Source organism: Hyperolius riggenbachi, chromosome 6, assembly GCF_040937935.1.
Source record: "Hyperolius riggenbachi isolate aHypRig1 chromosome 6, aHypRig1.pri, whole genome shotgun sequence".
Classification (NCBI taxonomy): domain Eukaryota; kingdom Metazoa; phylum Chordata; class Amphibia; order Anura; family Hyperoliidae; genus Hyperolius; species Hyperolius riggenbachi.
In genome coordinates, this window is record NC_090651.1 from 383,371,745 (window position 1) to 383,660,102 (window position 288,358).

General features: G+C 47.1%; 3 protein-coding genes across 4 annotated transcripts; 1 reads left to right on the forward strand and 2 right to left on the reverse strand.

Moving 5' to 3' along the window:
• Nucleotides 1-16,930: 16,930 nt before the first annotated feature.
• PHLDB3 (pleckstrin homology like domain family B member 3) lies at nt 16,931-184,453 on the reverse strand. Of its 2 annotated transcripts, none has more exons than XM_068241968.1 (15): nt 184,244-184,453; nt 121,998-122,245; nt 101,326-101,457; nt 82,253-82,390; nt 80,346-80,474; nt 77,156-77,311; nt 73,735-73,845; nt 55,639-55,722; nt 53,585-53,669; nt 46,948-47,134; nt 45,568-45,646; nt 31,580-31,711; nt 29,748-29,931; nt 27,492-27,577; nt 16,931-25,990 (listed from the first exon to the last, which is right to left on the reverse strand). In XM_068241968.1, the coding sequence occupies exons 2-15, from the start codon at nt 122,223-122,225 to the stop codon at nt 25,856-25,858; spliced, it is 1,866 nt and encodes a 621-aa protein (XP_068098069.1). In that variant the 5' UTR covers nt 122,226-122,245; nt 184,244-184,453; the 3' UTR covers nt 16,931-25,855. The 2 variants fall into 2 exon arrangements, with proteins under 2 accessions (XP_068098069.1, XP_068098068.1); XM_068241967.1 differs by having other exon boundaries at nt 31,550-31,711.
• On the forward strand, nt 167,321-168,901 carry LOC137522306 (E3 ubiquitin/ISG15 ligase TRIM25-like). The gene has a single exon (XM_068242338.1). The coding sequence runs from the start codon at nt 167,321-167,323 to the stop codon at nt 168,899-168,901; it is 1,581 nt and encodes a 526-aa protein (XP_068098439.1).
• Nucleotides 184,454-235,746: 51,293 nt separating the features above from the next.
• Nucleotides 235,747-265,008, reverse strand: ETHE1 (ETHE1 persulfide dioxygenase). The gene is made up of 7 exons (XM_068243330.1): nt 264,839-265,008; nt 252,702-252,846; nt 247,069-247,217; nt 245,738-245,867; nt 244,035-244,124; nt 240,705-240,821; nt 235,747-236,057 (listed from the first exon to the last, which is right to left on the reverse strand). Exons 1-7 carry the CDS (start codon nt 264,932-264,934, stop codon nt 236,014-236,016), a joined length of 771 nt encoding a protein of 256 aa, XP_068099431.1. The 5' UTR covers nt 264,935-265,008; the 3' UTR covers nt 235,747-236,013.
• Between the last annotated feature and the right edge of the window lie 23,350 nt (nt 265,009-288,358).

Genomic DNA, 288,358 nt, shown 5'->3' on the forward strand with positions numbered 1-288,358 from the left:
GGAGGAAGCCCCAGGTAAGTGGAAATTGATTTTTATTTTTTAGGCACCCTCCCTGAACCTTCCCTTTAAGCGGGTCAAATTTTGGGGTCGACTTATACACAAGGTCGACTTGTATCAGAGTATATACGGTACACACATTACACAGTATTGTAAGACAGGAGCTGGATATACTGCAAAGTAGAGCGATCTGGCTGTAAGAGGGTTTGGGCTGCTCTGGATCCACTAAAATGAAGAAAAAAAAAAAAGAAAAAAAAAAGACATTTTTCCCAATTCCCGGCGCTTGGGTGGGCGATTCATTTTTGTGGTTAGTTTGACACATTTTTCCAGAGCATTTTGGTAATTCACTCCCTGACGCAAGTCAGGAAGTGAACTCTTTGATCCGGAGAATAATACATACAATGTATTTATTCTAAAAAGTGTGAACGCAATCGCTGCACAAAGCGGTTTTGTGAGCGTTTTTTCGATACCTTCCATTGAGGTGAAATCGCCTCAAAAATGGCTCAAGCACCACTTTACAAAACGTAACGCAAACGATCCGCTCATATGTGAACTCTCTCATACAGAATCATTGTGTCAGCACTTTCAGGGTGATTTTGAAAAATCGCCCGCGCTTAAAAAAATAACAAACGCCTGCAGTGTGAACAAGGCCTGAGGGTATGTAAAATGAGAGAAAAGTGTCCCTATCCAGGACAGATGTCACCTCATGTAGTGTGGCTGTGCTTAGAGACGATTTTCTCTACTTTTTACATACCGAGAACGCTTGTTTTGTTTTGTATTTTTCATAGCGGGCAGCTTATCGGGCGCATAATTGATCCACTCTTAACTATATTTGATATGGGCGCTTATGGGACGCCAAAATCTTTGTCGCTATGCAGCACTTAAAGAGAGTCTGAAGCGAGAATAAATCTCGCTTCAGACCTCATAGATAGCAGGGGCATGTGTGCTAAAACGCCGCTATCCCGCGGCTTAACGGGGGTCCCTGATCCCACAAATCCCCTCCGTACAGCCGGGGAGCGCTTCCTGGTTGGGGCAGGGCTAACCGCCGCAGCCCTGCCCCACGCGCGTCTGTCAGCGCGTATCTCCGCCTCTCCCCTGCCCCTCTGTCTTCCTTCACTGAGAGGGGCGGGGGAGAGGCGGCGATGCGCTGCTGACAGACGCGACTGGAGGCAGGGCTGCGGCGGTTAGCCCTGCCTCCAGGAGCGACCAAATGTACGACCAAGTCGTGCGGGGGTGGGTTTGGGGGTGAAGGGACTCCCGTTTAGCGGCGGTTTAGCAGGTGCACACATGCCCCTGCTAACTTTGAGCTCTGAAGCGAGATTTATTCACACTTCAGAGTCTCTTTAACTGCACCCAAATTTACTGCTTTCATGTGGAATACTAATCTCAGTGAAGCATCACATGGGTGATAGACAAGGTCTGTCATACCAACAATATGTATTTGTGGTATCACAATCTCCAATGAAATAAATAGTTTTTTGTTTTTGCACGGTTTGGCTAAAAAAAAAGTCTTTAAGCCAAACTGTAAAATTACTTAAAAAAAATGGAATCTGGAGAAGGTGACTTAGACTTGTCCATATTCTTGCTGAGTTTCTAGTGTCCTTCCCGGTTTCTTCTTTCACCTAAAAGGAGAGAAAATGTTACTTTACAGCACTGCCTAGGATTACTTATTGTATTTATAAAGCAGCAACATATTACGCAGCGCTGGCCAATATATCAGCCATTAACCACTCTACCCCTCAGGCCATGTTATCCTTACCACCTAGAGCCATTTTCAGTCAGCACTCCCATTCATTTCACCATAACCAGGGATACGTTTTCAAGTAGCGTACTACTCGAATTCGGAATTCAAATGAAGTCTAATGACCCAGAAGTCTTCGGAAAAAGAAGAACCGATAGCCCAATATGGTGTAGTATGTTAAAGAGACACTGAAGCGGAAAAAAACCTATGATATTATGATTTGTATGTGTAGTACAGCTAAGAAATAAAACATTAATGCCGGGAATACACGATGCGTTTTTGCGTTCGTTTTTGCCGTCGTTTTTGCCTTCGATAGATTCTACTCTCGATTCACTGCTCGATTCCCCTCTCGATTCCTTATCTTTTCTTATCAATTACATTCACTTGAATGAGGAGAATCGAAACGAAAGTAGAATCGACCAGATCCGACAGGTTGGAATTTATCTATCGAACCCATCTATCTAAAGTAAAAAAACTTAACGTGTATTCCCAGAATAAGACCAGATACATCAGTCTAATTGTTTCCAGTACAGGAAGAGTTAAGAAACTCCAGTTATCTCTATGCAAAAAAGCCACTATCTCTACGACTTTCAAAGTCGTGGAGAGGGCTGTTTTCTGACTTTTATTATCTCAACTGTTCCTGAACTATTTACTTTTCCTCTGCCAGAGGAGAGGTCATTAGTTCAGACTGCTCTGAAAGAATCATTTTGAATGCTGAGTGTTGTGTAATCTGCACATATTATAGAATGGTGCAATGTTAGAAAAAACACTATATACCTGAAAATAGAAATGAGAATATTTTCTTTGCTGCTAATCTTCTAGTAATTATTCATAGTACACAACCAATTCATTATATCATTTTTTTTTTCGCTTCAGTGTCTCTTTAAAGAGTTAAGCAGGCCATACACTGGCTCGATTCGCGGACGTTTCGACAGCAGATTCGATCCTGGGATTGAATCTGCTGCCAATCGTTCGCGGTAAACGCAGCCGCCGATCCGATTTCCTCCCGAAATCGGATCGGTCCGTCGATCGCGCCGTGCGGGAAATTACCCTCGATCGCCCGCGGGTAAAGTGCGCGTCGCTAGCAGCGGCCGATCCGATCAAGTATACATTACCTGAGGCTGGCTCCCGGGCGTCTTCTCCGCGCTGCACGGCTCTGTTCCGGCTCCATCCATCCCGGCGCTTCCTGTCACTGCAGTGACCAGGAAGTTCTAATAGAGGGCGTTCTATTTGAACTTCCTGGTCACGGAGTAACACAGGAAGCGCCGGGATGGAGCCGGAACAGAGCCGTGCAATGCGGAGAAGATGCCCGGGAGCCAGCCGCAGGTAATGTATACGGGGGGGGGGGGGGGGGGGACAGGCGGCAGGAGCAGCTCAGCAGATGGTGAATCGGTTTCAGGCTGAAATCGATTCACAATCTGTTTGCAGTAAAGGCAGCCATACGATCCCTCTCTCATCAGATTCGATCAGATAGGGATCTGTCAGCTGGTCGATCTAATGGCACATCGACCAGTGTATGGCCACCTTAACTGTCAGGCTGCAAAAGCTAATTTAAACCTCTATTCTCCTGTGTTAAACAGTTTAGAAGGAAGCCAAAAAGGCAACACTGAAGATAAAAATCTCTCTTTCATTTGATGTGTGCTTATCAGCAAAGCTGTTAGACCCAAGCTCTTAAAGGATACCACAACTGAAATGTGACATAATGAGATAGATATGTGTATGTACAGTGCCTAGCACACAGATAACTATGCTGTGTTCCTTTTTTTCCTTTCTCTGCCTGAAATAGTTAAATATCAGGTATGTAAGTGGCTGACTCAGTCCTGACTCAGACAGGAAGTGACTACAGTGTGACCCTCACTGATAAGAAATTCCAACTATAAAACACTTTCCTAGCAGAAAATGGCTTCTGAGAGCAAGAAAGAGGTAAAAAAGGGGAATTTCTTATCAGTGAGGGTCACGCTGTAGTCACTTCCTGTCTGAGTCAGGACTGAGTCAGCCACTTACATACCTGATATTAAACTCTTTCAGGCAGAAAAAGAAAAAAAGGAACACAGCATAGTTATCTGTGTGCTAGGCACTGTACATACACATGTCTATCTCATTATGTCACATTTCAGTTGTGGTATCCTTTAAGAAGCCGCAAGCCGCATACCATACTGCAAAGCATTCTGGGGCCCTCCCCTCGGCTGCTATTGATAAGTTACAGGGCTCATGTTACAAAAGCAGCAGCTCACAACATTGAAAAAACTCCTGGCAGAGTACACTGCAGGAGTCCGCTATTGTTCCTAGCCACATGGCTAATTAATATTCACTGCACAGTAGTGTTATTCAGTATGAGCTTTTCTGTGAGTGGAATCATCAGGAAGCAGGGAGGACATGACGACACATTTGGCTTCATAGGAGACAGACAAACATGGAACCTGCCATGAGCTGTCAGGAGCATCATTCTCTGCAAATACTATATAAAGATTCTGTGAAATCCAAACGTGGACAGTGAAATGCATATGTAATGTAAGTACAGCCAATCTTTAGCTACATATGTGTTTATTTTCTCTGAGACCTTATACCTAACAGCTCCTCTTCAAGGCAATTGGATAATGGAACGAGTATAAATTAGATACTCACCAACCAGGGTTACCTCCAGGCAACCACTGTATAAGCAGGTGAGGAGATTAGCCTGTCCTCACTCAGGATTAAGAAGTCGCTCTCTGTAGACTGGAAAACAAGAAGGGGTATCCCCCTCCACCAAGGGTGGATATAAGACGTGTTTATATTTGAGAACAGAGGCACCAAAAGAATAAACAGTATTTAAAAGTTTTAAAAAAATTGCGTGGGAGGCAGTGGTGGACTTACCTCCCGCAAGCAGACACAACAACTGTGTATTCAAACAAAGGGAATATTTATTGGTATACTCCAAAGGTAGTCTACCAATAAATATTCCCTTTGTTTGAATACACAGTTGTTGTGTCTGCTTGCGGGAGGTAAGTCCACCACTGCCTCCCACGCAATTTTTTTAAAACTTTTAAATACTGTTTATTCTTTTGGTGCCTCTGTTCTCAAATATAAACACAGAAGTCTTCTGGGACGTCTGTGTTCCATTATGCCTTATAGGCGCAATGAAAGCCGCGTTCCACCACCCACTTCTGCGCTTCCTCCTTCCGGCTAGAAAGAGGAAGCGCCCGAAGACTTCTGGGTAAGTTAACCCCCTAATCACGTGGTCACACATGAACTCAGACTTCATTTGAATTCCAAATTTGAGCAGTACGCTACTCGAAATCCCATGCCTGGCCAAAACTTTATCACTGCTTATCACACCAAAATGTTTTTTTGTTCATCACAAATTTAAGCTTTTTGTGGGAGATACTTGTTTTCAGAAATGGCTTTATTTGCTATACATTGTATAGGAGGAAAAAATACACTTTAGCCCCTATAATTAGAAAAAAACCTTCTATAATAAAAACCTATACATTTTATTACCCATTTGTCTTTGACTATCAACATTTAAATGATGTTCCTAGCTTGTTTCCCTGAATATAATACGATTCACAAAGGTTTTGTTTTTTTTTTTTGGGGGGGGGGGGGGCGGGAGGGGAAGGGGCTGTGTCCCCCACCATTCCCTGTAACTGCTCCGGCCCTTTGACCCTCACACTGTCCTTTGCGCAGTCACAGAGCCCATACAGCATGAGGGTCAAGGGGCACCGACCATCTTGAATAGTATGCTGGAGCTGTTATAGGCAAATGGAGGGGGATGCAGCCACAGGGGAAGTGCAGTATGGCCTTATTCACATTATAAATCGCAAGCGCTGAGCGATTAGGTTAGTGATTTTAAAAGCTCTTTTCCCTACGCTATGGTGCCAAAAGTGAATTTTCCCATTTTGAAGCATCTCTGACTTTTCTGACCACCTGTCATGTTTCATGAGGGGCTAGAATTCCAGGATACTATAAATACCCCCCAAATGACCCCATTTTGGAAAGAAGACATCCCAAAGTATTCACTGAGAGGCATGGTGAGTTCATAGAAGATTTTATTTTATTTTTGTCACAAGTTAGCAGAAAATGACACTTTGTGACAAAAAAAAAAAAGTGTCCATTTGTTCTAACTTGCGACCAAAAAAAAAAAAAAAAAAAAAAAAAAAATGAAATCTGCCACGGACTCACCATGCCCCTCTCTGAATACCTTGAAGTGTCTACTTTCCAAAATGGGGTCATTTGTGGGGTGTATTTACTGTCCTGGCATTTTGGGGGGTGCCTAATTTTAAGCACCCCTGTAAAGCCTAAAGGTGCTCATTGGACTTCGAGCCCCTTAGCGCAGTTAGGCTGCAAAAAAGTGCCACACATGTGGAACTGCCGTGCTCAGAAGAAGTAGTATAATGTGTTTTTGGGGTGTATTTTTACATATACCCATGCTGGGTGGGAGAAATATCTCTGTAAATGGACAATTGTGTGTTAAAAAAAAACCAAAAAACATTGTCACACACAATTACCCATGCTGAGTGCGAGAAATATCTCTGTAAATGAACATGTGTAAAAATACACCCCAAAACACATTATACTACTTCTCCTGAGTACGGCGATACCAGTACCACGTGTGACACTTTTTTGCAGCCTAGGTGCGCTAAGGGGCCCAACGTCCTATTCACAGGTCATTTTGAGACATTTGTTTTCTAGACTACTCCTCACGGTTTAGGGCCCCTAAAATGCCAGGGCAGTATAGGAACCCCACAAGTTACCCCATTTTAGAAAGAAGACACCCCAAGGTATTCCGTTAGGTGTATGACGAGTTCATAGAAGATTTTATTTTTTGTCACAAGTTAGCGGAAAATGACACTTTGTGAAAAAACAATAAAAATCAATTTCCGCTAACTTTTGACAAAAAATAAATTCTATGAACTTGTCATACACCTAACAGGATACCTTGGTGTGTCTTTTCTAAAAAAGGGGTCACTTGTGGGGTTCCTATACTGCCCTGGCATTTTACAGGCCCAAAACCGTGAGTAGTCTGGAAACCAAATGTCTCAAAATGACTGTTCAGGGGTATAAGCAGCTGCAAATTTTGATGGCAGGTGGTCTATGAGGGGGCGAATTTTGTGGAACCAGTCATAAGCAGGGTGGACTTTTAGATGACAGGTTGTATTGGGCCTGATCTGATGGATAGGAGTGCTAGGGGGGGGGGGGGTGACAGGAGGTGATTGATGGGTGTCTCGGGGGTGGTTAGAGGGAAAAATAGATGCAATCAATGCACTGGGGAGGTGATCGGAAGGGGGTCTGAGGGGGATCTGAGGGTTTGGCCCAGTGATCAGGGGCCCACACGGGGCAAATTAGGGCCTGATCTGATTGGAAGGTGTGCTAGGGGGTGACAGGTGGTGACAGGAGGTGATTAATGGGTGTCTCAAGGTGTGATTAGTGGAGGGGAATAGATGCAAGCAATGCACTGGCGAGGTGATCAGGGCTGGGGTCTGAGGGCGTTCTGAGGGTGTGGGCGGGTGATTGGGTGCCCTTGGGGCAGATAGGGGTCTAATCTGATGGGTAACAGTGACAGGTGGTGATTGATGGGTAATTAGTGGATGTTTAGAGGAGAGAACAGATGTAAACAATGCACTTGGGAGGTGACCTGACGGCGGGTCTGCAGGCAATCTGATGGTGTGGGTGGGTGATCAGATTACCTGCAAGGGGCAGGTTAGGGGCTGATTGATGGGTGGCAGTGACAGGTGATCAGTGGGTTATTACAGGGAAGAACAGATGTAAATAATGAACTGGCGAATTGATAAGGGGGGGGGGGGTCTGAGGGCAATCTGAGCGTGTGGGCGGGTGATTGGGAGCCAGCAAGGAACAGATTAGGGTCCAATCTGATGGATAGCAGTGACAGGTGGAGATAGGGGGTGATTGATGGGTAATTAGTGGGTGTTTAGAGGAGAGAACAGATGTAAACACTGCACTTGGGAGGTGACCTGACGGTGGGTCTGCAGGCAATCTGATGGTGTGGGTGGGTGATCAGATTGCCCGCAAGGGGCAGGTTAGGGGCTGATTGATGGGTGGCAGTGACGGGGTGATTGACAGGTGATCAGGGGGGATAGATGCATACAGTACACGGGGGGGGGGGGGGGTGATCAGGAGTCCCCAGGGGGCAGTTTAGGGAATAAAAAAAATAAAAAAATAGCGCTGGCAGATAGTGACAGGGAGTGATTGATGGGTGATTGGGTGCAAACAGTGGTCTGGGGGGTGGGCGATCAGGGGGCAGATCAGTGTGTTTGGGTGCAGACTAGGGTGGCTGCAGCCTGCCCTGGTGGTCCCTCGGACACTGGGACCACCAGGGCAGGAGGCAGCCTGTATAATACACTTTGTATACATTACAAAGCCTATTATACGCTTCCTATGCGGCGATCGTCTGGTTAACAACCCGCTGGCGCTTCCGATTGGCCGGCGGGTTGACGTGGGTGGAGCCTATTGCTGGAGGATGCGCGCGCATAACAACGCGCCATCCCCGGCCAGCAGCCACTTGAGGACTCGCCGCCGATGGGCGTATTGCGGTCGTTAAGGCCCAGCCTTTGCCGCCGCCCATCTGCTGTAGGCGGTCCTCAAGTGGTTAAAAATAAAAAATAAACGCTCGTAGTGTGGCCAAGTCCTAGACTACACCTCCGCATCCCATTTAGCTAGAGCTTATTTTCGGGTTGCTTCTATTTTAGGGGGAGGTCATTTTAGGCAATATAATTCATGATGTAACTACCAGTAAATGGGGTGCATAGACCGGCATGCACAAGCACACAATTAAGGCAGCCATACACTGGTCGATGTGCCATCAGATCGACCAGCTGACAGATCCCTATCTGATCGAATCTGATCAGAGAGGGATCGTATGGCTGCCTTTCCTGCAAACAGATTGTGAATCGATTTCAGCCTGAAACCGATCACAATCTGTTGTGGTGGTGCTGCCGCCGCTCCCCCCGCCGGTATACATTACCTGAGGCTGGCTCCCGGGCGTGATGTCCCCGTCATGTGGCACCTCCGGCTCCGGCATCCGCATAGAACTTACGCTATCACACCAGTGACAGCGGAAGTTCAAATAGAGCGCCCTCTAGTTGTACTTCCGCTGTCACTGGCATGACAGCGGAAGTTATACGAGGATGCCGGAGGCGCCATGACGGGAGCAGTGACGGACGGGATGCCCGGGAGCCAGCCTCAGGTAATGTATACCTGATCGGATCGGCCGCCGCTAGCGACGCGCTCCCTACCCGCGGGCGATCGAGGGTAATTTCCCGCACGGCGCGATCGACGGACCGATCCGATTTCGGGAGGAAATCGGATCGGCGGGTGCGTGTTGCGCGAACGATTGGCAGCAGATTCGATCCCAGTGATCGAATCTGCTGTCGAAACTGCCGCAAATCGGGCCAGTGTATGGCCACCTTTAAGAACCTAAAAGTACCCAGACAGGCTGGGATTCAGCCATCTGCTGATCGAAGGCTTGTAGTTCTTGTATTTCATTTGGTGAACAGCTGAAAGACAAGCTGCCAGATCTCAGGAGACGCCTGTACAAGCTTATCAGCTGAAGTCATTGTTATCAAGGATTTGTAGGCAGCTTTTCTCAGCAGATAGTCACTCAGCTAAAGCCAATTCTCAGCTTGCCATCTGCAAGTTTCGGGCTACCTCGGAAATGTTTGCTTAACGACCGCATCACGCCGATGGGCGTGAACGCGGCTGCAGCCCCAGGACCGCCTAACGCCAATTGGCGTCAAGTCCTGGGGCGGGAAATTTGCAGGAGATCTCAGCTTGAATGAAGGCGCTCCGCTCAGTCTCTCAGTGGCGATTGACGCTAGCAGACTGTAAACTGCCGTCTACACTGTACAGCACTGAGAACTACGGCAGCGATGTACTGGGGACAGCCGTGTGACACAGCTGTCCCCTCCAGAGGCTCAGGGGTGATCGGCTGTCATAGGCTGATGTCTATGACCGCCGACTGCTGTGATTGGAGAGGGAGGGAGGGGTTGGAAAAAAAAAATAGGCATATTTAATAAGAAAAAAAAAATAAAAACCCACACCAGCCATCCTGGGAGCGATCCCAGCCCACCAACAGAAAACTCTGTTGGCGAGCAGAAAAGGGGGAGGGGGGGGAGGGGGGAGAGAAAATCACTTGTGTGCTGAGTTGTACGGCCCTGCAGCAAGGCCTTAATTTTTAAAAATAGCCTGGTCACTAGAGGGTGAAAGCCTACGGTCCTCAAGTGGATCAATAGTTTTGACTTTTTTTTACTTCGTTTTGCATGTGGTACAATACACAGCTGATCAATTTTGGATAGCAATTTCCCCTCTATATATGATCACGTGCCCCTAAGGGCGCGTTTCCACTTGAGCGGAAACCGCCTCGAATCCGCAGAGTTTCCCCGCGGGCGAATAGTGCAGGGAAATTCTGCCATAGGGTGCAATGGTAACGCCAGCCGAATCGCTGCCGCTAGCAATTCGGCCGGCTTTTCCATCCGAATCGGCGCGGGAGGCTGCGGATCCCATAGCCGTGCATGGCACGGCTGATGGGATTCGACTGCTTTCCCCGCAGACCCAGAAGAGCCGGCTCGCGTCTCACAGAGACTCAGCCCCTTGTTTCCCTGCAGGCAGAGGCTTCGTAAGTCTTCGGGGAGCCCTGTACTGCGCACACACACACACACACACACACGAGGGCACGTGTGCATTATGGAGCGGCCCATCTTCAGGGAGCCCTGTACTGCGCACACACGAGGGCACGTGTGCAGCATGGAGCGGCCTATCTTCGGGAGCCCTGTACTGCGCACACGCAAGGGCACGTGTGCAGCATGGAGCGGCCCATCTTCGGGGAGCCCTGTACTGCGCACACGCGAAGGCACGTGTGCAGTATGGAGCGGCCCATCTTCGGGGAGCCCTGTACTGCGCACACGCGAAGGCACGTGTGCAGTATGGAGCGGCCCATCTTCGGGAGCCAGAGTGTTCCTGAAGTCTTCCAACGCTTCCCTACAGCAGAAGACAGCAGGCAACAGATGGCTAACAGGGGAGCCAAGGGCCCATTTACACTTATTCACTCGGTGTGCGTTAGTACGCGTTTTTCCTTAGCAGTGCATTGTGAAAAGTTTTCAGTTAAAATGCGTTAAGTGTGAAAGGTGCCATAAGAAAACATGGGACTTACTTTGAAAATCAGTTTTCTTTCAGTTATAACTGAGAGCAACTGATTAAGTGTAAACGGGGTCTAGATGCAAGGTTCACAAAAGCTGCATGCGCACCATGATTTAGTCAAAGCAGTTCATTTCCGCATGTGGCTCTGAGCTCCGAAACTGAGCACGTCATAGCAGCGATGTTATGCTTCGCGGGTCGCGTAGCGGTAATTCGGGGCTCCGTCGGTTACCAGGACCCCACATTACACCTCCCTCTGAGTTGCGAAAACTCAAAGGGGGAATAATATTTAATCTTGCCACAGAGTTTAGCCGCAGCAGGGAAAGCCGTCATTTGGCTCACCCTGCGCCTAACTGCCCTGCATTCCGATTTAGACGCATTGGGCTCTATTTTCAATCACACATGCAATAATTTTCTTCTTTTACCGCAAAATTACTGTCAGCGGGTAGATAATTTTTATACATTCACTAAAAAATTTTCACATGCAGGTATATGGTGGAAGAAAAAAAGTGTGGTGAACATGCAGAAACCGTGTAAAATGGTCGTTAAAGGTGCGGAAAAAAATAGTCAAAATAAAGGTTTTAAATTCCAGCAAGCACAGCGCTAAAGGCTGTAGACTATTAAAATTAGTGAGAAGTGAAAAATATCACCATCACAATCAATTATCTCCCAATTCTGCATCTCCCATGTAGTATGAGAGATTACCTACTCAACTTACTCAGGCCTGGAACCCACTAAAAACAGCTATTGCTAATCGCAATCGCTAGCATTTTGTATGAGTTGTTTGCAAGCGATTTCATGAGCATTTTCGGTAGCGATTTTAAAAGTGTATTAACCTCCCCAGCGTTCTTGACGAGCAGTGCTCATCCAGAGACGCTAGAGGGCACCGCTCAGGCCCCGCTGGGCCGATTTTGATAATTTTTATTTTCAAACACGCAGCTCGCACTTTGCGAGCTGCGTGCTTGCCCCGATCGCCGCCGCTACCCGACGTGAAAGAGGCCCCCCCCCCCCCCCCGCAGACCCCGTGCATAGCCTAGCCAATCGCCGCCAGGCTGCGCTTTGGGGTGGATCGGGAGTCCCAGTGACGTCGATGACGTCACTCTGGTCGTCGCAATGGCGACGGGGTAAGCCCTAAAGGAAATTCCGCTCAGAACGGGATTTCCTTATGGGCGAGATCGCCGGCGGCGATCAGAAGGGTGGGAGGGAGAGAGGAGGAAGGGGAGAATCATGTAGCTAGCGCTAGGCTAGCTACATGGAAAAAGAAAAAACGGGCGAAAAAAACCCTCCCGGGGCCACGGGAATTGAAACGCCCAGCAGGTTAAATTTGCCAGCAGTTCTGTAGCGATTAGAGTTTTTAATTCTGATTGGTCCTTTCAATTAATTTTGTTACAGTGTGTAGTAACTTGAAAAAACGCTAGCAAAATCGCTCTGTGCACATTTTGATGAGAGATTATGCCAGCGTTTATATACTTAACAATGCAGAAACGCTATCGCTAAATGCGAAAAATGCTGCATGTCCTGCGTTTTTGTAATCGCAGTCACTGCAGTGGAATTTAGCTCATCCATTATCAGCTGAGCGTTTAGGGAAATCGCTAGTGGTTTTTTTTTTTTTTTACAGCTAAATTACCAGCAGTGGTAACTTCTGCAATTTTCCAAATTTTTTCTGCATGCAGGTATATTGCGGAAAAAAAGTGCAAAAACATGCATTTAAAAAAAAAAAAAAAATTGCAATTAAATTCCCCCCCAAAAAAGTTTTAAAGTCCAGCAAACAGCGCTCAAGGTTCCCTCCAGGACGTACACACCCTAAGCAGCTAAGCGAGCCTTCCTTTATTACAGCAGCTCAGCAGCAAAATAACCAATGTAATTCGATAAAGCCAGGATCGCATAAGAGTACAACAAACCTTTTAAAGGAACCATCAGGCAATGTAAAATAAATCAGATCTACTTACCTGGGGTTTCCCCCAGCACCTATGTGTCCCGCACCGCAGCTCCGCTCCAGACCGGTCTACTGGGTCCAATGCTCAAGTGAACAGCGTGGCCGTGAGCTTTGCACACAGGCGCAGTACTTCTGCTGGGTCAGCAGCTGCTACACAGGGGACCCCCGGAGTCCGGCCTGGAGCAGGTAAGTCTCTAGAGGAAGCCTCAGGTAAGTAAATCTCATTTTTGCTACATTTCCTGAGGTTTCCATTAAGCAGGGGGGACAACCTTACTGTATCTGCACACCTACTCAGGACTAACCAATCTGAAGCAAAGCTAATTGGAGCAGATTTATCCCAACTAAAAGAAAAAGAGCAGTAAGAAAAAAAAGAACAGAACCATCAATTGTTTCACTTTTGCAACAGTTTCCCTCCATTCTGCATTCACTTGTGTTGATAAATCTGCCACATCGTCTTGTACCTGTCTAATAAAAGCCTGTCTGTCATATAGGCAGCAAACACATACCTGTGTGCTAGATGGCTGTGGATGCAGCTTCTGTCAGCAGATCTTGCAGCATGTGCTGCTCTGCCTCCATGCCTGTGTATGCTAGATGGCTGTGCATGCAGCTACACTGTCTGCCAGCATGTGCTTCTCTGACTCCTCCCTCCAGCTTTAGAGAACATGCCAGAACATTCTCTAGCTCTTGTCCAATCACATTTCCCCAGTCACTAACAGACAGAGCTTTGTTCCCACCCCTTCTATTACAACAGAGCATACTCCAGTGATTTCTGGCCATCTCTTAGGGCCCGTTTCCACTAGTGCGGTGTGAATCGCTGGGATTCCACCGCTGACAAAATCGCATGCGGATGCGATTCCGCATGCGATTTTTGCCGCGATTTCGCATAGGCAGGCTATCAGCGATTTTAACCATGTCACTGCCTGGCTCAATGTACATTAGTTTTAGTGCGAATTCGCAACGCGAAATCGCGGCAAAAAACGCATGTGCAATTTCCCCTATTAAATACATTGCCTGCAAATCGCCTGCATTCCACACGCAGGCGAAATCTGCAGGCCCTACCGTGCAGAAAAATCCTGCACAGAAAAACGCACCAAAAAACTGACAAGTGGAAACAGTCTCATCCACTTGTATTGGTTATGCGAATCCGCATGCAGACAACGCATGCGGATTCGCTCTAGTGGAAACGGGCCCTTAGTGATGCGAAGTCCGGCTCTTTTCAATGAATCGATTCATTTGATTCAACTCATTAAAAAGAACCTTTGATTCATTTCACTGGGGAGGGTGTGGCTAGCAGTAACTAGTTGCTAGTCACTCCCCTCCCCTTCTAATTGGCCCAGACATCTATTATTCCTCCTCCTGGCTCCTCCTTCAGCTGTGTGTGTCAGGGCTCTTTTCCACTAGAGCTGCGTTTTTGCCCAAAAAAATGCAAAACGCGTGCATATGCTGATTCTTAAAGGGAACCAGAGAGGAATGCTTTGGGAAAATAGAAAAAAGATTTTATACATACCTGGGGCTTCTTCCAGCCCCATAAGCCTGGATCGCTCCCACGCCACCATCCTCCGCTTCCTGGATCCGCCGGTACCGGGTCCCGTCACTTCCGGCGGACGCGGCCAATTGTCCGCATCACAGGGGCTCCCTCCATACCCGTACGCATGTGGCTGCGCAGTAGGCAGCCACACGCGTACCTGTATGGAGGGAGCCCCCTGTGATGCTGAGAATTGGCCGCGTCCGCTGGAAGTGACGGGCCCGGTACCGGCGGATCGAGGCAGCGGAGGACGGCAGCGTGGGAGCGATCCAGGCGTATGGGGCTGGAGGAAGCCCCAGGTATGTATAAAAGCTTTTCTTCATCCTCTCTGGTTCCCTTTAAGTGCAGCCTGTTAAAAATAATCCTGGGTGGCCTTTTGCACTTCTGCGTTCCGATTTCTAAAAACACAAACGCATGTCTGCGCGATTATGATGTGTTTTAATGTAAAGTATAGGAACGCATAAAAAGCTTTGCGTGTTGTATTGATTTAGCCACTAGTATCTATTTTCAAAAATCAAGACAACACTTGCCAATCAGAAAAACGCCAACGCATAAAAAAACGCACATCAAAATTGATCAAGTTTTGCAGTGGAAAAGGACCCTGTGCAGCTGCATGTATTTGCGTCACTGATAGGCCAGGCTGCGCAAGGGGTCTGGGGAAGGGGGGGGGGGGGTGCGGCGGGCGATCAGTGAGTTCACGCAGCTAGCAAAGTGCTAGCTGCATGTACCAAAAAAAAAATTATGCAAATCAGCCCAGCAGGGCCTGAGAAATCCTCCTGCGCAGCATAGCCCGACCCGAGGTCGGGCTTACCGCCAGGGAGGTTAAAGAGTAAAGATCTCTGAGGGCCAGTTCACCCACCATCGCATTTGGCTCGCAATTTCAACTTAAATGTCGGGATTCTTGCGTGCTTTGCGCTTGTGATTGATCGAAATCGCAACCGCTGCGGTGTGAGTGTATCCATAGGGATACATTGTAGCAGCGCTTTGCTGATCGCCGGCCATCAGCAAAGTGCTCAAGAATCGCCCCAGTGTGAACCAACCCTGATGTGTTTCCACTTCCTGTTGTCTTCCTAGTGATTTGCATACATTTTTTTAAAAAGTATAAAAACACATATGCGGTTTCCATTAGCAAACCGCAAACGGATGCAAAACACATGAAAAACGCATCTGCGTAAAAAAAAAGCGCAAACGCACCAAAAACGCAGTAAAACTAGCCTCAGGATGGCACTGTGCACAGAGCTTGGTTGGTTAAATGCGCATGTATCATTTGCATGTACCTGACGCTGCAATTGTAATGAAGGAGGCGGAGATAGCCGCAACTGACGTCTAACAGAGAACAGCTCCGCCTCTTCCTGTTATCAGATTCTCTGACTGGTTCGGAGAGGGAAGAGGAGGAACCAGGAGTCAGGGGGACCTCGGACAGCCGCGAAAATAGTTTAAGTTGTGAGTAACATTATTACTGATAAAAATACCAGGTTTGCTTTACAACAAACAAGTAAAGATGCCCATTAACAGTACAATTTTTTTTTTCACCAAATGCGATCTTTCGCATTTAACATACACTGTGCCATATCATCGTCCTTTTTCCATTGCAATGTGATCTTATCTTTATTTTTCATGTGATTTTACATTTTTCGTGCGTTGTTTTTTTTTTGTAATTGCGGCAAAATACAATAGAATTAGCAAAGTATGCAGTGGGCGGAAACCAGTAGAATGTTGTCCAATTTCTCTAACCAAAAATTCCTGAATTGCAAGAGGCCCATTGACTTTCATTCAAATTAAATGTCACTATACAGGTAGTCCCTGACTTACGAACGCCGACTTATGAACGACCGGCCAATATAAACGGCATGAGTTCTGAGTTTCCATGGGAACAAGTCAAAAAAGAATTTTTCAAATTGGACTTGTCGTTTTTTGAGAAAATAAATTAACAAATTCAAAGAAAAAATGGCTTTTAAACTTGTACAAGCAAGTACAGAGGGCAGAGGTGACACACAGGGGGACACTGGAGGCACAGAGGGGCACACAGGAGGTACCGGGGACAGAGATGGCACAGTGTTCCGACTTAAAGGGACACAAGTCAAACAAAAAAAATGAGTTTTACTCACCTGGGGCTCCCAATAGCCCGCTGCAGCTGTCCGGTGCCCTTGCTGTCTCCCTCCGATCCTCCTGGCCCCGCCGGCAGCCACTTCCTGTTTCGGTGACAGGAGCTGACAGGCTGTGGACGCGAGTGATTCTTTGCGTTCCTGGCCACAATAGTGCCATCTATGCTGCTATAGCATATATCATATGCCATATAGCAGCATAGAGGGTGCTAATGTGTCTGGGAACGCGAATAATCACTCGCGTCCCCAGCCTGTCAGCTCCTGTCACCGAAACAGGAAGTGGCTGCCAGCGGGGCCAGGAGGATCGGAGGGAGATGGCGAGGGCACCGGACAGCTGCAGGGGGCTATTGGAAGCCCTAGGTGAGTAAAACTCATTTTTTTTTGTTTGACTTAAGTGTCCATTTAAGAACAGATTCAGGTTAAGAACGAACCTACAGTCCCTATCTCCTTCGTTAACCTGGGACTACCTGTACATTATATTTCTGAGAAAGGAGACAAGATTTAAAGGGACAAGGCGTACAATGAAGATTTATTTATGTATAATAAATAACATACAAGAAAAATATATATATATAAGTGGCATTTCGTACAAACATCGATAGTTCCCCAACCCTTTCACCAGACACAAATCTTGCTAAATATACACAATCGGCGCTATGTGAGACGCATGGCGAAGGAAGGGTCACACGTACAACTTTTCACGCAATCACAGAAATATCTACAAGCTGGACATTCCCGGCTAAGGATGGTCAATGATGCAAATAATTGTGAGTTGGTGCAGGATTATGCAAATGCTGTATGCACATTTAGGCCTCCTTTCCACGAAACGTTGAGCTGTGTGCTCAGCAAGCAGTTACCAGGCAGCAGCAAGCAGTTACCAGGCAGCAGTGAGCAGTTACCAGGCAGAAGTGAGCAGTTGAGAGAGTTTGAGAGGCATTTCACTGCTTAACAGTTCGTGGAAAGGAGGCCTTATGGAGCTTGAAAATGGACCAATTGAATTTTACCTTAGCAGGATTTGATTGGTCCATTTTAAGCTGCATATACTTGCATACAAAATTTTGCACAATGCTGCATCAACTCAAAATTATTTGCATCTCAAATGACCATCCCTATTCTTGGCTACATTGTGGACATTCTTGGCAACATGAATTTTGGCTCAAACACTGATGTTTTAAGGTGGCCACACACGATACAATAAAATGATCCGATTTTACAGCAATTCGATAAAAACAATCGTATCTCCTGAAAAAATTGAAAGCTTTTTTTTTTTTTCATTCGACCGAAAAAAAACAGGAAATATGATCGGATTTTTCAATTTATATCGATCCAGAATGCCAGATATTTCTCTTCAATTTTTTTTTAAAGATTGTATGGTGTGTGTTACATTGTCAAATTATTAATATACACACCCTAGCAATTTTCTCAGAGTTTCCAATCAGTTTTATCATAATTGGGGAAAAATTGAACATAGGTTTGTGGTACATTGGTCAGATTTTTGAAATGTTACAATCAATTAAAAAAAAATGGTACTTATCCGTTAGCCGGGCGCATCCGGCAGGTGGCGCTAATTACTATTCCCCCTTCAGGCCGACATGGATAGTAGGGAAAGATGTAACTCTGGTGGAGTTTTGTCGCCACCTAGAGGATGCGCCCGGCTAACGGATAAGTACCAAAAAAATTATTGCAATTCTTGAATTGAACAGATAATTACAAAATTGTATGGTGTGTGGCCACCTTAAAGCAGACATGAATTTTGTATGTTGTGGCAAGTACAAGAAGGCGGATTAGGAAAATGGGAGATGCTGCCTACGGCAAACAAACTCCAGGTTTTACTTTTTCTTTGAGGGTAGGAACAAACTAGACAAACGCCAGCGTTGCAGAAAACGCACGTAATGCAAGTCAATTGGCCGCATGGAAAACCGCATAGGTTTGCGTTCTGCAATGTGCGTTTCTTAAAACGCAGGACTTGCTGCATATTTTTTTCAAAACGGATCTAAAACACACACAATGAATGTCAATGGTGACGCAGAGGTATTGCGTTTTAAGTGCGTTTTTTTTTTCTTTAAACAAGTTAGATTATGTATTTCTGCTTACTGTTGACTTCCTAGTGAGTAGCATAAAATGCATATCAAAAACGCAAATAAAACATACACTATATGCGAACTGCAAAAGCATTAAAATGCAGGCAAAATGCAAGGAAAATGCACGCGCGGAACAAAACCGCATTGAAAACACACAAACCCATATGCAGCAAAACGCTCACTTTCACACACTGCCTTGTGTTTTCCTACCCTGAGAGTTTAGCCTGGTACACACATTCAATTATGATTGGCCAATCACTAACCAATTTTACCACCACCATTTAGTATGAGGGTCAACAGACCTTGAAAACTATGATCAGATTGTGTAGATCAACCCTCGTACTACATGGAGGTGGTCAATGATTGGCCAATTATAATTGAAAGTGTGTACCAGGCTTTAGAGAATGGAAGAGGAGCTCTGATTGGTCAGTAAGAAAAGTTCTGCTTCATTTCCCTAAAGTTCAGCCTCTTAGGCCTGGTACACACATCACATTTTGATCGCCCAATGTTACCACTTCCACGTAGTATTAGAGCTTGCCTGCACCATCTGTCCACAGTATTCAAGGTCTATTGACCACCATACTACGTGGCATTGTAAAATGATTGGCCAATCAAAATTGGATGTGTGTGTGCCTTTAGGGTTTGTGAAATAGCTGTGCTGTTTACCACAAGGTGTCTGCAAATACCTCTAACCTATACACTAAATACTTGGCTGTACAGAGGGCGTCCGTCCCAGCTCTGGTGAGGACGGAACCGATTCGTGGAGATATTTCGGTCCGTACTAATTGGCCTTCAGACAGTTTGGCAATGTTATCCTTTTTTCAATCTGATGACGGACTATAGGGGGCGCTGTTGCTGGATAAAATTTGGCACAGCGTCAGCCCCACTTACATCAAAGTGTTGCACTAAGGCCTCCTTTCCACGAACTGTTGAGTTGTGAGCTCAGCAAGCAGTTACCAGGCAGAAGTGAGCAGTTGAGAGAGTTTGAGAGGCATTTCACTGCCTATTGAGAGTTCGTGGAAAGGAGGCCTAAGTCTGACACTTTGATCCCGGACGACCCCCGCCGATATGCCATGTAGTTTGAATATTAGGTGGGCACATTTGGGCCCAGCAGTAGGGGCCTCTTGGCTGGATCTAGTCCGGAAGGGCATCACCTTATTTGGATTAGAACCTCTGGCTCCACGATGTTCTGTGTAATTACACTGGTGTGCATACAATGGGGCGGAGCTACAGCAAGCGAACTGATGCAGGCTCCTCCCACTGACGCCAGGTCTGTACGAGGAGGGAGAGACCCTTCGGATCCCCACCATTGCAACACTCCCTGCATCAAAAAATTGGATTGGAAAAGGTTAAAGGGGCAGTACAGCCAAAAAACTAAACAATAGAAAAACCATACGTAAACATACAAATAGCTGGCCCAGAGTAAATGCAACATCATTCTTATTAATCCCACATAACTCTTACTTACAGGAGGTAAAAAATCTGATGGCTGTAAACCTCTTACAAACAGGTTTTTGAACTAGTCCATCATCCCATGTAGGGTTCTGTTTTGTTTTTCCCCAATGGTACCATTTATTTGGCAATGGTACAGTCCAGCGTCCAGAAGTGTGGCACTCAAGTAGACAGGCAAGCCACTAAGCCAGAATCTTTGCTGAAGTCTTTAGGTTTGAAAAGCATAAATTACAGCTTTACACCGACTATGTAAAGCTGCATACACACACGAGATAAAAGTATTTGGAAAACAAATGATCAATCTGCTGATCATCGTTATAAAAAGTTTGCAAGAGACCTCCAAAGAGAGTGACCCGATATTTCTCGGTCTTTCAAATCCATCCCGGCAGATCTGTTCTGTAGACAGAACGTTCAACAAAGTGTGTATGAGATTTTGGATTTGAGATCTGCAGATATTTGTGTATTTTTGTTGTGTGTACAGCGCAGGCATGAAGAAGAAATAAGATTACAAAGGCATTTCTCTGGTGTTTTGCATGAACTGATTGTTTGCCTGTGTACAGCATGGATGGAATATTCCATCATTCAAATCTTCCTGCAGCTGATTGGTTTTTGTTTTGTTTTCCAAAGCTTTATATCTGACGTGAGTACCCATCTTAAAGGAAACCAGAGACGAAAAAAAAGTATTCTTACATACCTGGGAGGTCGGTGAGGTGGGTGAGGTGGCCAATGGCCCCAAGGGGGCTGAGGGAAGTTCAAGGTATGTAGGAATACTCCCCCCCCCCACCCACCTTGAGTACACTTTAAAGTGACCTGAACTCTTGCACAGGACAGAAGGAAAACAGAGGAATGCACCCTGTATGTATTAAGAGAGTTTAGCCTGATTCTCCCTCATCTGTGACTAATCACAAGTTGTAATTTGATCAGTCAGCTGACTGCCCCAGCAGATAACACCTTGTGCTTTTAAATGAGCTTAATATGTCTGCTTCCATGAAAGCAGGAAGTAGACACCAGCAGATAAGCTCATTTGAAAGCACAAGGTGTTAATATGTCTGCTTCCATGAAAGCAGGAAGTAAACAAACTGTAGATTTATTGCAGAATTTGTATCAGTTGTAAAAAAGAAAATGTTTTTCTTTAAGGCTTATTATGCTGTTGCTTATCTTTTAGAACAGAGAGGAAGTTCTGAGTTTAGGTCTGTTTTATGCATGTTACGCATGTGGCATAATGAATGTGAAGCACACAAACGAATATGTTGTATAAAATGTATTACTGGCTGACTTGATCTGCTTTACACTGACCGTGTCAGTCCGTAATACACGTTGTACAAGCAGTGTGTGTGTGTGTGTTTATATGACAAGTTAGCTACCACAAACCCTACTTGTGTAACACATGCAGCACTTAGTTTGAGCAATTTGCATCATGTAATTGGCTGATATTACATAGCTGCACTGTAATCTCAGCACTACAATTGGTAGATGAGCATGCAGGAAAGAGCCCTGAAACAGTCTGATTGAGCAGCAAGCGGTTTCAGTGTCTTGCTGTGGGGACTGTCCATCTGAGGGAGCCACTGAACCCAGCCACCTGCATCGCTGAGGGAGAGGACATGCAGCTATGTAATATAAGCCTACTACGTGCTGCAAATTGCCCAGACTATGTGCTGCACGAGACGAGCGCAGCTTGTGTTATATATACACACACAATGCTTGTACAACATGCATTACTGACTGACACAGTCAGTGTAATGCGGATCAAGTCATCCAGTAATACAGATTATACAACAAACATATCCGCTATCATCCAATTTCCTTAAAGTATACCCGAGATGGTGAAATAAAAAGATTTTATACTCACCCGGGGCTTCCTCCAACCCCACGAGCACTGATGCGTCCCTTGCCATCCTCCTTAGTGCCTTCATTTGGCCGTAATCTGGCTCAGGCGTCTCAGGGACAGAATGGTGCAGAGATATCAGCAGAAGCTTGTCCTTCCATGCAAATCTCCACTGACTATGGAAGGGGAAACTAGCAAATGAAAGACACTAGTTGCGATGGTGTTTGACAGGCTGTCAGTTGCTAGTGTCTTTTATTTGCATACCTGGATTTTTCTACCATGGTGAGTGGAGATTTGTCTTCCCGTCCCTCATTGTGAGAGTAATGGGATCACTTTCAGTCTCCATACATGAACAATTTCCAACTCCTACACGGGTGGACAGATCCATTTTGCCAAAGCACTCTACACACGCTACATAAGAGCCATTTATGATATGAGCATATGATATGACAGAAGCCTCCTCGTAAGAACATTCTCCTGCTTCAGCAGTGCTACAGGAGGGGAACTGAAGTAAGAGGTATACAGAGGCTGCCATATTAATTTCCTTTTAATCAATACCAGTTGCCTGGCAGCCCTGCTGGTCTAGTTCTCTGCAGTAGTATCTGAATAACACCAGAAACAAGCATGCAGCTAGTCTTGTCAGATCTGACTTTAAAGTCTGAAACACCTGATCTGCTGCATGCTTGTTCAGGGGCTATGGCTAATAGTATTAGAGGCAGAGGATCAGCAGGGCTGCCAGGCAACTGGTATTGCTTAAAAGGAAATAAACATGGCAGCCTCCGTATACCTCTCACTTCAGTTCCCCTTTAAAGGGAACCAGAGGTGAGAGGTATAGTGTATGGAGGCTGCCATATTTATTTCCTTGTAACATCATCAATTTCCTCGCAACCCTGTTGATCTTCTGGCATAGGTAGTGTCTGCATCAGAACCCAGGAACAAGCATATGGCTAATCCAGTAAAACCTGATCTGCTGCATGCTTGTTCAGGGTCTATGGCGAAAAGTATTAGCCATGATCGGGACTGCCAGGCAACTGGCATTGTTTAAAAGGAAATAAATACAGCAGCCTCCATATCATTGGGTTCCCTTTAAAGGTGAACTGAATGAGAGTAAAATGGAGGCTGCAATATTTATCTACTTTTAAACAATACCAGTTGCCTGGCAGCCCTGCCGATCTATTTGGCTGCAGTAGCGTCTGAATCACACCAGAAACAAGCATGCAGCTAATCTTGTCAGATCTGACAATGTCAGAAACACCGGATCTGCTGCATGCTTGTTCAGGGGCTATGGTCAAAAGTATTAGAGGTAGAGGATCAGCAGGATAGCCAGGCAACTGGTATTACTTAAAAGTAAATAAATATGGCAGCCTCCACCTCTCTATCACTTCAGTTGCCCTTTAAGGCACTTTCACTGAATCGCAAGTTTATCTACATTGCATTTCTGGTGCTTATATGGCCACGGATTGGCAAAGAATTTGCCAGCGGTTTGTGACGGGCTTGTATTAGCTGTAGGTTCCCGACAATATGCTAAGTGCTTGTGCCACAAGTTCAGCCAAGATCAGAAAAGAAGTCATACAAGGCAACACTTATTTCTGCACAACTCCTTCCAGATGACAAATAGAACCCACATTCCGTCAGTTTTCCATTACACTATATGCATTTAAAGAGGCCCTGTAGTGACATAGCAGAAAGCAGTCAATTCAGGACACTTTTAGGGCTCAGACACACTATAAAAGTAAAAATCGCCATCATTGCATACGTGATCACACGATTTTTACCACGATTTTAATGCAAGTGAATGGGAATGATTTTTAAAAAGCTCTCAGACATCGCTAATCAATCGCAAACGCTCAGAAAAGTGCTTATAGTGTGGCTGAGCCCTACAGTAATTACCCTGGTTTCATCGTAAAGGTCAACTGTGGGGAGGCTGCCATGTTTTTTTTTTTTGTTTTTTTTTTGCAATACCAGTTGCCTGGCTATCCTGCTGATCCTCTGCCTCTTATACTTTTAGCCATAGCCCCTGAACAAGCATGCAGCAGATCAGGTGTTTCCGACATTAATGTTGGAACTGACAAGATTAGCTGCATGCTTGTTTCTGGTGTTATTCAGACACTACCGCAGCCAAATAGACCAGCAGGGCTGCCAGGCAACTGGTATTGCACAAAAGGAAAAAAAACATGGCAGCCTCCCTACACAGTTGTCCTTTAACTTCCTACATCTACATATTGCTCTTTAATAGAATACAATTTAACGGATTTGGGCACAAATGTTTGGTTAAAAAAAAGTTTTTTTGTACAAAAAAATCAGCATAATTGTTATATATTCCCATCTCCTCCTCCTTGACCTACAGCTGCCTGCTCATTCTCATAAAGTCGGAAGACCTCCCCCATAATCCCACAGGCATGTGGAGGCAAAGGAAGATAAAGCAGTAATCCCTTCTTTTTGAAAGACTGTCATTGGTTGTCAGTGTCAGGTCGCATTCACAGTGGGACTTGCGGAGCTGCGTTAAAGTCTTATAACGCAGTTTACTGCACTGATAACCCAATGGGTCGTTCACAGGGCGACATTATCATTGCATTAAAAACGTTGCAATGTGGTAACTCACTATTTACAGTGCGTTACCACTAGACGCAGACACGTTGCGACATTAACGTCGCATTAAACCGCAACGTCCCACTGTGAATATGCCCTTAGCAATGGCTAATAAGATGCAAATAATTCTGAGTTCATACAGGATTATACAAATTCATGCAGCCTAAGGCCTCTTTTCCACGAACCGCTGATAGGCAGTGAAATGCCTCTCAAACGCGCTCAACTGCTCACTGCTGCCTGGTAACTGCTCGCTGCTGCCTGGTAACTGCTCGCTGCTGCCTGGTAACGTCTTACTGCTGCCTGGTAACGTCTTACTGCTGCCTGGTAACTGCTTGCTGAGCACACAGTTCAACTGCCCGTGGAAAAGAGGCCTAAATTGAGTATAATAATGCCACTTTACCACTTCCACATTAGTGTTCCAGCTATGCTGCCACGCCCCTCTGATATAATCCAACGAGAGAGGGCGAGGCAAGGAATGGATTGTTTTATGGTAATCTACTGTAATCGGTAATCCACCCATATATGAGGCACTGCATGGCTGACATCAGCTCCGATACACAAACCCTATAAGCATTGGGCATCTCCTGTAACTTAAACCCAAAATATCGTATATTTTTCATTTCAGTATTATTTACATTAATAACCAAGTTCAAAAAGTGACTAATTTACATCAATATTAGAGTATATTCACTAGCACATCATTGCTGCTGTTCTTGCGTTCTATGGTTATTTGTCCCCTGGGTCATGAAAACCATATGCTGGATATTGCCTGGACTAATTTACGTAATTGTTATAAAAAAAGGGCACCTTTGTAATTCCATTGTAGTTAAAAATCCTTGTTGCAGAGGCAAAAACAGGCGTAAATCACTTTTTTTTTACACTGCCGTCCATTCAGCCATTACAGTCCATTGCAAAGGCAGCCATTTTGTGCCACGATGATACCACAGTTTCCCAGGCAACCCCTCATCCTCGTTTCTAAAATGGCCGCTTTAAGAGCAGAAACATGGCCAATCCGCTCTGACGTCTCACAAGGCTTTCCTGGAAACCATATTTACATTAACATAATAATATCACAGAGATTAGCATAATATATCGCTCCCCGTAGCAGTGGTATCTCACAAAGTTCGTCAACGTCCATTGTCTGTTATTAGAGACGGCTGCGCTACAAAGCTCTTTGGTATATTCACATACTGTATATTCCTGAGGAAAATTATATATTGCAATAAATGAATCCGCTTCTTGGAAGCATGGAGTTAATGGTTTGGTTTTTTTTGTTCACGAGGGAATTTCACATATTTTCTGTCATGTGTTTAGATGAGATGCTCTTTCTTCATGTTCTTCCCTTTTGTCAGGCACGTTTCTCCCACAAGTTCCTCCTTTCACAAGCCAGTCTGTGTTTCAAGCTTCTGTCTTCCTCTATTTCCTTCCCAGACTCCTTTGCAGCACTCCGAGCTTCTTGGCAGCGATGACAAAAGGCCTCAGTAGCGCTGGTTCTCTTCAGCGGCGGTCACCATGACGTCCATCCAGATCCTCATGGCCTCCGGGGTTGGGGCGACCATGCAGAAGAGGCGCTCAAAGGTCTTCAGACAGAATGTCAGCTTGGGGTGCGGACTCTGAGGGAGAAGACAAAAAACAATAACCTCACTTCACATAAGAGATGCGAAATGTCAAATTCCTGCATGCCAATATACATATATTACAGGGATTCTGGGTAAAAGACCGATTCCAGACACACTGCTAGATAACTGCCTCATGCCAATATACATATATTACAGGGATTCTGGGTAAAAGACCGATTCCAGACACACTACTAGATAACTGCCTCAGACAGGCCACATAAGGCACAATACAATTAGCTGACTGCTATTGTGAAAAACCCTTACCAGCAGGAATGAGCAGTATGTGTTAATAGGTCTTCTAAAGGTGGACATTAATACAATTTCGCATCCAATGCATAATTTCCGATCAACGTGGAAATCAATTGGAAACGATTGATTGTGCCCAATAACGGAAAAATTCATGCTAACCAGTCTGCTCAGATCAATGGGATAGATACGAAAAACATATAGATTCCTTAATCTGCTCGAATTGGTTAGCAGGAATTCAGTAATTAATGGGATATGACCAATCGTTTCCAATTGGAAAAGATCAATTGGCCACGGGATTGTTTTGTTAATGGCCACCTTAAGGGTGCCCATACATTACTTAATTTTGTTTGCCAATCAACCATTGTATCAGAGGAAAATACGTGGTGCAACATGGCTGCCCGGTCGATCTTTTGCCAAAACCAGTTGAGAAGATCTTTCAGGCATAGTGTCTCATCCCGGCCAGTCCCCTCCCCCAGCAAAGTATAAAGTGTCCCTCCGTGCCTGTGCGCCGTGTTGAAAGCTCACCTGTCATACCTCTGCAAATCCTGGTCTCCTCCAGTGTCTAGCGTGACAACGAGCGCCTGTAACATGTGAGAGCAGAGCATGGAGCGATGTCCCTACAAGCACCAGTGTCACGTGGTACAGACGCTCGTGGTGGAGAAGGCTAGGATTTGCAACGGCAGACAGGTGAGCCTTTCAGCAGTAGTGGAATGCAGAGTCCTTTCTAGCATGACTTCTCCGGACACTGCACGGAACATGGACATGTCTGCTATGGTCTCCCTTACTGTTTGTGTGATGGACACAACGGATCTACATCAAATACGTGGTGATTTTCCCCATGACCTAAAGCAGTTCAGTTAAAACAAGTTCTGTGTCTGGGACCTGTGCTTCCCCTGACATCAGGGGGCGCTCATGAGTCCCCAAAGAGCCCGGGAGAACATGTGTGGTTGGAGTTCGGCTTTAAACCCAAATTCTTGACATATAACAAAACTCAAGTTAGCACATTAAAGCAAGTATGTCAAACCGGGCCTATGAGGGCCGAGGTCCTCACACATTTTTGATACAGCTCAAATGAATTGATAGGTCTTAATGAGGAAAGGTGTAGTCCATCAGGTAGAACAGATTCCTCTCTTTCTCAGTCCATTCTAAATACTGGCATGGATCTGGCCCTCCAGGCCTGGAGTTCCACACGTGCATTAAACTAACAGTAATTAAACTACTATTCTTCTAGTCGTCAGTTACTCACCTTGAACGCACTCCTCAGATGGTCGTAGTAAACTTCCTCTATGGCCTGGAAGTAGATGACTCCCTTCAGCTTCTGCTCCTCCTTATCTGCAGAGAGCAACACAGAAACAGGTTATTTATAATACAGCATAGAACAGTTCATTCACCTGTGGAATTTCAACACGTTCAGTCCACGATTCATAAAGTCAGAAGGACTTGCTACACATAACCTGCTCGTGGGGGAAGGGGGTTAAGGGGGTCACATGACTCCATGAGCACAGGTTCTTCTAAAGCCAGCACTGAATGGAGCAACCGATAGTAGGAAGACTCCCTTCACTGCTGTATATCAGGAGGATACAGAGTCCATAAGATGACCAGCACAACGTTTCAGAACTCCTGTCCTGAGGTGAGAGGAACGTGGAGGCTGAATAATCTCCCGCCTGGTGGTGCCTTCATTAATCAGGCCCAAAGAGAATAAAGGTACCGACAGACTTCATTTGGCTGAAACAAGCAATATTGCTGGTCTCTGCTGACCACCTAATGGATGAACAATTGTCCTCACTGCTTGATGACCATTCTTGGGTGGATATTTCCTGTCCTGGAATCAGGAAGTTTTGCATTACCGTGGTGACCCAATGACTGAACAGAGATAAGCAATCCACCACTGTGGTAGGTTGTAGACTGACACCGTCTATGGGCTTGTCTGCATTAGGGTAAGTTAAATGGACTATAGGGGTCCCAAGCACACCTTCTGCTGATTTGAGGTAGCCATACAATTTATTTTCCTTTTTTTTTTAGATTTCATAATAAATAAATGCTATTTATTTAATGTATTGTTTGAAAAATCAGACCAACAGGACATACACTATTCTTTTTTTTCCTAAAAATTGTAGCAGAATTTTCCACCATGGCCAATAGTTCAAAAGACTGAAAATTCAGGAAATTTGATTTCCTGAAGATGTATGGCTATGGGGAGAGAGGAGCAGGAAGAGGAAGTATGAGGGGTTGCAGAGGGAGCAGTACCTGCATAGTAGGCAATGTATGGCTATGGGGAGAAAGATGAGCAGGAAGAGGAAGTATGAGGAGATGCAGAGAGAGCAGTACCTGCATAATAGGCCATGTATGGCTATGGCAATAGAGATGAACAGGAAGAGGAAGTATGAGAAGATGCAGAGACAGCAGTACCTGCATAATAATCTATGTATAATGTATGGCTATGAGGAGAGAGATGAGCAGGAAGAGGAGGTATGAGGAGATGCAGAGAGAGCAGTACCTGCATAATAGGCCATGTATGGCTATGGCAATAGAGATGAACAGGAAGAGGAAGTATGAGAAGATGCAGAGACAGCAGTACCTGCATAATAATCTATGTATAATGTATGGCTATGAGGAGAGAGATGAGCAGGAAGAGGAGGTATGAGGAGATGCAGAGAGAGCAGTACCTGCATAATAGGCCATGTATGGCTATGGCAATAGAGATGAGCAGGAAGAGGAAGTATGAGAAGATGCAGAGACAGCAGTACCTGCATAATAATCTATGTATGGCTATGAGGAGAGAGATGAGCAGGAAGAGGAGGTATGAGGAGATGCAGGGAGAGCAGTACCTGCATAATAGGCCATGTATGGCTATGGCAATAGAGATGAGCAGGAAGAGGAAGTATGAGAAGATGCAGAGACAGCAGTACCTGCATAATAATCTATGTATGGCTATGGGGAGAGAGAGGAGCAGGAAGAGGAAGTATGAGGAGAGAGCAGTACCTGCATAATAGGTAGTGTATGGCTATAGTGGGAGAGAGGAGCAGGAAGAGGAAGTATGAGGAGATGTAGAGAGGGCAGTACCTGCATAATAGGCTATGTATGGCTATGAGGGGAGCGATGAGCAGGAAGAGGAAGTATGAGAAGTAAAGATGCAGGAAGAGGAAGTATGAGGAGATGAAGAGACAGCAGCAGTACCTGCATAATAGGCTATGTATGGCTATGGCGAGAGAGAGAGGAGCAGGAAGAGGAAGTATGAGGAGATGTAGAGAGGGCAGTACCTGCATAATAGGCTATGTATGGCTATGACGGGAGCGATGAGCAGGAAGAGGAAGTATGAGAAGTAAAGATGCAGGAAGAGGAAGTATGAGGAGATGGACAGCAGCAGTACCTGCATAATAGGCTATGTATGGCTATGGCGAGAGAGAGAGGAGCAGGAAGAGGAAGTATAAGGAGATGTAGAGAGGGCAGGGGAGAGATGAGCAGGAAGAGGAAGTATGAGGAGATGCAGAGGGAGCAGTACCTGCATAATAGGCCAGCCTCCTCTTCTGTCGATCAAACACAAACCAGCGCTTCTTCCACGTCTTTATCCGGCCGCCCATCTTCACCAGGTACCCCTTGCAGCACACGGCGTTGACCCTCACATGAGGACACGTCTCCACGCTGTGCCCCGACCCTTCCAGGTATGAACGCAAATCAAACGGCGGCTGCGGAGAGACACAGACAGCAACATTATCACAAACATAGTCATGACCTACATCCAGACACCTAACCCTGCATTAGAAATAACTCAACAACCTGATTAAACATTAAACATCTAAAACTGATTTCTAAAATACTGTCCTTAAAGTGGGAGCAAACTCCATATTAACTGAAAAATCTCATAAAAGATTATCCAATGAGAAATTATTTTTTAGCTTGCCAATCCTGTTTTTAGGATTCACTGTCAGATTTAGGAGAAATGTAATATGAAAAAAAGAAAATATTTTTATTCTGGTTTCCATCTTTAGTATTGTTCTGTGATGCCACATGTGACATCACTTCTGCCCTTTTTTCTTCTTCAATCCAGCTCAGTGTTAATTTTCCCTTGCTACTGTCATAGCTTACGCTCCCTCCCACAGCACATTTCACCTAGACCAGGGCTTTTCAACCCTGTCCTCAAGTACCACCAACAGTGCATGTTTTGTGGAAATCCACAGAGGTAGTTAAAGAGACTCTGAAGTAAGAATAAATCTCGCTTCAGAGCTCATACTTAGCAGGGGCATGTGTGCCCCTGCTAAACAGGGGTCCCTTCACCCCCAAACCCACCCCTCCAAGACTTGGTCGTAGTCTTGGTCGTAAATCTTCCCTTCCTGGAGGCAGGGCTAACGGCTGCAGCCCTGCCTCCAGTCGCATCTATCAGACGCGCATCGCCGCCTCTCCCCCGCCCCTCTCAGTGAAGGAAGACTGAGAGGGGCGGGGGAGAGGCGGAGATACGCGGCTGACAGACGCGCGTGGGGCAGGGCTGCAGCCGTTAGCCCTGCCCCAACCAGAAAGAGGGGATGCACTGCACGGAGGGGGATTTGGGGGTGAAGGGACCCCCGTTAAGCTGCGGGATAGCGGCGGTTTAGCAGGGGCACACATGCCCCTGCTATCTATGAGCTCTGAAGCGAGATTTATTCTCGCTTCAGACTCTCTTTAATCAGCTCTGCTGAGACACTAATTACCTCACCTGTGCATGTTTGTGGTTTCCTGCAAAACATGTACTGTTGGTGGTACTTGAGGACAGGGTTGAAAACCCCTGACCTAGACAACAGGCATTCATCACTATGTGAAGAACACAACATTCCTGCATGCCATCCATCAAACAAAAATCAATCAAGCTCCGGTCTCCTCTGGGGTCCCGCTGGATTGCCGACCCCCAATGGGTCAGTGTCTTCTGTGCATGAATGGGCGAGCACATGTGTGTGTATGCGCTCATGTCATCAGGAGTGGACGCACAGCTGCGTATGCGCAGAAGACTCCGAGCCATCGGGGGTCGGCAATCCGAAGAGGCTGCCAGCCGGAGCCCGGAGAGGACTGGAGCTGTGGCGAGGGACACAAATGACTACCAGAGGCTGGAAGAAGCCCCGGGTAATAAATCTAGATGGATGTAATTGCTCACCTCAGATGTCCTTTAAGGCAGGTTAATTCTATACAATTACTACTTGAGAAACTACAAGCAGCGCCTGAACCAGAGAATGGACCCCCCAAGCCTGGCATGCACTTGCTTGCACTGCATCTAAATAAGGTAGGATTTACATATAACACTTCCTAAAACAAATGGTAATACTTGGTCTACTTTACCACTGAGAGTTGCGTTGGCGTTGAACTCACAGGCTCGGCAGCCACAGGCTCCGGCACGACTGGCGGCACCATGGGTGGGGCAGGTGGAGAAGCTTCTTCCTTACCACGGCTTTGCTCGATCTCCAGACGTTTGGTCATGTCTTTAACTGCCCTCTTCTCCTCCTGCACATAAAAGCATGAGAAACAATGACGTGTGAGGAGCAGACAGGACTCCGGTATGAGGGGGTCTATAGCATACTCTGGAAACAGAGCGGATATATGAGAAGTAATGACGTGTGAGGAGCAGACAGGACTCCGGTATGAGATGAGGAGCAGACAGGACTCCGGTATGAGGAGGTCTATAGCATTCTCAGGAAACAGAGCGACTATATGAGGAGTAATGAAGTATGAGGAGCAGACAGGACTCCACTATGAGGGGGTCTATAGCATTCTCAGGAAACAGAGCAGATATATGAGAAGTAATGACGTGTGAGGAGCAGACAGGACTCCAGTATGAGGAGGTCTATAGCATTCTCAGGAAACAGAGCGACTATATAAGAAGTAATGAAGTATGAGGAGCAGACAGGACTCCAGTATGAGGAGGTCTATAGCATTCTCAGGAAACAGAGCGGATATATGAGAAGTAATGACGTGTGAGGAGCAGACAGGACTCTAGTATGAGGAGGTCTATAGCATTCTCAGGAAACAGAGCGGATATATGAGAAGTAATGAAGTATGAGGAGCAGACAGGACTCCGGTATGAGGAGGTCTATAGCATTCTCAGGAAACAGAGCGGATATATGAGAAGTAATGACGTGTGAGGAGCAGACAGGACTCCAGTATGAGGAGGTCTATAGCATTCTCAGGAAACAGAGCGGATATATGAGAAGTAATGACGTGTGAGGAGCAGACAGGACTCCAGTATGAGGAGGTCTATAGCATTCTCAGGAAACAGAGCGACTATATAAGAAGTAATGAAGTATGAGGAGCAGACAGGACTCTAGTATGAGGAGGTCTATAGCATTCTCAGGAAACAGAGCGGATATATGAGAAGTAATGACGTGTGAGGAGCAGACAGGACTCCAGTATGAGGAGGTCTATAGCATTCTCAGGAAACAGAGCGGATATATGAGAAGTAATGAAGTATGAGGAGCAGACAGGACTCCGGTATGAGGAGGTCTATAGCATTCTCAGGAAACAGAGCGGACATATGAGAAGTAATGACGTGTGAGGAGCAGACAGGACTCCGGTATGAGGAGGTCCATAGCATTCTCAGCAAACAGAGCGGATATATGGGAAGTAATGACGTGTGAGGAGCAGACAGGACTCCAGTATGAGGAGGTCTATAGCATTCTCAGGAAACAGAGCGGATATATGAGAAGTAATGACGTGTGAGGAGCAAACAGGACTCCAGTATGAGGAGGTCTATAGCATTCTCAGGAAACAGAGCGGATATATGAGAAGTAATGACGTGTGAGGAGCAGACAGGACTCCAGTATGAGGAGGTCTATAGCATTCTCAGCAAACAGAGCGGATATATGGGAAGTAATGACGTGTGAGGAGCAGACAGGACTCCAGTATGAGGAGGTCTATAGCATTCTCAGGAAACAGGGCGGATATATGAGGGGTAATGACGTGTGAGGAGCAGACAGGACTCCAGTATGAGGAGGTCTATAGTATTCTCAGGAAACAGAGCGGATATATGAGGGGTAATGAAGTGTGAGGAGCAGACAGGACTCCAGTATGAGGAGGTGTATAGCATTCTCAGGAAACAGAGCGGATATATGAGGGGTAATGAAGTGTGAGGAGCAGACAGGACTCCAGTATGAGGAGGTCTATAGCATTCTCAGGAAACAGAGCGGATATATGAGAAGTAATGAAGTGTGAGGAGCAGACAGGACTCCAGTATGAGGAGGTCTATAGCATTCCCAGGAAACAGAGCGGATATATGAGGGGTAATGAAGTGTGAGGAGCAGACAGGACTCCAGTATGAGGAGGTCTATAGCATTCTCAGGAAACAGAGCAGATATATGAGAAGTAATGACGTGTGAGGAGCAGACAGGACTCCAGTATGAGGAGGTCTATAGCATTCTCAGGAAACAGAGCGGAGATATGAGCAGTAATGAAGTATAAGGAGCAGACAGGACTCCGGTATGATTCTATAGCATTCTCAGGAAACAGAGCGGATATATGAGAAGTAATGAAGTATGAGGAGCAGACAGGACTCCAGTATGAGGAGGTCTATAGCATTCTCAGGAAACAGGGCGGATATATGAGAAGTAATGACGTGTGAGGAGCAGACAGGACTCCAGTATGAGGAGGTCTATAGCATTCTCAGGAAACAGAGCGGATATATGAGAAGTAATGACGTGTGAGGAGCAGACAGGACTCCAGTATGAGGAGGTCTATAGCATTCTCAGGAAACAGAGCGGATATATGAGAAGTAATGACGTGTGAGGAGCAGACAGGACTCCAGTATGAGGAGGTCTATAGCATTCTCAGGAAACAGGGCGGATATATGAGAAGTAATGACGTGTGAGGAGCAGACAGGACTCCAGTATGAGGAGGTCTATAGCATTCTCAGGAAACAGAGCGGATATATGAGAAGTAATGACGTGTGAGGAGCAGACAGGACTCCAGTATGAGGAAGTCTATAGCATTCCCAGGAAACAGAGCGGATATATGAGAAGTAATGAAGTATGAGGAGCAGACAGGACTCCAGTATGAGGAGGTCTATAGCATTCTCAGGAAACAGAGCAGATATATGAGAAGTGATGAAGTATGAGGAGCAGACAGGACTCCAGTAGGAGGAGGTCTATAGCATTCTCAGGAAACAGGGAGGATATATGAGAAGTAATGACATGTGAGGAGCAGACAGGACTCCAGTATGAGGAGGTGTATAGCATTCTCAGGCAACAGAGCGAATATATGAGAAGTAATGAAGTATGAGGAGCAGACAGGACCCCAGTATGAGGAGGTCTATAGCATTCTCAGGAAACAGAGCAGATATTAGAAGTAATGAAGTGTGAGGAGCAGACAGGACTCCAGTATGAGGAGGTCTATAGCATTCTCAGGAAACAGAGCGGATATATGAGAAGTAATGAAGTATAAGGAGCAGACAGGACTCCGGTATGAGGAGGTCTATAGCATTCCCAGGAAACAGGGAGGATATATGAGAAGTAATGACGTGTGAGGAGCAGATAGGACTCCAGTATGAGGAGGTCTATAGCATTCTCAGGAAACAGAGTGGATATATGAGAAGTAATGAAGTATAAGGAGCAGACAGGACTCCGGTATGAGGAGGTCTATAGCATTCCCAGGAAACAGAGCGGATATATGAGAAGTAATGAAGTATGAGGAGCAGACAGGACTCCAGTATGAGGAGGTCTATAGCATTCCCAGGAAACAGAGCGGATATATGAGAAGTAATGAAGTATGAGGAGCAGACAGGACTCCAGTATGAGGAGGTCTATAGCATTCTCAGGAAACAGAGTGGATATATGAGAAGTAATGAAGTATAAGGAGCAGACAGGACTCCGGTATGAGGAGGTCTATAGCATTCCCAGGAAACAGGGAGGATATATGAGAAGTAATGACGTGTGAGGAGCAGACAGGACTCCAGTATGAGGAGGTCTATAGCATTCTCAGGAAACAGAGTGGATATATGAGAAGTAATGAAGTGTGAGGAGCAGACAGGACTCCAGTATGAGGAGGTCTATAGCATTCTCAGGAAACAGGGCGGATATATGAGAAGTAATGACGTGTGAGGAGCAGACAGGACTCCAGTATGAGGAGGTCTATAGCATTCTCAGGAAACAGAGCGACTATATAAGAAGTAATGAAGTATGAGGAGCAGACAGGACTCCAGTATGAGGAGGTCTATAGCATTCTCAGGAAACAGAGTGGATATATGAGAAGTAATGAAGTGTGAGGAGCAGACAGGACTCCAGTATGAGGAGGTCTATAGCATTCTCAGGAAACAGAGCGGATATATGAGAAGTAATGAAGTATGAGGAGCAGACAGGACCCCAGTATGAGGAGGTCTATAGCATTCTCAGGAAACAGAGCAGATATATGAGAAGTAATGAAGTGTGAGGAGCAGACAGGACTCCAGTATGAGGAGGTCTATAGCATTCTCAGGAAACAGAGCAGATATTAGAAGTAATGAAGTGTGAGGAGCAGACAGGACTCCGGTATGAGGAGGTCTATAGCATTCTCAGGAAACAGAGCAGATATATGAGAAGTAATGAAGTGTGAGGAGCAGACAGGACTCCAGTATGAGGAGGTCTATAGCATTCCCAGGAAACAGAGAGGATATATGAGAAGTAATGAAGTGTGAGGAGCAGACAGGACTCCGGTATGAGGAGGTCTATAGCATTCTCACGAAACAGGGCGGATATATGAGAAGTAATGAAGTATGAGGAGCAGACAGGACTCCGGTATGAGGAGGTCTATAGCATTCTCAGGAAACAGAGTGGATATATGAGAAGTAATGAAGTGTGAGGAGCAGACAGGACTCCAGTATGAGGAGGTCTATAGCATTCTCAGGAAACAGAGCGGATATATGAGAAGTAATGAAGTATGAGGAGCAGACAGGACCCCAGTATGAGGAGGTCTATAGCATTCTCAAGAAAACAGAGCAGATATTAGAAGTAATGAAGTGTGAGGAGCAGACAGGACTCCGGTATGAGGAGGTCTATAGCATTCTCAGGAAACAGAGTGGATATATGAGAAGTAATGAAGTGTGAGGAGCAGACAGGACTCCAGTATGAGGAGGTCTATAGCATTCTCAGGAAACAGAGCGGATATATGAGAAGTAATGAAGTGTGAGGAGCAGACAGGACCCCAGTATGAGGAGGTCTATAGCATTCTCAGGAAACAGAGCAGATATATGAGAAGTAATGAAGTGTGAGGAGCAGACAGGACTCCAGTATGAGGAGGTCTATAGCATTCTCAGGAAACAGAGCAGATATTAGAAGTAATGAAGTGTGAGGAGCAGACAGGACTCCGGTATGAGGAGGTCTATAGCATTCTCAGGAAACAGAGCAGATATATGAGAAGTAATGAAGTGTGAGGAGCAGACAGGACTCCAGTATGAGGAGGTCTATAGCATTCTCAGGAAACAGAGCGGATATATGAGAGGTAATGAAGTATGAGGAGCAGACAGGACTCCAGTATGGGGAGGTCTATAGCATTCCCAGGAAACAGAGCGGATATATGAGAAGTAATGAAGTATGAGGAGCAGACAGGACTCCAGTATGAGGAGGTCTATTGCATTCCCAGGAAACAGAGCGGATATATGAGAAGTAATGAAGTATGAGGAGCAGACAGGACTCCAGTATGAGGAGGTCTATAGCATTCTCAGGAAACAGAGCGGATCTATGAGAAGTAATGAGGTGTGAGGAGCAGACAGGACTCCAGTATGAGGAGGTCTATAGCATTCTCAGGAAACAGAGTGGATATATGAGAAGTAATGAAGTATAAGGAGCAGACAGGACTCCGGTATGAGGAGGTCTATAGCATTCTCAGGAAACAGAGTGGATATATGAGAAGTAATGAAGTGTGAGGAGCAGACAGGACTCCGGTATGAGGAGGTCTATAGCATTCTCACGAAACAGGGCGGATATATGAGAAGTAATGAAGTATGAGGAGCAGACAGGACTCCAGTATGAGGAGGTCTATAGCATTCTCAGGAAACAGGGAGGATATATGAGAAGTAATGAAGTATGAGGAGCAGACAGGACTCCAGTATGAGGGGGTCTATAGCATTCTCAGGAAACAGAGTGGATATATGAGAAGTAATGACGTGTGAGGAGCAGACAGGACTCCAGTATGAGGAGGTCTATAGCATTCTCAGGAAACAGAGCGGATGTATGAGAAGTAATGAAATGTGAGGAGCAGACAGGACTCCAGTATGAGGAGGTCTATAGCATTCTCAGAAAACAGGGCGGATATATGAGAAGTAATGACGTGTGAGGAGCAGACAGGACTCCAGTATGAGGAGGTCTATAGCATTCACAGGAAACAGAGCGGATGTATGAGAAGTAATGACGTGTGAGGAGCAGACAGGACTCCAGTATGAGGAGGTCTATTGCATTCTCAGGAAACAGAGCGGATATATGAGAAGTAATGAAGTATGAGGAGCAGACAGGACTCCAGTATGAGGAAGTCTATAGCATTCTCAGGAAACAGAGCGGATATATGAGAAGTAATGAAGTATGAGGAGCAGACAGGACTCCAGTATGAGGAGGTCTATAGCATTCCCAGGAAACAGGGAGGATATATGAGAAGTAATGAAGTATGAGGAGCAGACAGGACTCCGGTATGATTCTATAGCATTCTCAGGAAACAGAGCAGATATATGAGAAGTAATGAAGTATGAGGAGCAGACAGGACTCCAGTATGATTCTATAGCATTCTCAGGAAACAGGGCGGATATATGAGAAGTAATGACGTGTGAGGAGCAGACAGGACTCCAGTATGAGGAGGTCTATAGCATTCTCAGGAAACAGAGCGGATATATGAGAAGTAATGACGTGTGAGGAGCAGACAGGACTCCAGTATGAGGAGGTCCATAGCATTCTCAGGAAACAGGGAGGATATATGAGAAGTAATGAAGTATGAGGAGCAGACAGGACTCCAGTATGAGGAGGTCTATAGCATTCTCAGGAAACAGGGAGGATATATGAGAAGTAATGACGTGTGAGGAGCAGACAGGACTCCAGTATGAGGAGGTCTATAGCATTCTCAGGAAACAGAGCGGATATATGAGAAGTAATGAAGTATGAGGAGCAGACAGGACTCCAGTATGAGGAGGTCTATAGCATTCTCAGGAAACAGAGCAGATATATGAAAAGTAATGAAGTATGAGGAGCAGACAGGACTCCGGTATGAGGAAGTCTATAGCATTCTCAGGAAACAGGGAGGATATATGAGAAGTAATGAAGTATGAGGAGCAGACAGGACTCCAGTATGAGGAGGTCTATAGCATTCTCAGGAAACAGAGCGGATATATGAGAAGTAATGACGTGTGAGGAGCAGACAGGACTCCAGTATGAGGAGGTCTATAGCATTCTCAGGAAACAGGGCGGATATATGAGAAGTAATGACGTGTGAGGAGCAGACAGGACTCCAGTATGAGGAGGTCTATAGCATTCTCAGGAAACAGGGCGGATATATGAGAAGTAATGACGTGTTAGGAGCAGACAGGACTCCAGTATGAGGAGGTCTATAGCATTCACAGGAAACAGAGCAGATATATGAGAAGTAATGAAGTGTGAGGAGCAGACAGGACTCCAGTATGAGGAGGTCTATAGCATTCTCAGGAAACAGGGAGGATATATGAGAAGTAATGAAGTATGAGGAGCAGACAGGACTCCAGTATGAGGAGGTCTATAGCATTCTCAGGAAACAGAGCAGATATATGAGAAGTAATGAAGTATGAGGAGCAGACAGGACTCCAGTATGAGGAGGTCTATAGCATTCTCAGGAAACAGGGCGGATATATGAGAAGTAATGAGGTGTGAGGAGCAGACAGGACTCCAGTATGAGGAGGTCTATAGCATTCTCAGGAAACAGGGCGGATATATGAGAAGTAATGACGTGTGAGGAGCAGACAGGACTCCAGTATGAGGAGGGGTCTATAGCATTCTCAGGAAACAGAGCGGATATATGAGAAGTAATGAAGTATGAGGAGCAGACAGGACTCCAGTATGAGGGGGTCTATAGCATTCTCAGGAAACAGAGCGGATATATGAGAAGTAATGAAGTATGAGGAGCAGACAGGACTCCAGTATGAGGGGGTCTATAGCATTCTCAGGAAACAGAGCGGATATATGGGAAGTAATGACGTGTGAGGAGCAGACAGGACTCCAGTATGAGGAGGTCTATAGCATTCCCAGGAAACAGAGCGGATATATGAGAAGTGATGAAGTGTGAGGAGCAGACAGGACTCCAGTATGAGGAGGTCTATAGCATTCTCAGGAAACAGGGCGGATATATGAGAAGTAATGACGTGTGAGGAGCAGACAGGACTCCAGTATGAGGAGGTCTATAGCATTCTCAGGAAACAGAGCGGATATATGAGAAGTAATGAAGTATGAGGAGCAGACAGGACTCCAGTATGAGGGGGTCTATAGCATTCTCAGGAAACAGAGCGGATATATGAGAAGTAATGAAGTATGAGGAGCAGACAGGACTCCAGTATGAGGGGGTCTATAGCATTCTCAGGAAACAGAGCGGATATATGGGAAGTAATGACGTGTGAGGAGCAGACAGGACTCCAGTATGAGGAGGTCTATAGCATTCCCAGGAAACAGAGCGGATATATGAGAAGTGATGAAGTGTGAGGAGCAGACAGGACTCCAGTATGAGGAGGTCTATAGCATTCTCAGGAAACAGGGCGGATATATGAGAAGTAATGACGTGTGAGGAGCAGACAGGACTCCAGTATGAGGAGGTCTATAGCATTCTCAGGAAACAGAGCGGATATATGAGAAGTGATGAAGTGTGAGGAGCAGACAGGACTCCAGTATGAGGAGGTCTATAGCATTCTCAGGAAACAGGGAGGATATATGAGAAGTAATGACGTGTGAGGAGCAGACAGGACTCCAGTATGAGGAGGTCTATAGCATTCTCAGGAAACAGAGCGGATATATGAGAAGTAATGAAGTATGAGGAGCAGACAGGACTCCAGTATGAGGGGGTCTATAGCATTCCCAGGAAACAGGGAGGATATATGAGAAGTAATGACGTGTGAGGAGCAGACAGGACTCCAGTATGAGGAGGTCTATAGCATTCTCAGGAAACAGAGCGGATATATGGGAAGTAATGACGTGTGAGGAGCAGACAGGACTCCAGTATGAGGAGGTCTATAGCATTCTCAGGAAACAGAGCGGATATATGAGAAGTAATGAAGTGTGAGGAGCAGACAGGACTCCAGTATGAGGAGGTCTATAGCATTCTCAGGAAACAGGGCGGATATATGAGAAGTAATGAAGTATGAGGAGCAGACAGGACTCCGGTATGAGGAGGTCTATAGCATTCACAGGAAACAGAGCGGATATATGAGAAGTAATGAAGTATGAGGAGCAGACAGGACTCCAGTATGAGGGGGTCTATAGCATTCTCAGGAAACAGAGCGGATATATGAGAAGTAATGACGTGTGAGGAGCAGACAGGACTCCAGTATGAGGAGGTCTATAGCATTCTCAGGAAACAGAGCGGATATATGAGAAGTAATGACGTGTGAGGAGCAGACAGGACTCCAGTATGAGGAGGTCTATAGCATTCTCAGGAAACAGAGCGGATATATGAGAAGTAATGACGTGTGAGGAGCAGACAGGACTCCAGTATGAGGAGGTCTATAGCATTCTCAGGAAACAGAGCGGATATATGAGAAGTAATGACGTGTGAGGAGCAGACAGGACTCCAGTATGAGGAGGTCTATAGCATTCTCAGGAAACAGAGCGGATATATGAGAAGTAATGAAGTATGAGGAGCAGACAGGACTCCAGTATGAGGAGGTCTATAGCATTCTCAGGAAACAAAGCGGATATATGAGAAGTAATGACGTGTGAGGAGCAGACAGGACTCCAGTATGAGGAGGTCTATAGCATTCTCAGGAAACAGAGCAGATATATGAGAAGTAATGACGTGTGAGGAGCAGACAGGACTCCAGTATGAGGAGGTCTATAGCATTCACAGGAAACAGAGCGGATATATGGGAAGTAATGACGTGTGAGGAGCAGACAGGACTCCAGTATGAGGAGGTCTATAGCATTCTCAGGAAACAGAGTGGATATATGAGAAGTAATGACGTGTGAGGAGCAGACAGGACTCCAGTATGAGGGGGTCTATAGCATTCTCAGGAAACAGAACAGATATGAGAAGTAATGAAGTGTGAGGAGCAGACAGGACTCCAGTATGAGGGGGTCTATAGCATTCTCAGGAAACAGAGCGGATATATGAGAAGTAATGACGTGTGAGGAGCAGACAGGACTCCAGTATGAGGAGGTCTATAGCATTCTCAGGAAACAGGGCGGATATATGAGAAGTAATGACGTGTGAGGAGCAGACAGGACTCCGGTATGATTCTATAGCATTCCCAGGAAACAGAGCGGATATATGAGAAGTAATGACGTGTGAGGAGCAGACAGGACTCCAGTATGAGGAGGTCTATAGCATTCTCAGGAAACAGAGCGGATATATGGGAAGTAATGACGTGTGAGGAGCAGACAGGACTCCGGTATGATTCTATAGCATTCCCAGGAAACAGAGCTGTAAACAGATATATACGAATCATAGACAACTGTGCCAGGAGATAAATATTAAGCACTGAGGTATACTGAGGTAGGCGTTACACACAGTGTATAGTTAGTTACTTGGGATACCTCCTCATATGCCTATCAGTAATACATGAAGTATAATTAGGTAAGTGGTACAGACAGAACATAAATATAGTTCACAAAACACAGAGAACTGAGGTATACTGAGATAAATGGTGCAGAGAGTAAAATAGAAGATACATAGGCATGCTGAACAGAGAGGGATGAGGCATAATGAAGATGAAGGTACAGAGAGGGATGAGGTAGGAGGTACAGAGAGGGATGGAGTATAATGAGGAAGGAGGTACAGAGCGGGGTGAGGTGTGATGAGGAAGGAGACACAGAGAGAAATGAGGTACACTGAGGAAGGGGGTACATAGGGGGATGAGGTACAGGGAGGGATGGTGTATAATGAATAATGAGGTACAGAGGGGGATGAAGTATGAGGATGCAGGTGTGAGAGAGGGATGACGTGTAATGAGGGTGGGGGTACAGAGATGGGTGAGGTATAATGTAAGGGGTACAGAGAGGGATGAGTTGTAATGTAAGGGGTACAGGAGAAGGGCTATGAGATGCACGCTGGTATGAGTGCTGACAAAGGCAAGGTTTTCCTCAGTGCTGAGAGCCACTGTCTAACTCCTGGTTGCAGAGCAAACATGTCTGTACACATCCTGCAGACACTGTATACTCTATATCTATACAGACGCTGCAGATATACGTCACATGTCTGCCTCCGCACCGCACCTCGGAGTACAGCCATGACACAGCACTGTACTGTAACCCCCCTCCCCCCAACCCCAAAAAAAGAGTTTAACTTACCTGGGGCTTCTACCACCTCCCTCCCCCCGCGCAAACGCCCTGTGCCCACGCCGGTACAAAACAGTGCTTTGGCTGTGGATGCACATGGCCAGGGCTAAGCAGCCGCAGTGCCTTGCGACATTTAAGTCGCAAATACCGAAATTGAGCCGCAGCGGAAGACCGAAGCATTGCTTTGTACCGGACGTCTGCGGGGGGCCGGTAGAAGCCCTAGGTAAGTTAAACCTCTCTTTTGGGGAGGGGGGGTTTACAGCAATCCTTTAACAACTTTCCCAACAGGTTCTCTTTATGTCATCCTAATCCCCAGAAGCTGCCTGCTGGAGGACTGCCGTCACCTCCGAAAGAACCGGCGCTATGAAGATGTAGTTAAACCGTAAAAAGTGCCATAAACTCTATGATGGCAGCTTATGAATGATAGACTGGTGTTAGTAGCTCGCCTGCTGCGGCTGAGCTCTGAAAAAACACGAAAAACCCGTCTGTCTGCTTCTGTGAGGCAAACTCAGCAAACAGAGACTCCCAGCAGTAAGGCTGAAAAGTTATAAATCTTCTGCAATGACTTTCCTGTAACATGCAGGTGTATATCCATACAGTACATACACAGGCATGGGGAAGGGGCGTCTGTCAGAGCTCCCTCTCTCACCACACACACACATGCACACGCACACACACGCACACACATGCACGCCTCATACCTGCTCTGCACAGCCGGGCGCCCGAGTGTCACTGCGCGCAGCACTGCCTGCCAGAAAGCAGAAGCATCCACAGTCATGTGACAGGCTGCACTCAGGGCAAGCCAATGCACACACTGCACTTAAAGGGAACCTGCCATTAATTATATGAGAAGTGTGTGCCATTATTACACAGTGCTGCTAAAGCACACCTTCTGGGACCTTACTGAAAGCTGAGACGTGACTTGAATTTAAAGAGGACCTGCAGTTAAAATAACGAAATTAATAAAATTGCTTATTTTGTTTATTTTATTTTTACAACATTCATATATAGATCATTTGGTCAATGTTTCCCCATTGTAAAATATTTACTCTACCCAATTTACTTTCTGAAATGTATCCATAGCTCCCAACTGTCCCTCTTTGGGAGTCCCGTCCCTCTTTTCTCCTCATGTGTCCCTCTTTCAGGACTTTGTCCCTCTTTCTATGTAAATATATATATTTCTCTACTACAAAATGTGTTTGACTCTAAACTTTATTCCCATCCTTTAAATTGATATATTTCTAATTTTAAAATGTTAATATGAAGGGAAATGAATCATGACGGAAAGGACCAGCGTGGTTTGAATTATTTCATAAGAAAAATGTTGTTTTATGTTTATGGTATGCGTGATCAGGGGTGTGACGGGGGCGTGATCAGGGGTGTGGCAGGGGCGTGGCTCAAGTCTCCCTCTTTTTCATCTCAAAAAGTTGGAAGGTATGTATATCACAGATGGTGACATCTTTAGTACTGGCAAGGGATCTCTGCAGAATGTTTGCTTACTGAGAGTTCTAAAGACAGTACAAAATATAGTCGGTCTCACAGAGTACTGGGGGGGATTCCACATAATAAACAGCCTAGGCTGTGACATCACTGGGTAGGCGGGGATAAATACCAATATACGGCAATCTATAGCTATAGGAAGTGCGCAGACCTTACTTGCACATGCCCAGTCCAGGTGGGCTGGCCTACATGACTGGTGAACGCTGTATAGGTATAGAGGGTCCCAGCGATGGATGGATGGGCTGGAGAAGGGTCTGGGAAGTTCTTGGACCATCCAGAACCCATCGTACTACTGAGGTAAGATTATCATTTTTATTCAATTCACTTCAGGTACCAATTATTGCATCAATCAGAACATCATCTATATATGAATACCCCTAAAAATGTTTTGGCAAATTAGAAAAGGAGAGGGCCTGCGGGAGAGGAAAATACGTTCATTTCGCCTCGCGAGTCCTGTAAGGAAGGACTAGTTCCAGGCACAATGGACAAAGGTTTTCACTACAGATCCTCTAAAAGCGGACCTGAACTCAGAACTTCCTCTCTGCTCTGAAAAATACGCAACAGCATAATAACCTTTAAAGAAATTTTTTTTGTTACAGCCGATACAAATCCTGCAATAAATCTGCAGTGTGTCTACTTCCTGCTTTCATAGAAGCAGGCATATTGTTAACATCCTGTGCTTTCAAATGAGCTGCTCTGCCATGACGGTCAGCTGACGCAGGGGAGAGATCAAATTACAACTTGTAATTAGTCACAGATGAGGGGGAATTAGACAGGCTAAACTCTCTAAATACATACGGGGTGCATTCCTCTATGTTTTCCTTCTGTCCTGTGCAAGAGTTCAGGTCCACTTTAATAAATGTTAAAGAGAACCAGTAACAAAAAAATTTCCCCTGGGGGGTACTCACCTCGGGAAGGGGAATCCTCAGGGTCTCAATGAGGCTTCCCCCACCCCTGTAGCTGCAGGCAGTCCAGCGCTGGCTCCCCCGAAGCATCCCGCAATCTATGCTCGACAAGCGATGATTTATTTACCTTCCCGACTCCAGCTGGTGGCGCTGTTGCGGCTCTCAGCATGGAGATAGGCAGAAATAGCTGATCTCTGTCGGGTCCGCTCTACTGCGCAGGTGCATAAGACTTGCACCTGCGCAGTAGAGCGGCCTGACAGCGATCGGCTATTTCCGCCTATCTGAGCTGATACTGCGCCTGCGCTGGAGCCGGGAAGGTAAATATTTACATCCCCGCTGTTCGGGGAGCTTTATCGCCTCCGCCGTGGGACACAGGAGGACGGGGAAAGCCTCAATAGGACCTGGAGGCTTCCTCCACCCGAGGCGAGGACCCCCCAGGGGAGGTTTTCTTTAAGCAAAAAGGGTAAGACCTCACAGAGGATGGATACAGAATTATACTTACTCTGGCCTTCAGGAGGCGCTCTTTCTCTGCCATGGCTTCCCGTAGCTGACGTTCCATCTCTGCCAGTTTGGGGATTGGTCTGTAGAGCAAGAAAACAAGAGAAAACTTAAACTCTTATTTGGGTCGGAAGCAACATTTGTAATTTACACAACACAACATCGCACAAAACACAATCTGATCATCCAGATCCAATTATGTCAGATCGGACAAGACTAGCTGCATGCTTGTTTTCTGGTGTTATTCAGATGCTACTGCAGCCAAATAGACCAGCAGGGCTGCCAGGCAACTGGTGTTGTTTAAAAGGAAATAAGTATGGTAGCTGCAATATCCCTCTTATTTCAGTTGTCCTTTAAAGCCTTGCACACACTAGGTTAAAGAGGAACTCCAGTGAATATATTGTCATAAAAAAGTACTTCATTTTTACAATAATTATGCATAAATGATTTAGTCAGTGTTTGCCCATTGTAAAATCTTTTAAATCCCTGATTTACATTCTGATATTTATGACATGGTGACATTTTTACTGCTGGAAGGTGATGTAGCTGCTGCGTGCTTTTTTGGCAGTTGGAAACAGCTGTAAACAGCTATTTCCCACAATGCAACAAGGTTCACAGACAGGAAACTACCAGGAGCACCATGGTCCTCAGAGTTTCTTGTGGGAGGGGTTTCACCACAATATCAGTCATACAGCGCCCCCTGATGGTCTGTTTGTGAAAAGGAATAGATTTCTCATGTAAAAGGGGGTATCAGCTACTGATTGGGATTAAGTTCAATTCTTGGTCGGAGTTTCTCTTTAAAGAGGAACTTCAGCCTAAACAAACATGCTTATTAAGTTACATTAGTTATGTTATTTAAAATATATAGGAAATAAAATCTCTTACCCACCCTGTTTTAAAAGTACATGCACATGTTTGTGATTTCATGGGGCAGCCATCTTTTTCATGGGGGCAGCCATCTTTTTGGTTCAAAGGATGTGATAGGGAGTATGAGATATTCAATTCTTGGTCAGAGTTTCTCTTTAAACTCTACCAAACTGCCTTTATCAGTTGCCTCGGCCAGGAATTTACAGTGAGCACAGCAGCTCACAACCTCCGCCGCCCCCCCCCCCCCCCCCCGTGCCTCAGTGAGCGATCCACCTGGCAGGCCACCTCCGCTATAGTGCATTGTTCCCCTCATTCACCCTGTGACGCTCCTCGTGTGCTGCTGTGTCAGGCCTCCTCCTCTCTCCATAGCAACAGAAGGCGTGGCTAGCCTCTGTCTGCACAGCCTTGGCTGCACTCTGTTGCCTGGGAGATGGAGTCCCAGGATTTGTATATAAGTAGTACAGGGCTCTACTAGCGAGCAGGATACTGTGTGTAGCTGGAATGTGATAGGCATTACCCGTATGTCAGAGGAAGTCTGGGGTGTCCATTCTGAAGTCTTCCCCCGCAGGATCTCCTGTCACCTCCTTGCAGGTTCCGGCTCCGTGCTACCTGCAGATTGGGGCTGATGGCCAGGGCGATCTTACCGCCGGAGCTGCTGGAGGAAACGGCAAGATGCAGAGCCAGGCCGGCGCCTTCCAGACACGCTGCAACGACAGAGCGATTACTGAGCTGCGTCAAAGTACACCTCCCCCTCTGAGTGCTCCTTCCCCCGAATGCACCTGTCCCCGCCCCTCCCACCCCACCCGAGTGCACCTCCCCCTTTACAGCGCTATGCTTATAAGCAGTTTATCAAAATACATTCAGCTTTTTAGCAGAGATGACTGACGAGGAAAAAGAATTAGGACTTGCATGAAAATCTAATGTATATTGTACACAGTGGTTCAATGAAAGCTGACAGATCTGACATGTTTTGGACTAGTCCATCTCCTCATGGGGATTCCCCAGATGATCCTTTATTTACCAGAGCAGTCTCTGAACAAAAGTGGCGCAGTCCACCTGTCAAAATAGTGTTCAAATAAGTAAGGAAGCTGGTTGGCATCTTTGTTTAGATCCTTTCCAAAGAAAATTAAGAAAGTCCTCAGGATCCCCCTTGAGGAGATGGACTAGTCCAAATACTGACAGATCTGTCAGATTTTTACTGCGTACTGTAAGGGACAGCAACAAAAGGATGAAAGTAATTTGTAGCGCATCGTACTTTGGGATAAATGTACATTTTATAGGTATGCATTTTAAATGTTAGATTTGTTTTCATAAGAGTGGTCCTTTAAGCACTTTAGCCACCACTACAGTATATCTATGTCCTCTGTGACTTCATCTGAGCCAGGAGGGCGTAGATATACGTCTTGTAGCTGAAGCAGTGTTGTGCAGGATTGGGCTTGCTCCTGTGCACACTTCTGACTATCTGCTGCAGCACTAATTGGTGAATGGGAATATATGTTCCCTGACCCAATAAGATTGTTTTTTTTTCCCCATTAAAATGCTTTTTATTACTCAGTTCATAGTGAAAAATACACGCTGTACCATTATTTCAGAACCAACACAATCTAAGTTTTGTGATAAACAGTAGAAATAGCCAAACATATTTTGTGTTTTTTATGTACACTTTTTATTTTTAAACTGGAATTGGTAAAACTGAGAAAGTTTTTTTTCTGTTTTTTCCCCCTGTTTTTCCCATTAAAATGCATAGAAAACAAAGCCGTTCAAGGGAAGAAATGGCATACAATGAAAGCCTAGTTTGTCTTGAAAAAAACAATATATACTTCATGTAGGTGCCATAAGTAGGGATAAAGTTATTACTGATTGAGGCTACTTTCCCACCAAGACGTTGCGTTTTAGGGGATGTTATGGTCGCATAACGTGCTCCTAACGCAACGCATGGTGGTGTTGAAGTTGGACGTCAGATTGAGCAGCGTTATGCAGCTCTCAAAGCAGCCGCTCCAGGATAGTGATAGGAAGTCCGGATCTTTTTAAGGATTCGGATCATTTGAATCAGATCATTAAAAAGATCCGGATCTTTGAACCGAATCATTTGAATCATTTTACTAGGGAAGCAGACTGGGGGTGAAATGACTAGCAGGACAGGACTTTCCCTGCACTGTACATTCTGTATGTTCCGGTTTCTTCCAGACAGACATCCCCTGTGAACCGAATCTTTTATTGTGATGATCCGGATGATTCGACTCACAAAAAAGATCCGGATCAAATGAACGATTCGTTCATGATCCGGACAACACTACAGTCCCACCACAAGTCACCACAGTGCAGTGAATATTAATTAGCCATGTGGCTGGCCGCAGAGGAGGAGGGGAGACCTCCTCCTCCAACATTACTGAGCATGTGCAAGCAGTCTAACGTGGCTTAGCCAGTATTACGTACAGCATGCAGCACTTTGTTTAAACGTGCTGCGTTACTATGTAATGCGACTGTGTACTGTGAACAGCACATTGATTTTACAGTGCTGTTAGTTAGGCTGCGTTACTGGCTGCTGTAACCTGGGACTTTAACATCCCACTGTGAAACCAGCCAAAAAAGGGACATAGCTGAAATGTCAAATCTGCTCTGATCCATAAGGGGGAAACAAGGTCTGGATGTGAAGTGGTTAATTTCTATCTGTGACAAGGTCTCCCCCAGCCACATATACTGACATAACTAGCTGTCCCTTCAGTATAGTGCCAGCAGGAATAATATTCTGCTCAAAGGTTTGTCATTTGGACCCCTAACCAGTGTTCATATACTGTACATGCCCTGCTGCTCTGCTGTGTGAATTGGCAAGTGGACCAAAAACACCCCCCTAACCAGTAACATGTGTAAAGCGGACCTAAAGTGAGAGGCATATGGAAGCGGACATATTTATTTCCTATTAAATAATGCAAATTGCCTGCCTGTCTGCTGCCTCTAATACTTTCAGCCACAGCCCCTGAACAAGCATGCAGGTCAGGTGCTCTGACTGAAGTGTTACTGGATAAGCCACATGCAGGTTTCTGGTGTGATTCAGACACTACTGCAGCCAAATAGACCAGCAGGGCTGCCAGACAACTGCTATTGTTTAACAGGAAATAAATATGGTGCCCTCCATATACCTCTCACTTCAGCTGTCTTATCTTATAACCAACCCTTAACTTATAACTAATGCTGGTTGCCGCAGTCACAGCATCTAACTTGCATGCTCATTCTGGGGCGGTAACTTATAGTATTAGAGGCGGAGCATCAGCTCAGAAGCCAGGCAACTGGCATAGTATATAAGGGAATGAAGATGCCAGCCTCGGTATTGCTCTCCCTGCAGGCGCCCTTTACAAGGTAGCCATGCCAGTAGCACTTTTAGTAAATGTAAACCGAAAAAAATACTTAAAGAGGAACTCCAGTTAAAATAATGTAATTAAAAAAGTGCTTCATTTTTACAATAATTATGTATAAATTATTTAGTCAGTGTTTGCCCATTGTAAAATCTTTCCTCTCCCTGATTTACATTCTGACAGTTATCACATGGTGACATTTTTACTGCTGGCAGGTGATGTCACTGGAAGGACATTACAGCGCTGCGTAATATGTTGGCGCTTTATAAATACAATAAATAAATAAATAAATAATAAGGAGATGCTGCTTGCTTTTTTGGCAGTTGGAAACAGCTGTTATTTCCCACAATGCAACAAGGCTCCCACAGTGTGATGTCAGCACCATGGTGGGAGGCGTTTCACCACAATATCAGCCATACAGCGCCCCCTGATGATCCGTTTGTGAAAAGGAATAGATTTCTCATGGGAAAGGGGGTATCAGCTACCGATTGGGATGACGTTCAATTCTTGGTCACGGTTTCTCTTTAAAGCGGAATATAACCCTGCATTTCAACTTTGCTCTAAAACATTATTTACAGTATATTATATGCAACCAGCATTTTTTTTTTACTAGACCAGCATTGGAAGGGTTACACAGAGCTTTAAAGTTCCTGGAGATTTCTGCAGACGCATCCGAAGCTGACATAGATACATTTTGTTTACAGAAATGTATCTAAGTGTTGAATGTGACTCATCTCTCTGACTGAGAAGGAGCTTGGAGGACAGCCAAAGTGTGTAACATTTCTCAATAGATACATATAGCTAAATAGAATGTAACAATCTGAACTCCTGCATATCTCTCCACGGAACTTTAAACCTCTGTGTTTAACCCTTCCAATGCTGGTCTAGTAAAAAAAAAAATGCTTTTTGCATATAATATGCTGTAAATAATATTCTAGAGCAAAGTTGAAATGCAGGGTTATATTCCGCTTTAAGAAGAGGGAGGGCTCTGGGTCCTTTCACAGTCCCCTGGTTCCAGCGCTGGCTCCCCCGGTAGCAGTATCTTATTAATCGGTCAAATACTGCTCTGTGCTGCTGCTGGAGGCTCAAGTACTCCCAAAGATGGGAAGCTCCATACTGCGCCAGCGCAAGCGCTCTCCCGCACATGTGCAGTACAGAGCCGCCAGTCTTTGGGAGCACTTGGCCTCCTGGAGGCTTCCAAAGTCTCCTTCGGTGGTGGATTCCAATATTGGTGCCTGCGTGGGAATGAGGAGACCAGCAGGAGAATGGGGAGGCACTGTTCCCAAACCCTGTGCTCAAGGCCCACCAACGGTGCATGTTTTGTGGAAATCCACAGGGGTGGTTAATCTGCTCTGCTAAAGCACTAATGACCTCACCTGTGCATGTTTGTGGTTTCCTGCAAAACATGTACTGTTGGTGGCACAGGAGGACAGCGTTGGGGAACTCTGCTCTATAGGACCCAGAGCCTTCCCTCTCCTTAGGCGAGTATCTGCTTGGGTTTTTTTTTTTCAATTTACATTTACTTTAAAGAGGAACTCCAGTGAAAATAATGCAATAAAAAAAGTGCTTCATTTTTACAATAATTATGTATAAATGATTGTCAGTGTTTGCTCATTGTAAAATCTTTCCTCTCCCCGATTTACATTCTGACATTTATTACATGGTGACATTGTTACTGTGGGCAGGTTATGTAGCTGCTCCTAGCTGTTCTGGCTGTTAGAGACAGCTGTAAAGAGCTATTTCCTGTCTGTGAACCTTGTTACATTGTAACAAACTGTCAAAAGTACCGCGGTCCCAGGGCTTCTTGTGGGAAGGGTTTCAGCACAATATCAGTCATACAGTGCCCCCTGATGGTCTGTTTGTGAAAATCAATATATTTCTCATGTAAAAGGGGGTATCAGCTACTGATTGGGATAAAGTTCAATTCTTGGTTGGAGTTTCTCTTTAAGTATTATGTGGCAGAGTGAGTTATTTATGATGCAGAACATACAAACGCTGGCATTTATTATCCCGTGCTGGGTCTCTGAGCAGATGTGTGACCTCTGTACAGCATTCATACAAAGATCACTTATTTCCAAGGCTAAAACAACCGAGAGATGTGACCAAACCACAAGTTCCTGGAACTCATAACCCTGAACGCTGTATGCGGGATAAATATAGAAACGGTCATATCTTGCGGCAGAAGCTAGATTACACATATGGGCTTACTGCCTCTTGCGTCTGTCCATTAGCTGGCTTGTGGTATTGTATGTGGATTGCTGAGAGGTTATACACATGCCTAGGCAAGATTTGCATATATTGTGCCATGTGTCTTTGTTAATTGCCTATCCCTATTTATGCCGGGTACACACCGAATTAGTTATTTCCGACAGGACAGATCTGATTTCCAATGTTTCTGATCGATTTTCCAAACACTCAGTGGGGTAGCAATAGGGGGTGCAGAGGTAGCCACCGCATCGGGGCCCTTGGTCTAGAGGGGCCCCGGAGGGCCCACCTCTCAAACACAGTATTAGCTCTTTATTTGTCCAGTGCTGATAATATTCACTTCTATAGTTGATTGGAATAGTAGTGATCAGTAACACACAGTATCCCATCCCTTCTTGCACCTCTGACACTGTGGTTGTCCTTGATTGGTTTTGGTGCACCGTATCAATCAATTGTCATCTATAGCATGCTTGAGGGGGCCCAATGCTAAACTTGCACAGGGGCCCACAGCTTCTTAGCTACACCACTGCAAAAAATCAATCAGGAAAACGATCGCAAATCAGATGGGACCTGGCCAAAATAATCGATTTGACTCGTCTATCTGATGGGAAATTGCGAGGTCTGTAGTAGGCATTAGGTATAAAATGTTGTTCTATAGTAGGGATGCACAAAAGGTGCCCATACATCTAGCGACAAATCGCTCTCTGATCGAATCTGATCAGTGAGAGGTCTGTCAGCTGCCCAGACACCGCAGGCCGATTCCCGATTGATTCCAACATGAAATCTCTCTGGAATCGTCCGAGTCCGCCGACTCACCGCTGCCCCTCAGTGTATAAATGTGCCCCCCATGTGTGTATGTATACATTGCCTGTCCTATGTTGCTCACTGCGCGGTGCCCATCAGTCTTCGGATTCCGAAACAGTGCCAGGGGTTTCATTACTCTCCCCATTACCGCTCACCGTTACCGCCATGCACCTGATCAACCGCGAGGGTCCGACATCTCGCAGCTTGTCTTATCAATACATGCCACCAATTTTGGCCCACTCTTTGCTGAACCGATTTTCATCCAATTCGATAGTAATTATGGAAATCAGATGGTCGATCGGCCTCCAATTTGAGAGATGAATGGCCACTAATGTATGCCAATAATTCCGAATGGATGAACGCTTTCTGTTAATTTTATGCAAAATGTATGCAGCTCGAAAATGAACCAAGCAAATGCAAGAACAGAGAAACGAGTAGCTTGATTGACAGATCCAAACACGATAGTGTCACCTTGAGGAACAACAGACTCTGCCTGGGAGAACTGGCGGATCCGCCTGGCGGATCGTTCAGTAACAGCCTGATCAGTCCGCCGACAGACTGTACACACGCCGGACTGTCTGCTGAAAACCCGCCCAGCGGGAGGTGGCCCGACGGACCCGTCGTTGGCTTCAGTCAGACTTGTGTACGAGCCTTAACCCTTAACAATCCTTTTCCCCGATCAACCAATTGCAATCGCATAACAGCAGTCCCAAATATTTCGTTTTATTCAATTGCTTCAGTGAATTGAATAAGGGACTTGTTGTCCTGAATGCGTAGTGATGTGTTACTTACTATTTCCATGCAGCGACACCGGCCGGTCAGACTGACGCGCAAAGTTTCCTCTTCTCCTCGGCAGGCTGGAGGTTCTCTGGAGCCCCTAGTGGAAATTTATGAGCACAACATGATAAGAATAAGAAAATTCCTCCTCAAAAGGATATTAGAGGTTTGCACGAAAAATAATTAAAATGAACATGAGGAGAGCGACATATGGTGGCTTTTAAACAATGCACATTGCCCGTCTGTCCTGCTAAACCTCGGCCTCTAATATTTTTAGCCACAGCCCAGAACAAGCATGCAGATCAGATGTTTCTGACAAAATCAGTAGTGTGTAATTCAGACACTACTGAAGGCAGAAAGATTGTTAGGGCTGCCAGGCAACTAGTATAGTTTAACAGGAAATAAATATGGCAGCCTCCATACCCTTCACTTCAGGTGAGCTTTTAAAGCGGGATTGTCACCATAAAAATCAAATTTCAACAGCAACTGGTCTGAGTGTATTAAGTGATAAAGATGCTAATCCTGCATTCAAAACTTTTTCTGCTGTTATGGTTTGGAGTCATCACATACTTTAGGAGCACTGGCCCTTTAGTAGTCAGTGCAAAACAGTTGCATGCTGGGGGTTCTTTTTATCTATAATATATTCCTCCTTCCCTTTAATTCCCTGCCTACCTGCCTATCTGAAACATGATCCTCTGCTCCCTTGTGTTTGCAAGCAAGGCTGAGGTGACTCAGCAATTGGAGGAGAAAAGAAAAAAAAATGAAGGGAAGAATGACATCACGAGTTAACCTAAACTGTGGGCAAAAGACATGGCCCCCACCAGGAACAGAATTCCCTTCCTTTATCAAAATGTGGACAGTACAATACATGTGTTATGTAATTAGATCAGGTATCTATCTACTTATGTGTTTTTCCCCTGGCATAGTATGGCTGATCCTCCTGCTTTAAGATTAAGGTTTTACTGGACACATTTTTCTGTTCTAGTGGACATTCCAACACAATAACTGAGAAGCTTCTGCAGTTCCAGCATGGTGATATTTCTATATGTAAATCATTTAGGCTAGGTCCACACTAGACACAGTTGCAGGACGGACACTGCAGTCCGGATCAGGGGAAGTACCCACCGTACTGCAAACTGATGAAAGTGCATCAGTTTTGCATCAGTTTCCGTTCAGGTTTTTCCCTGACAGAAAACGTCTCCATCATTAGGAAGGAGTGGGAGGATTTTTTTGGGCCAATCATAAAGCTCAGGCTATTTGTTTTCACATCCGTTTTTTGCCTGTGGAGCTGGAGATGCGTTTTCTCATTACTTTCACTACCCCTGCGTGTATCCGTGGTCCTGATCCGTTGCGTGAAAATGCAGCAGGTCCGGACCTTCCGTTCAGGTTTTGAAAACGGATCCCCGCAAACGCAGACGGATCCGTTTTTTACTTGGGTGAGGCTGGCTGCTATTTTCAACATTAGTATCCGGGACTCCGTTTTTCATCAGGTTTGAAAAACGCAGCCACGGATACGTTTCCGGACCTAGTGTGGACGCAGCCTTTTACTCCAGTAACAGACATCTAGCTACTGTAACTGACTCATTTTGCCTGAAGAGCTATACGGCCTTTAAAATGTCTAGGGAAGAATGATACATGGTGTTGAAGGCCCTCTCCCTGTTTTGGGTCAATCGTTCCCGTCTGCTGTAGAATGTGGAGGATTTTTGTTACATTCGGCATACGAATTTGGGTATTCATGTGTATAATAGCCATAAGGTATTATTGTATTAAAAAGTCTGAAACTGAAAAGTGAATCACTTGGAATAACACATTATTGCATAGCTGAATGACAGAAATAAGCCACAGACATTTCTATGTGCAGCCTTACTTTATGAAACTGATGTAGATATAGTTGTTACGCATAAAACCACCAGCAGGGGGCAGCAGATCTCCTTGCAATGACATTGTGCAGTCCAGCATGCAGCACAAGTGAGTTCAGCTGCAGGCAGAGATCTGCAGAGTGTATCCTGTCCACAAACCTGTCCGCCAGGCAGCAGGCAGCAGATTGGCCACTTGTGAATTGCTCCTACCTTCCTGGGGGGGCTCCCCTTGTCTTCCTGCTTGTCTGACTCCTTCCCACACAAGGCACTGAGCGCCAGCAGACGGTCCTTCTCCTACAAACACAAGCAACTCATTAGGTTTCTATATATTTATTATTTATTTGTTTATTGTATTTATAAAGCGCCAACATATTACGCATCGCTGGACATTAGTTAAAAGGTAGCCATACACTGGTCGATTTGCCATCAGATTGACCAACAGATAGATCTCTCTCTGATCGAATCTGATCAGAGAGGGATTGTATGGCTGCTTGTACTGCAAACAGATTGTGAATCGATTTCAGCATGAAATTGATTCACCATCTGTGGAGTTGCCGCTGACCCCCCCCCCCCCCCCCCCCCCAGGGCTACAGCTTCACTTCACGTCCAGGGAACTTTAAACAGTAGAGGGCGCTCTACTGTTTAAACTTCCCGTTGGGACAGGAAAAAGTGAAGCCAGCCGGAACCCAGCGGAGTAGGAACAGCGGTGACAGCGAGGATACGTGTCAGCGGAGAAGGTAATGTATTGCCGCTAGCGTCAGTCGTCGGACATTGGAACGCCGCTATCGACGCACTCCCGACCCGCCAGCGATCGAGCGATATCTTCTGCACGGACTGGTCGATGGGAACGATCGTTTTCGGATGGAAATCGATCATTCTGTCAGCGTTTGCGCAACGATTTCACAGCAGATTCGATCACAGTGATCGAATCTGCTGTATACCGACGGGAAAATGTATGGGCCCCTTAAGTTACAGACAATATTTAGGGGTGACATACGCGGGGGGCGGTCACTGAACTAGATGGGAAGGGAACAGCAGCAGAGCAATAAAGGTGTCTGTAGCAATCTACCGCATGCACCATTTTTTTGGGGGGGGGTTAATCTTTTTTTTTTTTTTTTTTTTTTTTTTTTAATGGGAACTTTTGTGCACATTTTGGTGGGTTTTTGTATGCGTGCATATGCAAATATTACTTTTGCGAGTTTTCTGTGAATACCATTGACGTTAATTTTCTGCAATGCCATTGACTTGCCTTGAAACATAAATCGCACACCACATGTAATAACAAAAGGAAAAAAAAAAGCAGACTTGCCTCACGAATTTAAAAGACAACTGAAGTGAGAGGTATATGGCGGCTGCCATATTTATTTCCTTTTAAAGGGAACCAGAGAGGGATGCATTTTTAAAATAGAAAAGATTTTATACATATCTGGGGCTTCTTCCAGCCCCATAAGCCTGGATCGCTCCCACGCCGCCATCCTCTGCTGCCTGTATCCGCCGATACCAGGTCCCGTCACTTCCGGCGGACGCGGCCAATTCTCTGCATCACAGGGGGTTCCCTCCATACCCTTATGCTTGCGGCTGCGCAGTAGGCTGCCACACACGTAACTGTATGGAGGGAACCCCTGTGATGCGGAGAATTGGCCGCGTCAGCCGGAAGTGACGGGACCCGGTATCGGCGGATACAGGCAGCGGAGGACAGCGGCGTGGGAGCGATCCGTGCGTATGGGGCTGGAGGAAGCCCCAGGTATGTATACTTGATCCTCTCTGGTTCCCTTTAAGCAATACCAGTTGCCTGGCTGTCCTGCTGATCCTCTTCATCTAATACTTTTAGCCACAGCCCCTGAACAAGCATGCAGCATATCAGGTGTTTCTGACAAAATAAGCTGCATGCCTGTTTCTGGTGTAGTTCAGCCACTACTACAGCCAAATAGATCAGCAGGAATGCCAGGAAACTGGTATTGTTTAACAGGAAATAAATATGGCAGCCTCCATATCCCTCTCGCTTCAGTTCACTCGCATTTTCTATTATGGTGACCCTGTCCTCATTTTTAAGTGTTTCAACAGCAAGGACAGAAAAACAGACAGAAAATTTGATAAACCGATGTAGACGATGACATGGACATATTAAAATGTTTTTTTTTAAAACCAGGTGTGTATGAATACAACAGGCAATTAATTGCTTCCTCCATGTGGTCCCCCACATGCATACATGAAATAAAGGCACCTGGAAAAAAGGGCGCAGCAATTGCCGTTAGTAAAATATTGCTAAGGTTAGCGATATTGTACTAGTGAATTAAGATAGTAAAATCAGTAATATTTACTGATATTTTACTCTGGCTAAACCTAACCCTACTCTCCCACAGAACCCTCCCTTGGTGGTGCCTAACCCTAAGACCCCCCCTTATGGTGCCTAAGATGAAGCCCCCTCCCCTGTGGTGCCTAAGACCCCCCTGGTGGTGCCTAACCCTAAGACCCCCCCCTGGTGGTGCCTAACCCTAAGACAAAGCCCCCTTCCCCTATGGTACCTAACCCTTAGATCCTCCTCCCCCCCCCCCCCCCGGTGCTGCCTAACCCTTAGGACCTCCCCTGGTGGTGCCTAACCTTAATCCTCCCCCCCTGTTGGCACCTAACACTAAATCCCCCACCTGAAGCTACCTGCTCCACGCTCGCTGTGCAATGCTGCAATATAGTTCTCCGCAAGTCATTCTATTTCCGGCAAAGTCTCTCCGCAACAAATGGCCCCTCTTGCCATTAACTGGGTCCCTCCGGGCACCCAATTTTACCTTCATAGCCGCATATTGTGGCTTTGCGGATCCTGTGTTTTACAGTAAAAAAAAAAAAAAGGTCAATTTTCCATTCAATGCTGCTAAAAGCAGCTTTTATCATCGACGCCTATGGCGGCACCATTTTTTTCTGTAAGAGCTCCTGCCTCCTTTTTTCCTGCTCCGCCCCCGCATACTGTCTTTATAATTCCATGTGCAGCCTGCTGCTATCCTCCTTATTACACTACAGCCTCCGTGGTCTCGCTGCTGTCCTCCTTATTACACTACAGCCTCCGTGGTCTCGCTGCTGTCCTCCTTATTACACTACAGCCTCCGTGGTCTCGCTGCTGTCCTCCTTATTACACTACAGCCTCCGTGGCCTCGCTGCTGTCCTCCTTATTACACTACAGCCTCCGTGTTCTCGCTGCTATCCTCCTTATTACACTACAGCCTCTGTGGCCTCGCTGCTATCCTCCTTATTACACTACAGCCTCCGTGGCCTCGCTGCTATCCTCCTTATTACACTACAGCCTCCATGGCCTCGCTGCTATCCCCCTTATTACACTACAGCCTCCGTGGCCTCGTTGCTGTCCTTATTACACTACAGCCTCCATGGCCTCGCTGCTGTCCTCCTTATTACACTACAGCCTCCGTGGTCTCGCTGCTGTCCTCCTTATTGCACTACAGCCTCCGTGGCCTCGCTGCTATCCTCCTTATTACACTACAGCCTCCGTGGCCTCGCTGCTATCCTCCTTATTGCACTACAGCCTCCGTGGCCTCGCTGCTATCCTCCTTATTACACTACAGCCTCCGTGGCCTCGCTGCTGTCCTCCTTATTACACTACAGCCTCCGTGGCCTCGCTGCTGTCCTCCTTATTACACTACAGCCCACGTGGCCTCACTGCTGTCCTCCTTATTACACTACAGCCTCCGTGGCCTCACTGCTGTCCTCCTTATTACACTACAGCCTCCGTGGTCTCGCTGCTGTCCTCCTTATTACACTACAGCCTCTGTGGCCTCGCTGCTATCCTCCTTATTACACTACAGCCTCCGTGGCCTCGCTGCTGTCCTCCTTATTACACTACAGCCTCTGTGGCCTCGCTGCTATCCTCCTTATTACACTACAGCCTCCGTGGCCTCGCTGCTATCCTCCTTATTACACTACAGCCTCCGTGGCCTCACTGCTGTCCTCCTTATTACACTACAGCCTCCGTGGCCTCGCTGCTATCCTCCTTATTACACTACAGCCTCCGTGGTCTCGCTGCTATCCTCCTTATTACACTACAGCCTCCGTGGCCTCGCTGCTGTCCTCCTTATTACACTACAGCCTCCGTGGCCTCGCTGCTATCCTCCTTATTACACTACAGCCTCCGTGGTCTCGCTGCTGTCCTCCTTATTACACTACAGCCTCAGTGGCCTCGCTGCTATCCTCCTTATTACACTACAGCCTCCGTGGTCTCGCTGCTATCCTCCTTATTACACTACAGCCTCCGTGGCCTCGCTGCTATCCTCCTTATTACACTACAGCCTCCGTGGCCTCGTTGCTGTCCTCCTTATTACACTACAGCCTCCATGGCCTCGCTGCTATCCCCCTTATTACACTACAGCCTCCGTGGCCTCGTTGCTGTCCTTATTACACTACAGCCTCCGTGGCCTCGCTGCTATCCTCCTTATTACACTACAGCCTCTGTGGCCTCGCTGCTATCCTCCTTATTACACTACAGCCTCTGTGGCCTCACTGCTATCCTCCTTATTACACTACAGCCTCTGTGGCCTCGCTGCTATCCTCCTTATTACACTACAGCCTCCGTGGCCTCGCTACTATCCTCCTTATTACACTACAGCCTCCGTGGTCTCGCTGCTATCCTCCTTATTACACTACAGCCTCCGTGGCCTCGCTGCTGTCCTTATTACACTACAGCCTCCGTGGTCTCGCTGCTGTCCTCCTTATTACACTACAGCCTCCGTGGCCTCGCTGCTGTCCTCCTTATTACACTACAGCCTCCGTGGCCTCGCTGCTATCCTCCTTATTACACTACAGCCTCCGTGGTCTCGCTGCTATCCTCCTTATTACACTACAGCCTCCGTGGCCTCGCTGCTGTCCTCCTTATTACACTACAGCCCACGTGGCCTCACTGCTGTCCTCCTTATTACACTACAGCCTCCGTGGCCTCACTGCTGTCCTCCTTATTACACTACAGCCTCCGTGGTCTCGCTGCTATCCTCCTTATTACACTCCAGCCTCCGTGGCCTCGCTGCTATCCTCCTTATTACACTACAGCCTCTGTGGCCTCGCTGCTATCCTCCTTATTACACTACAGCCTCCGTGGCCTCGCTGCTGTCCTCCTTATTACACTACAGCCTCTGTGGCCTCACTACTGTCCTCCTTATTACACTACAGCCTCCGTGGCCTCGCTGCTATCCTCCTTATTACACTACAGCCTCTGTGGCCTCGCTGCTATCCTCCTTATTACACTACAGCCTCCGTGGCCTCGCTGCTATCCTCCTTATTACACTACAGCCTCCGTGGCCTCGCTGCTGTCCTCCTTATTACACTACAGCCTCCGTGGCCTCGCTGCTGTCCTCCTTATTACACTACAGCCCACGTGGCCTCGCTACTATCCTCCTTATTACACTACAGCCCACGTGGCCTCACTGCTGTCCTCCTTATTACACTACAGCCTCCGTGGCCTCACTGCTATCCTCCTTATTACACTCCAGCCTCCGTGGCCTCGCTGCTGTCCTCCTTATTACACTACAGCCTCCGTGGCCTCGCTGCTGTCCTCCTTATTACACTACAGCCTCCGTGGCCTCGCTGCTGTCCTCCTTATTACACTACAGCCTCCGTGGTCTCGCTGCTGTCCTCCTTATTACACTACAGCCTCCGTGGCATCGCTGCTATCCTCCTTATTACACTACAGCCTCCGTGGCCTCGCTGCTATCCTCCTTATTACACTACAGCCTCCGTGGCCTCGCTGCTATCCTCCTTACACTACAGCCTCCGTGGCCTCGCTGCTGTCCTCCTTACACTACAGCCTCCGTGGCCTCGCTGCTGTCCTCCTTACACTACAGCCTCCGTGGCCTCGCTGCTATCCTCCTTATTACACTACAGCCTCCGTGGCCTCGCTACTGTCCTCCTTACACTACAGCCTCCGTGGCCTCGCTGCTATCCTCGTTATTACACTACAGCCTCCGTGGTCTCGCTACTGTCCTTATTACACTACAGCCTCCGTGGCCTCGCTGCTGTCCTCCTTATTACACTACAGCCCACGTGGCCTCGCTACTGTCCTCCTTATTACACTACAACCTCCGTGGTCTCGCTACTGTCCTCCTTATTACACTACAGCCTCTGTGGCCTCACTACTGTCCTCCTTATTACACTACAGCCTCCGTGTTCTTGCTGCTGTCCTCCTTATTACACTACAGCCTCCGTGGCCTCGTTGCTATCCTCCTTATTACACTACAGCCTCCGTGGCCTCGCTACTGTCCTCCTTATTACACTACAGCCTCCGTGTTCTCGCTGCTATCCTCCTTATTACACTACAGCCTACGTGGCCTCGCTGCTATCCTCCTTATTACACTACAGCCTCCGTGGCCTCACTGCTGTCCTCCTTATTACACTACAGCCTCCGTGGTCTCGCTGCTGTCCTCCTTATTACACTACAGCCTCCGTGGTCTCGCTGCTGTCCTCCTTATTACACTACAGCCTCCGTGGTCTCGCTACTGTCCTCCTTATTACACTACAGCCTCCGTGGCCTCGTTGCTATCCTCCTTATTACACTACAGCCTCCGTGGCCTCGCTACTGTCCTCCTTATTACACTACAGCCTTCGTGGCCTCGTTGCTATCCTCCTTATTACACTACAGCCTCTGTGGCCTCGCTACTATCCTCCTTATTACACTACAGCCTCTGTGGCCTCGCTGCTATCCTCCTTATTACACTACAGCCTCTGTGGCCTCGCTGCTATCCTCCTTATTACACTACAGCCTCTGTGGCCTCGCTGCTATCCTCCTTATTACACTACAGCCTCCGTGGCCTCGCTGCTATCCTCCTTATTACACTACAGCCTCCGTGGCCTCGCTGCTATCCTCCTTATTACACTACAGCCTCCGTGGCCTCGCTGCTATCCTCCTTATTACACTACAGCCTCCGTGGCCTCGCTACTATCCTCCTTATTACACTACAGCCTCCGTGTTCTCGCTGCTATCCTCCTTATTGCACTACAGCCTCCGTGGTCTCGCTGCTGTCCTCCTTATTACACTACAGCCTCCGTGGTCTCGCTGCTATCCTCCTTATTACACTACAGCCTCCGTGGCCTCGCTGCTATCCTCCTTATTACACTACAGCCTCCGTGGCCTCGCTGCTATCCTCCTTATTACACTACAGCCTCTGTGGCCTCGCTACTGTCCTCCTTATTACACTACAGCCTCCATGGCCTCGCTGCTGTCCTCCTTATTACACTACAGCCTCCGTGGCCTCGCTGCTATCCTCCTTATTACACTACAGCCTCCGTGGCCTCGCTGCTATCCTCCTTATTACACTACAGCCTCTGTGGCCTCGCTGCTATCCTCCTTATTACACTACAGCCTCCGTGGCCTCGCTATTGTCCTCCTTATTACACTACAGCCTCCGTGGTCTCGCTGCTGTCCTCCTTATTACACTACAGCCTCCGTGGTCTCGCTGCTGTCCTCCTTATTACACTACAGCCTCTGTGGCCTCGCTGCTATCCTCCTTATTACACTACAGCCTCCGTGACCTCACTGCTATCCTCCTTATTACACTACAGCCTCCGTGGCCTCGTAGCTATCCTCCTTATTACACTACAGCCTCTGTGGCCTCACTACTGTCCTCCTTATTACACTACAGCCTCCGTGGTCTCGCTGCTGTCCTCCTTATTACACTACAGCCTCCGTGGTCTCGCTGCTGTCCTCCTTATTACACTACAGCCTCCGTGGTCTCTCCAAAAGCCTGACTTTCCATTGTACACTAATTTAACAAACATTGGATTCTTGAAGTTACCGCAGCCTGGGGGATAGTTATTGGTGACACTACACTGATCCCCTGTCTGCAGAACCCATAGTGCACCATGGCGATACAGTCAGTGTGTTTCAGTTGGCTGCATTAGATGGGTAAGCAGACAATAAACCTCTTAATGTTTATAGATGTTGAGAAGTGAAAGGTCAGGCTGTATATAGAGCTATGTACGTCGTAAAACCAGAAACATTCCAGGCCTCAACAGAACCGCATTGTCCTCTCTGGCAATCAACACTCATTTCCATATTTTATCACCATACCAGCAGTTCCATATGTATGTCCAGCTGTCAATCACTGAAACATTTCTACCGTATCTGTCTACATACTAGATTATTCTCTGATTCTGCACATTGCAGACCTTCTTTAGAGAATGTCAAATAAATAAGGTCACTGTCTCTTAACCACTTGCTGTCCCTATGACGTAAAAATAAGTCTCTGCACTCTCCATCCCACAAAATCTTAAGCCCAATCTGCACGATACGATTCTTTGTGCGATTCGATTATGATTCTATTTACGATCCGATTAAATCCGACATGTCCGATCGGGTTTCGATTAGATTCAATTCGATTTGCCATTGTTTTGCAATGGCAAATCGAATTGAATCGAATCGAATCCCGATCGGACATGTCGGATTTAATCGGATCGTAAATAGAATCGTAATCAAATCGCACAAATAATCGTATCGTGGAGATGGGGCTTTAGATAACACGGTTTATCTCTGACCTGATAACATCATTCACTACAGAGTTGTAAAATAATGACAGCAAATCCCACTCCTCCTCCCTGGGAATTCAATGGCAGACTTAATTAGTAAACAAGTGTAAAATACACATTCCAGGAGCAGACAGTAGCAGTACACATTACTTAATTGTTACATCGAATACATTATCAAAACAAATGAACTGTTTAAATAAACAGGAGGGATGGACAAATAAAATGTGTGGATTTAATGTACAATAAAATTGTTTACATTAAAGCTAAAATGTATGAAAGTGGATAAATTGTGTATTTTTTCACTTTTTTCCTTATTTTCCTTTTAAAATGCATAGAAAATAAGATAATTACTAATAACAAAATATCAGCCACAAAAAGCCGTATTTGTCCTGAAAAAAAAAAAAAAAAACAATCTATAGATCATTTAGTTGTGATAATTATTGATAAAGTTATTTCCAAAGTAATCACAGCCGAGCTGAACCGTGAAAATTACCAGGGTAGGGAAGTGATTAAAGTGGGGATAAACTCCATACTCACTGAACAACAAAAATCATCCAGTAAGAAATTGTATTTTTTTTCCCCTTATCTATCCTGTTTTTAGTGTTTACTGTGAGAAATAGAAATGCAATATACTATATATACTATATATATATATATATATATATATATATATATATATATATATATATATATATATATATATATATATATATATATTATTTATTTTTTTTGCTGGTTTCCATCTTTCAAAAGTGACATAACTTCTGCCCTTTTCATCTAGAAAAAAAAAATCACTACAAAAAAGTCTGAAATTCGCTGTACAAAAACGCTACCAAAAACTTGCAATTAGCGATCTGTAGTGAGCCCCGGGCCTCAATGCCTAATTCATTTTTGTGAGATACTGTAGTTTAGTAATTTGATTGTACTAACACTTATAAGGTGGACAACATGCAGTCAGAGTAGGAGGGGAAGCGAGAGGAGGGAGAGGTCATCATTGGGGGAAGGCAGCTTGTTGTGCTGTGTGAGGAGTTGACAGTGAGTAAGGAGGTGGAGGCAGGAGAGCATCATTGGGGAAAAGCAGCTTGTTGTGCTGTGAGGAGTCTGACAGTGAGTGAGGAGGGGGAGGCAGGAGAGCATCATTGGGGAAAAGCAGCTTGTTGTGCTGTGTGAGGAGTCTGACAATGAGTGAGGAGGTGGAGGCAGGAGAGCATCATTGGGGAAAAGCAGCTTGTTGTGCTGTGTGAGGAGGCTGACAGTGAGTGAGGAGGGGGGAGGCAGGAGAGCATCATTGGGGAAAAGCAGCTTGTTGTGCTGTGTGAGGGGTCTGGCAGTGAGTGAGGAGGGGAGGGGGGTGCAGGAGAGCATCATTGGGGAAAAGCAGCTTGTTGTGCTGTGTGAGGGGTCTGGCAGTGAGTGAGGAGGGGCGAGGCAGGAGAGCATCATTGGGGGAAAAGCAGCATGTTGTGCTGTGTGAGGGCTCTGGCAGTGAGTGAGGAGGGGGAAGACAGGAGAGCATAATTGGGGAGAAGCAGCTTGTTGTGCTGTGTGAGGGGTCTGGCAGTGAGTGGGGAGGGGGGAGACAGGAGAGCATAATTGGGGAAAAGCAGCTTGTTGTGCTGTGTGAGGGCTCTGGCAGTGAGTGAGGAGGGGGGAGACAGGAGAGCATAATTGGGGAAAAGCAGCTTGTTGTGCTGTGTGAGGGGTCTGGCAGTAAGTGAGGAGGCAGGAGAGCATCATTGGGAAAAAGCAGCTTGTTGTGCTGTGTGAGGGGTCTGGCATTGAGTGAGGAGGGGGGAGGCAGGAGAGCATCATTAGAGAAAAGCAGATTGTTGTGCTATGTGAGGAGTCTGACGGTGAGTGAGGAGGGGCGAGGCAGGAGAGCATCATTGGGGAAAAAGCAGCTTGTTGTGCTGTGTAAGGAGTCTGACGGTGAGTGAGGGGGGAGGCAGGAGGTCATCATTGGGGAAAAGCAGCTTGTTGTGCTGTGTGAGGAGTCTGACAGTGAGTGAGGAGGGGGAGGCAGGAGAGCATCATTGGGGAAAAGCAGCTTGTTGTGCTGTGTGAGGAGTGACAGTGAGTGAGGAGGGGGAGGCAGGAGAGCAGCATTGGGGAAAAGCACCTTGTTGTGCCGTGTGAGGAGTCTGACAGTGAGTGAGGAGGGGGGAGGCAGGAGAGCATCATTGGGGAAAAGCAGCTTGTTGTGCTGTGTGAGGAGTCTGACAGTGAGTGGGGAGGGAGCAGGCAGGAGAGCATCATTGGGGAAAAGCAGCTTGTTTTGCTGTGTGAGGAGTCTGACAGTGAGTGAGGAGGGGGAGGCAGGAGAGCATCATTGGGGAAAAGCAGCTTGTTGTGCTGTGTGAGGAGTGACAGTGAGTGAGGAGGGAGGAGGCAGGAGAGCATCATTGGGGAAAAGCAGCTTGTTGTGCTGTGTGAGGAGTCTGACAGTGAGTGAGGAGGGGGAGGCAGGAGAGCATCATTGGGGAAAAGCAGCTTGTTGTGGTGTGTAAGGAGTCTGACAGTGAGTGAGGAGGGGGGAGGCAGGAGAGCAGCACTGGGGAAAAGCAGCTTGTTGTGGTGTGTGAGGAGTGACAGAGAGTGAGGAGGGGGGAGGCAGGAGAGCATCATTGGGGAAAAGCAGCTTGTTGTGGTGTGTGAGGAGTGACAGAGAGTGAGGAGGCAGGAGAGCATCATTGGGGAAAAGCAGCTTGTTGTGCTGTGTGAGGAGTGACAGAGAGTGAGGAGGCAGGAGAGCATCATTGGGGAAAAGCAGCTTGTTGTGCTGTGTGAGGAGTCTGACAGTGAGTGAGAAGGGGGGGGGGGGGGGGGCAGGAGAGCAGCAGTGTTTCATGTGACTTGCACAGCAGAAGGGAGGAGGTGGCACTGCTGTCCTGGGGGCGGCATCCTCACAAGTTTGCCTCAGGCAGCAAAAAGTCTAGAACCGGCCCCAGCTATAGGTTGTAGTTTGGGCGCTGGCAAAAGACAAGAGCTCAAGTTATGAAAAAAGCAGCGTAGCTAAGCCGCCAGCAGTAGCTACTAGCTGGCAGCCGAATTGCATTTTCCCCTGAGCTCACAGCTGCAAGGAGGGGGAATAGTATGCATCACCGCTGGGACTTGTGCAGGAGCAGGGGAGCCATTTTTCAGCTTCACCCTGTGCCCAAATTTCCCGATGCCTTAATTACATGTATGTAAAAAATCCTATGAAGTTTAAAAAAATTAATGATATATCTTTGTAGTAACTTCAAAAAATAAAGGGCAAATGAAAGTTTTGAGCGTTTCGTCCCTTTCAAGCCCTCCTGGCAATCATTGTCTGCAGCCCTCGTGTGCCTGTCTCTGTGCGGAGCTGTGTTGCCTGCCTGTGTCTGTGCGGAGCTGTGTTGCCTGCCTGTGTCTGTGCGGAGCTGTGTTGTCTGCCTGTGTCTGTGCGGAGCTGTGTTGTCTGCCTTTGTCTGTGTGGAGCTGTGTTGTCTGCCTGTGTCTGTGCGGAGCTGTGTTGTCTGCCTGTGTCTGTGCGGAGCTGTGTTGTCTGCCTGTGTCTGCGTGGAGCTGTGTTGTCTGCCTGTGTCTGTGTTGTCTGCCTGTGTCTGTGTGGAGCGGTGTTGTGTGTCTGTGTGGAGCTGTGTTGTCTGCCTGTGTCTGTGCGGAGCTGTGTTGTGTGTCTGTGTGGAGGTGTGTTGTGTGTCTGTGTGGAGCTGTGTTGTCTGCCTGTGTCTGTGTGGAGCTGTGTTGTCTGCCTGTGTCTGTGCGGAGCTGTGTTGTCTGCCTGTGTCTGTGCGGAGCTGTGTTGTCTGCCTGTGTCTGTGCGGAGCTGTGTTGTCTGCCTGTGTCTGTGCGGAGCTGTGTTGTCTGCCTGTGTCTGTGTGGAGCTGTGTTGTCTGCCTGTGTCTGTGTGGAGCTGTGTTGTCTGCCTGTGTCTGTGTGGAGCTGTGTTGTGTGTCTGTGTGGAGCTCTGTGTTGTCTGCCTGTGTCTGTGCAGAGCTGTGTTGTGTGTCTGTGTGGAGGTGTGTTGTGTGTCTGTGTGGAGCTGTGTTGTCTGCCTGTGTCTGTGTGGAGCTGTGTTGTCTGCCTGTGTCTGTGTGGAGCTGTGTTGTGTGTATGTGTGGAGCTGTGTTGTCTGCCTGTGTCTGTGCGGAGCTGTGTTGTGTGTCTGTGTGGAGGTGTGTTGTGTGTCTGTGTGGAGCTGTGTTGTCTGCCTGTGTCTGTGTGGAGCTGTGTTGTCTGCCTGTGTCTGTGCGGAGCTGTGTTGTGTGTCTGTGTGGAGCTGTGTTGAGTGTCTGTGTGGAGGTGTGTTGTGTGTCTGTGTGGAGCTGTGTTGTCTGCCTGTGTCTGTGTGGAGCTGTGTTGTGTGTCTGTCTGTGTGGAGCTGTGTTGTGTGTCTATGTGGAGCTGTGTTGTCTGCCTGTGTCTGTGTGGAGCGGTGTTGTGTGTCTGTGTCTGTGTGGAGCTGTGTTGTGTGTCTATGTGGAGCTGTGTTGTGTGTCTGTGTGGAGCTGTGTTGTGTGTCTGTGCGGAGCTGTGTTGTATGTCTGTGCGGAGCTGTGTTGTCTGCCTGTGTCTGTGCGGAGCTGTGTTGTGTGTCTGTGTGGAGCTGTGTTGTCTGCCTGTGTCTGTGTGCGGAGCTGTGTTGTCTGCCTGTGTATGTGTGGAGCTCTGTGTTGTCTGCCTGTGTCTGTGCGGAGCGGTGTTGTCTGCCTGTGTCTGTGTGGAGCTGTGTTGTCTGCCTGTGTCTGTGCGGAGCTGTGTTGTCTGCCTGTGTCTGTGCGGAGCTGTGTTGTCTGCCTGTGTCTGTGCGGAGCTCTGTGTTGCCTGCCTGTGTCTGTGCGGAGCTCTGTGTTGCCTGCCTGTGTCTGTGCGGAGCTGTGTTGCGTGTCTGTGTGGAGCTGTGTTGTCTGCCTGTGTCTGTGCGGAGCTGTGTTGTGTGTCTGTGTGGAGCTGTGTTGCCTGCCTGTGTCTGTGTGGAGCTGTGTTGTGTGTCTGTGCAAAGCTGTGTTGTCTGCCTGTGTCTGTGTGGAGCTGTGTTGTCTGCCTGTGTCTGTGTGGAGCTCTGTGTTGTCTGCCTGTGTCTGTGTGGAGCTCTGTGTTGTCTGCCTGTGTCTGTGCGGAGCTGTGTTGTCTGCCTGTGTCTGTGCGGAGCTGTGTTGTCTGCCTGTGTCTGTGCGGAGCTGTGTTGTCTGCCTGTGTCTGTGCGGAGCTGTGTTGTCTGCCTGTGTCTGTGCGGAGCTCTGTGTTGTCTGCCTGTGTCTGTGTGGAGCTGTGTTGTCTGCCTGTGTCTGTGCGGAGCTCTGTGTTGTCTGCCTGTGTCTGTGCGGAGCTCTGTGTTGTCTGCCTGTGTCTGTGCGGAGCTCTGTGTTGTCTGCCTGTGTCTGTGCGGAGCTCTGTGTTGTCTGCCTGTGTCTGTGCGGAGCTGTGTTGCCTGCCTGTGTCTGTGCGGAGCTGTGTTGCCTGCCTGTGTCTGTGCGGAGCTGTGTTGCCTGCCTGTGTCTGTGCGGAGCTGTGTTGCCTGCCTGTGTCTGTGCGGAGCTGTGTTGCCTGCCTGTGTCTGTGCGGAGCTGTGTTGCCTGCCTGTGTCTGTGCGGAGCTGTGTTGTCTGCCTGTGTCTGTGCGGAGCTGTGTTGCCTGCCTGTGTCTGTGCGGAGCTGTGTTGCCTGCCTGTGTCTGTGCGGAGCTGTGTTGCCTGCCTGTGTCTGTGCGGAGCTGTGTTGCCTGCCTGTGTCTGTGCGGAGCTGTGTTGTCTGCCTGTGTCTGTGCGGAGCTCTGTGTTGCCTGCCTGTGTCTGTGCGGAGCTGTGTTGCCTGCCTGTGTCTGTGCGGAGCTGTGTTGCCTGCCTGTGTCTGTGCGGAGCTGTGTTGCCTGCCTGTGTCTGTGCGGAGCTGTGTTGTCTGCCTGTGTATGTGTGGAGCTCTGTGTTGTCTGCCTGTGTCTGTGCGGAGCTGTGTTGTCTGCCTGTGTCTGTGCGGAGCTGTGTTGTCTGCCTGTGTCTGTGCGGAGCTGTGTTGTCTGCCTGTGTCTGTGCGGAGCTCTGTGTTGCCTGCCTGTGTCTGTGCGGAGCTGTGTTGTGTGTCTGTGCGGAGCTGTGTTGTCTGCCTGTGTCTGTGTGGAGCTGTGTTGTCTGCCTGTGTCTGTGTGGAGCTCTGTGTTGTCTGCCTGTGTCTGTGTGGAGCTCTGTGTTGTCTGCCTGTGTCTGTGTGGAGCTCTGTGTTGTCTGTCTGTGTCTGTGCGGAGCTGTGTTGTCTGCCTGTGTCTGTGCGGAGCTGTGTTGTCTGCCTGTGTCTGTGCGGAGCTCTGTGTTGTCTGCCTGTGTCTGTGTGGAGCTGTGTTGTCTGCCTGTGTCTGTGCGGAGCTCTGTGTTGTCTGCCTGTGTCTGTGTGGAGCTGTGTTGTCTGCCTGTGTCTGTGTGGAGCTGTGTTGTCTGCCTGTGTCTGTGTGGAGCTGTGTTGTCTGCCTGTGTCTGTGTGAAGCTGTGTTGTCTGCCTGTGTCTGTGCAGAGCTCTGTGTTGTCTGCCTGTGTCTGTGCGGAGCTCTGTGTTGTCTGCCTGTGTCTGTGCGGAGCTCTGTGTTGCCTGCCTGTGTCTGTGCGGAGCTCTATGTTGCCTGCCTGTGTCTGTGCGGAGCTGTGTTGCCTGCCTGTGTCTGTGCGGAGCTGTGTTGTCTGCCTGTGTCTGTGCGGAGCTGTGTTGTCTGCCTGTGTCTGTGCGGAGCTGTGTTGTCTGCCTGTGTCTGTGCGGAGCTGTGTTGCCTGCCTGTGTCTGTGCGGAGCCGTGTTGCCTGCCTGTGTCTGTGCGGAGCTGTGTTGCCTGCCTGTGTCTGTGCGGAGCTGTGTTGTCTGCCTGTGTCTGTGCGGAGCTGTGTTGTTTGTCTGTGTGGAGCTGTGTTGTCAGCCTGTGTCTGTGTGGAGCAGTGTTGTCAGCCTGTGTCTGTGTGGAGCTGTGTTGTCTGCCTGTGTCTGTGTGGAGCTCTGTGTTGTCTGCCTGTGTCTGTGTGGAGCTGTGTTGTCAGCCTGTGTCTGTGTGGAGCTGTGTTGTCTGCCTGTGTCTGTGCGGAGCTGTATTGTCTGCCTGTGTCTGTGTGGAGCTGTGTTGCCTGCCTGTGTCTGTGTGGAGCTGTGTTGTCTGCCTGTGTCTGTGTGGAGCGGTGTTGTCAGCCTGTGTCTGTGCGGAGCTGTGTTGTCAGCCTGTGTCTGTGCGGAGCTGTGTTGTCTGCCTGTGTCTGTGTTGTCTGCCTGTGTCTGTGCGGAGCTCTGTGTTGCCTGCCTGTGTCTGTGTGGAGCTGTGTTGCCTGCCTGTGTCTGTGTGGAGCTGTGTTGTCTGCCTGTGTCTGTGTGGAGCTCTGTGTTGCCTCAGTGTGACAGTCCTGGATGAGATGTCTCAGGGAGTGACACTTCCCAGCACCGTGTATCCCGGGTGTGACGCACTCGCTGGGGCAATCTGGCTCTCGGACAGAACCCCATTCAGTCTTTTGTTTGTCAGATTAAAGCGAAAGTCCATCCCTGAATACTGTAAAATGTAATGCTGCATTTAATGCTGGGAATACACGGCTCGATTGTGAGCCATTTAGATCGAAAATCGAGCTGTGTATGCCCAGCATAAGACCCTTTTATGCCTCGCTTTCTGTGACGAGAAGATCGCAGCCCACCTACCACGGAGGTCCCAGAAGAGGGGGAGGCAAGACGTCTGATTTGTAGAGATGGATACACCCCTAAACAATATTGCATTTTTAATGCACTATTAAGTTTTTCCCACTGAAGTTAAAGTGGAGCTAAACTCTTGCACAGGACAGAAGGGAAACACAGAGAAATGCACCCTGTGAGAGTTTAGCCTGTCTTATTCCCCCTCATTTGTGACTAATCACAAGTGTAATTTGATCCCTCAACTGTGTCAGCTGACTGCCATGGCAGAGCAGCTAATTTGTAAGCATACTATGTGAACCCCTTGCGTGCTTCTATGAAAGCAGGAAGTAGACACACCACAGATTTATTGCAGGATTTGTATCAGCTGTAACAAATAAATGTTTTTCTTTAAAGATTATTGTGCTGTTGCTGATCTTTTAGAGCAGAGAGGAAGTTCTGGGTTCAGGTCCGGTTTAACCATAATCACCTTGGTTGCCTATTGATTACATGTTTTTCCCATTTGTCAATAAGGACTGCTCTGATACTGCCTGCTGAGCTGTCAGCCTCCTCATGTTATGTTTCCTCTAATCCATACAATGCCAAACTCTGGCCCAACTTATATTTGGCCCGCGAGCACCTGAATGCCTATCCTATATGGCTAAGCCCTGAAACTATGATGCCCCACGGTGAAGGGAGAGAGGACACTAGACACCAGGGAACTGTATATGGGGGGAGGCACTAGACACAAGGGAACTATATAAAGGAGGGAGGGGGCCACTTGACACCAGGGAACTATAAGGCAGGGAGAGGGGCCACTAGACACCAGGGAACTCTATATGGGGGGGGGGGCACTAGACACCAGGGAACTGTTTAAGGGAGGGAGGGGGCCACTAGACACCTGGGAACTGTGTAAAAGAGGGAGGGGGCCTCTAGACACCAGGGAACTGTAAAAGGGGGGCACTAGACACCAGGGAACTGTATAAGGGGGGCACTGGACATCATAGAACTGTATAGGGAGGGAGGCGTGCTATTAGACAACGGGGTCTGTATAGGGGAAGGAGGACGGTCATTAGACACCAGGAAAATGTATAGGGGAGGGAGTGGGGCCACTAGACACCAAGAGAACCATATAAGGGAGGGAGGGGCACTCCAGACACCAGGGAACTGTATGGGGGCGGGAGAGAGCCAGTAGACATCGGAGATCTATATAGGAGAGGGAGGAGGACCACTAGCCACCAGGAAAATCTATTAACCCTTCGCACTCTTGCATGAAAATGTTCAAACAAATGCATTCACAGATTCACTCATACATTACGTTAGCTCCCTTGTGCGATTGGTACGATGCACTATCTGTCCCAGGAGAGGAAGTCAGGATGTGTGCTCCTAATCCCTAGATAGGTTTGATGCAATGAATGTGTTTGCATGTCTGCACTATGCATGTTACAGGGCTAGAGTTAGGACACCTACGTTTACCTGGGTACTTCTGCGCAGTATAGGTGACTAAGCATAAGAATGCATTCTTCTGTGAACTAAAACCCCGGCTTGTAACTTAGCTGTAGGGATAACAGCGGTGCCTGGATGAGTGAATCTGTGAATGTGCATCTGTGCATTTGTTTGAACATTTGCATGCAAGTGTGCGAAGGGTTAAAAGATTTTTGCTGTTTTCTGGCCACACCCCCTTCAGCACCTCCCCTTTCCTTGATAACTTATTTAATGTCCTAACTAGAGGCGATGTGCCTGGATATATGTGTTTTGTTGTGTTTTTTTAAATGTTTTTTTCACTAGCCACCAGGGTCTGTATAGGGGACGGAGGGGGGCACTCAATACCAGGGTCTGTATAGGAGAGGGCCATTAGACACCAGGGAACTGTATAATGGAGGAAAGGGGGGTACCTAATGACCGGCAATGGCCTTGTAGAAAAGGGTTGTATTTTACTGTATGTGAGCCATTGTAAACTGCAGCAATGCGGGGTGCGGTATAAAGGTGTGATCTTGTGCGGCTTTTAAACACAATCTCTTAGTCATGTAATCGGTTTATTGGCCTTTAAATGGTGCTGCACAAAACGTGACAGGGCTGTATAAAGAGCAATAGTCCTATATAGGTGTGACTGTGTGCTGAGTGCACTTATTGGTTACACTATTAGCGAGGTCAGCCCCGGGCTATCGCCTGTGTGTGCGACTCAGAAATCTCACCTTATTGAGGGACTGGAAGACCCGGGTATTCTCCTCGCTGATCCTCAGCCGCTCCGCCTGCGCCTGCTCCTCCGCTCCTCGGATCTGCTCCTCCAGACGCAGAATCTTATCCTGGGGAACAATCGTTTATACTGCTTAGAATTCTTTCTCCTTCTGCATTGTTTAATAACAGTATAAACACAAGAGAGCCAAAAGCAGCTACAAGGAGGTGTAAAAGCAGCCAAATCATCCAAACAATAACTGCGCAACAATCTGCTCCATCCGCAGAGAGCCTTAATTACTTTCAAGAGGCCCTGTCACGGGTCCAAGTACAAGAATCCATTTCTGTATCCCAGAAAAGAAGTGCTAATAATAGTTCTGCTGCTTTTTCTTACACTGTAAAAGTTTTCCCTCTTACTTTTACAGCTAGTGAATCATATTTGTCAAACACAAAGCCCCTCCTTGCCATTGTATGTGGCCCCTGAGCAGGGGCGTATGTGGGTCATATAGAGCCCATGGCAAACACAGAAATTGCGCCCCCCCCCCCTTCGCCGGTCAGAGCTGGGGGAAATTGTGCCCCCCCCCCCCGCCGGTCAGAACCCCCTTCCCCTAAAAACAACATCCTTTCTTGTGTACATGTGTTGTGGTTGCTTGTGTTTTTTGGCTCGGGATATTGCTTAAGTTACTTTACTGTAAATATCTCTTCTTATTCCCGCTTTGTCCTCTTTTTTTAAGAATAAGCCAAGTGTGCCTTACATACATAAGTAGCCATGTTCCTAATCTGATCTGAGGTCTGAGTGACGGGAAGGCATGGGGCAGACGAGGAGGCGCAGCACAGGGGCAGGCATGGGGACACAGCATGGGGGCAGGGAAGGGAGTGCAGCACTGGGGTAAGTATGGCAGCACAGCATAGGAGCAGTCATGGCGCCCTTGGTGCTTTGGCGCCCATGGCACAAGCCATAACTGCACCCCTCCAGATACGCCTCTGCCCCTGAGAGCTTCCAATGTCTATCGCTGTAAGGAAGGACAGCCCACTGCCTTCTCCTCCGGGGTTCAACAGCAAACCACAGCACCCCCCCCCCCCCAACCAAATTAGCATCATAGGGTCCCCTCAGTGGCAAAGCAATAGGGAGTGCAGAGGTAGCGACCACACCAGGGCTCCTGCACCAAAGGGGCCCAGTAGGGGCCCTCCATCCATCCGATTAGCTTTTGATTGGTGCTGTGCTGGTAATGAACACCTATGTATGCATTGCACAATGGTAAGTTTAACACACGGTTTCTTACCCTAAATACACCTCTCTGACACTATAGCTGTCCTTGGTAGGTTTTGGGACTTCATATCAATAGTGTGCATGGGGCCCTATGTAAAACTCACACCGTGGCCCCAAGCTCCTTACTTACGCCACTGGTCCCCCTACTAAGATCCAAACCGTCCAGCCCCTCCCCCAGGGGGCGGGGCTGGTAACACAATTTTTGCTGCGTGGCGTGCTTCTGCATATATGCTGCAGTTAGCCCTTGCCCCGCCTTGAATCCTCCAGTATCCCGCGCAGCTCCAGGATCACTGTCGTGTGAACGCAGTAAGGCCCGGTTCACACCGGCACGGATGGAAAACTGACCTGTGTAAAAACGTATCTGTGGAACGGATCCGTTTTAAAGGGATCGGTTTTCCATCCGTGACTGTCTGCTCCGTTAGCGAGCGGTCAATGCGTCGCATCCGTCCATCCAGAAAAAAAAACACTGCAAACCCATACAGAGTAACTCTTTGCAGGTCCCGCCTCTGCATGTCATGTGACGCGTATCAGGGAGCAGCAAGGAGTTACATTGTACAGTGTGGCTGAAGAGAGTAGGGAAGAGGACACGCCCCTAGTTCCGCTGACCAGTAATGTATGCTGCTGCTGCCATGCTCTGCTCACTCAGGGGAAGGGGGGTGGGGCTAGCCTGATTTCCATTATTGAGCTGTCAGGCTTAAGCTGGCCACTAACGGTCCAATTTCTAGCAAAAAATCGTTCACTACACCATCAACTAACCAATCATTGCTTCCCATCTATCTCTACCAACAAGAAAATCCAAATTTTCGTTCGACCAACAAGAAAATCCAAATTTTCGTTCGACGAAAATTCATTTGGGCGACATTTTTTTCACTCATTCATAATCGATTGTGTCCACCAATGGAGATTATTCACAACCAATCCGATCAGAATTTCTGATCGCTCGAACGATTTTTCTCTAGAAATTGGACCGTTAGTGGCCAGCTTTAGAGTTGCATTCACAACCAGCAGCACTTGGTTGTCTGCACACATCCAATTTTGATTGACCGATGATTGCCCAATTTTACCACCTTTATGTAGTATGAAGGCCAACAGATTTTGATTGCTATGAACAGCTTGTGTAGGTACGCTCTCGTATGGAGGTGGTAAATTGGATGTGTGTACGCCCTCTTCAGTACTGCACTAAAGTGGGTGGAGAATTCCTGGGATTCCCTCCTTGCATCATTGGTTGCTCTAAACCATGTGACACACAAAATGTACCCGGAGGGGAGGAGCGTAATCTTTGGTCTTTTTGGAATGCACTGGAGATTGCCTGAACTGAAAGACAGAAGCAAAGAGAAAAAGCAGCGAATACTGAATATGCTGCCCTTTATGGTTTCAGATGATCTCCAGCTCTAGACAACCTAAGGCCTCTTTTCTGTGAGCAGCTGAAGGTGATGAATTCATCGCCCATCAGGTGCACCTGTCCACTGGCCTGGTGCGTGCTATCACTCGGCTCAGGCTGTGGAAGGAAGCCCCCCACGTAGTCGCATCTGAATTTGGGTGGTTGCCATGCTCAGATGCGACTTTAAACAGCTTGTCGGGCAGTTCAGTTGTCCGTGGAAAAGAGTCCTAAAGCTCCATACACACTACAGATAAAACGCTGGATTCTTGGCAGAGGCAGTCATTATCAGCCACCTCATCTGAAAACCCAGGGTGAGTATGGCAGCCCCCAAACCCTCTCTGCCAGCGGTCCGTCCCACCGGATCACTTCAGCCAAGCGATGACCCGAGAACATTGTTCTCCTCACATAACCGGCTCTCACTGACCATCTCTATTCCTGGTAGTATCAAGCAGGAGCCAGTAACTGTTGGCGTTCTTCAGATGACACCCTCGTTTGACCAGTCAGAAGCACCGGTGACCTCAGTCAGAAGCGCCGGTGGCCTCAGTCAGAAGCGCCGGTGGCCTCAGTCAGAAGCGCCGGTGGCCTCAGTCAGAAGCGCCGGTGACCTCAGTCAGAAGCGCCGGTGGCCTCAGTCAGAAGCGCCGGTGGCCTCAGTCAGAAGCGCCGGTGGCCTCAGTCAGAAGCGCCGGTGACCTAACTCAGAAGCACTGGTGGCCTCAGTCAGGACTCAGAAGCCCTGGTGGCCTCGTCTTCTCTACAGACGAGGGAGTTTCAGCCCTCCTGGTCTCACCTTCCTCTTGTTGAGCTCGTTCTGCTGTTTGGATATGTTCTGGGAGATGTATCTGTAGGACGATTCCCTTTCCTCCTCTCGGCTGCTCTCTTTCTCCAGCTGCTGGAACTCCAGATCTTCAAAGGACTTCACAGCGCTTTCCATCATCTCACTCATCTGGAGGAACAAAAGTATGTTAATGAGTTCCTTCCACTCTGAACTTTCATTGCGGGAAAGGATTATTCTGCATTAAGCCCTCCCACTCACAGCTAAATGAGAAACATATACTGTGATATGTCCTGCCCAGTCACAGCCTTCATCTAGAGACCATGATCCAGAAACCACAGTCCACAGACCCATTCAGATCCTTCAGGCCCACCTGTCTTCATAGAAGTTGGGAAGGTCTCATTGTTGACCTCTAGCTAGGAATTATTATATTATGGTCCTTTCTTTACCTAATGCTTTCTGATTTAGGACCTGCATCCATGATATCTGTTGCCAGAATGCTTCCCAGAGCCGGTGTTCCAACAAACTAGGATGTATCATCAAAGTACCATACATGCTATTGCAGTGGTGGACTTACCTGCCCGAAGCAGACATGAAACTGTCAGTTTTCAAAAAAAACATAGCTTTATTAACATACTCCAAAACAGTGTTGCAACGCGTTTCACAGGTATAGTCCCGCCTCATCAGGCAATAAACAAAGGAGTATTTTACAGTCATATGTCATAATAACGCCAAGCGCTAACCTGCCACTCCCCTCACACAGAACCCTCCTCTTACAGGCAACTAATAAACCCCCCCACCCCCCAGGAGGGCAACTAATACCCACCCACTCCGTGGTGGGCAAACAATAGCGGTCCTCCTAGGGGTTATTAGTTGCCCGCAAGAGGGGGGCTCTTGCGGGCAACTAATAACCCCCAGGAGGACCGCTAACCCCCCTCCCCCCGAGGGAACTAATAACCCTCACCCCATGGTGGGTAAATAATAACCCCCCTCTTGCAGGCAACCAATACCCACCAAGGAGGGAAACTAATGACCCCCCTCGGAGGGAACTAATGATCCCCCCCCAACTAATAATCCTGTATGATGAGCTGGCGGGAGGCAGTACTGCACATGCGCTATACAGTCAACTGAGGAGGTTGCGCAAGCGCAGAAGAAAATGTATGCTGCTTTGATAAGTATGCTAGGAATTCTGAACACCGGCGTCAGTGGACCCACCGACACCCTGAACAGAACCTAAGGTTTCCTATGAGAAAGCATGAACCTAGTCACACATGTCTGTCTCCACCGTGTCCAAGCTTGTCTGTTGCATTTCTGCGAGATGCAAAACCAATTTTGGTTGCCTCTGATAAGTCGTAGTTTTAGACAAAACCCCACTTGACAAAAGACAATCATCTGGCCAAAACGGCCACAGTTCATTGTGCAAAAACCATCTGCGATGTGACACTGCTTGGTATGTCTGGCAGCTTATCAATCAATTTCAGTCTAAGCTATTAATTATATGCGCTATAAATACATTTCATGGATGTGACGGGTGTTATTCACTAAGTGCATGTGACTTAAAGAAGAATTGAAACGTTCCGGTGCTCGTTGTCATACGATTCTTGAAGCTACGTGATCTGTTTGTCAGAAGGAATGAATGCTACGATGTGTGCCTTCCACTACTGCATAAACATAGCACAAAACACACAGCAGGATCATCCACCAGGCAACCTAGGCAGGTGCTCGGGGCCTAGTGGGTGTCAAGGGGCCTACCCGCCAACTTCTTTGACCTCGCTCCACTTTGACTTACCTAAAAGACCACAAGAGGGCCTCAAATATAATACCTTGCCCAGAGCCCCTTTACATCTTAATCCATCTCTGACGAAACATGATGGGAGGAGCTTAAGTGCAACAAGGACTCGTCACGAATGCACGGGGGAGGGAAAGAGACAGACAAGACCCCTTATGTGCAAGAGAAAGACAATGAGGTGGTAAGTGGCCCGGGGAACCATTGTAGTAGTGTGGAGCTACTCTGGTGACACACTGCCATGGGCCTAATGGCACCGTCTGCCACTCATTGGTCCAGATCCCCCATTGGATCCACAGCCTCTCTGCTGCCACGCCCTCTGCCTCCTGTGAGAAGCATCTTCTTATATAACTCCTCCAGATGAGATGATTACACCTCCTGCTCTAGGCCTGGCTGTGAAGGAATGGAGTGGGGAGGCCACCCTGCTCCCTATACACACCAATAGGGATGGCGATGCCTAGGAGAACTCACAGAGAAGCATGTGATCAGTTTGATCAGCTGATAGATATGTAAGGTTCTGATTTGCTGTGATGACTTCCTGGTTTAGCACATGATCATGACCAGCAAATCAGAACCTTAAGGTTCATACAAACGTCCAACTTAATGCACAACCAACTGCACAACATGACCGACCACACAACAAGTTGTTTACCTGACAAGTACGTATACACACACCAACCAACTAAACAACCAACTCCACATGCAAGCTAAATGACAAACGGTACAACATGTCCACAAACAACAAAGTTGTTCAAAAGACTTGTACACACGTTCCAACCTGCATGGTAGTTGTACAGGTTGATCCTCCGGTTGGAGCCGCCAGACAACCTGTTATTAGTTAGTCATCTGGCTGTTTGCCAGCCGTAGACACGCCAAACTTATCTTCCAACAGACAAGTTTGGAAGATAGTTGGACAGATTGTTGGTAGGTGTGTATGAGCCTTTACAAATCTATCAGCTGATCAAATTGATTACATGATTCTCCATGAGTTCTCACTAAGCATTGCCACCCCTACATGCCAATCCAGGATCCCAAACAAATCTATGCAACTGTCATTCCACTACCGCCATCATCTGGGACCAGCGGTGTAACCAGGACCCATTCTGAAAAAACCTGCTTGCACCCCACTTCCCAAGTGTGACCAGCCTGTGACCCCCTTACTCTGCCAAACAGCAGCACAGTAGCATGAACCAGCACTCCGCCATATGGCCCCAGTGTCCCATGAGACGCATCGGGACCTTAAAGAGAAATGCCGGCGCATACTGCCGCGGTGACGCAAGTATGTGCACGCTGCATACTGACAGGCCCCTTTAGCCTCTGCCCCCCACTGAAAACCAGCGCAATTTACTTGAACGCCTCACTATATAACTGAACAGGAAGAATAGACAGGCAACAAGACATGTTAGCATCCTCACTCACCTCTTGGATCTGCTTCCTGAGTTGTTCCCTCAGACTCTCTGGCTGCTTCTCCAGCTGTGCCCGGCACTCGGCTATCTTCTGTTCCAGTTCCTTCACCTTCTGCTTCTCCTTCTGCAGCTGGAGTTTACCCTGCAGGAACAGAGGAGGGTTGGCAATGAGCGGAGGGGACAGAGTCATGACAAGCGGATGGACATTCGGGCAGAGCGGTGTGCTTGGAGTGTAGGAGAGGACAGAGTCATGACTCATGACAAGCGGATGGACATTCGGGCAGAGCTGTGTGCTTGGAGTTTAGGAGAGGACAGAGTCATGACAAGCGGATGGACATTCGGGCAGAGCTGTGCGCTTGGAGTGCAGAACATCGGTTGAGGCTCGGAAGTTACTGCACGGTGGTGAAACTCATGGCTCTAATGCAAACTGCAGGCTGCTCCTTCCCATCACTTCTCAAAAACAGGGGAAATGATTAAACATCTGGACAGTGATTTATACAAAACCAAAATGTATCCACATCTAGCTTACAACAACTAAAGGAACACTGCTACGGAAGCGGGAAATTTTGGGCTAATAGACTATTTGGGCACCCCATAGGCATATGCAAAATATCTCGTATTGAGAATTATGGTTTTGAAATTTGTTTTGAGAATTATCATTGTATAAATAATCATTTTGATATTTATTGTCTTAGAAATGTATATTTTTTTTACGTTATTTGCAGCAGAGGGGGGAGGTTTTAACGTTAGGAGTCAGGAAGGGGGCGGGTTTAGGGTTAGGAGCCAGGAAGGGGGGTTTAGGGTTAGGCATCAGGAAGAGGGGTCTTCAGGTTAGGCATCAGGAAGAGGGGTTTTAGGGTTAGATGTGAGGAAGGGTTTTAGGCATCAGGAAGGGGAGTTTTAGGGTTAGGAACCAGGAAGGGTGGTTTTAGGGTTAGGCGTCAGGAAGGGGGGTTTAGGGTTAGGCGTCAGGAAGGGGGGTTAGGGTTAGGAGTCAGGAAGGGGGTTTTAGAGTTAGGCATCAGGAAGGTGGGTTTTAGGGTTAGGAGTCAGGAAGGGGGGTTTAGGGTTAGGAGTCAGGAAGGGGGGTTTAGGGTTAGGCATCAGGAAGGGGGGTTTAGGGTTAGGCGTCAGGAAGGGGGGTTTAGGGTTAGGCGTCAGGAAGGAGAGTTTTAGGGTTAGGAGTCAGGAAGGTGGTTTTAGGGTTAGGAGTCAGGAAGGGGGGTTTAGGGTTAGGCATCAGGAAGGGGGGTTTAGGGTTAGGCGTCAGGAAGGGGGGTTTAGGGTTAGGAGTCAGGAAGGAGAGTTTTAGGGTTAGGAGTCAGGAAGGGGGGTTTAGGGTTAGGCATCAGGAAGGGGGGTTTAGGGTTAGGCATCAGGAAGGTGGGTTTTAGGGTTAGGAGTCAGGAAGGGGGGTTTAGGGTTAGGCATCAGGAAGGGGGGTTTAGGGTTAGGCTCCAGGAAGGGGGGTTTAAGGGTTAGGCATCAGGAAGGGGGGGTTAGGGTTAGGCTCCAGGAAGGGGGGTAAGGGTTAGGCATCAGAAAGGGGGGGTTAGGGTTAGGCGTCAGGAAGGGGGGTTTAGGGTTAGGCGTCAGGAAGGGGTGTTTTAAGGTAATGCAACAGGAAGAGGGGTCCTTAGGGTTAGGCACCACCATGAGAGGCCTTAGAGTTAGGTACCACTAAATTTAATATTTTTCCCACTTTTTTTCTACCATTGCAAGTTGCTATATTTGCCAAACAACCCGTCAGATCGCACAAAAATACCGGCTACTGTAGTTACAACTGTAGCAGATCATCTGCCTCCCACAGCTTGATGAGCCTCAGGATTATTCTGATTGGATGCTAATGCTATGTACTGACTAGAGAAGAAATCAGTGTTCAGCAATCAGTCACTGAGAAAAAAAGTGCATTTTTCTCACCTTCTCTTTCTCCTCCTGCCATTTCCTTTCTGTCTCTCTGAGCTGTTCATGCAAAAGCTGGATTTTGGCTTCTTCCTTCTCCACCTCCTTCTTCTCCGTCCTCAGCTCCCCTTCCAGTAGAGCCTGCTCCATTTCCACCTGAAACCCAATCATAAACAATCTTACAAATAAGCTCCACCCCCCGAGGAGCCCCAGGATAATTTCATTTAAATAGGCACCACCCCCAAGGAACCCCAGGATAGTCTAATTTTCACTCAGTGCTCAGACCCTTCACCAAAATGCAATGTCACCAAATGTTATGCTCCAAATTGTAGGACTGCATTGTGAGCCCCTCTGAGGACAGCCATTGATATGACTATGAACAGTGTAAAGCCCTGCAGGAGATGTCTGTACTATATAAATACATAATAATAATAATATAGTATCAGTGCTATATAAGTACATAATAATAATGATAATAATAATAATAATAATAATAATAATATGGTAGGGCATCAGACTATGACTATGGTAGGATTAGAGTGTGAGCTCCTCTGAGGACAGTCAGTGCCATGACTATGTACTCTGTAATGTGCTGCAGAAGATGTCAGTGCTATATAAATACATAATAATATTAATATAGTATCAGTGCTATATAAATACATAATATTAATAATAATAATATGGTAGTACATTAGACTATGACTATGGTAGGGTTAGAGTGTAAGCTCCTCGGAGGACAGTCAGTGACATGACTATATACTCTGCAATGTGCTGCAAAAGATGTCAGTGCTATATAAATACATAATAATAATAATATGGTAGGACATTAGACTATGACTATGGCAGGATTAGATTGTGAGCTCCTCTGAGGACAGTCAGTGACATGACTATGTACTCTGTAATGTGCTGCAGGAGATGTCAGTGCTATATAAATACATAATAATAATATGGTAGGACATTAGACTGGCTATGGTAGGATTAGATCGTGAGCTCCTCTGAGGACAGTCAGTGACATGACTATGTACTCTGTGAAGCACTGTGGAAGATGTCTATATAAATACTAAAAGAGTAATAATAAAGATTGCACATTTCATATACCTAACTCTGCAAAGCAAATAACAATAGAAGTCAACTAAAATTTAAAAAGGAGTTTATAAGGTTTTTATTTCTGTCTGTGACTCCAGAGACTTGACAGGAAGTTAAACTTTTCCTGAACAGAGTGGAAACCCTCCATGCACAGTTGCCATCCAAAACTGGCACCTGTATTAGGGAGTCTTAACACCAATTCCTTTACCGATACCAGTAGTCGGGGACACAGGAAGAAAAGTCAAATCCTTCCAAAAGGTGACACAGACAGCGATAGCAACACAAGGGATGTCCTAATCCTTTTCTTCTTTATCCAAATAAAAATAAGTTGTCTTATATTTTACAAAGTTTGCAAACATTCTTATAACTGCTTCTTTTCTAAAATTAATCTTAAATCAGCAGTTGGCACCCAGAATTCACTGTTCTCAAAACCACACTAGTCTGTCCAATTACCATTTCCTTTTCCTGTCTAAAGGCCCATACACATGCTGGATTATCCTATTAGCAGCTTCAGTAGAGTTATCTCATTTGAGATAAGTGTGCTGCTTATGACCTCAGTCAGCAGAACTCGTTGTGCTGTAAGTTCTTGGAATGCTTTAATCTCTCTCTATCAGCAGAAAATATAGAAACTGAAAGCAGGAGTCCTCTGTTATTGTCTCACACTGCCCTCTAGTGGCAAGTGGCCATAAATACACATTACAGCAGTACTAATTAGAAACTAACTATAAAAAAAAAAATTCTGATACCAACGCTCAAGAAGTACTTAAAGGACACCTGAAGTGGGTGGGATAGGGAGGCTGACATATTTATTTCCATTTAAACAATGCAGATTGCCTGGCTGTCCTACTGATCCTCTGCCTCTAATACTTTTAGCCACAGCCCCTGAACAAGCATGCAGCAGATGAGATGCTCTGACTGAGGTGTGACTGGAATAGCTGCATGCTTGTTTCAGGTGTGTGATTCAGACACTACAGCAGCCAAAGAGATCAGCAGGGCAGCCAGGCAACCTGTATTGTTTAACAGGAAATAAATATGGCAGGCTCCATATCCCTCTCACTTCAAGGTTCCTTTAAATGTCACGCACCCTGTAAATCAGACAGCGGCACTAATGTTAATGACAGGTTAGCATAAATAGGAGTATTGTATTAACAACATCTGGAATAGCCCCAATGTGTAATCCTCCCCTAAGCCCCAGTAGTGACGTCAGCCTGTAAACATAAGCAGTGCTATTGATGGAAGTCATGAATCCCTGGACAGACCTGTGGCAGTGGGATCCGTTGAGCGGCGGTGCTGGCTGCGCTGCCTTCATGGAGGAATCTCGGAGGATCAGGAAGTTGGGCTGCTGCTGTTGACACTGAGCCTCTGAAGTAGGCATGACACAAAGGAGCCACTATAGAGATGCGCTAGAGCTGCCCTATTGTCTGCCTGACATGTGACACCCACACATTGGCGTGCACCTGTACAGACACACAGGATAAACATCCAGCCGCTGTATGCCTATGAGGGAGGAGCCAGACAGGGGGCATGTAAACATCAGACAGGGAGCTGGGAACCGAGCGCATCCGCTGAGCCGGTGCGCTAATCCCGGAGTACATAACCCATTCAGCAAACATGCACTCAGTTCTTAAAGTGGATCTGAGATGAAAAACTAACTATAACAAGTAACTTGTCTATATATCTTATCTAAAGTTTGGATAGTTTACACAGCAAATATAGCTGCAAACAGCTTCAACAGTTTATGGTTATTTATTCCTGTGATACAATGACAGCAGCCATGTTCTGTTTGTCACATTGTCACAGGCTGAGGGCTGGAGATGCTATCAGCTTGCCTGTGTGTAAATTCAGTCCCCTCTCCTCCTCCCTCCTCCCCTCTGCCTCTGAAATAAATGGCTGGTAACCTCCTCCTGCCCAGACTGAGCTCCCATAAGCCCTTGCTACAGTGCCAAGGCACAAAAGGAGCTGTGGGCGAGGCTTGTTTAGTTTATAGAGAATTCGTGTATTAAAACAAAACAAAAAAGGATTTAGCTTGAGGAATGCCCTATAAACAATATGAAAGGAACACAATTATGCAATGAGTAAAAGTTTATCTCGGATCCACTTTAAAGGGCAACTCCAGTGAAAAAAAAAGGAAAGCAGTTAAAATCTGACAGAACCGACAGCTTTTGGACTAGTCCATCTCCTCATGGGGGATCCTCTGGGTTTTCTTTGCCTTTAACGTGGACCTGAACTCTTGCACAGGACAAAAGGCAAACATAGAGAAATGCATCCTGTATGTATTTAGAGAGTTTAGCCCGTCTAATTCCCCCCTCATCTGTGACTAATCACAAGTTGTAATTTTATCTCTCAGCGGTGTCAGCTCAGGGAGCTTGGCAGAGCAGCTAATTTGTAAAAACAGGATGTTGACAATATGTCTGCTTCCATGAAAGCAGGAAGTAGACACACTGCAGGTTTATTGCAGGAATTGTATCAGCTGTCACAAATAAATATTTTTCTTTGAGGGCCCTTTCAGACTGGCGCGGTGAGGTGCAGTTCGGCATTTTGCGGCAGCATAACACTATGGCAATTAAAGTCTACTGGGGTAGTTGACATGGCGTGCGGTGCAGTGCTCTGTTAGTACCCCATCTAAAGCGAGCGCATACCTATGTAATCGTGAGGCTCCTGCGGCGACCAGCGTCAAAAGGCGGCGGGACGGAAGTTAAGTCTAGGGCGACGTGTGTTTTTTAAAATAACCGCTGTAAGTTTTGTGTGTTGTGCACGCGTGGAAGCGTATTTTAGCAATACCCTTCCGCGCACGTCATCGCTTCGGCCACAGGAAGTGAACATTACTTCCTGTCTGGCCGGCTGTCAGACGGGGATTACTGCATACTAATGCGGTAATCCCGAAGGCCTGGTTTTGGTGATGTGGCCCCCGTGACATTCTCCCCATAGTGTGACCGCACCCTCAGAAGACCGAGGTGCATCCAGAAAAAGGTTAAGATAAAATGGGCTTTAAGCAAGATAGCAGTTTTTCGCCCACTTGATGGGCATCTGGCTTTTTTTTTAATACGATTTGGTGAGGGCTAGTATCCACCTGGCCCCTATGCTCTCTCCAGGCCCTAGGTAACTGCCTAGAATTGCCTTGTGGATGGGCCAGCTCTGGGTGCCTCCTCTGTAGAAACAAATCTAAATGTGACTAGATATATGGAAAATGTCCGCATGGGGAGACAATCACACATTAAAGGGAACCTAAACTGAGAAGGATATGGATTTTCCCTTTTAAAATAATACCAGTTGCCTGACTCTCCTGCTGATCCTGTGTCTCTAATACTTTTAGCCACAGCCCCTGAACAAGCATGCATATCAGGTGCTCTGACTGAAGTCAGACTGGATTAGCTGCATGCTGGTTTCAGGTGTGTGATTCAGCCACTACTGCAGCCAAAGAGATCAGCAGGACCTCCAGGCAACTGGCATTGTTTAACAGGAAACATCCATATCCCTCCCAGTTAAGAGATAAACTTTTACTCATTGCATAATTGTGTTCCTTTCCTATTGTTTATAGGGCATTCCTCAAGCCAAATACTTATTTGTTTTAATACTCTAATTCCCTATAGACTAAACAAGCCTTGCTCACAGCTTCCCCAGAGAGCCATGGCACTGTAGTAAGGGCTTATGGGAGCTCAGTGTGCGCAGGAGGAGGAGGAGGTTACTAGCCATTGATTTCAGAGGCAGAGGGAGGAGGAGAGGCGAGTGAATTTACACACAGGCAAGCTGATAGCATCTCCAGCCCTCAGCCTGTGACAATGTGACAAACAGAACATGGCTGCCCTCATTGTATCACAGGAATAAATAATCATAAACTACTGAAGCTGTTTGCAGCTAGATTTGCTGTGTAAACTATCTAAACTTTAGATAAAATATATAGACAAGTTACTTGCAAAGCCCAATCTACACCACACAATTTTTTGTGCGATTCGATTCGACATGTCCGATCGGGATCCCGATTGGACATGTCAGATTGAATCGAATCGCACAAAAAATTGTATGGTGTAGATGGGGCTTTATAGTTCGTTTTTCATCTCGGATCTGCTTTAAGGTTCCCTTTCAGTGCAGATTTCTATGCCTAGGAGGTCGGCAGCGTACAATAGTTAGTTTACATTTGCACTTGGTCTGCATGCTGTGTATGAGGCGATACACAAAGGCCTGCTATTTGTATAAGCAGCGCGCAGGGAGGAGGCGAGGGGGGCGGGGCACAGGAGGACCGCATACAAGAAAAATATACACATATCAGATGGAGAGAGGTGACAGCCTGAGGCCAAGTGACAGAAATAGAGGAAGAGGACCCCCCGCCCCACAGCCGCCACCATGTCACCATTCTGAACCTTCGTGTTATCTTTCACAGGGCTACAGCATACGTATCCTCAGCATCTCTGAAGATTATATATATATATATAACTACAATATGTACATAACACAGACCAGCACACTACATGAAGATCAGAATATTACCCTGAGAGGAAAAGCTGCTGAGATGACTGCAGAATCGGTTACCTCTCTTCATTCTTCCCAAGAATAACGCTGTATCTACATTCTCACTATGCGCCTGTTCACACCTCCGCTACAGAAATGCCAGAGATAGATTTCACTGTCACCACTAGGTGGGGCTGTCATCAGGCGGTACGGGTAGTATTCCAGCTGGCCTTGCAGCGCTGGGTCCCCGGTTCAAATCCCAACCAGGGCACTATCTGCACAGAGTTCGTATGTTCTCCCCGAGTCCGCATGGGTTTCCTCTGGGCGCTCTGGTTTCCTCCCACATCCCAAAATCATACAGAAATGTTAATTGGCTTCCCCCTAAATTGTCCCTAGACTATGATACATACACTACATGATACATAGGATTATAGTAGGATTCGATTGTGAGCTCCTCTGAGGACAGTCAGTGACATGACTATGTACTCTGTAAAGTGCTGCAGAAGAGGTCAGTACTATATAAATACATAATAATAATAATATGGTAGGACATTAGACTATGACTATGGTAGGATTAGAGTGTGAGCTCCTCTGAGGACAGCCAGTGACATGACTATGTACTCTGTAATGTGCTGCAGAAGATGTCAGTACTATATAAACACATAATAATAATATGGTAGGACATTAGACTATGACTATGGCAGGGATTAGAGTGTGAGCTCCTCTGAGGACAGTCAGTGACATGACTATGTACTCTGTACAGTGCTGCAGAAGATGTCAGTGCTATATAAATACATACTAATAATATGGTAGGACATTAGGCTAGGACTATGGTAGGATCAGATTGTGAGCTCCTCTGAGGACAGTCAGTGACATAACTATGTATTCTGTAATGTGCTGCAGAAGATGTCAGTGCTATATAAATACATAATAATAATATGGTAGGACATTAGACTATGACTATGGTAGGATTAGAGTGTGAGCTCCTCTGAGGACAGTCAGTGACATGACTGTTTACTCTGTAAAGTGCTGCAGGAGATGTCAGTGCTATATAAATATATAATAATAATAATATGGTAGGACATTACACTAAGATTATGGTAGGATTAGATTGTGACTTCCTCTGAGGACAGTCAGTGACATGACTATGTACTCTAAAGTGCTGCAGAAGATGTCAGTGCTATATAAATACATAAAAATAATATGGTAGGACATTCGACTTTGGTAGGATTAGAGTGTGAGCTCTTCTGAGGACAGTCAGTGACATGACTATGTACTCTGTACAGTGCTGCAGAAGATGTCAGTGCTATATAAATACTTAGTAATAATAGGCACAGATATTTTACCAAATCTGTGCATATACTTGCTTGCAGAGGTTGTTATATCTGTGTGCAAGCTCCATGACTAGCTGATGCCAAATAAATAGGCTTCAAACCTCCTGCTGAAGTGTTGAATAGACTTCCAGAGCTTCAGGCTGCAATTGTCACAGAAAGCTTTGGTTTCTCCTGAACCCCCTCCCCAAGTTGTAGGTAAAATATGACCCTGGAGAAAAATGAAAATGTAGCCTATTACACTTTATGGCTGTACGGACCTTAAAGGGCAACCGAGGTGACATTATGAGATAGACATGGGTATGTACAGTGCCTAGCACACAAATAACTAGGCTGTGCTCCTTTTTTTCTCTGCCTGAAAGAGTTAAACATCAGGTATGCAAGTGACAGTTTCTGTCCGGGTCAGGACTGGGTCAGACTATAGCATAACCCTCACTGATAAGCAATTACAGCCATTAAACACTTTCCTGTCAGTAAAGGTCTTCTGAGAGCATAAAAGGGGTCAATAATTCATAGATTTGAGCTCTGGCATACTGCAATGAAGGTGTCATTGAGCAGAGACAATGAAACAGTAAAAGCTAGATTTAAATATAAAATACAACTGTGGGATATCTAAAAAAAAGTCATTTTTAGGAGAAGGAGGATAGATACAATTGTTTTTCTCATCAGTTTATTTTCACCGTCCTCAGATGTCCTTTAATTGTTCTGACCTTCGCTATCCCTGACCTGGAGGGCACCTCAGGAACCCTAGGCAATTGCCTAGCTTACCCCTGTGGAAGCACTGGCCCTTTCTCCCTATTGCAGTTTCAATAGCATAACCATGTCCAACTTAGTATCAGCGCTGCACACAGGGCCTGCTGTTAGCTCCTGCAGCATCAAAACCCGATGAGAGCCGTTCCATTAGCAGCGTGCAGCATATCTGGAGCGATTCCGGCGTGATCACAATCCATGGCTGCAGGACTGCCAGGTAACTGGTATAAGTAAATAAAATATGGCAGTCTCCATATCCCTCTCACTTCAGTTGCCCTTTAAATTTGTGTTTGGAGTTGCATTTCGAATTGCCAACTTAAGTAAGTAAAACAACTTTATCAAAGTAACAGAAGTTCCTCTTTCTGATGTTTTGTTCCTCTTTTTTACTTCCCAGCTGCCTCTCCGTCAGATCAGATAGATAGACTAAAAATATACACCATTTAAAGTGGAGCTGAACTCTTGCACAGGAGAGGAGGAAGACAGAGAGAAATGCCCCCCTGTGTGTATATAGAGAGTTTAGCCTGTCTAATTACCCCTCATCTGTGACTAATCACAAGTTGTAATTTAAACTCTCAGATGTGTCAGCTGGTGGCAGAGCAGCTAATTTGTAAATGCAGGATGTTAACCCTATGTCTGCTTTCATAAAAGCAGGAAGTAGCTAAGCTGCAGATTTGTATCAGCTGTAACAAGGAAAGTTTTTCTGTAAAGGTTATTATACTGTTGTTTATCTTTTAGAGCAGAGAGGAAGTTCTGAGTTCAGGTCCTCTTTAACCACTTAACCTCCAAGGGTTTTTCCCCTTAAAAAACATTTTTTACATTACAGCGCTGCGTCCATTCATCTGCCAATAACGTTATCACTACTTATTGCACTGAAGTGGTCTATATCTTGTTTTTTTTCGCCATCAATTAGGCTTTCTTTGGGCGGTACTTTTTGCTAAGAATTATTTTAGTCTAACTCCCATTTTAATGGGAATAATTAGAAAAAAATGGAAAAATTCATTATTTCTCGGTTTTCAGCCATTAGAGTTTAAAAATAAAACATTCTACTGTGGACATATGTCCCGGTTATTACAACGTTTAAAGTATTTCCCTAGTACAATGTATGGCGCCAATATTTTATTTGGAAATAAAGGTGCATTTTTTTTCACTTTTGCGTCCATCACTAATTACAAGACCATAATTTTAAAAAATAACAGTAACATACCCTCTTGACAAACATATTAAAAAAAAGTTCAGTCCCTAAGGCAGGGGTCTCAAACTCGCGGCCCGCGGGCCATTTGCGGCCCGCGATACAATATTTTGTGGCCCCAGGGCCCCAGAGCTTGTAGGGGCCCCCAGTGGCTACAAGAGGAAAAAAAAATTTTCAAATCGGCCTTATAGTTTTTGAGAAAATCGATTTTAAAGTTGCAAAGGAAAAAAATACACATTTAAAAACCCGCCGACTTTAATGGTTAATAGCAAATCCACCTTAAATGCTAGAAACCCTAAATTTGCAGGATATGTTAAGGAGATCATTAGGAATAAGAGGAAAAAACAATTTTTCAAAAAGACCTTATAGTTCTTGAGAAAATCGATTTTAAAGTTTCGAAGGAAAATAGTATACTTTTAAATGCGGTAAATGTCACTTTTATTAGCAAGCCTAACGGTAGTGTAATTTTACATGTATCAAAAGAAAGAGCAATACATTTCCTGACAGAGTTTCCAGGGGGTCCATACGCAGCCGCAGCGCTTTGGCCAGGGATCGCTATACAGCCGTAATATGGCTGTATGAAGATTCCGGGCATTTTTTCCTATTTTCCCAATTTTTTTTTTTATGTTTAGAGTGGGCGGGCAGAGGCGGCGATCCGCCGCGATTGACGTCAGGAGGGGCAGAGCTGAAGCTGAAAGCTCTGCCCCTTCCAGGAAATGCCGGCGGATTGCCCCCGGGGCGATTTGGGGGCTCTGCAGCCCTCGTTTTGCGGCGGGGACACGTGAACTCCCTTATGCGGCCCAGCCTCATCCTGACTTTGCCTCCTGCGGCCCCCGGGTAAATTGAGTTTGAGACCCCTGCCCTAAGGTAACTATTTATGTATTTTTTTAATTGTATTTTTTTATACAAAACTTTTATTTGGGTAACTATGGGAGAGTGCGGGAGGTAAGGTGTAGGTGTAATTTTACTATTTGGCCACAAGATGTACGCTAACAGGAAGTAACGCGTGGATGTGTTACTTTGACAGCGGCATCTCATTGATGGCGGCGATCAATGACACGGGGACTTTGATCAAGGAATGGGAACTGCATTCTCATTCATTCTTCTCCCTTCTAACGATCGGCGGCGGGAACGCGCGCGGGAGCGTGCAGCGGCAACAGACAAGTATCTCTGTCCCTGAGAGCTGCAGAGATATTTTGCAGGGACGTAGATACTCATCCTGGGGAGGGGAAATGGATAAAGGGAACTTGCTTTACTGCGAGAAAAAAATCTCACAGCTTTTCTATACTGGAAGGACTGGTGACAAATATATCTGCTGGATGACTTTGTTTTTAGTACTCCAGTCAGAATAGACCGAATACAGCTGCTAAAGTCACAAACTAGAGCAGAAACGGCTTCCTATCAGTGCTGGAAACTCCTCGCCCGCTGCAGGCTGCGATGGGAAGATCATTTTTAATAACGTTAAATTGCAGCACGATTTCTGCCACACCCAACTTTATTTATGGCGGTTTTATGAAACTGGAGTTTCCATCGAACGGGCCAAATGTACGTATTGCTGTTATTTCTGTGTTTAAAGATTGGTGAGGGACAAAAAGTTATCTTAAAATATAATTTTACACCGACCTAGTAAGATAAACAAAATGCGCCAATAAAGCACTCAAGCTGCCAATCAGTTACGGTAATTAACCTGGACAATTTTAATCATGTGATTAATTAACAGCTAAAGGCTTTGATAGACTCCAGGAGGAAAACCAGAGATGAAGCACCCTCTTGTATTTTACCTTATAAATCAGTGGGAACATGACAGTAAACACCTAATCTGCTCTTTGTTTCATTGTTCTCTGTTTAATTTGCCTGTTATCACCTCTGATAAGAATCCCCGACTGAGCACTCAGTCTAGCTTTGCTACGGAAAGATTATAGCTGAGTCTGTCTTCTCTGGTGCCTTTTCAAGCACAAGCCTGCCCCCTTGTGGCTCTGCTATAATGACTCAGCAATAATCATTCCCAGCAAAGCCAGACTGAATGCTCAGTCCGGGATTCTTATCACAGCTGATAACAGACACTTTTAGCAGTGAGGATGAAACAGAGAGCAGGGTAGGTGTTTTCTCTAATGTTGTTACTGATATATATGGTAAAATACACAAGGGTGCTTCCTCTCTGGTTCCCTTTAAGGCCTCCTTTCCATGGACTGTTGAGCTGTGTGTTCCGCAATCAGTTACCAGGCAGCAGTGAGCAGTTACCAGGCAGCAGCAAGCAGTTACCAGGCAGCAGTGAGCAGTTACCAGGCAGCAACAAGCAGTTGCCAGGCAGTAGTGAGCAGTTACCAGGCAGCAGCAAGCAGTTACCAGGCAGTAGTGAGCAGTTACCAGGCAGCAACAAGCAGTTGCCAGGCAGTAGTGAGCAGTTACCAGGCAGCAGCAAGCAGTTGCCAGGCAGTAGTGAGCAGTTACCAGGCAGCAGCAAGCAGTTACAAGGCAGCAGTGAGCAGTTGAGAGAGTTTGAGAGGCTTTTCACTGCCTATCAACAGTTCTTGGAAAGGAGGCCTACTCAGGGTTGAACTTCATCCCAATCAGTAGCTTTCCCAGGAGAAATATTTATCCTTTCTCAAATAGATCATCAGGTGGGTCTGTATGGCTTATAGAGCGGTGAAGCCAGTGATGTCATGACCACGGTCATGCGGGTTTCCTGGCTGTGAACCTTGTTGCATTGTGGGAATTAACGACCTCTGTGCAGAGAACTCTCACAGAGATCCCCTTGCCCATATTAGGAAAACTTTTGGGTGATCTCTGCCAACCATTCATTGGCAGTAGGGAAGGTATTCATGGCAGCATGTTCAGTGACGAACGTCCATTCCCAACCCCCCACCCATAGAGTCACATCTGAGTGCAGCCTTTCACAAGAACAAGGATTCTGATTGGTTTCACCACTCTTTATTAGTGCAACAGGTTGGCTGCATGGTGTAATGGTTAAAGAGAACTGTAGTGAGAGTTATATGGAGGCCGCCATATTTATTTCCTTTTAAGCAATATCAGTTGCCTGGCTGCCGTGCTGATCCTCTGCCTCTAATACTTTTAGCCATAGCCCCTGAACAAGCATGCAGCAGATCAGGTGTTTGACATTTTTGTCAGATCTGACAAGTTTAGCTGCATGCTTGTTTCCGGTGTGATTCAGACACTACTGCAGGCAAATAGCTCAGCAGGGCTGCCAGGCAACTGGTATTGCTTAAAAGGAAATCAATATACCTCTCACTACAGTTTTCCTTTAAGGGCTCTGCCTCTGACACTGGCGACCTGAGTTCAAATCTCAGCTCTTCCTATTTCAGTAATCCTGAACCTATTCAGTAAGGAGTTCTAGGGCAAGGCTCCCTAACACTGCTACTGCCTGCTGAGTGCGCTCTAGTGGCTGCCTTGGAAACGCTTTGAGTCTGACAGAAGAAAAGCACTATACAAATACTGGAATTATCATCAAGACTGGTGCAAAAGAGCCTACAGCAAAAGTGAAGCATTTACCCGGAGCAGCCAATCAGGCGTCAGCTGTTACACAGAAACAAGGATTCTGATTGGCTGTGCTGCACACGGTTCCTCCAGTGAACCCATCAGGAGAAATGAGCGGTAGTAACAGGAAGGGGAACATCAGGTTTACCGTCAGGATAAATACGCTTATAAGATGTTCATTAGTTTGCTCTATTATATTGAGGGCTTGTCCAAGTGGACCTGCCTAATGACAATAATAATTTGCCCCTGGGAACAATGTGAGCAGAGGGAGGAGGGGGCAGGTCTGATAGAACACACAATCCTCCTGTTTATCAGTATCACAGCTGATATTCCCAGACGCTTTGCCATCCCTTCCCTCTTGTAGTTTCGGTTCCTCCCCTCGGGGCGACAGCGCTGGAAAAGCTGGTTAGTCAGGCTGCGGAGGTGCGACGCAGGGCGGCTGGCATGGGCAGGAACTGCGACATGTGAGGGATGGATCCGGAATGTTCAGACAGCTTCATGGGGCAGAGGCTTACAAAGAAGGGCTCAATTCCACAGGCAGTTCAACTGTGAGATCAGAAAGCAGTTATCAGGCAGCAGTGAGCAGTTACCAGGCATCAGCGAGCAGTTGTCAGACAGCAGTGAGCAGTTACCAGGCATCAGCCAGCAGTTACCAGGCAGCAGCTAGCAGTTACCAGGCAGCAGCGAGCAGTTATCAGGCAGCAGTGAGCCGTTACCAGGCAGCAGTGAGAGTTAGGCCTCTTTTCCATGGACTGCTGAGCTGTGTGCTCAGCGAGCAGTTACCAGGCAGCAGCAAGCAGTTACCAGGCAGCAGTGAGCAGTTACCAGGCAGCAGTGTGAGTTGGGCCTCTCTTCCATGGACTGCTGAGCTGTGGGCAGAGAATTAGCAGGAGAGCTGCTTTTTATGTTTTCTCATGATTACAGTAGCTTTGCTTAGAGTAATGTACACCTTAAAGAGAACCTAAAGTGAGAAGACTATGGCGGCTGCCATATGTATTTCCTTTTAAACAATACCAGTTGCCTGACAGCCCTGCTGGTCTGTTTGGCTGCAGTAGTGTCTGAATCACACCAGAAACACGCATGCAGCTAAGCGTGTTAGATCCGACGAGGGACGGACCGAAGAAGACGTCAGACAGGTAAGATTGACCCCCCCGCCCAGTTTTACTGGGAGATATCCGGATAGCAGATATCCGGGTATCTCCCGGATCCGGATTTGAGCAGTCCTAGTGGCTGACACCAGAAACAAGGATGCAGCTAATCTTGTCAGATCTGACAATGTCACACACCTGATCTGCTGCATGCTTGTTCAGGGGCTATGGCTAATAGTACTAGAGGCAGGGGGTCATCAAGACAGCCAGGCAATCTGCATTGTTTAAAAGGAAATAAATATGGCAGCCTCCATATTCCTCTCACTTTAGGTGTCCTTTAACTCTATAGACTTAAAGTGTAACCGTCGGGCATAAAATCAAAAATCAATTCTGTATTTTTATCTGGTAAACAAGTAATAAGGAAGCTAACCAGGCAATCCAAAAGTTAAAATCTCTACTACTTTTCTTGTTTATAAATGATCATTCCCCAGTTTCCCTGACTCTTATTTGGTACACACAAAGGAAGTTGCAGGGCATGCTGGGTTGTCTTTTTTTGCTTCTCTACTTCCCCTCAGACCTAACTAATGCAGCCTGATTGGCTGAAGCCTCTTTCCCTCCTGTTTTCCCCTCCCACACCTCTGTTCCTCTCTGATTGGCCAATATTTCTCATGCAGAGACAATGCACTTACTATAGTGAGGGGTGGGCAATGCATACACAATCAGCAGGAGAGTAAGGGAGGAAATTACATCAGGATTGGCTTCAAAATAGCCACAGTAAATATGGAAACTGTCTAGAATAGGATTCTCTACTTTTCCTTTATAAAATTCACAGGAATCATAACGTGGACAGTGCAATACATAGGTTATGTAAGTAGAGCAAGTATTTATATATTTTTTTTTTTCCTGAGATAGTATGGCTGACAGCTCCTCTTTAAAGTGTACAAGAGGCGGGGACTCCCCAATAACATATACATGCCTGGAGCTTCCTCCAGCTTCCTCCGTCCTGATTGCTCCCACGGCGTCCTCTTCTGACTGCCTGTTCCTCCGGTACTGGCCCCGGAAAATCCTCTAGTTGGGGCCAGTCAGCGTACGCTCTCCTGTCTCGCTCCTGTGGCCTGGAGGGTTCTGCACCTGCGCAGTACTTCTGAACACGGCGGGAGCGCGCAGCCAGGCAGTGTATGCGCAGCTGGCACCCGGACAGGAGGACTTTCTGGGGTCAGTACCGGGCGAACAGAGAGGCAGCAGAGGACGGCGTGGGAGCGATCAGGCTGGAGGAAGCCCCAGGCATGTATATTATATTGGGGGGTCCCTATAAAATCTATTGGAAACAGGATACAGTTACAGAAGAACTACGATCCATATGTGCTGCTACACTATTGTTCTTTCTTACCCTTAAAATGTGGCCAGAGGTTTGTTGGATTTGTGACAATTGTTAGTTATATTTCATACTTGCCACAATAAAAAGATTTAAAACAAACAAGATCCCACATCTGTTTCCACCACAAGACTACCGGTATACTTACAGCTCTGATTACCCAGCTCACTCTTCTGATTAAAAGACATAATAAAGAAATACAATTCAGACTTACCCACTGTTTGCAGCGGAGGGAATGAGACTACAGGCGTATCTGTGCAGGTTGTTTTGAAGGTTTTTGCTTGATGATTATTTCATTTGTGTTTATCTGCTGTCATTGGCTTGTCTTGTGATGATGTTACATGCAGCCCAGAGCTTTTCAGTGTAATTACAGTCTGGTATAATATATATCATTCTCTACTGCCTGTATAGTTATACTGCCTGATCTGTCCAATAATAATCTCGCCTGTGTATCACAATCCACACTTACAGCATTGAAAACAGCCATTTTGCTTGGTTAGGTTATAACCAGTTCAGCCAGAGGGCTGTCCAGCAAGAAAAAAAGCAGCCAAACAGCCGGGCCTGTGCAGGGAGCACACATGCCAATATCTGCTTGTCCAATTTTCTACTAAATCAGCAAAGGATGCTTTTAAACCCCAACTTCAGACAAAGATGTAAAAATACAATCTAATAGTTTTGTAATTAATGTAAAAAAAGGCTACTATTTTGATGTGAAACTAAGTTATTGCAACTAAAAATCTAGCTCAGTTTCTTCAAATGTGCAGAAGCAGCTGAGTTGAGGGAGTTCGTGGAAGCCTCTGTGGGTGGGGCTGCTGCTGCCTGGATTGCATTATCAGCACCAAAATCCTCTACAACAAGCTGATACAACTTAATGTGCACCTCCTTACAAGGACTTCCTTACTAACAGGACCCAAGTGGTGAAGCTCGACACCTTCACTTCGGGAGTGCCAACCACCAACACAGGCGCTCCCCAGGGGTTTGTCCTGTTGCCTGTCTTATTCTTCCTTTATACAGACTCCTGCACCACTAAGTACAACTCTGTAATGGTGATGGAGTTTGCTGATGGCACTACCATCATAGGCCTGGTGGACAAGAGCGGAGAACAAGCCTACTGCCAGGAGATTGAGAGGATCTGCTGGTGTAAGGTCAACAAGCTTGTCCTCAACTCAGCAAAAACTGTGTAACTGACCTTCGACATCAGGGACCCCCATATCCCGCCCACCCCCTCCCCCTGAACTTTGTTCTCAATGAGTCCACAGTGCTTACCTCCTGTGCACCACTATCACCAGTGATCTAAGGTGGGAAGAGAAGGCCTCCAGAATACAGAAAAAGGCTAAACAATGGCTGTTCTTCCTGCGCCAGTAGAAAAAGTTTGGAACGTCTCGCTCCCTTCTGACCTGCTTCTACTCCGCCACCATTGAGCTGATCCTATGCTCCTCTATCATCGTATAGTAAGCGGGCGACTGCATGAGTGACAACCACAAGCTTCAGAGAGTTACCACCAAGGCCACAGAGAAAATTATTGAGACCTCCCTCCCATATCTTGACCTTTTCTCCAGGCACAGGAACTCTTTCTTCCCCCAAGCTAGCCTGGCCCTCAACTCGGACCCCCCCACACCCCCTCCAACCTTAGCAACCCCCGATGTAAAATGTGTTCCCTTCAATGTGTAGTGTCCCCCCAACAATATGTAATGTGTATTATGCCTCCCAACTTTTTGAGATGAGAAAGAGGGGCACTTAAGCCACGCCCCTGCCACACCCCTGGCCACGCCCCCGTCACACCCCTAGTCAGGCATACCATAAAGATTTCATAAGAAAAATACATTGTTTTATAATTCAAACCAGACTGGTCCTTTCTATCCTGGTTCATTTTCCTTCATAGTAACATTTTAAAATGAGTAATATATCAATTTAAAGGGACTCCGAGCTCTGAAAAAAAAGGAAAGTTGTACTCACCAGGGGCTTTTTCCAGCCCAGTGCTGGTCGGGAGGTCCCACGCCGGCGTCCTGGCTCCTCTCCTTCTCCCCGCTCCGGAATGGCTGGCAGGCCGCAGCCCGGGCGACACTCTCCCGAGTGTCGGGCTGCTTCTTCCGCATATGACGCGGATTACGTCACACGCCGGCCGCCTCGCGTCATCACGGCGGCCGGCGTGAAAGTACTGCGCATGCGCGCTTTGTTCGCGCATGCGCAGTACTTTCACGCCGGCCGCCGTGATGACGCGAGGCGGCCGGCGTGTGACGTAATCCGCGTCATATGCGGAAGAAGCAGCCCGACACTCTACCGAGTGTCGCCCGGGCTGCGGCCTGGCAGCCATTCCGGAGCGGGGAGAAGGAGAGGAGCCAGGATGCCGGCGTGGGACCTCCCGACCAGCACTGGGCTGGAAAAAGCCCCTGGTGAGTACAACTTTCCTTTTTTTTCAGAGCTCGGAGTCCCTTTAAAGGGAAGGTCCAAGCAAAAAAAAAAAAAATGAGTTTCACTTACCTGGGGCTTCTACCAGCCCCATGTAGCCATCCTGTGCCCTCATAGTCACTCACTGCTGCTCCAGTCCCCCGCTGGCAGCTTTCTGACCTCGGAGGTCAGGGCCGCATTGCGTACATTTTTACGCATTCCCGCTAGTGCAGGAACATTAACATATACATTTTTACGCGTTAGTGGTGCAACGCGTACATTTTTGTTCCTGCACTAGCTGGAATGCGTAAAAATGTATGCAATGCGGCCCTGACCTCCGAGGTCAGAAAGCTGCCAGCGGGGGACTGGAGCAGCAGTGAGTGACTACGAGGGCACAGGATGGCTGCATGGGGCTGGTAGAAGCCCCAGGTAAGTGAAACTCATTTTTTTTTTTTTGCTTGGACCTTCCCTTTAAAGGATGGGAATAAAGTTTAGAGTCAAACACATTTTTTTAATAGAGAAATATATATATTTACATAGAAAGAGGGACAAAGTCCTGAAAGAGGGACAGTTGGAAGGTATGGTGTGCTGACCCTGAGCTGAGCCAAAAACACTTCCTGGTACGTTACCTGAACTTGGCAAATAAATATGATTTATCGGATTCTGCATCATATTATCTGATTCTGCATCGTCCTGCTGTTCATACTGCAAGGAACCGGCACAGACTGAAGTCTCTGCAGAGATCGCAGCCTCTGGTAATGATCGCCTGTGGAGCAGGAAGCAGGGTTTGACCTCCTAACCAGGTACTTTAAAAGGGATTTATCTGACTTTGTTTATCCAATATTTTCTACACTGATAAAATCCATCTCTGCCGCTGAGTGCCTCCAGGGGACCAGGAGAACATACGTTCCTATACTGGGGCTGAATAATTCGCTTTCTGAATTTGCACTTCACACCTCTTCTTCAGACATGTTCAGCGGGGTAAAAGAGGCACAAAGGTTTGGATAAAACGGAGTTAAAATAGGAGAGGTGGCTTCCTGCAATAACCACAGTCTGAAGACAGTTTATCTAGCACAGGCAACACGTTTCGTTTGTCTGACCCCTCTTCCTCGGGTCAATTACAGTGCCAAAGGATTAGCAAGTCCAAAGCATTGAGCTCCTCAAAGGAACTGGGCTCAATCCCAGGAAAAAGGCTAAATGGTCCTGGTGTGCACAGCAGCTGGCAGTGGAGCTTCCTATTGTACCTCATTCCTGAGGCGGACAGGTCCTCTTCACTTCCTCTTCAGTGTAGCCGCCTTGCAGCCAATCACCTACCAGCCCCCGATGCCTGACGTGCAGTGTTGGGTGCCACTAAACTAACGGCTGCTTGGTAGCTACACTGAAGAGGAAGCCAGCGGAAGAGAAGAGGACCTGTCTGCGCCTGACCCGAGCTACAGTAGGAAGCTTTGCTGCCCCACTACCCCGTGGGGAAGGGGGCGGTGCGGGAGGTAGATAGCTGCACACACGCTGGTGGGGCGGCCTGACAATGTTTACAGGTGTTAAAGCACACTTGAAGTGAAAGGGGTATGGAGGCTGTCATATTTATTAAACAATGCACATTGCCTGGCTGTCCTGCTGATCCTCTGCCTGTGTAATACTTTTAGCCATAGACCCTGAACAAGCATGCAGCAGATCAGATGTTTCTGACTGAAGTGTATCTGGATTAGCTGCATGCATGTTTCAGGTGAGTGATTCAGACACTACTGATGCCAGAAAGATCAGCAGGACAGCCAGGCAACTGGTATTGTTTAACAGGAAATAAATATGGCAGCCTCCATATGACTCTTACCTCGGGTTCACTTTAAAGAGTCTGATCACAAACTTGTATTTTGTTTCTCTCTTTCAGGCCAGCAGGAGGGAGACATTTATATTGAGGAGCACAAAGAGCCCATTATTGGGGTTACCTCGATTTTCAGCTCCTGTCTCTGCAGCTGCAGCTCGCGGATCTCCTGTTCCAGCTGGGAGATTCGGCTCATTACTTTCATCTGCTCGACCTCCAACCGCCGCTGGATCTGGCTGCCGGCCGCCTCCGCATGCTGAGGGGGGGACAAAGAACAGCGTAGGTACAAAGCTCTGCTTCCACAATAACCATTACTAATATCTGCCGCTATCCATAGCTTCCTACTGATCCCACCGACTTCCTGTACAATCGCCTGGTGTCCTCCTGCACAATAACCCATTACTAATATCTGCTACTGGCACTATCCATAGCTTCCTACTGATCCCACCGACTTCCTGTACAATCGCCTGGTGTCCTCCTGCACAATAACCCATTACTAATATCTGCTACTGGCACTATCCATAGCTTCCTACTGATCCCACCGACTTCCTGTACGATCGCCTGGTGTCCTCTTGCACAATAACCCATTACTAATATCTGCCGCTATCCATAGCTTCCTACTGTTCCCACCGACTTCCTGTACAATCGCCTGGTGTCCTCCTGCACAATAACCATTACTAATATCTGCCGCTATCTATAGCTTCCTACTGATCCCACCGACTTCCTGTACAATCGCCTGGTGTCCTCCTGCACAATAACCCATTACTAATATCTGCTTCTGGTGCTATCCATAGCTTCCTACTGATCCCACCGACTTCCTGTACAATCGCCTGGTGTCCTCCTGCACAATAACCCATTACTAATATCTGCTACTGGCACTATCCATAGCTTCCTACTGATCCCACCGACTTCCTGTACAATCGCCTGGTGTCCTCCTGCACAATAACCCATTACTAATATCTGCTTCTGGCGCTATCCATAGCTTCCTACTGATCCCACCGACTTCCTGTACAATCGCCTGGTGTCCTCCTGCACAATAACCCATTACTAATATCTGCTACTGGCGCTATCCATAGCTTCCTACTGATCCCACCGACTTCCTGTACAATCGCCTGGTGTCCTCCTGCACAATAACCCATTACTAATATCTGCTACTGGCGCTATCCATAGCTTCCTACTGATCCCACCGACTTCCTGTACAATCGCCCGGTGTCCTCCTGCACAATAACCCATTACTAATATCTGCTACTGGCACTATCCATAGCTTCCTACTGATCCCACCGACTTCCTGTACAATCGCCTGGTGTCCTCCGGCACAATAACCCATTACTAATATCTGCTACTGGCGCTATCCATAGCTTCCTACTGATCCCACCGACTTCCTGTACAATCGCCTGGTGTCCTCCTGCACAATAACCCATTACTAATATCTGCTACTGGCGCTATCCATAGCTTCCTACTGATCCCACCGACTTCCTGTACAATCGCCTGGTGTCCTCCTGCACAATAACCCATTACTAATATCTGCTACTGGCGCTATCCATAGCTTCCTACTGATCCCACCGACTTCCTGTACAATCGCCTGGTGTCCTCCTGCACAATAACCCATTACTAATATCTGCTACTGGCGCTATCCATAGCTTCCTACTGATCCCACCGACTTCCTGTACAATCGCCTGGTGTCCTCCTGCACAATAACCCATTTCTAATATCTGCTACTGGCGCTATCCATAGCTTCCTACTGATCCCACAGACTTCCTGTACAATCGCCTGGTGTCCTCCTGCACAATAACCATTACTAATATCTGCTACTGGCGCTATCTATAGCTTCCTACTGATCCCACCGACTTCCTGTACAATCGCCTGGTGTCGTCCTGCACAATAACCCATTACTAATATCTGCTACTGGCGCTATCCATAGCTTCCTACTGATCCTACCGACTTCCTGTACGATCGCCTGGTGTCCTCCTGCACAATAACCATTACTAATATCTGCTACTGGCACTATCCATAGCTTCCTACTGATCGCACAGACTTCCTGTACAATCGCCTGGTGTCCTCCTGCACAATAACCCATTACTAATATCTGCTACTGGCGCTATCCATAGCTTCCTACTGATCCCACCGACTTCCTGTACAATCGCCTGGTGTCCTCCTGCACAATAACCATTACTAATATCTGCTACTGGTACTATCCATAGCTTCCTACTGATCCCACAGACTTCCTGTACAATCGCCTGGTGTCCTCCTGCACAATAACCATTACTAATATCTGCTACTGGCGCTATCTATAGCTTCCTACTGATCCCACCGACTTCCTGTACAATCGCCTGGTGTCCTCCTGCACAATAACCCATTACTAATATCTGCTACTGGCGCTATCCATAGCTTCCTACTGATCCTACCGACTTCCTGTACGATCGCCTGGTGTCCTCCTGCACAATAACCCATTACTAATATCTGCTACTGGCACTATCCATAGCTTCCTACTGATCCCACCGACTTCCTGTACAATCGCCTGGTGTCCTCCTGCACAATAACCATTACGAATATCTGCTACTGGTACTATCCATAGCTTCCTACTGATCCCACAGACTTCCTGTACAATCGCCTGGTGTCCTCCTGCACAATAACCATTACTAATATCTGCTACTGGCGCTATCTATAGCTTCCTACTGATCCCACCGACTTCCTGTACAATAGCCTGGTGTCCTCCTGCACAATAACCCATTACTAATATCTGCTACTGGCGCTATCCATAGCTTCCTACTGATCCTACCGACTTCCTGTACGATCGCCTGGTGTCCTCCTGCACAATAACCCATTACTAATATCTGCTACTGGCACTATCCATAGCTTCCTACTGATCCCACCGACTTCCTGTACAATCGCCTGGTGTCCTCCTGCACAATAACCCATTACTAATAGCTGCTACTGGCACTATCCATAGCTTCCTACTGATCCCACCGACTTCCTGTACAATCGTCTGGTGTCCTCCTGCACAATAACCATTACGAATATCTGCTACTGGCGCTATCCATAGCTTCCTACTGATCGCACTGACTTCCTGTACAATCGCCTGGTGTCCTCCTGCACAATAACCCATTACTAATATCTGCTACTGGCGCCATCCATAGCTTCCTACTGATCTCACCGACTTCCTGTACAATCGCCTGGTGTCCTCCTGCACATCCAGGTGTGGCCAGGAACCAGAATCCTGCATTAAAGAGTACCTGCCTCGTGTGCACCTGCACAACCAGATGTGGCCAGGAACCAGGATCCTGCATGGCTTGCATTGCAGTGTACCCGAGGTGAAAATAAACAAATTAGATATAAACAATTATACTGCATCTATCCTCCTACTACTAAAAATGACTTTTGTAAGTATCCCAGGGTTTTCATTATATTTAAATATTTACAAAGTAGGTTGAATGTTTTACTGTCTCTAATCAGTGGCAGCCTATTAAGTGTCCCAGAGTTAGAAAAAGGTCAATAGTTCATGTGTTTCATCTCCCCCTGCCCTCAAAAGTTGTATTCTGCCAGGAAAACTTTTATGGCTATAATTTGGTTATCAGTGAGGCTTACTATATTCCCGACAAGGTACCAACAAGACAGAAGCTGTCACTTCCATGCCTCTTTTAGGCAGCGCAATAAAACAAGTAAAACAGCCTGGTTGTTAGTATGTTTTGCACTGTACATACACATGTTATCTCATCATGTTGCAGATCGCCTCAGGTACACTTTAACCACTTTATCAACCACTACAGTATATCTACGTCCTCTGTGACTTCATCTAAGCTACGAGGAGGTAGATATATGTCTTGTAGCAGAAGCAGTGCTGTGCAGGATTGGGCTTCTATCTATTTGCTGCAGCACTAATTGGTGAATGGGAATATATGTTCCCTGACCCAATAAGATTGATTTTGACCATTAAAAAATACAACTATTTTCTCACTTTCTATTAAAAAATTCACACAGACACAGTAGAATTATTTCAGAAGCACATGACTTCACCATAAATTGTGACAGCAGCATAATTTAAGTTTTGTAATAAACAGTAGAAACGAAATCTGTGTTTTTTTATATCTACAATAGTGCTTTTTATTTTTAAACTGGGAATTGGTAAAACTGAGAAATAATGTTTTTTCTATTTTTTCCCTCTTTTTCCTATTAAAAATGCATAGAAAAAAAATGCCATACAATGAAAGCCTAGGTAGTCTTGAAAAAAAAAACGATAAATATTTCATTTAGGTGCCATAAGTATGGATAAGTTATTGCTGATTAAAGCGGATCCGAGATGAAAAACTAACTATAACAAGTAACTTGTCTATATATCATCTTATCAAAAGTTTAGATAGTTTACACAGCAAATCTAGCTGCAAACAGCTTTAATAGAATATGATTATTTCAATCAATTATTGATTATTTCAATACAATGACAGCGGCCATGTTGTTTGTAAACATTACACAGAGGCAGGCTTATCTGTATCTTGAGCAAAAAAACCTAATCCCCCCCCCCCCCTCCTCCCCTCTGCCTCTGCAATCTCTGGCTAGTAATACCTCCCCCCTCCTCCTGCCCAGACTGAGCTCCCATGAGCCCTTGCTACTGTCTGAAAGTGCCTTGGCTCTCTGAAAACCTGTGGGCGTGGCTTGTTTAGTTTATAGAGAATTAAGACTATTAAAACAAAAAATTATTTGGCTTGAGGAATGCCCTCTAAACAATAGGAAAGGAACACAATTATGCCATGAGGAAAAGTTCATCTCGGATCCACTTTAAATAGGGACATGGCTAAAATGTCAAAACTGCTCTGGTTTATAAGAGGGAAACAAGGTCTGGATGCGATGCAGTTAAAATGTACCCGAGGCAAACAGATTTTTTGCTAAGAAGAAGGAAGCCTCATGTTGGATTCCACGATCATATATGATAAGAAAAAATGCCCTAATTTACCCTTATTGATTGGATGTGCAACAGGTCTGATCTGTTTTCTGATTGTTTTTCTGATCGATTTTCCAATCACTCCTGCACAAAATCGATCAGAAAAAAAATCGGAAATCAGATAGGACCTGTCAGAAATAATTGATTCAACACATCTATCTGGCGGTAAATTGCATGGTGTGTACCTGGCATTAGTTATACTGTAAAAATAATGTGTAAGATAACAGCTGGCGCCTTATGATCACCTGCGCAGCCAGGTTACATGCATATCAGGCGTGTCATCCCAGGTGTGATCACCGACCTGTTAATAGCCGCTTGTTTATTAAAGTCATTTTTTTTAACAGGTCCTCTAAGTTCCTTTTCTTTGTCACTGACAAATGATTCTATTAATCATATATCATAAATCTGTCAGGGTGACAATAAGGCGCTGTAAAGAAAGGAGACTCTTCCTGACCTGGCTACGCCCATCAGTGTAGTCACCGGCAGGTCACATGATGCAACGACATGACAAATCACTCAGCCAGAGGAGTACGGCAATACGGTCACTCCTGTTTACTGACTAATGTCCCCATCAGCCCTCTATAAACAGCGTCGCCGGCAGCAAACTGCTAATGACGCAATCAGCCTCAAAAGGGACATGTAATGACTTTATATTTACAGGAAATATTAAGCAGCTGATGAGCGCTGCAACAAGCAAATATAACTAGAGATACGTAATGGGTGTGCACTGGTTTCCAATGGTTTAGTCCAAAGCAGTTCTTTTTAAAGTGAACCTGTAACTTGTAAAACGAAAAAGTTTAGATATTTACGGTACCTCAGTAGGGCGGAGCCTTTGTATGACCCAGATGCTTCCCTGATCCTCCTGCAGCCCCTCCCCTGCCTGCTGAGACCCTCCTTATCTTTGCGGTCAGGTGCCAGTATTTTTGCACCTGTGCAGTATCAAGGAGCTGCTCTTGCGCAGAGAAGAGAGCTGTGCATGAGTGGCTTAATTTCTTTTATTCACCTATTTCATTGTGCTTTGTCGCGGGCTGATACTTATTTGGAGGGGGGCGAGTGGAGGGGGGAGGGGTTAAGGTCCCACGCTAAAGTGGGAGTGTTTAATGCCTCCCACTGAAGGGTAAGAATTACGATGGTGAATTTTTAAGTGGTGACCTAAGGAAGGGAAATTTGGGTGCAATTTGAACTCCAGCTATAGCAGCGCTCAGACTAGTGATGATCAACAAATTACGATTTTGCTAAATTTCACATAAATTTTTGCAATTACGCTTATACGCAATTACAATTAGCTAATTCAATTGATAGTCATTCGTAATTTTGCGTAATTTCTTTGCCGACTTTAGCAGGGAATAGCAAAGCCCCATACATGCTATTGATACCAAAATTGCTACACATGTTAAGGAGAATCGTGGGTATAAGTTTAAAAAATAATTTTGCAAAAAGACCTTGTAGTTTTTGAGAAACAGGATTTTAAAGATGCAAAAAAATGCAAATGCAAAAAACTATTTTTCTTTGCATATTTAAAATCGAGTTTCTCAAAAACTACAAGGTCTTTTTGAAAAATTCTTTTTGTGACTTTTACCCGCTATTCTGCTTAGCACATGTAGAAATTTTGGTAGCAATAGCATGTATAGGGGCTTTGCTGTTGACCTCTAAAGTCGAAACAAAATTATGCAAAATTTTGCGAAAATTATGCAAACTTTTTAAATACTACTATTACATACGAAATTAATAACGATTTTGTCTAATATTTCGCATTACAACTACGATGCGTAATTGCGACTGTAGTGGAAACAGGCGCTAAACAGCCACACCCAGAAATCTGGACGCAGAAAAACTGATGCATCAGTGTTTCTGCATCCAGCATTCTGGGTGTGGCTGTTTAGCGCCTGTTTCTACTACATGCGAATTCTGGATGCAGAAAAAACTGATTCCAATTAAAGCCTATGGGGCTGTTTCCGCTAAACCCGATTTGCAGATCTCTGCATCGTACATCTGTTTTCCCATACAATCCCATACAATGAACCAACATTTTTCTGCATCAGAAAAATTGCGTTTAGTGGAAACAGGCCCTTACCCCATCCATGGTGGCCTGGGGGGGGGGGGGGAATAGTAACGAACGCCGCCGGGACTTTTGCAGGAGCAAGGGGAGCCGTATATCGGCTTTAGCCTGCACCCAAATCTCCCGGCGGCTTAATTATAGACACACGCTGGAGTCATGTGACCAAATACTTGGTGTGAGGTTTATAATTGGTTAATATTGATTTATTATATATTGGTTCATGTTCTGTACACCCCCAATAAAGAAAGGGCTGCAGCCTATAAAGGGCAGATAAGCGCGTGGGTTTCTGTAATGATGGTAGAAGTTAGGTGCAGTTATTTGCATTATGAAGTGTACACATGCATTCCCGTGATTAGTAACAACTCTGAATGATCATTGTAGAGCTCCTCTGTGTATCTATAGCTCACTGGCTGCATCTGACTGGCTCTACTACATGCCCCAGAGCTGCCCATCAGTTACTGGCCTCCCTATTGCCACCAATCAGTGTCCGATGTGCCCATCTGTACAGCACAATACCAGAGCAGAGGCGTAGTTATGGGGGGGGCAAGGGGGAACACATGAACCAGGCGCTGCTCTGTAAGGGCACTCAGCACGCCCGCTGCACCCACATGTGTGTGAGAGGTGGCTCGCTGGCTGCCCGAGGTGCCCCTGCTTCTCCCCCTCCCTCTGCAGAGGAGCGCAGAAATATTACAGCAGCACAAAAAGCAGGCACATCTGTCTATATAAATAGGAGAAGGGGGCACATTTGTCCATCTGTCTCCACCCAGGATCACGCCCACATTCTGATGCGTGGCCACACCCATTTTGTCTGGGTGTGGCGCAAAAATTGTATTTGCCCCGGGCGCTGAAAACCCTAGCTACGCCTCTGTACCAGAGCTGCCAGTCTGCTGGACACGTCTCTGGCACAGTATCCTGGTGATCTCAGCACCGGCTGCGGCAAATTAATTACATTTGTTCCCAGCAGTCGCTGTCAGTTGCTAATGTGGACCTGAACCCTTGCACAGGACAGAAGGAAAACAGAGAAACGCACCCTGTATGTATTTATAAAGTTTAGCCTGTCTAATTCCCCTTCATCTGTGTCTAATCAAAAGTTGTAATTTGATCTCTCAGCTGTGTCAGCTGACTGCCTCGGCAGAGCAGCTAATTTGTAAACACAGGATGTTAACCCCATTGTCTGCTTCCATGAAAGCAGGAAGTAGACACACTGCACATTTATTGCAGGATTTGTATCAAGCTTATCTCTTTGGCCCGGTGCACACCAAAACCCGCTAGCAGATCCGCAAAATGCTAGCAGATTTTGAAACGCTTTTTCTTCTTTTTCTGTAGCGTTTCAGCTATCGTTTTGCGGTTTTGTTAAGCGTTTTTGGTGTAGTAGATTTCAGATATTGTTACAGTAAAGCTGTTACTGAACAGCTTCTGTAACAAAACCGCCTGGCAAAACCGCTCTGAACTGGCGTTTTTCAGAGCGGTTTGCGGTTTTCCTATTCTTAACATTGAGGCAGAAACGCCTCCGCAATCCAAAAAATGCCTCACCTCGGGAGTATGCGTTTCTGCAAAACGCCTCCCGCTCTGGTGTGCACCAGCCCATTGAAATACATTACCCAAGCGTATCCGCAGCCGCAAGTGGATCGCAAAACGCAGCCGAACCGCTCTGGTGTGCACTAGGCCTTAGAGCAGAGAGGACGTTCTGCGTTCAGATCCGCTGTAAATTCTGCCAGTCACTAACGGGTCAATCCACCCAGGAGTGTGCAGCGCGCTGATACAGCCCCCAGTGCAATGTCGTGATATCACCCAGGCTAATAAAAGCCAGCACATGATTTACGTCATTGTTCCTCCAGCATGTAAGTGATGGTGACAAGCTGAAGGGTGCTAATGACAAACACCAGGCAGATCGCCCGCGCAGCCACCATCACTGGGCGATGCTGATATGGTGCTGTGACATTGTGACTCAGAGGGACGTCAGTGGGGTCTGATGGGAAGTGAGGGGGGGGGGGAGGGGCCCATTGCGGAGGGATGAGGACACCGGCAGGCAGAGGCCCAGCAGGCAATATACTACCCTCCTCATTACAGGAGAACTCCGATCTGCCTTCTGGAGAAAACAAACAACACAGATGTTATCAATGGCTTGCAGAACTACAACTCCAAGCATGCTTACACTTCCTGGCCATTTCAGCCAAAGCCTGGCAGCAGCCAATGGCAGTTTTGATTTGCAAGTTTTGCATTAAGGAGGGAGGGGGACAGAGATCAGCTTTAATTAATTCCATTTTATCACTTTTCCTTTAGGGCCATTCACACTAGAGCGTTTTGCCGCGATTTCGGCAAAACGCTCAAACGCTAGCGCTTTTTAAAAGTGCTAGTGTAATAAAACCCTATGGGCCCGTTCTTACTTGGGTGATTTGCGCTAATCGCCGCAAATCGACCAAAAATGCGAAACGCAAACGTGTCGCCTGCACCATTATCAGGCGATTTCCCGTTGATGGCGTTTCAGTGCTATAGAAGCGCTAAACGCGATCGCGGCAAAATGGCCGCACTGTTTAGTGATTTTTCCGCGTGAAATCGTGGAAAAATCACTCCTGCAAAACGCCGGAAGAAATCTCCGGCGTTTTGCCTTTCTAAGTGTCAATGGGGCTTAAAAGTGGACCTGAACTCTTGCACAGGACAGAAGGAAACCATAGAGAAATAGACCCTGTATGTGTTTAGAGAGTTTAGCCTGTCTAATTCCCCCTCATCTGTGACTAATCACAAGTTGTAATTTGATCTCTCAGCTGTGTCAGCTCAGGTATCCCCTCTGCCACTGCAGAGCAGCTCATTTGTAAACACAGGATGTTAACAATATGTCTGCTTCCATGAAAGCAGGAAGTAGACACACTGCAGATTTATTGCAGGATTTGTATCAGCTGTAACAAAGAAACGTTTTTATTTAAAGGTTATGTTGTTGCGTATCTTTTAGAGCAGAGAGGAAGTCCTGAGTTCAGGTCCACTTAAAAAAAACAAAAAAAAAAAACAGATGAGGATGTTGCTGCAACCATCAGACTGGCTGCCAAATCCATCACAGTCATTTTGTGCATTAACGGTTTATAGTCTGTGGACCTCTGAGATGAATCGTTGAAGCGTTAAAAAAAAACAAAAACGACATTCTTCCAAAGTTATCTGCTAAGTTTTATATTTCTCCAAATCTCTCTTCGGCCAGCTGTGTAACTCGGATGCTGTATGAAGGATAACCGGGGAAACCAATTCTTCGATTAAAAGCCGGCCTGAACTCAGACTTCCTCTCTGATCTAAAAGATAAGCAGCAGCATAATAACGTTCAAAGAAAAAACCCCATAGACTTTCATTGCCATAAGCCGCATCTACACGATACGATTCTTTGTGCGATTCGATTACAATTCTATTTACGATCAGATTAAATCCAACATGTCTTTTGGCTTTCGATTCGATTCGATTCAATTCGATTTGCTATTGCAAAAGTATGGCAAATTGAATTGAATCGAATCCCGGACATGTCGGATTTAATCGGATCGCAAATAGAATCGTACCGTGTAGATTGGGCCATAGTGTTAGGCTGCTGCAAAATGCTGAACTGCACCTCACTGCACCCCCAAAGAAAAACATTTCTTTGTTACAGCTGATAGAAATCCTGCAATAAATCTGCAGAGTGTCTACTTCCTGCTTTCATGGAAGCAGACATAGGGTTAACGTCCTGTGTTTACAGGAGATTCCTGGCAGAGGAGATTCCGGAGCTGATACAGCTGAGAGATCAAATTACAACTTGTGCTTAGTCACAGATGAGGGGGAAATAGACAGGCTAAACTCTCTAAATACATACAGGGTGCATTCCTCGATGTTTCCCTTCTGTCCTGTGCAAGAGTTCAGCTCCACTTTAAGAATCTTCTGATTAGTCATGTTCCTCAAACTCGGTTTCTATCTCCGGAGTTTGTTTTTCGGAGATTATTTAGAGCCCCTCTAAGTGGTGAGCGCAATCTGCAGACGTTTGTGACGTGTATGAAGCAATAGGAAGCTCGCTATGTCAATATTTATAACCACAGCCGGGGGGCGATGTGCTCCCTCCCTGTCTAACCACCTTCATCCCACTCACAGGGTCATTTCCAGACTGACGCGTCACACGTGTATAGGTCCAGCCGTGTGACTTCAGTCTGTGCTGCTCAGTCCTCCTTATAGGGGGCATCCGGGGAAATCCTACAAGTCAACGGCCTGCACTGCGCAGAAGTTCTCTAACGTGACGCAACTTCTGCGGCAACCGGAGGCGATCGGAATTCATGTAAGTTGATGGTAACGCGTATTTTAAAATAACCATTGCAAGTTTTACGCGTTGCGCATGAGCAGAAGCATATTTTAGCAATATGCTTCCGAGCATGTCATCGCTTCGCCAACAGGAAGTGAGCACTACTTCCTGCTTGGCCAGATGCCAGGCGGGGATTACCGCCTACTAACACGGTAATCCCTTAAAGCCAGTTTTTGGCGATGCGGTGCAGTGCGGCCCCCGCTAACTCCAATCTGTAGTGTGAAACCAGCCTGAGACAAGGGTCACACTTGAGCAACTCCGCAGTGTATTGCTGCATGCAAAAAACGCACACGGAATCGCCTATAACGATAGTCGACGGCGCCTGTGCGTTTTCCGGAGGCATATGCGATTCTGCATTGCGTTGAAAAAAAATGCAACCTGCACTACTTTCACCGCACAACGCATGCGGTTTTACTTTGAAATCAATGGATACTAAGATAAAAAAACCTCTCAAGTTAAAACGATTTGCAAAACGCACAATTGTGCAGCAAAACGTTTGCGCGGCATTGTCTGCGATGGTCTGCGAGTGTAATCCCTCTCTTATTTAGACGTGTAAAGCTGGCCATACATCTACAGATCTTGCGGCCCGATCGACCATTCTATTTGATAAAATTATGAGATCGGACTGCCCAATCAATGTCCGCCTGATCGATGTTTTGATCCGAAATCAGTTAATAAGCATCGATCGGACATGCTGGAAAATCTTGGTCGCAGGTGGTCGATCGGGTGCACTACAGTAATATCGTGATCACCAGCGTACGTGACAGTTCCCCGCTCGCTGTCCCCCCAAATGTAAGAAGTCTAGTCTACGTTCACAGCGTTGTGTGGCGGTGCAGCACAACGGCTGCTTTGTAACGCGACTTGCCGCACTGCGATGCACCACCTGTGCAGTGGGTGTGTTGCAGTATAACTGCGAGCAGTATGGGTAACAGTGACAGTGAAGCATGCTTTTCATTGACTGTATGCTTCACTATATGCAACGCAACACGCAGATAACATTCAGCACACTTTCCTGGTCCATTGCTGCCGCAGGGAATGCAGTACAATGACCACTGTGAGCCTAGCCTTAGTGGTAGGCAGTTATGGGGTTAACCAGTTTGACATTTTTATTGACACCACTGCCTACGTGCCAAATAATATGTCACAATGTCAATACTGATGTCAGCATACCAGAGCACACGACCTTTTGTAAGAACGCAGCACCTGGCCTTTCTTCCAAGTCCAGCAATGTGGCGTGTCTGCGAACCAGGAAATTTGTGATGGTAAATGTTACAGAAAAGATGCAATCGCCATATTAACTACTTGCCGACCGCTCCATGCCAGTTGGCGTGACCAGCGCTGCACCCACAGGACCCACTCCACGCCGATTGGCGTGAATGACTAGGATTGATTTCGCCGCTCGGAGACTATTAGACGGCAAAAACATTGTACAGCGTTACAATCTACAGCAGCACTGTACTGGGGACAGCCGTGTGACTTGCTGATTGGCTGGCGGGGGGAGGGTGGGATATAAAATAAATATAAAAAAGGTAAAATTTATTCAAAAATTAATAAAAATAAAAAAAACAAAAAAAAAATACAAAATTAAAAACAAACCAGCAACTGGGGAGCGAGAGCTTTGTTGGTGGGGACAAAAAGGAGGGGGGGGGGGGGGGGGGGGGGAAATCACTTGTGTGCTGTGCAGTGCGGCCCTGCAGCTTGGCCTTAAAGCTGCAGTGGCCCAATTAGTAAAAAAGGGCCTGGTCACTAGGAGGGTTTAACACTGCGGTCCTCTAGTGGTTAAAGAGGAACTGTAGAGAAAATAACATCATGAATAAAATACCTTATTTTTTACAATATTCATTTATAGATTATTTAGTCAGTGTTTGTCCATTGTAAAATCTTTCCTCTCCCTGATTTACATTCTGACATTTATCACATGGTGACATTTTTAGTCCTGCCAGGTAATCTGTACGGAATGTTAGTTTACTGAGAGAGAGTTTTATGCACAAAGGGAGATATTGCTTTCTTGGCAGTTGGAAAAAGCCATTATTTCCCACAATGCAACGAGGTTCACAGACAGGAAACTGACAGGACCATGGCCATGACATCACACTGTGGGAGGGGTTTCAACACAATATCAGCCTCACAGACCCCCTTGCAGATCTATTTGAGAAAAGGGAAACATTTGTCGTGTAAAAGGGGGTATCAGCTACTGGTTAGAGTTCCTCCTTAAACTCCGGGCACACCCCTTATTACTTTATTAGGAGCTATATTTGGAGTGGTGAGGTTAGTGTGAGCAGCCAGAGGTGTGAAGGGAGGGTCAGGGACCTGCCTCATGCCTCCTCTGTGCACAGATCTCACACCTCTCCTTAGGATTACAGCCTGGGTCTCAGCATGCGGAGCTGGGATTGGGAGGGGTCTTATAGGTGTGAAGGGAGGGTCAGGGACCTGCCTCATGCCTCCTCTGTGCACAGATCTCACACCTCAGGATTACAGCCTGGGTCTCAGCATGCAGAGCTGGGATTGGGAGGGGTCTTAGAGGTGTGAAGTCACATGTACAGTGATCTAGCAGGCAATAATGTGTGTAGACACCTGACACTGCTGCGTTATACTGAGGAGTCATCGCCTGCCAGATAGCAATCAGCTGCACAAGATCGCAGATTACTGGAAGCATAACAAAAAAACGTTTCCTGGAATTATAGCTAAAAAACAAACAGGCCTGTGTAGGCACAACTAGCAAGGCCCATGCACTCTACAGTTCTGATTTAAAGAGAACCTGCACTGAAAATAAAAAGTCAACATAATACACAGGTCATACTTACCTACCGTGTAGTCTACTCCTCAATCTCTTTCTCCTCTCCTGCATCTTGTTTGCCCACTGTGATCAATGGAATTCTCCATCCTCCATTTAAAAAATGGACGTTACCCCATAACAGCTTCCTGGTCAGCACACTGTTAAACTGTAATATCGGCCGCATAGGGAAACATGGACATTACCTTGCACATCAGTTGTCCTTTCAGTTATAAAGCCCTATTTACACTATACAATTTTTTTGTCCGATTCGATTCAATTTGAATCAATTCATTGATTCGATTCAATCTGACATGTCCGATCGGGATTCGATTTGATTCAATTTGCCATTGTTTTGCAATAGCAAATTGAATCGAATCTTGATTGGACATGTCAGATTGAATCGAATCGGACAAAAAATTGCATGGTTTAGATGGGGCTTAAAGGATACCTGAAGTGACATGTGACATAATGAGATAGACATGTGTATGTACAGTGCCCAGCACACACATAACTAGGATGTGTTCCTTTTTTTCCTTTCTCTATCTGGAAGAGTTAAACATCAGGTATGTAAGTGGCTGACTCAGTCCTGACTCAGACAGGAAGTGACTACAGTGTGACCCTCACTGATAAGAAATTCCAACTCTAAACCACTTTCCTAGCAGAAAATGGCTTCTGAGAGCAAGAAAGAGGTAAAAAATGGTCAATAGTTCATAGATTTTAGCTCTGGCATACTTCAATGAATGTATCATTGAGCAAAAACAATAAAACAGTTAAACCTTAAAAAGTAGATTTAAACATGATATAAAACTGTGGAAGATCTTAAAAAGTCATTTTTAGGAGAAGGAAGATGGATGCAATTGTTTATTTTATTTATTTTCACCTTGGGTGTCCTTTAACTGAGAGCAACCGATATATTTCAGATCTGACAAATGGTGAGCTTCTGAGAGGAATTGATGGTGAGGCAAGTATGTAGTATTTAATTGCAGGTACATCATGTGTTTATTTTAAATAATTTTACTCAGTTCAGGTTCCCTTTAAATGAGGCAGAGGATCAGCAGGACTGCCAGGTAACTGGTATTGCTTAAAAGGATCTAAATATGGCAGCCTCCATACCCCCTCTCCCTTCAGGTTCCCTTAAACCTTGTAAAACAAGTAATGTCGGTTATTGGTGTCAGACCAGAGGAGAGAGGATCAGCAATCTGCGCATGATAATTTCTCGCCATCATGAGAACAGTGTATGATAATAACAGGCTACAAGGTAAGCAGTACTGTCCTAGTTCCCAGAAACACAGAAAGGAATCCGTCACACTGGGAATAGCAAATCGCGATTGTGATCACGTTTGCATTGTGGTGTTTGGCAAATTATCGCTGGGAAAATGCTCCATGTAGCAGGTTGCGATCGTCAGAAATTGCAAGCATGCCACAGTCACTGCAGTGAGAGTAATGCCATAGGATTACTTGCGCAGCAGCGCTTTGCTGAACGCTGGCGATTTTGCAGCATTGGGTGGAAATCTGTGTGTGTGTGACCAGCTTTAGAATAGGATTATGCCCGATGCCATGCGAGCCGTTCCTGTGAGAATCTTCTTCTCATAGCAGCAGCAGCGGTAATACAGGATTCAGGGCATCGCTAGTCTCTGTGGCGTCCTGCATTCTAATGCCATGTGTTCAGCACACACAATGTACCCCTCCGGGGTGTGCCAAGTGTGCAGCAAGTGCCAGCTTCAGTCATTCAGAGAACCGGCACCCTCCAGGAAATGGACTGCAGGTACCAGCCGTTTACTGGGCTAGATCGCACTTTTATTTATAAAGGGGGCAATCAGCTAAAGCAATGAGCACCTTTAGGCCTCATTCACACCTAAAAACACAAACGTTTTTGTCTTTTTCCCCCCTCCCGGCGCTCCACTGCGCGCTGCGTTTTTGGAAAAAGCACTTTTCTAATCGCTTTGGCAGAGCGGTTTTGAGATTCACTCCCTGATGCAAGTCAGGAAGTGAATTCTTTGACCCGGAAAATAATAAATACACTGTATTTATTCTAAAAACCGCGTATGCAATCGCTGCATAAATCTGTTATGTGAGCGTTTAGCGCTCTTCCTATACCTTCCATTATACAAAAATGGCCCCGAAAATGGTAAAGCACCGCTTTGCTGAACGCACAGCGCACAAACCACGCCGATATGAACCTTCTCATAGACATTCATTGCACAAGCGTTTTGGGGCGATTTAAAAAAAGGTAGAAAAAAAGGCGCCAAAACCACCACTACAGTAAAACCCCTTTATAATAAACTCCAACGGACCAGGCAAAGTCGTTTACTGTGTCCAAAGTTTACTATATCAGAAATTTTCATATTCAGACACATTAAGTATAATGCACTGACAGTGAAGAACAGTACAGTACAGTCAATCAACTAAGCTGCAGATATTGCATAGCAGTGCAGTCATGCACAAGCAAGTCACAGATGACAGGCAATGCCCTCAGTGATCCGGCAGCAACTTGCACAGGAAGCTTAGGTCACACCAGTTAATGCAGGTACAGTACTGATAGTGTTCTCCTCTGTCCACATATCTGTGCACCCTGGACAATACTGTAGAATTGCAGCCATGCACAAGCAAGTCACAGATGACAGGCAGTTCCCTCAGCGCTCCTCTTTTTCAATACATTTCAAGTCTCTTACCCATAAACACCCTGAATGATTACTATAGGTAGCATAGAGGAGTAGGAGTACTGTCTGATGCAGTTCAGTAGAGAGCCGCTTTAATTTAATATCAGACAAATCCCGCCTTCTCCAGATGCCTCTGCTCACACCACGGACAGGCCAGTCAATCAAGGACAGAATCTCTGATCAGTACCTCGGCAGCCAGGTCAGAATCAGAGCCCTGAATAATGATCAGACGTCTCTGTGGTCCGGAATAATAAAGCTCAGCGTTTCCTGGACTCTCACCGGACACAAACGATGTACTGTGATACTAAATCTGGCCTTCTCCAGCACTTCAGGTGCCACCAAACGGCCTCTTGTGGGAAACTTCCTGTCCCCAGGCCCTGGCAAACCAATGCTTTAACATTTCACATTCACGGGGGCTTCATCTGAGCAGAACTGAATAGTCTAAGGCCGAGCTTTTCCTTGGCAAGAGTTAACTCACTGTAAGAGCTCGAGAACGTGAAGACTGAATAATTCTACTTTGTGAGCATCTAATGTTGTCTGAGCAAAGTTTAACACGATCCTAATCCCCGCCTACAGAGACAAATGGGAACGTTGAGGAGAGGGTAAAAGACTTAAGGTTACTTAATGCGGAATGTCGGGAAGCAATCTAAACATACACTGATCAACCACAACATGAAAACCACTGGCAGGTGAGGTGAATACGACTGAATACCGCATTACATAATGGCACCTGTCAACGTGTGAGATTACACACACAGCAACTGAAGAGCATGAGTTCCATGCTCTCTACCTCCTCATGGTGGGACCTGGGCAACATCAATGTAAAGGACTGCCTGTTGGGGTGAAGTATGTTGGGGACTTTGTTGACCATGAACCACTATGGTAGCCATGAAGGCCCGACAGGAACCCCAAACATGATGGCTAAAGTGACGTGAAGCTTGTTGAGTTACTGGTCTCCCATCAGAAGCCTCCTTGGATGGCGGCACAAGGCACCCTGGCTAGACATAGCAAGTACTGGGGTAACCCACGGAAGACCAAATACTAGCACTGCTGCCTTGCGGTGGAAGTTGAATTCCAAACGCTAAGGGAAAGAACCGTGACAGAAAACCAGTGTGCTTGGAAGCTTTAGGTGGCAAGATCGGGTGCTGAAGGCTAATAAGGTACTACACACCTCACATCAAATTATTACTGAGACTGACTGAACAGTCGGTTCTTGAAGGTGCTGTGTTGGGAGCAGGACAAATGGGCTAGCATATGAGGAGGACCAAACGGTGATGACTGGACCAGAGCCTCTGTAAGGACCGGTTTCACACCATGCAAGTGTGTGTAGTTTTCCACACCGAATAAACGCATTAAAATGCATGGCCATGAAAAGCAACAGGCCGTTTTCCATACAATACTTTTTCTATGCAAATCAGATGTTTGACTGATTAGTCAAATGTAATTTTCAGGTATGTGATCCAGCTACTGCAGCCAAAGAGATCAGCAGGTACTATTTAAAAGGTAAGTATGGCAACCTCCGTATTCACCTCACTTTATGTTTCCTTTAAAGTGATGAACCCAAGGCAGTGCGGGAAGGGGGGCAGATGGGACATGGAGGAATGTTCCCTGGTTCACCCCCACGCTATCATCCCCCAAAATTGCCGACATGGAGCTTGTCTGCAATCTTGAGGGGAAGGGGTGTCCTGCAAAACGCCCACTGGGGGCGTTCCTAACACCCCTTCTTCAGCTCTAATAGAGCAGCTTTGCCCCTCCCTCATCGCTCCCCCGCCTCTCTGCTCGATAGTGAAAGGAATTGCTGGCCACAGGACCGGTGGAGAGTGGTGGGATTGAGACTACCTGATCCGACTAGCCCCTTGGATTAGGTAGCATAGGTTCTCTTTTTACAAAGTTGCCCACCTTGGATCCCCTTTAAGTTGGCCGAACATGAATGGATTTTTTCCCCGCAGATTCGAACTCTCTGATCAAATCTGCAGCCCAATGAGCCACAATCGTCATTTCAAGCAATTTGAAAAATCTAAATTACAATTGGCTGGGAGGGAACATATGGGACAGAGTCACGCTGCTCTATGTGATAGATTCTCAATAGATTTCATGATGAAATGAATTGAAAATCTGTATGCCAGATCAGAGAGGGATTCATCTGTTTGGGTGGCAATCTATGGGCTTGATTTACTAATCCGTGATAACACAAATATTACACCTTATTAGAGTTATCACGTTATCCAAAGTTATCACAAGTTATTAAAGTTAACACGCCTTATCAGAGTAGCACGGTGAGCACTACAAACGTATGCCTGCTAATGGGCAATGGCACTCGCCCTGCCCCGAGCCCCTGCGGGTTCCTAGCACTCACTATGCTACTCTGATAAGGGGCTTGATTCACATAAGTGTGATAACTATCACGGCCGCGCTATGCATTTAGCGCTAGTTTGCCACGATTTTCGCGTGTACATTTTTTTGCGTGCAAATGTTCGCAGTGGCATGCAAATGTTCGCATTCACACTAACTCAAATTTTAGCGCGTGTTAACCTTCGCGTTTGCACGAATTCGATGGTTAATGCGTGCTAAAATTCACGTTAGCGTGTGAACGCAAAAATTTGCACGCTAAGAAAAAAAATGTACACGCGAAAATCGCATAGCGCATCCGTGATAACCGTTATCACACTTTAGTGAATGAAATCCCTTATCAGAGTAGCATAGTGAGCGCTAGGAACCTGCAGGGGCTCAGGGCAGGACGAGTGCCATTGCCAATTAGCAGGCATAAGTTCATAGCGCTCGCTATGCTACTCTGATAAGGCATGTTAAATTTTATATCGTGTAATAACTTTGGATAACGTGATAACTTTGATAAAGTGTGATATTTGTCTTATCACGGTTTAGTGAATCATGCCCTATGTGTGTATGGCCACCTTAACAGCAAGATACCGGAGGAGGAACAGAAAAGCTCAATCACTGTGCAGTAAGTAACCGCTGATGTAAGTATAACATGCTGACATCATTTATTTCCATAATTCCAAGCTATATATTGAATACGATGTTTGACATATTCACCCAAGCTGCCAACAACATTGTTTCATAATATGAGTTACTCGTTCCCTCACTCTGCCTCCTCTGCTGTTACCAGTGGCGTCTCTAGAGGGGTGCAGTAGGTGCGCACCGCCCCAGGTGTCACTAAGCAAATATAGACCAGGCTAGTCTGATGTACTTCTCCCTCCTGCCTTTCTCTCCTCTTGCTGCTCCATGCTGATGTGATTACAGAGTTCAGAGGCCACCTGGGCCACGTGATGATCACCTTAACATCCCCCTATTCACCCCTAAGAAAAGATGTCCCATCCAACCACCCACCCCCAATAGCAAGTGTGCCCAGCATGGTACGCCTCCCTCACCCCACCCCCTACAGCAAAGTGTGGCCAGTATAACAATCCCCAACTCTCTACTCCTATAGCAAATAGGTTCAGTATCACACCTTCCAAACCCCATTCTCAACAAATGTCAGTAACAAGCAATGTTACTACAAAAAAAGTATTATTTTTGTTTAGCCGGGTGAGGTTGGAGGTTCTTGGGGTGAGAAAGAGGTTAGGCCATAAGTTGCACCGGGTGACACTAACCCTAGTGACGCCTATGGCTGTTACCTCAGATGGTACAGACTCTCCCACAACATGGAGGTGGGGTATTGTGGTGAGCATATATCTGGCCTGTAGATGGTGCTGTTCTAATAGCATTTACTGCCTAAGATTATCTAGACTGTTGTGGGTTGTTGGTTTCTGTTCTGCCTGGCTGGAGACATGGAGAAAAGCCACTGTTTATATAGAGAGCTGCTGAATCTTGTAAATAAACCTAGTTTCAGATATCCTGCCTCCATGACTACTGAACACAACAAATTGACAACGAGGATGGTTCTTCTGGCCTTACAACAACCTCCCTCTTTTCCTCCACACCCGGATGATCCTATAATGCACTTCACTGCTTGGATTTGGAGGTTTGAGAATTATATACTTGCTGCAAACGAGAAGGTCTTACTTGATGCTAGAAAGTACAGAGGTATTTCGGTGGCCTTACCTGAGTATGAGCGCTCTCTGTACTGCTGGTCTCCTCCTCGTCCGTGCTGTCCGTCACTCTCCCTCCCTCGGAGGACGTGGAATCCCCCTCCAGTTCCTCCACGGAAGCCACCCACACACCTTCTTCCTTACGCTCAGGGGACATGGATTTAGCTTTGCGATTGGATGATTCCAGGCGAAGAGGAAGCTCTGGCTGCCCCAGGAAGGTCCCTGGACGTCCGACCACCATGGGTCACCAAGGCATACACCCTGTGGGAGAAGAAAACATGGCCGTTAGAATTACACATGACCTAGGAGTCACTCAGAAGGACCTCAGTGTCGTACCTACACAATACACCTCTACGGTGCTCACACCAAGCCCGGCCAGAATATAGCAATGGCCACAGTGCATGATGGAGGACTGGACAATAGTGTGGCTGGGTGAGTACTTCTATGTGGTGAAGGGGGGGGGGGGGGGTGTAGAATAGTGCTGCTGGCACAATAAATGCTGTTTGCAAAAGGGTGCTACACACCTCCACCAGTAGCTCTCTCTGCTGTCAATTGGTGGCCTTCATTAATACCTGGATCACAAGGGAGATATGGTTGTGAAGTCAGCAATGGTGATGTCTAGGAGAACTCAAGGAGAAGCATGTGATCAGTCTGGTCAGGTGATAGACATGTAAGTCTCTGAATAGCCATGTCAAGGAGAACCCGTAGAGAAGCATGTGGTTTGTTTGATCAGCATAGATTTGCAAAGCTCTGATTTGCTGTGATCCTGCTTTAGCACATGATCATGGCTAGCAAATCAGAGACTTGCATATCTATCACCTGACCAAACTGATCACATGGTCATGACTTTTGGACATGACCTTCACTAGAAGTCATCTATCAACCATTCGAGAACCCAAAAGTTATGCTCAAGTGATAGCGGGCCCTGCAGAATGAGGATAGCAGCAGCAGAGGACTCTATGTGGACACATAGGTGTGATCTGCTCCTCTACACATCGCATGGCTTCCTGGAGGGCGTAGAAGGAGGGGTGATACAGAACATCAGATGGCAACAAGCAGGCTATTATATTGTATGTTGGCATTCAGTCAGTTCTCTATCTAAACAAAAGGAAAAACAATATAATATGCCAACCAAAACAAATACCACCAGGGCTGTTTTTATTACATAACCCAAAAACAAAACAAGACGAGCGGGAGACACATGGTTTTGAAAAGATGTAGGACAGGGGCAGCGACACCTACTGGTGGAATAATGCACTTCTACAACCTTAAAGAGTTGCTGTCAGCCAAACGATCTCAGAAAAAACCTGACATATATAAATAGATAAATACTTGCTCTACTTACATATGTATTGCACTGTCCACATTTTGATTTTAGTTATTTTTCTACAGTATTTTTCTTAGCATTTCCCATTTTAACTGTGGCTATTTTGAAGCCAATTCTGATGTCATTTCCTCCCTTACTCTCCTCTGCCTGATTGTGTATGCATCGCCCGCCCTCCACTATAGAAAGTGCATTGTCTCAGCATGAGAAATATTGGCCAATCAGAGAGGAACAGAGGTGTGGGAGGGGAAAACAGGAGGGAAAGAGGCTGCAGCCAGTCAGGCTGCATTAGTTATGTCTGAGGGGAAGTAGAGAAGCAAATAAGGACAACCCAGCATGCCCTGCAACTTCCTTTTTGTGTACCAAATAAGAGTCAGGTAAACTGGGGAATGATCATTTATCAACAAGAAAAGTAATTGTGATTTAAAGTTTTGGATTGCCTGGCTAGCATCCTTATTACTTGTTTACCAGATAAAAATAAAGAATTGATTTTTTATTTCTATGCTCGACAGTTACACTTTAAAAAACTGAATAAATTAACCTTCCATGATGCAATATATCTGGGGGGGGGGGGAGGTCTCATGTAGTCACATCATCACACTCGGGTACAAAACCACACACACTTAGCTATGAAGAGGGAAGCATCTGGATCAAATAAAGGCGTCCTCCGGTTCACCATTGCTGCCTGCAGACCACCTAAAGATTTCTGACAAGGGCTTGTCAGTAATCTGATCGGGGTCTGACTCCTCCTGAATCACAAGCGTTGGCGTACTGCGCCTGCATGAATACGGGTGCGGCTGTAAGCCCGAGTTACCCATGCACGAGTGGCTCTGCGCAGGTGGGGCCATGCTGAAGCGGCTGCAACACGCCCGAGCTTGTGTCAGAAGAGGAGCTCGGCCCCAAACAGCTGGAGGGTTGGCGAGCGGCAACAGGGGCCCGGAGGACGCCAAGGAAAGCCTCCCGCTCCTTAGGTAAGTATGGGTTTCTGAACTGGTGCTACGGCTCAGGTTTTTTTTTTAACACGTCTATTTATGACAGCTTTCTATGTCCCTTTCCCAGGCCGTGCAGAGTGTAGGCAGCGGAGCTTACACTCACCTGTGACCTGTCTGCCTGTGCATATCTTCTCTACTCTCCAAAGACACCGGTGCTCCGCCCTGTCTCTTCCCTCCTGTGTCACATCACAACCGCCAGAGGCACCAAAGCATGTACCTTGCATGGCCACTAGAGGCCTCTATTGTTCATGGGAGAGAAGAGACAGGAAGGAGCACCTGGCAGTGGAGAGAAGACACAGGAAGTGCAAGGCAGAGAGGTGAGTATAAGCTCCACCCCCTACACTGTGCGTCGCTCAAAATCGAACGCCACTCCCAACCTGGTACCGGTTAAGTGATATCTTCCACCTGGTGTGCTCAACCAATGTGATTTTGGGTTAAAAATTGATCAGGAATCGTTTGCCCCATTGAATTACAGCAGATTTGATGAAATGATCGGACGGCCAGATATCGACGTTAAAAAGAAAAGAAAATTGTCCAGTGTATGGCCACTACATTTTCCTAATCTGCCTAAAATGTGTGCACAGTATTGTACATCTGCACCCTTCTTTGTACATTTTGCCCAGAGTCCCCCCCCTACAGCTTTACTTGTCTCTCCCGGACTACATCTCCCAGCATGCACTGCGATGCACACGCATAGCTCCCAACTGTCCCTTTTTCGGAGGGACAGTCCCTCTTTGGGAGCCCTGTCCCTCTGTCCCTCTTTCCTCCTCATTTGTCCCTCTTTCAGGACTTTGTCCGCCTTTCTATATAAATATATTTATTTCTATACTAAAAATGTGTTTGATTGACTCTAAACTTTATTCCCATCCTTTAAATTGATATATTACTAATTTTAAAATGTTGTTATGAAGGAAAATGAATCAGGATGGAAAGGACCAGTGTGGTTTGAAATATAAAACAACATATTTTTCTTATAAAAGGTTTATGGTATGAGTGACTAGAGGCGTGGCCAGGGGTGTGCCAGGGGCGTGGCTTAAGTGTCCCTTTTTCTCATCTCAAAAAGTTGGGAGGTATGCACACGTGACCCCTCACCGGTAAATACGATAAGCTCTGGTTGGGAGAACAAGATGCTCCCCCCACAGTACACACCATTCCGAATCTCCCTTATAGGAACGTTTTCTTTTTTTTTTTTTTTTTTAAATGCAAAAACTCCATGCTGGTGTCCCTTTAAGCTGTAGGATATCTGTGTACGTTTCCCACAGTTCCTCTGCACGGCTCACTGGCAGCCCTGTCTGCCTCTGCTTTTCTCATAAACTGCACATATTTGTTTACGCAGCAGTTTTTTCTGCCTCCTTCTCTAAATACACTCCAGCCGCTCACCTCATTCTCATGGCTCGTATGTTTAAAAACACGGTGAGTCAGCCCCGCCAACGTGCTGCGAGCAAGACCGAAATCTGGCCAAAGATCAGGTCTTGTAATCCAAACATGGATGAGGGGTCTGCTGGTGCGGCTGTGATGGTGCAATATGCTGTCAGACCAGCAGGACTCCTTACCATGAGTCACCCACCCCCAGGACTGGCAGGACCTCAGCTGAGGGGACTGCTGGTGCGGCTGTGATGGTGCAATAAGCTGTCAGGCCAGCAGGACTCCTTACCATGAGTCACCCTCCCCCAGGACTGGCAGGACCTCAGCTAAGGGGTCTGCTGGTGCAGCTGTGACAGTGCAATAAGCTGTCAGACCAGCAGGACTCCATGTGTCACCCGCCCCCAGGACTGGCAGGACCTCAGCTGAGGGGTCTGCTGGTGCGGCTGTGATGGTGCAATAAGCTGTCAGACCAGCAGGACTCCATGTGTCACCCGCCCCCAGGACTGGCAGGACCTCAGCTGAGGGGTCTGCTGGTGCGGCTGTGATGGTGCAATAAGCTGTCAGACCAGCAGGACTCCTTACCATGAGTCACCCGCCCCCAGGACTGGCAGGACCTCAGCTGAGGGGTCTGCTGGTGCGGCTGTGATGGTGCAATAAGCTGTCAGGCCAGCAGGACTCCATGTGTCACCCGCCCCCAGGACTGGCAGGACCTCAGCTGAGGGGACTGCTGGTGCGGCTGTAATGGTGCAATAAGCTGTCAGACCAGCAGGACTCCTTACCATGAGTTACCCACCCCCAGGACTGGCAGGACCTCAGCTGAGGGGACTGCTGGTGCGGCTGTGATGGTGCAATAAGCTGTCAGGCCAGCAGGACTCCATGTGTCACCCGCCCCCAGGACTAGCAGGACCTCAGCTGAGGGGTCTGCTGGTGCGGCTGTGATGGTGCAATAAGCTGTCAGGCCAGCAGGACTCCATGTGTCACCCGCCCCCAGGACTGGCAGGACCTCAGCTGAGGGGTCTGCTGGTGCGGCTGTGATGGTGCAATAAGCTGTCAGGCCAGCAGGACTCCATGTGTCACCCGCCCCCAGACCTGGCAGGACCTCAGCTGAGGGGTCTGCTGGTGCGGCTGTGATGGTGCAATAAGCTGTCAGACCAGCAGGACTCCTTACCATGAGTCACCCGCCCCCAGGACTGGCAGGACCTCAGCTGAGGGGTCTGCTGGTGCGGCTGTGATGGTGCAATAAGCTGTCAGACCAGCAGGACTCCTTACCATGAGTCACCCGCCCCCAGGACTGGCAGGACCTCAGCTGAGGGGTCTGCTGGTGCGGCTGTGATGGTGCAATAAGCTGTCAGGCCAGCAGGACTCCATGTGTCACCCGCCCCCAGGACTGGCAGGACCTCAGCTGAGGGGACTGCTGGTGCGGCTGTAATGGTGCAATAAGCTGTCAGACCAGCAGGACTCCTTACCATGAGTTACCCACCCCCAGGACTGGCAGGACCTCAGCTGAGGGGACTGCTGGTGCGGCTGTGATGGTGCAATAAGCTGTCAGGCCAGCAGGACTCCATGTGTCACCCGCCCCCAGGACTGGCAGGACCTCAGCTGAGGGGTCTGCTGGTGCGGCTGTGATGGTGCAATAAGCTGTCAGGCCAGCAGGACTCCATGTGTCACCCGCCCCCAGGACTGGCAGGACCTCAGCTGAGGGGTCTGCTGGTGCGGCTGTGATGGTGCAATAAGCTGTCAGGCCAGCAGGACTCCATGTGTCACCCGCCCCCAGACCTGGCAGGACCTCAGCTGAGGGGTCTGCTGGTGCGGCTGTGATGGTGCAATAAGCTGTCAGACCAGCAGGACTCCTTACCACGAGTCACCCGCCCCCAGCACTGGCAGGACCTCAGCTGAGGGGACTGCTGGTGCGGCTGTGATGGTGCAATAAGCTGTCAGACCAGCAGGACTCCATATGTCACCCGCCCCCAGGACTGGCAGGACCTCAGCTGAGGGGACTGCTGGTGCGGCTGTGATGGTGCAATAAGCTGTCAGACCAGCAGGACTCCATATGTCACCCGCCCCCAGGACTGGCAGGACCTCAGCTGAGGGGACTGCTGGTGCGGCTGTGATGGTGCAATAAGCTGTCAGACCAGCAGGACTCCATGTGTCACCCACCCCCAGGAGTGGCAGGACCTCAGCTGAGGGGACTGCTGGTGCGGCTGTGATGGTGCAATAAGCTGTCAGACCAGCAGGACTCCATGTGTCACCCGCCCCCAGGACTGGCAGGACCTCAGCTGAGGGGACTGCTGGTGCGGCTGTGATGGTGCAATAAGCTGTCAGACCAGTAGAACTCCTTACCCTACCTCAGGACTGGCAGGACCTCAGCTGAGGGGACTGCTGGTGCGGCTGTGATGGTGCAATAAGCTGTCAGACCAGCAGGACTCCTTACCATGAGTCACCCGCCCCCAGGACTGGCAGGACCTCAGCTGAGGGGTCTGCTGGTGCGGCTGTGATGGTGCAATAAGCTGTCAGGCCAGCAGGACTCCATATGTCATCCGCCCCCAGGACTGGCAGGACCTCAGCTGAGGGGTCTGCTGGTGCGGCTGTGATGGTGCAATAAGCTGTCAGACCAGCAGGACTCCTTACCATGAGTCACCCGCCCCCAGGATTGGCAGGACCTCAGCTGAGGGGTCTGCTGGTGCGGCTGTGATGGTGCAATAAGCTGTCAGACCAGCAGGACTCCATGTGTCACCCGCCCTCAGGACTGGCAGGACCTCAGCTGAGGGGACTGCTGGTGCGGCTGTGATGGTGCAATAAGCTGTCAGACCAGCAGGACTCCTTACCATGAGTCACCCGCCCCCAGGACTGGCAGGACCTCAGCTGAGGGGACTGCTGGTGCGGCTGTGATGGTGCAATAAGCTGTCAGACCAGCAGGACTCCATGTGTCACCCGCCCTCAGGACTGGCAGGACCTCAGCTGAGGGGACTGCTGGTGCGGCTGTGATGGTGCAATAAGCTGTCAGGCCAGCAGGACTCCATATGTCACCCGCCCCCAGGACTGGCAGGACCTCAGCTGAGGGGTCTGCTGGTGCAGCTGTGATGGTGCAATAAGCTGTCAGACCAGCAGGACTCCATGTGTCACCCGCCCTCAGGACTGGCAGGACCTCAGCTGAGGGGACTGCTGGTGCGGCTGTGATGGTGCAATAAGCTGTCAGGCCAGCAGGACTCCATATGTCACCCGCCCCCAGGACTGGCAGGACCTCAGCTGAGGGGTCTGCTGGTGCGGCTGTGATGGTGCAATAAGCTGTCAGGCCAGCAGGACTCCATGTGTCACCCGCCCTCAGGACTGGCAGGACCTCAGCTGAGGGGACTGCTGGTGCGGCTGTGATGGTGCAATAAGCTGTGAGGCCAGCAGGACTCCATATGTCACCCGCCCCCAGGACTGGCAGGACCTCAGCTGAGGGGTCTGCTGGTGCGGCTGTGATGGTGCAATAAGCTGTCAGGCCAGCAGGACTCCATGTGTCACCCGCCCTCAGGACTGGCAGGACCTCAGCTGAGGGGACTGCTGGTGCGGCTGTGATGGTGCAATAAGCTGTCAGGCCAGCAGGACTCCATATGTCACCCGCCCCCAGGACTGGCAGGACCTCAGCTGAGGGGTCTGCTGGTGCAGCTGTAATGGTGCAATAAGCTGTCAGACCAGCAGGACTCCATGTGTCACCCGCCCTCAGGACTGGCAGGACCTCAGCTGAGGGGACTGCTGGTGCGGCTGTGATGGTGCAATAAGCTGTCAGGCCAGCAGGACTCCATATGTCACCCGCCCCTAGCACTGGCAGGACCTCAGCTGAGGGGACTGCTGGTGCAGCTGTGATGGTGCAATAAGCTGTCAGGCCAGCAGGACTCCATATGTCACCCGCCCCCAGCACTGGCAGGACCTCAGCTGAGGGGACTTTTGCTGACAGACATGGGGGGAAGGGGGGGGGGGGGAGAGAGAATGTCCTGCCAAGAGTAGATGGGAACTTCCAGAGTCACGGCAATGGCACGCCCGTACAATCCCACACTGTGGTTCTGGCAGCAGTGAAATCTTCAGGACTTTCCTTGTAATGATCACTAACAGAAAGTTGTGGTTTTAAGTTTCCTTAAACTTTCTTACTTCCCCATCTAATAGGAAACTAAACCGTTTGTGTGAGGAGTCAGAACTCTCCAGTGACGGCCATGCGAGCTTCACCATACATGGTCCAAAGATACAAAACCAAAACTCTTTGGACAGAGGACAACCACAGCTCGCACACATGCTGAGGACCAGGACCCACAGTAACTGGTTCAACTGCACTTTGGAATAGCCGGTGATCCAAATCGCTAGGCTGATTAAAGTTAAAGGAACACTCCAGCGAAAAAAGTAAGCAGTTAAAATCTGACAGGACCAACAGGGTTTGGAGTAGTCCATCTCCTCATGGGGGATTCTCAGGTTTTCTTTGTTTTCCCAAAATCTGAAGAAGCACAATGGATTGACTCTCTGCTACTCTCCATCTGTTATACTCCAGTCTCAGCCAGCAGGGTGCGCTGCAGGGAGACAGCAATAACAGCCAATCTCCGCCCACACAAGAGAAAGCAGAGACATGTACATCAGCATAAAAGTGCCACATAAAATATTAAGCAGTAAAACACCCCTGTGGCATCGTGTCATTGTGCCTGAAAGAAGAGGTGACAGCTGCGGAACGGCACTGGCGTCACCTGGCATAAGTGGCAGCAAAGCACCCCTGACAATACCGACACCTGGCAGGGACAATGCCCAGACCTCGGGCCTGGAAACCCACCAACAGTATCACAGACGCCCCTGGTCTGTACCTGGGCTTCATTATAGCAAATGTTACAAAAATAAAGGACATGGACTTTTGGTCATCTTTTTACACGTCCCACATATTTTTATATGCATTTCCAAATACTACCAGAATAATACCCCAAATCATATTGTCTTCCCATAATCCCCTGCTCCTAAACTCATCACCCACCCCATCACGACTGCCGAACCCCACCTTAAGCCGAAATTTGGGCGTCCGATAAATATCGGAGCCCAAATTTCCACTACCGCTAAAATACATTGGCTCCTAAGGCAACGCCCAATTAGTCCACTTGCCGCGTGCACCGAAATTTTCTGCTTGGAGCCTCGATAGCTCTGTCACTACAGTCTCCCTTTAGGCTGCTTACACACTAAGACGTTACAGGCGCACGTTAGTGCAGCCTGTAACGCAGCCCCACCACACAGTAATGAAAAATCAATCAGCCCATTCACACTGCCCATGTTGCGTTACATTGTAAGGCAGCACATCCGTTGAGTGCTGCATGCTGTGCGTTATGCGCGGCTAAGCCGCGTTAGACTGTTTGCACATGCTCAGTCATTTTGGGGAGGAGGGGAGAGCGGCCGGGCACATGGCTAATTAATATTCACTGCACTCAGTGATGTGCAGTGTTTACTTCCTGGAGCGGCCACTCTGTGCGGCGATTGGCCGGGCGGGACCACGTGATGCCGCATGCGTCCAAGAGTGCGCATCACGGACGCAAGAGTGAGCTGCACAACGCGGGCCACTCTGACGTCCACCTTAGAGAGCACCAGGCATTGCGTTAGGGGCACGTTATGCGACCTTAACGTCCCCTAAATGCAACGTCCTGGTGTGTAAGTAGCCTTAAAGTGGACCTGAACTCAGGACGTCCACTCTGCTCTAAGAGATGCAAAATAGCGTAATAATACGTTTTAAACAAAAAACATTTCTTTGTTACAGCTGATACAGATCCTGCAATAAATCCGCACAGTTTCTACTTCCTGGATTCATGGAAGCAAAAATATTGTTTACAGCCTGTGCTTTCAAATGAGCTTATCTGCCATCTCTGCCATGGCAGTTGTGTGACACAGGGGAGGGATCAGATTACAACTTGTGATTAGATACAAATGAGGGGGAATTAGACAGACTAAACTCTTTAAATACATACGGGGTGCATTTCTCTGTGTTTTCCTTCTGTTCTTTGCAAGAGTTCATGCTGTAACATGTACGAACAGAGGCGCCAAGCAGAGTAAAACAATGTTCTAAAAATGATAAAAAGAGGGAAGTCGAGGTGGACTTACCTCCCTCTGATAGTGGACATATACTCAAATGCAGAGTAAAAAATATACTATTTATTCACAGCTCCATAAAATCACAACGCGTTTCGCGGTCAACAGTCCCACTTCATCAGGCAGTACAGGAGCATATAAAACTGGTTCAGGTCCATAAAGTGTGTGAGCGCCTCTGTGGACACTTTATGGACCTGAACCAGTTTTATATGCTCCTGTACTGCCTGATGAAGCGGGACTGTTGACCGCGAAACGCGTTGCGATTTTATGGAGCTGTGAATAAATTGTATATTTTTTACTCTGCATTTGAGTATATGTCCACTACCAGAGGGAGGTAAGTCCACCTCGACTTCCCTCTTTTTATCATTTTTAGAACATTGTTTTACTCTGCTTGGCGCCTCTGTTTGCACATATTACAGCACTATTAAGTCCACCCCTGGTGGAGGGGTTCTTTCCCCATTTTCCTATCTACAGAAAGCGACTTTTATACCTGAGTAGGGTCAGGTACTAATACTCCCCACCTGCCTGTCAAGTGGTTGCCTGATGGTAACCCACCTTTGTAAGTAGGCCTAGGGCACCACAGGATCAAGGGCAGGAGGACAGCAGGCTATACTGGGGTGGGGGGAGAAGGGTCACCTGGCTACCTATACTGGAGGGAAGGGGGTCATCAGGCTATCTATACGGAAGGGGGGGAGGGTCATCTGGCTTCTTACACTAGAGGAAAGGGGGAGGGGTCATCAGACTACCTATACTGGAGGGAAGGGGGGAGGGGTCATCAGACTCCTCCTGCACACGGTTTTTATGAGTAAATGGGGAGGTGTCTTTGCTAATTCGCTGCACTTGCGGTTGGGGAGAGGAGGCCTCCAAAGCCTCCGGCCCCCCTGCAATGTCGGGGGTTGCAGGGGTGATTGCTACACCCATGGGGTCCATCTCACAAGGGTCATAAAACAAGTGTACACAATAATCCTCACGCCCATAACAAGTATAGCCACAAAACCACCCGATCTGAAGCATGGACCTTTTATCAGAGGGAGTGAAGTAGTAGTTGGGCCCTCTTGCAGCTCTGGGCCCCTCTGCAGTCGCCTGGTCTGTTCCCCTGTAGTTCCGCCCCTGCCAGCAGGGAGGCAGCGCACACATCGCTGCTCCTCAGTCACCGCGGCGCGCACAATGAACCAGCACATTTCCCTGCACATCACTGATCATCCAATAATAAAAGCTGTTTATTCCCAGCGCCGCTCCGGAAACAGCTCTATTGTGAGGCGGCTAATAAGGGCTTAATGATGCATCGCTTTCACTCAAATACAGATGAATGCCTGGTTATTATTGTATTAAGCTGAGGGAGCACGGAGGGGGCGGGGCTCTTCCCTGCGCACACACACAGCGCCGCATCAGCTAGCGGACCTGAACTCACAACTTCCTCTCTGCTCTAAAAGATAAGCAACAGCATAATAACCTTTAAAGAAAAACATTTCTTTGCTACAGCTGATACAGATCCTGCAATAAATCTGCAGTGTGTGTACTTCCTGCTTTCACGGAAGCAGACATGGGGTTAACATCCTGTGTTTACAAACTAGCTGCTTTGCCATGGCAGGCAGCTGATTTTCCCCTGTGCAAGGGTTAGGCACCACCGGAGGGGGGGGGGGGGGGGGGGGGTTAGGGTTAGGCACCTCCAGGGGAGGGCTCTGTGTGAGAGTAGGGTTTGGTTAAGTTGCATTGTTGAATTACGTAAAAATTGTTAATATCTTTCTGTTATTTCCCGTCTGTTTTAAAACGGTATTTATCTTTAACCAATTTCGTTAAATATATAATTTATGTTACATTATTGACATTTTGTTGCCCAGCTCTTTTTTCATTCAACAGTGTATTATGCACACAAATAATTGTCTTGTATTGTTAACTGTTGCATTGTTTATATTGTACTGTTATACGTTATATTTTGTTGTACAGCGTCAGGGAAGATGCTGGTGCTATATAAGTCATCCTATATAATAAAATCTCTGTGTCCTTGCATCCTCCTCTCTGTCCCTGCATCCTCCTCTGTGTCCCTGCGTCCTCCTCTGTGTCCCTGCGTCCTCCTCTGTGTCCCTGCGTCCTCCTCTGTGTCCCTGCGTCCTCCTCTGTGTCCCTGCGTCCTCCTCTGTGTCCCTGCGTCCTCCTCTGTGTCCCTGCGGCCTCCTCTGTGTCCCTGCGGCCTCCTCTGTGTCCCTGCGGCCTCCTCTGTCTCCCTGCATCCTCCTCTGTGTCCCTGCGGCCTCCTCTCTCCGTGTCCTCCTCTGTGTCCCTGCATCCTCCTCTGTCTCCCTGTGGCCTCCTCTGTGTCCCTGCGTCCTCCTCTGTGTCCCTGCGTCCTCCTCCTCTGTGTCCCTGCATCCTCCTCTGTGTCCCTGCGTCCTCCTCTGTGTCCCTGCGTCCTCCTCTGTGTCCCTGCGTCCTCCTCTGTGTCCCTGCGTCCTCCTCTGTGTCCCTGCGTCCTCCTCTGTGTCCCTGCGTCCTCCTCTGTGTCCCTGCGTCCTCCTCTGTGTCCCTGCGTCCTCCTCTGTGTCCCTGCGTCCTCCTCTGTGTCCCTGCGTCCTCCTCTGTGTCCCTGCTTCCAGACTTGACAGTCTGCTGTCTGAGAACCTCATTGCATTGTGCATTGTGCATAACAGCTTTTTCCAACTGCCAAACAAGCCACATCTCCCTGTGTGCATATACTTCGGAAATTAGTGGGGGGTGGGTGAGCGGGACTTGTCTGTGCGTCTGTGCGAACGTGGGGGGTGGTGGTGGTGGGGGGGGGGGGTGAAGGGGTTAGTGGCGGTGGCTTAGCTCCCATTTTTTTTTAAATGGCGGACCTTTTTACTAGTTAGTAATAATGTGCCCATGTGACATGTCTAAATAGTGTTAGTTCACCGCAGCGTCACCCTAACGTTAGAGCACGAGTGTATGAGCTCCAAGGATTGTGGGTACTGTGGGCGCACCTTAAAAACAACTATGGCAATTAAACAAGAGATAACATCCAGTAATATATATCTAGAGATAACGTAATATATGTATTTCCTGCAAAATAACCTACAGGATGAAGAATGTGAGTCAGGCAGGAGGATTGAGGATACTCAGCATCAGCATTTCAGGCTAAAGGAACAATAATAATTTGCTGATAATAATAATAGCCTATAAGATTTTAGCATGGCTACAAGAAGAGCAAAGCTGTCCTATTTCTGTGATTGGAGTACTCTCTCCATCACGTGGCATCTTCAAGTGACTAAACAATCAGCTTTTGCTTCTGAAGTTAAGATCACATGACTCTCCTGAGAGCTGCTGCAGCCAGCACTTTCTCCACACAGCAGAGTCTGCTGCCAGGTTTCCTGTAGAGAGGATGGTAATGAACTTTCTGCCATGTTGCGGTTTGGGAGGGGACGCGGTTTGTTCTCAGGTTGGGTGTAGCGTGTATTAGCTTACCAGGTCAGACAATGCTATTATTTCATCCCAGGCTTGTTGTGGCATGTGTGTGCACAATGCAGGGAACATACGCAGCCGTGTCCAAAAATCACAATTCCTGGTAATAAAACGCACGTAAACAGCACCAGGTGACCTGACTGTGTAATCTTCCCAATCCGGAATGTGTTAAAGGGGAACCAGTGACACAATGGGCTCTATTCTCAAAGACTTCCCGCAAGCGGTAAAGTGCATGCGGGAAGTTTGCACCCAAAATACCGTCAAGTTGGAATTCTCAAAATGATCCGCATGTTTTTTCCGCATGCGGAAAAAGTGTGGTAAAAGTGCGGGATTCATGCGGAAAAATTTCCGCAAAAGTCGGTATTTTCCGCAGTAAAAGATCAATTCTCAAAAATGTTCAGGCGCATCATTTCGTCGTTAATTACCGATTTTTTATCACCTACAAGTAGTAGGTGATATATTCCGCATCCCATTGACTTTAATGAAGTGTGGAGGCTTAAGGGCTGTGCTTGCTGGACTTTAACTTTTTTTTTTAAAACACTTTTTCATGCGACCTTTTTACCGCATGTTTTCCGCATGTTTAATGGCTGTTTACGCATTTTTTTCCCCACATGCGGAAAACATGCGGCAAATATTAGTGAATGTGGAAAAAATGCGGAGTTTACCGCTGGCGGGAATATAGCGGTAAAATTTTGCGGAAAATTTGGCTCTTTGAGAATAGAGCCCAATGACATAAAGAGAGCCAAATCACCCACCAGTCAACCTAGGCAGATGCTTAGGGCCTGGTAAGTGTCCAGGTGCCCCAAACACCCCTCCCATTTACTACACTGTCACTGAGCTTTCCTAAACAGTCAGGCAGCAAACTGGGGAAGCTATGCTGGTACCTTTACTTACAGCCATATTACACCTTAATCCACCACTGTGCTAAATATGGCAAATGGGATGCAAATCAGTCCAGCTTGCAAGCATATTTCATGTAAATTGTCTGCAGTACTGAGCACAGAACTGGGAAGGCAAAACTGACAGGAAGTTCCCTTGACTGGTCAAATCAGTTTGCATAGAGTGTGTATGCGAGCGAGAAATATTTCCATCTGATAGATCATCTCTGCTCTGGAGACCTCCCAGACACGCAGGAGCGCAATCGTCTGTCAGTTTTCTGTGCGTGTTTTTCTGAATACGGTTTCTGCACCGTGTGTGTCTGCATGTGAGAAAACAAGTGCGCATTTTCACAGAGACTAATGTAAGGTAGGGAACAAGCATGGATCAAATAAGGGCGCCAGGAAAAAAGGGCGCAGGGTAAAGCCGACATTTTAGAATATTGTCTATAACAATTTTTATCATTTCTTAATTTTTATTCGACCTAGAATAATAAATATGTTAAAATAGCGGTATTAAAAAGGGGGAAATATTGTCTACAACAATGAAAACTAAACAATATTTACAGTCATAATGAGGATAGTAAAACATTGGTAAATATTATCAGTATTTTACTACAACTAAGCCTAACCCCTCTCTCACACAGAACACTCCCTTCCTGGTGCCTAACCATAACCCCCCCTGGTGGTGCCTAACCCTAACACCCCTGGTGGTGCCTAACCCTAACCACCACCCCCCCCCCCCCCCCCTGGTGGTGCCTAACCCTAACCTCCCCTTGGTGGTGCCTAACCCCAAAACCCCCTGGTGGTGCCTAACCCCAAAACCCCCTGGTGGTGCCTAACCCTAAAACCCCCTGGTGGTGTCTAACCCTAAGACCCCCCCCTGGTGGTGCCTAACCCTAACCATCCCCCTGGTAGTGCCTAACCCTAAGCACCCCCAAGTCGTGACTAACCCTAACCATCCCCCTGGTAGTGCCTAACCCTAACCATCCCCCTGGTAGTGCCTAACCCTAAAACCTCCTGATGGTGCCTAACTCTAACCACCCCTGGTAGTGCCTAACCCTAAACCCCCCTTGTGGTGCTAACCCTAAAACCCCCTGGTGGCGCCTAACCCTAACCACCCCCCTGGTGGTGCCTAACCCTAACCACCCCCCTTGTGGTGCTAACCCTAAAACCCCCTGGTGGCGCCTAACCCTAACCACCCCCCTGGTGGTGCCTAACCCTAAAACCCCCTTCTCAGCTGCGAATAACTTGAATATAAAAAGCGATACATTTCTGAGACAAATTTCACAACAATCTGCAGATGAATGTCTGTTAAACAAGGTGTGTATGATGATCTGCAGATCTCATAGACTATGAATGCATTTTGCAGGAACGGATCTTTTGAAGGAACTGATCTTTTGCAGATACTGATCTGTTGAATGTCTACAGCATCTGTGTGTGCAGCATCTTGCAAAGATTTCTGTCTGATGGGGAGCTCAGCTCCATAGAATAGACTGTGTAGGTGTGGCTCTCATACTACATGGAAGGGGGTAAGATTTCTGTCTGATGGGGAGTGCAGCTCCATAGAATAGACTGTGTAGGTGTGGCTCTCATACTACATGGAAGGGGGTAAGATTTCTGTCTGATGGGGAGTGCAGCTCCATAGAATAGACTGTGTAGGTGTGGCTCTCATACTACATGGAAGGGGGTAAGATTTCTGTCTGATGGGGAGTGCAGCTCCATAGAATAGACTGTGTAGGTATGGCTCTCATACTACATGGAAGGGGGTAAGATTTCTGTCTGATGGGGAGTGCAGCTCCATAGAATAGACTGTGTAGGTGTGGCTCTCATACTACATGGAAGGGGGTAAGATTTCTGTCTGATGGGGAGTTCAGCTCCATAGAATAGACTGTGTAGGTATGGCTCTGATACTACATGGAAGGGGGTAAGATTTCTGTCTGATGGGGAGTGCAGCTCCATAGAATAGACTGTGTAGAGTATGGCTCTCATACTACATGGAAGGGGGTAAGATTTCTGTCTGATGGGGAGTGCAGCTCCATAGGATAGACTGTGTAGGTGTGGCTCTCATACTACATGGAAGGGGGTAAGATTTCTGTCTGATGGGGAGTGCAGCTCCATAGAACAGACTGTGTAGGTGTGGCTCTCATACTACATGGAAGGGGGTAAGATTTCTGTCTGATGGGGAGTGCAGCTCCATAGAATAGACTGTGTAGGTATGGCTTTCATACTACATGGAAGGGGGTAAGATTTCTGTCTGATGGGGAGTGCAGCTCCATAGAATAGACTGTGAAGGTGTGGCTCTCATACTACATGGAAGGGGGGTAAGATTTCTGTCTGATGGGGAGTTCAGCTCCATAGAATAGACTGTGTAGGTGTGGCTCTCATACTACATGGAAGGGGGTAAGATTTCTGTCTGATGGGGAGTGCAGCTCCATAGAATAGACTGTGTAGGTGTGGCTCTCATACTACATGGAAGGGGGTAAGATTTCTGTCTGATGGGGAGTGCAGCTCCATAGAATAGACGGTGTAGGTGTGGCTCTCATACTACATGGAAGGGGGTAAGATTTCTGTCTGATGGGGAGTGCAGCTCCATAGAATAGACTGTGTAGGTGTGGCTCTCATACTACATGGAAGGGGGTAAGATTTCTGTCTGATGGGGAGTGCAGCTCCATAGAATAGACTGTGTAGGTGTGGCTCTCATACTACATGGAAGGGGGTAAGATTTCTGTCTGATGGGGAGTGCAGCTCCATAGAATAGACTGTGTAGGTGTGGCTCTCATACTACATGGAAGGGGGTAAGATTTCTGTCTGATGGGGAGTGCAGCTCCATAGAATAGACTGTGTAGAGTATGGCTCTCATACTACATGGAAGGGGGTAAGATTTCTGTCTGATGGGGAGTGCAGCTCCATAGAATAGACTGTGTAGGTATGGCTCTCATACTACATGGAAGGGGGTAAGATTTCTGTCTGATGGGGAGTGCAGCTCCATAGAATAGACTGTGTAGGTATGGCTCTCATACTACATGGAAGGGGGGTAAGATTTCTGTCTGATGGGGAGTGCAGCTCCATAGAATAGACTGTGTAGGTGTGGCTCTCATACTACATGGAAGGGGGTAAGATTTCTGTCTGATGGGGAGTGCAGCTCCATAGAATAGACTATGTAGGTGTGGCTCTCATACTACATGGAAGGGGGTAAGATTTCTGTCTGATGGGGAGTGCAGCTCCATAGAATAGACTGTGTAGGTATGGCTCTCATACTACATGGAAGGGGGTAAGATCTCTGTCTGATGGGGAGTGCAGCTCCATAGAATAGACTGTGTAGGTGTGGCTCTCATACTACATGGAAGGGTGTAAAATTGGTCTGTGAACTTTCATTTTCCAAAGACTATAGTCTGATGTGTGTACCCACATTTATTCAACACACTGGGTCCAACAGAGGGCTGGGGCACACAGGGCGTTTTTTAAAGCGTTTTTGCAGCTGCTTGTGGCTGCGGATACGCTAGGGTAATGCATTTCAGTGGGGGTGAGCACACCAGAGTGGGAGGAGTTTTGCAGAAACGCATACTCCCGGGGTGCGACATTTTTTGGATTGCGGAGTCGTTTCTGCCTCCAATGTAAAGTATAGGAAACACGCAAACCGCTCTGAAAAACACTAGATCAGAGCAGTTTTACAGGCGTTTTTGTTACAGAGGCTGTTCAGTAACAGATTTACTGTAACAATATATGAAATATGCTACACTGAAATCCGCAGCAGCAATCCGAAAAACGCTAGCAAAACGCCTCATAAAAATTAAAAAAAAGCGTTTAAAAATCTGCTAGCATTTTGCGGATCTGCTAGCGGGTTTTGGTGTGCACCAGGCCTCAGTCCTGTTTTCTGAAGCACTTAGACAAGAAACAGTGAGAGATGGCTTGAGATAAGGTTTTACTGCAGGGGAGTTCAAAGGGTCATTATTTCTGCTTTGTTTTAAAGCTTATCAGACAGAGGGTGGTGTTAAAAATACTGTGACAAAATGATGCAATGTTATTATTAAAAAAAAAAAAAAAAAAAAAGCTATAAAACTGAAAATAAAAATATGAGACTTTTTTCTTTGCTACTAATGTTCTATTCATTAGCCGTACTACACATACAATTCATTATAGCATATGGTTTTTTTCCACTTCAGGTTTGCTTTAGAGTTTAACAGTGCACCATAAATACAGACTTGCTGCAAATAACAGGTACAGAATTGGACTGAAATTTTTAATCGAGTTCAATCGAGTGCTTTATCACTAGCTGCAAAATGTATGTATTTAGAATCTCTTCAATAAATGAATGGAGACTAGGGCCCTGGCGCACGGAATGTGCGGTAATATTGCAAGGCACAGACATCACATGCAATATTACCCTCATTACCGGCACTGTGTACCGCAAGCTATGACCGCAGATAATTAGAAGCTGATGCAGGATTATGCAGATTATCAATGCAAAGGCATGCAGCTTGTAAATGGACCAAGTTTCTCCTCGGCAGGATTTGATTGGCCTATGGTCAAGCTGCATGACTTTGCATTCAGAACTTGTATAAGGGCTGGAACACACTAGGAATTAGGCCCAGTGCACACCGAGCGGTTTTTGGAGCGATCCGCCGGCCGCATCCGCCTCTAAAAACGCTTGTCTAATGTATTGCAATAGGATGGTGCACACCGGCGGTTTGTGCCTCCTGCTGCGCGTTTGCGGTTTTCGGAAGCGTTTCGTCCTCAATGTAAAGTATAGGAAAACCGCAAACCGCTCTGAAAAACGCTAGTTCAGAGCGGTTTGCCAGGCATTTTTGTTACAGTAGCTGTTCTGTAACAGCTTTTACTGTAACAATATGTGTAATCTGCTACACAAAAACGCACGCAAAACCGCTAGGTATGTTTAGAAAACCTCTCTAAACATACCTAGAACCGCTCTGCAATCTGCTCCCAAAACCGCTAGCGTATTGCGGATCTGCTAGCGGTTTTGGTGTGCACTGGGCCTTACTGCAGCACTTTTAAATCCCTCCATCGCCGTGTGCAGCAATTGCTCGTCCGATTGTGCTCGCGTTACGCTCCGGTTTGAACGATAAACTGTACAGCACTTCCCATGAGTGTTTTGTTTTTTTAAATAAATGTTATTATACCTACCAGGTCCGTCTGTAGCCCCGCCCCCAATGTAAGAGGTCGTAGGTGCTTCTCTAGGGCCAATCAGAGAAGCACCTGTAGGTCCTCTTCTGCTAGGGGGTGGGGCTACAGGTGGAGGCCGGACATCGGGACACCAGGTAAGTATAATTAAATTTATTTAAAATTCCAAACGTTCGGCTCCCAAATCGCTGCAAAATCACTTTTTTAAGTGATTTTGCAGCGCTTCTATACCCAGCATTGAGCACTCAAAATGCTGCATGTCCTGCAATTAACCCTAATCGCAATCGCACTAGTAGATTCCTCACCATTTAAATACATTGGCAAATCGTTTTTTTAGAACGGTCAACGATCCAAAAACGCTGCCAGAATCGCCCTAGTGGGTCCCAGCCCTAAAACCAGCTCGGTATATTTATAACATGAAACAGGTGGCGGTTCTGCTTTAAAGTCGCTCGGGTCCCCCCACACATCAGAGAGACTCACATGCATCGAACGTGCAATTTCCTCCTGCGCTTCCTGTCATTTCTCTGCTTCTTTCACACGTTCGGCCGGGAATATTCTTCTCATTCACGGTTATTATTATGTGATAATTGCAGAGCGCAGAGAGTTTCCCCTTGTCATCTCTCCTTTCCACACATCTGATTGGCTGCTGGCTCTGGTTCCCGCCCCCCTCCTCGCTGCCAGCGTTGGGGACTCTGTACTGTAAATCTGTGACAGCGTCCTTGACATAAACATACAGGCGTGTTTGCATTGTCTGTTTGCCCGGTGTGGTTTTAGTTACGGCATCAAGCTATGGCTTTTAACCCCATGCATGCCGGATTCAGAACCCCAATTAGGGCTCTTTTCCACTAACAATCGCAAACGAAAATCACAAGCGCAATCGATTGTGATTTTTCATCGATTTTGTTTTGCGATTGCGATTTTGCATTTAACATTCAACACTGAGGGCTGAGACCCACTAGAGCGATTTTTTTGAGTGTTTAGGGAGCGATTCAAAACGCTAGCGATCTCCCCAAACGCTCAGCTAATGTTAAGGGACGGGCCAAATCCCACTGGAGCGATTGCGATTAGCAAAATCGCAAATGCAGGACATGCATTTTTGGAGCGTAAGCGTTTCAATACAAAGTATATAAACACTGGCGTAATCGCTCATGAATCGCTACACAGAGCGATTTGTGTGTGTTTTGAAATAACTGCACACTGTAAAATAAAATAAAAATTGAAAAGGACCAATCAGAATCAAAATCGCTAATTGCAAATCGCTACACAATCGCTGGCAAAAAGCTGGCACTTTAAAATCGCTACCAAAATCGTCAGAAAACGCTCATGAAATCGCTTGCAAAATGCTCATTAAAAACGCTGGCGATTGCGATAGCGATTTGCGCTTTGTAGTGAGTTCCAGGCCTGAAGCACAATCGCTTCAAAAATTGCTACAAAAAGTGCATTTTAGTGAAAATCGAATCGATACAGTTGAATATACTTTTCACGATTCCTATCATAAAGTACCAACCCTAGCGCTTTAAAAATCACTGGCGATTTGCAATTTTAAGCAAATCGTTCGCAATGGAATTGAAAGTGTGGTCTATCAGAATGTCGGATTTTGCAATCTGAAGAAAGAAAATCTGGTTTATGGGAACAATCGATAGTTGCCTATCGATTACTTTTGATCCTGCAAATCTAATTGATTGATTGCATATGGTGAAAATATATCGTTAATGGCCAGGTATACTATCACATCGCTGAGTCTGAGCTCCTCCCACTTTAAGTTTGATGATCGTGACCTAAACACAAAACTGTCGCAGGCTACTGCGAACAAAAACTGCTTGAAACTCCCGTTAGCTGGGATGCTCTTGCACAGGACAGAAGGAAAACATAAGAGAAATGCACCCCGTATGTATTTAGCCTGTCTAATCCCCCCTCATCTGTGACTAATCACAAGTGTAATTTGATCTCTCAGCTGTGTCAGTTCAGGAACCTCCTCTGCCTCGGCAGATCAGCTAACTTGTAAACACAGGACGTTAATATTTCTGCTTCCATGAAAGCAGGAAGTAGACACTCTGCAGATTTATTGCAGGATTTGTGTCAGCTGTAAGGGCTTGCTCACACTAGGGGTGTTTTCGGCCTGTTTTCAAGCGTAGGCGATTTTTAAAATCGCCCACAATACGCTTGTGCAATGAATCTCTATGAGAAGGTTCACATCAGCGCGGTTTGTGCGCTGTGCGTGCAGCAAAGTGCTGCCTGGACCATTTTTGGAGCGATTTTGCCTCAATGGAAGATATAAGAAAAACGCAAACGCTCACAAAATTCGATTTGTTTAGCGATTGCATTTTTAAGAATACATACACTGTATTTATTATTTTCCGGGTCAAAGAGTTCACTTCCTGACTGGCGTCAGGGAGTGAATCTCAAAACCACTCTGAAAGCGCTTTTGTAGCGCCTCATAGGAGGGAGATCTGCACGTGTACAGACAGCTGCGATCCTCATAGGAGGGAGATCTGCACGTGTACAGACAGCTGCGATCCTCATAGGAGGGAGATCTGCACGTGTACAGACAGCTGCGATCCTCATAGGAGGGAGATCTGCACGTGTACAGACAGCTGCGATCCTCATAGGAGGGAGATCTGCACGTGTACAGACAGCTGCGATCCTCATAGGAGGGAGATCTGCACGTGTACAGACAGCTGCGATCCTCATAGGAGGGAGATCTGCACGTGTACAGACAGCTGCGATCCTCATAGGAGGGAGATCTGCACGTGTACAGACAGCTGCGATCCTCATAGGAGGGAGATCTGCACGAGGCTGCCGGGGGTCTTTAGGTAAGAAAGGAGGGGGACAGAGGAGAACGGGTGAGCAGTGGGAATCAGCACAGCTCCCCACACATGCCGGCTCCCCCTGTTTCTCCTAAGGGTTTTGTCTCTGGTATCCATGAACTTGTCACTGCCTTAGCAGCAGGGCACACTGCCAGCCGTACACTGGCACATCTACTGTGTCCTGTCTTTGGTCCGCACAGAAAGGAAACCTAATGTTAGGCAGACGGAGGTTTGGCTGAACCCATCAGTGCGTCATCATCCTGGCAGCGCGACACTAAGACGCTCATCTATATCCGTCTCTCCATCGTGTACAGCGTGGGATAGTCCCGCCTTGGTACCGCTACCACCGGGGCCAGCTGCTCATCATTACCAGAAACCGGTCACGGATCGAACTGTCTGTCCATGGAAATGCTCCAAGATTTACCCAAATAAAAAGGGACGGATCACTTGTTTGTAAAATCTGCATCTTCATTGAGATAAATTCTGTGCGTTTTACACGCGGTTTTGAAAATTATGCAGCAAGTTGTGGGGTTTTGAAAATGCATGAAGTAAAATGCACATGTATACGTTTTTACATGCGGCCCATAGACTTGCATTAGCGGCAAAATGATTAATGCCCTGCAATAGCGATTAAACCTGTCGCAAGCACTACTGGGTTCAGCCCCATTTAGATACATTAGCAAAGCATGGCAATTGTCGGCGATCCCAAAACGCTACCAAAAACGGCCTAGTGCAGTGATGGCGAACCTTTTAAAGGCCACTCTACATTTAAAATACAGTATTTACCCCACGTATGAAATGCAGCAATTACCCCACGTATGAAATGCAGCAATTACCCCACGTATGAAATGCAGAAATTACCAAACGTATGAAATGCAGAAATTACCATTTACTCAATTGCGCCTCTGTCTGCTTCTGTTCCCAGCCAGAACTATAAGTTACCAAACAATACACAAATATATTGCGTTGATATATTAATAAGGGTGACAGTTCAATGGTGGTGCGCTGCTTCTTTAAAACCAAATCACAATATAAAACAAATAGCTGCGCACAATGAATGCTGCAAACAAGTCTCTTTCATCTGCATAAAGTACAGTCCTATAAACAGACGCTCCGACACTCTTCCTAAGTTCCAGGTTACTCAGCAATGGCCACCTTCGGCGAGATATCATCACCACGACACCCCACGCAGTGGGCACTCCCCGCTCTTAATTGACCCTCTGCTAGATGGGTCCTCAGCGCTTATAGGGTCATCAGGCCGCCCCCTGCCACTCAAGGAATCTCACCCACTGTATTCAACTTGTTGCAGGATCATTTACACCGCAAACACATAATCAGAGCTCCAATAGCGTAATACTGTAAAACCGATTTATTTTTAAAAGGTATGCAAACTTACAAACATGGGCTTGCCGGTGGGCACAGAGTTTTAATGGGCTTTACCCCAATCGCAGGCCGCCGGGTCGGCTTAGCTGCGCTGACTTGATCACCTCCCGTAAATACAGTATTTACCCCACGTATGAAATGCAGCAATTACCCCACGTATGAAATGCAGAAATTACCCCACGTATGAAATGCAGAAATTACCAATTACTCAATCGCGCCTCTGTCTGCTTTTGTTCCCAGTCAGAACCATAAGTTAACTGTTAGGAGGTGAACACTGAGGTATCACTGCGCAGAGAGGCGCCAGGTGAAAATGTAGTGCTCTTTCACCTGCTTGCCTCTCTACACTGTACTAGACTGGGTTTTTTAGAGGGGAGGGGGAGTAAGGGAGGATTATTTATTTTAATAATAAAAAAAACAACAACTCTGCTATATAGCAGCGGCGGTGGCAGCCACCAGCGTCTGTGCCGACAGAGAGGGCTCGAAGTGCCACCTCTGGGCTCTGGCACTCGTGCCATAGGCTCGCCACCGCTGCCTTATACAAGGAAAGGTTATAACACAGGCTCTTGAATGGGAAGAGAAATCACGTCCTGGTTGCGTTGCATTAGCTATCAGCTGTGCTCTCTCGACATTACGTTGTTATCACCTCTCCGGGACCCGATATGATATCCACTCCACTGTAATCTGCCTGTTGGAGTGACTGAGGCCAGGTTAACCTAGCTCTGTGTGTCCTACAGGCACAAGGTCAGCAGGACCCACTGCTTACAGCCCTTCACTGCAGTCCTACGGCCCAAATATTACAACTTTGTGCAAATATTATCCATGGGTGACGTCTAAGGACAGAGTGTGACAAGGTGACACATCAGCCTGGCATGTCAGCCCATGTGTACAGTACACAGCTGGTAAATGCCACAATACTGCTATAAAACTGTGAGCTAACGGGAGGCTCCCAAAAGAGCTAGAATATGCCAAGATTACGCTCTATTAAAGATGTGGTAATAAATTGGCCATGCCTCATGAAGAGCTCTCAGTAAAGGTATAAAAAAAACCCCTTAGGGCCCATTTCCATTATCGCGAATTTGCATGCGTTTTTCACATGCGAATTCGCATAGCAATACAAGTGAATGGGACTGTTTCCACTTGTCAGGATTCCTATGCGTTTTTCTGTGCAGAAAAAATTTGCATGGCCGAGCCATCAGAATTCGCATATCGCATACCGCTATGCGAATCGCATACAATGGGCTTGATTCACAAAGCGGTGATAACTCAGTTATCACGCCTAAAAGACTTTAGGCGTGATAAGCGGTGCAAAGCTGAGTTATCACCGATTTGTGCTGCTCTTCGCGCGAAGCTCCCGCGCGCAAAGTTTTGCGCGCGTAGCGCACCGCGCTGCGCGCGCAAAGTCCCATAGGGCTCAATGGACACTGCGCGCGAAGCACGGCACACTGCGCGCGCAGCGCGGTGCGCTACGCGCGCAAAACTTTGCGCGCGGGAGATCGCGCGAGTTTCTTCTTATCACTCCTAAACTGAGTTTAGGCGTGATAAAGGGCTTTTCACAGGCGTGCAAACACTTTGCACCGCTTTGTGAATCAAGCCCCATGTATTTAATAGGAAATTTGCATGAGGTTTGGGTATGCAAATTTTCATGCAAATTCGCATGAAAACTCGAAAAGAAACAATGGAAAAGCACACCAGCACTGCCATGGTTAAATTCCCATACATTGTCATCCATAGACCCGCATGCGAAATTCGCATCCGAATTTTTACCGCAGCGATTCGCACCGCACAAGTGGAAATGCAGCCTTACACTTTATTTAGCACTTGGGACAATTATTTATGAAAGCGCTGGGAAATCGCTATACAAAGCGCTTTTTCAAGCGTTTTGCGATTTCCCTATAACATCCATTATAGGCAAATTGCCCCTACAATGGGGCAGGCAGCGATTTGCTGAGCAGATTGTAATCGAACCGCTTACATGTGAACACTCATAGAGAATCATCGCACAAGTGCTTTTAGGGCGATTTTGAAAATCGCCGGAGCTTAAAAAAAACCAAAACCGCCCTTTGTGTGAACAAGTTCTAAGGCACCCTGGCTTGGCTGCCACTACGATTTACAGCACAATTTTTATTTAGCATAATCTTGAAATATACTAGGTTATTTCGGGCATCTCCAGTTACCTCACAGTCACTAGGATTACCCCAGACACGGTCCTCACCCCACAAGGTTTATGGAGGGAAAAGTTTATTGAAGCTGCGACCACTCCTCCTCATTAGGAGACTGAGTGGGGATGGTACCTCCCCCATGGCCATACGAGTGGTTGCCAATTGAAGCATCCCACCCTTGTGAGTATAGCTTTGAGGCTAGGTGAACACTTAGCAGAAACGCAAGCGTTGTGGGAAATGTTGCGTTTTTGACGCTAATGGAAGTCTATGGACCGCAGGAAAAAACATAAAAAACACGTGTTTTGCATGCGTGGGTTTTTTAAAAAACGCTGGTTTTGTTGCATAGTATTCAAAAATGCATCAAAAACGCACATAATGAAAGTCAATGGGAGCGCAATGGTGAGCATTTTTCATGCATTTTCCATTCATCCGTGTTTTCATATGCTTTTGTGATGTATTTCCGCTTCCTGTGGTCTTCCTAGTGATTTGCATAATTCAAAATATTAAACGCATAAAAAACACATAAAAACATGCAAAAAAGCATCTGTGGGAAGAAAAAAATAAATAAATAAATAAATAAAAATCACACACCTGAAACAGGCTAATGCAGTCACACATCAGTCAGAGCACCTGGTCTGCTGCATGCTTGTTCAGGGGCTATGGCTAAAAGTATTAGAGGCAGAGGATCAGCAGGGTAGCCAGGCAATGTGCATTGTTTAAAAGGGAATAAATATGGCAGCCTCCATACCGCTCTCAGTTCAGGCGTCCTTTATCAATTATATAAAGCGACCCTCGTGAGGTTGGGATTTTGCTTGGCTCTGTCAGGGATAACCAGTCAGACAGGGGCAGTAATGACCCATTGATATGCAATCGTTTATATAACGCACGCAGTAAACCTTTCAGCTGTTATGAAGCATCTGGATTAATGAGCGGCCGGGGCTGAGAGCTCTCACCTGCCTCATGTGTTGCTATGATCCCGGCCAGCCATCTGTCACTGCCTGACAGGCTGATGAGGACCTGTCATTCATGTACCTGAGGTGACGTCTGTGTAGTGAATTACGGCTGGCCCTCCCGGCTGCCCTGTCCTCAGGGATTCTCCTCACAACTCCAGCACTGAGGCACTCCACACATAACTGGCGATTTTACAAACAATCGCTCGCTTATCGGGCTTGTGTTCTGCCCTCGCTGTCACACTTCCACACTTACAGGCAACAAAGCACCATGTTTTTTTAGAACACCTGAAGTACTGTATATGGTGACTGACACATGCTTTTTCCTTTTAAACAATACCAGATGCCTGGCAGCCCTGCTCAACCCTGAAACAAGCATGCAGCTAATCCAGCCAGACTTCAGCCAGAGCACCTGATCTGCTGCATGCTTGTTCAGGGGCTATGGCTTAAAGTATAATGCCTGGTCCAAACAAAGCAATTTTCCATCAGATTGATGGTTGAATCAATTATTTCCAACAGGTCTGATCTCATTTCTGCAGGGCCTGTTCTAGACTGTTTGCTGCCTGAATTGGGATGATCGCACAGCATGGAACAATTTACTCTGCTTCATTTTATGTACTCACATGACATGCTGCAGCTCAGCACAATAGCACACTGGCTGGCTTTGAGTTTGTAACAAATAAACTGCTCACCCTCAGGCACTCCATTCCTCCTCAGTCAGGACAGCAGTGCCACGTCCTTCCTTCTGCTGTACACAGGTTCGGACTGGGACACTAAGGGCCCACCAGGAAAGCTTCAGCCTGGGGCCGGGCACCGCCCAGTATGTGCAGCAGCAGCGAGCGGGCAACAACTTTCTACTTACTATTTCCTGCACGATCCCGCTCTGCGTGCCGCTGCTCTGGTCTTCTCTGCTGTGCTGTCCAATCACGCTCTCACAGGAAGCACAGTGAGAGCGTGATTGGACAATACAACAGAGAAGACCAGAGCAGTGGCACGCAGAGCGGGAACCGGGAAGTAGTAAGTGGATCGGTTCCCCGCTCGCTGCCGCTCTGGTCTGACTGCCTTCCACTCTGGTCTGGAGGGGGAAGCGCAGAAGGGGGGGGGGCAGGCAGTCTCCTCCCCACCCCCTGCTCTGTGCCCACCGCTGCCCCTCCTTCCTGCGCTGTGCCCCCTCCTGCAGTGCTCAGGGCCCCCCAGGGCGACTAAAAGGGAGGCCTACCGGGCGAAATTCCGAGCTCCCGCCGGCCCTGTCCGTGCCTGGCTGTGGAAGTCAAATGAAACACTGCTGCTCTCCTGCCTCGCCCCGCTTCACTCACTGTCAGGCTCCTCACACAGCACAACAAGCTGCTTTTCCCCAATGATGCTCTCCTGCCTCCTCCCTCCTCACTCACTGTCAGACTCCTCACACAGCACAACAAGCTGCTTTTCCCCAATGCTGCTCTCCTGCCTCGCCCCGCTTCACTCGCTGTCAGGCTCCTCACACAGCACAACAAGCTGCTTTTCCCCAATGCTGCTCTCCTGTCTCCCTCCTCCTCACTTATTGCCAGGCCCCTCACACAGCACAACAAGCTGCTTTTCCCCAATGATGCTCTCCTGCCTCCCCCCTCCTCACTCACTGTCCGACTCCTCCCACAGCACTACAAGCGGCTTTTCCCCAATGATGCTCTCCTACCTCCCCCTCCTCACTTACTGTCAGACTCCTCACACAGCACAACAAGCTGCTTTTCCCCAATGATGCTCTCCTGCCTCCTCCTTCCTCACTCACTGTCACACAGCACAACAAGCTGCTTTTCCCCAATGATGCTCTCCTGCCTCCCACTCCTCACTCACTGTCAGACTCCTCACACAGCACAACAAGCTGCTTTTCCCCAATGATGCTCTCCTACCTCCCCCTCCTCACTTACTGTCAGACTCCTCACACAGCACAACAAGCTGCTTTTTGGAGCAGATTTAAGAGCAATTCTAGGCACGTTTAGAAACGTTTTCTAAACATGCCTAGCGGTTTTTGGAGCGTTTTTGTGTAGCAGATTTCATATATTGTTACAGTAAAGCTGTTACTGAACAGCTTCTGTAACAAAACCACCTAGAAGAGCGGATTTCCACTTTCCTATACTTTACATAGAGGCAGAAACACATCTGCCACCCGCAAAAATGCTGCAGGACCCACGTTTGCGGTTTGCTAAAAACCTCAAACCGCTGGTGTGCACCATCCCATTGAGATACATTAGCCAAGCGTTTTCACAGGCGGAAGCGGTTTGGAAAACGCTACAAAAAACGCTGCAAAAAACGCTCGGTGTGCACCAGTCCTTAGTCGGTTTTGGGAAAGGCCTGGAGGGAGAGACAGGGGTTATCTTGTCATCTTTCTGTTTGACAGTTTAACAATCTCTTGGCTTCCGCCAGCCTGCGCCAGAGGGAGGGGCGGGACCGGGAATACTTACATCATGAAAAGACGCGCTCCAGAAACTGGTTCTGCATGAATGTGAATGACGGGACGTTCTGTGACAGGCGATACCAGTTCCTGTCAGAGATTTGACTAATCAGGAAACTGCAGAGCTCTGCCTCACACACCTCATTCCCATGACTTGATATTACATCTCTGTCTGTCACCTCTAAAGGGGCTCATTTACACTTAAAAGCGCAAAACAGTAGCGCTTAACGCTAACATTTTGCACAAGTGATTTTACCAGGATCAGCGTGGTAACATCACTGTACACTTCCACGATTCAGGGCGATCGCTTTATTAAACACTGTACTGCGATCGCTCCAGAATTGGGGCAAATTGCTGCAGGTAACAAGTTTTGCAATTGGCGTTAATCACTAATTGCCCACGATCGCCGCCAATTGCAGCAGTGAGATCACTGCCATAGGGTTAGAATAGCGCTTTACAGGTTAAAAAGAAAAAAGCGCTAGTACTTCTGCGATTACCGGGAGTCGCTCGCTAATCGCTGTAGTGAGAACGGCCCTAAGGGCAATTTTGGCAGCGTTTTGGGATCACTGATAATTGCTGCCGATTCCCCAAAACACTGCCAATGGAAGTGAGTGGTGGGGAACGCACTAGTGAGATTGTGATTAGGGGTAATTGCGGAACATGCAGCATTGTGAGTGCTAAAGTATATAAGCGCTGTTCAGGCCTCCTTTCCATGAACTGTTGATAAGCAGTGACATGCCTCTCAAACTCTCTCAACCGCTCACTGCTGCCTGGTAACTGCTTGTTGCTGCATGATAACTGCTCACTGCTGCATGGAAACTGCTTGTTGCTGCATGATAACTGCTCACTGCTGCCTGGAAACTGCTTGTTGCTGCATGATAACTGCTCACTGCTGCCTGGAAACTGCTTGTTGCTGCATAACTGCTCACTGCTGCCTGGAAACTGCTTGTTGCTGCATAACTGCTCACTGCTGCCTGGAAACTGCTTGTTGCTGCATAACTGCTCACTGCTGCCTGGAAACTGCTTGTTGCTGCATAACTGCTCACTGCTGCCTGGAAACTGCTTGTTGCTGCATAACTGCTCACTGCTGCCTGGAAACTGCTTGTTGCTGCATAACTGCTCACTGCTGCCTGGAAACTGCTTGTTGCTGCATAACTGCTCACTGCTGCCTGGAAACTGCTTGTTGCTGCATGATAACTGCTCACTGCTGCCTGGAAACTGCTTGTTGCTGCATAACTGCTCACTGCTGCCTGGAAACTGCTTGTTGCTGCATAACTGCTCACTGCTGCCTGGTAACTGCTTGTTGCTGCATGATAACTGCTCACTGCTGCCTGGTAACTGCCTGCTGAGCACACAGTTCAACAGTTTGTGGAAAGGAGGCCTCAAAGAGATTTTTCCCGCTTGGGGGGGAGGGGGCAGAGCAATTACGATTTGAATAAACTTTATAAGGCCTCTTTTCCACGGACAGTTGATAGGCAGTGAAACGCCTCTTAAACTCTCACAACTGCTCACTGCTGCCTGGTAACTGCTCACTGCCGCCTGGTAACTGCTTGCTGAGCACACAGCTCAACAGTCCATGGAAAAGAGGCCTAAGGCCTCTTTTCCACAAACTGTTGAGCTGTGTGCTCAGCAAGCAGTTACCAGGCAGCAGCAAGCAGTTACCAGGCAGCAGCGAGCAGTTACCAGGCAGCAGCGAGCAGTTACCAGGCAGCAGCATGAGCAGTTACCAGGCAGCAGCAAGCAGTTACCAGGCAGCAGTGAGCAGTTATCAGGCAGCAGCAGGGCCGGGCCGAGGCAGAGGCTGGAGAGACGCCAGCCTCAGGGCGCAGTGTAGGAGGGGGACACACAATTCATTCAGCTGTCATTCCTAATTGTGTATGAAGCAGAAAGAAATAAGAAAAGGGGATACATAGCAGTGACTGCAAGCCAGATAACTAGATATTAAGGTGTTGGGGAGGTTGTGGGCCCTGTGGCCCTCTTAGTCTTAGGGCTCGTTTCCACTAGTGCGGCGTGCGTCTCGCAGACACGCCGGCACTGAGCGGGATCGCAGGCGAATCCCATGAGCCGTGCCATGCACGGCTATGGGATTCGCAGCCTCCGCCGCGAATTCTGCGGGGGGTTTCGGCCGAATCGCTCCCGCAAGCGATTCGGCCGCGGCGCCGTTATCCCCTATGGCAGAGTTTCCCCGTGCGATTCATGTGCAAGGAAACTCTGCGGAATCGCGACGGAAACCGCGATAGTGGAAACGGGGCCTAATAGCAATCCGTGTGTGACAGCTGAGGTGGGAGGGACGCACTTTGGTGTCTCAGCCTTGGGTGCTGGAGGACCTTGTCCCAGCTCTGGGCAGCAGTAAACAGTTGCCAGGCAGTTGTGAGAGTTTCACTGCCTATCAACAGTCCGTGGAAAAGAGGCCTAATATTCACCAAAAATCCATCATTATTTGCATTTTGTCGTCCATCTCTGCTCACTGCTAATTAGAATCTAGGCATGATCAATGAGATGCAAATAATTTTGAGTTGATGCAAAATCATGCAAACCTAATATGCAAACTTGAAAATAGCTCAATCCAATCTGACCTTAGCAGGATTGTATTGGTCTGTTTTCAAGCTGCAGATATTTGCATACAACATTTGCATAATTCTGCAAACTCAAAATGATCTGCAAATCACCGATGCAAATGAGATGGAAAGAATTCTGAGTTGATGCAGAATTATGCAAATTTTGTATGAAATTATTTGCAGCTGAGAATGAACCAATCGAATCCTGCTGATGTGAAATTTGATTGGTCTATTTGCATACAATATTTGCATAATGATATATCAACTCAACTTACTGCCAACTCCCTAACCTTCCCTATTAGAAGCAAACTGTGGTGGTTTCTGTGAGTGTATATGCAGCTCATGTATATAGTGTTTGCTAAATTGATATTGCAAAATACTAGCGGTTTGCGGGAGTGATTTTTCTGTGATTAAAGTGGAAAAAAAATCACTGGACAAAGTAGTGTTTTGGGAGTGATTGCGATTAGCGGTTCTATACATGCTAATTGCGATTGCTCCAGAATCTCCACCAAAACGCTGTAGGTAACATGTTTGCAATTATTGCTAGTTGCAAAATGCACGCGATTGCAGCAGTGAGAACACTGCCATAGGATAACATGGGCTAAGCGGTTTTAAAAAATGCTAGTGGTTTGCGGTGAGTGGGAATTGCGCGATTCCTGCTAAGGCCTCTTTTCCATGGACTGTTGATAGGCAGGGAAATACCTCTCAAACTCACAACTGCTGCCTGATAACTGCTCACTGCTGCCTGATAACTACTCACTGCTGCCTGGCAACTGCTCGCTGCGCACAAAGTTTAACAGTCCGTGGAAAAGAGGCCTAACCATCATAAAAACTGAGGCCTGGAACTTACTACAAAGTGCTGTCACTAACTGCAATATCTAGAGTTTTAATAGGTGTTTTGTAAGCGATTTCATCATGAGCATTTTCTGGCGATTTTGGTAGTGAGCTTTTTGCCAGCGATTGTGGTAGCAATTTGTGATTAGCGTTTTTTAATTCGGATTGGTCCTTTTCTATTTTTTATTTTTTTACAGTGTGCAGTAATTTAAAAAAAGCTAGCAAATTGCTCTGTGTAGGCTTTGACAAGCGATTACGCCAGCGTTTATGTAGTTAACATTTCAGAAACTCAAATGCTGCATGTCCAGCGTTGGCGATTTTGGCAATATCTTCAGTGTAAGTTGGCCCCATTCATTAACATTAGCGGAGCATTTGGGGAAATCGCTAGCGTTTTGAATTGCTCTCTACATGCTCTAGTGGGTTCCAGCTCTCAGGGCCTGTTCACACTTACAATCGCAAAACGCCGGCGATTACACTAAGGCGGTTTTGGAGCGATCACAATTAGCGTAATCACGATCTCTAATTGCGGAACTCTCGTTGCCGGCAAACTGCTGCATTTTCGCTAACTACGGCAGTGAGAACACTTCCACTCGCTACATTGTGTAGCGGGTTTTGCAAAACTGCTAGCGGTTTGCCGTGAGTGGGAATCGCGCGATTCCCGCTCAGATGAGAACGGGACCTCAGGGCTGTTGCGCACCTCTGAGCACTTTACAAAACTCTAGAGCCTTGACAAGCACTTGGCTAATGAAAAGAAAATGACTAGGCACATATACGTGCAGCATTTGCCATTAGGCGAGGGCTTTTAGCACCAGCCCTTCAGCATCTCTTCCACTTTTACAGATTTTGGTTCTATAGAGTAAGAAATTGTTTCCTTTGGAACCAAAATTTGCTGTTTAGTTGTCATGTCATGATTAGATATTGGTCTTTGTTTACAATCAGGCATGCGGTAAAGGATCTTTTACCGTTAAATTGCTGCTGTCCCTTCTCAGCGCTGGGCTCCGGCTGGCTTTACTTCCTGTCGGGGGAAGTTTAAACAGTAGAGCGCCCTCTACTGTTTAAACTTCCCCGACAGGAAGTAAAGTGAAGCTGAAGCCCAGAGCGGAGAAGACAGCGGAGACCGGAGGACTCGCAGGGCACGGCGGCAGCTCCACAGATGGTGAATCTGTTTCATAGCGAAATCGATTCAAAATCTCTTTGCAGTGTAGGCTAGAGATGGCCCGAACCTCCGCTTTTCGGTTCGCGCGAACTGCAATAGACTTCAATGGGGAGGCGAACTTTGAAAACTAGAAACACTTATGCTGGCCAGAAAAGTGATGGAAAAGATGTTTCAAGGGGTCTAACACCTGGAGGGGGGCATGGCGAAGTGGGATAGACGCCAAAAGTCCCGGGGAAAAATCTGGATTGGACGCAAATCACATTGAATGCTAAATTGCAGGCCTAAAGTGTTTTCAAACAAGCATGTGTATACATTAATCAGGGAGTGTAATTAGAGTACTGCTTCACACTGACACCAAACTCTGTGTAACGCACCGCAAACAGCTGTTTGTGTAGTGACGGCCGTGCCGGACTGGTGCGCACCATGGCGAGAGTGCAGGCCGTGGCGGTGTTCAAGCCCATATGATCGAGCCCCGGGGAAGAATCAAATCCTTTCAACGATGAAGTGGCGACCCTGCAGTGTGTGTCCGTCCGTCCGTTAAGGGTGCGTTTCCACTAGATGTGAATCTGTGCAGATTTGCTGCAAACGAATATATGCATGCCTTTCAATGGGCCAGTTTCCATTATATGCAAAATTTGCATCAAGGGAAAATCTGGACAGCAGTGTTGTGCTTCTGGATGCCGCATGTGGTTTTGCGTGTCTAATTGTTGTCAATAAAAACAAAAAATGGTAATTACGCATATGAATTTGCATGTAAAAAGATGTATATGCCTGGAAATTTGTATGCAAATGTATTTATATAATTTTTTTTGTTCTGAAAAAATAGTGAATTTGCATGCTTGTAGTGGAAATGGGCTATAGCTAGGCCACAATGGACCATCGGATGGGGCACTACATTGTCCTCTCCCAGTGGCCGCACATGATACAGCGTAAGTGGGAACACAGCCTTAACATGAGAGGGATGTTGAGGCTGCCATATTTATTTCCTTTTAACTACCTAAAGACTGTGTCACACCAATGGGCGTGATCACGGTGGCAGCCCCAGGACAGTCCTAATGCCAATTGGCATTAAAGGGAACCTAAATTGAGAGAGATTGGATGTTTCCTTTTAAACAATACCAGTTGCCTGGCAGTCCCACTGATCTTTGGCTACAGTAGTGGCTGAATCGCACACCTGGAACAAGCATGCAGCTAATCCAGTCTGACTTCAGTCAGAGCACCTGATCTGCATGCTTGTTCAGGGGCTGTGGCTGAAAGTATTAGAGACACAGGATCAGCAGGAGAGTCCGGCAACTGGTATTTTAAAAGAAAAAATCCATATCCTTCTCAGTTTAAAGGATACCCGAAGTGACCCCTATGGACCATATATCTCAGCCCCCCATATTGTCCCTTACATCCTCCACACCCTAAGGACTACATACCCCAACCCCCTATACCCTTCCCTTATTCCCACAACCTCCTCCCCATGTTAATGCTTTGTTTTGCTTTGTCAATGCTAAATGTATTTGGTCCTGCCAATAAAGCTTTTTTGGATAGACATGTGTATGTACAGTGCCAAGCGCACAAATATCTATGCTATGTTCCCTTTTTTATTTTTATTTTATTTTTTCCTGAAAGTTAAATATCCGGTATGTAAGTGGCTGACTGAAGAGCTGAAAAAGGGGAATTTCTTATCAGTGAGGGTCACACTGTAGTCACTTCCTGTCTGAGTCAGGACTGAGTCAGCCACTTACATGCCTGATATTTAACTCTTTCAGGCAGAGAAAGAAAAAAAGGAACACGGCATAGTTGTATGCTAGGCACTGTCCATACGCATGTCTATCTCATCATGTCACATGTCACTTCAGGTATCCTTTAGGCTGGTTTCACACCAGGACGTTGCGTTTTAGGGGACGTTAAGGTCGCATAACGTGCCCCTAACACAACGCCTGGTCCTCCCTGCTTTGGACGTCAGAGTGAGCCGCGTTGTGCAGCTCACTCTGGCGTCCGTGATGCCGTGATGCGCACTCTTGGACGCATGCGGCATCACGTGGTCCCGCCCGGCCAATCGCCGCACAGAGCGGCCGCTCCAGGAAGTAAACACTGCACATCACTGAGTGCAGTGAATATTAATTAGCCATGTGCCCGGCCGCTCTCCCCTCCTCCCCAACTTTACTGAGCATGTGCAAGCAGTCTAACGCGGCTCTGCCGCTTACAAAGTACTGCATGCAGTACGTTGTCTTGTGACGCAGCGTTACACTGTAACGCAACGTGGGCACTGTGAACAGCCCATTGATTTTTTCATTGCTGTGAGGTGGGGTGCGTTACAGGCTGCTCTAACGTGCGCCTATAACGTCCCACTGTGAAACCAGCCTTAAGTCCTGGGGCTGGCTTTTTTTCAGGAAATCGCACGTGCATCTCCGCCTTCAGTCTCCCAGCGGCGATCGGAGACTGGACGCCATCTATAAACATGACACTGCTGTCCCCCTGGGGGGACAAGAGAGCGATCGGCAACAATAGTCTGACTGGGGTAGGGAGGGAAAAATAACAATAAAATGCACATTTAAATATATATGTAAAAAATAAACATCTGGGGGGGTGATCAGACCCCAACAACAGAAAGCTCTGGGGGGGGGGGGGGGGGGGGGGGGGTAAATCACTTGTGTGCTGTGTTGTGTGGCCCTGCAGCAAGGCCTTAAAGGACTTACGAGGCCAAAATCTGCCCCCAAGACGTAAAAAAAGTTAACTACCTGCATGACTTTGTAAGGCACGGAGGACGCCGTCCGCGCCCTCCGTGCCGTTTCGCCTGGTCCCCTCTGCTAAATAGCCCCCCGAAAGGCTGCAACCCCACGGTCCGGGTCGGTATCTGCAGCCTGCATAAAGATGGCCACCGGAGCTGGCAACGGCTGTGCAGTCCACATAGCCGCTACTGCGGCTGCGCAGCTCTAAGGCCAACCCCCGATCCACGTAACAGGCAGCGTGGATCAGAGGGTTGGCCCTAGAGCTGCGCAGCTGCAGTAGCGGCTATGCTGACTGCGCAGCCATGGCCAGCTCCGGCGGCCATCTTTATGCAGGCTGCAGATACCGACCCGGACCGTGGGGTTGCAGCCTTTCGGGGGGCTATTGAGCAGAGGGGACCAGGCGAAACGGCACGGAGGGCGCAGACGGCGTCCTCCGTGCCTTACAAAGTCATGCAGGTAGTTAACTTTTTTTACGTCTTGGGGGCAGATTTTGGCCTCGTAAGTCCTTTAAAGCTGCAGTGGCCCTTTTTAGTAAAAATGGCATGGTCTTTAGGAGGGGTTAAACACCAGTCCTCAAGTGGTTAAGCAATACCAGTTGCCATGCGATCCTACTGATCCTCTGTCTATAATACTTGTAGCCATAGCCCCTGAACAAGCATGCAGCAGGCAGGCATTTCTGACCTAGTCAGATCTGACCAGATTGGCTGCATGCTTGTTTCTGGTGTGATTCAGACACTACGGCAGCCAAATTAATCAGCAGGGCTGCCAGGCAACCAGTTTTGCTAAAAAGGAAATTAATATGGCAGCTTCCATATCATTCTCGTTACAGTTGTCCTTTTTAACCACTTCCCGACCGCCCACTACACAGGGGCGGCGGGGAAGTGGAGCCCTGCAGGACGGCCTCACCCACAGAGGCGGCGGTCCATTTAAGGGCATGGGCGGAGCGATCGCGTCATCCGTGACGCGATCCTCCGCCGGCGCCTGTCACCGCTCGCTCGCCGCAACATCCCGCCGGCTATACGGAAGCGCCGGCGGGATGTTAACCCCGCGATCGCCGCATACAAAGTGTATAATACACTTTGTAATGTTTACAAAGTGTATTATACAGGCTGCCTCCTGCCCTGGTGGTCCCAGTGTCCGAGGGACCACCAGGGCAGGCTGCAGCCACCCTAGTCTGCACCCAAGCACACTGATTTCTCCCTCCCCTGCCCCAGATCGCCCACAGCACCCATCAGACCCCCCCTGCCCACCCCCCAGACCCCTGTTTGCACCCAATCACCCCCCTAATCACCCATCAATCACTCCCTGTCACTATCTGTCAACGCTATTTTTTTTTTATCCCCCCCCCTGCTCCCTGCCCCCTCCTGATCACCCCCCACCCCTCAGATTCTCCCCAGACCCCCCCCCCCAGACCACCCCCCCGTTTACTGTATGCATCTATCCCCCTGATCACCTGTCAATCACCCGTCAATCACCCCCTGTCACTGCCACCCATCAATCAGCCCCTAACCTGCCCCTTGCGGGCAATCTGATCACCCCCCCACACCAATAGATCGCCCACAGATCCGACATCAGATCACCTCCCAAATCCATTGTTTACATCTATTCTCTCCTCTAAACACCCACTAATTACCCATCAATCACCCATCAATCACCCCCTATCACCACCTGTCACTGTTACCTATCAGATCAGACCCTAATCTGCCCCTTGCGGGCACCCAATCACCTGCCTACACGCTCAGATTGCCCTCAGACCCCCCCCTTATCAATTCGCCAGTGCATTAATTACATCTGTTCTTCCCTGTAATAACCCACTGATCACCTGCCAATCACCTATCACCCATCAATCACCCCCTGTCACTGCCACCCATCAATCAGCCCCTAACCTGCCCCTTGCGGGCAATCTGATCACCCACCCACACCATTAGATCGCCCGCAAACCCGCCGTCAGATTACCTCCCAAATGTATCGTTTACATCTGTTATCTTCTCTAAACACCCACTAATTACCCATCAATCACCCCCTATCACCACCTGTCACTGTTACCTATCAGATCAGACCCTAATCTGCCCCTTGCGGGCACCCAATCACCCGCCCACACGCTCAGATTGCCCTCTGACCCCCCCCCCCTTATCAATTCGCCAGTGCATTAATTACATCTGTCCTTCCCTGTAATAACCCACTGATCACCTGCCAATCACCTATCACCCATCAATCACCCCCTGTCACTGCCACCCAACAATCAGCCCCTAACCTGCCCCTTGCGGGCAAACTGATCACCCACCCACACCAATAGATCGCCCGCAGATCCGACATCAGATCACCACCCAAGCGCAGTGTTTCCATCTATTCTCTCCTCTAAACACCCACTAATTACCCATCAATCACCCATCAATCACCCCCTATCACCACCTGTCACTGTTACCCATCAGATCAGACCCTAATCTGCCCCTTGCGGGCACCCAATCGCCCGCCTACAATCTCAGATTGCCCTCAGACCCCCCCTTATCAATTCGCCAGTGCAATATTTACATCTGTTCTCCCCTGTAATAACCCACTGATTACCTGTCAATCACCTATCAATCACCAATCAATCACCCCCTGTCACTGACACCCATCAATCACCCGCTGTCACTGACACCCATCAATCAGCCCCTAACCTGCCCCTTGTGGGCAAACTGATCACCCACCCACACCAATAGATCGCCCGCAGATCCGACAACAGATCACCACCCAAGCGCAGTGTTTCCATCTATTCTCTACCCTAAACACCCACTAATTACCCATCAATCACCCCCTGTCACTGCTACCTATCAGATTAGACCCCTATCTGCCCCTAGGGCACTCAATCACCCGCCCACACCCTCAGAATGCCCTCAGACCCCAGCCCTGATCACCTCGCCAGTGCATTGCTTGCATCTATTCTCCCCTCTAATCACACCTTGAGACACCCATCAATCACCTCCTGTCACCCCCTAGCACACCTACCCATCAGATCAGGCCCCAATTTGCCCCGTGTGGGCTCCTGATCACTCGGCCAAACCCTCAGACCCCCTTCCGATCACCTCCCCAGTGCATTGATTGCATCTATTTTCCCCTCTAACCACCCCCTGAGACACCCATCAATCACCTCCTGTCACCCCCCTAGCACTCCTATCCATCAGATCAGGCCCAATACAACCTGTCATCTAAAAGGCCACCCTGCTTATGACCGGTTCCACAAAATTCACCCCCTCATAGACCACCTGTCATCAAAATTTGCAGATGCTTATACCCCTGAACAGTCATTTTGAGACATTTGGTTTCCAGACTACTCACGGTTTTGGGCCTGTAAAATGCCAGGGCGGTATAGGAACCCCACAAGTGACCCCATTTTAGAAAAAAGACACCCCAAGGTATTATGTTAGGTGTATGACGAGTTCATAGAAGATTTTATTTTTTGTCAAAAGTTAGCGGAAAATAATTTTTATTGGTTTTTTTTCACAAAGTGTCATTTTTCACTAACTTGTGACAAAAAATAAAATCTTCTATGAACTTGCCATACACCTAACGGAATACCTTGGGGTGTCTTCTTTCTAAAATGGGGTCACTTGTGGGGTTCCTATACTGCCCTGGCATTTTAGGGGCCCTAAACCGCGAGGAGTAGTCTAGAAAACAAATGCTTCAAAATGACCTGTGAATAGGACGTTGGGCCCCTTAGCGCACCTAGGCTGCAAAAAAGTGTCACATGTGGTACCGCCGTACTCAGGAAAAGTAGTATAATGTGTTTTGGGGTGTATTTTTACACATACCCATGCTGGGTGGGAGAAATTTCTATGTAAATGGACAATTGTGTGTAAAAAAATCAAACAATTGTCATTTACAGAGATATTTCTCCCACTTAGCATGGGTATGTGTAAAAATACACCCCAAAACGCATTATACTACTTCTCCTGGGTACAGCGGTACCACATGTGTGGCACTTTTTTACACCCCAAGTACGCTAAGGGGCCCAAAGTCCAATGAGTACCTTTAGGATTTCACAGGTCATTTTGCGACATTTGGTTTCAAGACTACTCCTCACGGTTTAGGGCCCCTAAAATGCCAGGGCAGTATAGGAACCCCACAAATGACCCCATTCTAGAAAGAAGACACCCAAAGGTATTCCGTACGGAGTATGGTGAGTTCATAGAAGATTTTATTTTTTGTCACAAGTTAGCGGAAAATGACACTTTGTGAAAAAAAAACTATTAAAATCAATTTCCGCTAACTTGTGACAAAAAAATAAAAACTTCTATGAACTCACCATACTCCTAACGGAATACCTTGGGGTGTCTTCTTTCTAAAATGGGGTCATTAGTGGGGTTCCTATACTGCCCTGGCATTTTAGGGGCCCTAAACCGTGAGGAGTAGTCTTGAAACAAAAATGACCTGTGAAATCCTAAAGGTACTCATTGGACTTTATGCCCCTTAGTGCAGTTAGGGTGCAAAAAAGTGCCACACATGTGGTATCGCCGTACTCGGGAGAAGTAGTACAATGTGTTTTGAGGTGTATTTTTACACATACCCATGCTGGGTGGGAGAAATACCTCTGTAAATGACAATCTTTTGATTTTTTTACACACAATTGTCCATTTACAGAGGTATTTCTCCCACCCAGCATGGGTATGTGTAAAAATACACCTCAAAACACATTGTACTGCTTCTCCCGAGTATGGCGATACCACATGTGTGGCACTTTTTTGCACCCTAACTGCGCTAAAGGGCCCAAAGTCCAATGAGTACCTTTAGGATTTCACAGGTCATTTTGAGAAATTTCGTTTCAAGACTACTCCTCACGGTTTAGGGCCCCTAAAATGCCAGGGCAGTATAGGAACCCCACAAATGACCCCATTTTAGAAAGAAGACACCCCAAGGTATTCCGTTAGGAGTATGGTGAGTTCATAGAAGTTTTTATTTTTTGTCAAAAGTTAGCGGAAATTGATTTTAATTGTGTTTTTTCACAAAGTGTCATTTTCCGCTAACTTGTGACAAAAAATAAAATCTTCTATGAACTCGCCATACTACTAACGGAATACCTTGGGGTGTCTTCTTTCTAAAATGGGGTCATTTGTGGGGTTCCTATACTGCCCTGGCATTTTAGGGGCCCTAAACCGTGAGGAGTAGTCTTGAAACGAAATTTCTCAAAATGACCTGTGAAATCTTAAAGGTACTCATTGGACTTTGGGCCCTTTAGCGCAGTTAGGGTGCAAAAAAGTGCCACACATGTGGTATCGCCGTACTCAGGAGAAGTAGTATAATGTGTTTTGTGGTGTATTTTTACACATACCCATGCTGAGTGGGAGAAAGATCTCTGTAAATGGACAATTGTGTGTAAAAAAAATTAACAAATTGTCATTTACAGAGATATTTCTCCCACCCAGCATGGGTATGTGTAAAAATACACCCCAAAACACATTATACTACTTCTCCTGAGTATGGCAATACCACATGTGTGGCACTTTTTTGCAGCCTAACTGCGCTAAGGGGTCCAAAGTCCAATGAGCACCTTTAGGCTTTACAGGGGTGCTTACAATTTAGCACCCCCCAAAATGTCAGGACAGTAAACACCCCACAAATGATCCCATTTTGGAAAGTAGACCCTTCAAGGTATTCAGAGAGGGGCATGGTGAGTCCGTGGCAGATTTCATTTTTTTTTTTTGTCGCAAGTTAGAAGAAATGGAAACTTTTTTTTTTTTTTTTTTTTTCTCACAAAGTGTCATTTTCTGCTAACTTGTGACAAAAAATAATATCTTCTATGAACTCACTATGCCTCTCAGTGAATACTTTGGGATGTCTTCTTTCCAAAATGGGGTCATTTGGGGGGTATTTATACTATCCTGGAATTCTAGCCCCTCATGAAACATGACAGGGGGTCAGAAAAGTCAGAGATGCTTGACAATGGGAAAATTCACTTTTTGCACCATAGTTTGTAAACGCTATAACTTTTACCCAAACCAATAAATATACACTGAATGGGTTTTTTTTTATCAAAAACATGTTTGTCCACATTTTTCGCGCTGTATGTATACAGAAATTTTACTTTATTTGAAAAATGTCAGCACAGAAAGTTAAAAACATTTTTTTGCCAAAATTCATGTCTTTTTTGATGAATATAATAAAAAGTAAAAATCGCAGGAGCAATCAAATAGCCCCAAAAGAAAGCTGTATTAGTGACAAGAAAAGGAGCCAAAATTCATTTAGGTGGTAGGTTGTATGAGCGAGCAATAAACCGTGAAAGCTGCAGTGGTCTGAATGGAAAAAAAGTGGCCGGTCCTTAAGGGGTAGAAAGCCCTAGGTCCTCAAGTGGTTAACTCTGGTATACACTTTCAATTATGATTGACCAATCAATGACCAATTTTACCACCTTGTAGTATGAGTGTTTACCTAAACAATCTGCTCATAGTATTCAATATCTGTTGGCCCTTATTGGTGGAAAAATTGGTCCGCGATTGGCCAATTGAAACTGAAGGTGTGTACTTGGCTTCAGTCAATATGCGGCTCAGATGTTTCTTTCTTCTGCAGCCAACCTCATGCGGGGATTTATTTATTCCCTTTAAATTCACGGGTTTTTCAGATACGTGTTAATAGTTCAGAAACTTTCACAAACCTGCATGATGATTCGCTAAGCTTTTTACCGCATGCGGTATTTTATTCAGTGTTTTATGGATTCGTGCCATATTTCTGTCTGAGGGATTATTGCAGTGCAGATGAAACAAACAAGTGGAATGTTTGGTAACTCCAGCCTGGAGCTGTCGGTAACTGACAATCAGCCATTTGGTAAAATGGACAGACAAAGGACAGCCAATAGGAGGAGACACCCTGTTTAACTACTCACCCCATTGGCAGGGCCGGATTTGTACTTTTTACCGCCCAAGGCCAACTATACTGTCTGTATGGTTGTTATCTCTGTGTGCCCCAATGATAATTCTCCTTACTTTCCATCATTGGATGTCACAGACAATAAGTATTTTAGTAATATGCGTATAGATTATAAGTTGTGTTTTCCTTAAGAACTTTATGTTATGTTTGCCATTTTGTTAATGATGGACCCACTGTGTCACCATGAGAATTAGGCTGATATGTACCTGCAGGGATAGAGCTTACAGGTCTTGCAGGGACGACACAAGTACAGGACACAGAGTACGAAGGGTTAAAGCTGTCCTTTTAAATGGGGATGGCTGTACAGAACAGCTTTACTGCCCCTCACTGAGCCGCCCCTAAATTTCTGGTGCCCTAGGCCATGGCCTATGTGGCCTTGCCAGAAATCCGGCCCTGCCCATTGGTACCGATGTACTGCTGGGTGGGACACCAGAAAGTTAAAAAAAAAAAAACAAATCACAAGATGCAGGCGTAGGGCACAATCATAGAGGTATCCCTTTTAGATGTGTAGAATTATAGACCAATGCACAGAAAAGGACCCTCTATTGGCACACATGGTGATCGCAGATGACCCTGGGGATACCTTTTTACTCTTGAAAGCGGTCACAGGTCAGATGCAGCAATTTGCAAAGGAACAGTTTAGGTTGGGCAGAAGTAGGAGGGCTTCGCCGTGCAAAAACCAAGTTTGCTGGTTAGACTTCTACTAGTTTTTACCAAACTGGTCTTAAAGAGGGAGTGTCCCCATAAAATTCAAATTTCAACAGCAACTGGTCTGAGTGTATTAAGTGATAAAGATGCTAATCCTGCATTCAAAACTTTTTCTGCTGTTGTTGTTTGCAGTTATCACATACTTTAGGAGCACTGGCCCTTTAATAGTCGGTGCCAAACAGTTGCATGTTGGGAGTTCTTTTTATCTATGATATGTTTCTTCTCTTCCATTTTATTTCCCTGCTTATCTGAAACACGATCCTCTGCTCACTTGTGTTTACAAGCAAGGCTGAGGTGACTCAGCGATTAGAGGAGAGAAAAAAAAGTAAAGGGCAGAAATTACATCAGGCTTTGGCCTCAAACTGTGGGTAAAAGACATGGGGCCATATGCAATTCACTTTTTCACCTGACTTTTCTCCCAGGAGATACAATTTTCATCTCTGATTTAAAATAACTTTTCAGCACTTTTCAACTAAAAAAGTACTAAAAAGTTGGTGAAAAAGTACTATCAAAATTATTTTGAGGATTTTCTTGCTTTCTGGTGGCTTAAAAGGCAATTTATTGACAAGTTTAAAAATATCACCTAGGAGAAAACTCAGGTGAAAAAGTGAATTGCATATGGGCCTTGGAGTTCCCACTAGGAACAGAATTATCTTCATTTATTATATAAAATTCACTGAAATCAAAATGTGGACAGTACAAGAAGTGGTTTTTTTTTTTTTCTTTCTCTTTCTCTCTTTTTTACTTTCCTTTCTCTTTTTCTCTTTCTTGATTTCATGACCATTACACTTGTCATATTAAAGAGAACCCGAGGTGTGGTTAAATAATGTTATCTGCATGCAGAGGCTGGATCTGCCTATACAGCCCAGCCTCTGTTGCTATCCCAAACCCCACTAAGGTCCCCCTGCACTCTGCAATCCCTCATAAATCACAGCCATGCTGTGAGGCTGTGTTTACATCTGTAGTGTCAGTCTCAGCTGCTCCCCCGCCTCCTGCATAGCTCCGGTCCCTGCCCCTGTCCCTTCCCTCCAATCAGCAGGGAGGGAAGGGATGCAGGCGGGGACTGGAGTTCTGCAGGAGGCGGGGAGAGCAGAAGACTGACACTATAGAAATAAACACAGCCAGCTCTGACAAGCTGTTTGTCAGCAGCGTGGCTGTGATTTATGAGGGATTGCAGAGTGCAGGAGGACCTTAGGGGGGTTTGGGATAGCAACAGAGGCTGGGCTGTATAGGCAGATCCAGCCCCTGTATGCAGATAATATTCTTCAAACCCACCTCGGGTTCTCTTTAAGCATTTTTCTAACAGTTCAACTGCCCATGTGACAGGGCCCTTACTATGGTGAGGAGGGTTGGTGATGCCCGCTCTAGCAATAGGAGGCACTTCCAGTCCAGACTCTGGTTGAAGTATTTCCTTGTTTCATAGTCCCCATCCTAACTACTGTTTGCCAGATTTCTCTGTTGCTGCCAGTTACACTTTAATTTTTGACATGTACCTTCTTCCTTTTTTTAGAGCATGGAGTCTACCCCGCTGGGAGAGGAACTGAAATGTGCCATCTGCCTGAGCCTATATACCGAGCCGGTGGTGCTGGCATGTGGGCACAACTTCTGCCTGAACTGTATCAAAACCGCACTGGCCATGCAGAAGGGGGGTGGCGTGTATACCTGTCCAGAGTGTAGGGCCACGTATCGGGAAAGCCCTGTGATGACGAAGAACAGGAAGCTGTGTAACATTGTGGAGCATTTCCGAGATGCCCAGGCCGTGGAAGAAGCCACCGTGCTCTGCACGTACTGCTCGGATACTCTGGTGACGGCCATTAAGATATGTCTGCAGTGTGAATCCGCCTTCTGTGCTATGCATCTGCAGCAACATCTCCTCCAGTCTGCAGACCACCACTTGGTGGATCCCATACCTTCCTTCGCAATGAGAAAATGCCCCATCCACAAGGAGGTCCTGAAATATTACTGCTGCGTGGAAGGTGTCTGCATCTGTATGTCTTGCTGGGTGGCTGGAGGACACGTGGGACATAAGACGGAACTTCTGAGCGACGCCGCCAAGAAGAAAAGAAGGGAACTGGGTAGTTATAGCGAAACCCTGGATTTTGAGGTTCTGGCCATCAAGCGGAAAGTCCACCAACTGCACAATCGGAACATGGAGGAAAGAGGAAAAGCGGCTGCCCTCAGTGAGAAGATCTCCAACATGTTTCAGGAGAGCAGGAGGTTTCTGGGACTTATAGGCAACTTAATGGATGAAGCAGAGAGTAGCATCAGGGGAGAGATCTCCAGACAGGAGGAGGGGATGTCACAGTCCATGTGGTGTTTTTCCAGAGACCTGGAGGCACGGAAGAATGAGCTTCTCAGAGCAAAGACTGAAATCAAGGAGTTATGCGCCAGCACAGATCCGTTAACCATTCTCCTAAAGAAATTCGATTCTGATTTGCTAGAAAATGGAGACACCTTGGCCCATGTTCCAGGTCTGGATGAAGGGGCAGTCACGCAAATGGTGAAGAGAAAACTCCTCGACCTCTCCAACATTGTGATGGATCTGAACACCAAGTTGCATTTCTTGCAGATGATGAAGACTGAGGTCCTGCTGGATACAAGCACGGCCCACCACCACATTATCATTTCGCCGGATCTCCGGACGGCTACGTACACCGACGTAAAACAGGAGAGGCCGGAAAGCCTGGAGAGATTTAAAACGTGTCAGGTGATCAGCGTACAGAGTTTCTCATCGGGGAAACATTTCTGGGAGGTGGATGTGAGTGGAGCGAAGGAATGGCAGATAGGGGTGGCTGCTCATAGTATCCCGAGGAAGGCTCAGGGAAGGGACTCGTTCATAGGCTACAATGACAAATCGTGGGCTTTGGCTGCAAAAGATGTTCTCCAGGCCTGGCACAATAACAGGTGGACAGAGATAAGGGGGCAAGCTCCTTTCCCGTCAGTTGGGATTCACCTGGATTATGAGGCTGGACAACTGTCCTTCCACCAGCTGAGTAATCCCCCCAGAGTCTTACACACCTTCAATGCCAAGTTCACCGAGCCCCTTCATGCTGCTTTCTATGTATTCAAGAAAACCTGCCTCCAGATAATCTAGTACATGGATGGTCCGCACTTCTGCGCTATGTCATGTCAATGCTTAGACTGCTGGTCTACCACTCATGCAGTGTGCTGCCCCATCCGTGCAAACATGTGCTTCCATCACAGAGATCAAAAAGCAATTTAATGTAAAAGATTGATCCAATGCACTGCACCATCTGTTGTATGAATACAAAAATGTTTATTCAATACTCTATCCTAAAACCCTTTAAAAACTAGATTAGACCTCCACAATTGGCAACGCATCACAAATATATATCATAGATCGTTTCCATTTAGTATGAAGTGCATTCAAAGTGACGTTATCCACAATATTGAAAAAAAAAAAAGTCCAAAAACATCTAGGAAGGATTAACCATGCAATGACCAAAACTAGTAATGAAAGAAATGTGTAATTGGGACAAAACTCATCCAAATCCTCAGTATGACTCCAGGTACCCATAATTGATCCTACTCCTCGACCTCAACTCCTTAGCCTAATACTTACCAGGGCTGTGGAGTCAGTACAAAAATCTAACTTCTCAGTTTATCAAACCATAGTCTCCGACTCCCAGGTACCCAAAATTGTTCTGACTCCAACTCCTCGACCCTGACTTCTTAGTCTAAAGCCTCATCTACAAGGTACAATTTTCCATCCGATAGACAGATCTATTATATAGGTGTAATAAGAAAATGCATTGTGTGTAGACATCCAAATAATTTCAGATCAATTTTGCGATAGATTTTGGGTACTTCTAAAAACCAAAATCTAACACAATCCGATTGGATCGGTTGGAAATTGTCTAATAGATCCTATCTGACGGAAAACTGTACCGTGTAGATGAGGCTTTATACTTGTCAGGGCTGTGAAGTTGGTACAAAAATCATCCAACTCAGATTCCCGACTCCTCGGTTTATGAAACCTCCGACTCCAGGTACCCAAAAAAATGACCACAGCCCTGATGGGAGCCACATACAAAGTACTGGATAAGGTGCAAATGGCATTCATAAATATAGCCTACCACACGGTACTAGTTAGGGCCCGTTTCCACTAGTGCCGCACGCGGCTGGGCGACGCGCGGTGGCGGCACTTCCGGGTCTGCAGGAACGCTGACTAATCCCACAAGCTGTGCCATGCACAGCTATGGGATTCACAGCCTCCCGCACGGAAACTGATGGCAATGTCGGGCGAATTGCTAAGGTAAGCGATTCGGCTGGCGGCGTCATTGTTATGGCAGTTTCCCTGACTGCGTGGAAACTCTGCGGATACGCCCGGTTTCCGTGCTAGTGGAAACAGGCCCTCACTCGGCCATCTTAATGTAGTATGTACTCCCATTTGCACCGTATCCAGTACTTTGTATACGTCTCCATTGCTGATGCACGTTTAGATTGGTTATTTTGTTACGTTACTAGTTTATACCTTTATAGATGTGTTGCACGTTATTGAATGTTTGCACTGACACATTCTTGCTAAATTGGGGTGGATGATGTCGTTCTGAACTCCCTTGATGCTAATTGTTTTTGGACCCCGGGTTGTGCACGGAAGTGGTTGTGATTGAACCTTGATAATGATCTGATAATGTAGCCAATAGTGGAGGTTTTTTTTTATTATTGAATAAACCTCCTAATTATACAGCAGGTGGCGCAGTCCATTGGATCATTCTTTCTTTGCATTGTTTTACAGTGTTTGTCTGCCTATCAATAATGTGTATATATTATTTGTAACCAAAATAAAGTAGAATTATTATTCAATACAAAGCATCCAGTGTCCTTAAGTAACTGTGATGTTCAACAAATGCCTATACACCATGGTCCCTGCAGGGGGGCCCATGGAGCGTAAAGCCCAGTAGGGGACCCGCCTATGCATAGCTTTTGATACTGGGGGCACCTATAGCTGACTGACCTATACTGGGGGCACCTGTAGCTGGCTACCTATACATACCTCCCAACCTTTTCACATCAGAAAGTGGGACACTTAGGCCACACCCACAAACATTTTTTTAATTTTACTCCCTAAAACAAAAAAATTGTGGGGGTGGGGAGGAGGCAAAAACAAAATGATCGTGGCGCCAGCCGTGCCGATGTGGGATGCTGGTCCAGCATTACATTCCTCCCTTCCTCCTAATGTGTCCCCTCTGCTTGCAGAGTAAACTGCACAGCGGAGCGGGCTGTCATTTAATCTTACCATTGATCCTTGCCTACCGGCATCTGGCTCTTCTCTGCTTCCTGTGACGTCACAGGAAGTAGAGTGAAGCCAGATGCCGGTACACGAGTATCAATGGTAAGATTAAATGACAGCTCACTCCGCTGCGCACTTTACTCTGCAAGCTGGGGGGCACATTAGGAGGAAGGAATGTAATGGCGGCCCCCCCATACTGCATTGGCGCGGCTGGGAGTGCCCCCAAATCTAGACAGTCCTGCAGGACTCGGACATTTGGGGGGCTTGCCTATACTGTCAGGGCCGGATTTGTACTTCTTACCGCCCAAGGCCGACTATTACCAGCCGCCCCAACCGAAACCGTATCCTACCACCTCTCTCCACACACACCCAAAAAACTTTGGGCCAATGGTGTCCACTATTGCGGCTAATGCCGTGGTCTCCATGGCAACGTGAAGTGAATCAATCACGTCACATGGGGGAACTGGTCAATCAAGCGATCTACAGGTGATGGGCGTGGTGGGAGCCATCCACCACACACACATAGTCAAAAGTGGCTCACAATTGGACATTGGGTGGGGTCAGCAACACGTAAAAGTGAGTCCTGTACCCTCTGCTGTCTCCAGGGTAACAGCGCTGGCCAATCAATAATTAAGAAATGGGTACTGAGAGGCTGCCTTCTGTATTCTGTATTATTTGCTGGTGCTGCCCCTGGTCCTTTCATCCCCCACACCAAGTGCGTGAAACCCGGCCTTCTGTAACTGCCTGCAGCTGCTGCTATGTCATTGGACAAGGTTTGGCTTTTTGCTAGTCACACACTGTTCACAAACGTTTGGTTAACGGACTGCAGCTGCCTGTAGCACAGCACAGGCAGATGCCAGCTGGTACTAATAGTGCAGTTATCCTGACCGCTTTCATTTGTTTGGACACTTGCAAATAATGCCCTGCAAATAATGCCCACTGTCTGCAGGCCGCCCCTTGTTTATCTGGTGCCCTGGGCCATGGCCTATGTGGCCTTGCCAGAAATCCGGCCATGTATACTGTAAGTATGGAGTTTTTTGTTTGGGCGGGGCATATGACAGAGGCAGATTATAGGCAGATTACACAGCTGAGCTTGCCAATACCGCCAAGGTTAATGCTCACCTCTTTCTAGGCACCAGAGGTGAATGAATGAATGTAAGCTCCTTGCCACTAGTGATGGGCTCATCGGTAGTTGCCTACTCAAATTTGTGATTCAAATAAGGCTTAATTGCCTCAGCTGTGCATGGGAGATGGGGGGGGGGGGGGGGGGTAATTGCCCAGAATTCCGTTGGCTTCTATGCGTCCAAATCATCTTGCAGTAGTGAGTCTTGCAATGTGTCCCATAGGATGTGTGCAAGAAGTTTGGGACGCATAAACGTTGACTGACTTATGGGTAAGTAACCCCCCCCTCTTTCCCAGCCGCACAGCTGAAGCAATTAAGCCTCATTTGAATCACAAATTCAAGTAGGCAACTACTCGTAACTATTCATGAGCCCATCACTACTTGCCACTAAACCAGGGAGTCAGGTAAAATGGGCGCTGAGCAGCCACGGACATTTGGGCGCCACCACAGGCTGTAATATGAATTACCGCTATAGATGTGCTTAGTGAGTCATTTGGCTGCCGGCAGAAGACAGCGTCTAAGTTATAAGAACAGCGCAATTTGGTTGCCAGCAATTGCTGGAAGCCAAATTGCACCTTACCCCCCCCCCCCCCCCCCCCCCCCCCCACACACACACACACACACACACTGTACGGCACCCCGGAGGGGGGAATGGTGATTAGTGCTGCTGGAAAATTTGCCACTGCTTCACCCTGCGCCAAATTTCCCAGCACCCTGTATGTTCTCTACAATTGAACGGGTTTCCACCATCTTCCCAATCCCCCAATCCAATCCCCAGTTTTTTTTTTGTTTTTTTTTTTATATTACAATAAAAAAAGAAAAACTAGCAAAAGCAATCACATACCACAAAAAAAGCTTTGTGAGAAGAAAAGGAGGTAACATTCATTTGGGTGCTTAGTAGTATTACCAAGCAATAAACTGTTAAATCTGTTAAAGTGGATCTGAAAAACTCACCATAACAAGTAACTTGCTGATATATCTTAAAGTTTTAGATAGTTTACACAGCAAATCTAGCTGCAAACCGCTTTATTAGAATATGATTATTTATTCCTGTGATACAATGAGGGCAGCCATGTTCTGTTTGTCACATTGTCACAGGCTGAGGGCTGGAGATGCTATCAGCTTGCCTGTGTGTAAATTCAGCCCCCTCTCCTCCTCCCTCCTCCCCTCTGCCTCTGAAATCTCTGGCTAGTAACCTCCTCCTCCTCATGCCCAGACTGAGCTCCCATAAGCCCTTGCTACAGTGCCAAGGCACAAAAAGAGCTGTGGGCGAGGCTTGTTTAGTTTATAGGGAATTTAGAGTATTTAAAACAAAAAGGTATTTGGCTTGAGGAATGCCCTATAAACTATATGAAAGGAACACAACTATGCAATGAGTAAAAGTTTATCTCTGATCCACTTTAAGTGCAGAACTGTAAAAAATGGCCTGGTCACTAGGGGGGTGTAAGCCTGTGGTCCTCAAGTGATTAAAACATACATTTTGGCAAGCATTACATTTGGTAAAGCGCACAGTAGTTCTCCTGAGACTTGTAGTTGCGCTACGGCTGAGCGGGCCTCTAGCAAAGCATTCTGGGAGTTTCTGGAAGGGCTGAAGGCACCAGTGTTGCTCATGAATGAGACCAACAGATTGTGCAGCCAGTTTACTAGAGGGGCCTGTATATAATCCCATCAATCTCCCCTCACTCTGCATTGTTTACATCAGCCCGACCTGCCAGATGGTACAGCATTAAAAAAAAGGTAAAACATTCCCGGATTCAGGAGAGGATTTTTATGGGAAGTTTTTATGTCCTTGGATGGAGCTCAGCAGGCTGGGCTCTGCTCTGTGGCTTTCTCACAATTTCACAGTCCACCATTCATATGGACTTAGCTGAAAGCCCAGCCTGAGATTTATGGGGGGCACACAGAGGCAGTGGGCCAAGCCTAACAAAGGCCCAAGGAGGGGCTTATTAGCAAGAGGCTACAAATAGGCCAAAAGCCTCACCAAAAACAAAATGAAGCGGAACGAAGGTTGGTTTAAAGTGGATCTGAGATGAACTTTTACTCATTGCATAATTGTGTTCCTTTCATATAGTTTATAGGGCATTCCTCAAGCCAAATACTTTTTTGTTTTAATACTCTAATTCCCTATAAACTAAACAAGCCTTGCCCGCAGCTCCTTTTGTGCCTTGGCACTGTAGCAAGGCCTTATGGAAGCTCAGTCTGGGCAGTAAAAGGAGGAGGTTACTAGCCATTGATTTCAGAGGCAGAGGGGAGGGGACTGAATTTACACACAGGCAAGCTGATAGCATCTCCAGCCCTCAGCCTGTGACAAGCAGAACATGGCTGCTGTCATTGTCTCACAGGAATAAATAATCATACATTTCTGAAGCTGTTTGCAGCTAGATAGATATGTGTTACTTGTTATAGATAAGATTTTCATCTCGGCTCCGTTTTAACCAATATCATGATTTTCTAGCGACATATATCACAGTAAATTTCTACTTTATTTATAATGCTAAAGTACATGGTCAGCCCAACTGTTTATGGTAGTTTTATAATTCTTTTATAAATAAAAACTGTAGTCAAAATAACATAATGATTACATTTTTGTTTTTACAATACTCATTTATAGATTTAGTCAGTGTCTACCCATTGTAAAATTTCTCCTCTCCCTGATATACATTCTGACATTTATCACAGGTGATGACCTCTTTAGCCCTGCCAGGTAATCTCTGCGGAATGTTCAATTTACTGGGCGTTCTAAAGCTAGTATAAAAGATCTCTGGTCTCCCAGAATGCTCTGGGGGTTAGAATTTCTCATGGATACTGCCTGAGGGAAGGGGCTATTACTGTGCCTGGACATTTGTCTTGCAACTGACCGGTATCTCACTCCTGAAGGCTGAATAAACAGCCTAGGCTAAGCGTCGCTGGAAGGGCGTGGCTACATACCGATATACAAGACACAGAATATTTATATTGTGCTTTTCTCCTACTAGTAGCTATCTTTGGCACCCAATTTTCTTCAGCACCCATTTTGTGTGTACCCCATAGACTGTCTAGGGGGTTTTACTGTTTCCATCTTCATGACATTTCAGGCTACTTTTGCTTGCTCCACATTGTAGTTTGGCTCTAGAAACGTCTCAGCCTGGTCTCCCCCCAAAAGCTGCACTTCACAAAATCCACAAGGCGTGCTCCAGAAGGCAGCACTAGACGATCTGGTGTAGTAGAATCGGGGATCTCTCTTCCATGGGAAAGCCCCTGTAGCAAATGCAGGGGGGATTACAGCTGCCTGGAATCCCCCTTAAGCCCAGGGCCGGTGCAGTGTCTGTGGACAGACACAAGTTGAGACCCCAGAATATATGCAGACTTCCTGCAGCTCAAAGCACTGCCCCCTTTCTTTCCCTGCTACAGTTGACTTTGGTGCAGCAGCAGCGCGTGTGCAGAGCACGGTGCAGCAGCAGCGCGTGTGCAGAGCACGGGGCGGCAGCAGCGCGTGTGCAGAGCACGGGGCGGCAGCAGCGCGTGTGCAGAGCACGGGGCGGCAGCAGCGCGTGTGCAGAGCACGGGGCGGCAGCAGCGCGTGTGCAGAGCACGGGGCGGCAGCACCATTGTCGATCGGGAGCAGATCTGACATTTAGGTAATAATTGTCAGATCCTGTCAGTTGGACAGGAAATTGCATTATATGTACCCAGCATGATCTCCTACCATATTATTATACTAGAATGTGTTTGACTGGGGGAGACCTTTCAGGAATCCCCACCCATCCCTTGAAAATCCTGGGTTTGCCCCAAGCCCTGTTTAATAACGGCCATTGAGGAATAGCGGTAACTGGATCTGGCGGTGGGTACTTGGGTTGCTCGGCTGTCTCTGTTTTGGGTAAGCAGCCAATGGGAAGTGCCGTGTAGCAGCTGTTTGGCACCGCATCTCCTGTGACCTCCTGCCTTCATCGAGGAGGTGTCAGCCCATCGTCCCTGCAGTGTGTAAGGCAAGGTGCCCTATGGCCCATATCCTGAGATAGCAGCATGGGGGGGGGATGAAGTTCTGAGCTCTCCAGGGAACTTTGTAAGACTCTAAACCGCTTCACACCAGGGCAATATAACATCCAGGGTAGATATTATATTGCTCCGGATTACCATGATATTATAGCCCACCGCAAGGTAACAAGCTGCCAGGAAAAGGTGAAATAATGCGTTCACACCGACTAGCCAGGATTTCCACACCCATTTAAAGAGGAACTGTAGAGAAAATGACAATAAAACTGCTTATCTTTTTACAATATTCATTTACAGACTTTTTACTCAGTGTTTGGCCATTGTAAAATCTTTCATCTCCCTGATTTACATTCTGAAAGGTACTACTGTTGGTGACAGCCTTCGTTCTGCCAGGTGATCTGTACAGACTGTTCATTACTGAGAGTTCTATGCACCGAGAGAGTTGCTGCTTGCTTGGCAGTTGGGAAAAAGAAGTTATTACCCATAATGCAACAAGGCTCACAGACAGCAAACTGTCAGGACCTTGGTCGTATGGGAGTAGTTTCACTATATCAGCCACACAAACCCTTTTCATAAACCGCACTTGAGACCCTGGGGCCTTCTCTATAGGACTCAAAACTACAACCATAAACATTTCCCAACGGTCGTCATGTGGCTGTGTGCCCAGTGCCCCCTCCCCCCCCCCCCCCCCCCCCCAAACCATTACCTCCAGCAGCAGGCAAATGGTTAAGGTAACCGATATCCACTTCCTCCCATTGAGTATAACCCCAGTATGTAGTCTAATCAATGCCAGACCTGCTCATACACCATCCCAAAGATGAATGGTGTTTATTCCAGACCTATGGAGCAGCCAGGCATGGGCAGCAATTACTGCGCTTACTCTGCTGTGTCTGCTGGGATCAGCAGTGCACAATCCCGGCCTGTTCTATATATTCCCCCCCCCCCCAGCTTTCTGCCCCATTCAAACCATTTACAGCTGAACTGCCCTGATTGAAGCCCACCCGGCCGCCCCCCCACCGCTGCTTTCATTCTGTCTTCCAGTTAATATTTCAAAAGCTGCATCTAAACACATCAGACAGCACAATGGCCGAGGAGCATGCTAATTATGTCACTATAATTAAATGTAAATATCTCCTATAGGCCCCTCCAGTGTAATCCCGCGGTCCACACACAGCTGTCTCTACATCTGGTCACATCTGCAGGAGACCAATACGGCCAGCAGAGGCTACAGGTGGGAAAAATGCCCACAACGCACAGGACTGAAGGGTAGGAGCGGTGTATGGGCAGATCGACCAAGAGGCACATCTCTCTCTGATCCAATCTGATTGGAGGGAGAGCAGTGTTGGTTGCCCACACACCAGCAGACCAATTCCTGATCGATTCCAGCATGAAATCTCACGGGAATGGGTCTCGTGAAATCACATCCTCCTCTGTCCCCCCAAATGCTAATGTGGCCCTGCAGTTCTCAGTTTACAAACGCCATGCAGAGAGTGTCCTCGGGAATAGAACCCAACACTCTAGCACTGAAGTATGAGACTGCCAACGGCTTAGCCCCTGTCCTGCCTGAAAACTAACCGAAATGAACTTACACTGCAACTTGCCCAGCAAATGTCAATGGAGCGCAACTCAGAAATTCCTTTCTGTGCTCTAAAAGATAAGCAACAGCATAATAACTTTTAAAGAAAAAAACATTTCTTTGTTACAGCTGATAGAAATCCTACAGTAAATCTTCAATGTGTGTACTTCCTGCTTTCATGGAAGCAGACATAGGGCTAACATCCTGTGTTTACAAATTAGCGGCTCTGCCAAGGCAGCCAACTGACACAGCTGAGGGATCAAATTACAGTTGTGATTAGTCACAGATGAGGGGGAATTAAAGGGGAACTGAAGAGAGAGAGATATGGAGGCTGTCATGTTTATTTCCTTTTAGACAATACCAGTTGCCTGGCAGTCCTGCTGATCCTCTGCCTCTAATACTATTAGCCATAGCCCCTGAACAAGCATGCAGCAGATCAGGTGTTTCAGTGGTTCAGACTTATAAGTCTGATCTGACAAGACTAGCTGCATGCTTGTTTCTGGTTTTAATCAGATACTACTGCAGAGAAATAGACCAGCAGGGCTGCCAGGCAACTGGTATTGATTAAAAAGAAATAAACATGACAGCCTCCATATACCTCTCTCTTCAGTTCCCCTTTAAGACAAGCTAAACTCTCTAAATCCATACAGGGTGCCTTTCTCTGTTTCCCTTCTGCCCTGTGCAAGAGTTCAGGTCCTTAACCTGCTGCCACCTAATTAATCAACCATTGGTTTTGATTGTCTGGGAAATTTGCATACAGAGTCCGAACTGAAAGCAGAACTATTGACTTCCACCTGTTTACAAAACAAGACTTTGCCCTGCAGAATCACCACTTCATAACCCCAGGAGAATTCCTGAACTATTCAGTCCTTCAGCAGCATCTCACAACCAAGGAATTGAAGTCATTAGCAATGCAAAACCGCTCAATGCTAAACACAGCTAGGAGAATGTGCACACTGCTTTCACAGAGTCCCAAGAGGAGGTTGTGAACCTTTTGCACAAACTGTTTCGGAGTTCCCTTGTGTACGACCCACCGGTGAAACTTTTGCCAAGATCTCCGGTTATCTGGAGAGGAAACATCTGAGCACAAGCAGGGCCGCCGATTTAAGCAACAATGGGGCCCCAGGGCAAAATAAACCTGGGGGCCCCCCCAACAGATACCCCGTACAAAAATTGGTATTAAGGGACCTTTTTTACAGCTGGTATAGTCAGGGCCGGCCCTAGACTTTTTGCCGCCTGAGGCAAATTTTGAAAAAATTATTGCTGCCGCCCCCCCCCCGTGGTGTGGGGGGGGGGGGGCGCCGCCGAGCTGGAGGGGTAGTGGGCAGGACGGGGGTATTGGGCCTAGCGGCGCCTCCCTAGCCCCTCCCTCGCCTGGGTCCCCCATCCTCCGCTCCCCTCCAGCCTTAAATAGATCAGAAGCGCTACTCGTAAGAGGCAGTGGGCGGGGAAGACTCACCTCTTCCTCGCTCGATCCAGCGTGCGCTCCACTGACGTTACTTCCTGCAACGCCGTCCACTTACAATACAGTGGGCGGCGTTGTAGGAAGTGGCGTCAGTGGAGCGCACGCTGGATCGAGGAAGAGGTGCGTCCTCCCCGCCCACTGCCTCTTACGAGTAGCGCTTCTGATCTATTTAAGGCTGGAGGGGAGCGGAGGACGGGGGACCCAGGCGAGGGAGGGGGGGGGGTCCGACCCCCCTCCCCGCCGCTAGGCCCAATACCCCCGTCCTGCCCGCTACCCCTCCAGCTCGGCGGCCGGCTCCCCGCACCCACCGACGGGCGGATGCCGCCCCTAGAAATGTGCCACCTGAGGCAAAAGTTTCACCCCGCCTCATGAGCGGGCCGGCCCTGGGTATAGTCAGGGTGTGAAGCCCCAATCGGTCGGAGCTCCACATTCTGGCTACCCTAGCCTGCATGGGGGACAAGGGGTTAAAAAGATTCAGGAGGGGGACCCCACATAATTAAAAAAAAAATAAAAAATTCCCACACTCAACATAAAAAAAAAAATTGGGAAAATAGGAAAACATGCCAGGGATCTTCATACAGCCATATGGCGGCTGTATAGCGATCCCTGGCCAAAGCGCTGCGGCTGCGTATAGACCCCCCTGGAAACCCCGTCAGGAAATGTATTGCGCTTTCGTTTGATGCATGTAAAATTACACTACCGTTAGGTTTGCGACTAAAAGTGACATTTACCGCATTTAAAAGTATACCTTTTTCCTTCGAAACTTTAAAATAGATTTTCTCAAAAACTATAAGGTCTTTTTGAAAAATTGTTTTTTCCTCTTATTCCCATGATCTCCTTAACATTTTCTGCAAATTTAGTGTTTCTAGCATTTAAGGTGGATTTGCTATTAACCATTAAAGTCAGTGGGTTTTTAAATGTGTGGTTTTTTTTTTCCTTTGAAACTTTAAAATCGATTTTCTCAAACTGTCGATTTGAGAAAACATTTTTTTTTCCTCTTGTAGCCACTGGGGGCCCCTACAAGCTCTGGGGCCCTGGGGCAATTGCCCCCTTTGCCTCTATGGTAGCGCTGGCCCTGAGCACAAGGTGGTTCTGATCTAGTTATGTATCTTGCCTGAAGAAGAACCTTAAAGTGTACCTGGGACAAATCAATACAAAAGTTTTTTATACATACCTGGGGCTTCCTCCAGCCCTCTCCGTACCAATCACTCTCACGCCATCTTCCTCTGCCTCCTCCTTCTCCTGGTAGAAGCCCGGTAAGTTTTGCCAGTCGACGCATGCGCAGTGTGCCTGCAGCCCCGACTGGCCAAGCTAACAGAGCTTCTACCCGGAGAAGCAGGAGGCGCAGGACGGCGGCGTGGGAGCGAACGGTGCAGAGGGGGCTGGAGGAAGCCCCAGGTATGTATAAAACTTTTGTATTGATTAAATCTCCTATTTCCTTTTAAAGTTTCAAAAGTTTGCAAAGGCATCTTGTAGACAAGACAAATAACATTTATTTTGCACTTTTCTCCTGGTGAACTCAAAGCACCAGAGCTGCAGCCACTAGGGCACACTCTATAGGCAGTAGCAGTGTTACTGAGACTTGCCTAAGGTTTTCTACTGAATAGGTGCTGGCTTACTAAACAGGCAGAGCCGAGATTCAAACCCAGGTCTCCTGTGTCAGAGGCAGAGCCCTTAACCATTACACTATCCAGCCACTTGTACAGTTAGTTATTAAGAATATAGCAGAGGTGCTTAGACTTTTTGAACTTGCAAGCTACTTCAAAAATTACACATTGGAAATGATTTATCTACCAGGTAGACTCTACCTAAAGATGTAGCACAGGCACAGCAGCAGTCCATTAGTGATTACTCCAAACTGCCAGTCAATTCAATGCACACCATAGAGTCCTCCTCAGTATGACAGATAGAACATTGCTTGACCACATAATCACAATATCATGCTTAGAATATCATGCTCAGTGTCTGGCAAAGTTGTAATCAGCAGTAGCACCTAATACTTCTAAATGCAAGGCTTTCCACCTTACAATATAACGCCTACGTCACTCACGCAGGCGGTGTGGGGTCTATCCAGAAGACCCTTCAGACAGTGGCGTAGCTTGAAATTATGGGGCCCCATAGCAAAATTTTCATGGGGATCCCTTAGAACTAGGTACTGTTGAGCAATGCCACCTGCCCTTACCCTATGTATATGAGTTGATTGGCCAATAGACATTCCCATGCAATGTATGAGCATAGTACTTGTGATAAGAGACAGTCAGAGGGTGGAGGTCCAAAGGAAAGTTAAAAGTGAACACATCAAGTACAACCTGGGCCCCCTCTGCTCCAGGTCCCTATAACGATTGCTATGGCTGCAATGACTATTGCTACGCCCCTGCCTTCAGATCTATCAGTAGATCACGATCCACACAATGAGCACACATGGTCTATAGTTTACAAACAGCACTAAGTTCCTTGAATGAGTATTTGACCTGTGTGCTCGGTTACGACGCTCTTAAGGCCCATACTCACGGGGGACGGCCGTCGCCGCAACCGCGTGGCACGCGCGTATTGCGGCGACAGTTCCCCCGTGTGTATGATGCGCGCGCCCCGAACCGTCGCCCGTCGGAGCTGTCGCCAGGCGATTGACATGTTCAATCGCCGGCTACAGTCGTCGCCGCAACCTCGCCGGAACTGTCGCTAGCCCCGCATGTGTATGCGGGCTAGCGACAGCTACCCACACACAACACACGGAGCTTCCGGCGGGGGGGAGGAAACTCGGCGACAGCTTCCGCCGCATCGCTAATCCCTCTGCTGCCGTGTGGATGCAGAGGGACTTGGCGACGAGCTGTCGCCGAACTGCCGCCGAACTGTCGCGCACACGCTCCCGTGTGCGGCGACAGCTACAATTGTACCCCCGTGGGTACTTCGCTTTAGATTACCACAACACACACAGCAAGCTGTAACCCAAGACGTCCTATCTTTACTACCCATTGCTCTACACTAAAAACTTCAACTTTCATAATAAACGGTAAGAACCAAACTTTTGCCAAAACTGTTTTGTTTAATCCAGTCATAATGAGGGACACAGAAGATGAGAATGAAAATCTGAGACAGTCCCTGGAAGCAGGGGACAGTTGTCATAGGGTGTCATTTGTAGAGGTCAGGAAATTGAGGACAGTTGTCGTGTGATGTATACAATATGGGGACAGCTGTAGTATGGCCTCTAGAAATTGGGGACAGTTGTAATTTGATGCCGGGTGTTTTGGAATTAAGAACGATCAGGAAATTGGAGGAAGTTGCAGTACAGTGTGTGGACATCATGGACCACTTTAGTACAAGGTGTGCAAATCAAATCAGGAGGAACTGCAGAACATGAAGTGGTGACACTTGTGATGTATGTACAGGATATAGGAACAGCTGTAGTATGGAGCCTAATATGATGTCTGGTAATTGCAGAGGTTTGTGGTACGGTGTCTACTAGAGATGCTCTGTTAATAGGGGTCCGTTATGGTACAGAACCGAGACATTTGTGGTATTTGAGGATGGGTATGGCCCAGAAGACAATTGCAGCATGGGATATGGAAACTGGGGACAATTGTAGTATGGTGTTTGGGAATCAGCGACAGTAGTAGTACAGTGTCTGTGAACATATTGAGAATAGACTGGAAACTGAGGTCAGTCGTAGATTAGTACCTTTAATGTTATTCTGGAACTATTGTAGTACAGTGCCTGGTAATCAGGGAACAGTCTAGATTAGGGACAGTTATCCTACCATATCTGGAAATCATAGACACTTGCAGCACAGTCTGGAGATAAGGAACAGATGTAATAAGGTGGTACAGTTGTAGTACAGAGACCAGGGACAGTTTAATGCTGGAAATACACGAGTCGACCCGGCGGCTCGATTAGCCGCCGGATCGACTTCCGCCGTGTCCCCGCGTGCGCCCGGATCAATTACCACTCTTCCCCACGGGCGCTCCTTATCTTCCGCTCGTTTTCTTCCCATCGCCCGCGGGGATCGAGCGCAGAATCTATCCGGCGGGGTGTCGGAAATTATCAATCGAGCCATCAGTGGCTCGATTGATAAGGAGAAAACGAACCGTCTATGCCCAGCATAATATCAGGATGTGTTGGGGGATAAGGGATACTTTATTTAGGGTCCTGATGGTCCAGGACAGTTAGTGAAGATTATAGAGGTCAGGGTCACAGGGGAGGTTTGCAGAGGCTGGGGACAGCTGTAGTAGACTTTCTAGAGACCATGGACAGTGTAATAACGAGAGGTTTTTGGGGGATCAGGAATTCTTTCTTTAGGTTCCTGAAGGTCAAGGACATTTAGTGAGGATTATAAATGTTGAGGGCAGAAGTGAGGTTTGTGGAAGTTGGAGACAGCTGTAGTACAGTTTCTGGAGACCAGAACCTGGGTAGTGTAGTGAGTCTTGTGGGGATCAGGGGTAGTTCTAGTGAAGGTTGAGGACAACTGCTGTAGATTCTGAAGATCAGGTACAGATGTAGTGAGGTTTGGGACACCTGTATTCGATTCTGAAGATCATGTACAGTTGTGGTGAGGTTTGTGGAGGTCTGGGACTGCTAAACTACAGTTTCTGAAGACCAGGTGCAGTTGTAGCGAGTGATGTTGTGGCCAGGGACAGTTGTAGACATTTTATAAAGACCAGGTACAATTGTAGTGAGTTATGTAGTGGTCGAAAACAGTTGTAGAAATTTCTGAAGACCAGGTACATTTGAATTCGTTTTATGGTAGTCAGGTACAGTCGTAGCAATTTCTGAAGACCAGGTACAGTTGTAGTGAGTTGTGGCAGTCAGGGAACGTTGTAGACATTTCTGAAGACCAGGTACAGGTGTAGTGAGGTGTGTGGTGGTCAGGGACAGTTTTAGAGTTTTGGAAGACCAGGTGCAGTTGTAGTGGGGTTTGTGAAGGTTCAGGGACAGTTTTAGAAGTTTCTGAAGACCAGGTGCAGTTGTAGTGAGTGATGTGATGGTCAGGAACAAATGAAGTACAGTTTCTGGAGATCTGGGAAACTTGTTATGCGGATGGTCTGGTCTTACCTTGCCTAGCAGTGCTCCTGTTTGGTCTGTGAGTTCCAAGGGCAAAGTCTCCTGCACACTCAGCACGGTGGCAGCTCCTCCAGACAAGTCCACAGTCCCAGATCCAATGTGCAGATCAGCGCAACCTGTAGGGAAGCCAGTTCTAGAGTCAGGCAAGCAGCCAGAGAGTACAGAGAGCCCAGCTCAATGCAAAACACACTGACTGTGACAGAGTGAATGATTCACTGAAACTGGCTGTGCACAGGCCCCGCCCCTATCACTGGGACAATTCCCCTCCCCCTCTCTCATTCTTATTATCACTGACTTTTAGTTTTCTTTCTTTAGAAATTTCCTGGATTTATGGTTTGGACAAGTTACACAAAGCTTCCCGGAACTCCCAGGAACCTTCAGATGGCTTTCTGCCTCGGAGCTTACAATCTAATCACCCACAGACACACACATTCTGGAGTCTGTATATTTTTGAATTGTGGGAGGAAACCAGAGATAGGAGTACCTGAAGGAAACCACATAACACAGGGGGGCATCCCCACCCCCTTCTCTTTCTCTCCCCTCCTCTAAATACGCAATACAATTGTAGCTGTGTCCTGTGCGGCCGGCCACACATGGGCAGATATCGGGAGATCAGCAGAATGTACCAGCTGCACAGGTGGTAGCTGGACTGCGATGTGGATGGGAGCAGGAGTGGAGCAGTGATGATGGAAGGAGTAGAGCAGAAGGGAGCAGCGAAGGCGGGAGCAGGAGTGGAGCAGTGAGGGTGGGAGCAGTGATGATGGGGGAAGGAGTAGAGCAGGAGTGGAGCAGCGAGGGCGGGAGCAGGAGTGGAGCAGCGAGGGCGAATGCAGAAGTAGAGCAGAGATGAGCAGCGAGGGTGGGAGCAGTGAGATTGGAGCAGTGAGTGTGGGAGCAGAGCATGAGGGTGGGGGCAGGAGTGGAGCAGAGTGAAGCAGTTAGGGTGGAGCAGGAGGATGAGAGCAGGAGGTTGAGTGCAGGAGGTAATCGGTGAGGGTGGGAGCAGGAGAATGAGAGCAGGAGGGGAGCAGTGATGGTGGGAGCAGGAGTGGGGCAGGGTGAAGCAGTGAGGGTGAGAGCAGGAGTAAAACAGTGGAGCAGGATGATGAGAGCAAGAGGGGAGCAGTGATGGAGGGAGCAGGAGTGGAGCAGTGAGGGTGTGAGCAGGAGTGAAGCAGTAAGGGTGGAAGCAGGAAGATGAGAGCAGGAGGGGAGCAGTGATGGTGGGAGCAGGATTGAGCAGAGTTAAGCAGTGAAGGTGGGAGTGGAGAAGGAGGATGAGAGCAGGAGGGGATAAGTGATGGTGGGAGCAGGAGTGGAGCAGGAGGATGAGAGCAGGAGTGGAGCAGGAGGATGAGAGCAGGAGAGAAGTAGTGATGGTGGGAGCAGTGATGGTGGAGCAGGAGGATGAGAGCAGGAGTGGTGCAGTGATGGTGGGTGCAGGAGGATGAGAGTACGGGTGGAGCAGTGATGGTGGGAGCAGGAGGATGAGCGCAGGGGTGGAGCAGTGATGGTGGGAGCAGGGGTGGAGCAGGAGGATGAAAGCAGGAGTGGGCAATGATGGTGGTAGCAGGAGTGGAGCAGGAGGATGAGAGCAGGAGTGGTGCAGTGATGGTGGGAGCAGGAGGATGAGAGCAGGAGTGGAGCAGTGATGGTGGGAGCAGGGGTGGAGCAGTGATGGTGGGAGCAGGAGGATGAGAGCAGGGGTGGAGCAGTGATGGTGGGAGCAGGAGGATGAGAGCAGGGGTGGAGCAGTGATGGTGGGAGCAGGAGGATGAGAGCAGGAGTGGAGCAGTGATGGTGGGAGCAGGAGGATGAGAGCAGGGGTGGAGCAGTGATAGTGGGAGCAGGAGGATGAGAGCAGGGGTGGAGCAGGAGGATGAGAGCAGGAGTGGAGCAGGAGGATGAGAGCAGGAGTGGAGCAGGAGGATGAGAGCAGGAGAGAAGTAGTGATGGTGGGAGCAGAAGTGGAGCAGGAGGATGAGAGCAGGAGTGGTGCAGTGATGGTGGGTGCAGGAGGATGAGAGTACGGGTGGAGCAGTGATGGTGGGAGCAGGAGGATGAGCGCAGGGGTGGAGCACTGATGGTGGGAGCAGGGGTGGAGCAGGAGGATGAGAGCAGGAGTGGGCAATGATGGTGGTAGCAGGAGTGGAGCAGGAGGATGAGAGCAGGAGGATGAGAGCAGGAGTGGAGCAGTGATGGTGGGAGCAGGGGTGGAGCAGTGATGGTGGGAGCAGGAGGATGAGAGCAGGGGTGGAGCAGTGATGGTGGGAGCAGGATGATGAGAGCAGGGGTGGAGCAGTGATGGTGGGAGCAGGAGGATGAGAGCAGGAGTGGAGCAGTGATGGTGGGAGCAGGAGGATGAGAGCAGGGGTGGAGCAGTGATAGTGGGAGCAGGAGGATGAGAGCAGGGGTGGAGCAGTGATGGTGGGAGCAGGAGGGGTGGAGCAGGAGGATGAGAGCAGGAGTGGAGCAGTGATGGTGGGAGCAGGGGTGAAGCAGGAGGATGAGAGCAGGCGTGGAGCAGTGATGGTGGGAGCAAGGGTGGAGCAGTGATGGTGGGAGCAGGAGGATGAGAGCAGGAGTGGAGCAGTGATGGTGGGAGCAGGGGTGAAGCAGGAGGATGAGAGCAGGCGTGGAGCAGTGATGGTGGGAGCAGGGGTGGAGCAGTGATGGTGGGAGCAGGAGGATGAGAGCAGGAGTGGAGCAGTGATGGTGGGAGCAGGAGGATGAGAGCAGGGGTGGAGCAGTGATGGTGGGAGCAGGAGGATGAGAGCAGGAGTGGAGCAGTGATGGTGGGAGCAGGAGGATGAGAGCAGAAGTGGTGCAGTGATGGTGGGAGCAGGAGGATGAGAGCAGGGGTGTAGCAGTGATGGTGGGAGCAGGAGGATGAGAGCAGGAGTGGAGCAGTGATGGTGGGAGCAGGAGTGGAGCAGGGGTGGAGCAGTGATGGTGGGTGCAGGAGGATGAGAGCAGGGGGGGAGCAGTGATGGCGGGAGCTGGAGGATGAGAGCAGGAGTGGTGCAGTGATGGTGGGAGCAGGAGTGGTGCAGTGATGGTGGGAGCAGGAGGATGAGAGCAGGGGTGTAGCAGTGATGGTGGGAGCAGGAGGATTAGAGCAGGAGTGGAGCAGTGATGGTGGGAGCAGGGGTGGAGCAGGGGTGGAGCAGTGATGGTGGGTGCAGGAGGATGAGAGCAGGGGTGGAGCAGTGATGGTGGGAGCAGGAGGATGAGAGCAGGAGTGGTGCAGTGATGGTGGGAGCAGGAGTGGTGCAGTGATGGTGGGAGCAGGAGTGGAGCAGGAGGATGAGAGCAGGGGTGGAGCAGTGATGATGGGAGCAGGAGGATGAGAGCAGGAGTGGAGCAGTGATGATGGGAACAGGAGGATGAGAGCAGGAGTGGAGCAGGAGGATGAGAGCAGGAGTGGAGCAATGAGGGGATGGGGTGGGCGGTGCACACACTACATTTTCAGCAGAGGCCGCCCTGACTGACCGCCTTGGCTGAGAACCATCTTGCATGCTTTCAGCTCTGTACATGTGTGTACTCGATAGCCATCAGTATATCTCTGGCAGTTTGCGACTAATGAACGATCTCTGAGGGGCATATTTCAGTACCAACATGGCGATCTACGGATCGGATTGTTAGAGGCAGTTGTAAACTGAATGGAGCATTGTACCCGATTATCGTCTGAACCAATCCACCAGGACAGATCGGTCTGCGTGGACAATAATCGTATTTTACCATTGCCATTGTTGGTACCTTTCTTTTTCCTTTTTACCAATTCTCGTCCGACGCATCGTCTCTTGTTCGTTGCGGCGGTCGTGTGTGTGTGTGTGTGTGTGTGTGTGTGTGTGTGTGTGTGTGTGTGTGTGTGTGTACAGAGCTCCTCTCTTCCTTCCTTCCCATTGTTTTCTCACCCCCAATGCTGAGCTCCTCCCCCTCAATCAGCCCCCTTATCTCTCTATAGAAAACAAACCTGTATTTAATCCCTTTATGAGACAGTGGAAGAGATATCTGCTGGGTATTGAATCAGTTTAGATTAGACAGCTCTGGTGTCTGCAGACAGTAACAGGACTGCCTGGCTTCTAACTACCCCTCCACCAGTTACAGTCAATTGATACGGCGCACCAAAACCTGCCAAGGGCAACCACAGTGTCAGAGGTGCATGAAGGGGATGGGAATCACTACTATACAGTGGGCCTGATTCACAAAGGGGTGCTAACAGTTAGCACGCTGGTGAAAAGCCCTTTATCACGCCTAAACTCAGTTTAGCTGTGATAAAATAAACTCGCGCGCAAAGTTTACGTGCGCAATGCCATTAAACCCTATGCAACGTTTCGCACGCACCGGACTTTTGCGCGCACAATATGCGCGCAAGTTTTTCCCTCAAAACTGTGCCAACCTACTTAGTGCAATGCTTATCACTCCCAAAAGTCTTTAGGCGTGCTAACTAGGTTTGCACCGCTTTGTGAATCAAGCCTAAAGCATCTATAGACGTGATTATTACCAGCACAGGGCCAATAGAGAGCTAATAGAGGGGCCCTCTGGCTCAAGGGCCCCGGTGCATCCGCAACCTCTGCACCCCCTATTGCTACACCACTGTAGAAGTCTCATAGCTCCCAACTGTCCCTCTTTGGGAGCCCTGTCCCTCTGTTCCTCTTTCCTCCTCATTTGTCCCTCTTTCAGGACTTTGTCCCTCTTTCTATGTAAATATATATATTTCTCTACTAAAAAGGTGTTTGACTCTAAACTTTATTCCCAACCTTCCAATTGACATAGTACTAATTTTAAAATGTTACTATGAAGGAAAATGAACCAGGATAGAAAGGGCCAGTGTGGTCTGAATTATAAAACAACATATTTTTCTTATGAAATCTTTATGGTATGTGTGACTAGGGGTGTGGCAGGGGTGTGATCAGGGGTGTGGCTTAAGTGTTCCTTTTCTCATCTCAAAAAGTTGGGAGATATAAACTCTACCTCTGGGTGTTTAAAGTCCTACTGCATAGAGTCAAATTAATCCATGCCATGCACTGATGATCAAACAATCCGAAACAGTCTGTATGCATGTTGGATTATTATGGCTCTGTATAAATTAACAAGCTGACACATCATTGCATTCCAGCGGTTCTGGAGGTGTGTTTAGCTTCTAAGGGTAACAATGGTTAATTTGCATATATTCAGCAGTGTTGCACTGGGAGACATCTCAAGCTCACTCCAACCTGAATCATCGCAAATTCTTTCTGTTTTAAGAAAGCAAACGTTTGTTTTGTATAAGCATATGATGATGGGTGAGGCAGGATTTCTGCTTTTTTTATTTTAGACAGGGCGCATTGAAATCCTATTTTAAAAGTCAATAAAAATCTTACTGAGGGAAAAAAAAAAAGAAATCCATAGGCTGCTGCCTGATTAGCAGGCAGAGGGTATAATAGATGACGTGCTGCATTTTTTTTGCATCGTGCTACAGGGATCCGGTGCGTCTCACTTCACAGCTGTGCCGGCCGCGAGTCTCGCAAGACGCATCCCGCCAATGTGATGCAACGTTTTAGGCTGTGACAGTTTTTTTCTCTTTTTGCCGCTAAAAGGATGAGTTCACACTTGTCAGTCTGCAGCGGATCTGTGGCAGTAAGCACCGTACTGTCCGTGATTTGTGTGGAAGAGCCAATGCGTTTCTGGTATAGCTTAGTGGAAATGAAACGGACCGTCGGACCCCGCACATCACTGTCCTCCCCCGCTGGCTGTTTGTGGTCTGACTCAAGTGGGAACCCCGCCTTAGGGATGGTGGAGGAAACCAGAGTTTCTAGAGTAAACCCACACAGGCACGCTCTTTCACGACGGGACTATCCAGGGGATTCATTCTAACTAGGCAAGTATCTAACTTGCTGTTCCCCAGCCAGTACAAGTTTGCATTAAAGAAGAACTCCAGTGAAAATAATGTAATAAAAAAGTGCTTCATTTTTACAATAATTATGTATAAATGATTGAGTCAGTGTTTGCCCATTTTAAAATCTTTTAAATCCCTGATTTACATTCTGACATTTATCACATGGTGACATTTTTACTGCTGGCAAGTGATGTAGCTGCTGCTTGCTGTTTTGGCAGTTGGAAACAGCTGTAAACAGCTATTTCCCACAATGCAGCAAGGTTCCCAGACAGGAAACTGTGAGGAGTATGTACTCAAGAGTTTCTTGTGGGAGGGGTTTCATCACAATATCAGTCATACAGCACCCCCTGATGGTCTGTTTGTAAAAAGGAATATATTTCTCATGTAAAGGGGGTATCCGCTACTGATTGCGATAAAGTTCAATTCTTGGTCGGAGCTTCTCTTTAAATGACACCTGAAGTGAGAGGTATATGGAGGCTGCCATATTAATTCATTTCTAAGCAATACCAGTTGCCCGGCAGCCCTGCTGACCCTCTGCCTCGGAGGGCCGGTGCACACCAAGAGCGCTTCCGAGTGCTTCTAAAAACGCTAGTGCTTTGAAAAGCGCTTGGCTAATGTATATGAATGGGATGGATCACACCAGAGCGATGTGATTTTCTCCCGAGCGCAAACGCGGGTCCTGCATATTTCTGAGGCGATTCAGCCTCAATGTTATGTATAGGAAAGTGGAAAAACGATCTGAAAAGCGCCAGATCAGAGCGGTTTTCCAAACGTTTTTGTTACAGAAGCTGTTCAGTCAAAGCTCTAATGTAACAAAAAATAAAAAAAAGCGCTACACCAAAACGCTCCAAAAATCGCTAGGCATGATCAGAAAATCGCTAGGCACATGCCTCGAATCGCCTAGAAAAATCATTTAAAAAAGAAATGAGCGTTTGCAATTACGCTACCGCTTTTTGGTGTGCACCAGCCGTAATACTTAGTTTCAGCTTGTCAGATCTGACAAGCATCCTTGTTTCTGGTGTGAATCAGACACTACTGCAGCCAAATAGATCAGCGGGGCTGCCAGGCAACTGGTATTGTTTAAAGTGTAACTGTCAGGCATAAAATCAAAAATCAATTGTTTATTTGTATCTGTTAAACAAGTAATAAGGATGCTAATCAGGCAATCCAAAAGTTAAAATCTCCATTACTTTTCTTGTTTATAAATGATCATTCCCCAGTTTACCCGACTCTTATTTGGTAGGTTGCCGCACAAAGGAAGTTGCAGGGCATGCTGGGTTGTTCTTTTTTGCTTCTGTACATTAGTTAAGTCTGAGGGGAAATAGAGAAGCAAAAAAAAGACAACCCAGCATGCCCTGCAACTTCCTTTGTGCGGCAACCTACCAAATAAGAGTCAGGTAAACTGGGGAATGATCATTTATAAACAAGAAAAGTAATAGAGATTTTAACTTTTGGATTGCCTGGTTAGCATCCTTATTACTTGTTTAACAGATACAAATAAAGAATTGATTTTTGATTTTATTCCTGACAGTTACACTTTAAACAATACCAGTTGCCTGGCAGCCCTGCTGATCTATTTGGCTGCAGTAGTGTCTGATTCACACCAGAAACAAGGATGCTTGTTAGATCTGACAAGCTGAAACTAAGTGTCCGAGGGCACAAGCACAAATTCAGCAAATATAAGGTAGAGGGGAGTTTGCGTTCGGGAAAAATCATATCGGCAGTAATGGCTCATACACACGAGCCACCGCTGCGGCAAGAGCCATAAAAGAAAAAAGCAGCGGCAGCTCGTCAAGGGGTCCCTCTGTGCAACAGCCGTACACACGGCGCACAGAGGGACAGATTCGGCGGAAGCTGTCGTCGAAGGTTCCTCCCCCCCCCCCCCCTCACCGGAAGCTCCATACATTGTGTATGGAGTTGCTGTCGCTAGTCCGCATACACACGGCGGACTAGCGACAGTTGCGGCGACCGCTGTTGCCGGCGATTGGCCAAGTCGATCGCCTGGCGACAACTCTGACAAGCGACAGTTCGTGGTGCGCGCCTCATACACACGCGCGACCTGTTGCCGCTACACGCGCGTGCCACGTGGTTGGGGCGACATTTGTAGCCCGTGTGTATGAGGCTTAATGGATTTGCGCTATCAGGTGAAGTGTCCTGTGCTATGTGATTGGAATGGGATCACTGGTGGGGAAGCAGCCTTCGGGCTCTTTTCCACTATGAAATGCGATCGCGATCGCGATTCCGATCGCAATCGCGTTTCAATTTCCACCATGCGATTGCGATTGCAATTGAGCTACTATACTCATTATAGTACAGCTCAATCGCATACAAAACGTGGCAGGACAACGATTGCGCTTTGACCAAAATCACATCGCAATCGGATCGCACTAATGGAAATTGCTGCTGCAGTTTCCATTAGTTTAATGTACCTTGCGATTTGTGAACAGAAGCAAATCGCAAATCGCAGGCTAGTGGAAGAAGGCCCTTCCTCCTGGTCTGGTGTTAGCCGCACAGGCTGCGGGGGAGGGGCCAGCATTTATACATGTTTCCCTGGGATCTCCTGAGGATTTCGCTGCTCCATCTGTGACCGCATACATTATATGTACACTGACCACATTCATTAGCCCCGCAGTGTTTACACACATTACACAGCTGTAACCAACCCGAGTCATAAACCTTCTAATGCATCGCCTGCGGGCTAACGTGCGCCGTCACTACCGGCTAATGCAGTGCAGGCGCAATCACACACATTATTACAGGCGTTATTACGCTTCATGGCTATTACAGCGTCCATCAGTGAGGGTTATATGGACTCCATTGTAATGCCATAAAGCCATAAAGTTCATTTATCTCCCAGACACACACCATTATTAATGTATATCTTCAACTGGCTCTGTAACAACTATGCAGCATGGTTTCTGTGGCATAAGAGCTTACAATCTAGTGTTCCCACCACAGCCAAGCACAGGAATATGCTCCTTGTGGCACACTGCGGCCAATAGGAGCAGTCCGTCCATCTCCTGGTCAGCCAGCAAAATGCAAGGCATCTGGTATTATTTTGTACTTGTATAGCATCTTCCGCAGCACTTTAAATCTGTACTGAACTCAGCTGCTCGTCTCATTCATCTCTCTTCTCGCTCTTCCTCTGCTGCTCCTCTCTGTCAAGCTCTTCATTGGCTGCCAATTAACCAGAAGATCCAGTTCAATCGCAAGACCTGACCAACCGCAAGACCTGACCAACCGCAAGACCTGACCAACCGCAAGACCTGACCAACCGCAAGACCTGACCAACCGCAAGACCTGACAAACCGTAAGACCTGACCAACCGCCATACCTGACAAACCGCCATACCTGACCAACCGCAAGACCTGACCAACCGCAAGACCTGACCAACCGCAAGACCTGACCAACCGCAAGACCTGACCAATCGCCAGACCTGACCAATCGCCAGACCTGACCAACCGCAAGACCTGACCAACCGCAAGACCTGACCAATCGCAAGACCTGACCAACCGCAAGACCTGACCAACCGCAAGACCTGACCAATCGCAAGACCTGACCAATCGCCATACCTGACAAACCGTAAGACCTGACCAACCGTAAGACCTGACCAACCGCAAGACCTGACCAACCGCAAGACCTGACCAACCGCAAGACCTGACCAATCCAACCGCAAGACCTGGCCAACCGCAAGACCTGCCCAACCTCAAGACCTGCCCAACCGCAAGACCTGACTAACTGCACAACCTGTATGTCCACACAACTAAACGACCAACTCATTTACATACTGCTCACACAAGCGGAATCACAGACTGCACGGTACAGCTGCATTCAAAACAAGTACAAGTTGTTCAAATGACCCGCACACACTCAACAAACTTCACAATATCAGTCCAGGAGTCGTGTGAGTCGACCTGACGGTTGGATCGGGCAAACTGCCTGTCATCAGTCACTCGTCAAGTTGTTTGCACGCATACACATGCCCGATTATCCTCCAACAGACTAAAGTCAGACAACTGTTCTGTGGTCCTGCCTGTGAGACTATCGGCACCAGTTAGCAAAAGGACCAGAGGGCGGCTGTGATTGGCTGGTCTAGTGCCAGCCAATCCTGCCCCCCCCCCCCCCCCCCACCACCACACACACCTGATTGGTTGTGTACCAAAGCTTCCTCTCTGACTGGCCATGGTGATCTCTGGCCAGTGATGGGGTATAACCGTAACATGCCTCAATGTCATAGGGAAAGGTTAAAAGGTATCAGGTGCCACCAGATGGATGGGGATGTGTGGATGAGGAAGGCAGTGTGTGTGTGTCAGGAAGGCGGGCAGGAGAGCGGAGAGGAGGCGGTGCCTCTGGTAGAATGAGGGTGGGGATTCAGGGATGTGTGGATGAGGAAGGCAGTGTGTGTGTGTGTCAGGAAGGTGGGCGGGAGAGCGGAGAGGAGGCGGTGCCTCTGGTAGAATGAGGGTGGGGATTCAGGGATGTGTGGATGAGGAGGGTAGTGTGTGTGTCAGGAAGGCGGGCAGGAGAGCGGAGAGGAGGCGGTGCCTCTGGTAGAATTAGGGTGGGGATTCAGGGATGTGTGGATGAGGAGGGTAGTGTGTGTGTCAGGAAGGTGGGCAGGAGAGCGGAGAGGAGGCGGTGCCTCTGGTAGAATGAGGGCGGGGATTCAGGGATGTGTGGATGAGGAGGGTAGTGTGTGTGCCAGGAAGGTGGGCAGGAGAGCGGAGAGGAGGCGGTGCCTCTGGCAGAATGAGGGTGGGGATTCAGGGATGTGTGGATGAGGAGGGTAGTGTGTGTGTCAGGAAGGCGGGCAGGAGAGCGGAGAGGAGGCGGTGCCTCTGGTAGAATGAGGGCGGGGATTCAGGGATGTGTGGATGAGGAGGGTAGTGTGTGTGCCAGGAAGGTGGGCAGGAGAGCGGAGAGGAGGCAGGCACCAGGTGGCCCAAACTGACCAAACGCTGCCCCCTAGAGTTTGCCGCCTGGATTACGTGATTTATAGGTCCGCCCCTGGGCGGTATTCGTTGTCCTGCATGATAGTACTTCTGCCCCATGCTTAATCATGCAGTTTTCTATAATTGACATCCCCTATAGATTTTTTTCTGAAATAACATTGTAGACAGATTCTAGCCTGTTTAGTGCGGTTCCTCATGAAATCCGTTCAGTGTTGAGCCATGTGCTGTCAGTGCTCTGATAAGGATGATAAGAGATGTCACAGTTATCATATTTCCTCTGCATTCTGCTCAGATAAGGCGTCATATGCAGAGCTATACAGGAAGCCATGTGCTGCTCAGATTACACGTTACACCAGACATTGTGACCAGATCTCTGCATATATAACCGAGTCTCTGCTCTGTGCTGCTGGAGGACTGTCTGACCTGCTGTCATCTACTGTCTGTGGCCCCCCAGACCCCCCCCCCATTCCTCCGCTACATCCCATGGCTGCACCTGTCACACGCAGCTCTCTCCTGCTCACATCATGTGCTGCGCACTGACTACTCCCATTTCACATGTTCTGCTGCACCTGTCGTGGTACGCTATACGTATGTTACTGCTGTGTTCTGCAGGCATGAATGCTTTTCTAGTCCTTAGGACCTCTATGAGCTGATGGTAAATAAATCACATCGCGTGTGTATGCTGCACCATGCCAAACTTTCTCAATACATTTTATTGTTAAAAAAAATCATTTCTTAAGGCTGAGGCCCACTACAAATCACAACTTGCTAGCGATCTTTTGCAACATTTTTTCAGAGCAATTTCCAGCATTTTTGAAGCAATTTTTAGCTTTTGCAGTTTGCATTTTTTGTTGCAATATTGCTTTTGTACAGCGATTTTGCAGTGATTCTATACTTTGCATAAACTTGGTCACTCCCAGAGTTCAGCTCAAAACCTTTGGAGTCAGAGCTTTCTGTCATGCTGCCGCTACCCTTTGGAATTCCCTACCACACTCAGTAAAGACAGCTCCATTCCTGGAGTTCAGACTGAAAAGCCACCTGTTTAGCCTGGCATATCCGGACTTAGAGAGTTCTTCCTCTATGCCACAATTTACCAGTCAACCAATTACTGATCTGAGACAAGCGTATGCGCTTTGAGTCCTACGAGAGAAAAGCGCTTTACAAATGTTGTTTGCATTGAAACGCAAACTCTTCAAGACTGCTGCAGGACCCATGAAAGCGATTTGAGATAATCGCAATTGCTCCTGCAGGTTCACCTCCAGCGACTTTCATTAGACTAGCACTTTTGGAATCGCTGATACTCCTGTGGGTCCCAAATGCCTTAGAAAAATTCCCAACTGTCCCTTTTTCGGCAGGGCAGTCCCTCTTTTGTCACCACATCCCCCTCTTCCTTGCTCAAATCTTCCTCTTTTAGGACTGATGTACAGATCTGAGACATGTTTGTTCCCAGGGGCGTTGCTAGCCCCAAAGACCAGTGGTACGTGCCCCGGATCTATTCTGGGGTGTCCTGGATGTCCCCCAGGCAGAGTCAGGCAACGGGCAGCAGTACTCATCTCTGGCCGCTTGGTCTCCAGATTCTGCAGATGTCTCCTCTTCCGGGCTTCTTTCCCTTATCCACCACAACACCCAGCATGCCCAATAGAGGCACCACTGCACCCAGCATGGCACCACGCAGGTCATCTATGTGTTTCTATGCGGTGCTGTGGTGCCATGCTGGGTGCTGTAATGCCTTCATGGGTGCATGCTGGGAGTTGTGGTTCTACTATGGGGGCATGCTAGGAGTTGTGGTGCCTCAATAGGAGGCCCGTGGAAGCAAGGGAGGGGGTCCACTAGAAGGTCGGGGAATGCTATGGGGGGACTGGCAGACAATTTGGCAACAGGTTAACCCGCCCAGCAGAAAGCCAGACCAGCCAGCACAGAAGCCAGGTAACTCTGCCGAGTTATGTTTAAAGGATACCCGAAGTGACGTGTGACACGATGAGAATGACATGGGTATGTACAGTACCAAGCATACTAATAACGATGCTGTGTTCCTTTTTTTTCTTTCTCTGCCTGAAAGAGTTAAATATCAGGTATGTAAGTGGCTGACTCAGTCCTGACTCAGACAGGAAGTGACTACAGTGTGACCCTCACTGATAAGAAATTACAACTATAAAACACTTTCCTAGCAGAAAATGGCTTCTGAGAGCAAGAAAGAGATAAAAAGGTTCAATAGTTCATAGATTTTAGCTCTGGCATACTTCAATAAATGTGTCATTGAGCAAAACAGTTAAAACTTAAAAAGTAGATTTAAACATGAAATAAAACTGTGGAATATCTTAAAAAGTCATTTTTTTAGGAGAAGGAAGATAGAGACAATCGTTTATTTCATTAGTTTATTTTCGCTTCTGGTGTCCTTTAAGTGACACTGCCTATTTATGTGATATGCTGCATTTTTTTTGTATTACTAGAGAGGGGGGGCTTCCTCCCACATTGTGCTGGGCAGGCCTACTTAGATCGCTGTAAATTTGGCTCCACCCATGACCACACCCACTTTCTGGTGCATGGCCACACCCATTTTGCGGCTGGGGTGCCCAAAAGTGCCCCGGGTCTCTTAGCATCCTAGCAATGCCCCTGTTTGTGAGACTCTATTCCCTGCCTCTATAACTGATATATTGCTTGTTTTATGTATAGGGAAGGCTTTGGACACCGTAGCTCCTCCCCAGTCCTCCCTCCTTCCAATCGTTTCTCTGCTGTCTCCACTTGAAGTTACTCGTCCTTCTGGTCTTCGGTGGCGCTGTTCCTGCAGCCTTCAGAAGTAGTCCTGCTCCTGAGTACCTCTGAAGATGAGTGCCTGCATACTGCGCACGTGCAAGCCCAGCCTGACCGCATGTTACTCGGTTTTCCTGTGTGATTGGCCCTTAGATTTCATCATTTTATCAGAACGGCAAAAAATCGATTATGCTCCAGTCTGTTCGATCAACGGAAATGGGCCAAAATCTGGCCTGATCGACAAATTTACTTGATTGAGTTGGATGGAAAATATTGGTCTATGGTAAAGGATTCAACGACCGGTCACATGATTTCAATCGACACAGAATGGATTTTTAGGTTCAGAGCATGGAGGGATAGCATCGATCAGGATGTGTGCATGAAAAACGGGCGCCAAGGAAAAAGGGCCCAGCTGGGTAACGAAATGTTATAATGATAAACATTGTTGTCAAACTTTTTTAATGATAAATACCATTTTAAAAACAGATGGGAAATAATAACGAAAAGATATTAACTTTAAAAATCGTTACGTAATTCAACAATACAGCTTAAAGAGACACTGAAGCGAAAAAAAAATATGATATAATGAATTGGTTGTGTACTATGAATAATTACTAGAAGATTAGCAGCAAAGAAAATATTCTCATATTTTTATTTTCAGGTATATAGTGTGTTTTCTAACATTGCATCATTCTCTAATATGTGCAGATTACACAACACTCAGCATTCAAAATGATTCTTTCAGAGCAGTCTGTGAACTAATGACCTCTCCTCTGGTAGATAAAAAGAAAACTGTTCACTTACAGTTGAGATAATAAAAGTCAGAAGACAGCCCTCTCCACGACTTTGAAAGTCGTAGAGATTAATGGCTTTTTTGCATAGAGATAACAACTGGAGTTTCTTAACTCTTCCTGTACTGGAAACAATTACACTGATGTATCTGATCTTAATGTTTTATTTCTTAGCTGTGCTACACATACAAATCATAATATCATATTTTTTTTTTCGCTTCAGTGTCTCTTTAAGCCAACCCTACTCTCACACAGAACCCTCCCCTGGTGGTGTCTAAACCTAACCACCCCCCTGGTGGTGCCTAACCCTAACCACCCCTCTGGTAGTGCCTAACCTTAACCAACCCCCTGGTGGTGCTTAACCTTAACCACCCCTCTGAAAGTGCCTAACCCTAACCAACCCCCTGGTGGTGCTTAACCCTAACCAACCCCCTGATGGTGCCTAACCCTAACCACCCCCCTGGTGGTGCCTAACCCTAACCACTCCCTCTGCAGAAACACTCTTTTACACATAGAAAGGATGAGTTCAGAAATGGCCACTGCCTTCTCTCCCACATTCCCACCACCCTTTAAAGCAGGACTGTCAGCCACAAAATTAAATTCCATTTACCCACTGCTCTGTGTTTATTATGTAGTCTTCATCCTGATCCTGCATTGCAAGAAGTCCAATATAATCATAAATGTGTCTAATGTCTCCACCCCATTACCCTCTAGACTGTAAGCTCGCAAGGGCAGGGACCGCCTCCTAGTGTTTCTTATCCTGCTGTAATTTATCATATGAACATGTACCAGTGTTGTAGAAGGTAAAGAGGCGCCCAATGTATATAAAACACTCTAAAATCAATAAAACAAAAAAGATGAGGTGGCTTACCTCACAGACGACAAACTCACTTTAGGTAAGGAAGTTTAATTGAATATCCTTAATTTTCAATTAAACTTCCTTACCTAAAATGAGTTTGTCGTCTGTGAGGTAAGCCACCTCATCTTTTTTGTTTTATTGATTTTAGAGTGTTTTATATACATTGGGCGCCTCTTTACCTTCTACTGTGCCTTACTCCCCCCGCCCTCCAATATCATGGCTGTACAGCAGGGGTCTCAAACTCGCGGGCCATTTGCGGCCCTCGATACAATATTTTGTGGCCCTCGCTGGCAAAAGCTTCCTTATAGTTTGCTTCAGTGCTCCCAAGTAATCCGCCGCTAAACGAGGGCTGCAGAGCCCCCAAATCGCCCGGGGGGGCAATCCGATGGCATTTCCTGGAAGGGGCAGAGCTTTCAGCTTCAGCTCTGCCCCTCCTGACATCAATTGCCGCACAGATCGCCGCCTCTCCCCGCCCTCTCTGTGAAGAAAGAGTGAGAGGGGCGGGCAGAGGCGGCGATGCGCCGCGATTGTGAAATTCCTTATGCGGCCCAGCCTCATCCTGACTTTGCCTCCTGCGGCCCCCAGGTTAATTGAGTTTGAGACCCCTGCTGTACAGTGTCTTGAACCTCTCATGTATCTATGCTTCCCAATATTTGTTTTGTACTCTGTACAGTGCTACAGAAGATGTTGGCGCTATAAAAATAAAAATGAATAATAATAAAGTACTGTTGATTGATCTGCTGTGTCTGGGGAAATGAGAGAAACAGCACCACCTACTGACAGTCTGCTGTCACAACAACTATATCCAGGCAGATTAATAATATGACATTTACTTACCTGAGGCTTCCTCCAGCCCCTTGCAGCCGACATGTCCCCCACAGCAGCTGCAGTCCCAGCCGGGGGTCCCGGGTCCCCGCCAGTGCAGAGGCCGACCTCAAGGTCATCCTTTACTGCACCTAAATATTGTCTGTAACCTTAACTAATGTACAGCGCTGCGTAATATGGTGGCGCTTTATAAATGTAATTAATAAATAAAACTAAATAACTAAATAGAACACACCCAGTCCTGCTTTTCGGTACTCAGATGGTGAATGTGTGTGTTTGGGTTCCGACACTACTGCCTGATATATGCCAACCATTGGCAGGTGCCATTGTAATGAGATCATCAATGATTCTCACGTCAGTTGGTTTAAAGAAAACTCAAATGTAAATATTGCTGCATAACTGGGGCTTCCTCCGGCCCCGTGAGGACTGTGGGCCCCCTCGTCGTCCTCCCCGGCCGCTCCGTTGTCCCGCCGTCGCCTCTGGTATCTTCTTCTGTCGGATTCTTCTGCGCATGCGCGCCCCTCATAGCACTCCCACAGACGGCAGCGTTCTGCGCCTACCAGGGCCGGATTTACCATAAGGCATTGTAGGCTCCTGCCTACAGGCGTCTGATGATGGAACGGCGGCTTAGTCCCCTCCCCCAGTGCCTCCCTCCCTCCTTCCCTATGCAGAGGCCTGATGAGAGTGTAAATGAGAGGTTACTCACCCGGCTCTCTGCATTCCACTGACCAGATCTCCCTTCAGCCTGGGGCACCACTAGTTACTTAGGGTAGAAGTGACAGTGGGGACAGCACACTTGCGGTGTTGTTCAGCAGGGGTTTGAAGGTTCATGGAGGGCGGAGTCTAGGGTGCCAGCATACCTGTACCTATAGGCTCCTGTGAGTAGTACTGCAGACTGCAGAACACTCCTGGCTGTGCGAGCGTGTCGGGGGCGCACATATGCAGAACACCACGACTGGCCCCGACTGAAGAAGATACCAGAGGCGACCACGGGACAATGGAGCGACCCGGTAGGATGACAAAGGAAGCCCACAGTCCTCACAGGCCTGGAGGAAGCCCCAGGTAAATATGAATCTGGCACAGTGTAACCATACCTCCCAACTTTTTGAGATGAGAAAGAGGGACACTTAAGCCACAACCCTAATCACACCTCTAGTCATGCCCCTGACACACCTCTGGCCACACCCTCACCACACCTCTAGTCATGCATACCATAAAGATTTCATAAGAAAAATATGTTGTTTTATAATTCAAACCACACTGGTCCTTTTTATCCTGGTTCATTTTCCTTCATATTAACATTTTAAAATTCGCAATATATCAATTTAAAGGATGGGAATAAAGTTTAGAGTCAACCAAACACTCTTTTTTAGTAGAGAAATATATATATTTACATAGAAAGAGGGACAAAGTCCTGAAAGAGGGACAAATGAGGAGGAAAGAGGGACTGAGGGACAGGGCTCCCAAAGAGGGACTGTCCCGCCTAAAGAGGGACAGTGGCGAGCTATGGTATAACGCCTCAGGTACATTTGAATGTTTTGGCTGATTGCTGTATTAAAACTCCTGCACATGCTGGAAAACACGCGGCCTAGAAAATCGTTCAGCCTTGTCTCAGGCAAGGATCTGGCATGTGTTCAGCTTCCCCCAACGCTGTCCAGCCCTCTCTTCCATGGCCAGATGAAGGCAGTGAATTCACCGCCAGTCAGCTGCTTCCGTTCGCTGGCTGGGCGCTTTCTTGTGCTCTGCGCGAGTGGGGAGGCGGGGGGGGGGACACAAGTGCCCCCCATAGAGTTACATGAAACACCACTGTGCATTTAATGGGCCATGTGCGGTGTTACTGACCGCGGACATTCGGCTGCATGTAATTAAGCTTATAGGAGCTTGTGGCCGGGAGGCTGAAATGTCCGACGAGCAGTTCAGCCATCTGTAGAAAGCTAAATTAATGAGCCCAATGTATGCATATGTTGCCACCCCACCACATGATGCCCCGCCCCATAGCCCCTCCTCCCCTCTCCACTGAGCAGCACACACTGCTCATCTGCAGCCCAGCAATGTCCGACCTTCAGCCCATAAAGTTGCCGGGAACGGAGCCGCCAGCAGGACCGGGAGAGGAGCCAGGAGGAAGCCGGGGGACCTGGCGGCCTACGATGGGCTGGAGGAAGCCCCAGGTAAGTGCCAGTTTCATTTTTTTTTAGTGCTCAGGGTCCCTTTAAAGGGATCCAGGCAGCTTTCTTTTCTAAAAGCTGTAGGAGCTGCCACTCCTCCTCCTCCTCCCCTCTGCCCTTATTTATCCACAGGAAGCTGTGAATGTAATCAAGTTTGACTCTCTAAACTGTTTGAAGTTTCTCCCCATTCTCCCCACCCACCTGCTGATGAAAGCTTTTGTTTGCTTATTGCTACTGCCCATTACAGCAGTCCTGATCTGCCTGCTCTTTCTGCAGGACATTGAGTAGGGCAATAAAAGCCTCTAACAAACATTTAAATGTAAAAAAAAAAAGAGGTAGAATGGACTTTTCTAGTAATGAACAACATTGTTAGCATGCATTTTTAATGTGCAATTAAAATACCCAGGGGGCTAAAAATGCTGGTCGTTCACTTTGAGACATTGAATTAAAATGTGTACGAGACTTGAGGCCTGGAACCCACTACAAAGCGCTATCACTAATCGCAATCACTAGCGTTTTTAATGAGCATCTTGTAGGTGATTTCATGAGTGTTTTCTGGCGATTGTAGTAGCGATTTTAAAAAGTGTCAGCTTTTTGCCAGTGATTGTGGTAGCGATTTACGATTAGCGGTTTTTATTCTGATTGGTTCTTTCAATTATTTTTTTTTTTTTACAGTGTACAGTAATTTAAAAAATGCTAGCAAATCACTCTGTATAGTGATTCATGAGCGATTACGCCAGCATTTATATACTTTACATTGCAGAAACACTAACACAAAACGCTACAGCTGAAAAATGTTGCATGTCCGGCGTTTGAGATTTTGGTAATCGCAATCGCTCCAGTGGAATTTGGCCCATCCTTTACCATCAGCTTAGCACTAGTGGGCTCCGGCCCTTACAGTGAATAATAATGATTCCCGGTTTCTGTGTCTCTTGCATTGCTAGCTGTCTGTCTGTGTGACACAGTCTGCCCTGGGCTGTGCCATTCCTTCCCAGCAATTAGTTACACTCTGTCTCCCTTCTCACACCTCTGACAGTTTACTGCTGTCCCTGTCCTCAGGGGGCACCTCTGTCACCTTCTACACTGTTCTTACACAATAAGACACAGAGGCCATCCTCCTTACAAGATCAGGGCCCACAGGACTGTCAGATATGACACACCAGACTCTGGGCCAACAGGACTGCCAGATATGACACACCAGACTCTGGGCCAACAGGACCGTCAGATATGACACACCAGACTCTGGGCCCACAGGACTGTAAGATATGACACCAGACTCTGGGCCAACAGGACTGTCAGATATGACACCAGACTCTGGGCCCACAGGACTGTAAGATATGACACACCAGACTCTGGGCCCACAGGACCGTCAGATATGACACACCAGACTCTGGGCCCACAGGACTGTCAGATATGACACACCAGACCCTGGGCCAACAGGACTGCCAGATATGACACACCAGACTCTGGGCCAACAGGACTGCCAGATATGACACACCAGACTCTGGGCCAACAGGACTGCCAGATATGACACACCAGACTCTGGGCCAACAGGACTGCCAGATAAGACACACCAGACTCTGGGCCCACAGGACTGTAAGATATGGCACACCAGACTCTGGGCCAACAGGACTGCCAGATATGACACACCAGACTCTGGGCCCACAGGACTGCCAGATATGACACACCAGACCCTGGGCCCACAGGACTGCCAGATATGACACACCAGACTCTGGGCCCACAGGACTGCCAGATAAGACACACCAGACTCTGGGCCAACAGGACCGTCAGATAAGACACCAGACTCTGGGCCAACAGGACCGTCAGATATGACACACCAGACTCTGGGCCCACAGGACTGTAAGATATGACACCAGACTCTGGGCCCACAGGACTGTAAGATATGGCACACCAGACTCTGGGCCAACAGGACTGCCAGATATGACACACCAGACTCTGGGCCCACAGGACTGCCAGATATGACACACCAGACCCTGGGCCAACAGGACTGCCAGATATGACACACCAGACTCTGGGCCCACAGGACTGTAAGATATGGCACACCAGACTCTGGGCCCACAGGACTGCCAGATATGACACACCAGACTCTGGGCCCACAGGACTGCCAGATATGACACACCAGACCCTGGGCCCACAGGACTGCCAGATATGACACACCAGACTCTGGGCCAACAGGACTGTCAGATAAGACACACCAGACTCTGGGCCCACAGGACTGCCAGATATGACACACCAGACTCTGGGCCCACAGGACTGCCAGATATGACACACCAGACTCTGGGCCCACAGGACTGTCAGATAAGACACACCAGACTCTGGGCCCACAGGACTGTCAGATAAGACACACCAGACTCTGGGCCCACAGGACTGTCAGATATGACACACCAGACTCTGGGCCCACAGGACTGTCAGATATGACACACCAGACTCTGGGCCCACAGGACTGTCAGATAAGACACACCAGACTCTGGGCCCACAGGACTGTCAGATATGACACACCAGACTCTGGGCCAACAGGACTGCCAGATAAGACACACCAGACTCTGGGCCCACAGGACTGTCAGATATGACACACCAGACTCTGGGCCAACAGGACTGCCAGATAAGACACACCAGACTCTGGGCCCACAGGACTGTCAGATAAGACACACCAGACTCTGGGCCAACAGGACTGCCAGATAAGACACACCAGACTCTGGGCCCACAGGACTGTCAGATATGACACACCAGACTCTGGGCCCACAGGACTGTCAGATATGACACACCAGACTCTGGGCCAACAGGACTGCCAGATAAGACACACCAGACTCTGGGCCCACAGGACTGTAAGATATGACACACCAGACTCTGGGCCCACAGGACTGTCAGATATGACACACCAGACTCTGGGCCCACAGGACTGTCAGATAAGACACACCAGACTCTGGGCCCACAGGACTGTCAGATATGACACACCAGACTCTGGGCCAACAGGACTGCCAGATAAGACACACCAGACTCTGGGCCCACAGGACTGTCAGATATGACACACCAGACTCTGGGCCAACAGGACTGCCAGATAAGACACACCAGACTCTGGGCCCACAGGACTGTCAGATAAGACACACCAGACTCTGGGCCAACAGGACTGCCAGATAAGACACACCAGACTCTGGGCCCACAGGACTGTCAGATATGACACACCAGACTCTGGGCCCACAGGACTGTCAGATATGACACACCAGACTCTGGGCCAACAGGACTGCCAGATAAGACACACCAGACTCTGGGCCCACAGGACTGTAAGATATGACACACCAGACTCTGGGCCCACAGGACTGTCAGATATGACACACCAGACTCTGGGCCCACAGGACTGTCAGATATGACACCAGACTCTGGGCCCACAGGACTGTCAGATATGACACACCAGACTCTGGGCCCACAGGACTGTCAGATATGACACCAGACTCTGGGCCCACAGGACTGTCAGATATGACACACCAGACTCTGGGCCCACAGGACTGTCAGATATGACGCAAGCCAGATAACTAGGGAATAAGGTGTTGGCGCTGAGGCACCTCTTAGTCTAATAGTAATCAGTGTGTGATGGCTAGGGTGGTGGGGGGATTGGGGGTGGGGAGGGGGGGGGGGGAGGGGCGCACTTTGGTTTCAGAGCCTTGTGTGCTGCAGGACCTTGCCCAGGCTCTGCAGTCCTTCAACAAGCAGGCCTCCAACCTACACCATCCTATGGAACTTGCTGCTTGAGTCTTTTTTTTCAAGCAATTGACACTTGCAACAATGATTTGCTGATAGTTTAGAAGGGCTGATAAAGTCATTTTATGGCCACTTTTATTGTCACCCACACACAGATGTCACCTCAAGTGTCTTCCCTTCATCCCATTCTCTGCACTTCAAAGCAAGAGGAGACATTGACAGTTGGTATCTCCATATGTTGTACTCATCAGACAACCAAGGAATGGACCTCTCCACCAATTCTTACTGCTCAGTTATTGGGTAAACAGACTGAGTGGAAGTCAGTAAATGAACCTGAATAGGTAGTGAGGGCTCTTTTCCACTATGTGTTTAAATTACTCAGTATAGTAGTACTCAATGGCATCCAAAACGCAGCAGAACGTTTAGGAGCAAAATCGCATCGCAATCGGATCACACTAATGAAAATTGCTGCTGCAGTTTCCATTAGTTTAAAGAGGAACTCCAGTGAAAATAATGTAGTAAAAAAAGTGCTTCATTTTTACCATAATTATGTATAAATGATTTAGTCAGTGTTTGCTCATTGTAAAAGCTTTCCTCTCCCCGATTTACATTCTGACATTTATTACATGGTGACATTTTTACTGTGGGCAGGTTATGTAGCTGCTCCTAGCTGTTTTGGCTGTTAGAGACAGCTGTAAACAGCTAATTCCTGTCTGTGAGCCTTGTTACATTGTAACAAACTGCCAAAAGTACCACGGTACCAGAGCTTCTTGTGGGAGGGGTTTCAGCACAATATCAGTCATACAGCGCCCCCTGATGGTCTGTTTGTGAAAAGCATTATATTTCTCATGTAAAAGGGGGTATCAGCTACTGATTGGTATAAAGTTCAATTCTAGGTTGGAGTTTCTCTTTAATGTATTATTATTATTATTATTTAGTATTTATATAGCGTTGACATCTTACGCAGCACTGTACAGAGTATATTGTCTTGTCACTAACTGTCCCTCAAAGGAGCTCACAATCTAATCCTTACCATAGTCATATGTGTATGTATCATGTAGTGTATGTATTGTAGACTAAGGCCAATTTATGGGGAAGCCAATTAACTTTTCTGTATGTTTTTGGGATGTGGGAGGAAACCTGAGTGCCCGGAGAAAACCCTTGCAGTCACGGGGAGAACATACAAACTCCTTGCAGATAGTACCCTGCCTGGGATTCAAACCGGGGACCCAGTGCTGCAAGGCAAGAGTGCTAACCACTACGCCACTGTGCTGCCCAATGTACCTTGCATTTTGCGATTGGAATCAAATCGCAAATTGCAGGGTAGTGGAGAAAGGCCCTTAGACTAGTATATTCTAATTAATTACTATTTGTACACGCATCACACAATTCTATACAAAACTGATCAGAGAAACGATCGGAAATCAGACTAGACCTGTCGGAAATAATCGATTCAACCAAAACTGTTGGGAAATTGCATCATGTGCAGGGGAGTAACAATAGACCCTGCAAGGGATGCTTCCACATGGGGGCCCAGAAGCCACAGGGGGCCCCGTGGGGGGAAAAGTTTGAGAGACTGACAACTAAGGGCATGAAGAGAAAACTTATTCTGCTCTTGTACCATTGTTACATTGACTGTATGTGTCTATCACACAGATAAGGAATCATACACACTTTGGAATGTGTACACTGTCCCTGCTCCCTAGGGTTCGTAAAAAACATCTGTCTCACACTGCAGCAAAGTTCTGATGAGTTCATGTACAACCTTACAAACAAAGCAGTCACAGGTTGAAAAAAAGTTGTAGACCGGCCCTTATTCAGCAATCCCTCAGAAGAGATTCCTAGATTCTTATCACACACAGGCTAGTGACCTGAGGGTGTCTGATTACTGACACAGTGGAGTGGGTAAGATTGATGTCTGACTGTCGCTGCCTCATTGAAAGCTTGTTGTCTCATACGGAGTCCCAGATCCTATAATAACTGTATCAATCAGTGACATACTGAATGTTTTGCCAAAGTTACAGTGAATACTATATGTTATGTTCAGCATGTCATTGTTGTTCCTCCATATAGCATGTGCTCTCATGTAGTAATAATACGGCTGTGTGTGTATGTGTGTACTGGGAGCAGAGCTGCAACCAGGGCCGGGCCGAGGCATAGGCTGGAGAGGCTCCAGCCTCAGGGCGCAGTGTTGGAGGGGGCGCAAAATTCATTCAGCTGTCATTCCTAATTGTGTTTGAAGCAGAAAGAAATAAGAAAAGGAGGTACATGGAAGTGACTACAAGCCAGATAACTAGAGATTAAGGTGTTGGGGGCCCTGGGGTGCCTCTTAGTCTAATAGCAATCAGTGTGTGACGGCTGGGGTGAAGGGATGGAGGGGCGCACTTTGGTGTTTCAGCCTTGGGTGCTGGAGGACCTTGTCCCGGCTCTGGCTGCAACGAGGGACTTGTCGGCTGCAAGGGGCTGGAGAAAGCCCCAGGTAAGTAGATCTGGGGGTAGCATAGATTGCCTGATGTTTCCTTTAAGTCTAAGTGTTTTTATCTGCATGGGGAAAACACATCGGTCCTCAGTTTTCCTGTGCAGAAAGCGAGGGGGGTGGGGGGCCCATCCAAAGTTTTGCAGGGGGGCCCAGTGATGTCTGGTTACACCCTTGATCGTGTGTACTATACATTAAGCCCTTCTGCCGGCGTCAAGGGCGACCTCAGGTAAGTTTGCTCTTAGGCTTGTTATCCTATATCAGACATCACATGTCCAATCGTAGATCCACCCATTGTATGTGTAGGGTGTGACTGCATCCACCGTTACCGTACAGACCCCTCTACAAGATTGGCCTTGACACTGGCAGAGGGGCTTAACCCATATGTCTATTGGATATGTGGCACCAACAATCTTTTTATTTCGGGATGTTATGCTAGCCGTTTTGAGCCCAGGTCCTTTCAAAGGACCACAAGGGCGCAAAAAATTAAGCAGTAAAAATCTGACAGAACCGACAGGTTTTGAACTAGCCCATTTCCCCATGGGGGATTCTCAGTGTTTTTCTCTGAATGTCAGCTACTAAAGGTGGGCACACACACCATAAATTTTTTTTTAAATATCTGTTCAATGCAAGAATAGCAATCAATTTTTTGGACTGTAACAATTCAGAAATCTGACCAATATACCACACACCTATGTTTTTTTCCCCAGTCATGAATAAAGTCGTTGAAAGCTCAGAAAAATGGATTGGAACTGTACATCAAATAATTGACAACCCATCACACACCATACAATTCCTGATAAAGTTGGTCTGAAATTTCCAATATGTCCATTCTCCAAAAATTAAAAACAAACAAACAGGAAATTCGATCAAATTCATCAATTGAAAACAAAGAAAAGCTCTTAATTTTTGGGACAACTGATCAAAATGATCGAATTGGTGAAAAATTGGATCTTTTAATTGTATGGTGTGTGGCCACCTTTAGTAGCTGCCATTCAGACAAAATCACCGAGAATCCCCCATGAGGAAATGGGCTAGTTCATAGCTTGCATATATCTTACCATTTTGGCAGTTAGACTGAGCAACTGCTGTTCAGGAAATGGTACTGAAAAAAAGAAAACCCTGAGAATCCCCCATGAGGAGATGTACTAGTCCAAAACCTGTTGGTTCTGTCAGATTTAACTGCTTACTTTTTTTTCGCTATAGAGGTCCTCTATATTTAGCTCAGAATATGGAAGAAAGCTGTATAATACATCCATGAAAAGCGCTATTTCCAGGTACCTTCATTCGCTGCACAGGAACCCAGCGCTGCTACACACCAGCTATACAGAGCAGCAATACACAACAGATGGGGTGTACATTACACGACTTAATAATCCGTTTGGCATGTGAGAGGCCTCTGGGACCTGGACCCGGAGCTGAGGGCTTACAGAGGTGTTTCTGACCCAGAACAGCAGCCCTGCGCCTAGGCCACTAACCAGAGACAGATGTAAGCCGGCCCCCAATAACCATTCCCAGCTGGCCATGGCCTGCTCTGTATAAACAGCTCAGCTTCCTGTTACCTCTGCGCCGTCAATGGAGCCTGGCGCCCGCCGTCTACCGCCACTCCGGCCTTCTCTGCCGAAAAAACTGGCAAATCGTCTAAACGGGCTAATTACATCTCCTGCGCTTGTGTCATCGTTATTCCAAATCAGAAGCAGCAGAGAAGCCCAACGTCTCCAGTCTAATAAAGATCAGGATTCATATTACACTGAGGAGCTGCTAACATCACTGCAGAGCCAGCCAGCGCTATCAATTACTTCACTTGTCAACGCAGATCCGCAAAAGTGCCTGCCACCCTCATATACTAAGTGTGTGGTCATCACCACCACCTCTTCCTGCTGATGGACAGTATAGTGAACATAGAAAATACTATCATTGCATTTTAATAGGTGAGAATATTAGTGTGCTTGCTACACACATTCAATTATGATTGGCCAATCACTGACCAATTTTACCACCTTCATGTAGTATGAGGGTTCATCTACACAATCTGTTCATAGTATGCAATATCTATTGACCCTCATACTACATGGAGGTGGTAAGATTGGTCAGCGATTGTTCAATCTTGAAAGTGTGTAACAGGCTCAAAGATGGCCTTACATGTATAGATTGCCACCCAAGGGCATAGCTTCAATACGCCGCCGCTCCCCGACCAACAAAGCCTGGTCAAAGTTTGCGGAACGCGCACATGTTTACGTTATCCCAAAAACTTGCTGCATAGTCAAGTTATAACGACGCATTACATTACAACACAGAAGTGTAATCGTAGACCCCCACCCCCCCTCCCGCCAATCACGATGTGAGTTTATAAAAATCCCCTATAGCATTGCATTAGCAAGAGCTTTTCAAATCACTAATGCTTAGAAAACTGCTACTAGTGGGTTTGAGCCCTCAGGCAGGGAACACACTAAGCAAAAACGCTAGCATTGTGGAAAACGCACATAATGCAAGTCAATAAGCTGCATTAAAGGGATACTGCAGGGGGGTCGGGGGAAAATGAGCTGAACTTACCCGGGGCTTCTAATGGTTCCCCGCAGACATCCTGTGTTGGCGCAGCCGCTCACTGATGCTCCGGCCCCGCCTCCGGTTCACTTCTGGAATTTCAGACTTTAAAGTCAGAAAACCACTGCGCCTGCACGCCCGTGTCCTCGCTCCCGCTGATGTCACCAGGAGCATACTGCGCAGACACAGACCATGCTGGGCCTGCGCTGTGCGCTCTTCATGACATCAGCGGGATCGAGGACACGGCAACGCAGGCGCAGTGGTTTTCAGACTTTAAAGTCAGAAATTCCAGAAGTGAACTGGAGGCGGGGCCGGAGCATTGGTGAGTGGCTGTGCAGGCACAGGATGTCTGCGGGGGGCCATTAGAAGCCCTGGGTAAGTTCAACTCATTTTCCCCTGACCCCCTACAGTATCCCTTTAAAAAAGTAAGTGAGTGTGTGCGTGCGTGCGTGCGTGCGTGCGTGTCTCGACCACCCGAAAACACCTTGACCGATTTCAACGAAACTTGGTAGACAGATCCCTTACTGCCTGGGATGATAGGTTCTGGGGGTCTCGCGTCCCCCCTGCACACCTGGGTGGAGCTACAAACAGCCAATCAGATTCCACCCATTCAAGTGAATGGAAAAAAAATGTAAAAGGCTGCCATTCTCACAGTAATCAAGCCAGAGTCCCCACACTTGGCACAGTTGGTCACTTGGTGACCGAGGTTACAAATCCAGGCAAAGTGGGCGTAACATAAAACAGCCAATCAAATTTCAGCCATTCATTTTCAATAGGAAAATGTAAACTGCGGCCATTCTTAGACTGTTAATCGCAGGGTTCTCAAACTTTGCACAGTTGGTCACTGGGTGACTGGGATTCATATTCAGGAAAGTGGGTGGAGCCTACAACAGCCAATCAAAATTCACCTCTTGATTTTAAAAGGGGAATATTGAAACTGCTGCTATTCTTACACTGTTAATGGCAGAGGCTTCAAACTTGCTACAGTCGGTCATTGGGTGACTGGGGTCCTAATTCTCTAAAGGGGCGGGGCCATAAACAGCCAATCAGATTTCCTTGGTACATAAACTACTTCCAATCACACATTTTTGATACCAGGAACCTGAAAGCTCACAAACTTGGTCATTGAGTGACTGTGTGTCCAGGTTATGAAAAGTGGGCGGAGCCAAAACACAGTTTACTGTGAAAATGTAAACTGCAGCCATTCTTACACTGGTAATGGCAGGGTTCTCAAACTTTGCAGTTGGTCACTGAGTGACTGGAATTAATATTCAAAATAGGTGGAGCCTACATCAGCCAATCAAAATTCACCTGTTGATTTTCAAGGGGAATATTTAAATTGCTGCCATTTTTACACTGTTAATGGCAGTGGTCTCAAACCTGCTACAGTTGATCACTGGGTGACTGGGGTTCAAAATCAGAAAGAGGATGGAGCCACAAACAGCCAATCACATTTGTGTAATTTCAATGGGAATATAGAAATTATTGATACCAAGGACCCCAAAGCTCATAAACTTGGTAATTGAGTGACTGTATGTCAAGGTTAGAAAAAGTGGGCCGAGCCAATAAATACATTTTTTTACATGGAAAAATATAAACTGCAACCATTCTTACACTGTTAATGGCAGGGTTCCCAAACTTGACACAATTGGCCACTGGGTGACTGGGATTAATATTCAGAAAGTGGGTGGAGCCTACAACAGCCAATAACAATTTTCCATGAAAATCTTTTTATTAGTTTTTAAACATATATATGCAGTATCTACGTTTAACAGAGTATAAATACGAGAGATAACATTTTACAACCTTGTTACATGCGCATTGAAAAACTTATACAGTATGAAAGGCATCACATCTTAGGTAATATTTATACAAAGGGATCCTTAATTGTTTTTAGAACATCAAACATTTTCGCTCTTGGTAGTGGTTTCCCTTAAGAAGATAAACCAAAATAAACCAAACATGGTATCATTAACTGAGCCAACTAGGCTGATACCATGCACGTCTGGTTATACAATGTGGTGGTCGATATCAGGCGGCCTAAGGCCAATCGACCACTTGTCCTGAGATTGGTGTATGGGAAGGTTGGGTCATAGTAGAATTGAGACATATTAGCCTAAAATGTAACAGAGTTATGCTCCTTAATTATAGGTTCTCTGTAACTACGCCTATAAGGGTATGTCCATAGCTTGGACAAGGGTTGGAAAAGCACATTAATGAAAAGGAAAGCATAGGATAGACAACTAGACAAACATCCTAGTCTAAAACTAAACTAAATTAAACTAATCCACTATTTTCATTACATACGTGTATATGTCCTTCTGCATCTGGTGTTCCAAGTTATGAATTGAGAAGCACCCAGTTTTCCGGGAGCGAGAAGTTAAATTGTGCGTTGGGAATTCTACTTCTAATATTTTCCTCCATTGCGAAATTTCTATTGATTAGGGATATAAGCATTTGGGGCGCTATCTGGTCAGCAGATTTCCAATTGGATAGGATGAGTGATAGAGTTGCCAAAATGGTGTGGCAAATTGGAGGTTGGACTTGTTTTGGAAGGGACTCTATGCCTACCAAAAGTATTGCTAGTGCCGGAGATATTTTGAAGTTTTGAAGGAAATTTTTTCTAATCAGATTTTCGGTATTAGTCCAGACTCTTTTAATTAGTGGGCATTCCCATAGCATGTGGATAAGGGTTCCTACGTTTACATTGCAGTGCCAGCATATGGGGGAGCGGTCAGGAGAGAACGCGGCAATCTTTCGGGGGGTGTAGTGCCACTTGAATAGAAGCTTGCGTGACATTTCCCAGTGGGAGTTACACTTGGAGTATTTATTGATTAGCTTAGTGGTTTTGATTAGTAGCTCAGGTGTGATATTGGTGTTGAGGTCATAGGACCAGGTTGAGGCATATTTCTGGAGGGGTGAAAGCTGACTTCTTATCAGCTCTCTGTACCAAAGGAAAATGCCACCCGAAAAAACTCCTTTGAAGCTGAGCATAGTTAAAATCTTGCTGGGAAGCTGTGGTAGCGTATTGTGGCGGGTTTTTAATATGTTGTGGATTCTATGGTAGGTAAATAATTGTGATTCTGGCAATTTAAAGGTTATCTGGAGTGATTTGAAAGTCCTAAGTTTGTGGTTTTCATATAGATCATTTATTGAGTTAATGTTGGCCAGGATCCAACTTGAGAGGTCTAAATTAGAAGTGAAATGTTTTAAGGTCTCTATCTGGATGCGAGGGGTGTGCGTGGACTGCAGGTCTGGGGGGTGTTTGAGAAAGGACTCCCAAGCCTTTAACGCTGCTTGTATGGAAGGGTATGGAGAGGATGGTGTGGGGGCTCCTAATAGGATTGCCATTAAAATCTGTTTCGGAGGTGAGTTGAGTAGAGTTTTTTCTAGAGATACCCAGGGTTTGGGGGATTCATGTGACCACCAGTGTCTGAGCATGTCTAGTTTGGCAGCGTAGTAATATGAGAGAATGCACGGCAGTCCTAAGCCGCCTTTATTTTTTGGGAGTATCATTACTTCATAGGGAACACGAACCTTTTTACCTTGCCAAATAAAATGGCTAATACATTTTTTAATGTCTAGGAAAAAGGATTTACTTAGTGGGATTTGTACGGTCCTGAAAAGGTACATTATCTTAGGATAAACATTTTTAGCGCTGCTATTCTGCCTGACCATGAAAGCCAGTATTTTGATATTTCTGATGTTTCTTTTTTAATAACAGCTAGTAATGGAATATAGTTGTGTTGGAATAGTTGTAGTGGGTTCTTTGTTATTTTAATTCCTAGGTAGGATACTTCTGAGATAGCCCAAGGGAAATTATAGGACTTTGATATGTTGGCTGCAACATGTGCAGGCAAGTGGAACCCCATTAGGAAGGACTTGTGCTGGTTTAATTTGTAATAAGAAGCTTCCGAAAAAGAGAGGAGGTCTTCTAAAAGCGCAGGTAACGAGTGCTCGGGACTAGATAAGGTTAGAGCTACATCATCTGTGAACATATTGATTAGGTGATGAGTCTCGCCTATCTTAATGCCGGAGATAAGGGGGTTTGCACAAATTTTTTGGGCGATTGTTTCCATTAATAATACAAAAATTATAGGGGATAGGGGGCAACCCTGTCGGGTACCGTTTGAGATAGAGAAAGGTTTGGAGACAAAACCTGCTGCGTTGACTTTAGCTGAGGGCGATGAATATAGTGCCATAATAGCAGTAGTAATCCCTCCTGAGAAACCAAATTTATGTAATGTTGCTTCTAGAAATTTCCAGTGAACTCTGTCGAATGCCTTCTCCGCAGCCAATAACAATTCACCTGTTGATTTTCAAGGGGAATATTAAAATAGCTGCCATTCTTACACTGTTAATTATTATTATCTAGTATTTATATAGCGCCGACATATTACGCAGCGCTGTACAGTGTATATATATTGTCTTGTCTGTTAATGGCACAAGCCTCAAACCTGCTACAGTTGGTCATTGGGTGACTGGGGTTCAAATCCTGGAGAGGGGTGGAGCCACAAACAGCCTATCTGATTTGTTTTATTTCATGGAAAAATACAAATTATTGATGCCAAAAACCGCAAAGCTCACATACTTGGTCATTGAGTAATTGTGTGTTAAGGTTAGAAAAAGTGGGTGGAGTCAACACCAGCCAAATACATACCCGGGCAACGCTGGGTCATCAGCTAGTATACTATAAAATGAGCCACTGCACCCGTAACCTCCCTGGCGGTAAGCCCGTTCTGAGCACGGGCTATGCCGCGCAGGGGGATTTCTCAGGCCCTGCTGGGCCGATTTTGATAATTTTTTTTTTTCAGCACGCAGCTAGCACTTTGCTAGCTGCGTGTGCCCTCTGATCGCCGTCGCTCTGTGCCGATTACGCGGCGCTCCCCGCGCCGTGAGGCCCCCCCCCAGACCCCATGCGCTGCCTGGCCAATCAGTACCAGGCAGCGCTGAGGGGTAGATCGGAACTCCCAATGACGCTGCAACGCCATGGCGACGGGGGAAGCTCTCCAGGAGATCCCGTTCTTTGAACGGGATCTCCTGATCTCCGATCGCCGGAGGCGATTGGAGGGGCTGGGGGGATGCCGCTGAGCAGCGGCTATCATGGAGCGAGACTTTGTCTCGCTACATGAAGAGAAAAAAAAAATAAAAAAAAAAATAAAAAAAAAAAATAAAAGACTTTGCTGCCCCCTGGCGGATTTTTAATAAACTGCCAGGAGGGTTAAGGCCTCACTGCACGGCCGTACAACTCAGCACAAGATATCTCCCCCCATTTTCTGCCCAACAGCACTTTCTGTTAGTGGGCACTGATCTCTCCCAGGATGTTTATTGTTTTTTATAAATATTTATTGTATTTTCTTTAAAAAAAAAAAAATTATTTTTGTAATTCCCCTCTCTCTCCCCTCGCCAACCAATCAGCGTGATTGGCTGTCATACAGCCTATGACAGTGGATCGCTGTAGTGCCTCCCAGGGGGACAGTCGTGTCACACAGCTCTCCCCAGTACAGTGCTGCCGTAGATCACAGCGCTGTACAATGTAAATTTGCAGTCTTTCTCCTAGCAGCAATCGCCGCTGGGAGGCTGAAGGCGGAACTCCATCATTCATGCAGAGATGGGCGTGATCTCCTGCAATCCCCGCCCCTAGCACTTCGCGCCGATTGGCATGGAGTAGTCCTGGAGCTGCCGCACTGCTCACGCCAATTGGTGTTGAGCAGTTGTCAAGTAGTTAAAACGCTTTTTTTTGCACATTAAAAACACACATAATGAAGGTGAATGGTGACGCAGAGGTGTTGCGTTTTAGTGCATTTTGTATGAGTTTTTATTTTAAAAAAAACAAGTTCGATGATGTATTTCCGCTTCCTGGTGACTTCCTAGTGATTTGCATAAAATACATATGCATTCTGTATATGCGAACCGCAAACGCATTACATCGCACGCAAAAAAAATGCAAACGCACAGAAAACTTGTTTTCATGCGCAGAAAAAAAAAACTAACATCCTGCAGGATAATTCACAACATTTGTCAGTTCTCTCTATTACAACAGCTGCTGTGAAAAAAAAACAACATGTGCATACAATGTTCTATTTTCCTATTTATTCGACCAAAAACAAATGAAAGTCAAAAATAATTTTTTTTTTCAGTCTTTTTTTTTTAAATAAGAAATCTGATTGGACATTTTGAAATAATTGAACAAGATTATCTAATGGAAAAAAAATAAAAATTTGAATCAGGATGATACCATTTATGATGTAAAACTTCTTGCCTTTACTGTTCGCTAACCCGGTACAATACCCTACTGCTACTACTAATCGGAAAAAATGAAATTTTACCATATATGGGCACCGTTAGTCTGGCATTTATGATCACATACCTTTTCCCCTGTACACATCACTAAGTCCTGGTCTGAGACAAGCTTATGCACTTTGGATATTACAGGAGAAAAGCGCTTTACAAATATTTCATTGCTGGTCATGGTTCTCTCTTCAGATAAGAACGTAAAATTTGATTTTGATCAATAAAGTTGTCCACCATATAATTGTTTCATGCTGATTTTTGTTCCCATATGACTTGTTTTTCTGTATTTGTAAAAATCATATAAAGGAGGAAAAAAATACTGTACTGTTATAGAGCACCATAAAGAGACTCTGTAACATTAAAAACCTCCCCTGGGGGGTACTCACCTCGGGTGGGGGAAGCCTCCGGATCCTAATGAGGCTTCCCACGCCGTCCTCTGTCCCACGGGGGTCTCGCCGCAGCCCTCCGAACAGCCGGCGACAGAGCCGACTGTCAGTTCAATATTTACCTTTGCTGGCTCCAGCGGGGGCGCTGTGGCGGCTTTCGGCTCCGAACTACACAGAAATACCCGATCTCATTCGGGTCCGCTCTACTGCGCAGGCACAGGAGACTTGCGCCTGCGCAGTAGAGCGGACCCGACGGCGATCGGGTATTTCCGCCTACTTCGGAGCCGACAGCCGTCAGAGCGCCTGCGCAGGAGCCGGGAAGGTAAATATTACGTCACCGATGCACGGAGGGCTGCTGCGAGACCCCCGAGGGACAGAGGACGGCGTGGGAAGCCTTATTAGGATCCGGAGGGTTCCCCCACCCGAGGTGAGTACCCCCCAGGGGAACTTTTCATGTTACAGATCCTCTTTAAGGGTGGCTACACATCCAATTTTGATCGGCCAATTTTTACACCTTCATGTAGTAGAAAGCTTACCCACACCTCATACTACAGAGGTGGTAAAATTAGCCAATCAAATTGGACGTGTGTGTGTGTATGCACCATAAAGCATCCAAATATCCAGTACTGCCAGTGCAAATGAATGGGTTGTGTTGAACCTAAATTAACACGAAATTTTTTTTTCCTAAACATTACTGCAAAACAAACATTAAAAAAAAAAAGTGCGCGAGAAAAGTTTGTTGGCTTAGGAAATACTTCTGACAATACTAAAAGCAGTACAATGCCAAAGTGACATCTTGTGGCTATGGCCAGTACTGCATGTAAAGGTTTTCTCTTGACATAATAATTGCAGTTACATAACAAGTTGGCGTTTGTAATTAACCGTTAATAAAGCTGAAGAAAATGATGATCATTCCATGCAATATACACTATATAACAAATCACAGAACCTCAGTATAAATATCACAACACAATGTAATCCCATCACTGGGCCATTAAACCGTAACTTTATAAACTATTAAAAGAATAAGGAAAGATTATTCGGCTGATAATTACAATTATAAACGTGCAAATAATGTAGGGCCTGCTATTTCAGTGCGTACTGGATAAGATTCATTATCCCAGGTCCCTTAAACATCATGGGATACATATAAAATTACACCAACCCCACCAAAAACCTGACGTTTCACTTCCAAATGAAGCTTTTTCAAGGGATAAAGTGCAAAGACAGTGATACACAGTGAGGCGAAGCGTTTTGGAAGATGGCCTGGTGTCAAGACGGGCAGCAAAGAAGCCACTTCTCTTCCAAAAAACCATCAGGGACAGATTTATCTTCTGCAGAAAGTGTGGTGACTGGACTGCTGAGGACAGGAGCAAAGTCATATTCTCCGATGAAGCCCCTTTCTGATTGTTTGGGGCATCTGGAAAAAGGCTTGTCAGGAGAAGAAAAGGTGAGCACTACCATCAGTCCTGTGTCATGCCAACAGTAAAGCATCCTGACACCATTCATGTGTGGGGTTGCTTCTCATCCAAGGGAGTGGGGCTCACTAACAATTTTGCCAAAAACACAGCCATGAATAAAGAATGATACCAAAACACCCTCCAACAGCAACTTCTTCCAACAAGTTTGGTGAAGAACAATGCATTTTCCAGCACGATGGAGCACCGTGTCATAAGGCAAGTGATAACTAAGTGCTTGGGGACCAAAACATTGACATTTTGGGTCCATGGCCTGGAAACTCCCCAGATCTTAATCCCATTGAGAACTTGTGGTCATTCCTCAAGAGGCAGGTGGAGAAACAAAAGCCAACTAATTCTGAGAAACTCAAAGATGTGATAATGAAAGAATGGGTTGCTATCAGTCAGAATTTGGCCCAGAAGTTGATTGAGAGCAGCCCAGTCGAATTGCAGAGGTCCTGAAAAAGAAGGGCCAACACTGCAAATACTGACTGCATAAATCTCATGTAATCTATATATATATATAAAATCGGATGTGTGTGTGTGTGTGTGTGTGTGTGTGTGTGTGTGTGTGTGTGTGTGTGCCGCGATCACTCGAAAACCCCTTGACCGATTTGAACGAAACTTGGTATACAGGTTCCTTACTACCTGGGATGATAGGTTCTGGGGGTCTCGCGGCCCCCCTGCCCACCTGGGCGGAGCTACAAACAGCAAATCAGATTCCACCCATTCAAGTCAATGGAAAAAATGTAAAAGGCTGCCATTCTCCCAGTAATCAAGCCAGAGTCCCCACACTTGGCACAGTTGGTCACTTGGTGACCGAGGTTACAAATCCAGGAAAAGCGGGTGGAGCATAAAACAGCCAATCAAAATTCAGCCATTCCTTTTAAATGGGAAAAAATGCAGCCATTCTTACACTGTTAATCGCAGGGTTCTCAAACTTGCCACACTTCGCCACTGGGTGAATAAGATTAAGATTTTGGAAAGTGGGTGGAGCCTACAACAGCCAATCAAAATTCACCTATTGCGTTTAAAGGGGAATATTTAAACTGCTGCCATTCTTACACTGTTTATGGCAGAGGCTTCAGACTTGCTGCAGTCAGTCATTAGGTGACTGGGGTCCAAATTCACTAAAGGGGCGGGGCCACAAACAGCCAATCAGATTTCTTTGCTGGATAAACTGCTTCCATTCACACAATTTTGATGCCAGGAACCTGAAAGCTCACAAAATTGGTCATTGAGTGACTGTGTGACAAGGTTACACAAAGTGGGTGGAGCCAAAAACACATTTTACTGGGAAAATATAAACTGCAGCCATTCTTACACTGTTAATGGCAGGGTTGTCAAACTTTGCACAGTTGGTCATTGAGTGAATGTGATTAAGATTTTGGGAAGTGGGTAGAGCCTACAACTAGTGGTGCTCAGCAGAGCTCGAATATTCGAGTAGCTCGAATATTCGAGCTCTTTTTCAGCTATTCGAGCTCGGTATTCGAGCTCCGAATAGCTGTAGCTATTCGAATGGGCTATTCGAGAACACTCGAATAGCCCATTCACTATTCGAGCTATTCGAGCAAACCGGCGCTATTCGAGCTCGGTACCGAGCTCGAATAGCGTCATAGCCCAGATTGATGTGCTTAGAGCCAATCAGAGGGCTCCCAGGCCCTCTGACGGCAGCCAATCACAGAGGGGGACCCTGGCCAGCCCCTACCCTATAAATAGCGGCCGCCATGTTCGGGTTTTCCATGCTTGCCTGAGACTTGTACAGAGAGAGATCTGCTCCTTTGTGCTTTGGCTTAGCAAGTGCTCTATTGTGTTCATTTACCTAGCGTTTTTGCTCACCTACACCTGCCATATACACCTGTATTGTTGTTATTTAGATAGACATTGTATTTTAGTTAGTAGCTTGTGTGTTACATTAGAGACAGGCAGCTGCTGCAAGCTTACAGGTTTAGGCCTCAGGGGGGCCTTGCCTCTGTGGGCAGCTGTCCTCTGTTTATTTCTCTCATCATCTATACCAGTATTTCTGCTGTCCTTTACTAATAGTATTGTAGTTATACTGTACTAGGAGTAGGACACTCACTGACTGTCACTGTTTATAGGCTACTAGCTAGCTCCTGCGTGTGTGCACTCACTCACTGTCTGTGTGTACACACACTCTATTTCCTTCTGATTACTGATTGATTATTGTTAGTTGTACTTACTTACTACTTACTCTTACTGTACCCGTAGGGACACTCACTGTCACTGTTCATATAGGCTACTAGCTCCTGCGTGTGCGCACTCACTGTCTGAGTGTACACACACAACACACACTCTATTTCCTTCTGATCGCTGATTGATTATTGTAATTAGTTAGTTCTACTTACTGTTACTACTTACTCTTACTGTACTAGGAGTCTAGGACACTCAGTCACTGTGTTCATAGGCTACTAGCTCCTGCGTGCGTGCACTCACTGTCTGAGTGTACACACACCCACACTCCATTTCCTTCTGATCGCTGATTGATTATTGTTATTAGTTAGTTCTACTTACTGTTACTACTTACTTACTCTTACTGTACTAGGAGTCTAGGACACTCAGTCACTGTGTCCATAGGCTACTAGCTCCTGCGTGCGTGCACTCACTGTCTGAGTGTACACACACCACCCACACTCCATTTCCTTCTGATCGCTGATTGATTATTGTTATTAGTTAGTTCTACTACTTACTGTTACTACTTACTGTACTAGGAGTCTAGGACACTCAGTCACTGTGTCCATAGGCTACTAGCTCCTGCGTGCGTGCACTCACTGTCTGAGTGTACACACACCACCCACACTCCATTTCCTTCTGATCGCTGATTGATTATTGTTATTAGTTAGTTCTACTACTTACTGTTACTACTTACTTACTCTTACTGTACTAGGAGTCTAGGACACCCAGTCACTGTGTCCATAGGCTACTAGCTCCTGCGTGCGTGCACTCACTGTCTGAGTGTACACACACCACCCACACTCCATTTCCTTCTGATCGCTGATTGATTATTGTTATTAGTTAGTTCTACTTACTGTTACTACTTACTTACTCTTACTGTACTAGGAGTCTAGGACACTCAGTCACTGTGTCCATAGGCTACTAGCTCCTGCGTGCGTGCACTCACTGTCTGAGTGTACACACACCACCCACACTCCATTTCCTTCTGATCGCTGATTGATTATTGTTATTAGTTAGTTCTACTACTTACTGTTACTACTTACTGTACTAGGAGTCTAGGACACTCAGTCACTGTGTCCATAGGCTACTAGCTCCTGCGTGCGTGCACTCACTGTCTGAGTGTACACACACCACCCACACTCCATTTCCTTCTGATCGCTGATTGATTATTGTTATTAGTTAGTTCTACTACTTACTGTTACTACTTACTTACTCTTACTGTACTAGGAGTCTAGGACACCCAGTCACTGTGTCCATAGGCTACTAGCTCCTGCGTGCGTGCACTCACTGTCTGAGTGTACACACACCACCCACACTCCATTTCCTTCTGATCGCTGATTGATTATTGTTATTAGTTAGTTCTACTTACTGTTACTACTTACTTACTCTTACTGTACTAGGAGTCTAGGACACTCAGTCACTGTGTCCATAGGCTACTAGCTCCTGCGTGCGTGCACTCACTGTCTGAGTGTACACACACCACCCACACTCCATTTCCTTCTGATCGCTGATTGATTATTGTTATTAGTTAGTTCTACTACTTACTGTTACTACTTACTGTACTAGGAGTCTAGGACACTCAGTCACTGTGTCCATAGGCTACTAGCTCCTGCGTGCGTGCACTCACTGTCTGAGTGTACACACACACCACCCACACTCCATTTCCTTCTGATCGCTGATTGATTATTGTTATTAGTTAGTTCTACTTACTGTTACTACTTACTTACTCTTACCGTACTAGGAGTCTAGGACACTCAGTCACTGTGTCCATAGGCTACTAGCTCCTGCGTGCGTGCACTCACTGTCTGAGTGTACACACACTAAATTTACTTGTGATTACTACTACTGATTATTGTAACTGCTAGTTGTACTTCCTGACTGTTAATACTTACTTACTGTACTAGGGGACACTCACTCAGTCACCTCACCAACCAACCCACTCCATTAAAGTACCCCACTTTTCACCCGCCCTTTTACAAAACTTTTGTCTATACGCCCAAAACATTGAAGATGTCTGGAAGTGGCAGCCAGCGCGGTTTGGGCAAGGGGAAGGGCAGCAAGGGAATCAGGAAGAGAGGGAGCAGCATTGTGGCAAGCCGCGGCCGCGGGCGCGCCACCATGCACAGTTCCGCAGCAGCAGCAGCAGCGTCAGTGGCTAACATTCCTCCCATAGCCACTGGCCGTGGACGCCTTGGGCGCCGCCCAGGAGGAGCATCTGCAACTCACGCTGCAGAGACACAGCAGCAGCAGCGTGTAGCACCTGCTCCCATTTTCCTCCAGCCGGGTCGGAAACGTCCCATTGAGGAAAAGGATGCAGACACTGTGGTGCAACTCATGACGGAGGATGAGCAGCCCGCCATCAGCTCTGCATCCGAGGCCTCCACCCTCACCACCACCACCCCTGTTCGCAGCAGCCGCCCAGCAGGGCCTGGGGAGGAGGCCAGTTCACCGTCAGTCGCCGACCTGTCACTCAGCACTCTTTTGACCCCAGGCATGATGAGTCAATTGAATGCTGTTGTTGGCGATTTGGAGGAGGAGATGCTGATGGGCACTTTGGGGGAGGAGGGATTGGACAGCAAGACTGTGGCGACAGTCAAGCGTCCCATCCATGCATCAGCAGAGGAGTTTGGGGGGTCATCATCAGAGCAGGACATGTTTCAGGAGGGGCATGATGATGATGACCCGGTGACAGACAGAGACTGGGTGCCAACACATCCAGAGGATGTCGTCCTCAGCAGCTCTGAGGAGGAGGAGGAGGATGCGGTTGTGGGCCTTGCAAGGAGGCGCATCATTGCAAGCATTGGCAGCGTCCCACAGCCTGCTGGTGTCTCAGGCTCAGCAGCAGCAGCAGCAGCATCAGCCAGTACCACCACCAGCCGCACCCAAGACCCCCCCCCCCCCCCCAACCACCACAGGGAAACAGGCAGCAGCGCTTCCATGCCGTAGGGGGATGTTTTTGTCACCAATCTGGCGGTTTTTCACCATGCCCACAGTGTACAGCAAGTACGCCACTTGCAACCACTGTCAGCGGAAGTTGAGCAGAGGTGCAGACCCCTTGAAGTTCAGCACCAGCTCGCTGATCAACCACCTTTCTGCGAAACACTTCCACCAGCATGAGGAGTTCCAGAGGCTGAAGGCATCTGGTGCTGGCAGTGGCACCAATCCCATCACTGCACAGCCTTCAGCAGCAGCAGCAGCAACAGCAGCCACCCGCCCTCCTGCTCCTCCAGCAGCACCAGCAGGAGTGCGGAAACGCCCTGCTCCTCCCCCCTCTGCAACTCCTGCCGCCGACACTGAGGCCTGTTCTGGCAGCCAGTCCTCAGTGGCCTCCTCTGCTCCGTCTGCTGATTCCCGTGCCAGCAAAAAGGCACGCCAGAGCCTTTTGAGCGAGTCCTTCCAGGGGGTGGTTAGGGCTCTGCCTCCCAGCAGCCGTCGCGTGCGGCAGCTGAACGGCTTGCTGGCACGGGCCATGTGCTCCCAACTCCTGCCGTACACGCTCGTGCAGGAGGGGAGCGACATGCGGGCGCTGCTTGCTTGTGCAGCCCCAGACTGGCAGCTCCCCAGCAGACACTTCTTCGCCCGCAAGGCCATTCCTGCACTGCACCGCTTTGTGATGGCCAATGTGGAGCGAGGGCTGGAGCACGCGGTTGGTGAAAGGGTCCACGTCACCATGGACTCCTGGAGCAGCCGCTTCGGGACAGGCCGCTACCTGTCCTTCACTGTCCACTGGGTCAGCTTGGTGGAAGGGGGTGAGGATGGGAGAGCAGCAGCGGGCACAGCAGCAGCAGCAACACAGTGGGTGGTGCCACCCCGCAGGGTCAGGGGAACTGCAGCGGGTTCCTCCGATCCTCTGCCATCCTCCGCCACACCTGGCCAAACCCCCCGCCTCAGCAGCAGTGTGAAGGCCCGCCACTGCCAAGCGCTGCTGCACTTGGTCAGCCTTGGCAAGACCAAGCTGACGGCAGCCCACGTGTTGGCCAAACTCCAGGAGCAGGAGCGGATTTGGCTGACCCCCAGAGGCCTCAGAGTCGGAGAGGTGGTGTCCGACAATGGGGCCAATCTGGTTGCTGCCATAGACAGGGGAAACCTGACCCACATCCCCTGTCTTGCCCACGTGCTGAACCTGGTGGTGCAGAAGTTCCTGCGCACCTACCAGGGGATGGACGAGCTGCTGGAAACGGCAAGGAACGTTGTGCGTCACTTCCGGCGCTCGGCTGCAGCCTGTGCGAGCCTGGAAGACGTGCAAAAGGAGCTGGATCTGCCACGCCATCGGCTGATCATTGACGTTCCGACTCGCTGGAACTCCACCCTGGCGATGTTGGAGCGTCTGGTTGAACAGAAGCACGCTGTCAACCACTACCTTGCCCTGGCCACTGTTTCCGCAGCTCAGAGAAGGGACAAGACCAGCAACATCCCGTCCATCGTCCCCGATGATGACTGGAGGCACATGCAGCAGGTGTGCTTAGTGCTGGCTCCCTTCCTGCAGGCCACAAACATGGTGAGCAGGGACCATGCTATGGTCTGCGAGTGGGTGCCCCTGGTTTCTCTGCTGAACAGGGCACTCGATGCTTTGCTGGCACAGGGAGCGGCAGCCTTGGACCAGCAGGAGCGGCAAGCAGCTGCACAGTCCACCTCTGAGGGGGAGGAGGAGGAGGACTTGGTGGAGGTCCCTGACCTGGCTGCTGATGAGGGGGATCAGCGCAGTGCAGCTGAGTTGGTGCGGGGGTGGAGAGAGGATGAGGCAGCAGAGGAGGAGGATGAGGAGGACAGCACTGACGTCGATGTGCCAGCAGACGTGGCCCGCCTCTTCCCAATGGCAGCGCACATGCTGACGTGCCTGCGCAGGGACCCCAGGGTGATCCAGATGAAGCAGAGGGAGGACATCTGGATCAGCATGATGTTGGACCCACGCCTCAAGGGGAAGTTGAGCCAGTTCCTGCCGCCTGCAGGAGGAGACCCAGCGCAACAAATAAGGAGCTTGCAGCAGGCCCTTGTTGAGCGCTTGGAGGAAGCCTTCCCCCAGCCTTCCACCCCCACTGTCCAGCAGCCAGCACAGAGGCAGCAGCAGGTGCCTGCATCCAGCAGCAGCAAGCGCCCCACAGACCTGCTGTCTCTCAGCCACGAGCTCTACAGGACTGTAGAGGCTCCGGCAGCAGTGACTAGAGAGGAGATGCATGCAGCAGCATCCTCCTCCGGTCACAGCCAGCGCCTGACCCGCATGGTGGCTGACTACATGGGGTCCTACAGCGGGCTTGACAGCGATGCCCCTGTTGATCCCATGGAGTATTGGGTCAAGCGCATGGAGATCTGGAGCGAGCTGGCGCAGTACGCCCTGGAAGTGCTGTCCTGCCCCCCTTCCAGCGTGCTGTCCGAGCGCTGCTTCAGTGCAGCTGGTGGCGTGGTCACCGAGAAACGCTCACGTCTGTCTCACAAGTCTGTGGACAGACTGACGTTTCTCAAGATGAACCAGGCGTGGGTGGAAGGCGAGTTCCTGGCCCCTGTTGTCGGCGAGAGGGGGACATGAACTGGCTGCCGGAACTTAGTACCATCGTTAATGTGCCTTACCACCCTTTACCACCTCCTGGCTCCTGCTCACTAAGCCAGCCTGGTTCACTTTGACTATTACGTCGCCTGCAGCCACACATTTCACACCTACAGTGGGCTGCTGCTGTGTACTGCCCTTCTGCTGTCTGTCTGTGTTTCCCACTGCCAGGGTACACAGAATTACCTTCTGCTGCCACTCTGCCACCAGCTATTACGTCAAAACAATAGCTATATTGGTTGTAAAACCAAAACCAAAAAAAACCAATAAAAAAAAAAAAAGGTTTAATTTTTCTGAGGTGCCCGGGTTGAAAACTGTGTTGTCCCAGTTGTGTATTGGACACAATGTGGGCTGCACGACCGCTGTCTGGGACCTCCTGTTGTGTTTCTTTACAGCCCTGGTATCACCGCTAGGTACCAGGGCTATTATGTCACGCTGCCTACCTGCTGCCACACTCACACTGCTCCTCCATTCCTCCTGCTGCTGCTGTCTGTCTGTGTTTCCCACTGCCAGGGTACACAGAATTACCGTCTGCTGCCACTCTGCCACCAGCTATTACGTCACAACAATAGCTGCTCACACTGCTCCTCCATTCCTCCTGCTGCTGCTGTCTGTCTGTGTTTCCCACTGCCAGGGTACACAGAATTACCTTCTGCTGCCACTCTGCCACCAGCTATTACGTCAAAACAATAGCTATATTGGTTGTAAAACCAAAACCAAAAAAAACCAATAAAAAAAAAAAAAGGTTTAATTTTTCTGAGGTGCCCGGGTTGAAAACTGTGTTGTCCCAGTTGTGTATTGGACACAATGTGGGCTGCACGACCGCTGTCTGGGACCTCCTGTTGTGTTTATTTACAGCCCTGGTATCACCGCTAGGTACCAGGGCTATTATGTCACGCTGCCTACCTGCTGCCACACTCACACTGCTCCTCCATTCCTCCTGCTGCTGCTGTCTGTCTGTGTTTCCCACTGCCAGGGTACACAGAATTACCGTCTGCTGCCACTCTGCCACCAGCTATTACGTCACAACAATAGCTGCTCACACTGCTCCTCCATTCCTCCTGCTGCTGCTGTCTGTCTGTGTTTCCCACTGCCAGGGTACACAGAATTACCTTCTGCTGCCACTCTGCCACCAGCTATTACGTCAAAACAATAGCTATATTGGTTGTAAAACCAAAACCAAAAAAAACCAATAAAAAAAAAAAAAGGTTTAATTTTTCTGAGGTGCCCGGGTTGAAAACTGTGTTGTCCCAGTTGTGTATTGGACACAATGTGGGCTGCACGACCGCTGTCTGGGACCTCCTGTTGTGTTTATTTACAGCCCTGGTATCACCGCTAGGTACCAGGGCTATTATGTCACGCTGCCTACCTGCTGCCACACTCACACTGCTCCTCCATTCCTCCTGCTGCTGCTGTCTGTCTGTGTTTCCCACTGCCAGGGTACACAGAATTACCGTCTGCTGCCACTCTGCCACCAGCTATTACGTCACAACAATAGCTGCTCACACTGCTCCTCCATTCCTCCTGCTGCTGCTGTCTGTCTGTGTTTCCCACTGCCAGGGTACACAGAATTACCTTCTGCTGCCACTCTGCCACCAGCTATTACGTCAAAACAATAGCTATATTGGTTGTAAAACCAAAACCAAAAAAAACCAATAAAAAAAAAAAAAGGTTTAATTTTTCTGAGGTGCCCGGGTTGAAAACTGTGTTGTCCCAGTTGTGTATTGGACACAATGTGGGCTGCACGACCGCTGTCTGGGACCTCCTGTTGTGTTTATTTACAGCCCTGGTATCACCGCTAGGTACCAGGGCTATTATGTCACGGCGAGCTGCCTGCCTCATTGACTGCCTGCTGCCACACACTCATCCTCCTCCTCCTGCTGCTGAATTTACCTCCTGCTGTCTTTGTGTTTCCACTGCCAGGGAGCACATACAATGGCGCTTCCAACATGCGTGCGCCCACCAGCTATTTGTTACGCTCAAAAATAGCTGCATTTCTTTAAAAAAAAATTTGAAAAGAGAAATACGTGAAGAAGAAGAAGAAGACGATATTGAAAAAGAAGGAGAAGGAGAAGATGAAGAAGAAGATGAAGAAGAAGATGAAGAAGAAGAAGATGAAGATGAAGAAGATGAAGATGAAGAAGAAGAAGAAGATGAAGAAGAAGAAGATGAAGAAGAAGATGAAGAAGATGAAGATGAAGATGAAGAAGATGAAGAAGAAGAAGAAGAAGATGAAGAAGAAGATGAAGAAGATGAAGATGAAGAAGAAGAAGAAGATGAAGAAGAAGAAGAAGAAGAAGAAGATGATGAAGAAGATGAAGAAGAAGAAGAAGAAGATGAAGAAGATGAAGAAGAAGAAGAAGAAGATGAAGAAGAAGAAGAAGAAGAAGAAGAAGAAGAAGAAGATGAAGAAGATGAAGAAGATGAAGAAGAAGATGAAGATGAAGAAGATGAAGATGAAGAAGATGAAGAAGATGAAGAAGAAGATGAAGAAGAAGAAGAAGATGAAGAAGAAGAAGAAGAAGATGAAGAAGAAGATGAAGATGAAGAAGATGAAGATGAAGAAGATGAAGAAGATGAAGAAGAAGAAGAAGATGAAGAAGAAGAAGAAGAAGAAGAAGAAGAAGATGAAGAAGAAGATGAAGAAGATGAAGAAGATGATGAAGAAGAAGAAGAAGAAGAAGAAGAAGATGAAGAAGATGAAGAAGATGAAGAAGAAGATGAAGATGAAGAAGATGAAGATGAAGAAGATGAAGAAGAAGATGAAGAAGAAGAAGAAGATGAAGAAGAAGAAGAAGAAGATGAAGAAGAAGATGAAGATGAAGAAGATGAAGATGAAGAAGATGAAGAAGATGAAGAAGAAGAAGAAGATGAAGAAGAAGAAGAAGAAGATGAAGAAGAAGATGAAGAAGATGAAGAAGATGATGAAGAAGAAGAAGAAGAAGAAGAAGAAGATCTAGAAGAAGATTAAGAAAGATAAAGAAGAAGAAGAACAAGTATATACAGTAACACTACACTACTGAACCAAATTAAGGACACAACTTCTCTTTCCACATTTTTTTTTAAAGGAACATCCCCACATAATCACTTGCTGTTGTTACTTGGAAAAAAAGATGTTTCTTGCATCATTCACCCTCAAAACAAGTGTTGGAAGCTATTTTGGGCCAATTCGAATAGTCAGCTCGAATAGTGAGCTCGAATACCGACTCGAATAGTGAGCTCGAAGTCCGAGGTCGAATCGAATAGTAAAAAATATTCGACTCGAATATTCGACTGACCTCGAATAATTTACTATTCGAATTCGACCAAATTCGAATTTTTAAAAGGGGTATTTGAGCACCACTGCCTACAACAGCCAATCAAAATTCAACTTTTGATTGTCAAAGGGAATATTTAAACTGCAACCATTCTTATACTGTTAATAGCAGATGCCTCAAACCTGGTACAGCTGGGCACTGGGTGACTGGGGTTCAAATTCAGAAAGGGGCGGAGCCACAAACAGCCAATCAGATATACAAAGTATTGATACCAAGGATCCCAAAGCTGATAAACTTGGTAATTGAGTGACTATATGTCAAGGTTACAAAAAGTGGGCGGTGCCAGAAACTTAATTTTTTACATGGCAGGGTTCCCAAACTTGATACAATTGGCCACTGGGTGCCTGGGATTATTATTCAGAAATGTGGGTGGAGCCTACAACAGCCAATCAAAATTCAGCTATTGATTTTCATGGGGAATATTTACATTGCTACCATTCTTACACTGTTAATGGCAGAGGCCTCAAACCTGATACAGTCAGTAATTGGGTGACTGGGGACCAAATTCACTAAAGGCGGTGGAGCCACAAACAGCCAATCAGATTTGTTAGATTGATTTCAGCCATTCTGTTATTGGCAGGGTTCTCAAACTTGACACAGTTGGCCACTGGGTGACTAGGATTAATATTTAGGAAAGTGGGTGGAGTGTACAGCAGCCAATCAAAATTCATCTTTTGATTTTCAAGGGGAATATTTACATTGCTGCCATTCTTGCACTGTTAATGGCACAGATTATTATACAGAAAAGTGGGTGGAGCCTAAAAAAAACAATCAAAATTCACCTGTTGATTTTCAAAGGGAATATTAAAATTGCTGCCATTCTTGCACTGTTAATGGCACAAGCCTCAAACCTGGTACAGTTGATCATTGGGTCACTGGGGTTCAAATTCAGAAAAGGGGATAGAGGAGGCATGGGCAAACTTGGCCCTCCAGCTGTTGAGGAACTACAAGTCCCACAATGCATTGCAGGAGTCTGACAGCCACAGTCATGACTCATAAAGGCAAATGCATTGTGGGATTTGTAGTTCCTTAACAGCTGGAGGGCCAAGTTTGCCCATGCCTGTGATAGAGCCACAAACAGCCAATCAGATGTTTCATTTCACTGGGAAAATACAAATTATTGATGCCAAGGACCCAAAGCTCACAAACATGGTCATTGAGTGACTGTGTGTCCAGTTTACAAAAAGTGGGCGGAGCCAAAAACAAATTTCAATGGGAAAATGTAAACTGCAGCCCTTCTTCACTGTTAATGGCAGGGATCTCAAACTTTGCCAAGATGGTCACTGGGTGACTGAGATTAATATTCAGGGAAGTGGGTGGAGCCTATAATAGCCAAAATAGTCAAAATTCACCTGTTGATTTTCAAAAGGAATATTTAAATTGCTGCCATTTTTACACTGGTATTAGCAGATCAGAGCAGTTTCTAGGCTAAATTTCACCCAGGGCGAGGGTGTAAAAATCGCCCCCCACCCCACCCCCATGGAGCCAGGCATAGGTGCCCGCAGTACAGGTTGAACAGGTTAGCTACGTAGGTGCCTCCAGTATAGGGTAGCCTGCATAGTTGCCCCCAGTGTAGGTTAGATAGGTAGGTGCCTGCTTTATAGGTTATCTACGTTGGTGCCTCCAGTATAGGGTAGCCCGTATAGTTGCCACCAGTGTGGGTTAGATAGGTAGGTGCCCCCAGTATAGTTTAGATAGGTAGGTGCCCGCAGTATAGGTTAGATAGGTAGGTTCCCGCAGTATAGGTTCGATAGGTAGGTTCCCCCAGTATGGGTTAGATCGGTAGGTTCCCCCAGTATAGGTTCAATAGGTAGGTTCCCCCAGTATAGGTTAGATAGGTAGGTCCCCCCAGTATGGGTTAGATAGGTAGGTTCCTGCAGTTTAGGATAGTTAGGTAGGTTCCCGCAGTATAGCTTGGCTAGGTAGGTTCCCGCAGTATAGGTTAGTTAGGTAGGTTCCCGCAGTATAGGTTAGTTAGGTAAGTTCCCGCAGTATAGGATAGTTAGGTAGGTTCCCACAGTATAGCTTGGCTAGGTAGGTAGGTTCTCGCAGTATAGGTTAGTTAGGTAGGTTCCCGCAGTATAGGTTAGTTAGGTAGGTAGGTTCCCGCAGTATAGGTTAGTTAGGTAGGTTCCCGCAGTATAGGATAGTTAGGTAGGTTCCTACAGTATAGCTTGGCTAGGTAGGTTCCCGCAGTATAGGTTAGTTAGGTAGGTTCCCGCAGTATAGGTTAGTTAGGTAGGTTCCCGCAGTATAGGTTAGTTAGGTAGGTTCCCGCAGTATAGGTTAGTTAGGTAGGTAGGTTCCTGCAGTGTAGGATAAATAGGTAGGTTCCTGCAGTTTAGGTTAGTTAGGTAGGTTCCCACAGTTTAGGTTAGTTGGTATGGGCGGTATGAGTTGGGCGCAGGAGCGGGGGGAGCGAACATAATAGTAATAACTCACCTGCTTCCGCCGAACCCGCGCTGCTTCAATGTCCTTCCTTTCCCGGCATCTATCTCATTAGTCACAGTGCTTCCTGTGATGACATGCGGTATGTCATCACAGGGGGCGCTGTTACCAGGCGACGGACGCCGGGAGAGGAAAGATATTGAAACTGCGGGGAACGGATGAAGAAGGTGAGTTATAACTATTATGTCCGTTCCCCCCCTCCTGCCGCACAATAAAGCACCCCGGGCGATTGCACGTATCACACACCCATAGAAACGGGGCTGTAGCAGATGCCTCAAACCTGCTATAGTTGGTCATTGGGTGACTGGGGTTCAAATGTTGGAGAGGAGTGCAGCCACAGACAGCCAATCTGATTTGTTTAATTTCTATGGGAATATACAAATTATTGATGCCAAAGACCCCGAAGTTCACAAACTTGGTCATTGAGTGTTCGTGCATTAGGGTTAGAAAAAGTGGGCGGAGCCAAAACCGGTCAAATACATACACAGGCAGTTCCACGTCATTAGTGGGTGGAGACAAATGCAAATTTCACTGGGAAAATGTAAACTGCAGCCATACTTACACTGTTAATGGTAGGGTTCTCAAACTTTGCACAGTTGGTCACTGGGTGACTGGGTTAAATATTCAGAAAAGTGGGTGGAGCCTACAAAAGTGAATCAAACTTCACCTATTGCTTCTCAAGGGGAATATTTAATTGCTGCCATTCTTGCACTGTTAATGGCACAGGCCTCAAACCTGCTACAGTTGGTCATTGGGTGACTGGGGTTCAAATTCAGAAAAGGGGTGGAGCCACAAACAACCAATCAGATTTTTTTCATTTCAATGCAAATTATTGTTTCCAAAGACCGCAAAGCTCACAAACTTGGTCATTGAGTAATTGTGTGTTAGGGTTAGAAAAAGTGGGCGGAGCCAACACTAGCCAAATACATACCCGGGCAACGCCGGGCAATCAGCTAGTAGTCAATAAAAGCCTTTGAAATGTATGAAGTGCTTATAATTATATTTCAGCACATCACATAAACAACGGAAACAAAGATCTAAAAGCAATTTAGCAGCAAACTTTGTGAAAACTAATATTGACAGTCTCAAAACTTTTGGCCAGGACTGTACAGTTAGCTGACTTAAGGGTTGATTCACTTTGTAGGACGAGATCCCTGCACTTTGGCCCAATAGGCTGCTTGTCAAGTGTCAGGCAGCCTATTGGGCCAATCAAAGTGCAGGGATCCATTTCTACAAAGTCACTGAACCTGACAGGGTGCAGAGTGGGAAAAGCACAGCTGCTCCTGTGTATTAGCATGGAGCTTGCTGCCCATTCCTAGTCTGTCAGGGGACAGCGTGGGAAGACTATACGATCCAGAGGTGTCCCGCTCAGGTAAGTATACATTTTACCACTAGAGGTCAGCCTCCTGTACACTATAAAAACACAAACTGCAACAAAACCTTTTTTTTTCTAAAGCAGGGAGTAACAAGATGCTGAAATTCTTACTGCTGTCTGTGTCTGTATTATGGCATATCTTACTTCCCATCACTGGGGCCGCTCATTTGACCAACACCTGGGCCTGTATGCAATTCCTTTAATCTCTTGAGTTTTTCCAAATTGATATTTTCACAACGTGTAAATAAAATGCCCTTTAACTACTTGCAGACTGCTCCACACCAATTGGCATGAGCAGTGCAGTAGCCCCAGGGCCGCTCTACGCCAATTGGCTAGCAGGAGATCAACAGGCTAGTAAAAAAAAAAAAAAAATTAAAAAGCAATATTTTAATTAAAAATACAAATAAATATTTCTATATATATAAAAAAAAAAAAAACCATTGTGGACGCAATCAGACCCCACCAACAGAGAGCTCTGTTAATGGGGCGAAAAGAGGGGGGGGGGGGGAATCACTTGTGTGCTGAGTTTTACGGCCCTGCAGCTTGGCCTTAAAGGGGGGGGGGGGTGTTTAAAGGGGAACTTCGGCCTAAACAAACATACTGTCATGAAGTTACATTAGTTATGTTAATTAGAGTAGATAGATAATATAATCTCTTACCCACCCTGTTTTAAAAGAACAGGCAAATGTTTGTGATGCATGTGGGCAGCCATCTTTGTCATGGGGGCAGCCATCTTTTTGGTTGAAAGGAGGTGACAAGGAGCATGAGACACAGTTCCAACTGACCTGTGTCCTGATTACCCCTCCCAGTTGCGCACTCTAGGCTTCAAATGTCTAATTCAAAATGTAAAAAAAAAAAAAAAAAAAAAAAAAAATTGCACAAAAACAGCAGAACGAGAACAACAACATCAGAAATCCCATCATGCTTTGCACAGCATCAGGGGAAAAATGCCCGGGCACTTTTCTTCTGTGCAGCTAAAAATGAGGCTTGTGTAAGACAAACAAAGTTCTGATGCTGTGAAACTTAAAGAAACACGAAGCCTTTTCAGTGCTGCCGAGTCCATTTTTAGTCCGGAGGTTCACTTTAACACTGCAATCCTCAAGTGGTTAAACACTCAGCAAGAAAATACTCAAAATAGATTTGATAGTACTCTTACCTACGGTAATTTTTGGTACCTTTTTCAAATGCAGAGTGCTGGAAAGTTAACTTAATAGAAAATGAAAAATGATCTCCCAGGAGAAAACTCCTTTGGAGCCAGAGCCTTCCGTCATGCTGCCCCTACCCTGTGAAATGCCTTTCCAAACTTAAGACAGCTCCAACCCTGGACACATTTAAATCAACTTAAAAGCCCCCCCCCCCCCCCCCCCCCCCCCCGTTTAGTCTGGCATTTATGATCACAGAACGGTTTCCCCTGTACACATCATTATGTACTGATCAGAGACAAGCTTCTGCACTTTAGGTGCTCAGGGAGAAAAGAGCTTTTCAGATGTTTCATCATTGTTGAGTAAAAGAAAGCCACACTTTAGCAGAAATGCCTTTTACTGGCAATAATAAACCTTTACATACAGTATATACACACACACCTTCTGTGAGAAGGCCCCACAGGTATAAAAGCATTGATCAGTGATGAGGTATTTGGACAGATTCTAAAAATTTCAAAATTTTCCCCGGATGATAAAAGCAGATCTCGTCAACACGAAATATCGTCATACACATTCACTATCCATCAAGAAGGCAAAAGAATCGGTTTTGCTGGCTGATTGGCTGATAAGACAGGTGATGTCATCGTTAATCCTGAATGCCGCACTTCAGATTGGCCGGGACAGCAACGTCTGCGCACCAGAGAGGAAAGGATGAAAGATTAGAATACAGAACATTGACAGCCAACCAATCCTGGACCATCAGAGAACCACAACATGAGATCTTATTTCTGAGGCCTCATTCACACCGAAAATGCAAACCAGTGTTGTGTTATTGTGCGCTTTTTATTTCCCCCTCCCAGCGACCTGCTGTGCGCTGCGTTTCTGGTAAAAGCGCTTTTCCAGAGCGATTTTGTAATTCACTCCGACGCAAGTCAGGAAGTGAACTCTGACCCAGAAAAGAATACATACAATGGCCTCAATTCTGGTAGCTCTGTGAGGTAAATATTTTTTTGTAGGTAAAATACCTCATGAGGTATCTTCCTCTTCATATAGCAATCCTGAAAGATTTTTCTCCGTTTCCGAACATGAGGTAAAACATGAGGTAAATGCATAAAGTGAGGTAAAACATGGAGGTATTTCAGTGGTAAGCATGCAGTAAATAATAGTCTTTAATTGTCTTCCATAAGTTAGGATAGTCTTTGGAAACTTTTTTTTAGGGGGGGGGGGGGGGGGGAGAAGGTGTATTTGATTATGTAGCAACCTATGTAAAAATATATTTATAGGTATCCCTTATAAAAAAAAAAAAAAAAAAAAAGTTAATATTTGGAGTTTTATTCCCACTATTCTTTTTTATTACACAACCTGAAAGCGGTCTAACACCCAGCATTTCAACTTTGCTTTAAAAGATTGCTTACAGCTTAGAAACTATTATGCCAGATTTTTTTTTTGTTTTGCAGAAATTCACTGAATGGATTAAACATGACATTTTAGTGTTGCATTTAGCTAGAAATCCACATCCATGCTGAGGTTTAGATACAAATGTATCTATTTACAATGTAAATAAACAAACACCTCTCTGAGAGAGCACACAGGGCTTCCCAGACAGGCTTTTCAGAGGTCTATTTGCATTCCAAACAAAGATAAATTTGTAACTAAATCTCAGCACGGATCTGGATGTCAAGCTAAATGCAACACCAATGTCATGTTTAACCCATTCAGTGAATTTATGCTTAAAAAAAAATCTGGCATAATAGTTTCTAAGCTGTAAGCAATCTTTTAAAGCAAAGTTTTAATGCTGGGTGTTAGACCGCTTGAATAGGGACGACACTAAAACAGCAATAGGAACTCCACTAAAAACTGCACAAAGCATACAAATTGACTTTCCCTCCAGATACAGGCAGGTCTTAAACTGATCGGTAAATGATGTGCCAACATGCCCCATAATTTGCATGAGAATAGCTATTTTATGTAAAATTACCTCATAATTTACCTCATGAGGTAAAACATAACTAAAGCCTACCAGAATTGCTAAATGTTATTTCCTCATGAGGTAAATTACCTCACGTGAGGCAATTTGTTTGATAACCCTCCCAGAATTGAGGCTAATGTAGCCAATGAGTTTATTCTAAAAAATGTAAACGCTGCATAAAGCGGTTTTGTGAGAATTTAGTGCTCCTCCTACTGTCTACCTTCCATTATAGCAAAAAACGCCCCCAAAAAATGGTCCAGGCACCGCTTTGCTGAATGCATAGCACACGAACCGCGCTGATATGAAACTTCTCAGATTCATTGAACATGACACCAGATCATTCATAAGGATCACATATATACTCTACTAGAAGAAGACTTTTGGGGAAGGAAAAAAAAAAAGTTTAGGGGGGTGTTCAGCTTATATTCGAGTGAGGTGTGTGGGACCCCATATACAGAGCACACATTGGAAGCATGCCTGTATCTATTGCTACCTTTCCTCGTTCCAGGCAGCATCTTTATCCATCATTTTCCCCTGATCTACTGATAAACACTAGTAGCGTGGGGCCAACTTTACTAAATCACCACATTTAACCTAACACCCTTTCCAAGAAAAGGAATCTGAGGTGAGAGGTATACAGAGGCTGCCATATTGATTTCCTTTTAAACAACACCAGTTGCCTGGCTGTCCTGTTGATCTCTTTGGCTGCAGTAGTGTCTGAATCACACACCTGAAACAAGCATGCAGCTAATCAAGTCACACTGCAGTAAGAGCACCTGATCTGCATGCTTGTTCAGGGGCTATGACTAAAGGTGCGTACACACATGTGACTATAGTCGTTTGAAACGATCGTTCCCCGATCATTCCCAACGACGATAGTTTTAAAAAAAGCAGCCAACGACCATGAAGTCTAACGACGGATGAGCTAAATCGTTCAAAACGAATTATCTAGCTTGGCGGATTTTTCCCAACGACGATCGTTTGCAAAAGTAGTACATCGTTGGAAACGGTAGTTCGTACTAGGCTTGACATGCGCATTTCACTATTTCTCCATGGAACTTTTCATTTTTATGCGCAAACACAATCGTTGCTTTATTTGTTGTAATGTTCATTTTAACGATCTGATCGTTACACACCTTTTACAACTAACTTTACTTAGGTCGTTCTTTCTTCAATTAAAAGGTCGTTCGTCGTTCATAACGAACAATCGTTGTCACAAGTGTGTACGTAGCTTAAAAGTATTAGTGGCAGAGGATCAGCAGGACAGCTAGGCAATCTGCATGGTTTAAAGAGAAACCGAGGTGTGTTTAAAGAATGTTATCTGCATACAGAGGCTGGATCTGCCTATACAGCCCAGCCTCTGTTGCTATCCCAAACCCCACTAAGGTCCCCCTGCACTCTGCAATCCCTCATAAATGACAGCCGTGCTGTGAGGCTGTGTTTACATCTGTAGTGTCAGTCTCAGCTGCTCCCCCGCCTCCTGCATAGCTCCGGTCCCTGCCCCCATCCCTTCCCTCCAATCAGCAGGGAGGTAAGGGATGCAGGCGGGGACTGGAGTTCTGCAGGAGGCGGGGAGAGCAGCAACTGACACTATAGAGATAAACACAGCCAGCTCTGACAAGCTGTTTGTCAGCAGCCTGGCTGTGATTTATGAGGAATTTCAGAGTGCAGGGGGACCTTAGGGGGGGTTTGGGATAGCAACAGAGGCTGGGCTGTATAGGCAGATCCAGCCGCTGTATGCAGATAATATTCTTTAAACCCACCTCAGGTTCTCTTTAAAAGGAAAATTATTTTTTATTTATATAGTGCCAACATCTTCCGTAGCGCTGTACATAATACAAACAAATAATGGGACACAAATATACATAAGAAATACCAGACATTGTACAGTCGTGACATTGAATAGAATGAATACAGATACATACATAGTTGATGTGTAGTTGGTACATGTACATATGTTAAAGTTACAGCGGTATGAGAAACACTAGGAGGAGGTCCCTGCCCTTGCGGGCTTACAATCTAGAGGGAATCTCATCTTTTTGCCAAATGATCTTTGTAAAAGCATTAGACTATGATGAGGACATTGCACTATGACTACAGGAGGAATTAGATTGCAAGCCCCTTTCCAGAACGGTTTGTGAAACTGAAGAACTGTGGAAGTTGTCAGGTCAATGCTCTATCAATACAGATTAACTGTAAGCAGCAGCTCAGAGTATTTTGTGCAATAATTGCAACGCCCACTAGATGTCAGTGTGGGTTCAATGAACACCCATGTCAGAGAAATGTATATTTCCATCATGTGCAAAGCACTGTATTAGTCTATTTTACAAATCGGAAATCCCCCCCCAAAAAAAAAAAAAAAAAAAAAAAAAAAAAAAGGGTCCCAATACTGGCACATGTACGATTAGTTCCTGCAGTGGGATACAATGTTTTGCCTGGACAGTTTAAAGTATACAGAGGTGAGGGATAGACCAGCAACCCCCTCCCCCCAGCATCAGGTGCTTCACTGCGGTTCTGGTCCTTTTCTGTGGGCACTGGAAAGATTCCCCAGTAAGTTAAACTGAACATCTACTACTGAGCCTGCGCAGTACAGCCCGGAGGATGTCCGATGACCTGTGAGACGCAGATTGGAGCGCAGAAGAAGCCTGGCGCGCCACCGGAGACCACCGGGAGCGGCGCCGAGGGCACGTCCTGCCTGCCACGGGCTGGAGGAAGCCCCAGGTAAGTGGATTTGGATTTTTTATTTTTTTCTACTCCCTGAACCTTCCCTTTAATTCATATTACCACTTTAAGCCCCACCTCCTCTAATGTAATAAAATTGGAATAAGCTCCGCCTCTTTTATATCCAGTACCGTAGTAAAGTTAAGCTGGCCATACTCTGGTCGATTTTTCCTGCCCATATGTGGCCGATTTGATCGAATCTGCTAGAATTCTGATGCCTCAACGTGCCAGCCTGATCCACAAATTTAGCCCAAATTAATTGGACGATCATACTGGAGGAAGATATCAAGCGGTGGCAGGTTGGGAGCAGTGACAGATCGACTGGTGATAGCATTGTACTGAGCAGAGCAACGATGTTAGATCAGATAGAACCTTCTCTGATCAGTTTATGATCCAAGAGGGATCTATCTTTTGGCCACATCGAGCAGTGTATGGCCAGCCAGGGGTTGTGGAAAAGTTAGGTGTTGGTGAATGACAGAGGAAAGTCACAACTAGCAATACCAGAGGCTGTCACCCTCCCCCAAGTGTCCCCGTGTCATCGGACATGCAGTGTGACAACACACAAGTCATGCACCAGTAACAATGTGCTCAGTGACACACTGCAAGACTTCTCATGCAGCAGCCGCCAGCCCTGGGCTGCCCCTCACCTATCTGGGCTGGTCTGGGCAGGTTCAGGTTATTCATGATCTTCACAAACTCATCCTCATTCTTGGTCAGCCGGTTGTTCAAGCGTTTCTCTTCTCCTACTGTGGTCACTGTCTGACCTGAAACAAAAAAGGGAGGAAAGTCAGTTTATGGACTGAATTTCAAGAGATACTATAACAGAAAAAAGTGCCCTGGGGGATCCTGAGGAGGCTTCCCCGTTCTAAGCCTCAGTGATCCAGCGCTGGCACTCCCCACAGCTGACAGGCTTGTGGTGCTGTGGCGTAATAGCGCCTGCGATATTTACCTTCCCCCGCCTCAGGTAAGTACCCCCAGGGGAAAGTTTTCACTATTATAGATTGGCTTTAAAGAGAACCAGAGACGAAGCACCTGCATGTATTTTACCATATATATCAGTGGGAACATTAAAGAAAACACCTACCCTGCTCTCTATTTCATCCTTCACTGCTCAGCCTGCTTGTTATCAGCCCTGATAAAATCTCCCACTGAGCATTCAGTCTGGCTTTGCTCAGGAATTTGTATAACTGAGCCTGTCTTCTCTGATGTCTTTTCAAGCCCAAGCCTGCCCCCTTCTGGCTCTGCTCAGGAATCATTATAGCCGAGTCATTATAGCAAAGCCAGACTGAATGCTCAGTCGGAGTTCATCAGGGCTGAAAACAAGCAGGCTGAGCAGTGAATGAAAGAGCAGGGTAGGTGTTTTCTCTAATGTTCCCGCTGATCTATATGGTAAAATACACAAGGGTGCGTCGTCTCTGGTTCCCTTTAAGCAAGAAGTTTTAAATCCGGATGATACCATTTATTGGCCAACTAAAAAGAATAAGAAGCAGATTTATTATTTTTAGTTAGCCAATAAATGGTATCATCCTGATTTAAAACTTCTTGCTTTTACTGATGGTTAACACGGTACAATACCCTGCCAGATTGGTTTTAAAGGGACTCCGAGCACCTCTCATGGGCATGCCTTTAAAGAGACACTTAAGCCAGAATAAAAAAAAAAAATGAGTTTTACTCACCTGGGGCTTCTACCAGCCCCCTGCAGCAGTCCTGTGCCCTCGCAGCCACTCACTAATCCTCTGATCCCCCGCTGCCAGCTAGTTCTGCTTCTACCAGCCCCCTGCAGCAGTCCTGTGCCCTCGCAGCCACTAATCCTCTGGTCCCCCGCTGCCAGCTAGTTCTGCTTCTACCAGCCCCCTGCAGCAGTCCTGTGCCCTCGCAGCCACTCACTAACCCTCTGCTCCCCCGCCGGCAGCTAGTTCTGCTTCTACCAGCCCCCGCAGCAGTCCTGTGCCCTCGCAGCCACTCACTAATCCTCTGATCCCCCGCTGCCAGCTAGTTCTGCTTCTACCAGCCCCCTGCAGCAGTCCTGTGCCCTCGCAGTCACTCACTAATCCTCTGGTCCCCCACTGCCAGCTAGTTCTGCTTCTACCAGCCCCCTACAGCAGTCCTGTGCCCTCGCAGCCACTCACTAATCCTCTGGTCCCTCTCTGCCAGCTAGTTCTGCTTCTACAAGCCCCCTGCAGCAGTCCTGTGCCCTCACAGCCACTCACTATTCCTCTGGTCCCCCACTGCCAGCTAGTCCTGCTTCTACCAGCCCCCTGCAGCCATCCTGTGCCCTCGCAGCCTCTCACTAATCCTCTGGTCCCCCGCTGCCAGCTAGTTCTGCTTCTACCAGCCCCCTGCATCAGTCCTGTGCCCTCGCAGCCACTCACTAATCCTCTGGTCCCCCACTGCCAGCTAGTTCTGCTTCTACCAGCCCCCTACAGCAGTCCTGTGCCCTCGCAGCCACTCACTAATCCTCTGGTCCCCCGCTGCCAGCTAGTTCTGCTTCTACCAGCCCCCTGCAGCAGTCCTGTGCCCTCGCAGCCACTCACTAATCCTCTGGTCCCCCACTGCCAGCTAGTTCTGCTTCTACCAGCCCCCTGCAGCAGTCCTGTGCCCTCGCAGCCACTCACTAATCCTCTGGTCCACCGCTGCCAGCTAGTTCTGCTTCTACCAGCCCCCTACAGCAGTCCTGTGCCCTCGCAGCCACTCACTAATCCTCTGGTCCCCCGCTGCCAGCTAGTTCTGCTTCTACCAGCCCCCTGCAGCAGTCCTGTGCCCTCGCAGCCACTCACTAATCCTCTGGTCCCCCGCTGCCAGCTAGTTTAGTTTTTGCCAACAGGCCCGTCAGGACTGGCCACGCGTATCTTTTTCCGCATTACCGACTGTAATTAGCGCTATTGCGGACCACAACGCGTACAAAAATACGCAACGCAATAATTACAGTCGGGAATGCGGAAAAAGCTACGCGTGGCCAGTCCTGACGGGCCTGTCGGCAAAAACGAAACTAGCTGGCAGCGGGGGACCAGAGGATTAGTGAGTGGCTGCGAGGGCACAGGACTGCTGCAGGGGGCTGGTAGAAGCCCCAGGTGAGTAAAACTTTTTTTTCTGGCTTAAGGTTCACTTTAAGCCAGACTTCCAACAAAGTCGTGCTATGACCCCTCTGGAGGAGCCTCTTGCAATGGGCAAGCGTGTCACTTCCTCTTCCTGTTTCATTCAGTGATGCACTTCTCTATCAGAGAAGACAGGGGTGATCCGGAAGTTATAACATAGCACAGATGGCAGCCGCAATTTTTAAATTGAAAGCGAACAAAAACTATTTGGTGTAGAACGGCGATTCAGGAAATGGAAGAGGAGAGCACAAGCTACAGAAAGGTATGCATCTATAAGTACTTTGCAGTACTGGTCGGGGTCTTAAAGGCATACCCATGAGAGGTGCTCGGAGTCCCTTTAAGAAAGCCAATCTGCAGCTTTAGCCACACACACACACACACACACACACACACATACACTACACGTTTTGGTCCCAGTAGCTGGAAACGAAAACTGAGGCTCGGTTCACAACGGCGTCCAGCAGCATCTCATTCAAATGCTTTGTATAAAAATGTTGCATTAGCAGCAGTATATAGAGACATAGGAAGTCTGATGCTGAAACCAGGATAATTACTGTAATAGTGGGTATCCTGAATAATGTACTGTATTCTACTGTATGTCACTACAGGGCCTCTTTACTGCATTCTGCTATATGTCACTACAGGGCCTCTTTACTGCATTCTGCTATATGTCACTACAGGGCCTCTTTACTGCATTCTGCTATGTCACTATAGGGCCTCTTTACTGCATTCTGCTATATGTCACCACAGGGCCTCTTTACTGCATTCTGCTATATGTCACTACAGGGCCTCTTTAACTTGAGAGAAGATTCTGCCGACACTTTAAAAAGTGAAAGCTTTGTGAGGAAACTACCAGGATGTGCCAGAAGGGGGCAGACTCACCGGTGTAGTCGTGGCCCGGGTACAGGAAGCAGTCTTCTGGCAGGGAGAAGATCTTGCTGCGCACAGAGTGATACAGAGTGTGGGGGCAGCCTGAAAACAGAATTATAATTAATATAGATCTTCCATAGCGCTGTACACAGTACAAAACAAATATTGGGGAACACAGATACATGAGAAGCTCAAATTAACTGTACAGTCTTATCCAGTAATACAAGTCCAAATACATACATAGTTAATGTGTGGATTGAGATATCACTAAGGTTGGTACACGTTCATATGGAAAATTGCAGGAAAGAAAGAAACACTTTTTATACATACCTGCTGCTTCCTCCAGCCTCATCCGCTCGGATCGCTCCGTTGTCTTCCTCTGACTTCTCGTCCCGTATCAGCCCTGCTGTGCTTCCTTCGCCGGGAGCGCTCTGCGTATGCACAGTACTACAGCGTAGGCAAAGAACGCTCCCAGCCGTGGGAGCAATGGAGGGTGGCACACTGCACTGACTTGCCCTTGGACAACGAGAAGGCGGAGGAAGACAACGTGGGAGGGGGCTGGGGGAAACCCCAGGTATGTATAAAACTTTTAGATTGACTTGGCTCTGGTACACTTAAAGCTGCAGGCCGTAGATTTCAACTTCTACGACTACGTTGTCCACAATCTTGCAACGCTGCATCCGCAGAGCTGATGTATCCCTGCCAGGAGCAAATTGCATTGGCTCTGGACCTCATGATTACCACGAACCAATCCCAGCAATCAATTTACTAAAGTGAAAAAGGACAGCTCTGGTCCTTAAAGTGTAACCGCAGGAGAGGCTGATGGGACACAGAAGCATGTTCCCTGCACTATGGCATGCCTGCGTCCCCTCCATACCACTCTATGCTCCCTGTACGCCATGCTGTCACCCCCAGAAAATGCAGACAAGCAGCTTGTCGGCATCTAACTGGGGAAGGGGGTGTCCCTTGCAGGAGAGGCACTCCTGTAAAAACGCCTCCTCTGGTGTTAGGAACGCCCCTTCCCTCCTGTCAATGGCTCAGCTCTGCTTCACCCATTCCCCGCCTCTCCCGAACTCCCTGCAGTCTGCTTGTGAGGAGACATACAGAGTAGCGCATGCAGCGTCATGACCCCAGGAACACTGAAATGGAAACTACAGGATTTCTGGCCACAGGAGCAGCAGTAGTTGAGGCTACCTGATCCGGCTAGCCCACCGGATCAACTAGTAGTTCATTTTTTTTATTTTTTTTTTTATTAAAAAGTTCCTGCTCGGGTTTACTGTAAAGGGAAGGTTCAAGTTAAAACACAAACACCCTGGATCTACTTACCCAGGGCTTCCTCCAGCCCCAGGCAACGTAACTGTCCCTCGTCGCATCTCCGCTCCCCTCCGTTACAGATGCCAACCTCACCAGGTCATCCGCTATTGTGCGGAACGCTCCAGGCAACATAAGCACGAATGCGAGCATCGAGCAATAGCCCACGACCCGACGAAGTCTGCATCGGCAACGGAGGGGACAGGCTGGGAAAGGAGCTGCAGTGAGGGACAGATAGGCTGCCAGGGGCTGGAGGAAGCCCCAGGTAAGTAGAGCTCTAGGGAGGGGGGGGGGGGGGTGAGTTTACAGCCCGGATGTGTCCTTTAAGGGCTAGGACCATTCGATCCCGAAAGGGTTAAAGGGTAGTACCTGAACTCACATGAGACAGGTTGGTCAGGACTCACCTTGCTGGAAGTCTGTGCGGCCGCAGCCTCGGATGAGCAGGGCGTCCCCTGTGAAGGCCATGGTCTTGTCATTCAGCACGTAGGTCAGGCAGCCATCCGTGTGGCCGGGGGTGGAGCGGGCCTCCAGGGACTGCCAGGAAACACCACCAATTATTAAGCAATCACTCTAACTTCTTGCATAATGCTGACACACCAGTAACCCTTTCTCTAGTCGCACATCCAAAGCACTCTTAAAGAGGTGCAACAATACAAAAATAACACAATTATTCAGGATAGCCAAGATTACTTTACTATCCTGGTTTCAGAAACCCTTCCTTTGCCAGCGTCTGCACAAGCCATCCACACACAACCTGCTGTCTTGTCAAATAAAGAGAAACCACAACGTTTGATCCTTTATATACTTTGCAAAAATTAAAGAGCAGCCAGAAACTGCACCCAAATGGGTGCAAAAATATTAAATATTGAAAAAGTAATTAACTTCCTGTATATAAAAACATTTACAAATCACCTGGCAGGCGATAGCACACAGCGATACCAGATAATACCTTTCACAATATGTTAATGATGGGATAACAACTCAATCTAAACATAATTGTATTGGGGATTGAATCCTGTTTGCATTTAGATTGTTGAGGGGGATTTATCCAATGATTCAACATATTGCCTTACTAATTATGTGGCGTCATGGTGTTCTGTCACCTGCCAGGTGATTTTTAAGGGACAACTGAAGTGAGAGGGACAGGGAGGCTGCCACATTTATTTCCTTTTAAACAATACCAGTTGCCTGGCAGCCCTGCTGATCCATTTGACTGCAGTAGTGTCTGAATAACACCAGAAACAAGCATGCAGCTAATCTTATCAGATCTGACAATAATGCCAGAAACACCTGATCTGCTGCATGCTTGTTCAGGGGCTATGGCTAAAGGTATTAGCGGCAGAGGTTCAGTAGGGATGCCAGGCAACTGGTATTGTGTAAGAGGCAATAAATATGGCAGCCTCCATAGCCTAATTTTTTTTGTGTGTTACTTATTCAATAAAGACTTAATATTTTTGCAGCCAGTTTGGTGCAGTTTATGGAAGCTCTATAATTAGTATATGGTTTAGCCTCAGCACTTTCTGGTCACCCTTTTTGTAATACTCCATTGATTATTATGGTGCTTGTCCAATAATTAGGTTACATCCTTAGACATGTCGCCCTCTTGCTGTCTGCAGAGTTATGGCAACACCCACCCATACTTTAGTCACAATCTCCTGTTCAGTAATCAGAGCCATCACTGGATCCAGACTCCTCCCTATCAGTTCTGTGTTTGGCAAACCCCCACAATACTCACAAAGTTTCCAAACTTGACGAGATCCCCTTCCTGGATGTGGATGTCGGCGACGGCCCCGCTGTCCTTGGAAATGACGCTCTTGGACCCCGGAATCAGCTTCTTCAGCGCCCCGGTGCCGGTGATGTGGTCGGCATGGCAGTGAGTGTTGACTGGAAGGAGAGCAGAGATAAAGGTCAGGGGTGACATCATGGCAACCTCAAGCAACAGAAACTGCTGGAGCTATGCACTGCCTCAGCCAACTGTCACTGCAGGAATCATACACATCGATCCCCCGCTGACTGTGCCTGTTAGCCCTCCGACCAAGAAATGACCAGTCTATAATGGTAATGGGAGGCTCATTGTAGCTGTGAGAAACAGAATAACCACAAAAGAAGCCTCAATAACCCTGCGCCCCAAACAGCTTGATGTGCACTGTAAGGAGTATTCGATCCCCTATCAGCCAGGAAGATTTCTGCCTCCCAGGTGTCTTCACTGGATGCCGGCAACAAGCTGAATAAGGAGCACCTTCTGTAAGGGAGAGCTCCTAATCCCATGTTATGGGGACAACTGCATACATACGAAATCACCGCCGGGAGACTCGGGCGCAGGATACAGCCGATATACAGCTCACCTGGCTCCTGCACAAGTCCCGGTGGCGCTGATTACTATTCCCCCCTCCAGGCCACCATGGATGGTGGGGAAAGATGCAATTCGGTTTCCAGCTATTGCTGGAGGCCAAATTACTGTGTTTTAAAAGTAATTTGAGCTCAGTCTTTTGACGCCGCCAAAATTACACAGTGCGCTGCTATAGCTGTGATTTCTATTACGCCCTATGGTGGCGCTGGCTGCACCCAAATCTCTTGCGCTGTTTTGGGATGCATTAAAAAGGGAAAGAAAAACTCGAGATGCTAGCATAATATTGCCCCTGTTTAACTCTCTAGTAAGGCCACATCTGGAATATGGAATTCAGTTCTGGGCACCACATTACAGGAAAGATATTGCAGTTTTAGAGCAGGTGCAGAGACGAGCTACAAAATTGATACGTGGGATGGAAGGTCTCACTTACCAAGAAAGGTTAGATAAACTGGGTTTATTTAGTATGGAGAAAAGACGCCTTAGAGGAGATCTAATTAACATGTATAAATACATCAGAGGGCAATATAATAGCTTGGCGGATGAGCTTTTTGTCCCTAGGCCTTCTCAAAGGACTAGAGGACATGATCTGCGCATGGAGGAAAAACGTTTTAGCCATTTATTTAGGAAAGGGTTCTTTACAGTAAGATGTGGAATGCATTGCCACAGGAAGTAGTTATGGCAAACTACACCTGCATTTAAAGGGGGCTTAGATGCTTTCCTTGCGTTGAAAGACATCCATGGCTACAATTACTAGGTAATGCCTAACCCATTCGCGTTCCATCCTTTTCACTTGAGCAATGTTCACCTCCCATTGATTAGCCTATAACTTTATCACTACTTATCACAATGAACTGATCTATATCTTGTTTTTTCCGCCACCAATTAAGCTTTCTATGGGGGGTACATTTTGCTAAGAGCCACTTTACTGTAAATGCATTTTAACAGGAAGAATAAGAAAAAAATGGAAAAATTCATTTCTCAGTTTTCAGCCATTATAGTTTTAAAATAATACATGCCTCCATAATTAAAACTCACGTATTGTATTTGCCCATATGTCCCGGTTATTACACCGTTAAAATTATGTCCCTATCACAATGTATGGCGACAATATTTTATTTGGAAATCAAGGTGCATTTCTTCCGTTTTGCATCTATCACTATTTACAAGTTTAAAATAATAATAAAAAAAAAAAATATATAGAAATATTTCATCTTTACATTGATATTTAAAAAGTTAAGACCTTTAGGTAAATATTTACATTTTTTTTTTTAATTTTAATGTTTTTTTTTATATATTAAACATTTTATTTGGGTATTTTTGGGAGGGTGGGATGTAAACCATAGTTTTAGAATGTAATTGTGTTGATTTTAATTTTTTTTTACTTTTAGTTGTAGTTTTACTTTTTGGCCACAAGATGGCAGCTATGAGTTTGTTTACATGACGTCACTCTAAGCGTAACACACGCTTAGAGTGACGCATGGGGGAGGCAACAGCCAGAAAAAGCGCAGCTTCCGAGAGAAGCTGTCGCTTTTTCAGCGGGGGAGAGGAATCAGTGATCGGGCACCATAGCCCGATTCACTGATTGCCTGGCTAACGAACCGCAGGCCGGGAGCGTGCGTGCACCATCGGCTGCGGGAGCGCGCATGGTTCCTGGACGTAGTTTCTACGTCCAGGAACCAAAATAGGCTAATTATGTTGATCCAGGGATTTTATCTGATTTCCATCTGGAGTCGGGAAGGAATTTTTCCCTTTAGGGGCCAATTGGACCATGCCTTGTAAGGGTTTTTTCGCCTTCCTCTGGATCAACAGGGATATGTGAGGGAGCAGGCTGGTGTTGTACTTTCTACTGGTTGAACTCGATGGATGCATGTCTTTTTTTCAACCAAAATAACTATGTAACTATGTTTTAGCAGCGCTCCGGACAACTACGAGGGCATCACAACGGGGAAGGTTCCGGTCCTATGGAACTCTGTCACACTGTCACGAATGGCTGTTCTGACTTTAGGATGAGCCCTTATTGCTTCTCTTAGAAAAAGGTGGAGCGGATGAAGTAAAGAGGAGGAGCCCCGAGTATTGAGGTCTAGAAAACCAGTTACTGTCCCGGCATATGACAACCATCGCCACAATAGTTATCCGTTATAATTGCTGTTTGTTGACAGGTGTAATAAGTGGTGTTTAGTACGCTCCCCCATTTACTAACGCATCATCAGCTGTAAATCAAATCAAAAATAGCTTTATTGGCATGACCAGGATACATACAGGCATGGCCAAAGCAAGGAGAAAGCTGTCAGCTTGTAGGTCACCAGATCTGAATGTAGTAAACATTATCAGCCATGAGGTGGCAGAAGTCTACGGGGCCTTACTTGGGACACAGCAGATCATAGTAAGGGCGGGAACCCCCTAGAGTGATTTTGTGAGCGATTCAAACCACTAGCGATTTCCCTAAACGCTCAGCTAATGTTAATGGATGGGCCATATTCCACTGGAGCGATTGCGATTACCAAAATCACAAACGCAGGACATGCAGCATTTTTAGCTTATAGCGATTAGAATTTCTGCAAAGCCTGTAAACGCTGGCGTAATCGCTCGTCAAAACCTGCACAGAGCGATTTTACATTACTGAACACTAACAAAATTAAACTTAATTGAAAAGATCAGAATTTAAAACGCTAATCACTACACACCTGCTGGCGAATTAATTACACTTTTTAAAATCGCTACCAAAACCGCTCATGAAATCGCTTACAAACTGCTCATACAAAGCGCTAGCGATTGCGATTAGCAATAGAGTTGTGTAGTGGGTTCCAGGCCTAAGGAGTGGCTAAGAGGACAAGGAATCCATTTGATCACTATTTGATGATTGCCGACTATGCTACAGCAGATTGTACCTATTGCGCGACATAATTGCAGCATAAATGTTTTTCCTGGCAAAAAGTCTCAGTTCAGGGAAATGGCAGCAATATCACCTATGCATAAAGAGTTTTATATACTGGATGACCCAATTCTAGAAGACCATAACTTTTGGGCGATGAGCCTGGTCACGTAGCACACATAGCAAGAGCGCAGAGGATTCTGGGACAGCGGGCACAGCAGGGGGTTAGGAGGTCACGTAGCACACATAGCAGGAGCACAGAGGATTCTGGGACAGCGGGCACAGGAGGGGGTTATGAGGTCACGTAGCGCACATAGCAGGGGTGCAGAGGATTCAGGGACAGGAGGGGGGGTTAGTTATGGCTGTGTCTGCTCTGTCTATTGGATGTGATTTCTGTTTACCATCATGCTACAAGCTTTGTACTTTGAACCTTATAAAACAATTATGAGTATTATAAATGTGATTGTCCCATTTTATGTGACAAAAGCGAACTTTCCTGTGACACCCAGGTAAGAACAGAATACTAATAGATCTAGGCATTTTGAGAAGGTTAAAGTGATCCTATAGTGAGAGGGATAAGGGGGCTGCCATATTTATTTTTCATCATCATGTATTTATATAGCACTGACATCTTCTGCAGCACATTACAGAGTACATAGTCATGTCACTGACTGTCCTCAGAGGAGCTCACACTCATCCTACCATAGTCATAGTCTAATGTCCTACCATATTATTATTATGTATTTATATAGCACTGACATCTTTTGCAGCACATTACAGAGTACATAGTCATGTCACTGACTGTCCTCAGAGGAGCTCACACTCTCATCCTACCATATTATTATTATTATGTATTTATATAGCACTGACACCTTCTGCAGCACATTACAGAGTACATAGTCATGTCACTGACTGTCCTCAGAGGAGCTCAATCTATTTCTACCATAGTCATAGTCTAATGTCCTACCATATTATTATTATGTATTTATATAGCACTGACATCTTCTGCAGCACATTACAGAGTACATAGTCATGTCACTGACTGTCCTCAGAGGAGCTCACACTCTCATCCTACCATAGTCATAGTCTAATGTCCTACCATATTATTATTATTATTATGTATTTATATAGCACTGACATCTCCTGCAGCACATTACAGAGTACATAGTCATGTCACTGACTGTCCTCAGGGGGGCTCACACTCTCATCCTACCATAGTCATAGTCTAATGTCCTACCATATTATTATTATGTATTTATATAGCACTGACATCTTTTGCAGCACATTACAGAGTACATAGTCATGTCACTGACTGTCCTCAGAGGAGCTCACACTCTCATCCTACCATATTATTATTATTATGTATTTATATAGCACTGACACCTTCTGCAGCACATTACAGAGTACATAGTCATGTCACTGACTGTCCTCAGAGGAGCTCAATCTATTTCTACCATAGTCATAGTCTAATGTCCTACCATATTATTATTATTATGTATTTATATAGCACTGACATCTTCTGCAGCACATTACAGAGTACATAGTCATGTCACTGACTGTCCTCAGAGGAGCATAGTCATATCCTATATCCTCCAATGCTTAAAACCAAACAGGAAATTATAATTTGTCCGCAGCCTGTCCAATACATGCTGAAGAGGAGACTTGTCCACACATCAGGTCTAGGAGGGCAGGGAAGGAAAAAGATTGCAGAGAGGAATAACCAGACCCGATGTGTAGATAACCGATTACCAGACCCTATGTGTAGATAACCAATTACCAGACCCTATGTGTAGATAAACTATCATGGATACAGTAATGTTATTCTACACAGCAGTGGCGGACTAGTAAGGAGCAGAAAGGCAGATTAAGCTGTCTGGCAGCAGTAATCCCCACAGCAGTGTTTTGTATAAACCACCCTACACATGGCAAATTAATACCACCCTTAATGACTATTGGAGAAAGGAGTGCTGTACAGACATGCGGTTTGGTTCTAGTCAAGCAGCATGAACTGCTCAATGGAAAGGAGGGAAATCGCTTCCTTCTGTCCACATCTATCAGCTGTGAAAGAAGTCTGCGGTTTTCTCTCACCCACTAGAATCCTTCCAGTAAAGTCACATTTGCACCCCCTGCTGGATGAACCCCTTACCTGCATACACCATCTTTAAACCGAGGTCCTTGACCAGTTTGGCATCGCGATTGGCCGTGTCCAGCACGGGATCGATGATCACAGCTTCCTTGGAGGCAGTGTCAGCGAGCAGGTAAGTGTACGTACAACTGACAGGCTCAAATAACTGCAGGGAGAAGGGGGAAGAGAAAAATGTAATTTAGCAACACAAAAGATAAAAAGGTACGCAAAATAATCGTGATTCGGAGGGATTGCAAATTGAGAAAACAATTACCGTATATACTCGCATATAAGCCGAATTTTTGAGCACAAAAAATGTGCTCAAAAGTGCCCCCCTCGGCTTATATGCGAGTCACCAAAGTGTCCAGTCCAGGGCCGCCTGTTTTTGTCCCCACCCAAGTGGCCGTATGCGTTCAGGCTTGCCTGCCTTTGTCCCCCCGAGTGGCCGTGTGTGCAGGCTCACCTGTTCAGGATCGGCGCCTGCAGGATCCATGGGTGATCGCGCTGGAAAGCGGGACATGAGCTCCTCCACTTGCGGGTCCCGCTTTGCCTGCACGTGGGTGGCCAGGGCGCTTGAAGAATCCGATCGGGGAACAGAGAGGAGAGAGTGCATCAGAGAGAAGAGAGCGAAGGACGAGCGCTGCACCATTCAAATCACTGTGTGCTCGTCCATTCGTCACCGCCGCACCGCGTCACCGTGAGCAGTGTCCCACATATGCTTGCCAATTCCAGCCAATGGGCGAAGCATATGTAGGACACTGCTCACGGTGACGCGATGCAGCGGTGACAAATGGACGTCGAGCGCACAGTGATTTGAATGGTCCAGCGCTCGTCCTGCGCTCTCTCCTCTGTGATGCACTCTCTCCTCTCTGTTCCCCGATCGGATTCTTCAAGTGCCCTGGCCACCCACGTGCAGGCAAAGCGGGACCCGCAAGTGGAGGAGCTCATGTCTCGCTTTCCAGCACGATCACCCATGGATCCTGCAGGACCCGATCCTGAACAGGTGAGCCTGCACACAGCCACTCGGGGGACAAAAGCAGGCAATCCTGCACACACGGTCACTCGGGGGGACAAAAGCAGGCAGGATAGCTGTCCTGTGAGAGCAGGGAAAAAGTAGGCTGGACAGATGTCCTCTATCTTTATGAGCTACTGGTAAGCACTGGGAGTAAGTAGGCATGACAGTGCTGTGTGTGTGTGTGTGGTGTGTGGGTGGTGTGTGGGTGGTGTGTGTGGGTGGTGTGTGTGGGTGGTGTGTGTGGGTGGTGTGTGTGTGGGTGGTGTGTGTGTGGGTGGTGTGTGTGTGGGTGGTGTGTGTGTGGGTGGTGTGTGTGTGGGTGGTGTGTGTGTGGGTGGTGTGTGTGGGGGTGGTGTGTGTGTGGGTGGTGTGTGTGTGGGTGGGGTGTGTGGGGGTGGGGTGTGTGGGGGTGGGGTGTGTGGGGGTGGGGTGTGTGGGGGTGGTGTGTGTGGGGGTGGTGTGTGTGGGGGTGGTGTGTGTGGGGGTGGTGTGTGTGGGGGTGGTGTGTGTGGGGGTGGTGTGTGTGGGGGTGGTGTGTGTGGGGGTGGTGTGTGTGGGGTGTGTGTGTGGGGGTGGTGTGTGTGGGGTGTGTGTGTGGGGTGTGTGTGTGGGGTGTGTGTGTGGGGTGTGTGTGTGGGGTGTGTGTGTGGGGTGTGTGTGTGGGGTGTGTGTGTGGGGTGTGTGTGTGGGGTGTGTGTGTGGGGTGTGTGTGTGGGGTGTGTGTGTGGTGTGTGTGGTGTGTGTGGTGTGTGTGTGGTGTGTGTGGTGTGTGTGGTGTGTGTGTGTGTGTGTGTGTGTGTGTGTGTGTGTGTGTGTGTGTGTGTGTGTGTGTGTGTGTGTGTGTGTGTGTGTGTGTGTCCACAGCCACCTGTCAGCCTCATAACTGCTATACTATATTATCTTGTGCTCCTACATGTACCATTAATAGATCTTATTACAGTGCTGCAGACATCTGTTCCTTGCATTGCGCATAGAGGTGATAGCTTCATTTTGGGTGGTTGTTGCAATTAATTTGGGGGTTATAGAAACCTTATGCCAGTTGTACTGGAGTGATTCTTGCATTTCACATGGGGTGATTATTTCATTTTATATAGGGGTGGCTGTTGCAATGTCCTACCCTCGGCCTATATGCGAGTCAATCACTTTATCCTGATATCTGAGGTGAAAGTTGGGGGGTCGGATTATATGCGAGTATATACGGTATAGCAAAAAAAGGTCAAGAAGCTGCTGATCTAATTCTAATTCCATTTGTAATATGCACTGAAAGGACTAAGCTGGGATGCCAAAAATGCTACTGCCAATTAATTGCAGACTTCCAGTTAAAGGACAACTGAGGTAAGAGAGATATGGAGGCTGACATATTTATTTCCTTTTAAGCAATACCAGTTGCCTGGCTGTCCTGCTGATCCTCTGCCTCTAATACTTTTAGCCGTAGCCCCTGAACAAGCATGCAGCAGATCAGGGGTTTGACATTGTCAGATCTGACAAGATTAGCTGCATCCTTGTTTCTGGTGTGATTCAGGCACTACAGCAGCCAAATAGATCAGCATGTCCGCCAGGCAACTGGTATGGTTTAAAAGGAAATAAACTATGGCAGCTTCATATCTCTTGCTACAGTTGTCCTGTAAGCACTAAACAAGCAGCACAAAGAAAGATTTGCATGTGGGGGAAATTTTTCCCCCGCGATTTCTGTTATGGTGCCCATATTTACATGTTACAATTTTTTTCGATTAGATAATTTTGTTAGATTGACTATAAAGATTTTTCCAACATGTCCAATCAGATTTTTAATGGGAAACCCTCCCCCCCCCAAAAAAAAAAAACAACAGGATAATCTATTTTATCTTGATCGAAAAAAAAAAAAAAAAAGATTTTTAAACCTTTACAATTTGATCGTTTTGGTCAAATGAATGGGAAAATTGAATGTTTTTATTGTACGGTGAATGGGCACTATAAGAGTGACTCCTCTCTTATTGACCTAGTGGTACTTGCTACCTGAGTAAGGGGGGGGGGGGGGGGGGGTGAAACACCTCTGCGGCACTTTGATAAATCTTAGAGACCGCTTCTTAGAGGAGTATTACATTTACACTACATTCCCAGCGCTGCAAGGCGAGAGTGCTAACAACGGTGGCCCAATGTGACCAGAGGAGAGAAAAAAAAAAAAAAAAGCTTGTTCCCGTGTATGCCGGTTACAGGAGGAGCCCATATGTTGTGTTCTCGTGCGACATAAGGGAGGCATTGTGCTGCCTTGTTGCACAACATACACAGCCGGGAACTACACAGTGCTTTCTATACACACTTACCTGGTTCTGTACCTGATATTCCCGGAGTGTGACAATTAGCTGCAGTTACAAGTCCAACACCTCGCCTTACAAGAGTCGGGAAATTGGAGGGAAGTGAACGTATTTTTCAGCATGTAAGCTGCACTTTGTGTTCCCCAAAAATGGGGAGAAAGAGTCCTTGCGTCTTATGTCCCAAATACAAGGAGTTCCCCCCCGACTTACAAACACCCACCGATATGAACCGCCGACCTGCCGCGATGATATGGACTCAATGCATTTTGTCCTCATTTGCTTCCAGTGTATAGTTACCAGCAGCAGCGGCGCAGCTCATGTCATCCACAGCTCCAGCGGCGATCACAGACCTCTCCTGCTCTGCTGATCGTGTCATCAGTAGAAGCCGGCACTAGGGGAGCAGTGCGGGAGAGGAGAGGTCTGTGATCGCCGCTGGAGCAGGTGAGCCGGTGCTGCCCCAGTTTATGACTACACACACGGAGCAGAGGGCACACAAAGATTGGGGGAGACCACGAGGTGAGTCTTATAGTCCAGAGAGTCTTATCTGCTGCAAAATACAGTACAGTGTTCTCCCCAGGCTCTTTTAGCCAGGTGGTCCACCCGGCTAGTTTTGGTGAGTACCCAGCTGTCATCGGTTCACCTCCTCCTATGTTGTAAGCAGAGTTGCGCACAGAAGCACCGACCCAGCATTCTCATCTCCCCACCCGGCTACTTTTTCATGCCACCCGGCAGGAAAAAAAATTCAGGTGAGAACGCTGCCGTACTGTGAGTTTTATTTCCATCATACGTTTTGTTAAGAGTCTTTCTTAGAACAAAAATTCACATGCTAACGAACAACGATGGGCTCATTTCCATTCCATGCACAGTTTCGTTTGCAGTCTGCTGCATTTCTTAGCATGCCGCACTAGTATATGTGTGTCAGACCATTTACCCCTTACAGTGTTATTGAATGATTTACCGGTATTAAGGATCTGTTCACACTATACAGTAGTAGCCTCAGCCCAATCCACACCATACTTTCGACTCTGCATTTTGCTTGACCCGATGCACTACATGGAAAGAGCCAAAACAGAAACCACAATGTACACAAGTGTAGAACAATCTAACGGGAGGCCCCAGCAGTACATTTTCTCCGGAGTTCCCATCGATATAGCAGCGCCCAACCCTGTCCGTGGCAGTGTCAGACCCAAAAAGCCACAGCGATAAAGAAGAATGCAGAAGAAGGCAAAAGAAATGCAATAAACGGCAAACAGCCTAGTGAGAACGGACAATGTTTCAGAAATGCTTTCATTATAAACATAGTAGTAGCAGTAAGGTATTGTACCGTGTTAGCCATCAGTAAAAGCAAGAAGTTTTAAATCAGGATGATAACATTTATTGGCTAACTACAAATGAATAAGAATAAACAAGCTTTCGGCCTTGCAGCCTCCGTCAGGTTTACATCCTGTTAGTTTGCAAGCTGGTGGTACAGACAGCTATATACATGCAACATAAAAAAGGGAAAACAGATATTTTTTTCAAGCATAAATACATCATTAAGATGCCTTAATACAAACAGACCATCTAAATGGGGTAAGATAAGGATCCTTGTTTACAGCAGATGGGCGTGGCAATGGGTTCGCGATTCGCTCCACAGTATGCAAATCTATTCATGGCCAAAATCGAAGAGGAATACCTCAATGCATGTGGCATAAAACCCTTGGCCTACTTCCACTTCATTGATGATATTTTAATCATCTGGTCCGCAAGTGAGGATGATCTTCTCCAGTTCCACAGGAACTTCAATGCCTTCCATCCTACAATCAAATTGAAACTTACCTACTCTCACACAGAGATGAACTTTCTGGACACCACCATATACATCAGGGGTAACAACTTACAAACCTCTGTGTATCGCAAACCTACAGACCGTCCCACATACCTAAGATATGACAGTTTTCATCCCAAGCACATTAAGAACTCTATAATTTACAGCCAAGCTATAAGGTACAACCGGATTTGTTCTGACAGGATGGACAGAGACAAGCACCTGGATCACCTTAAGAACACTTTCATTAAACAAGGTTACAGTCCTCCCATGGCTGAGGCCCAAATCAGGAAAGCCAGCAACATCCCCAGGACTGAACTCCTGAAATATAAGCAAAACCAGAAAGAGGAACGTGTCCCTTTGGTTGTCACCTACAACCCACACCTGGAAATCTTAAGGAGGATTGCTAAGGAACTTCATCCCATTTTACACAAGGATCACAGACTGAGAACGATATTCCCTAAACCTCCACTCTTGTCATATCGGCAATCGGCTCTTTGAATAGGCCTCAACAAAACGGAACATCACCCTGCCGACAAAAAATATGTGGGACCTGCAGACACATTTACTCCACTGACAGGGTAACGATACCAGGTTCACAACAGGAGTACAGAGTACAAGGTAAATTTTCTTGTGGGTCCACCAATCTGGTATATCTGATCATGTGTGCTAAATGCCCCAATGTTATGTACGTGGGAGAAACTGGACAAACTCTGCGCAAACGTATGAATGGACACAGGCACACTATTAATGATACCAAATCTGGACTCCCAGTTGCTACACACTTTCGGTCCACCGGACACAGCATGGATGATCTTCGTGTCACTGCCCTGAAGGGTGGCTTCAAAACGTCAAATGACCGATTAATAGCAGAAACAAAATTTATAAATTGGTTCAAAGCTGTGCAGAACGGTTTGAATAAGGACAACAACTTTATATATTGGTATGAGATTGATGATATATGAACTGTCTCAGCCACTCTAGCTGAACTGGTGAACTAAGAATTTACGATATCGCTGGGTCAATCCTAATACCAGGTCTGTGAGCAATAAAGTAAACAAGGATCCTTATCTTACCCCATTTAGATGGTCTGTTTGTATTAAGGCATCTTAATGATGTATTTATGCTTGAAAAAAATATCTGTTTTCCCTTTTGATGTTGCATGTATATAAGCTGTCTGTACCACCAGCTTGCAAACTAACAGGATGTAAACCTGACGAAGGCTGCAAGGCCGAAAGCTTGTTCATTCTTATTCATTTGTAGTTAGCCAATAAATAGCATCATCCTGACTTAAAACTTCTTGCTTATAAACATAGGAAATACCGGACCGCTCTTTGGTCTAGTGTGAGCCAGGCCTATGTATGCTCACACCTATGAAAGCTTATGTTTTGGCAATTTGCTGCTCTGGATTTTTAAGGAGTGTTAACAGTGCCAAGGAGGGAAGACATCTGCTATGAACTTAAAGGGAACCAGAGACAGACGACCAGTGTATTAAAAAAAAAAAAAAAAAAAATGAAAAAGCTTTTATACATACCTGGGGCTTCCTTCAGCCCCATAAGCCTGGAACGCTCCCACGCCGCCATCCTCCACTGTCTCTATCGCCGCTACCGGGTCCCGTCACTTTCGGCGGACGCGGCCAATTGTACGCATGAATAGGGGCTCCCTCCATATCCTTACGCATGCGCCTGCGTAGTATGGAGGCGCATGCGTAAGGGTATGGAGAAGTCCCTGTTCTTGCGTACAATTGGCCGCGTCCGCCAGCAGTGATGCACTGCGCGTGCGTCGACTGGCCGTAAGTACGGGACCCATTACCGGCGGATAGAAGCAGCGGAGGACGGCGGCGTGGGAGCGATCCAGGCTTATGGGGCTGGAGGAAACCCCAGGTATGTATAAAAACTTTTGTCCAACGTCTGGTTCACTTTAAAGCCCAGGCCCGCTAAGCGATTTTTGCAAACAATTTTTTCGTTGATTAAGTCATGGAGGATTGTTTCGATCCCCATTGAGTGTCGCCGCATTCGTGTAGACAATTGTTTACACGACTGTTCATTTACAACGGCGCAAACAACGCTCGCAGATTTGGCCAGCTGGATTGGGGAACGATCAATTGTTGGCGGAAGCACACCAATACTTCCAAAGGTTGCCCCCGACCCAGGCTTGTGAGGGAACCTCCATCTTCTCATGCAGATAGCAGCTTCTGCTAGCATTTGTAATTCTCGGCAGGGAATCAGATGCGAGTGCACATGCCGCAATGCATGCTGGGAGATGTAGTCCAGAAGATGCGAGTACAGCGCTGTACTCGCACCTCCCAGCATACATTGCAGCCGTTAACTACAAATGCCAGCAGAAGCTGCGGTCGGAAGAAGATGAAGGATCCTGAATGGGCTGAGGGCCAGAGCACCCTGTAGGTTTGTAATGGTGCTCCCCCTAACCTCCGCGCCTCCAGCGGCACACAACATTAGGAACCTCTCTTATGGGGAGATTGGATTTTTTTTAAAAAGTAAAAAACTGGTTCTCAGTGCATTTTAAAGTTCATGACAGCACAATTAGAAAAAGACTTGAACAGGTATAGCTTGTTTGGAAGGGTTGCCAGGAGGAAGTCATCTAAAAAGAGCACAACGACTCAACTTAAGTTTGCAAAGATGCATCTGAGCTACCCGCAAGACTTCTGAAACCATGTTTTTTTAAACGGACAACAAATACAGCATATCAGCACAAACACCTCATGCCAACTGAGAAGCCCGGTGGTGGAGAGGCGATGATTTGGGGTAGCTTTGCAGTCACAGGACCTGGACACCTTGCAGTCACAAAGTCCTCAGGGGGCCAAAGTATTCTACAGTCACATTGCAGTGCTCGGTCCCTGGTTCGAATTTGGACCAGCACACGGAGTTGTGTGGGTTTCCTTTGGGCCTTCTGGTTTCCTCCCACATGCCATGAACACAGAAAGCCTCAGACTACCATGGACATAGGATTATGGCATTGATTAGCTTGAGAGCCCCTCTGAGGGAAAGTCAGTGACAAGACTGAAGTTTGAAGTCCAGACCTGAACCCCATCAAAATGCTCCAAGATGACATTCAGAAACTTGTCTCAATGAACTGAAGTAACGTTGTAATGAGGAGCAGGCCGAAGAAAGGGACTAATTTCCTGAAAGCTTCCATGTTAAAAACTTTTATCTATCAACACCTTTCTTTTGGCTAATGGAGATAAAGAAAGATTATATTTTTGTCCCAAATATGCCCGTATTTCCAGCACATCCCAAAAAACATACAGTTAAAGGTTAATTATCCCTCACACACAAAGAGCTTGATTCACAAAGCCATGCTAACTGCTCCATGGGGCTCAGCACGGGCATGCTAAACAGTTAGCATGTGAGGTGCCATTTGCGGACTTTTGCAAGCGCAAAGTGCCACGATATGCGCGATCGCGGATTTTTGCGTGCACAATTTGCCGCGATCCACGCCAAATTGCACGCGCAAAAGTCAACGATCGCACGAATCGCGGCACTTTGCGCTCTCAAAAGTCCGCGAACGGCACCTCACATGCTAACTGTTTAGCATGCCCGTGCTAAACAGTTAGCACGGCTTTGTGAATCAAGCCCATAGACTGCAATTGGTACATAAGACCATAACTAGCTAGAGTTGGGATTAGAGTGTGAGCTCCTCTGAGGACAGTCAGTGACATGACTATGTACTCTGTAAAGCAGGGCTGTGGAGTCGGTCCAAAAATCCTCCGACTCCGACTCCTCAGTTTAGGATTCCACCGACTCCTCGACTCTGACTCTAATTTTGTTGATTAAAAGTATGTAACATGAAATTCGTCTCTTAACTGCCAATGCTTAGGAGTTTTACAAGACAACTGAAGTGAGAAGGATATGTAGACTACTATATTTATTCCCTTTAGACTAAAACTAGTCCTTGGTAAGAGTACTTGTAAAGGTACAAACCGGAACAAAGAACATCTATCAGGCCCTAGGCAATGTAAGTGTGGGTACATGTAAGAAAGATGTGCAGGTACTCTGCAAGGGAATGAGGAGATTGTAAACAGACAACACCTCTGTGTTCAATGTGCACAGCATTCTCAGTGGATTCCCTGCAGCTCTGTGGGGAGTGCATATGTAGAGTATAGTACTACTGTGTAACAAAGTAAACCTGAGACAGATGAAATTAAAGTTTTATACATACCTGGGCCTTCCTCCAGCCGCCTTCAGGATAATCAGTCCCTCGTTGTCCTCCTCCACCACCTGGATCTTCTGCTATGAGTCCAGGTACTTGAGCCAGTCGGGCGTAGTGCGCATGCACACACTCCGCCGCCAGGAGCATACTACACCTGTGCAGCACTATTGCGCAGGTGCAGAATGTTCCTGGCTGTGGGAGCGGCATGCGGCCGGACAGCGCTGACCGGCTGAATTACCAGGACTCATAGCAGAAGATCCGGGTGGTGGAGGAGGACAGTGAGGGACTGATTAGCCTGAAGGGGGCTGGAGGAAGCCCCAGGTATGTATAAAACTTTACTTTTCATCCGTCTCAGTTACCCTTTAATTTGTAGTCACCAAACCAAATTTTAACAACATATCAAATTATTTGATTTCATCAGCAAAGGGAGTGCATACATTTGCATAAATCAGCATCAGTGCAGAATTATTTCAATCTCATTGACCATCTCTATTAGTGACACGGCTACACATCAGGCTTTATTCTTACAGCATAGATGTTATTTAGTATATATAAGAGATTCCTGTGTACACATCATATATACAGTCACAATCAGATATGTATATCTGACTTTAAAAAATACGGGGACTGCTTTATTGAAGCAGCACAAGTAACTAATTTTGATTGGTTTATGTCATTTTTGTGGACTAAGCACAGCTATTACTGTATATATACACATTATTTTTAATGACTATTATCTGAGAAATAGAACATTTTATCATATTTTCTATTTTAATTACAGTTACAAATTCATTAGGAGTCGGTGCATTTTTTCCGACTCCAGGCACCCAAAATTGCTCCGACTCCACAACTCCGACTCCACGACTCCACAGCCCTGCTGTAAAGTGCTGAAGAAGATGTCAGTGTTCTATAAATACATAATATAGGAGTAAAGAGGCACCCAATGGAGTATAAAAAGTTTAAAACACTAAAAACTAAAAGGTTGAGGTGGCTTACCTCAGACGACAACTCACTCAGTAGAAATGTTTATTAAGCACAGGCAATGCGTTTCGTGGGATCTAGCCCACTTCCTCAGGCCAAAAAAGTGCCAATGCAGTCTATTAGCCACATTCGAGGCACCTCACATGCGGCTATTAGACTGCAGTGGCACTTTATTTGGCCTGAGGAAGTAGGCTAGAGCCCACGAAACGAATTGCCTGTGTTTATTAATAAACATTTCTACTCCAAGTGTGTTGTCTGACATAAGCCACCTCAACCTTTTAGTTTTTAGTGTTTTTAACTCCAGGACCACTGGCTTACCTGAGTGGAGTCAGGTATAAGACACTCCATCTGCTTGAAGTGGTCGGTTGCCCCGTGTGCAACCCAGCTTTGTGAGTATTCCCTTTTCAAACACTTTATCCACCTACCTGTGATATACTGCACAATTTGGGCTCCCGTTGTCTTTGTGTTTTCCCCCCAGTACATAACAATAATAATAATAATAATAATAATAATAATACTAATATGGTAGGACATTAGACTATGACTATGGTAGGATTAGATTGTGAGCTCCTGAGGACAGTCAGTGACATGACTATGTACTCTGTAATGTGCTGCAGAAGATGTCAGTGCTATATAAATACATAATAATAATATGGTAGGACATTAGACTAGGACTATGGTAGGATTAGAGTGTGAGCTCCTCTGAGGACAGTCGGTGACATGACTATATACTCTGTAATGTGCTGCAGAAGATGCCAGTGCTATATACATACATAATAATAATATGGGAGGACATTAGACTAGGACTATGGTAGGATTAGAGTGTGAGCTCCTCTGAGGACAGTCAGTGACATGACTATGTACTTTGTAATGTGCTGCAGAAGATGTCAGTGCTATATAAATACATAATAATAATATGGTAGGACATTACACTATGACTATGGTAGGATTAAAATGTGAGCTTCTCTGAGGACAGTCAGTGACATGACTATGGTAGGATTAGAGTGTGAGCTCCTCTGAGGACAGTCAGTAATGTCACTGTAATGTGCTGCAGAAGATGTCAGTGCTATATAAATACATAATAATAATAATATGGTAGGACATTACACTATGACTATGGTAGGATTAGAGTGTGAGCTCCTCTGAGGACAGTCAGTGACATGACTTTGTACTCTGTAATGTGCTGCAGAACATGTCAGTGCTATATAAATATATAATAATAATATGGTAGGACATTCGACTATGACTATGGTAGGATTAGAGTGTGAGCTCCTCTGAGGACAGTCAGTGACACGACTATGTACTCTATAATGTGCTGCAGAGGATGTCAGTGCTATATAAATACATAATAATAATATGGTAGGACATTACACTATGACTATGGTAGGATTAGAGTGTGAGCTCCTCTGAGGACAGTCAGTGACAGGACTATGTGCTCTGTAAAGTGCTGCAGAAGATGTCAGTGCTATATAAATACATAATAATAATATGGTAGGACATTAGGCTATGACCATGGTAGGATTAGAGTGTGAGCTTCTCTGAGGACAGTCAGTGACATGACTATGTACTCTGTAATGTGCTGCAGGAGATGTCAGTGCTATATAATTACATAATAATAATATGGTAGGACATTACCCTAGGACTATGGTAGGATTAGAGTGTGAGCTCCTCTGAGGACAGTCAGTGACATGGTTATGTACTCTGTAATGTGCTGCAGGAGATGTCAGTGCTATATAATTACATAATAATAATATGGTAGGACATTACCCTAGGACTATGGTAGGATTAGAGTGTGAGCTCCTCTGAGGACAGTCAGTGACATGACTATGTACTCTGTAATGTGCTGCAGAAGATGTCAGTGCTACACACACTGTATATCAGCCAGTCTCACCTGCCTGAAGAGCAGCCCCTTCCCGGCTGCAGCCATCGCGCTGTACCGCCTGACACTCCCGACCAGCACCTGATGAATGACTGACAGACTCCCCATAACCGGTCACACCGCTGCTCCGCTCACTGCAGCCGGTCACTATACGTACGCCCCTCTTATCGCCTCGGGCAGCCACGCCCACTCCGCCTCCCGTTCTATCAACCACGCCCACACAGCGCACTAACAGCCACAGGATTACAAAGCCGAGGGGCGTGCCTGTCACATCAACCACGCCCACAAATGCTCTCTCTTCTGCCCTGGTCGCGCTTTTCAGCACAAGGGGCCTGGCTAGAAACACGTCCTCCTGTCACTTGAGCCACGCCCACAATTCTTCACCTCTGTCACATCACATGAACCGCGCTCGCACGTATGCTCATGCGCGCTCTGTAGAATGGCGGGAGGGGCGGAGCCGGGATGTTTCCTGTCACAAGAGAAACGCCCATACAACTGTCTTTTCAGGGTTTTAGGGGCGTGGTCTGTAGCTCCGCCCTCTGCATAGTCTGTCACGTACGCGTCATGGGGCGCTCGGTAGAGATGGGAAGTTCGGATCTCTTCAATGATCCGGATGATTCGAATCGGATCATTGAAGAGATCCGGATCTTTGATCCGAATCTCGGATCATTTTACTACCGGAAGCATTCGGGGGTGAAATGAACAGCAGGACAGGTCTGTGGACAGGAGAAGGGGAGGGAGTGGACACACAGAGAAGGGGAGAAGATGGACAGAGGGCAGGGAGTGGACGGAAGAGGGATGAGCAGAGAGCAGAAATGTTTGCACGTAATACCCACATGCTGAAGTCATATGCTTTACATATATTTCACCTATATGTTCATCTGTACACTTTGAAAGAAAAGGTCGTACAGTGAAAGAAAGCATTCCCAGAAGATAAGTGCAGCTGTTTAGTGCCGAGTGCAGGAGGATTATATTGCCTTTCAATCACAGTGTCTGCAAAGTTACTGAGCTGTGCTGAGCCAAAAGCTTCCAATGTGATCACTGTGCAGCACTACGGAACAGACAGCCTAAAATGAGCAGCACATTGCAGCCAGTATGTGTGCTCTACACATATCTGGCAGTGGCACCCATGTCCCCTCTCTCTCATCTACCTGTCCCTGCAAGGCTGGCACCCATCCAACAGAGCGATCCCTGCTTCCAGGACCCCGCTGCCCGCTGAGAGGGGGCGTGTCGCTCATGGCCCCGCCCCTTTTGCGATCCGAATCGTTCATTTTGATGATTCGGATGATCGACTCATAAAATAGATTCGGATCAAAGATCCGAATCGTTCATGATCCGGACAACACTAGCGCTCGGCTGGCCTGGCTGAGCTGTGATGCTGCTGAGAACTACAAAGCCCAGCATGCATAGTTGAAACTGTCCTCTCCCTGTCCTAAAGCAAGGCCTGGAACCCACTGCAAATGGCAATCGCTAGCGTTTTGTATGGGCTCTGTAAGAGACTTCATGAGCGATTGCGGTAACGATTTTAAAAAGTGTATCCACTAGCCTGCGATTTGCTTCTGATCGCAAATCGCAAGGTACATTAAATTAATGGAAACTGCAGCAGCAATTTCCATTAGTGCGATCCGATTGCGATTTTGGTCAAAGCGGAATCGTTGTCCTGCCGCGTTTTGTATGCGATTGAGCTGAACTATAATGAGTATAGTAGCTCAATCGCAATCGCATGGTGGAAATTGAAACGCGATTGGAATCGCGATTGGAATCGCGATCGCATTTCATAGTGGAAAAGAGCCCTAAGGTTTTTGCCAGCGATTAAGAAGCGATTATCGTTTTTAATTCTGATTGGTCCTTTCAATTTATTTACATTTTTTTACAGTATGCAATAACTTCAAAACGCTAGCAAAATCCCTCTGTGGGCCCTTTTCCACCAGCAATCACTAGTGTTCGATTGCGATTCAGCAAAGTCCAAAATTTCCCGGCAATTTCCCTGACGTTTGCGATTTTGCTATGCTATGCACTGCATAGCAAAATCGCAGCAATAATGGCTCCGCGGCACGATCGCAGTGTTTCTGTTGCGTTCATGTCGTCGGGTGCACTCTGCGTAAGGCGCAGAATGCTTCCTGAGACATGGGAACGCGCCTGGCCGGACTGCACATGCACTGACGGGCCCCGCCCCCAACTGACGGATTTTCCAGGGCCAGTACCGGGGCGAACGGGCAGTTAGAAGAAGACTGCATGGGAGGGATCAGGCCGGAGGGGGCTGGAGGAAGCCCCAGGTGTGTATATTTTATTCCTGTGGCCAACGTTTCCCAATGTTTGCGATTTTGCTATGCTATGCATTGCATAGCAAAATCGCAGCAATAATGGCTCCACGGCACGATCGCAATTAAGTAAAAACGAATCGCGGTAGTGGAAATTACCTATCGCGATTCCTATGTTATTTAGCAAACCGTAGCGATTTTAAAATCGCTAGCGATTTGCGATTAAAACGCTGTAGTGGAAAAGGGCTCTGTAGGCTTTGATGAGTGATTACGCCAGCGTTTATATATGTTACATTGCAGAAACGCTAAAAAAAAATTTGCTGCATGTTTTGCAATTTGGTAATCTCAATCGCTCCAGTGGAATTTGGCCCATCCATTAACATTAGCTGAGCGTTTAGGGAAATCGCTAGCAGTTTGAATCTCTCCCTAAACCCTTAGAAAATCGCTCTGGTGGGTTCCGGCTCTCAATGTAATGTGGACAGTTTAAAGGGAACCCGAGACAAGAAGCGTTTTAGGTTCCATACTTATTTGGGGCTTTCTTAAAGGACCCCGGAAAGTCCCCCTCTCTGGGTCTAACTGTGCATGCCCGACCACGTGCGTGCTCCTGCCGCGTTCATCTCGTCGGGAGCACTCTGCGCAGGCCACTCCCGGAGACATGGGAACGCACCTGGCTGGACTGCACATGCACTGACTTGCCTCAACTGACGGATTTTCCAGGGCCAGTTCCGGGTGAACGGGCAGTTAGAAGAAGACTGCATGGGAGCTATCAGGACAGAGGGGGCTGGAGGAAGCCCCAGGTATGTATATTTTATTCCTGTGGCCCTGTCTCAGGTACACTTTAAGGCTGCTCGTCCCTCGCTGTCTTCCCGGGTGGCTCCTGTCACCCGCAATAGTGCCCGAAAGCCTGGTTGAGTGGCGCTTCCGGTCCCTGGGAGTGTTCAGCGGCTACGCAGTACTATTGCGCAAGCACAGAACACTCCCAGCCATGGGAGCCAGGCGGGGGATCAGACTGCTTATACGCAATGAAGCGCGACTTCACCAGGCTTTCAGGCACTATTACGGGCGACAGGAGCCACCTGCGGAGACAACGAGGGGGCTTAAGGAAGCCCCAGGTAAGTATGGTACTTGAGACGCATCTTGTCTCAGATGCACTTCAAAGGACAACACGGTTCATTCTATCGAGAATGGCGCTTGCGCAGAGCGTTCATGTCGACGGGTGTGTGATTGAGCCGGGTGCACAGAATGCGCATGTGCAGTTGTGCTTGCTTCCCAGCCAAGTCGCGCGCTACCTGAGCCACCAGCGGAACCGTGGAAGGGACTCAGAGGACGCCAAGGGACCTTGCGGTCTACGAGGGGTTGGAGGAAGCCCCAGGTAAATTCATATTTTTTTCTAATAGGTCTGTTCAGGGTCCCTTTAAATACAATAAATCAAAGGCTAATTTTACCGCCTCCATGTAGTATGAGAGCATACCTACACAGGGCTCTATTCATAAAACCTTACCGCAAGTTTTCCGCTCAAAACAGCGGATTTTCCCGTCCATTTAGCAAAGTGGGCATTCATAAAAGCTGTTCCCGCATGAAAATCTACAATCCCCCAGCAGAGCGAGAAATTTCCGCCCTCTCCAGTGTTTTTCTAGATTTATCTAGAAAAAAGTAACAAAATGGCCATTCATGAAGTTTAGAGGAAGCGGTATGTGGACGGGAAATACCGCTTCCTCTGATTTTGCGGATTACATACAAGTGAATGGGACAGACCTCCCAGAGAGAGCAGCGCAAGGAGGGACTCTGCCGGCTGAAGTGTTTCCGCATGCTTTCCGACAGCTTACCGCCAGCTTTCAGCGGGAGATCTCCGCACTTGCATCGCAGCTGGCAAGATTTTTTTGAATGACCACCCAGAAATGTAAAATACCGCTGCGGTATTTTCCCTCCAGGAGTTTTTTCGCCACAACTTTTTTATGAATAGAGCCCACAGTCTGTTCTATTAAAGAGACCCTGTAACAAAATGTTCAGCCTTATTTCTTCTATCCTATAAGTTCCTATACCTGTTCTAATGTGGTCTGGATTACTGCAGCCTTTCCTAGTTGTATAGTGGCTGTATTATCTCTGTTATATAATCTAATTTTCTTTACTTTGTCAAGCTTTGTGGACCCAGAGAGGAAGGGGCTGCCTCTGCTGTAATGAATACAAGTTATGCACGCCCCCCTACAGGCTCTGTGTGCTTTGCTTACTTCTCACTCTCTGCTCTCAGTTTCAGCTTGTCTGTGTAATGCAGTTTGTGAGGCTGAGGGGGTGAGGGAGCTGCCTGTCACATGCTGAGAAACTGTGCGAATCCCAGACTGGAGTGCAGATAATTCACTATGTAATAAAAACCTGTAGTATACAGTATTGTAACTACATATATATATTTCTTTATTTCATATATAGTTTTCTTTATTTCCATGACTATGAACATTGTAGATTCACACCGAAGGCATCCGAACTATGAATTACCACATGTGGAAGTATAGTACATAACCAAAAAGTGTGAAACAACTGAGAATATGTCATATTCTAGGTTCTGCAAAGTAGCCACCTTTTGCTTTGATTACTGCTTTGCACACTCTTGGCATTCTCTTGATGAGCTTCAAGAAGTAGCCACCTGAAATGGTCTTCCAACAGTCTTGAAGGAGTTCCCAGAGATGCTTAGCACTTGTTGGCCCCTTTGCCTTCACTCTGCTGTCCAGCTCACCCCAAACCATCTCGATTGGGTTCAGGTCTGGTGACTGTGGAGGCCAGGTCATCTGGCTCAGCACCCCATCACTCTCCTTCCAGGTCAAATACCCCTTACACAACCTGGAGGTGGGTTTGGGGTCATTGTCCTGTTGAAAAATAAATGATGGTCCAACTAAACGCAAACCGGATGGAATAGCATGCCGCTGCAAGATGCTGTGGTAGCCATGCTGGTTCAGTATGCCTTCAATTTTGAATAAATCCCCAACAGTGTCACCAGCAAAGCACCACCACACCACCACACCTCCTCCTCCATGCTTCACGGTGGGAACCAGGCATGTAGAGACCATCCGTTCACCTTTTCTGTGTCGCACAAAGACACGGTGGTTGGAAACAAAAATCTCAAATTTGGACTCATCAGACCAAAGCACATATTTTCACTGGTCTAATGTCCATTCCTTGTGTTCTTTATCCCAAAAAGAGTTGGGCCGAACCTCCGATTTTAGGTTCGCGAACCGGGTTCGCGAACTTTCGCGGAACGTTCGGTTCGCGTTAAAGTTCGCGAACCGCAGTAGACTTCAATGGGGATGCGAACTTTGAAAAAAAAATAATTATGCTGGCCACAAAAGTGATGGAAAAGATGTTTCAAGGGGTCTAACACCTGGAGGGGGGCATGGCGGAGTGGGATAGATGCCAAAAGTCCCCGGGAAAAATCTGGATTTGACGCAAAGCAGCGTTTTAAGGGCAGAAATCACATTGAATGCTAAATGACAGGCCTAAAGTGCTTTAAAACATCTTGCATGTGTATACATCAATCAGGTAGTGTAATTAAGGTACTGCTTCACACTGACACACCAAACTGTTCACTGAACAGAACAGGTATACAGTGGCGGGTTCACTGAACAGAACAGGTATACAGTGGCGGGTTCACAGAACAGGTATACAGTGGCGGGTCCACTGAACAGAACAGGTATACAGTGGCGGGTTCACAGAACAGGTATGCAGTGGCAGGTTCACTGAACACAACAGGTATGCAGTGGCGTGTTCACTAAACAGGTATACAGTGGCGGGTCCACTGAACAGAACAGGTATACAGTGGCGGGTTCACAGAACAGGTATGCAGTGGCAGGATCACTGAACAGGCATGCAGTGGCAGGATCACTGAACAGGTATACAGTGGCGGGTCCACTGAACAGAACAGGTATACAGTGGTGGGTTCACAGAACAGGTATACAGTGGCGGGTCCACTGAACAGAACAGGTATACAGTGGCGGGTTCACAGAACAGGTATACAGTGGCAGGATCACTGAACAGGTATGCAGTGGCAGGATCACTGAACAGGTATGCAGTGGCAGGATCACTGAACAGGTATGCAGTGGCAGGATCACTGAACAGGTATGCAGTGGCAGGATCACTGAACAGGTATGCACTGGCAGGATCACTGAACAGGTATGCAGTGGCAGGATCACTGAACAGGTATGCACTGGCAAGATCACTGAACAGGTATGCAGTGGCAGGATCACAGTACAGGTATGCAGTGGGCTGAGGGCTCACTGAACAGAACAGGTATGCAGCCAGGAAAAGCTAAGCCTAACTAATCTTTCCCTAGAGACAGACAGCAGCTTGCCCTACTCTCACTAATGCAGGCACACGAGTGGCCGTAATGGCCGCCGCTGCCTGCCTTATATAAGGGGGGGTGGGGCTCCAGGGGCTAGTGTAGCCTAATTGGCTACACTGGGCCTGCTGACTGTGATGTAGAGGGTCAAAGTTGACCCTCAGGTGCATTATGGGGCGAACCGAACTTCCGCAAAACGTTCGCGTGCGGCACCCGCACGCGAACCACCTAAGTTCGCACGAACCACGTTCGCCGGCGAACCGTTCGGCCCAACTCTAATCCCAAACACGTCTCTTCTGCTTGTTGCCTGTCCTTAGCAGTGGTTTCCTAGCAGATATTCTACCATGAAGGCCTGATTCACACAGTCTCCTCTTAACAGTTGTTCTAGAGATGTGTCTGCTGCTAGAACATTGTGTGGCATTGTCTCTAATCTGAGCTGCTGTTAACCTGCGATTTCTGAGGCTGGTGACTCAGATGAACTTATCCTCTGCAGCAGAGGTGACTCTTGGTCTGCCTTTCCTAGGGCGGTCCGCATGTGAGCCAGTTTCTTTGTAGCGTTTGATGGTTTTTGAGACTGCACTTGGGGACACTTTCAAAGTTTTCCCAATGTTTTGGACTGACTGACCTTCATTTCTTAAAGTAATAATGGCCACTTGTTTTTCTTTACCTAGCTGCTTTTTTCTTGCCCTAATACATATTCTAACAGTCTATTCAGTAGGACTATCAGCTGTGTATCCACCTGCCTTCTCCACAATGCAACTGATGGTCCCAACCCCATTTATAAGGCAAGAAATCCCACTTTTTTAACATAACAGGCAGGGCCGGATTACCGACCAGGCAACAAAAGCAGTCGCTTTGGGCCCTATTCAGAGGCAAAGGGGCCCCATCAGCACATAAACCAGCCCTCGCCATCCTGTCAGCGGTGGCTGGATTGTATAATGGTTAAAGGGACTCTGAGCAGTGCAGTAACTATGGAAAGATGCATATAATTTTAAAGCTCTCTTTCTCCTCTTTCCAATGATATATAAACCGCCACCCTATACCTTTTAGTTTTCGCTATTTTCGCGATCGAAATTGCGGCCATGGCAATTTTTATCGTGAAAATAGCGAAAACTAAAAGGCGTAGGGTGGCAGTTTATCTATCATTGCAAAGAGGAGAAAGAGAGCTTCAAAATGACATGCATCTTTCCATAGTTACACTGTATTACACAGGACGACTTTTCTCCAAAGTCGGCAGCTCGATTCAGCACAATGCAATGAAATATAAGGAACCCAGGGGGATATAATTACAAACATCATGCTGGTAGGTGTGAGGATGTAATTAATTAGTTGTGGGTATGCTTAAAGGCATACCCACAGGCACTACTCGGAGTCCCTTTAAGGGCTCTGCCTCTGACACAGGAGACCAGGGTTCGAATCTCGGCTCTGCCTGTTTAGTAAGCCAGCACCTATTCAGTAGGAGACCTTAGGCAAGTCTCTCTAACACTGCTACTGCCTATAGGGCGCGTCCTAGTGGCTGCAGCTCTGGCGCTTTGAGTCCGCCTGGAGAAAAGCGCGATATAAATGTTATTTGTCTTGTCAAATGATGCCGTGCGCTGCTGATTGTCTTCAGAGCCAGGCTCTCCTCCTAGGTCCCCCTCCTGATACTGTGCGCTCTGCCGCTGCCCACTCCTCCCTCCCTTCCCACAGAGAACCACAGCTGCAGCAAGAATGATAGCAGCAGATGGCAAACGCTTACTCACCTATCCATGATCCAAGCGATAGAGATCCCGTCATCTGAAACCCATCTATCTCTTCTACAGTGCAGCCGCTCGCTCTGAACTTCCTGATTCTCAGATCAGACAGGAAGTAGGAAGTAGTAATAGAAGTAGTAACAGAGCGGCAGCACTCTAGAGGAGACAGATGGGCTCCGGATGACGGGACCTCTATTGCTTGGATCGCAATAGGTTAATGTGAGTCATCTGGTGCTGTCATTCTCCCCCGCTGCGGCTGCCTTCTCTGCTGGACTATCGTATTCACTGGGATGGAGGCTGTCTAGTTTGGGGGGAAATCGGTTGTTCCGTGGTGGGGGTGGTTATGTAATTCTGTCTGGGGAACGGCTTCCGGTTTGGCGGTGTCCAGAGCTTTCTGCTATTGCCAGGCTGGAGATGCAGGGGGAAAGTGCTGCTGCTGTGATATCTGACGCCCTCTTCACAGGGGTGCCCCAGCCCCTGAGTGCAAATGTCCCAGCCATTCATCTCTCACTCTGCATTTTTCTGCTGCTATTCCCTGCATTGTGCACCCACAGAGGAAAGCGGGCTGTTGCCCATAGCAACCAGTAGCTCGGCTGCCCCGGTGTGTGCGGCATGTTGCTGTGCAGCTGCATCTTCTGATTCTATTACGACATGATGGGGGGGCCCAAATCAGTTACTTTGCTTAGGGCCCCATTTAGCCTTAATCCGGCTCTGATAACAGGGCACACCTGTGAAGTGAAAACCATTTCAGGTGACTACCTCTTGAAGCTCATCAAGAGAATGGCAAGAGTGAGGAAAGCAGTAATCAAAGCAAAAGGTGGCTACTTTGAAGAACCTAGAATATGACATATTTCCAGTTGTTTCACACTTTGTGGTTATGTACTATACTTCCACATGTGTTAATTCATAGTTTGGATGCCTTCAGTGTGAATCTACAATGTTCATAGCCATGAAAATAAAGAAAACTCTTTGAATGAGAAGGTGTGTCCAAACTTTTGGTCTGTACTGTATATATATATATATATACACTAGCAGGACGCCCGGCGTTGCCCGGGTATGTATTTGGCTAGTGTTGGCTCTACCCACTTTTCCTAACCCTAACACACAATTACTTAATGACCAAGTATGTGAGCTTTGCTGTCTTTGGCATCAATAATTTGCAAAGAAATAAAATTAAGCTGATTGGATGTGGCTCCACCCCTTTTCTGAATTTGAACCCCAATCACCCAATGGCCAACTGTACCAGGTACAGGTGATTAACAGTGCAAGAATGGCAGCAATTAAATATTCCCCTAAAAATCAATAGGTGGATTTTGATTTGCTTTTATAGGCTCCACCCACTTTTCTGAATATTAATCCCAGTCACCCAGTGACCAACTGAGCAAAGTTTGAGAACCCTGCCATTAACAGTGTAAGAATGGCTGCAGTTTACATTTGCGCAATGAAATTTGTATTTTTCCCAACCCACTTATGACCCGGCGTTGCCCGCTTATGTATTTGGCTGGTGTTGGCTGTGCCCACTCAATAACCAAGTTTGTGAGCTTTGCGGTCTTTGGCATCAATAATTTGCATTGAGATTAAACAAATCTGATTGGCTGTTTGTGGCTCCACCCCTTTGTCTGAATTTGAACCCCAGTCACCCAATGACCAACTGTACCAGGTTTAAGGCTTGTGCCATTAACAGTGCAAGAATGGTAGCAATTACATATTCCCATTGAAAATCAATAGGTGAATTTTGATTGGCTTTTGTAGGCTCCACCCACTTCTCTGAATATTAATCCCAGTCACCCAGTGACCAATTGTGCAAAGTTTGAGAACCCTGCCATTAAAAGTGTAAGAATTGCTGCAGTTTACATTTTCTCAGTGAAATTTGCATTTGTCTCCGCCTACTGATGACCCAGCATTGCCCGATCATGTATTTTGCAGGTGCTGGCTGCGCCCACTTTTCCTAACCCTAACACACAATTACTCAATTACTCAATGACCAAGTTTGTGAGCTTTGCTGTCTTTGACATCAATAACCTGCATTAAAATGAAACAAATCATATTGGCTGTTTGTGGCTCCACCCCTTTTATAAATTTAAACCCAGTCACCCAATGATCAACTGTACCAGGTTTGAGGCTTGTGCCATTAACAGTGCAAGAATGGCAGCAATGTAAATATTCCCCATGAAAATCAATAGGTTAATTTTGATTGGCTTTTATAGACCCCACCCACTTTTCTGAATATTAATCCCAGTCACCCAGTAACCAACTGTGCAAAGTTTGAGAACCCTGCCATTAACAGTGTAAGAATGGCTGCAGTTTACATTTTCCCAGTAAAATTTGTATTTGTCACCGCCCACTTATGACCCGGCGTTGCCCGCTTATGTATTTGGCTGGTGTTGGCTGTGCCCACTTTTCTAACTCTAACGCACAATTAATCAGTTACCAAGTTTGTGATCTTTGCGGTGTTTGGCATCAATAATTTGCATTGAAATGAAACAAATCTAATTGGCTGTTTGTGGCTCCACCCCCTTTCTGAAATTGAACCCTAGTCACCCAATGATCAACTGTACCAGGTTTGTGTCTTGTGCCATTAACAGTGCAAGAATGGCAGCAATGTAAATATTCCCCTTGAAAATCAATAGGTTAATTTTGATTGGCTCTTATAGACTCCACCCACCTTTCTGAATATTAATCCCAGTCACCCAGCGACCAACTGTGCAAAGTTTGAGAACCCTGCCATTAACAGTATAAGAATGGCTGCAGTTTACATTTTCCAGTGAAATTTGTATTTGTCTCCTCCCCCTTTTTGGTTATGGGAATAAAAAGTATCCTATACTTTATTCCAGGTAATGTGCTATGTGTGTGCCAAATTTCATTCAAATCCATTCAGCCGTTTTTGCGTGATCGAGTAACAAACATCCAAACATCCGAACTTTCCCATTTATTATATTAGTAGGATTAGGCACTCCCTGCAGAAGGCCCTAGTGTAGTTCTGTAGCTAGCTGCAGCAATTCCATATATCTGGGATATACCATTACTCATGTTCAACCAAACTGCCAATGAGATCTGCGGCCTCAACCAAACTGCCAATAAGATCTGCGGCCTCAACCAAACTGCCAGTGAGATCTGCAGCCTCAACCAAACTGCCAATGAGATCTGCGGCCTAAACCAAACTGCCAATAAGATCTGCGGCCTCAACTAAACTGCCAGTGAGATCTGCGGCCTCAACCAAACTGCCAATGAGATCTGCGGCCTCAACCAAACTGCCAATGAGATCTGCGGCCTCAACCAAACTGCCAATGAGATCTGCGGCCTCAACCAAACTGCCAATGAGATCTGCGGCCTCAACCAAACTGCCAATGAGATCTGCGGCCTCAACCAAACTGCCAATGAGATCTGCGGCCTCAACCAAACTGCCAATGAGATCTGCGGCCTCAACCAAACTGCCAATGAGATCTGCGGCCTCAACCAAACTGCCAATGAGACCTGCGGCCTCAACCAAACTACCAATGAGATCTGCGGCCTCAACCAAACTGCCAGTGAGATCTGCGGCCTCAACCAAACTGCCAGTGAGATCTGCGGCCTCAACCAAACTGCCAATGAGAACTGCGGCCTCAACCAAACTGCCAATGAGATCTGCGGCCTCAACCAAACTGCCAATGAGATCTGCGGCCTCAACCAAACTGCCAATGAGATCTGCGGCCTCAACCAAACTGCCAGTGAGATCTGCGGCCTCAACCAAACTGCCAATGAGATCTGCGGCCTCAACCAAACTGCCAATGAGATCTGCGGCCTCAGAACTCTCGGCAAAAAACATTCTTTTACCGCCCATAAAGCCTTGTACACATGTTAAATAAAAGTCCTTTGAAACGCGTACGTATAAAATCGACTTGGGTGCAGTATACAGCCGATATAAGGCTTACCCGGCACCTGCACAAGTCCCGGGGGCGGTAATTACTATTCCCCCTCCAGGTCCACGTGGATGGTAGGGAATGAAGTAATTTGGCTTCCAGCTATCCATGGCGGCCGAATAATAGTGTTTTACAAGTAATTTCAGCTCTGTCTTCTGACAGCGCCGGAGTTACTTACTGTGCACCGCTATAGTTGTAATTCCTGTTACTGTTTATGGTGGTGCCGGCTGCACCTAAATCTCCTGCGCTGGATTCAACGTGTTCACTTTAAAACTTCTGACAAGCGTCAGATTTTGTTGTTTCAGATGACAATCGTTATAAAATGCAGCTAAAAGACAATGGCGACCAATTAATATCGGGTATTCTGCCCAATCCAATGGGCGTATCCACTCATACAAACGGCATTGTTCCAGAATATGCGTACCTGTTGTGTCAAATGGTGACACTACCTCTTACACTTGCAGTTTTCTTACAGCACAATCGTTTGCAATATCAGTGTGTATGGTCAATGTATGTTAATACTACTTGTAGTTTCCTTTTGCTGGAAAATGTTGTTTATCCCATTAGCAATGTAGAGTTATCTCATGTGAGATAAGTGTGCTGCTTTTGACCTCAGTCGGAAGAACTCATTGTGCTGTAAGTTCTTGGAATGCTTTGATGTCTCTCTGTTAGCAGAAAATAAAGAACGTGAAAGCAGAAGTCCTCTATTATTGTCACACACTGCCCTCTAGTGACAAGTGGCCATAAATTAAAGCAGTTTTATTTAGCAGGGAAATGTAACTGTAAGGCTCCCTCCTGTAGTGTATTCTGGCTTGTCTGCTTGCATTCGGTTGTGCATTTGCAATAAGTCTCAATGGCCTCAATTCACTAAGCTTATCTCCTGTCTTTAATAACTCTTCTAGAGTTATCACCATGATGATAAGGCATGTAGGCCTCAATTCACTAAGATCATGCTGGAGATAATAAGGCAAGATAAAACTTACCTCCACAAAGTGAGAGAGTTATCTTATCTCTTCATTCCTTAAGTTACCCCCTCTGTAGTTAAGTTACCTCCTCTGTAGTTATTTTCACATGCAGTTAATTAACAGCCTGTCTTTAACTCTGGAGTTATTTTAAGGATTGGAGAGTTAACTTAAAGACAGAAGAGTTAACTTTAGGTTTGCCTGAGGTAAAATGTTTCCTGAATACTACATGCCTTATCACCATGGTAACAACTCTAGAAGAGTTATTAAAGACAGGAAATAATCTTAGTGAATTGAGGCCGTAGTATTCTGGAAACATTTTACCTCAGGCAAACCTAAAGTTAACTCTTCTGTCTTTAAGTTAACTCTTCAATCCTTAAAATAACTCCAGAATTAAAGACAGGCTGTTTATTAACTGCGTGTGAAAATAACTACAGAGGAGGTAAATTAACTACAGAGGAGGTAAATTAACTACAGAGGAGGTAAATTAACTACAGAAGAGGTAACTTAAAGAGACACTGAAGCGAGACTAAATCTCGCTTCAGGTCTTATATATAGCAGGGGCACGTGTGCCCCTGCTAAAACGCCGCTATCCCGCGGCTTAACGGGGGTCCCTTCACCCCCAACCCACCCCCCGCAAACCAGGGTCGGAAAAAAGGTCGCTGGACCTGATCTTCCTGGAGGCAGGGCTAACGGCTGCAGCCCTGCCTCCAGTCGCGTCTATCAGACGCGCATCGCCGCCTCTCCCCCGCCCCTCTCAGTGAAGGAAGACTGAGAGGGGCGGGGGAGAGGCGGAGGTACGCGTCTGACAGACGCGCATGGGGCAGGGCTGCGGCGGTTAGCCCTGCCCCAACCAGGAAGCGCTCCCCCGCTGCTCGGAGGGGGTTTGGGGGGACAGGGACCCCCGTTAAGCCGCGCTATAGCGGCGTTTTAGCAGGGGCACGCATGCCCCTGCTAGCTATGAGGTCTGAAGCGAGATCTATTCTCGCTTCAGACTCTCTTTAAGGAATGAAGAGATAAAATAACTCTCTCACTGTGTGCAGGTAAGTTATCTCTTGCCTTATTATCTCCAGCATGATCTTAGTGAATTGAGGCCATTGTCATTTACAATCACTCTGCAGTTCTGGGCAGCTCAGAATGCTGTCATTCCACCGATTGCTTGTTGCAGCTGAGCTGCGGCCAGATAGCCCTGGATTTCCTGCATGCATGTTGTTACATAATTCTGCATGTATTTCTTATGGGGAGTCCTTTGCATTCACAACCAGCTAGCAAATGGTAATCAAGCCAGCTCAGGATTGAATGATTACCATTCAGCTGTGTGGAATTTGCATACCTGCATTCATTAGCTGATGCCAGCATAAAGGTCTGCCTCCCATTTCATACCCCGCCCGTCATAGTGGTCACTACGCTAGGCTGACCAGGCGTCCTCTTTTGCCCGGACAGGTCCACTTTTTCAGACCTGTCCGGGTCGTCCTGCCGGGATTTTGAATTGTCCGGTGAGAGAGCCGAACAGGAGCTGAACACCAGCGGCAGAAGAGCCGCTTGCAGAGAAAGAGAGCCGAACTGGAGTCAGAAGAGCCGCTTGCAGAGACAGAGAGCCGAACACGAGTAAGAAGAGCCGCTTGCAGAGACACTGTCTCTGCAAGCGACTCTTCTGACTCATGTTCGGCTCCCCAAACGGCTCTTTGGCAATCAATCCCTGCTGCACTGCTCTGCTCCGCCCAGGGGTGGACTGGAGAATTCGCTGGCCCGGAGGAGGAGAAGGATGGAGGACAGAGGAGGTCGGGTCGGGGCCAGACACAGCCAGCCAGTGAGGAGATGCGGAGATAGCGTGGTGCACCTATCCTCATTTGAAATGGCAGAGACTGCCAGAAGAGTCCAGTCCTGCCTCGTGTCTGCAGCGTGCTCCTAGAGTGCCAAGTGTCCCCCTCAGCTCAGTCCCAGCATCCTGGCTCTTGAAGCTCAGATGGGACAAGGACACTGGCCGTGCAGACACCACAGACACTCTAATTGGTAAGCCGACACCTCTTCTCTCCATTTGTCTTCTGTGCATTGAACAGGCAAGCCCTGCTAGCACAGCCCACATCTGTCTCCTGTAACCCTTTCATTGCTGGTATTAGCTGAATGAATCAGCTTGTTGCAGCACTGGTACATTGCATTTAAAGGAAACATCAAGGCTTTTTATAAAAAAAAACCAGATCTTATCTGGGGCTTCCTCCTGCCCCTTGCAGCCTATGTGTCCCTCTACTCCCAGACGTTATTCTGGGGTCCCCTCCGTAGCATTTGGCGACCTGGTGTGGCCGGGAGCATTATGCGCAGGCGGCATGGCTGTGTGCAGTTGCAGAACTGGCCAACCTCACCAGGTCCCCGGCTGCTATGGAGGGGACCCCAGGATAACTCTTGGGAGCAGGGCTGAGGTGAGGGACACATAGGCTGCCAAGAGCAGGAAGAAACCCCAGATAAGATCTGTCACGCTGGTGCTGTGTGGCCTGTGGGAGCAATTCTCATTGCATTAGTGGGGAAATCTGCTGCCAATCTTATAGCATTTGTGGGGAAATCTGCTGCCAATCTTATTGCATTTGTGGGGAAATTTGCTGCCAATCTTATAGCATTTGTGGGGAAATCTGCTGCCAATCTTATTGCATTTGTGGGGAAATTTGCTGCCAATCTTATAGCATTTGTGGGGAAATCTGCTGCCAATCTTACAGCATTTGTGGGGAAATCTGCTGCCAATCTTATAGCATTTGTGGGGAAATCTGCTGCCAATCTTATTGCATTTGTGGGGAAATCTGCTGCCAATATTATAGCATTTGTGGGGAAATCTGCTGCCAATCTTATTGCATTTGTGGGGAAATCTGTTGCCAATCTTATTGCATTTGTGGGGAAATCTGTTGCCAATCTCATTGCATTTGTAGAGAAATATGCTGCCAATCGGATTCCATTTGTGGGGAAATCTGTTGCCAATCTCATTGCATTTTGTGGGGAAATCTTCTGCGAATCTGATTGCATTTTGTGGTCGGTCGGCCCTCCACCATGTGGTCTGGAAAAAAACTGCCCTCCATGCCCGCGAAGTTGGACAGCAAACTGCTAAGGTCTTGTATATTTGGCCCCACCCATGACCACGCCCACATGCTGTTGTGATCGTCCTCTTTTTTGGAAATCAAAATATGGTCACCCTACACTACGCTGATCTACTGGGAACCTTGTTACTCTGTATAGTTATGTTATTGTAGTTCTATGCAACCTTATTACTTGTGCTTTAGCTAGTTCCTGATAAATATATATGCAGACTTGCTAATATCTATTTATCCGTTAGTTGAGCCGTTTGTTTGTGCCTGTGTGGATGCTTGCTGGTGACTGTTGTTAGCCTGCTTGCTCTGCTTCTGTGGACGTGACTGTGAGCTGCGGTTGCTACTAGTTACTCTCCAATCTATAGTCCTGTCTGGTACCTGTCTGAAAGCTTGCTATCGCTAAGGCGGCACAGTGCGAATAAGGCAGCGCAACATCGCACAGCGCTGCCATTGAGTTTTATCTGTAGCTATATCGGAAGCCCAGAGCTGCAGTTGCTCTGGGCAGGCTGTGTAGCCTCTTCCATTGTCCAGCTCTTAGCCTTGTTGTGCTGGGTGGTCAGAAAGTATCACCCCCCCCCCCCCCCCAGCATAACATTAACAAATAAGAAATACAAAAATTTGCTAAACTAAATCGGCCTGGAGCACTTGCAATCCTAATAAATTGCCTGCTAAAGGTTTAAGCCGTGTCACTCGTTTGTTTTTGCTGACTTTTATCCAGCATGTGGATGGACCTTCAGAAAAGATGAGCTGGAAGCTGAAGAGGTATCTGTGTCCTGAACGCGGAGGGAAAGGCTGCTAGCCAGGCAAACTGACGCTCTCATCCTTCGCTGTAATGATGACATACTGCCGTATTTAGCAGGGATAATGCATGACAGGAATTCCCTTAGTTGGCAGCTAATATAAGCGGTGTAAAACTGTTACAGGGGAGAAAGTGACAGCACAAAATAAAAGTGAAACGCAAGTGAATAACAACGCAGTATGGGCGTGTTAGGGATGAAATAAGTTCAATGAAACCCAAACGCACTGCCTCCTGGGAAATGAGATGAAGGGTACATATTATGATGGCGCCAGGCAGTTCAGCGCAGGGCGGGCACTAATCTCTCCGGCGGCGGTAAATACTATTTCCTCTCCGAGTTGTAGCAACTGGAAGGGGGATGTAATTTGTGGACTGGCAACTGCCAAAGCCCTAAATAACCAATACGGTGGGCGCCCAGCAGAGCATTGCTGCTATGACGGTGCCCAGCTTCCACGCTCCGAGCCGAGCGCTGAAATGAACTGCTTCGTGAGATGAAACTAAGGGCAGGAGCGAATAGGACAGTCCTGCGGCCAACAGTCTCAGCGCAGGTTCCCTCTAAGCGTATTTCACAAGGGCCTGTCGAATATGCTTCCCTAGTTGCGCACCTGTTCATGTATGGGGCGTGGCTGCTCTGCACATGCACTTGTTTGTGTACGAGCTTGGTCATAGTCCGCATGCACTTGCGCTGTAGCATAAAGCTGCGTGTGCATGACGTCTCCTTTTATGAAACTGTGCAGCCGCAGATCACACTTGTGCATGCGCAGAGCAGCCATGCACCATACACGGCGGCCAGGAGCGCAGACCAAAAGGAAAAGAGGGTCCTGAGCAGCAGCCGTGGGATTGAGAGTGACCTAGCAAGTCCCTGAAGCATCTCTAGTCCCTTCCCGCTACTTAGGTAAGTAGATAAAGGGAACCTGAAATGAGAGTGATATGGGGGCTGCCATATTTATTTCCTTTCAAACAATGCATATTGCCTGGCTGTTCTGCATCTAATACTTTTGGCTATAGCCCCTGAACAAGCATACAGCAGATCAGGTGTTTCTGACTGAAGTGTGACTGGATTAGCTGCATGCTTGATTCAGGTGTGTGATTCAGACACTACTGCAGCCACAGAGCTCATCAAGGCTGCCAGGCAACTGGTATTGTTTAAAGTGAACAGAGCAACCATTTTAGCCCCAGGGCATCTCAATAGTACATTAAAAATGCATGCTAACAATGTGGCTCATTACTAGAAAAACAATCCATTCTACCTCTTCTTTTTACATTTAGATGTTTGTCAGAAGCCTTTTTTACCTTACCCCCACGGCCTGCCATCCACAGAAAGAGCAGGCAGATAAAGATTGCTGTAATTAGCAGTAGCAATGAGCAAACAAAAGCTTTCATCAGGAGGGGGGATAGTGCACTGTGCTTCAAACAGTTTAGAGAAGTCACACTTGATTACATTCACAGCTTCCCCTAGATCAGCCGTGCCCAACCTACGGCCCGCGGGCCATTTGTGGCCCGCGAAGCCAGTTTCTGTGGCCCGCGCAGTGTCTGCCTGCGGAGGGGGAGAGGATCGGGTGGTATTGCGTTGTATCAGCACTCGGCGGGACGCGCATACACCAGCGTGTACTCATATTCAGCCCCGGGTAGCGCTGGGATAGTCAGAAAGCCTCACTCATTGGTTACTGCAGGAACCTTCCTCCAATAGGAATTAGCCTAATTCCTATTGGAGGAAGGCTCCTGCAGTAACCAATGAGCGAGGCTTTCTAACTATCCCAGCGCTACCCGGGGCTGAATACGAGCGCACGCTGGTGTATGCGCGTCCCGCCGAGTGCCATACTACACAATACCACCCGATCCTCTCCCCCTCCGCAGGACACCGCGGGCAGACACCGGGGCACACGCTGTGCCAGCCTCCTCAGCCCCAAACACAGAGCTGCCAGCCTCCTCAGCCCCAAACACAGAGCTGCCAGCCTCCTCAGCCCCAAACACAGAGCTGCCAGCCTCCTCAGCCCCAAACACAGAGCTGCCAGCCTCCTCAGCCCCAAACACAGAGCTGCCAGCCTCCTCAGCCCCAAACACAGAGCTGCCAGCCTCCTCAGCCCCAAACACAGAGCTGCCAGCCTCCTCAGCCCCAAACACAGAGCTGCCAGCCTCCTCAGCCCCAAACACAGAGCTGCCAGCCTCCTCAGCTCCAAACACAGAGCTGCCAGCCTCCTCAGCCCCAAACACAGAGCTGCCAGCCTCCTCAGCCCCAAACACAGAGCTGCCAGCCTCCTCAGCCCCAAACACAGAGCTGCCAGCCTCCTCAGCCCCAAACACAGAGCTGCCAGCCTCCTCAGCCCCAAACACAGAGCTGCCAGCCTCCTCAGCCCCAAACACAGAGCTGCCAGCCTCCTCAGCTCCAAACACAGAGCTGCCAGCCTCCTCAGCCCCAAACACAGAGCTGCCAGCCTCCTCAGCTCCAAGCACAGAGCTGCCAGCCTCCTCAGCCCCACACAGAGCTGACAGCCTCCTCAGCCAGCACACTACAGGCCACTCTGATACCATTGCTGCATTAATCTGCCCTGTGCATACACCCAGGTACCGTACTGGACTCTGATACCATTGCTGCATTAATCTGCCGCAAACTCAGGGCCGAGCCTGGGCGGGTGCTGCGGGTGCAAGGCACCCAGGCGCCTGCCTCTGAGAGGCGCCGCCCGGCCGCCGCTCTCCCCCTGTGGCCGCCGCTCGCTCGCTCCCTCCCTCCCTCTAGTCGCCGGCGCCGCGTCAGACCTCGATCAGGCGGGCGGGCGCTAGGACCTAGCACGCCGCACTAATATGCGGAAGTGACATCACTTCCGCATATAGAGCGGGTGCGCCTGGCGCCTTCTTACTGGTCGGCAAAAATCAATTAACCCTTCGCACTCTCACATGCAAATGTTCAAACAAATGCATTCACAGATTTACTCATCCAGGCACAACTGTTATCCCTACAGCTAAATTAAAAGCCAGGGTTTTAGTTCACAGAAGAATGCATTCTTATGCTTAGTCACCTATACTGCGTAGAAGTACCCAGGTAAACATAGGTGTCCTAACTCTGGCCCTGTAACATGCATAGTGCAGACATGCAAACACATTCATTGCATCAAACCTATCAATGGATTAGGAGCACACATCCTAACTTCCTCTCCTGGGAAAGACGGTGCATCTTACCAATCGCACAAGGGAGCTAACGTTGTGTCCATGTGCACCATGCGCATACACCAGCATAAGCTGTCTGCATGCTGACAAACATACAGGGGAAGGGGGGAGTGCACCGAATTGGACCCTAGCCACAGGGGTCAATGATAAGAATAAACATACATATATCCAGGCACATCGCCTCGAGTTAGGACATTAAATAAATTATTAGGGAAAGGGAGGTGCTGAAGGGGGTGTGGCTAGAAACAGCAAAAATCAATTAACCCTTCGCACTCTCACATGCAAATGTTCAAACAAATGCATTCACAGATTTACTCATCCAGGCACAACTGTTATCCCTACAGCTAAATTAAAAGCCAGGGTTTTAGTTCACAGAAGAATGCATTCTTATGCTTAGTCACCTATACTGCGCAGAAGTACCCAGGTAAACATAGGTGTCCTAACTCTGGCCCTGTAACATGCATAGTGCAGACATGCAAACACAATCATTGCATCAAACCTATCAATGGATTAGGAGCACACATCCTAACTTCCTCTCCTGGGAAAGACAGTGCATCTTACCAATCGCACAAGGGAGCTAACGTTATCTGTCCATGTGCACCATGCGCATACACCAGCATAAGCTGTCTGCATGCTGACAAACATACAGGGGAAGGAGGGAGTGCACCGAATTGGACCCTAGCCACAGGGGTCAATGATAAGAATAAACATACATATATCCAGGCACATCGCCTCTAGTTAGGACATTAAATAAATTATTAGGGAAAGGGAGGTGCTGAAGGGGGTGTGGCTAGAAACAGCAAAAATCAATTAACCCTTCGCACTCTCACATGCAAATGTTCAAACAAATGCATTCACAGATTTACTCATCCAGGCACAACTGTTATCCCTACAGCTAAATTAAAAGCCAGGGTTTTAGTTCACAGAAGAATGCATTCTTATGCTTAGTCACCTATACTGCGTAGAAGTACCCAGGTAAACATAGGTGTCCTAACTCTGGCCCTGTAACATGCATAGTGCAGACATGCAAACACATTCATTGCATCAAACCTATCAATGGATTAGGAGCACACATCCTAACCTCCTCTCCTGGGAAAGACAGTGCATCTTACCAATCGCACAAGGGAGCTAACGTTATCTGTCCATGTGCACCATGCGCATACACCAGCATAAGCTGTCTGCATGCTGACAAACATACAGGGGAAGGAGGGAGTGCACCGAATTGGACCCTAGCCACAGGGGTCAATGATAAGAATAAACATACATATATCGCATGTCTGCACTATGCATGTTACAGGGCCAGAGTTAGGACACCTATGTTTACCTGGGTACTTCTACGCAGTATAGGTGACTAAGCATAAGAATGCATTCTTCTGTGAACTAAAACCCTGGCTTTTAATTTAGCTGTAGGGATAACAGTTGTGCCTGGATGAGTAAATCTGTGAATGCATTTGTTTGAACATTTGCATGTGAGAGTGCGAAGGGTTAATTGATTTTTGCTGTTTCTAGCCACACCCCCTTCAGCACCTCCCTTTCCCTAATAATTTATTTAATGTCCTAACTAGAGGCGATGTGCCTGGATATATGTATGTTTATTCTTACTGGTCGGGTCGCCCGCTGATTGAGGTCTGAAGCTGCTGCAAGGTGAGGAGGGAGCAGAGGCAGCAGCGGCGGGAGGGGAGGGTTGGGTGTGCTCCTGTCACTACCTAAACGGGGACCCTATACCCCCTGGCTACCTATCCTGGGCACATATTACCCCCTGGCTACCTATCCTGGGCACATATTACCCCCTGGCTACCTATCCTGGGCACATATTACCCCCTGGCTACCTATCCTGGGCACATATTACCCTCTGGCTACCTATCCTGGGCACATAATACCCCCTGGCTACATATCCTGGGCACATATACCCCCTGGCTACCTATCCTGGGCACATATACCCCCTGGCTACCTATCCTGGGCACATATACCCCCTGGCTACCTATCCTGGGCACATATACCCCCTGGCTACCTATCCTGTGCACATATACCCCCTGGCTACCTATCCTGGGCACATATACCCCCTGGCTACCTATCCCGGGCACATATACCCCCTGGCTACCTATCCCGGGCACATATACCCCCTGGCTACCTATCCCGGTCACATATACCCCCTGGCTACCTATCCCGGGCACATATACCCCCTGGCTACCTATCCCGGGCACATATACCCCCTGGCTACCTATCCCGGGCACATATACCCCCTGGCTACATATCCCGGGCACATATACCCCCTGGCTACCTATCCCGGGCACATATACCCCCTGGCTACCTATCCTGGGCACATATACCCCCTGGCTACTTATCCTGTGCACATATACCCCCTGGCTACCTATCCTGGGCACATATACCCCCTGGCTACCTATCCTGGGCACATAATACCCCCTGGCTACCTATCCTGGGCACATATTACCCCCTGGCTACCTATCCTGGGCACATATTACCCTCTGGCTACCTATCCTGGGCACATATTACCCCCTGGCTACCTATCCTGGGCACATATTACCCCCTGGCTACCTATCCTGGGCACATATTACCCTCTGGCTACCTATCCTGGGCACATATTACCCCCTGGCTACCTATCCTGGGCACATATTACCCCCTGGCTACCTATCCTGGGCACATAATACCCCCTGGCTACCTATCCTGGGCACATATACCCCCTGGCTACCTATCCTGTGCACATATACCCCCTGGCTACCTATCCTGGGCACATATACCCCCTGGCTACCTATCCTGGGCACATATACCCCCTGGCTACCTATCCTGGGCACATAATACCCCCTGGCTACCTATCCTGGGCACATATACCCCCTGGCTACCTATCCTGTGCACATATACCCCCTGGCTACCTATCCTGTGCACATATACCCCCTGGCTACCTATCCTGGGCACATATACCCCCTGGCTACCTATCCTGGGCACATATACCCCCTGGCTACCTATCCTGGGCACATATACCCCCTGGCTACCTATCCTGGGCACATATACCCCCTGGCTACCTATCCTGGGCACATATACCCCCTGGCTACCTATCCTGGGCACATATACCCCCTGGCTACCTATCCTGGGCACATATACCCCCTGGCTACCTATCCTGGGCACATATACCCCCTGGCTACCTATCCTGGGCACATATACCCCCTGGCTACATATCCCGGGCACATATACCCCCTGGCTACATATCCTGGGGACACTGGCTGTTTGTCATTATGTGCATTTGCTGGTGAAAAGCAGTCTCTTGTTATGTGCATTTGCTGGTGAAAAGCAGTCTCTTGTTAT

What these genes read in the sequence shown, in the direction of transcription:
- ETHE1 (XM_068243330.1), bottom strand. Translation starts at nt 264,934, where the DNA reads ATGGGGAGTCTGTCAGTCATTCATCAGGTGCTGGTCGGGAGTGTCAGG. An exon ending in TCGTCAAGTTTGGAAACTTT is followed by an intron (nt 245,868 to 247,068) that starts GTGAGTATTGTG and finishes GTTTCCTGGCAG; the next exon opens with TCCCTGGAGGCCCGCTCCAC. An exon ending in CCCGGGCCACGACTACACCG is followed by an intron (nt 240,822 to 244,034) that starts GTGAGTCTGCCC and finishes TTTTTGTTTCAG; the next exon opens with GTCAGACAGTGACCACAGTA.
- LOC137522306 (XM_068242338.1), top strand. Translation starts at nt 167,321, where the DNA reads ATGGAGTCTACCCCGCTGGGAGAGGAACTGAAATGTGCCATCTGCCTG.
- PHLDB3 (XM_068241967.1), bottom strand. Translation starts at nt 122,225, where the DNA reads ATGGTGGTCGGACGTCCAGGGACCTTCCTGGGGCAGCCAGAGCTTCCT. An exon ending in GGTGTCGCTGCATGGAAATA is followed by an intron (nt 47,135 to 53,584) that starts GTAAGTAACACA and finishes CTGTCGTTGCAG; the next exon opens with CGTGTCTGGAAGGCGCCGGC. An exon ending in AGACTTCCTCTGACATACGG is followed by an intron (nt 45,647 to 46,947) that starts GTAATGCCTATC and finishes CTTGCTCTACAG; the next exon opens with ACCAATCCCCAAACTGGCAG.